At 49.0% G+C, this 249,657-nt stretch overlaps 5 protein-coding genes across 6 annotated transcripts in view; 3 read left to right on the top strand and 2 right to left on the bottom strand.

The window, feature by feature from the left end:
• LOC131562298 (maestro heat-like repeat-containing protein family member 1) overlaps positions 1–83,648 on the top strand; it is a gene marked incomplete at its 5' end in the record, with an annotated part of 95,633 nt that extends 11,985 nt beyond the window's left edge. The window contains 24 exon segments of the mRNA XM_058811953.1: positions 1,831–1,977; positions 4,228–4,254; positions 12,050–12,232; positions 13,205–13,284; positions 20,989–21,082; positions 24,768–24,863; positions 32,895–32,924; positions 32,926–33,000; positions 35,270–35,333; positions 35,336–35,404; positions 39,560–39,672; positions 42,378–42,530; positions 46,196–46,368; positions 53,417–53,570; positions 57,649–57,818; positions 65,581–65,718; positions 67,892–68,006; positions 68,890–69,036; positions 69,999–70,187; positions 72,624–72,776; positions 72,864–72,998; positions 75,686–75,788; positions 77,303–77,368; positions 83,336–83,648. Of these exon segments, the coding sequence (XP_058667936.1) occupies positions 1,831–1,977; positions 4,228–4,254; positions 12,050–12,232; positions 13,205–13,284; positions 20,989–21,082; positions 24,768–24,863; positions 32,895–32,924; positions 32,926–33,000; positions 35,270–35,333; positions 35,336–35,404; positions 39,560–39,672; positions 42,378–42,530; positions 46,196–46,368; positions 53,417–53,570; positions 57,649–57,818; positions 65,581–65,718; positions 67,892–68,006; positions 68,890–69,036; positions 69,999–70,187; positions 72,624–72,776; positions 72,864–72,998; positions 75,686–75,788; positions 77,303–77,368; positions 83,336–83,421 (2,760 nt within the window).
• A 3,140-nt stretch (positions 83,649–86,788) lies between these two features.
• BOP1 (BOP1 ribosomal biogenesis factor) lies at positions 86,789–174,107 on the bottom strand. The gene is made up of 16 exons (XM_058812039.1): positions 173,911–174,107; positions 170,429–170,611; positions 163,132–163,242; positions 107,705–107,859; positions 105,026–105,143; positions 104,337–104,438; positions 101,845–102,057; positions 99,097–99,258; positions 98,903–98,983; positions 97,618–97,687; positions 96,397–96,529; positions 95,142–95,322; positions 91,907–92,195; positions 91,717–91,801; positions 90,706–90,813; positions 86,789–87,871 (listed from the first exon to the last, which is right to left on the bottom strand). The coding sequence occupies exons 1-16, from the start codon at positions 173,917–173,919 to the stop codon at positions 87,718–87,720; spliced, it is 2,154 nt and encodes a 717-aa protein (XP_058668022.1). The 5' UTR covers positions 173,920–174,107; the 3' UTR covers positions 86,789–87,717.
• On the top strand, positions 111,752–125,494 carry SCX (scleraxis bHLH transcription factor). Of its 2 annotated transcripts, none has more exons than XM_058812059.1 (2): positions 111,752–112,333; positions 125,219–125,494. In XM_058812059.1, exons 1-2 carry the CDS (start codon positions 111,752–111,754, stop codon positions 125,258–125,260), a joined length of 624 nt encoding a protein of 207 aa, XP_058668042.1. In that variant the 3' UTR covers positions 125,261–125,494. The 2 variants fall into 2 exon arrangements, with proteins under 2 accessions (XP_058668042.1, XP_058668033.1); XM_058812050.1 differs by lacking the exon at positions 125,219–125,494 and adding an exon at positions 112,805–112,915.
• Positions 174,108–175,338: 1,231 nt separating the features above from the next.
• HSF1 (heat shock transcription factor 1) lies at positions 175,339–243,407 on the top strand. The gene is made up of 13 exons (XM_058812083.1): positions 175,339–175,603; positions 184,782–184,890; positions 191,152–191,288; positions 196,713–196,837; positions 208,410–208,485; positions 215,405–215,466; positions 218,530–218,623; positions 222,983–223,119; positions 228,380–228,661; positions 233,130–233,232; positions 235,206–235,271; positions 238,356–238,425; positions 243,157–243,407. Exons 1-13 carry the CDS (start codon positions 175,475–175,477, stop codon positions 243,405–243,407), a joined length of 1,641 nt encoding a protein of 546 aa, XP_058668066.1. The 5' UTR covers positions 175,339–175,474.
• A 4,285-nt stretch (positions 243,408–247,692) lies between these two features.
• LOC131562439 (maestro heat-like repeat-containing protein family member 1) overlaps positions 247,693–249,657 on the bottom strand; it is an 82,608-nt gene continuing 80,643 nt past the window's right edge. The window contains exon 16 of the mRNA XM_058812209.1: positions 247,693–247,700. Within this exon, the coding sequence (XP_058668192.1) occupies positions 247,693–247,700 (8 nt within the window). The remainder of the gene's footprint in view (positions 247,701–249,657) is intronic.

A 249,657-nucleotide genomic window follows, 5' to 3' on the forward strand; every position in this document is an offset into this window, starting at 1 on the left:
GCAGGAGAAGCAGCGGCCGCCCTTGTGCCCCCCCCATTTTCCCATGTTGTTTTTCCCATGGTTTATTCCATGTTTTTCCCGTGGTTTATTCCATGTTTTTCCCATGGTTTATTCCATGTTTTCCCCATGGTTTATTCCATGTTTTCCCCATGTTTATTCCATGTTTTCCCCATGGTTTATCCCATGTTTTTGCCATGTTTTTCTCCCCCAGGAGCGCAGCGATGCGGAGCAGGAGAGGCAGCGCGCCGCCCTCATGCTCCCCCCATTTTCCCATGTTTTTCCCATGGTTTATTCCATGTTTTTCCCATGGTTTATTCCATGTTTTCCCCATGGTTTATTCCATGTTTTCCCCATGTTTATTCCATGTTTCCCCCGTGTTTATCCCATGTTTTTGCCATGTTTTTCCCCCCCAGGAGCGCAGCGATGCGGAGCAGGAGAGGCAGCGCGCGGCCCTCATGCTCCCCCCATTTTCCCATGTTTTTCCCATGGTTTATTCCGTGTTTTTCCCATGTTTTTCCCATGGTTTATTCCATGTTTTCCCCATGTTTATCCCATGTTTTTCCCGTGTTTTTCTCCCCCAGCAGCGCAGCGATGCGGAGCAGGAGAGGCAGCGCGCGGCCCTCATGCTCCCCCCATTTTCCCATGTTTTTCCCATGGTTTATTCCATGTTTTCCCCATGTTTATTCCATGTTTTTGCCATGTTTTTCCCATGTTTCCCCCATGTTTATCCCATGTTTTTGCCATGTTTTTCTCCCCCAGGAGCGCAGCGATGCGGAGCAGGAGAGGCAGCGCGCGGCCCTCATGCTCCCCCCATTTTCCCATGTTTTTCCCATGGTTTATTCCATGTTTTTCCCATGGTTTATTCCATGTTTTCCCCATGTTTTATTCCATGTTTTCCCCATGTTTATTCCATGTTTCCTCCATGTTTATCCCATGTTTTTCCCATGTTTTTCTCCCCAGGAGCGCAGCGATGCGGAGCAGGAGAGGCAGCGCGCGGCCCTCATGCTCCCCCCATTTTCCCATGTTTTTCCCATGGTTTATTCCGTGTTTTTCCCATGGTTTATTCCATGTTTTCCCCATGTTTTATTCCATGTTTTCCCCATGTTTATTCCATGTTTCCTCCATGTTTATCCCATGTTTTTCCCATGTTTTTCTCCCCCAGGAGCGCAGTGATGCGGAGCAGGAGAGGCAGCGCGCGGCCCTCATGCTGCCCCCATTTTCCCATGTTTTTCCCATGGTTTATTCCGTGTTTTTCCCATGTTTTTCCCATGGTTTATTCCATGTTTTCCCCATGTTTATCCGATGTTTTTCCCGTGTTTTTCTCCCCCAGGAGTGCAGCGATGCAGAGCAGGAGAGGCAGCGCGCGGCCCTCATGCTGCCCCCATTTTCCCATGTTTTTCCCATGGTTTATTCCATGTTTTTCCCATGGTTTATTCCATGTTTTCCCCATGTTTATTCCATGTTTTTGCCATGTTTTTCCCATGTTTCCCCCATGTTTATCCGATGTTTTTCCCGTGTTTTTCTCCCCCAGGAGCGCAGCGATGCAGAGCAGGAGAGGCAGCGCGCGGCCCTCATGCTCCCCCCATTTTCCCATGTTTTTCCCATGGTTTATTCCATGTTTTCCCCATGTTTATTCCATGTTTTTGCCATGTTTTTCCCATGTTTCCCCCATGTTTATCCCATGTTTTTGCCATGTTTTTCTCCCCCAGGAGCGCAGCGATGCGGAGCAGGAGAGGCAGCGCGCGGCCCTCATGCTGCCCCCATTTTCCCATGTTTTTCCCATGGTTTATTCCGTGTTTATCCCATGTTTTTGCCATGTTTTGCCCCCAGGAGCGCAGCGATGCGGAGCAGGAGAGGCAGCGCGCGGCCCTGCTGCTCTGTTACGGCCGCGTGGCGGCGGCGGCGCCCCCGGAGCTGCTGCGCTCGCGCCTGGCGCCGCAGCTGCTGCCCCGGCTCCTGCAGCACGCCAGAACCAAGGTCAGAATTCCGGGGATTTTATCGGAAATTCATGGGGATTCATCGGGAATTTATTGTGAATGTAATGGGAATTTATTGAGAATTTACTGAGAATTTATTGAGAATTTACTGAGAATTTATTGAGAATTTTCGGGAATTTTTTGGAATTTTTTTGGAATTTTTTTGGAATTTTTTTGGAATTTTTTTGGAATTTTTTTCTTACTTTTCTGAGAATTGTTGGTGGAATTTTTGGAGATTTTTTGGGGATTTTTTCAAATTTTTGGGGGAATTTTCTGGGAATTTGTAAATCAATTTTTATTGAGTTTTTAATGACCGGCGGCGCCCCCGGAGCTGCTGCCCCGGCTCCTGCAGCACGCCAAAACCAAGGTCAGAATTCCGGGGATTTTATCGGAAATTCATGCGGATTCATCGGGAATTTATTGTGAATTTAATGGGAATTTATTGGGAATTTACTGAGGATTTATTGAGAATTTTCGGGGATTTTTGGGGATTTTTTTTGAATTTTTTTGGAATTTTTTTCTTACTTTTCTGAGAATTGTTGGTGGAATTTTTGGAGATTTTTTTTGGCATTTTTTCAAATTTTTGGGGGAATTTGGAGGGAATTTTTAAATCAATTTTTATTGAATTTTTAATGACCGGCGGGGATTCATCAGGAATTTATCACAAATTTATTAAAAATGTATTGTGAATTTACTGGGAATTTCTTGAGAATTTTCGGGGATTTTTGGGGATTTTTTTGGAATTTTTTTTTTTTTTTTCTGATTTTCTGGTAATTTTGGAGGGAGTGTTTGGGGATTTACTGGGAATTTCAAGGAATTTTTGGAGATTTTTAAAAAATTTTCTGGGAATTTTACAAGAATTTTCTGGGAATTTTCGGGGAAGTTTCTGATCATTTTCTGGAAATTTTTGGGGAATTTTAGGAGAATTTTCAGGGAGTTTTACAGGCAGTTTCCAAACATTTTCTGGGAGTTTTTTGGGAATTTTGGGGGGATCTTTTAGGGATTTTTTTCAAATTTTTTGGGACATTTTTAATCAATTTTTATTGAATTTTCAATGAGCAGTCCCAGAGCTGCTGCAGCAACTCCTGCAGCACCGGCACGCCGAGGTCAGAAATGAGAATTTATTGGGGATTTATTGGAGATTTTTGGGGGATTTTTTTTTTTAATTTATTTTGGGGATTTTTTTGACATTTTTTTGGAATTTTTTTCTTACTTTTCTGAGAATTGTTGGTGGAATTTTTGGGGATTTTTTGGGATTTTTTTTTTTTTTAATTTTGGGGGATTTGGGGGGAAATTTTTGAGGGGGTTTTCCTGAATTTTTTGGATTTTTAAAAATTTTTTTTTAATTTTCTGAGATTTTTTGGAGGATTTTTTGGGGAACTTCTGGGAATATGAAAGGAATTTTTGGGGGAATTTTGGGAGCATCTTCCAAGAATTTTCTGAGAATTTTCAGGAATTTTCTCAAAATTTTACAAGTATTTTCTGGAAATTTTACAGGAAGTCTCCAAACTTTTTCTGACAGTTTTTCGGGAATTTTTTTTTTGGAATTTACAGAGAATTTAATGGGATTTTTTTTCTGAAAATTTGAGGGAATTTTGGAAAAAAGTGTAATTGAATTTTCAATGAGCGGCGGCGGCACCTGGAGGAACTGGTCAGCACTGGGAAATTTATTGGGAATTTATTAGGAATTTTATGGGAACTTAGAGGGAATTTTTTTTTAATTTTTGGAGAATTTTTTTAAAGTTTCTGTGAATTCCCTGTGAATTTTCAGAGAATTTTCCAGGAATTCTGCGTTGGAATTTCCCGGGAATTTTTTTTGCACTTTCCAGGAATTTTCTGGGAATTTTTCATGAAATTTTTTTTTTAATTTTCCAACAATTTCCTGGGAATTTCATGGGAAATTCTTGAGAATTTTCCAGGATTTCCTGGGATTTTTTTTTTTTTTTAAAAGGTCATTCCAGGGGTTTTGAAAGTTTTGGGATTGGGTTTTTCCCCTTGGAATTTCATTTTTTCCCAATGGAATTTCATATTTTCCAATGGAATTCCATTTTTTCCTGCTGGAATTGGTTTTTTCCGGGGGAATTCTGTTTTTTTTCCAAGGGAGTTTTGCTTTTCCCACTGGAATTGCAATTTTTCCAATGGGGTTTTGGCTTTTCCCGGTTGGAATTTCATTTTTCATGCCGGAATTTTGTTTTTCCCAGTGGAATTTGGGATTTTCCTGATGGGAATTTTGTTTTTTCCACTCGTTCAGGTTCTGGGAATAAAAGTAGAGACCAAGGTAGGGAATTTTGGGATTGGCCTTGGAATTTTTTCTCTTTCTGCTTTTTCTTCTCATTCCGGGCTGGAAGCGCTTCCTGAGAAAAATCCGGAATTCTGGGAAAATTCCCAGGAAAATTCCTGGGAAAAGGGAGGGGAAAAGGCTTTTCTTGGCCCAGGGGGCTGGAAATTCCAGCCCAGAATTCCATGAGCCCAAAACTCCATTCATTCCCCAACCCTAAAATTCAGTAATTCCATTTTTCTGGAATTCTGCAATTCCATAAATTTAATAAATTCCATGATCCCAGAATTCCACAATTCCAGAAATTCCACAATCCTGTAATTCCATAATTCCACAACTCCATTGTTTTGTAGTTCCGTGGTCTAAGAATTCCGTAAATTCCATGATGCCAGAATTCAGTAACTCCAGAATTCCAAAATTCAACATTTCCCTGAATGTGTAATTCCACAATTCCAGCATTCCATGAATTCCAAAAATTTCACAATTCCGTGATCGCAGAATTCCATGAATTCCGCAATTCCCTGAATTCCATCCTTCCACAAATTCCACATTTCCCAAATTCAGTAAGTCCCTGATTCTGGAATTCCACGATCCCAGAATTCCGTGAATTCCATAAATTCCACTATCCCAAAATCCAGTTATTTCCTGATTCTGGAATTCCGGAATGCCCAGAGTTCCATAAATTCCACAATTCCATTATACCAGAATTCCACCAATCTGGAATTCCGCAATCCCAGAATTCCACGATCTCAGAATTCCATGAATTCCATCAATTCCACGATTCCCAGAATTCCACGAACTCCACAATCACCAAATGGAATAATTCCCTGTTTCTGGAATTCCATGGTGCCATGAATCTGGGATTCCAGAATTCCATACATTCCACGACAGCAGAATTCCGTAATTGTGGATTTCCATGAATTCCACGATTCCACAGTTCTAGAATTCCAAATTCCCGTTGTTCTGGAATTCCAAAATTCCATAAATCCCACGAGCCCACAATTCCATCGTTCCACCCTTCTGAAATTCTGCAATTTCTTAATTCCACGATCCCAGAATTCCATAAATCCCATGATGCCATGATTCAGTAATTAATTCCCTGCTTCTGGAATTCAGTGATTTCAAAATTCCATCAATTCCATCAATTCCATGCTCTCAGAATTCCATGGATTCCATAAATTCCATGATCCCGCCATTCAGTAATTCCCTGATTCTGGAATTCCATGATCCCAGAATTCCATCAGTCTAGAATTTCACAATTCCATAAATTCCATTATCCCAGAATTCCACCAATCTGGAATGCCGCAATCCCAGAATTCCGTTAATTCCATCAATTCCATGATTCCCAGAATTCCACGAATTCCACAATCACCAAATGGAATAATTCCCTGTTTCTGGAATTCCATGGTGCCATGAATCTGGGATTCCAGAATTCCATACATTCCACGACAGCCGAATTCCGTAATTGTGGATTTCCATGAATTCCACAATTCCACAGTTCTAGAATTCCAAATTCCCGTTGTTCTGGAATTCCAAAATTCCATAAATCCCACGAGCCCACAATTCCATCGTTCCACCCTTCTGAAATTCTGCAATTTCTTAATTCCACGATCCCAGAATTCCATAAATCCCATGATGCCATGATTCAGTAATTAATTCCCTGCTTCTGGAATTCAGTGATTTCAAAATTCCATCAATTCCATCAATTCCATGCTCTCAGAATTCCATGGATTCCATAAATTCCATGATCCCGCCATTCAGTAATTCCCTGATTCTGGAATTCCACGATCCCAGAATTCCATCAGTCTAGAATTTCACAATTCCATAAATTCCATTAGCCCAGAATTCCACCAATCTGGAATGCCACAATCCCAGAATTCCGTTAATTCCATCAATTCCATGAATTCCGTCCATTCCATGATCCTGCCATTCAGTAATTCCCTGATTCTGGAATTCCACGATCCCAGAATTCCATCAGTCTAGAATTTCACAATTCCATAAATTCCATTAGCCCAGAATTCCACCAATCTGGAATGCCGCAATCCCAGAATTCCGTGAATTCCATCAATTCCATGAATTCCATCAATTCCATGATCCCGCCATTCAATAATTCCCTGATTCTGGAATTCCACGATCCCAGAATTCCATCAGTCTAGAATTTCACAATTCCATAAATTCCATTATCCCAGAATTCCACCAGTCTGGAATGCCACAATCTCAGAATTCCGTGAATTCCATCAATTCCACGATTCCCAGAATTCCATGAATTCCACAATCACCAAATGTAATAATTCCCTGATTCTGGAATTCCATGATCCCAGAATTCCATCAATCTGGAATGCCACAATCCCAGAATTCTGTGAATTCCATCAATTCCATGATTCCCAGAATTCCATGAATTCCATCAATTCCATGATTCCGCCATTCAATAATTCCCTGGTTCTGGAATTCCACGATCCCAGAATTCCATAATTTCATTGTTCTGGAATTCCATACTCCCATAATACCATAAGTTCCATAAACTCCGTAAATTCCGTGAATTCCGTGAATTCCATGAATTCCACAGTTCCGTGAATTCTGTAAATTCCACAATCCCAAAATTCAATAATTCCCTGATTCTGGAATTCCACGATCCCAGAATTCCACCAATCTGGAATTTCACAATCTCAGAATTCCATGAATTCCATAAATTCCATGATCTCAGAATTCCGTGAATTCCATCAATTCCATGATCCCACGATTCAATAATTCCCTGATTCTGGAATTCCACGATCCCAGTATTCCATCAACTCCAGAAATTCCATAATTCCCTGATTCTGGAATTGCATGAATTCCACAATTCCACCAATTCCACAATCCCAGCATTAAATAATTCTGGAATTCGGGAATTCCGCAATCCCAGACTTCCACAAATTTGACCATTCCGTGATCCCGGAATTCCACAATTCCCGAAATTCCGTGACCTTGCACCTCCATAATTCCGTGATTCCGGCATCCCACCATTCCATAATTCCAGAGATTCCATGATCCCATCATTGAACAATTCCACTATTCCAAAATTGGGTAATTCCGAGATTTGGATTGGGGCATTCCAGAATTTTCCGTGGGATTTTCCCCTCTGGAATTCCCTCCTTGGGCTCCGCTAACGCCTCTCTCTCGCTGCCACTAACGGCTTCCGCAACAATTCCCAGATTTTTTGGGAATTCCTGGATTGTTTTTCGGGAATTCCCGGGTTTTCCTGGAATTCCTGGATTTTTTGGGGGGGGGAATTCCCGGATTTTACTGGAAATTCCTGGATTTTTCTGGAAATTCCTGGATTTTTCTGGAATTTTCAGGTTTTGCTGGGACTCTGGGATTTTTCTTGAATTTTATTTTATTTTATTTTATTTTATTTTATTTTATTTTATTTTATTTTAATTCTCTTCCAGTGTATTTTTAGGGTTGATCCCGGTTTCCGGGATGATTCCAATCCAAATAATCCCAATCCCAGTGATCCCAAACCAAATAATCCCAATAATCCCAGTGCTCCCAGTGATCCCAATGATCCAATAATCCAAATTATTGCAATCCAATAATCCCAATCCAAATAATCAAATCATCCCACCAATGAAATAATCCCAATCCCAGTGATCCCAGTCCCAATAATCCAAATAATTAATCCCAGTCCCAATGATCTCAGTTTAAATAATCCCACTCCAAATTTTCCCAATGATCCCAATCCAAAAAATCCAAATAATCCCAATAATCCCAATAATCCCAATATTCCCAATACCAGTGACCCCAATCCCAATAATCCAAATAATCCCAGTCCCAATAATCTCAGTTTAAATAATCCCACTCCAAATGTTCCCAATGACCCCAATCCAAATAATCCAAATAATCCCAATAATCCAAATAATCCCAATCCAAATAATCCCAATCCCAATAATCCAAATAATCCCAGTCCCAATAATCTCGGTTTAAATAATCCCACTCCAAATGTTCCCAATGATCCCAATCCAAATAATCCCAATAATCCAAATAATCCAAATAATCCCAATCCCAATAATCCAAATCATCCCAGTCCCAACAATCTCGGTTTAAATAATCCCACTCCAAATGTTCCAAATGATCCCAATCCAAATAATCCCAATAATCCAAATAATCCCAATCCCAATAATCCAAATCATCCCAGTCCCAATAATCTCGGTTTAAATAATCCCACTCCAAATGTTCCCAATGATCCCAATCCAAATAATCCAAATAATCCCAACAATCCAAATAATCCAAATAATCCCAATAATCCAAATAATCCCAATAATCCAAATAATCCAAATAATCCCAACAATCCAAATAATCCCAATCCCAGTGATCCCAATCCCAATAATCCAAATAATCCCAGTCCCAATAATCTCAGTTTAAACAATCCCACTCCAAATGTTCCCAATGATCCCAATCCAAATACTCCAAATAATCCAAATAATCCAAATAATCCCAATCCAAATAATCCCAATCCCAATAATCCAAATCATCCCAGTCCCAATAATCTCGGTTTAAATAATCCCACTCCAAATGTTCCCAATGATCCCAATCCAAATAATCCCAATAATCCAAATAATCCAAATAATCCCAATCCCAATAATCCAAATCATCCCAGTCCCAACAATCTCGGTTTAAATAATCCCACTCCAAATGTTCCAAATGATCCCAATCCAAATAATCCAAATAATCCCAACAATCCAAATAATCCCAACAATCCAAATAATCCAAATAATCCAAATAATCCCAACAATCCAAATAATCCCAATCCCAGTGATCCCAATCCCAGTAATCCAAATAGTCCCAGTCCCAATAATCTCAGTTTAAATAATCCCACTCCAAATGTTCCCAATGATCCCAATCCAAATAATCCAAATAATCCCAATAATCCCAATATTCCCAATATTCCCAATCCCAGTGACCCCAATCCCAATAATCCAAATAATCCCAGTCCCAATAATCTCGGTTTAAATAATCCCACTCCAAATGTTCCCAATGATCCCAATCCAAATAATCCCAATAATCCAAATAATCCCAATAATCCAAATAATCCAAATAATCCAAATAATCCAAATAATCCCAATCCCAATAATCCAAATCATCCCAATCCCAATAATCCAAATCATCCCAGTCCCAATAATCTGAATAATCCAAGTCCAAATAATCCAAATCAAAATAATCAAAATAATGCCAGTCCCAATAATCCCAATCCCAATGATTATAAAGTCCCAATAATCTCAATTCAAATAATCCAGATCCCAATGATCCCAATCTCAATAATCCAAATGATCCCAATCTCAATAATCCCAATCCAAATGACCCCAATCCCAGTGATCCCAATAATCCAAAAAAACCCAACAATCTAAATAATCCAAATCCCAGTGATCCCAATCCAAATAATCAAAAAAATCCCAGTCCCAATAATCCCAGTCCAAAAAAATCCCAATACAAATAATCCCAACAATCCAAATAATCCAAATCCCAGTGATCCCAATCCCAATAATCCCAATCCCAATCGCTGTCTTCCCAATCCAAATAATCCAAATAATTCCAGTCCCAATAATCCCAGTCCAAATAATCACAATTCCAATGATCCTAATCAAAATAATCCAAATAATCCCAGTTCCAATAATCTCAGTTTAAATAATCCTAATCCATGTGATCCAAATCCCAGTGATCCTTATCCAAATAATCCAAATAATCCAAGCAATCCAAATAATTCAAATCCCAGTGATCCCAATCCAAATAATCCCAGTGATCCTCATAATCCAAATAATCCCAGTGATCCTAATAATCCTAATAATCCCAGTCCAAATAATCCCAGTCCAGATAATCCCAATGCTAATGATCCCAATCACAATGACACTAATCCAAATAATCCCAGTGTTTGAGCTAATCCTGACCCAAATGATCCCAGTTCCAGTCTGGTCCCAATCCCAGTTCCAGTCTGGTCCCAATCCCAGTTCCAGTTCCAGTCTGGTCCCAATCCCAGTTCCAGTCTGGTCCCAATCCCAGTTCCAGTTCCAGTCTGGTCCCAATCCCAGTTCCAGTCTGACCCCAATCCCAGTTCCAGTCTGGTCCCAATCCCAGTTCTGGGCTGATCCCAGTCCCAGTTCCAGTCTGGTCCCAATCCCAGTTCCAGTTCCGGGCTGATCCCAATCCCAGTTCCAGTCTGGTCCCAATCCCAGTTCCAGGCTGATCCCAATCCCAGTTCCAGTCTGATCCCAATCCCAGTTCCAGGCTGATCCCAATGCCAGTTCCAGTTCCAGTCTGGTCCCAATCCCAGTTCCAGTCTGATCCCAGTTCCAGTTCCAGTCTGATCCCAATCCCAGTTCCAGTCTGATCCCAATCCCAGTTCCAGTCTGGTCCCAATCCCAGTTCCAGTTCCAGTCTGGTCCCAATCCCAGTTCCAGTTCCGGGCTGATCCCAATCCCAGTTCCAGTCTGGTCCCAATCCCAATCCCAGTTCCAGTCTGGTCCCAATCCCAGTTCCAGTTCCGGGCTGATCCCAATCCCAGTTCCAGTCTGGTCCCAATCCCAGTTCCAGGCTGATCCCAATCCCAGTTCCAGGCTGATCCCAATCCCAGTTCCAGTCTGGTCCCAATCCCAGTTCCAGTCTGATCCCAATCCCAGTTCCAGTTCCAGTCTGGTCCCAATCCCAGTTCCAGTCTGATCCCAGTCCCAGTTCCAGTCTGATCCCAATCCCAGTTCTGGGCTGATCCCAGTCCCAGTTCCAGTCTGGTCCCAATCCCAGTTCCGGGCTGATCCCAGTCCTGGTTCCAGTCCGATCCTGGTCCCAGTTCTGGGCTGATCCCAATCCCGATTCTGGGCTGATTCCAATCCTAGTTTTAGGCTGATCCCAATCCCAGTTCAGGGCTGATCCCACTGATCCCGATCCCAGTTTCTGGGCTGATCCCGGTTCTGGACTGATCCCAATCCCTGTTCCCAGCCAATCCCTAGTCCAGTTTCTGGGCTGATCCTGCTGATCCCAGTCCCAGTTCTGGGCCGATCCCGGTTCTGGGCCAATCCCAGTCCCAGTTCCAAGTTGATCTCACTCATCCCAATCCCAGTTCCGGGCTGATCCCGATCCCAGTTCTGGGCTGATCCCTCTCATCCTAATCCAGGTTCCAGGCTGATCCCAGTTCTGGGCTGATCCCAATCCTGATTCCAGGCTGATCCCAATCCCGGTTCCGGGCTCATCCCACTGATCCCAATCCCAGTTCCAGACTGATCCCAGTTCTGGCTGATCCCAATCCTGATTCCAGGCTGATCCCGGTTCTGGGCCAGTCCCAATCCTGGTTCCGGGCTGATCCCACTGATCCTGATCCCAGTTCCAGGCTGATCCCAGTTCTGGCTGATCCCAGTCCCAGTTCCAGGCTGAGCCCGGTTCTGGGCCAATCCCAATCTGAGTTCCAGGCTGATCTCAATCCCAGTTCTGGGCTGATCCCGATCCTGGTTCTGGGCTGATCCCGCTGATTCCGATCCCGGTTCTGGGCTGATCCCGGTTCCAGGCTGATCCCGGTTCCAGGCTGATCCCGGTTCCAGGCTGATCCCGATCCTGGTTCTGGGCTGATCCCACTGATCCCGATCCCGGTTCTGGGCCGATCCCGGTTCTGGGCTGATCCCGGTTCTGGGCCGATCCCGGTTCTGGGCTGATCCCGGTTCCGGGCTGATCCCGGTTCTGGGCTGATCCCGGTTCCGGGCTGATGCCGCTGATCCCGATCCCAGTTCCGGGCCGATCCCGACCCCTGTGATCCCGGTTCCGTTGCCGTCCCCAGGACCCGGTGCTGAAGCTGAGCCTGGCCCGCAGCGTCTCCATGATCAGCCAAGCCCTGGCCTGCGGCACTTCCGGGAACGACTCCGGGAACGATTCCGGGAATTACCCCGGGAATTACCCCGGGAACGGCCCCGGCGGCTGCGGCAGCATCGCCCGCAAGGCCGAGCTGGTGGCGCTCATGGTGGTGAGACTGGGACGGACTGGGACGGACTGGGATGGACTGGGATGGGATAACGGGATACTGGGAATGGACTGGGATGGACTGGGATGGACTGGGATGGGATAACGGGATACTGGGATGGACTGGGATTAACTGGGATGGGATAACGGGATACTGGGAATGGACTGGGATGGACTGGGATTAACTGGGATGGGATAACGGGATACTGGGAATGGACTGGGAGGGACTGGGATTAACTGGGATGGGATAACGGGATACTGGGAATGGACTGGGAGGGACTGGGATTAACTGGGATGGGATAACGGGATACTGGGAATGGACTGGGAGGGACTGGGATTAACTGGGATGGGATAACGGGATACTGGGAGTGGACTGGGATGGACTGGGATTAACTGGGATGGGGCCGTGAGAGACCGGCTCCCTTTGGATCCCCTTGGGATCCTCCAGAAGGAACATTCCAGAACATTCCAGAGGAGACATTTCAGAACATTTGGGAGGGGCCATTCCAGAGGCGCCATTCCAGAACATTCCAGGGGGACCATTCCAGAGGGGCCATTCCAGAACATTCCAGGGGGACCATTCCAGAACATTCCAGGGGGACCATTCCAGAACATTCCAGAGGGGCCATTCCAGAACATTCCAGGGGGACCATTCCAGAACATTCCAGGGGGACCATTCCAGAACATTCCAGGGGGGCCATTCCAGAACATTCCAGGGGGACCATTCCAGAACATTCCAGAGGGGCTGTTCCAGAACATTCCAGAGGGGCCATTCCAGAACATTCCAGGGGGGCCATTCCAGAACATTCCAGAGGGGCCGTTCCAGAACATTCCAGAGGGGCCATTCCAGAACATTCCAGGGGGACCATTCCAGAACATTCCAGAGGGGCCGTTCCAGAACATTCCAGGGGGCCCATTCCGGAACATTCCAGAACATTCCGTCCCCATTCCCGTTGTTTTTTTCCCCTTTTCCCAGGAATTCCTGCGGGCGGAGCCGCCGGAGGCGCCGCGGCCGCGGCTGCGGCAGGAAGCGCTGAGCGCCTGCGCGCACCTGGTGTATCCTTGGGAATATCCCGGAATCCCCAACATTCCGGGAATTCTGGCATTGGGATTTGGGCTCGGATCATTTGGGAATCCCGGAATTCCGGGAATTCCGGCAATTCTGGGACTGGCATTTGGGATTTGGGCTCCTCGTGGATTCCCACCATTCCTGGGATTCCCAAAATTCCAGGGTTGGGATTCGGGGCTGGGATTTGGGGGTGGATCCTTGCTTGGGGTTCCACTCTCGGATTCCCAAAATTCCGGGAATTCCGGGATGGGGATTTGGGAATGGGCCGGGATTTGGTATTTGGGGTTGGATTGTTGGGAATTCCCGAAATTCCTGGAATTCCGAGAACTCCAGAGGCTCCCGGGAATTCCGGGATGGGGATTTGGGATTTGGGGTTGGGATCCTTGGGAATTCCCGAAATTCCTGGAATTCCAAGAACTCCAGAGGCTCCCGGGAATTCCGGGATGGGGATTTGGGATTTGGGGTTGGGATCCTTGGGAATTCCCGAAATTCCTGGAATTCCAGGATGGGGATTTGGGATTTGGGGTTGGGATCCTTGGGAATTCCTGAAATTCCTGGAATTCCGAGAACTCCAGAGCCTCCGGGGAATTCCGGGATGGGGATTTGGGATTTGGGGTTGGGATCCTTGGGAATTCCCGAAATTCCTGGAATTCCGAGAACTCCAGAGCCTCCCGGGAATTCCGGGATGGGGATTTGGGATTTGGGGTTGGGATTGTTGGGAATTCCTGAAATTCCTGGAATTCCGAGAACTCCAGAGCCTCTGGGGAATTCCGGGATGGGGATTTGGGATTTGGGGTTGGGATCGTTGGGAATTCCCGAAATTCCTGGAATTCCAGGATGGGGATTTGGGATTTGGGGTTGGGATCCTTGGGAATTCCTGAAATTCCTGGAATTCCGAGAACTCCAGAGCCTCTGGGGAATTCCGGGATGGGGATTTGGGATTTGGGGTTGGGATCGTTGGGAATTCCCGAAATTCCTGGAATTCCAGGATGGGGATTTGGGATTTGGGGTTGGGATCCTTGGGAATTCCTGAAATTCCTGGAATTCCGAGAACTCCAGAGCCTCCGGGGAATTCCGGGATGGGGATTTGGGATTTGGGGTTGGGATCCTTGGGAATTCCGGGAATTCCAGGAATTCCGGGAATTCTGGGAATTCTGGGATTTGGGATACGGGATTGGGATCCTTGGGAATTCCTGGAATTCCTGGAATTCCGGGATGGGGATTTGGGATCCTTGGGAATTCCCAAAATTCCTGGAATTCCGGGAATTCTGGGATTCGGGATACGGGATTGGGTTCCCGGGACTTTGGGGAGTTCTGGGAATTCCGGTGTCCCTGGAGCCTCCCCCCGGAATTCCAGGAATTTTGGGAATTCCCAAATAATTCCCAATCATTCCCAGTAAATTCCCAATAATTCATAATAATTCACAATTAATTCACAAATAATTCCCATTAATTCCCGATAATCCCCAATAACTCCAATAATTCCCGTTATTCCCCAATTCGTTCCCTATAATCCCCAGTAATTCCAATTAATTACCAATAATCCCCAATAATTCCCCAAAATCCCCAATAATTCCCATTAATTCCCGATAATTCTTGGTAATTTCCCATAATTCTCCAAAATACCCAATAATTCCAGTTAATTCCCAATTAATCCCCAATAATTCCCATTAATGACCAATCAATTCTCATGAATTCCCATTAATTCCCCAGTAGTTCTCAATAATTCCCAATAATTCTCAATTAATTTCCAATAATTCCCATTAATCCCCAAGAATTCCCAACAAATCCCAATTAATCCCCATGAATTCCCAATAATTCCCAATAATCCCGAATAATTCCCAATTAATCCCCAATAATTCTCAAGAATTCCCAATATTTCCTAATAATTCCCATTAAGTCCCAATCAGTTCCCACGAATTCCCAATAATCCCCATTAATTCCCATTAACCTCCAATAATTCCCATTAATTCCCAATAATTCCCGGTAATTTCCCATAATTCCCCATAATCCCAAATAATTCCCATTAATCTCCAATAATTCTTATTAATTCCCAGTAATCCCTAATAATTCCCAATAAATTCCCAATAATCCCTATTAATTCCCAATAAATTCCAATTAATCCCCAGTAAATTCCAATCAATCCCCAATAATTCTCAATTAATCCCCAATATTTCACAATAATTCCCATTAACCCCCAATAATGCCCAATTAATTCCCAAGAATTCTTAATTAATCCCTATTAATTCCCAATAATTCCCATTAACCCCCAATAATTCCCAGTGAATTCCAAATATTTCCCAATTAATCCCCATTAATTCCCAAAAAATTCCAATTAATCCCCAATAATTCTCAATTAATTCCCAATAATTCTCAATTAATCCCTATTCATTCCCAATAATTCCCATTAACCCCCAATAATCCCCAATTAATTCCAAATAATCCCCAATAAATCCCCAGTAAATCCCCAATAAATCCCATTAATCCCTGGTAATTGTCAGTAATTACTAACAATTGCTATTAATCCCAATAAATCCCCAGTAAATCCTATTAATCCCTGGTAATTCTCAATAATTACTAACAATCACTATTAATCCCAATAAATCCCCAATAAATCCCATTAATCCCCGCTAATTCTCAATAATTACTAACAATTGCTATTAATCCTAATAAATCCCCAATAAATCCCATAAATCCCTGGTAATTCTCAATAATTACTAACAATCGCTATTAATCCCAATAAATCCCCAATAAATCCCCAATAAATCCCCAATAAATCCCATTAATTCCCGGTAATTCTCAATAATTACTAACAATCGCTATTAACCCAAATAAATCCCCAATAAATCCCCAATAAATCCCCAATAAATCCCCAATAAATCCCCAATAAATCCCATTAATCCGCAGTATTTCTCAGTAATTACTAATAATCGCTATTAATCCCAATAAATCCCCAATAAATCCCCAATAAATCCCCAGCAAATCCCATCAATCCCAGGTAATTGTCAGTAATTACTAACAATTGCTATTAATCCCAATAAATCCCCAATAAATCCCATCAATCCCTGGTAATTGTCAGTAATTACTAACAATCGCTATTAATCCAAATAAATCCCCAATAAATCCCCTATAAATTCCGTTAGTCCCCGGTAATTCTCAGTAATTACTAACAATTGCTATTAATCCAAATAAATCCCCAATAAATCCCATTAATACTTGGTAATTCTCAATAATTACTAACAATTGCTATTAATCCCAATAAATCCCCAATAAATCCCCAATAAATCCCATTAATCTCCGGTAATTGTCAGTAATTACTAACAATTGCTATTAATCCCAATAAATCCCCAATAAATCCCATTAATCCCTGGTAATTCTCAATAATTACTAACAATTGCTATTAATCCAAATAAATCCCCAATAAATCCCATTAATCCCTGGTAATTCTCAATAATTACTAACAATCGCTATTAATCCCAATAAATCCCCAATAAATCCCATCAATCCCCGGTAATTCTCAGTAGTTACTGGCAATGGCCATTAATCCCAATAAATCCCCAGCCAATCCCATTAACCCCTGGTAATTCTCAATAATTACTGACAATCGCTATTAATCCCCAATAAATCCCCAATAAATCCCCAATAAATCCCCAATAAATCCCATCAATCCCCGGTAATTGCCAGTAATTACTAACAATCGCTATTAATCCCAATAAATCCCCAGTAAATCCCATTAATCCCCGGTAATTCTCAATAATTACTAACAATCGCTATTAATCCCCAATAAATCCCCAATAAATCCCCAATAAATCCCCAATAAATCCCATTAATCCCCGGTAACTGTCAGTAATTACTGGCAATGGCCATTAATCCCAATAAATCCCCAGTAAATCCCATTAATCCCTGGTAATTCTCAATAATTACTAACAATCGCTATTAATCCCCAATAAATCCCCAGTAAATCCCCAATAAATCCCCAATAAATCCCCAATAAATCCCCAATAAATCCCATTAATCCCCAGTAACTGTCAGTAATTACTGGCAATGGCCATTAATCCCAATAAATCCCCAGTAAATCCCATTAATCCCCGGTAATTCTCAATAATTACTAACAATCGCTATTAATCCCCAATAAATCCCCAATAAATCCCCAATAAATCCCCAATAAATCCCATTAATCCCCGGTAACTGTCAGTAATTACTGGCAATGGCCATTAATCCCAATAAATCCCCAGTAAATCCCATTAATCCCTGGTAATTCTCAATAATTACTAACAATCGCTATTAATCCCCAATAAATCCCCAGTAAATCCCCAATAAATCCCCAATAAATCCCCAATAAATCCCCAATAAATCCCATTAATCCCCAGTAACTGTCAGTAATTACTGGCAATGGCCATTAATCCCAATAAATCCCCAGTAAATCCCATTAATCCCCGGTAATTCTCAATAATTACTAACAATCGCTATTAATCCCCAATAAATCCCCAGTAAATCCCCAATAAATCCCATTAATTCCCAGTAACTGTCAGTAATTACTGGCAGTGGCCATTACTCCAAATAAATCCCCAGTAAATCCCATTAATCCCCGGTAATTCTCAATAATTACTAACAATCGCTATTAATCCCCAATAAATCCCCAATAAATCCCCAGTAAATCCCCAATAAATCCCATTAATCCCCAGTAACTGTCAGTAATTACTGGCAATGGCCATTAATCCCAATAAATCCCCAGTAAATCCCATTAATCCCTGGTAATTCTCAATAATTACTAACAATCGCTATTAATCCCCAATAAATCCCCAGTAAATCCCCAATAAATCCCCAATAAATCCCATCAATCCCCGGTAATTGTCAGTAATTACTAACAATCGCTATTAATCCCAATTAATCCCCAGTAAATCCCCAATCAATCCCCAATCAATCCCCAAAAAATCCCCAGTAAATCCCATTAATCCCCGGTAATTCTCAGTAATTACTAACAATTGCTATTAATCCCAATAAATCCCCAGTAAATCCCATTAATCCCCGGTAATTCTCAATAATTACTAACAATCGCCATTAATCCCCAATAAATCCCCAGCCAATCCCATTAACCCCTGGTAATTCTCAATAATTACTAACAATCGCTATTAATCCCCAATAAATCCCCAATAAATCCCCAATAAATCCCATTAATTCCCAGTAACTGTCAGTAATTACTGGCAATGGCCATTAATCCCAATAAATCCCCAGTAAATCCCATTAATCCCCGGTAATTCTCAATAATTACTAACAATCACTATTAATCCCCAATAAATCCCCAATAAATCCCCAGTAAATCCCCAATAAATCCCATTAATTCCCAGTAACTGTCAGTAATTACTGGCAATGGCCATTAATCCCAATAAATCCCCAGTAAATCCCATTAATCCCCGGTAATTCTCAATAATTACTAACAATCGCTATTAATCGCCAATAAATCCCCAATAAATCCCCAGTAAATCCCCAATAAATCCCATTAATTCCCAGTAACTGTCAGTAATTACTGGCAATGGCCATTAATCCCAATAAATCCCCAGTAAATCCCATTAATCCCCGGTAATTCTCAATAATTACTAACAAACGCTATTAATCCCCAATAAATCCCCAATAAATCCCCAGTAAATCCCCAATAAATCCCCAATAAATCCCATTAATCCCCGGTAACTGTCAGTAATTACTGGCAATGGCCATTAATCCCAATAAATCCCCAGTAAATCCCATTAATCCCCGGTAATTCTCAATAATTACTAACAATCGCTATTAATCCCCAATAAATCCCCAATAAATCCTCAGTAAATCCCCAATAAATCCCATTAATCCCCAGTAACTGTCAGTAATTACTGGCAATGGCCATTAATCCCAATAAATCCCCAGTAAATCCCATTAATCCCTGGTAATTCTCAATAATTACTAACAATCGCTATTAATCCCCAATAAATCCCCAGTAAATCCCCAATAAATCCCCAATAAATCCCATCAATCCCCGGTAATTGTCAGTAATTACTAACAATCGCTATTAATCCCAATTAATCCCCAGTAAATCCCCAATCAATCCCCAATCAATCCCCAAAAAATCCCCAGTAAATCCCATTAATCCCCGGTAATTCTCAGTAATTACTAACAATTGCTATTAATCCCAATAAATCCCCAGTAAATCCCATTAATCCCCGGTAATTCTCAATAATTACTAACAATCGGTATTAATCCCCAGTAAATCCCCAGCCAATCCCATTAACCCCCGGTAATTCTCAATAATTACTAACAATCGCTATTAATCCCCAATAAATCCCCAATAAATCCCCAATAAATCCCATTAATCCCCAGTAACTGTCAGTAATTACTGGCAATGGCCATTAATCCCAATAAATCCCCAGTAAATCCCATTAATCCCCGGTAATTCTCAATAATTACTAACAATCGCTATTAATCCCCAATAAATCCCCAATAAATCCCCAATAAATCCCCAATAAATCCCATTAATTCCCAGTAACTGTCAGTAATTACTGGCAATGGCCATTAATCCCAATAAATCCCCAGTAAATCCCATCAATCCCTGGTAATTCTCAATAATTACTAACAATCGCTATTAATCCCCAATAAATCCCCAATAAATCCCCAATAAATCCCATTAATCCCCGGTAACTGTCAGTAATTACTGGCAATGGCCATTAATCCCAATAAATCCCCAGTAAATCCCATTAATCCCCGGTAATTCTCAATAATTACTAACAATCGCTATTAATCGCCAATAAATCCCCAATAAATCCCCAGTAAATCCCCAATAAATCCCATTAATTCCCAGTAACTGTCAGTAATTACTGGCAATGGCCATTAATCCCAATAAATCCCCAGTAAATCCCATCAATCCCTGGTAATTCTCAATAATTACTAACAATCGCTATTAATCCCCAATAAATCCCCAATAAATCCCCAATAAATCCCATTAATCCCCGGTAACTGTCAGTAATTACTGGCAATGGCCATTAATCCCAATAAATCCCCAGTAAATCCCATTAATCCCCGGTAATTCTCAATAATTACTAACAATCGCTATTAATCGCCAATAAATCCCCAATAAATCCCCAGTAAATCCCCAATAAATCCCCAGTAAATCCCCAATAAATCCCATTAATCCCCGGTAACTGTCAGTAATTACTGGCAATGGCCATTAATCCCAATAAATCCCCAGTAAATCCCATTAATCCCCGGTAATTCTCAATAATTACTAACAATCACTATTAATCCCCAATAAATCCCCAATAAATCCCCAATAAATCCCCAATAAATCCCCAATAAATCCCATCAATCCCCGGTAATTGCCAGTAATTACTAACAATCGCTATTAATCCCAATAAATCCCCAGTAAATCCCATTAATCCCCGGTAATTCTCAATAATTACTAACAATCGCTATTAATCCCCAATAAATCCCCAATAAATCCCCAATAAATCCCCAGTAAATCCCCAATAAATCCCCAATAAATCCCATTAATCCCCGGTAACTATCAGTAATTACTGGCAATGGCCATTAATCCCAATAAATCCCCAGTAAATCCCATCAATCCCCGGTAACTGTCAGTAATCACTGGCAATGGCCATTACTCCCAATTAATTAGTTCCCAATTAGCCCCGCGTGTTCGTTGGCGGCTTTTCCTGAGCGGTTCGCAGCGCGCTGGAGCCGCCGCTGAGCGACGGCGAGCGCTCGGAGCTGCTGCCCGCGGCCCTGGCCTCCGTGCTGGCCCTGCCGGAGCCCCCGGCCCAGGTGGGGCTTTGGGGGAAAAAACGGGAATTGGGGCAAAAAAAGCTCCGGAATTCCCGTCCCGATATTCCGGGTTTTTCCTGGGGACGGGGCGGCTCCGGGTTTTCTGGGAGTTTGGCACCGGGTGGGAATTCCGGCCCCGGGTTCTCTTGGGGAAGTGGGAATTTCCTTCCTCATTCCCAGGTTTGTTTTTTTTTTTTCCCCGTTTTTTCCGTTCCTGTTTTTCCCACTCCCGTTTTTCCCCCATTATTCCCATTTTTCTGATTTTTCCCCGTTTCCCCCCCATTTTTCCAATGATTGTTATTTCCCGTTTTTCCCATTTATCCCGTTTTTCCCGTTCCAAATTTCCCAATCCCATTGCCCATTCCCCTTCACAAATTCCCATTCCCGTTCATCCCCCTTTTCCCGTCATTCCTACTTTTCCCATTTCCCATTTCTCATTCCCATTTATCCCATTTATCCCATCATTCCCATTTTCCCTCATTTTTCCCCATTTTTTCCATTATTCCCCTTCCAAATTTCCCACTGCCCATTCCCATTCCCAGATTCCCATTCCCATTCCTCCCACTTTTCCCGTCATTCCTACTTTTCCCATTTCCAATTTCCCATTTCCCCCCATTATTCCCATTTTCCCCTTCCCAAATTCCCATTCCCAATCCTCCCACCCTTCCCACTCTTCCCGTTGTTCCCATTTCCCCCATTTCCCCCATTTTCCAAATTCCCTTTTATTTCCCATTCCCATTATTCCTCCTCTAAATTTCCCAAATTCCCATTCCCCAGACTTTTCCCACTATTCTCATTTTTCCCATTTCCAATTTCCCCTTCCCATTTATCCCATTATTCCCATTGTTCCCGTTTTTCCAACTCCCTCTCATTTCCCATTCTCATTTTCCCCACTATTCCCATTCCAAATTTCCCATTCCCAAATTCCCAAATTCCCATTCCCCCCACTTTTCCCACCATTCCCTCAATTCCCATTTTCCCCATTTCGCCGTTATTCGCACTTTCCCCATTTATTCCCGTTACCCCCATTTTGCCAATTCCTTATTTTTCCCCATTCCCATTATTCCTATTTTCCCCATTTCCCCCATTATTCCCATTATTCCCATTATTCCCATTATTCCCTTTCCCATTCCCATTGTTCCCCTTGTTCCCATTATTCCCATTGTTCCCATTGTTCCCATTTCCCCCAATTTTTTTCAATTCCCTATTTTTTCCCATTCCCATTTTTCCTACTTTCCCCATTTTCCCCCATTATTCCCCATTTTCCCATTCCCATTTCCAGATTCCCATTATTCCCATTATTCCCATTATTCCCATTATTCCCATTATTCCCACTTTTTCCAGTTTTTCCAGTTTTTCCTGTTTTCCTATTCCCTATTTTTCCCATTCCAAATTTCCCATTTCCCCCACTGTTCCCATTTCCATCATTCCCATTTTTCCTATTTTTCCCATTTCCATTGTTCCCACTATTCCCATTCCCAAATTCCCATTCCCATCCTTCCCGTCATTCCCATTCCAAATTCCCCATTCCCACTTTCCCCATTATTCCCGTTACCCCACTTTCCCCGTTTTCCCCCATTTCCCCCATTATTCCAATTCCCCATTTTTTCCTATTCCCATTTCCACCCATTATTCCCATTCCCATTATTCCCATTCCTATTTTTCCCACTCCCGTTTTGCAATTCCCTATTTTTTCCCACTCCCATTTTTCCCACTTTCCCATTTCCAATTCCCCATTCCCATTATTCTCATTTTCCTAATTTGCATCTTTCCCATTTTTTCTGGTTTTTTCCATTTTTCCCCACTATCTCCATTTCCACCGTTCCCATTTCTCCTATTTTCCCCATTCCCATTATTCCCACTATTCCCGTCACTCCCGTTATTCCCATTCCCATCCTTCCCGTCATTCCCATCATTCCCATTCCAAATTCCCCATTCCCACTTTCCCCATTATTCATTCCCATTTCCCCATTTCTCCCATTATTCCACTTCCCTGTTTTTTCCCATTCCCATTTTCCCCCGTTATTCCCATTTCCGTCATTCCGGTTTTTCCCATTTTTCCCCTTTTCTTTTCCATTCCCATTCCCATTTTCCTCATTTTCCCCATTATTCCAATTCCCTATTCCTTCCCATTCCCATTCCCAAATTCCCATTCCCTTTCCTCCCACTTTTCCCATTATTCCCTTAATTCCCATTTTTCTCATTTCCCCACTATTCCCACTTTCCCCATTTATTCCCATTACCCCCATTTTTTCAATTCCCTATTTTTCCAATTCCCCCATTTATTCCCATTTCCAATTTCCCATTATTCCCATTATTTCCGTTTTCCCATTTTTCTCATTTCCATCATTCCCATTTTTCCCTTTTTCCCCATTATTCCCATTTCCATCATTACCATTTTTCCTATTTTTCCCATTCCCATTATTCCCATTATTCCCATTATTCCCATTATTCCCATTATTCCTATTCCCATTCCCAAATTCCCATTATTCCCATCATTCCCATTATTCCCATCATTCCCATTTTCCCCATTTCCAATTTCCCATTATTCCCATTATTCCCATTCCCATTATTCCCATCATTCCCATCATTCCCATTTTTCCCACTCCCTTTTTTCCAGTTCCCTGTTAATTCCCATTTTCCCCATTTTCCCCATTTTCCCTATTTTCCCCATTTCCAATTTCCCATTATTCCCATTATTCCCATTCCCAAATTCCCATTGCCATCATTCCCATCATTCCCATTTTTCCCACTCCCTTTTTTCCAGTTCCCTGTTAATTCCCATTCCCATTTTCCCCATTTTCCCCATTTCCAATTTCCCATTATTGCCATTATTCCTATTCCCATTATCCCCATTCCCATTATTCCCATCTTTCCCATCATTCCCATTTTTCCCACTCCCTTTTTTCCAGTTCCCTGTTAATCCCCATTTTCCCCATTTTCCCCATTTTCCCTATTTTCCCCATTTCCCATTATTCCCATTGTTCCTATTCCCATTTTTCCCATCATTCCCATTTTTCCCCACTCCCTTTTTTCCAGTTCCCTGTCAATTCCCATTTTCCCCATTTTCCCCATTTTCCCCATTTCCAATTTCCCATTATTCCCATTATTCCCATTATTCCCATTATTCCCATTATTCCCATCATTCCTATCATTCCCATCATTCCCACTCCCTTTTTTCCAGTTCCCTGTCAATTCCCATTCCCATTTCCCCATTTTCCCCATTTTCCCCATTTTCCCTATTTTCCCCATTTCCCATTATTCCCATTGTTCCTATTCCCATTTTTCCCATCATTCCCATTTTTCCCACTCCCTTTTTTCCAGTTCCCTGTCAATTCCCATTCCCATTTCCCCATTTCCCCATTTTCCCTATTTTCCCCATTTCCAATTTCCCACTATTCCCATTTCCCCCGTTTTCCCCATTCCCGATTTCCCCGCGATGGATTTGGGCCTTCCAGGGCTTTTCCCAAGCCCCAAAATTCCAGGATTTTCTCCCTTTTCCCAAATTTCCCTGGGATCTTTAACGCTGCCCTTCCCTCATCCACAAAGAATTCACCTCAGAAATCGGGAAAAAACCCCAAAATTCCCGATTTTTTCTGTGACAGCGCTGACTTTGGGTGGATTTGGGGATTCCGGGGCTCTTTCCAAGCTCAGAATTCCAGGTTTTTTTGGGGATTTTGTGCAGGATCTGCTCGGGGACGCTCTGGGGGCTCTCTCGGAGCTGCTCCGGGGGCTCCTCCGGCGCCGCCTCAGCCCCGGCGGCCTCCAGGAGATCTTTGCCGTGAGTGCCACCAGCCAACCCCGCAACGCTTCTTGGGGGATTTGGGGGAATTTGGGGGGGAATTTTGGGGATTGTTTTGGGAATTTCTGGAATCGTTTCGGAAATTATTTTGGGTATGATCTTGGGAATTATTTGGGGAGCTTGGGGGGTTGCTTTGGGAATTTCTGGGGGAATTTCGGGAATTATCTCAAGAATTTTGAGGAGTTCTGGGAATTATTCTGGAGGATTTTGGGTGTTGTTTCGGGGAATTCTGGGAATTATTTTGGGAATTATTTCGGGATTTTGGGAAATTATGTTGGGAATTCTTCAGGGAATTTTGGGGATTGTTTTGGGAATTTCTGGAATCATTTCAGAAATTATTTTGGGCATGACCTTGGGAATTATTTGGGGAATTATTTGGGGAGCTTGGGGGGTTGCTTTGGGAATTTCTGGGGGAATTTCGGGAATTGTCTCAAGAATTTTGAGGAGTTCTGGGAATTATTTTGGAGGATTTTGGGTGTTGTTTCGGGGAATTTTGGGAATTATTTTGGGAATCATTTTGGGAATTATTTGGGGAATTTGGGAAATTATTTTGGGAATTCTTCAGGGAATTTTGGGGATTATTTTGGGAATTTCTGGAATCATTTCGGAAATTATTTTGGGCATGACCTTGGGAATTATTTTGGGAATTATTTTGGGAATTATTTGGGGAGCTTGGGGGGTTGCTTTGGGAATTTCTGGGGGAATTTCGGGAATTGTCTCAAGAATTTTGAGGAGTTCTGGGAGTTATTCTGGAGGATTTTGGGTGTTGTTTCTTCAGGGAATTTTGGGAATTATTTTGGGAATTATTTTGGGAATTATTTTGGGAATTATTTCAGGATTTTGGGAAATTATGTTGGGAATTCTTCAGGGAATTTTGGGGATTGTTTTGGGAATTTCTGGAATCATTTCAGAAATTATTTTGGGCATGACCTTGGGAATTATTTGGGGAATTATTTGGGGAGCTTGGGGGGTTGCTTTGGGAATTTCTGGGGGAATTTCGGGAATTGTCTCAAGAATTTTGAGGAGTTCTGGGAGTTATTCTGGAGGATTTTGGGTGTTGTTTCGGGGAATTCTGGGAATTATTTTGGGAATTATTTTGGGAATTATTTCAGGATTTTGGGAAATTATGTTGGGAATTCTTCAGGGAATTTTGGGGATTGTTTTGGGAATTTCTGGAATCGTTTCGGAAATTATTTTGGGCATGACCTTGGGAATTATTTTGGGAATTATTTTGGGAATTATTTGGGGAGCTTGGGGGGTTGCTTTGGGAATTTCTGGGGGAATTTCGGGAATTGTCTCAAGAATTTTGAGGAGTTCTGGGAGTTATTCTGGAGGATTTTGGGTGTTGTTTCGGGGAATTTTGGGAATTATTTTGGGAATCATTTTGGGAATTATTTGGGGAATTTGGGAAATTATTTTGGGAATTCTTCAGGGAATTTTGGGGATTGTTTTGGGAAGTTCTGGAATCATTTCGGAAATTATTTTGGGTATGATCTTGGGAATTATTTTGGGTATGATCTTGGGAATTATTTGGGGAGCTTGGGGGGTTGCTTTGGGAATTTCTGGGGGAATTTCGGGAATTATCTCAAGAATTTTGAGGAGTTCTGGGAATTATTCTGGAGGATTTTGGGTGTTGTTTCGGGGAATTTTGGGAATTATTTTGGGAATTATTTCGGGATTTTGGGAAATTATTTTGGGAATTCTTCAGGGAATTTTGGGGATTGTTTTGGGAATTTCTGGAATCATTTCGGAAATTATTTTGGGCATGATCTTGGGAATTATTTTGGGAATTATTTGGGGAGCTTGGGGGGTTGCTTTGGGAATTTCTGGGGGAATTTCGGGAATTATCTCAAGAATTTTGAGGAGTTCTGGGAGTTATTCTGGAGGATTTTGGGTGTTGTTTCGGGAAATTCTGGGAATCATTTTGGGAATTATTTTGGGAATTATTTTGGGAATTCTTCAGGGAATTTTGGGGATTATTTTGGGAATTTCTGGAATAATTTCGGAAATTATTTTGGGCATGACCTTGGGAATTATTTTGGGAATTATTTTGGGAATTATTTGGGGAGCTTGGGGGGTTGCTTTGGGAATTTCTGGGGGAATTTCAGGAATTGTCTCAAGAATTTTGAGGAGTTCTGGGAGTTATTCTGGAGGATTTTGGGTGTTGTTTCGGGGAATTTTGGGAATTATTTTGGGAATTATTTGGGGAATTTGGGAAATTATTTTGGGAATTCTTCAGGGAATTTTGGGGATTATTTTGGGAATTTCTGGAATCATTTCGGAAATTATTTTGGGCATGACCTTGGGAATTATTTTGGGAATTATTTTGGGAATTATTTGGGGAGCTTGGGGGGTTGCTTTGGGAATTTCTGGGGGAATTTCGGGAATTGTCTCAAGAATTTTGAGGAGTTCTGGGAGTTATTCTGGAGGATTTTGGGTGTTGTTTCGGGGAATTCTGGGAATTATTTTGGGAATTATTTCGGGATTTTGGGAAATTATGTTGGGAATTCTTCAGGGAATTTTGGGGATTGTTTTGGGAATTTCTGGAATCATTTCAGAAATTATTTTGGGCATGACCTTGGGAATTATTTTGGGAATTATTTGGGGAGCTTGGGGGTGGGAATTATTTTGGGAATTATTTGGGGAGCTTGGGGGGTTGCTTTGGGAATTTCTGGGGGAATTTCGGGAATTGTCTCAAGAATTTTGAGGAGTTCTGGGAGTTATTCTGGAGGATTTTGGGTGTTGTTTCGGGGAATTCTGGGAATCATTTTGGGAATTATTTTGGGAATTATTTTGGGAATTCTTCAGGGAATTTTGGGGATTGTTTTGGGAATTTCTGGAATCGTTTCAGAAATTATTTTGGGCATGACCTTGGGAATTATTTTGGGAATTATTTTGGGAATTATTTGGGGAGCTTGGGGGGTTGCTTTGGGAATTTCTGGGGGAATTTCGGGAATTGTCTCAAGAATTTTGAGGAGTTCTGGGAGTTATTCTGGAGGATTTTGGGTGTTGTTTCAGGGAATTCTGGGAATTATTTTGGGAATTATTTTGGGAATTATTTCGGGATTTTGGGAAATTATTTTGGGAATTCTTCAGGGAATTTTGGGGATTATTTTGGGAATTTCTGGAATCATTTCGGAAATTATTTTGGGCATGATCTTGGGAATTATTTTGGGAATTATTTTGGGAATTATTTGGGGAGCTTGGGGGGTTGCTTTGGGAATTTCTGGGGGAATTTCGGGAATTGTCTCAAGAATTTTGAGGAGTTCTGGGAGTTATTCTGGAGGATTTTGGGTGTTGTTTCGGGGAATTTTGGGAATTATTTTGGGAATTATTTTGGGAATTATTTCGGGATTTTGGGAAATTATGTTGGGAATTCTTCAGGGAATTTTGGGGATTGTTTTGGGAATTTCTGGAATCATTTCAGAAATTATTTTGGGCATGATCTTGGGAATTATTTTGGGAATTATTTGGGGAGCTTGGGGGGTTGCTTTGGGAATTTCTGGGGGAATTTCGGGAATTATCTCAAGAATTTTGAGGAGTTCTGGGAGTTATTCTGGAGGATTTTGGGTGTTGTTTCGGGAAATTCTGGGAATCATTTTGGGAATTATTTTGGGAATTATTTTGGGAATTCTTCAGGGAATTTTGGGGATTGTTTTGGGAATTTCTGGAATAGTTTCAGAAATTATTTTGGGCATGACCTTGGGAATTATTTTGGGAATTATTTTGGGAATTATTTGGGGAGCTTGGGGGGTTGCTTTGGGAATTTCTGGGGGAATTTCGGGAATTGTCTCAAGAATTTTGAGGAGTTCTGGGAATTATTTTGGAGAATTTTGGGTGTTGTTTCGGGGAATTTTGGGAATTATTTTGGGAATCATTTTGGGAATTATTTGGGGATTTTGGGAAATTATTTTGGGAATTCTTCAGGGAATTTTGGGGATTATTTTGGGAATTTCTGGAATCGTTTCGGAAATTATTTTGGGTATGATCTTGGGAATTATTTTGGGAATTATTTTGGGAATTATTTGGGGAGCTTGGGGGGTTGCTTTGGGAATTTCTGGGGGAATTTCGGGAATTATCTCAAGAATTTTGAGGAGTTCTGGGAGTTATTCTGGAGGATTTTGGGTGTTGTTTCGGGGAATTCTGGGAATCATTTTGGGAATTATTTGGGGAATTTGGGAAATTATTTTGGGAATTCTTCAGGGAATTTTGGGGATTATTTTGGGAACTACTTTGGGAATTACTTTGGGAATTTTGGGAATTATTTGGGGAATTTTGAGATTTTCGGTAATTACTTTGGGGGAATTTTGGGGAATTATTTTTTGGAATATGGGAATTAATTTGGAATTTTTGGGGGGAATTAATGGGAGAATTTTGAGGACTTCTGAGAATTATTTTGGGAATTCTGAGAATTATTTTCGGAATTCTGGGAATTTTGGGGGAATTTCAGGAATTATTTCAAGAATTTTAGGGATTATTTGGGCATTTGGGGAATTCTTTGGGGAATTTGGGGAATTTTTGGATTATTTTGGGAATTATTTCAGGAATTTTGAGAATTTGGAAAATTATTTGGGGGTTTATTTAATTTTGGGAATTATTTGGGGAATTTTGGGGATTATTTTGGGAATTTGGGGAATTATTTGGGGATTTGTGAATTTTGGGTGGTTTTTTGGGGGATTTTTGGGAATTATTTGGGGGAATTTTGGTGAATTTCAGGAATTATTCGGGGGATTATTTTGGGAACCTTTTGGGAATTCCAAGAATTATTTTGGGAATTTTGGGAATTAATTTTTTTTTTTATTTTGGGAATTCTGGGAAGTATTTGGGGAGTCTTGGGAATTATTTTGGGAATTTGGGGGAGTTGTTTTGGCAATATTTTTGGGAATTTTGAGACCTGGGGAAGGGGAAAATTCCATGGAATGGAAATTCTGGGATTTGGGAATTCTGGGATTTGGGAATTCTGGGAATTTTGGAATGGGAAAAGTCCATGGAATGGGAATGATGGGAATGGAAAATTGGGAATGGGAATCCTGGGAATGGGGATGGGAATGAGGAAATTCCAACGAATGCGAAATTGGGATTGGGGAGTAGAAAATTGGGATTGGGAATTCTGGAAATTCTGGGACTGAGAGATTTGGAATGGGGATGGAAAATTGGGAATTGAAATCCGGGGATTTCTGGGAATTCCAAAACGTAGAGAAATTGGGAATGGAGGTTCTGGGAATTTTGGGAATTCCTGGGAATTCTATGAATGGGAGTGGAGATGGAAATAATGGGGATGGAATGGCAATTCTGGGATTTATGGGAATTCTGGGATTTATGGGAGTTTTGGAATTGTGGGAATTCTGGGATGGAAAAATGAGGAATGGGAGTTCCAAGAATTCCGGCAATTTGGGAATTCTGGGGTTTTGGAATCGTGAGAATTGTGGGAATGGGAAAACTTGGTGGAATGGGAATTCTGGGAGTTCTGGGAATTCTGGGAATAATGGGAGTGGGAATTTTGGGAATGGGAGTTTTGGGAATGGGAATAGTGGGAATTCTGGGAATTGGGATGGGAATTCCGGGAATGAGAGATTTGGAATGGGGATGGAAAATGGAGAATGGGAATTGCAAGGAACGGGATTGGGAATTGAGGAATTCTGGGAATCTTGGGACGGGAATGGGGATGGGAATTTTGGGAATCCCAGGAACGGGAATTCTGGGAATTCTGGAAGAACGGGAACGGCGGGAATGGGAAAGGGGAGGGAAAGTTGGGGATGGGAATTGGGGATGGGGAAATTGCAAGGAGAAGCTGTGGGGGCTCATTCCTGGGAAAAGCGGGGTCGAGGCCGTGCCAACGGAACCGGTTTTGCCAAGGGATTTTCCCGCCGGACTTGCAGAAATTTTCCCCTGGAACTCCGGGGGGAAGTTTCCCTGGGATTCTGGGATTTTCCGGCCGGAATTCCGAGATTTTCCCTGGGATTCCGGGATTTTCCGGCCAGAATTCTGGGATTTTTCCCTGGGATTCCGGGATTTTCCGGCCGGAATTCCGGGATTTTCCCCTGGGATTCCGGGATTTCCCCCTGGAATTCTGGGATTTTCCCCTGGAATTCCGGGATTTTCCCCTGGAATTCCGAGATTTTCCGGCCGGAATTCCGGGATTTTCCCCTGGGATTCCGGGATTCTGGGATTTTCCGGCCGGAATTCCGGGATATTCCCCTGGAATTCCGAGATTTTTCCCCTGGAATTCTGATATTTTCCCCTGGGATTCCGGGATTTTCCGGCCAGAATTCCGGGATTTTCCCCTGGGATTCCGGGATTCCGGGATTTTCCGGCCGGAATTCCGGGATTTTGCCCTGGGATTCCGGGATTTTCCGCTGGAATTCCGGGATTTTCCCCCTGGAATTCCGGGATTTTTCCGGCCGGAATTCCGGGATTTTCCCCTGGAATTCCGGGATTTTGCCCTGGGATTCCGGGATTTTCCGCTGGAATTCCGGGATTTTCCCCTGAATTCCGGGATTTTTCCGGCCGGAATTCCGGGATTTTCCCCTGGGATTCCGGGATTTTCCCCTGGGATTCCGGGATTTTCCGGCCGGAATTCCAGGATTTTCCCCTGGGATTCCGGGATTTTCCGGCCGGAATTCCGGGATTTTCCCCTGGAATTCCGGGATTTTTCCGGCTGGAATTCCGGGATTTTCCCCTGGGATTCCGGGATTCCGGGATTTTCCAGCCGGAATTCCAGGATTTTCCCCTGGGATTCTGGGATTTTCCGGCTGGAATTCCAGGATTTTCCCCTGGGATTCCGGGATTCCGGGATTTTCCGGCCAGAATTCCGGGATTTTCCCCTGGGATTCTGGGATTCCGGGATTTTCCGGCCAGAATTCCGGGATTTTCCCCTGGAATTCTGAGATTTTCCCCTGGAATTCCGAGATTTTCCCTGGGATTCCGGGATTTTCCGGCCAGAATTCTGGGATTTTTCCCTGGGATTCCGGGATTTTCCGGCCGGAATTCCGGGATTTTCCCCTGGGATTCCGGGATTTCCCCCTGGAATTCTGGGATTTTCCCCTGGAATTCCGGGATTTTCCCCTGGAATTCCGAGATTTTCCGGCCGGAATTCCCGGGATTTTCCCCTGGGATTCCGGATTCTGGGATTTTCCGGCCGGAATTCCGGGATATTCCCCTGGAATTCCGAGATTTTCCCCTGGAATTCTGATATTTTCCCCTGGGATTCCGGGATTTTCCGGCCAGAATTCCGGGATTTTCCCCTGGGATTCCGGGATTCCGGATTTTCCGGCCGGAATTCCGGGATTTTGCCCTGGGATTCCGGGATTTTCCGCTGGAATTCCGGGATTTTCCCCTGGAATTCCGGGATTTTTCCGGCCGGAATTCCGGGATTTTTCCCCTGGAATTCCGGGATTTTGCCCTGGGATTCCGGGATTTTCCGCTGGAATTCGGGATTTTCCCCTGGAATTCCGGGATTTTTCCGGCCGGAATTCCGGGATTTTCCCCTGGGATTCCGGGATTTTTCCCCTGGAATTCCGGGATTTTCCCCTGGGATTCCGGGATTTTCCGGCCGGAATTCCAGGATTTTTCCCCTGGGATTCCGGGATTTTCCGGCCGGAATTCCGGGATTTTCCCCTGGAATTCCGGGATTTTTCCGGCTGGAATTCCGGGATTTTCCCCTGGGATTCCGGGATTCCGGGATTTTCCAGCCGGAATTCCAGGATTTTCCCCTGGGATTCTGGGATTTTCCGGCCGGAATTCCAGGATTTTCCCCTGGGATTCCGGGATTTTCCCCTGGAATTCCGGGATTTTCCCCTGGGATTCCGGGATTCCGGGATTTTCCGGCCAGAATTCCGGGATTTTCCCCTGGAATTCCGAGATTTTCCGGCCGGAATTCCAGGATTTTCCCCTGGGATTCCGGGATTTTCCCCTGGAATTCCGGGATTTTCCGCTGGGATTCCGGGATTTTCCGGCCGGGATCCCGGGATTTTCGTGCCCGGGGTGCCAGCATCGCCCGTCCCTCGGCAGCATTTGGGGCCCTGGATCCGCTCCCCGCGCCCCCCCGGAGCGGCTGCGAGCGCTCGGAGTCAGCAAAGCCCTGCTGGGAACCTTCCTGCGGCACCTGCGCGTCACCGTGAGTCGCTGCTCGTTAAACTAATTAACATAATTCATTAAATTCTTAACACCAAATCAATTATATATGCTATATATATATATTCTCTATATATATATATGTATATGTATATATAACAACAATGTACAAATTCCTGCGGCACCTGCGCGTCACCGTGAGTCGCTGCTCGTTAAACTAATTAACATAATTCATTAAATTCGTAACACCAAATCAATTATATATGCTATATATATATATTCTCACTCTCTTTCTCTATATATATATATATATATAACAATAATGTACAAATTCTGCGGCACCTGCGCCTCTGCGTGAGTCGCTGCTCATTAACTTAATTATGTTAATTACATTAATTAAATTAAATTTAATCAATAAAATAAATTTTATATATACATGTATTATATACATATATGTGTACATCTACATATGTATATATAACAATAAAAGAAAATTCCTGCGGCGCCTGCGCGTCTGCGTGAGTCGCTGCTAATTACATTATATTAAATTAAATTAATTACATTTAATCAATAAAATCAAATCAATTATATATACAATATATGTATATATATATGCCGTCTCTCTCTCTCTCTCTCTATATGTATATATTAACAATAATGTACAAATTCCTGCGGCACCTGCGCGTCACCGTGAGTCGCTGCTAATTAAACTAATTAACATAATTAATCAAATTCGTAACACCAAATCAATTATATATACTATATATATGTAGTCTCTGTCTCTCTATATATATATGTATATATATATATAACAATAATGCACAAATTCCTGCGGCACCTGCTCATCACTGTGAGTCGCTGCTAATTAAACTAATTAACATAATTAATCAAATTCGTAACACCAAATCAATTATATATACTATATATATGTAGTCTCTGTCTCTCTATATATATATGTATATATATATATAACAATAATGCACAAATTCCTGCGGCACCTGCTCATCACCGTGAGTCCCTGCTCGTTAAACTAATTAACATAATTAACTTCATCAAATTCGTAACACCAAATCAATTATATATACTATATATATATAGTCTCTCTCTCTCTATATATATGTATATATAACAAAAATGTACAAATTCCTGCGGCACCTGCGCGTCACCGTGAGTCGCTGCTAATTAAACTAATTAACATAATTAATCAAATTCGTAACGTCAAATCAATTATTTGTGCTATATATATATAATCTCACTCTCTCTCTCTCTATATATATATATAACAATAATGTACAAATTCCTGCGGCACCTGCGCCGCTGCGTGAGTGACTGCTCGTTAACTTAATTATGTTAATTACATTACTTAAATTAAATTAATCAATAAAATAATTTTATATATATACGTATTATATACATATATGTGTACATCTACATATGTATATATAACAATAAAAGAAAAATTCCTGCGGCACCTGCGCGTCTGCGTGAGTCGCTGCTAATTAAACTAATTACGTTAATTACATTAATTAAAATAAATCAATAAAAAAAATTTTATATATATGTGTGTGTTTTACACATATATGTGTATATCTATATATGTATATATGTATATATAAACAATAAAACAAAAATTCCGGATTTTTCCCCATTTCATTCCCGCTTTTCCCTGGGCCCCGCAGTCGGTGACGCCGTTCCCGGTGTTTATTCCCGGATTTTTCCCGATTTCATTCCCCGCTTTTCCCCTGGGCCCCGCAGTCGGTGACGCCGTTCCCGGTGTTTATTCCCGGATTTTTCCCCATTTCATTCCCCGCTTTTCCCTCGGTCCCGCAGTCGGTGACGCCGTTCCCGGTGTTTATTCCCGGATTTTTCCCCATTTCATTCCCGCTTTTCCCCTGGGCCCCGCAGTCGGTGACGCCGTTCCCGGTGTTTATTCCCGGATTTTTCCCCATTTCATTCCCCGCTTTTCCCTCATTCCCGCAGTCGGTGACGCCGTTCCCGGTGTTTATTCCCGGATTTTTCCCCATTTCATTCCCGGCTTTTCCGCAGTCGGTGACGCCGTTCCCGGTGTTTATTCCCGGATTTTTCCCGATTTCATTCCGGCTTTTCCGCAGTCGGTGACGCCGTTCCCGGTGTTTATTCCCGGATTTTTCCTGATTTCATTCCCGGTTTTCCTCATTCCCGCAGTCGGTGACGCCATTCCCGGTGTTTATTCCGGATTTTCCCCATTTCATTCCCGCTTTTCCGCAGTCGGTGACGCCGTTCCCGGTGTTTATTCCCGGATTTTTCCCGATTTCATTCCGGCTTTTCCGCAGTCGGTGACGCCGTTCCCGGCGCTGACCCCGCTGCTGGCGCTGCTGGCCCCGCGCTGCTGTGACGGATTGCCCAAATCCGCCGCGATTCCCTGGAGTGCGTCCGGGCCCTGCTGCGCATCCAGCTCTGCTACCAAGGTGGGCAAATCCCCTGCTCGAAGGGTCCCGCTCTTCCAGCGCTCCTCAGATCCCGTTTCTGGGACGTTCTGTGTGTTTGGGAATCGTTTTCCTGAGGTTTTTGGGATTTGGGAGCGTGCAGTTCCCATCTTGTCAGGAGGGGGCGCTGCTGAGAGTGAATCCCATGGAATTTTTTGGGGGGTTCAATCCCATCAAATTCCAGATTTTTCCACGGAACTCCCAGATTTTTTTCTGGTTTAGCCCCCATCCAGTTGTGAATATTCCATGCCCTGCAGAAAAGCTCCCGGTGTTCCAGCGCTCCTCGGAGCCCTTTTTGGGACGTTTTGTGGGTTGGGGAATCGTTTTCCTGAGGTTTTTGGGATTTGGGAGCGTGCAGTTCCCATCTTGTCCAGGAGGGGGCGCTGCTGAGAGTGATTTCCATGGAATTTTTTGGGGGGTTCAATCCCATCAAATTCCAGATTTTTCCACGGAACTCCCAATTTATTTCTGGTTCAGCCCCATCCGTATTCGGAATATTCCGTGGACTTGTGGGAGTTTTGGGGAGTTTGGGATTTTTTGGGAATGGTTTTGGGAGACTGAGTTCTCGGTTCTCCAGCAGGGGGCGCTGCTGAGAGCGAATCCCATAAAATTCCAGGAAATTTTGGGGTTCGATCCCATCCAATTCCGGTATTTTCCATGGAATTCAAGGAGGTTTTAGGGTTCAATCCCAAATTCCAACATTTCCCTGGAATTCCCAGAGTTTTTAGGGTTCCATCCCATCCAATTCCGGCTTTTTCCAAGGAATTCCCAGAGTTTTGTGGTTCAATCACAAATAGGGAATTCCATGGAATTTTGAGGTTCAATCCCATCCATTCTCCCTTTTCCATGGAATTCCCAAAACGTTGAGATTCAGTCCTAAAGAGAGAATTCCATGGAATTCCATGGTTTCCGTCCAATCCAATTCTGAATTTTCCATGGAATTCCGGGAGTTTTTGGGGTCTAATCCCAGAAAACTCCAACTTGTCCATGGAATTCCGGGAGTTTTTGGGATTTAGGCTTTTTTTGGGAGCGGCTTTCCCGAGGTTTTGGGGATTTGGGAGCGTGGGGTTCTTGGGTTGTCCAGGAGGGGGCGCTGCTGAGAGGAAATCCGTGGAATTTAATGAAATTTTGGGGTTCAATCCATAAAACTCCCACTTTTCCCACTTTTCCGTGGTTAATGAAATTTTGGGGGTTCAATCCCGTAAAACTCCCACTTTTCCGTGGAATTCCAGGGAATTTGGGCGTTTTGGGAGCGGGCAGTTTTCGGGTTGAGCCAGCAGGGGGCGCCGCTTCCCTTTGGAATTTTGGGAAGTGCCTGGAGAGGAAATTCCCTGGAATTTCACGGAATTCCGGGACGTCTCGGGATCAATCCCACCCCAATTTGAGTTTCTCCCAAACCCCCAAGAGGGAATTCCATGGAGCGCCAGATTTTTGGCATTTCTGAAGTTTTTGGGAGCGTGGAATTCTCTGGTTCTCCAGGGTGGGAAAAATTCCCGATTTCCGGGCGACCTCGGAGTTGATTTTTGGACTTGGGGACATTTTGGGATTGAGTCCCATCCAAATCGGATTTTTCCCAAGGAATTGCCGAAGTTTTGGGGTTCGGTCCCAGAGAGGGAATTCCGTGGAATTTTTGGGGTTCGATCCCATCCAATTCTGACTTTTCCATGGAATTCGATCTTTTTTTTTTTGGTTGGGGGGGGGAGGTTTGGGAAGGGTCTTCCCAAGGTTTTTTGGGATTTTTGGGATTTTTGGGATTTTTGGGAATGTTTTTCCCGAGGTTTTGGAGGGTGCAGTTCTTGGCTTGTCCAGGAGAGGGCGCTGCTTCCCTTTGGAATTCTGGGAGGCCGCTCTTGGAGAGGGAATTCCATGAAATTCCAGGAATTTTGGGGTTTAATCCCTCCACATTCCGGCTTTTCCAAGGAATTCCCAGAGTATTTGAAGTCAATCCCACCCAATTCCCACTTTTCCGGTCTCACAAAGAGAGAACTCCGTGGAATTCCGGAATTTTGGGGGTTTGGAATTTTGCAGGGATTTTTCAGAATTGTTTCTGATTTTTTTAGAATTTTTTGGGTTTTTATAAATTTCTGAGAATTTTAAAGAATTTTGGAGGAGTTTGAGGAAATTTTTGGGGAGATTTTCTATGAATTTGGGGGACAATTTTGGGGAGATTTGGAATTTTGCAGGGATTTTCTTTTGAATTATTTCTGATTTTTTTTTTTAGAATTTTTGGGGTTTTTTTTAAATTTCTGAGAATTTTTGGAGAATTTTGGCGGAGTTTTATGAAATTTTTGGGGGGATTTGAAACTTTAAATTTTTAACTTTAAAAAACCCCCAAAATTCTAAAAAGAAATCAGAAAAAATTCCCAAAAATCCCTGCAAAATTCCAAATCTGCCCCAAATTGTCCCCAAAATTCACAGAAAATCCCCCCAGAGGAAAGAATTCCACGGAATTTCTTTTTTCCCAAACTCTCCTGGGATTTTCAGGTCCTCACCCACGAGAATTCAAATTCACCCCCAAAATCGGGAAAAGGCCAAAATTCCCAGATTTTTTTTTCTGGGATAACGACGGGCTTGGATGGATTTGAGAAGTCCGAGGATTTTCGAAGCCCAAAATTCCAGAATTTTCTCTTTTCCCAAATTTTTCTGGAATTTTTCAGGGATTCCTTCCCAGTTTTGGGGCTGGAGTTTGCTCAAAAATTGGGGAAAAATCCCAAATTCCCTCTGGAATTCCATGGCCTGGATGATTCCCAAGCCCAAAATTCCAGAATTTTCTCTTTTCCCAAATTTTCCTGGAATTTTCCATGGGTTTTGTCCCCTTTTGGGGGCTGGATTTCGCCCAAAAATCAGGAAAAAATCCCAAAAAATCAGAAAAAAAACCAAATTCCCTCTGGAATTCCAAGGTCCTGATGACCCCCAAAGGCTTTTCCAAGCCCAAAAATTCTGGAATTTTCTATTTTCCCCAAATTTTCATGGAAACTTTCAGGTGTTTTGTCCCATTTTGGGGGCTGGATTTTGCCAAAAAATCCCCAAAAAATCAGAAAAAAACCCCAAATTCCCTCTGGAATTCCGAGGTCCCAATGATCCCCAAAGGCTTTTCCAAGCCCAAAAATTCTGGAATTTTCTATTTTTCCCAAATTTTCATGGAATCTTTCAGGTGTTCTGTCCCATTTTGGGGAGCTGGATTTTGCCCAAAATCAGGAAAAATCCCCAAAAAATCAGAAAAAAACCCCAAATTCCCTCTGGAATTCCAAGGTGCCAATGACCCCCAAAGGCTTTTCCAAGCCCAAAAATTCCAGAATTTTCTATTTTTCCAAACTTTCATGGAATCTTTCCGGTGTTTTGTCCCATTTTGGGGACTGGATTTTGCCAAAAAATCCCAAAAAAATCAGAAAAAAACCCCAAATTCCCTCTGGAATTCCGAGGTCCCAATGACCCCCAAAGGCTTTTCCAAGCCCCAAAATTCCGGAATTTTCTATTTTCCCCAAATTTTCATGGAATCTTTCCGGTGTTTTGTCCCATTTTGGGGAGCTGGATTTTGCCCGAAATCAGGAAAAATTCCAAAAATAAAAAAAAAAGTCAAAATCCCTCTGGAATTCCAAGGTTTTTCCAAGCCCAAAATTCCAGAATTTTTTCTTTTCCCAAATTTTCCTGGAATTTTAAGGGTTTTTTATCCCAGTTTTGGGGCTGGAATTGGCCCAAAAATCGGGAAAATCCAGGAAAAAAATCCCAAATTCCCTCTGGAATTCCAAGGTGCCGATGACCCCCAAAGGCTTTTCCAAGCCCAAAATTCCCAAATTTTCCTGAAATTTCCCAGAGGTTCCTTCCCAATTTTGGGCTTTTCCAAGGTCGAAATTCCAGAATTTTCTCTTTTCCCATTTTTTCCTGGAATTTTCCTGGGGTGCCTTCTCAGCTTTGGGCTTCTCCAAGACCAAATTCCTGAATTTTCTCTTTTCGTGGAATTTTTCAGGAATTCCTTACCAGTTTGGGGGGCGGGAGTTTGCCCAAAAATTGGGGAAAATCAGGAAAAAAATCAGGGAAAAATCAGGAAAAATTCCCAAATTGCCTCTGGGACTCCAAGGTTTTTCCAGAGTTTTCTCTTTTTCCGTATTTTCTTTGGGAATTTTGCTTTTCCCGCAGGATTTTCCGGGGATCACCGGGACGAGCGGCTGGAGGGGCTGGGGGCGCTCCGGGAGGGGCTGGAAAATTCGGATTTTTCCCAACTCTTCCACACCTGCAGCACCATCGGCGCGGTCAGCGAGGGAAATTTGGGATTTGGGGAATTTGGGGAAATTTTTGGGAATTTTTTTGCCTTTTTTTTTTATTTCGGGGGAGGATTTTATGAAATTTTTGGGGATTTTGTGGGAATTTTCTGGGAATTTTGGGGACAATTTGGGGGAGATATGGGATTTTGCAGGGATTTATGGGAATTATTTCCCATTATTTCCTCATTTTTATATGAGAAATTTTTGGGTTTTTTTAAATTTCTAAGAATTTTTGGGGGGAATTTTGGGGAATTTTATGGGATTTTTATGGAAATTTTCTGTGAATTTTGGGGACAATTTGCGGGAGATTTGGAATTTTGCAGGGATTTTTGGGAATTATTTCTGATTTTTTTTTTAGAATTTTTGGGTTTTTTTTTAAATTTCTGAGAATTTTTGGGAATTTTTGGGGGATTTTATGGGAATTTTCTTGAGATTTTATGGGAATTTTCTGTGAATTTTGGGGATATTTGGTTTTTAGTAGGGATTTTTGGGAATTATTTCTGATTTTTTTTTTAGAATTTTTGGGGTTTTTTAAAATTTCTGAGAATTTTGGGGGAGATTTTCGGGAATTTTTGGAGAATTTTTTGGGGATTTTATGGGAATTTTCTGTGAATTTTGGGGACAATTTGGGGAAGATTTGGAATTTTATAGGGATTTATGGGAATTATTTCCAAATGGTTTTTGAGAAATTTTTGGGGAGAATTTTGGGAATTTTGGGGAATTTTATGGAAATTTTCTGTGAATTTTGGGGAGAATTTTGAGGAGATTTGGAATTTTGCAGGGATTTTTCAGAATTGTTTCTGATTTTTTTTAGAATTTTCTGGGTTTTTATAAATTTCTGACAATTTTGGGAGAATTTTGGAGGAGTTTTAGGAAATTTTTGGGGGATTTTCTGGGAATTTTGGGGACAATTTGGGGGAGATTTGGAATTTTGCAGGGATTTATGGGAATTATTTCCAAATATTTTTTGAGAAATTTTTGGGTTTTTTTAAATTTCTGAGAATTTTTGGGGAGAATTTTTGGGGGAATTTATGGAAATTTTCTGTGAATTTTGGGGACAATTTGCAGGAGATTCGGAATTTTGCAGGGATTTTTGGGAAATATTTCTGATTTTTTTTTTAGAATTTTTGGGGTTTTTTAAAATTTCTGAGAATTTTTGGGAATTTTTGGGGGATTTTATGGGAATTTTCTGTGAATTTTGCGGACTTTTTTGGGGGAGATTTGGAATTTTGCAGGGATTTTTGGGAATTATTTCTGATTTTTTTTTAGAATTTTTTGGGTTTTTTTTTAAAGTTTTTGAGTATTTTTGAAGAGATTTTTGAGATTTTTTGGAGAATTTTGGGGGAATTTTGGGGAATATTCTGAGAATTTTTTGAGAAATTTGGGAGAATTGGGGGGCTTTATTCGAATTTTGGGGGAATTTTAAAATAATTTTTTGAGATTTTTGGGGATTTTTAGGGTGGGGATTTTATGGGGCTGCAATGAGAATTTTTGGGGAATTTTTGAGATCATTGTTGGGAATTTTGGGAGAATTTTTAGGGGGATGTCATGGAATTTTGGGGAATTTTGAGGGAATTTTATGGGGATTTTATTAGGATTTATGCAATTTTTTTGTGAATTTTATGGGATTTTTTATGGGGAGGGTTCATTTGGGGCTTTCTGGGGCTTTTCATTGGGACTTTTGGGGGATTTATGGGATTTTTGGTGGATTCTTGGAGGTTTGCTGGGAGATATTTTGGGGTTTTTTTTGGGAATTATAGAATTTTGGGGGGGATTTTTTGGGGCGTTTTTACGATTTTTGGGTGGGTTCTTTGGGGATTTTGGAAGGATTTTATTTTTTTTTTATTTCTCGGATTTTTCGGGGTTATTTTGGTGGGGGAGCGTTGGGTTTTGTTTGGGATTTTTGGGTTTTCCGTTGGGATTTTTTTGTGGTTTTTTTGCCGTTTTCTTGGCGGTTTTTTGTGGGGATTTTTTTAGGAATTCCCGATTTTCCCCTTTTTCCCCTGGCCGCAGGTTCTGGGCAGGAGAATCCCCCTGGAATTTTGGGGGGAATTTTTTTGGGACTGATGGGATTTTGGGGGCGGGGGGTTCTTTGGGCTTTTTTGGGAAGGGTTTGGGGGGATTTGGAAAATTTTTTTTTTTACTTTCTAGGACATTTTTTTTGAGTTTTCTTTGGGGTTTTTATGGGGATTTTTGGGGGCTTTTTTTGGGGATTTCTGGGAGGATTTCTAGGATTTTCAGTGGGTATTCAGGGCTTTTTTTCAATTTTTTTTTTTTTTTTTTAATAGGATTTTTTGGGCGGGGTTAATTTGCGGTTTTTGGGTTTTCTTTGGGGCCTTTTGGGGCTTTTCATTGGGACTTTTGGGGGATTTATGGGATTTTTGGTGGATTCTTGGAGGTTTGCTGGGAGATATTTTGGGGTTGTTTTTGGGAATTATAGAATTTTGGGGGGGATTTTTTGGGGCGTTTTTACGATTTTTGGGTGGGTTCTTTGGGGATTTTGGAAGGATTTTATTTTTTTTTTATTTCTGGGATTTTTCAGGGTTATTTTGGTGGGGGAGCGTTGGGTTTTGTTTGGGATTTTTGGGTTTTCCGTCGGGATTTTTTTGTGGTTTTTTTGCCGTTTTCTTGGCGGTTTTTTGTGGGGATTTTTTTAGGAATTCCCGATTTTCCCCTTTTTCCCCTGGCCGCAGGTTCTGGGCAGGAGAATCCCCCCGGAGCAGCTGCTGGGGCTGCTCCTGGCGCTGCTGGAATCCTGGGACGACCCCGAGCGCAATTGCGCCCGCGCCGCCGCCGCCATCGGCAGCGCCCTCATCCGACAGCGCGGAGCGCTCCTGCGCGAAAAGGTCACAAATCCCAAAATTCCTGAAATTCCCCAAATTCCTCATCCGCCAGCGGGGAGCGCTCCTGCAGGAAAAGGTCCCAAATTCCTGAAATTCGCTCCCAAAATTCCTGAAATTCACTCCCAAAATTCCTCAAGTTCCTCATCCACCAGCGGGGAGCCCTGCTGCGGGAAAAGGTCCAAAAACGGCCCAAAATTCCTGAAATTCCTGAAATTCCTCACCCGCCAGCGGGGAGCGCTCCTGCGGGAAAAGGTCACAAATCCCAAAATTCCTGAAATTCCCCAAATTCCTCATCCGCCAGCGGGGAGCCCTCCTGCAGGAAAAGGTCCCAAATTCCTGAAATTCGCTCCCAAAATTCCTGAAATTCACTCCCAAAATTCCTCAAGTTCCTCATCCACCAGCGGGGAGCCCTGCTGCGGGAAAAGGTCCAAAAATGGCCCAAAATTCCTGAAATTCCTGAAATTCCTCACCCGCCAGCGGGGAGTGCTCCTGCGGGAAAAGGTCACAAATCCCAAAATTCCTGAAATTCCCCAAATTCCTCACCCGCCAGCGGGGAGCGCTCCTGCAGGAAAAGGTCACAAATCCCAAAATTCCTGAAATTCCTGAAATTCCTCACCCGCCAGCGGGGAGCCCTCCTGCAGGAAAAGGTCCCCAAATTGCCCAAAATTCCCCCAAATTCCCCAAATTCGCTCCCAAAATTCCCCAAATTCCTCACCTGCGAGCGGGGAGCCCTCCTGCAGGAAAAGATCCCAAAATTGCCCAAAATTGCCCAAAATTGCCCAAATTCCTCATCCGCGAGCCGGGAGCCCTCCTGCAGGAAAAGGTCCCAAATCCCAAAATTGCCCAAAATTCCCCAAATTTGCTCCCAAAATTCCCCAAATTCGCTCCCAAAATTCCCCAAATTCCTCATCCGCGAGCGGGGAGCCCTGCTGCGGGGAAAGGTCCAAAAATTGCCCAAAATTGCCCAAAATTGCCCAAATTCGCTCCCAAAATTCCCCAGATTCCTCACCCGCGAGTGGGGAGCCCTCCTGCAGGAAAAGGTCCCAAAATGGCCCAAAATTGGGGTGGTGGGCGAGGTTGGGTGGGATTTTGGGGATTTTTCCTGCGGAAAGGGAGGGATGCGGGGAAGGAGCTGCAATTCCGGGGCTGGGGGGAGTAAATCCACGGGGATGGGAAATTGGGAATGGGAAAAATGGGAAAAATGGGAAAAATGGGAAAATTGGAATAGGACTGGAATGGGAATGGGGGAAATTGGGAATGGGAAAAATGGGAAAAATGGGAAAAATGGGAAAAATGGGAAAATTGGAATAGGACTGGAATGGGAATGGGGGAAAATGGGAATGGGAAAAAGGGGACTGGGAAAAATGGGAAAAATGGGAAAATTGGGAAAAATGGGAAAATTGGAATAGGACTGGAATGGGAATAGGGGAAATTTGGAATGGGAAAAATGGGAAAAATGGGAAAAATGGAATTGGATTGGAATGGGAATGGAGGAAAATGGGAATGGGAAAAAGGGGACTGGGAAAAATGGGAAAAATGGGAACATTGGAATAGGACTGGAATGGGAGAAAGGAGACTGGGAAAAAACGGAAAAATGGGAAAATTGGAATAGGACTGGAATGGGAATGGGGGAAAATGGGAATGGGAAAAAGGGGACTGGGAAAAATGGGAAAAATGGGAAAATTGGAATAGGACTGGAATGGGAATGGGGGAAATTTGGAATGGGAAATATGGGAAAAATGGGAAAATTGGAATTGGATTGGAATGGGAAAGGGGGAAAATTGGAATGGGAAAAAGGGGACTGGGAAAAATGGGAAAAATGAGAAAATTGGAATAGGACTGGAATGGGAATGGGGAAATTGGGAATGGGAAAAATGGGACTGGGAAAAATGGGAAAAATGGGAAAAATGGGAACATTGGAATAGGACTGGAATGGGAATGGGGGAAATTGGGATTGGGAAAAATGGGACTGGGAAAAATGGGAAAAATGGGAAAATTGGAATAGGACTGGAATGGGAAAAATGGGAAAAATGGGAACATTGGAATAGGACTGGAATGGGGATGGGGGAAATTGGGAATGGGAAAAATGGGACTGGGAAAAATGGGAAAAATGGGAACATTGGAATAGGACTGGAATGGGGATGGGGGAAATTGGGAATGGGAAACTGGAAATGGGAAATTGGGGATGGGAGTGGGAAAAATGGGAATGGGAAATCCTGCGAATGGGATCCAGTGGGACGCAAGGGATTTCCCAATCTAAACCTTTCCAAAATTCCAGGATCCCTTTTTCCTGGGAATCTCCCCCAGATTCCACCCTCTCCAGGGGGATCAGGGCCACAAAACCCTGGAATTCCTTCCCTTGGGAAAACCCTTGGAAACCCCAACATTTCCCACTATCCCCACGCCATCTGGGACGATTCCATCCCTCTTCTCCAGCCTTTCTCGGGCTCTTTACTCCCATTTCCCAAACACAACCCTCCACAATTCCAGGATCCCTTTTCCCTGGGAATTTGCCTCCGATCCCTCCCCCTTCCCGGAATTCCTCCTTTTGGAGAAACCCTAAAAAACCCCAAGCGCCCCAGACCCAGCCGCGATGATCCCAAGGATCCCATCCAGGAGCGTCAGGAGCCCAAAATCCTGGAATTTCTCTCTTTGGAAAAACCCTTGGAAACCCCAACAATTCCCAAACCCATCCGGGATGGTCCCAAGGATCCCATCCAGGGGCGTCAGGAGCCCAAAACCCTGGAATTCCTCCCTTTGGAAAAACCCTTGGAAACCCCAAACATTCCCAAACCCACCCGTGATGATCCCAAGGATCCCAATCAGGATCATCTCAGAGATCCCATCCGGGATGATCCCAAGGATCCCATCCCAAACCCAACTGTGATGATCCCAAGGATCCCATCTGGGATGGTCCCAAGGATCCCATCCGGGGCATCATGACCCCAAAACCCTGGAATTCCTGCCTTTGGAAAAACCCTTGGAAACCCCAAACATTCCCAAACCCAACTGTGATTATCCCAAGGATCCCACCCGGGATGATCCCAGGGATCCCATCCAGGGGCATCAGAACCACAAAACCCTGGAATTCCTCCCTTTGGAAAAACCCTTGGAAACCCCAAACATTCCCAAACCCATCCGGGATGGTCCCAAGGATCCCATCCAGGGGCGTCAGGAGCCCAAAACCCTGGAATTCCTCCCTTTGGAAAAACCCTTGGAAACCCCAAACATTCCCAAACCCATCCAGGATGATCCCAAGGATCCCAATCAGGATCATCTCAGAGATCCCATCCGGGATGATCCCAAAGATCCCATCCCAAACCCAACTGGAATGGTCCCAAGGATCCCATCTGGGATGGTCCCAAGGATCCCATCCCAAACCCAACTGGAATGGTCCCAAGGATCCCACCTGGGATGATCCCAAGGATCCCATCCAGGAGCATCATGACCACAAAACCCTGGAATTCCTCCCTTTGGAAAAACCCTTGGGAACCCCAAACATTCCCAAACCCAACTGTGATTATCCCAAGGATCCCATCCCAAACGCACTCGTGATGATCCCAAGGATCCCATCCGGGATGGTCCCAAGGCTCCCACCCCAAACCCATCCAGGATGATCCCATCCCATTTTCCCTCCTTGCCCAGCTCCTCGTTGCCATTCCCCGCAGGTCCCGGAGCTGCTGGCGGCGCTGCACGCGCGGCTGCAATTCCTGCAGCAGGAGGATCAGGACGAGGAGCAGGAGCTGCAGCGGGCGGCGCAGAGCTGGGTGCTGCTCCTGGCGCTGCAGCACCCCCAGAGCGTGGTGGGCTGCCTGCTGGGGAGCCCCCTGCCCTTCGACGGGTACGGGACGGGCCCCGAGGGGAAATCCCGCTCCCAAATGGCAGCTGGGCCTGGATACGGCCCCAAATCCTGCCCCAAATCCTGCCCCAATCCCAAATCCAGCCCCAAATCCTGCCCCAATCCCAAATCCGGCCCCAATCCCAAATCCAGCCCCAATCCCAAATCCGGCCCCAAATCCTGCCCCCGTTGTGAATCCCGCCCTAAATCCAGCCTAAAACCCCAAATCCAGCCCCCGTCGTGAATCCTGCCCTAAAACCCCAAATCCAGCCCCAAATCCAGCCCCCATCGTGAATCCTGCCCTAAGTCCAGCCTAAAACCCCAAATCCAGCCCCAAATCCTGCCCCCGTCGTGAATCCTGCCCTAAAACCCCAAATCCAGCCCCAAATCCTGCCCCAATCCCAAACGGGAGCCCTAAATCACAAATAGAGACCCAATCCTAAATGCAGCCCCAAATCCCAAATCCCAAATCGCAAATCCAGCCCTGATCCCAAATGGGGAGCTGGGCATGGAGACGGCCCTAAATCCTGTCCCAATGAATGAATCGTGCCCTAAACCCAGCCCAAATCCCAAATCCAGCCCTAAACCCAGCCTTAAATCCGGTACCAATCCAACATCCAGGCCAAATCCCAAATCCAGTCCCAAATCCAATATCCAATCCCCAATACAAACCTGATCCCAGATGCAGCCCTAAATCCCAACACAGCCCCAAGTCCAGCCCCAAATCCCAAATCCAGCCCCAAATCCCAAATCCAGCCCCAAATCCAGCCCCAATCCCAAATCCAATGTCCAATCCAATACCCAAACACAGCCCCGATCCCAAATCCATCCCCAATCCCAAACACAGACCCAAATCCAGCCCCAAATCCCAAATCCAGCTCCAAATCCCAAATCCAATATCCAATCCAATATCCAAACACAGACCCGATCCCAAACCCAGGCCTAAATCCCAAATCCAACCCCAATTCCCAAATCCAGCCCCGAGTCCCAAATCCAGCCCCAAATCCCAAACACAAACCCAAATCCAGCCCCGATCCCAAACTGAGCCACAACCCCAAATCCTGCCCCAATTTCGAATCCCCAAATCCAGTGTCCAATCCCAAATCCCGACCCAATCCCAAATCCAACTCTGAACCCAAATCCAGATCCAAACCCATCTGCAATCCCAAATCCAGCCCCAAATCCCGAATCCAGCCCCAAATCCCAAATCCAGCCCCAAATCCCAAATCCAGCCCCAAATCCCGAATCCAGCCCCAAATCCCAACATTCCAGCCCCAAATCCCAAATCCAGCCCCAAATCCCAACATTCCAGCCCCAAATCCAGCCCCAAATCCCAAATCCTGCCCCAAATCCCAACATTCCAGCCCCAAATCCCAAATCCAGCCCCAAATCCCGAATCCTGCCCCAAATCCCAACATTCCAGCCCCAAATCCCAAATCCTGCCCCAAATCCCAACATTCCAGCCCCAAATCCCAACATTCCAGCCCCAAATCCCAAACCCAGCCCCAAATCCCGAATCCTGCCCCAAATCCCAACATTCCAGCCCCAAATCCCAAATCCAGCCCCAAATCCCGAATCCAGCCCCAAATCCCAACATTCCAGCTCCAAATCCCAAATCCTGCCCCAAATCCCAAATCCAGCCCCAAATCCCCAGTCCAGCCCCTAATCCCAAATCCAGCCCCAAATCCCGAATCCAGCCCCAAATCCCAAATCCTGCCCCAAATCCCAAATCCAGCCCGAAATCCCAAATCCAGCCCCAAATCCCCAATCCAGCCCCAAATCCCCAATCCAGCCCCAAATCCCGAATCCAGCCCCAAATCCCAAATCCTGCCCCAAATCCCAAATCCAGCCCCAAATCCCGAATCCAGCCCCAAATCCCAAATCCAGCCCCAAATCCCAAACCCAGCCCCAAATCCCGAATCCTGCCCCAAATCCCAAATCCAGCCCCAAATCCCAACATTCCAGCCCCAAATCCAGCCCCAAATCCCAAACCCAGCCCCAAATCCCAACATTCCAGCCCCAAATCCCAAATCCTGCCCCAAATCCCGAATCCAGCCCCAAATCCCAACATTCCAGCCCCAAATCCAGCCCCAAATCCCAAACCCAGCCCCAAATCCCAACATTCCAGCCCCAAATCCCAAATCCTGCCCCAAATCCCGAATCCAGCCCCAAATCCCAACATTCCAGCCCCAAATCCCAACATTCCAGCCCCAAATCCCAAACCCAGCCCCAAATCCCGAATCCAGCCCCAAATCCCAACATTCCAGCCCCAAATCCCGAATCCTGCCCCAAATCCCAAATCCAGCCCCAAATCCCAAATCCTGCCCCAAATCCCGAATCCAGCCCCAAATCCCAAATCCAGCCCCAAATCCCGAATCCAGCCCCAAATCCCAAATCCTGCCCCAAATCCCAAATCCAGCCCCAAATCCCAAATCCTGCCCCAAATCCCAAATCCAGCCCCAAATCCCAAATCCAGCCCCAAATCCCGAATCCAGCCCCAAATCCCGAATCCTGCCCCAAATCCCAAATCCTGCCCCAAATCCCAAATCCAGCGCCAAATCCCGAATCCTGCCCCAAATCCCCAATCCAGCCCCAAATCCCAAACCCAGCCCCAAATCCCAACATTCCAGCCCCAAATCCCGAATCCAGCCCCAAATCCCGAATCCAGCCCCAAATCCCAACATTCCAGCCCCAAATCCAGCCCCAAATCCCAAATCCTGCCCCAAATCCCAGCATTCCAGCCCCAAATCCCAAATCCAGCCCCAAACCCAAATCCAGCCCCAAATCCCAAACCCAGCCCCAAATCCCAACATTCCAGCCCCAAATCCCAAACCCAGCCCCAAATCCCAACATTCCAGCCCCAAATCCCAACATTCCAGCCCCAAATCCCAAATCCTGCCCCAAATCCCGAATCCAGCCCCAAATCCCAACATTCCAGCCCCAAATCCCAAATCCTGCCCCAAATCCCAAATCCTGCCCCAAATCCCAAATCCTGCCCCAAATCCCGAATCCAGCCCCAAATCCCAAACCCAGCCCCAAATCCCAACATTCCAGCCCCAAATCCCAAATCCTGCCCCAAATCCCCAATCCAGCCCCAAATCCAGCCCCGATCCCAAATCCATCCCCAGTCCCAAATCCAGCCCCGATCCCACCATTGCCACCCCAATCCCAAATGCCGCCCTGATCCCAAATGGGAGCCGATCCTGGATCTGGCCCTAAACCCTGCCCTGGATCACAAACACGGACCTGATCCCCGTTCCTGCCCCAAATCCCAAATCCAGCCCCAAATTGAGTCACAAATCCCAAATACAGACCCCAATCCCAAATCCAGCCCCAATCCCAACATTCCAACCCCAATCCCAAACCCAGCCCCGATCCCAAATCCAATCCCAAATCCAGCACTTAGTCCAGCCCCAACCCTGAATCCAGCCCCAATCCCAAATCCAGCCCCAATCCCAACATTTCAGCCCCAAATCCCAGCCCCGATCCCAAATCCTGCCCCAATCTCAAATCCTGCCCCGATCCCAAATCCGGCCCCAATTCCAACATTTCAGGCCCAAATCCCAGCCCCGATCCCAAATCCCAGCCCCAATCCCAAATCCTGCCCCAATCCCAAATCCAGCCCCAATCCCAAATACAGACCCAATTCTAAATCCTGCCCCAAATCCATCCCTGATCCCAAATCCAGCCCCAAATCCAATATCCAACCCTAAATACAAACCCAGTCCCAAATCCAGCCCCAATCCCAAATCTCGCCCCAAATCCAAAATTCAATGCCCCAAATCCCAAATCCAGACCTGATCCCAAATCCGTCCCCGATCCTGAACCCAGCCCCAATCCCAAATCCTGCTCCAAATCCCAAATCCGGCCCCAAATCCAGCCCCAAATCCCAAATCCGGCCCCAAATCCCAAATCTGGGCCCAAATCCAACAGCCAATCCCAAATCCAGCCCAAATCCCAGCCCCAATCCCAAATCCTGCCCCCAATCCCAAATCCCAAATCCGGCCCCAATCCCAAATCCCAAATCCGGCCCAAATCCAGCCCCAATCCCAAATGCAGAGCCAGTCCTAAATCCAGCCCAAACCCCAAATCCAGCCCCAACCCCAAATTCCACTTTTATCCCAGAAATTCCCCATTTTTACCCATTTTTACCCCAGAAATTCCCCATTTTTACCCATTTCTACCCCAGAAATTCCCCATTTTTACCCATTTTTGTCCCAGAAATTCCCCATTTTTCCCCATTTTTACCCCAGAAATTCCCCATTTTTACCCATTTTTACCTCAGAAATTCCCCATTTTTACCCATTCTTACCCCAGAAATTCCCCATTTTCCCCCATTTTTACCCCAGAAATTCCCCATTTTTACCCATTTTTACCTCAGAAATTCCCCATTTTTACCCATTTTTACCCATTTCTACCCCAGAAATTCCCCATTTTTATCCATTTTTACCTCAGAAATTCCCCATTTTTACCCATTTTTACCCCAGAAATTCCCCATTTTTACCCATTCTTATCCCAGAAATTCCCCATTTTTACCCATTTTTACCTCAGAAATTCCCCATTTTTACCCATTTTTACCCCAGAAATTCCCCATTTTCCCCCATTTTTACCCCAGAAATTCCCCATTTTTACCCATTTTCATCCCAGAAATTCCCCATTTTTACCCATTTTTACCTCAGAAATTCCCCATTTTTACCCATTTTTACCCCAGAAATTCCCCATTTTTACCCATTCTTACCCCAGAAATTCCCCATTTTTACCCATTTTTGTCCCAGAAATTCCCCATTTTTACCTATTTTTACCCATTTCTACCCCAGAAATTCCCCATTTTTACCAATTTTTACCCATTTTTACCTCAGAAATTCCCCATTTTTACCCATTTTTACCCCAGAAATTCCCCATTTTCCCCCATTTTTACCCCAGAAATTCCCCATTTTTCCCCATTTTTGTCCCAGAAATTCCCCATTTTTACCCATTTTTACCTCAGAAATTCCCCATTTTTACCCCAGAAATTCCCCATTTTTACCCCAGAAATTCCCCATTTTCCCCCATTTTTACCTCAGAAATTCCCCATTTTTACCCATTCTTACCCCAGAAATTCCCCATTTTTACCCATTTTTACCCCAGAAATTCCCCATTTTTCCCCATTTTTACCTCAGAAATTCCCCATTTTTACCCATTTTTACCCCAGAAATTCCCCATTTTTACCCATTTTTACCCCAGAAATTCCCCATTTTTCCCCATTTTTACCTCAGAAATTCCCCATTTTTACCCATTTTTACCCATTTCTACCCCAGAAATTCCCCATTTTTACCCATTTTTGTCCCAGAAATTCCCCATTTTTATCCATTTTTACCTCTGAAATTCCCCATTTTTACCCATTTTTACCCCAGAAATTCCCCATTTTTACCTATTTTCATCCCAGAAATTCCCCATTTTTACCCATTCTTATCCCAGAAATTCCCCATTTTCCCCCATTTTTACCCCAGAAATTCCCCATTTTTACCCATTTTCATCCCAGAAATTCCCCATTTTTACCCATTTTTATCCCAGAAATTCCCCAAAATTCCCATTTTTACCCATTTTTATCCCAGAATTCCCCATTTGAATCCCACTTTTATCCCACTTTTACCTCAGAAATTCCCATTTTATCCCATTTTCATCCCAGAAATTCCCTATTTTATCCCAGAAATTCCTTATTTTAGCCCATTTTCATCCCAGAAATTCCCCAAAATTCCCATTTTTACCCATTTTTATCCCAGAAATTCCCCAATTTTACTGATCTTTACCCATTTTCATCCCAGAAATTCCCAATTTTTCCCCATTTTTACCCATTTTTATCCCAGAATTCCCCATTTGAATCCCACTTTTATCCCACTTTTACCTCAGAAATTCCCATTTTATCCCATTTTTATCCCAGAAATTCCCATTTTTACCCCGGAAGTTCCTGATTTGAGCCCATTTTCCTCCCCCAACTCCCATTTCCCCATTATTTCCCCATTATTTCCCCATTATTTCCCCATTATTTTCCCCATTATTTCCCCATTATTTCCCCATTATTTCCCCATTATTTCCCATTATTTCCCCATTATTTCCCCATTATTTCCCCGTTATTTCCCCATTATTTCCCATTATTTCCCATTATTTCCCCGTTATTTCCCCATTATTTCCCCATTATTTCCCCATTATTTTCCCCATTATTTCCCCATTATTTCCCATTATTTCCCCATTATTTCCCCATTATTTCCCCATTATTTCCCCATTATTTCCCATTATTTCCCCATTATTTCCCCATTATTTCCCCATTATTTCCCCATTATTTCCCCATTATTTCCCCGTTATTTCCCCGTTATTTCCCATTATTTCCCCGTTATTTCCCCGTTATTTCCCCGTTATTTCCCCGTTATTTCCCCATTATTTCCCCATTATTTCCCCATTATTTTCCCCATTATTTCCCCATTATTTCCCATTATTTCCCCATTATTTCCCCATTATTTCCCCATTATTTCCCCCATTATTTCCCCCTTATTTCCCCGTTATTTCCCCATTATTTCCCCGTTATTTCCCCATTATTTCCCATTACTTCCCCATTATTTCCCCGTTATTTCCCCATTATTTCCCCGTTATTTCCCCGTTATTTCCCCATTATTTCCCCATTATTTCCCCATTATTTCCCCATTATTTCCCATTATTTCCCCATTATTTCCCATTATTTCCCCGTTATTTCCCCATTATTTCCCATTATTTCCCCATTATTTCCCCATTATTTCCCCATTATTTCCCCCATTATTTCCCCATTATTTCCCCGTTATTTCCCCGTTATTTCCCCGTTATTTCCCCGTTATTTCCCCGTTATTTCCCCGTTATTTCCCCGTTATTTCCCCATTATTTTCCCCATTATTTCCCCATTATTTCCCATTATTTCCCCGTTATTTCCCCATTATTTCCCCATTATTTCCCCATTATTTCCCCATTATTTCCCCATTATTTCCCCATTATTTCCCCGTTATTTCCCCATTATTTCCCATTATTTCCCATTATTTCCCGGCAGCCCCGCGCGCAGCCTGTGGCGGGCCGTGGGCGCGGAGGCGTCTCTGGCCCCGCGGGTGCTGCAGCGGCTGCAGGAGCGCCTGGGCCGGGCCGGGCCCTGCCCCGACAGCGCCGCCGGCACCAAGGGCAGCGCGGCCACCGGGCTGGCCCTGGCCGTGAGTACAAAAACCCCAAATCACTCCCCAGAACATCCCCAAAACATTCCACAAAACACCCCAAAAAATCCCCCAAAAACTCCCCAAAAAATCCCCCAAAAAATACCCCAAAAACTCCCCAAAAAACTCCCCAAAAATTCCACAAAAAAATCCCCAAAACACTCCCCCAAAATTCCCCAAAAAACTCCTCAAAAACTCCCCAAAAAATCCCCCCAAAAAATCCCCCAAAAACTCCCCAAAAATCCGCCAAAAAGCTCCCCAAAACCCCCCCAAAACACTCCCCAAAAATCCCCAAAAACTCCCCAGAAAAATCCCCAAAAATCCCCAAAACACTCCCCCAAAATTCCCCAAAAAACTCCTCAAAAACTCCCCAAAAAATCCCCCCAAAAAATCCCCCAAAAACTCCCCAAAAAATCCCCCAAAAAATACCCCAAAAACTCCCCAAAAAACTCCCCAAAAATTCCACAAAAAAAATCCCCAAAATACTCCCCCAAAATTCCCCAAAAAACTCCTCAAAAACTCCCCAAAAAATCCCCCCAAAAAATCCCCCAAAAACTCCCCAAAAATCCGCCAAAAAGCTCCCCAAAAACCCCCCAAAACACTCCCCAAAAATTCCCCAAAAACTCCCCCCAAAAACTCCCCCCAAAATCCCCCAAAAATGCCCCAAAAACTCCCAAAAAATTCCCCAAAATCTCCCCAAAAACTCCCCAAGAAGTCCCCAAAAAATCCCTAAAACACTCCCCAAAAATTCCCCCGAAAAATCCCCAAAAATTCCCCAAAAACTCCACCAAAATCCCCAAAAAATGCCCCAAAAACTCCCCAAAAAAATTCCCAAAAATTCCCCAAAAACTCCCCTAAAATCCCCCAAAACTCCCCAAAAACTCCCCAACCCCCCCCGCAAAACTCCCCCAAAAATCTCCCCAAAAATTCCCCAAAAACTCCCCCAAAAATCCCCAAAACACTCCCCAAAAATTCCCCCAAAAAAAATCCCCAAAAAACTCCCCAAAAATTCCCCCAAAAAAATCCCCAAAAAACTCCCCAAAAACTCCCCAAAAACTCCCAAAAAATTCCCCAAAAACTCTGAAAATTTCCCCCAAAACTCCCCACAACCTCCCCAAAAACTCCCGAAAAATCCCCTCCAAAAAAATCCCCAAAACACTCCCCAAAAATTCCCCAAACACTCCCCAAAAACTCTCCCAAAAACTCCCCAGAAAAATCCCCCCAAAAATGCCCCAAAAACTCCCTCAAAAAATTCCCAAAAATTCCCCAAAAACTCCCCAAAAAATCCCCGAAAAAACTCCCCAAAAATTCCCCAAAAACTCCAAAAACCCCCCCCCCCAAAAACTCCCCCAAAAATCCCCCAAAAAATTCCCCAAACTCCCAAAAAACTCCCCCAAAAATCTCCCCAAAAATTCCCCAAAATATCCCCAAAAAATTCCCCAAAAATTCCCAAAATATTCCCCAAAAACTCCCAAAAAAATTCCCTAAAAACTCCCCAAAAAGTTCCCCAAAAATCCCCCAAAACACTCCCCAAAAACTCCCCAAAAAAATCCCCCCAAAACCTCCCCAAAAATCCTCCGAAAAATCTCCTCAAAAATCCCCAAAACACTCCCCAAAAACTCCCCCAAAAATCCCCAAAAAAATTTTCTCAAAAATTCCCCAAAAACTTCCCAAAAATTCCCCCAAAAACTCCCCAAAAAAATCCCCAAAACACTCCCCAAAAACTCCCCCAAAAATCCCCAAAAAAATTTTCTCAAAAATTCCCCAAAAACTTCCCAAAAATTCCCCCAAAAACTCCCCAAAAAAATCCCCAAAACACTCCCCAAAAATCCCCCAAAAACTCACCAAAAAATCCCCAAAAAATCCCCCAAAAAACTCCCAAAAAATTCCCCAAAAACTCCCAAAAAATTCCCCAAAAACTCCCAAAAAATTCCCCCAAAATCCCCAAAAACTCTCCCAAAAATCTCCCCAAAACTTCCCCAAAAACTCCCCCAAAATTCCCCAAAAAGTCCCCAAAAAAACTCCCCAAAAATTCCCCAAAATATCCCCAGGGAATTCCCAAAAATCCTCCCCAAAAATTGTGAGGGGAACGCCCCACAAAAGAAAAGAATCCCCTAAAAAATTCCCCCCAAAATCACAAAAAATCCACAAAAAATCCCCCCAAAAATAATTAAAAAATCCCAAAAAACTCCCAAAACCAAAACAAAAATCCTCCAAAAAATCCCAAAAAGAGGAAAAAAAATCCCAAAAAATCACCAGAAATATAAAAAAAAATCCCCTGAAAATCTCCAAAAAAAATCCCCCCAAAAATAAAAGAATCCCCCAAAAAATCTCCATAAAAATAAAAAAGGCCGAAAAAAATCCTCCTAAAAATTCCCTCCAAAAAACTCCCTAAAAAACTCCCCCCAAAAATATTCTCAAGGAATTCCCACGGAAAATCCAAAAAAAATCCTCAAAAAATACCAAGGAATTCCCCAAAAAATTCCAAAAAAAAATCTCCAAGGAATTTCCCAAAAAGCTCCCTAAAAAAAATTCCAAAGGAATGCTCCAAAAAATTCCCCCAAAATTCCCAAAAACCCCAAATCCACGGGAATTCCAGCAGGAAAAACCCCAAATCCTTGGAAGGAAACCCCAAATCTGTGGGAATTGCAACAGGAAAATCCCAAATCCATGGGGGAAAACCCCAAATCTGTGGGAATTCCAACAGCTAAAACCCCAAATCCATGGGGGAAAACCCCAAATCTGTGGGAATTCCAACAGCTAAAACCCCAAATCCATGGGGGAAAACCCCAAATCTGTGGGAATTCCAACAGTTCAAATCCCAAATCCATGGGGGAAAACCCCAAATCTGTGGGAATTCCAACAGTTCAAATCCCAAATCCATGGGGGAAAACCCCAAATCTGAGGGAATTCTAACAGGAAAAACCCCAAATCTGGAAATTCCAGCAGGAAAAATCCCAAATCTGTGGGACAAAACTCCAAATCCATGGAAGAAAATCCCAAATCTATGAGAAAAAACCCCAAATCCATGGGAGAAAAACCTCAATCCATGGGAATTACACCAGGAAAAACCCAAAATCCATGGGAATTCTGCAAGAAAAACCCCAAACCCATTGGAGAAAACCCCAAATCCATGGGAATTCCCTCAGGAAAAACCCCAAATCCATTGGAGAAAACCCCAAATCCATGGGAATTCCAATAGAAACCAAATCCATGGGAGAAAACCCCAAATCCATGGGAATTCCTATAGAAACCAAATCCATGGGGGAAAACCCCAAATCCATGGGAATTCCCTCAGGAAAAGCCCCAAATCCATGGGAATTCTAGCATGAAAACCCCAAATCCATGGGGGAAAAACCCCAAATCCACGGGAATTCCCTCAGGAAAAGCCCCAAATCTATGGGAATTCTAGCATGAAAACCCCAAATCCATGGGGAAAAAAAACCAAATCCACGGGAATTCCCTCAGGAAAAGCCCCAAATCCATGGGAGAAAACACCAAATCCACGGGAATTCCCTCAGGAAAAACCCCAAATCCATGGGGGAAAACCCCAAATCCACGGGAATTCCCTCAGGAAAAGCCCCAAATCCACGGGAAATCCCTCAGGAAAAACCCCAAATCCATGGGGGAAAACCCCAAATCCACGGGAATTCCCTCAGGAAAAGCCCCAAATCCACGGGAAATCCCTCAGGAAAAACCCCAAATCCATGGGGGAAAACCCCAAATCCACGGGAATTCCCTCAGGAAAAGCCCCAAATCCATGGGGGGAAAACCCCTCCATGAGGGGTTCACCCGGGGAGGGGAAGGGGCATCAATCCCGTTTTCCCGGAGTTTTTCCGCAGCTCATGTCCCGGGGGTTCCCGGTTTTATTTCAAGGAGCAATCCTGAGTGAACCCTTTGGATCTGCTGCGAAAGCCCCAAATCCGTGGCAGAAAAATCCCCAAATCCGTGGCAGGAAACCCCCACTGCTCGGTGTCTCCATGAGGGTTTTACCCGGCGGGGTGACGGGACACCGGTCCCGTTTTTCCCGGAGTTTTTCCGCCGCTCACGTCCCGCGGGTTCCCGCTTTCCCCGGCAGGCCACGCTGGCCCTGGATGAGCTCATGTCTGTGCCGGAGGCGGCGGCCGCGGTGCTGGAGCGGTTCCCGGAGCTCTTCCCGGCGCTGCTGCTGCGCCTCGGCTGCGCCCTGGGCGTGCGGCTGCCGCGGGCCCTGCAGGGCCGGGACAGGGCCGGCCTGCAGCCCTGCAGGTGCGAAATGGGGAAAAAATGGGGAAAAATGGGAATTCTGTGGGGAAAAGTGGCGATTCTGTGGGGAAAAGTGGCGATTCTGTGGGGAAGAGTGGGGATTCTGTGAGGGTGCGGCTGCCGCGGGCCCTGCAGGGCCGGGACAGGGCCGGCCTGCAGCCCTGCAGGTGCGGAATGGGGGGAAAATGGGAATTAATGAGGGAAAAGTGGGGAAGAAAATGGCGATTCTGTGGGGAAAAGTGGGGATTCCATAGAAATGCGGCTGCCGCGGGCCCTGCAGGGCCGGGACAGGGCCGGCCTGCAGCCCGGCAGGTGCGGAATGGGGGGGAAATGGGGAAAAAAAGGGAATTCTGTGGGGAAAAGTGGCGATTCCGTGAGGGTGCGGCTGCCGCGGGCCCTGCAGGGCTGGGACAGGGCCGGCCTGCAGCCCTGCAGGTGCGGAATGGGGGGAAAATGGGAATTAATGAGGGAAAAGTGGGGAAGAAAATGGGAATTCTGTGGGGAAAAGTGGGGATTCCCTAGGAATGCGGCTGCCGTGGGCCCTGCAGGGCCGGCCTGCAGCCCGGCAGGTGCGGAATGGGGAAATACTGGGGATAAAATGGGGAAAAATGGGAATTCTGTCGGGAAAAGTGAGGATTTTGTGGGATTTCTATTGGAAAAAGTGGGAGTTTTGTGGAGGAAAATACGGGAAAAGGTGGAATTCCCTGAGGAAATGTAGGGGGTTTTGAGGGGAAAAGGGAGAAAAAATGGGAATTCCCTGGAGAAAAGGGGGGGGAAAGTGGGGATTCTGTGGGGAAAAGAGGGGAAAAGTGGGAATTCTGTGGGAGTGCGGCTGCCGCGGGCCCTGCAGGGACAGGACAGGGCCGGCCTGCAGCCCTGCAGGTGCGGAATGGGGAAAAAATGGGGAAAAAATGGGAATTCTGTGGGGAAAAGTGAGGATTCCCTGAGGGTGTAGCAGCCCCGGGCCCTGCAGGGACAGGACAGGGCCGGCCTGCAGCCCGGCAGGTGCGGAATGGGGGGAAAATGGGAAAAAATGGGAATTCTGTGGGGAAAAGTGGCGATTCTGTGGGGAAAAGTGGCGATTCTGTGAGGGTGCGGCTGCCGCGGGCCCTGCAGGGCCGGGACAGGGCCGGCCTGCAGCCCTGCAGGTACGGAATGGGGGGAAAATGGGAATTAATGAGGGAAAAGTGGGGAAGAAAATGGGAATTCTGTGAGGAAAAGTGGGGATTCCATAGAAATGAGGCTGCCGCGGTCCCTGCAGGGCCGGGACAGGGCCGGCCTGCAGCCCGGCAGGTGCGGAATGGGGGGCAAATGGGGAAAAAAAGGGAATTCTGTGGGGAAAAGTGGCGATTCTGTGGGGAAAAGTGGGGATTCCCTAGGAATGCGGCTGCCGTGGGCCCTGCAGGGCCGGCCTGCAGCCCTGCAGGTGCGGAATGGGGGGAAAATGGGGAAAAAATGGGGAAAAATGGGAATTCTGTCGGGAAAAGTGAGGATTTTGTGGGATTTCTATGGGAAAAAGTGGGAGTTTTGTGGAGGAAAGTACGGGAAAAGGTGGAATTCCCTGAGGAAAAGTGGGGGGTTTTGAAGGAAAAAGGGAGAAAAAATGGGAATTCCCTGGAGAAAAGGGGGGGGAAAGTGGGGATTCTGTGGGGAAAAGAGGGGAAAAGTGGGAATTCTGTGGGAGTGCGGCTGCCGCGGGCCCTGCAGGGACAGGACAGGGCCGGCCTGCAGCCCTGCAGGTGCGGAATGGGGAAAAAATGGGGAAAAAATGGGGAAAAAATGGGAATTCTGTGGGGAAGACTGAGGATTCCGTGAGGGTGCGGCTGCCGCGGGCCCTGCAGGGCCGGGACAGGGCCGGCCTGCAGCCCTGCAGGTGCGGAATGGGGGTAAAATGGGGAAAAAATGGGGAAAAATGGGAATTCTGTCGGGAAAAGTGAGGATTTTGTGGGATTTCTATGGGAAAAAGTGGGAGTTTTGTGGAGGAAAGTACGGGAAAAGGTGGAATTCCCTGAGGAAAAGTGGGGGGTTTTGAAGGGAAAAGGGAGAAAAAATGGGAATTCCCTGGAGAAAAGGGGGGGGAAAGTGGGGATTCTGTGGGGAAAAGAGGGGAAAAGTGGGAATTCTGTGGGAGTGCGGCTGCCGCGGGCCCTGCAGGGACAGGACAGGGCCGGCCTGCAGCCCTGCAGGTGCGGAATGGGGAAAAAATGGGGAAAAAATGGGAATTCTGTGGGGAAAAGTGAGGATTCCCTGAGGGTGTAGCAGCCCCGGGCCCTGCAGGGACAGGACAGGGCCGGCCTGCAGCCCGGCAGGTGCGGAATGGGGGGAAAATGGGAAAAAATGGGAATTCTGTGGGGAAAAGTGGCGATTCTGTGGGGAAAAGTGGCGATTCTGTGAGGGTGCGGCTGCCGCGGGCCCTGCAGGGCCGGGACAGGGCCGGCCTGCAGCCCTGCAGGTACGGAATGGGGGGAAAATGGGAATTAATGAGGGAAAAGTGGGGAAGAAAATGGGAATTCTGTGGGGAAAAGTGGGGATTCCCTAGGAATGCGGCTGCCGTGGGCCCTGCAGGGCCGGCCTGCAGCCCTGCAGGTGCGGAATGGGGGGAAAATGGGGAAAAAATGGGGAAAAATGGGAATTCTGTCGGGAAAAGTGAGGATTTTGTGGGATTTCTATGGGAAAAAGTGGGAGTTTTGTGGAGGAAAGTACGGGAAAAGGTGGAATTCCCTGAGGAAAAGTGGGGGGTTTTGAAGGAAAAAGGGAGAAAAAATGGGAATTCCCTGGAGAAAAGGGGGGGGAAAGTGGGGATTCTGTGGGGAAAAGAGGGGAAAAGTGGGAATTCTGTGGGAGTGCGGCTGCCGCGGGCCCTGCAGGGACAGGACAGGGCCGGCCTGCAGCCCTGCAGGTGCGGAATGGGGAAAAAATGGGGAAAAAATGGGAATTCTGTGGGGAAAAGTGAGGATTCCCTGAGGGTGTAGCAGCCCCGGGCCCTGCAGGGACAGGACAGGGCCGGCCTGCAGCCCGGCAGGTGCGGAATGGGGGGAAAATGGGAAAAAATGGGAATTCTGTGGGGAAAAGTGGCGATTCTGTGGGGAAAAGTGGCGATTCTGTGAGGGTGCGGCTGCCGCGGGCCCTGCAGGGCCGGGACAGGGCCGGCCTGCAGCCCTGCAGGTGCGGAATGGGGGGAAAATGGGAATTAATGAGGGAAAAGTGGGGAAGAAAATGGGAATTCTGTGGGGAAAAGTGGGGATTCCCTAGGAATGCGGCTGCCGTGGGCCCTGCAGGGCCGGCCTGCAGCCCTGCAGGTGCGGAATGGGGGGAAAATGGGGAAAAAATGGGGAAAAATGGGAATTCTGTCGGGAAAAGTGAGGATTTTGTGGGATTTCTATGGGAAAAAGTGGGAGTTTTGTGGAGGAAAGTACGGGAAAAGGTGGAATTCCCTGAGGAAAAGTGGGGGGTTTTGAAGGAAAAAGGGAGAAAAAATGGGAATTCCCTGGAGAAAAGGGGGGGGAAAGTGGGGATTCTGTGGGGAAAAGAGGGGAAAAGTGGGAATTCTGTGGGAGTGCGGCTGCCGCGGGCCCTGCAGGGACAGGACAGGGCCGGCCTGCAGCCCTGCAGGTGCGGAATGGGGAAAAAATGGGGAAAAAATGGGGAAAAAATGGGAATTCTGTGGGGAAGACTGAGGATTCCGTGAGGGTGCGGCTGCCGCGGGCCCTGCAGGGACAGAACAGGGCCGGCCTGCAGCCCTGCAGGTGCGGAATGGGGAAAAAATGGGGAAAAAATGGGGAAAAAATGGGAATTCTGTGGGGAAAAGTGAGGATTCCCTGAGGGTGTAGCAGCCCCGGGCCCTGCAGGGACAGAACAGGGCCGGCCTGCAGCCCTGCAGGTGCAAAATGGGGAAAAGTGGGGACAAAGTGGGGACAAAGTGGGAATTCTGTGGGGAAAAGTGGGGATTCTATCGGGAAAAGCAGGGAAAAAGGGGGAATTTCATGAGGAAAAGTGGGGAAAGGGCGGGAATTCTATGGAGGATTCTGTGGGGGAAGGGGGGAATTCCTTGAGGGAAAGTGGGGAAAAGTGGGAATTTCTATAGGAAAAAGTGTGGATTTTGTGGGGAAAAGTGGGGATTCCTGGGGCTGCCCCCGGCCCTGCAGGTGGGGAAATGGGGAAGAGCGGGGGAAAAGTGGGAATTCCCTGGGGAAAAGGGGGAATTCTATGGGGAAAAGGGGGGGAAATGGGGGAAAGGGGGAATTTTATGGGGAAGAGGGGGGGAAAGTGGCAATTCCCTGGGGAAAAGTGGGGATTCCCTGGGGAAAAGTGGGGAAAAAGGAGGATTCTATGGGGGAAATGGGGGAAAATTGGGAATTCCATTGCTAAAAGGGGGGAAAAGTGGGAATTCCGTGGGAAAAATGGGGATTTTGTAGGAAAAATTGGGGATTTTGTAGGGAAAAGTAGGAATTCCCTAGGGAAAAGTGGGGAAAAGGGCGGATCTTGTGGAGAAAAGGGGAAATTTTGTGAGGAAAAGGGGAAATTCCTTGGGGAAAAGTGGGAATTCTGTGGGGAAAAGGGGGAATTCCCTGGGAAAAAGTTCAGGAATTCTGTGGGGAAAAGTGGGAATCTTGTGGGAATTCCATAGGGAAAAGTGGGAATTCCCTGGGAAAAAGTTCGGGAATTCTGTGGGGAAAAGTGGGAATCTTGTGGGAATTCCATAGGGAAAAGTGGGAATTCCCTGGGGAAAGGGTGGGAGTTTTGTGGGAAAATTGGGGATTCTCTGGGGATTCCCTGGGGAAAGGGTGGGAATTCTATGGGGAAAGGTGGAGAAACGTGGGAATTCCATGGGGAAACGTGGGAATTCTGTGGGAAAAGGTGGGAATTCCATGGAAAATTCCAGGAGAAATTCCATGGGAAAAAGGGGTTTGGGGGAAAAACGGGACTGGGTGATGGGGTTTGTGGGATTGATGGGATAATGGGATTTATGGAATGGGGTTTATGTGAATTATATGAATTATGAGATGGGACGGGTGGGATAATGGAATTTATATTTTTATGGGATGGTATAATGGGATAACGGGATGGGATCTATAGGATTTATGGGATAGTGAAATGGGGTGGAATGGGATCCATGGCATGGGATTTGTGGGATTTATGGATTCATGGGATGGGATAATGGAATAATGGGATGGGGTGGGATGGGATGGGATGGGGTGGGATGGGATGGGATGGGATGGGATGGGATGGGATGGGATGGGATGGGATGGGATGGGACGGGATGGGATGTTGGAGCAGATTCCCCAAAAGAAGGAGGAGTTGGGGAGTGAATTCCAGGGAAACTGGGGCTGCCCCATCCCTGGAATTGTCCCATGGAAAAACTGGGAATGGACTGATCCCAAAAGTCCCTCCATCCCAAACCAGCCCGGAATTCCATGGACACCCCTGGAACTGCCCCATGGGAATGGGATCATCCTTAAATCCCCTCCCTTCGCACCCCATTCCCGCATTCCAGGATTTCCCAAGCCCACCAGATCCCTATCTTTCCTTAATTAGTCCTTAATTAATTCCAGGAAAAGCTCTGGAGGTTTCTGGGATGCTCCAAGGCACTCCAGGGTTTTTTTTTCCGGGAATTTTCCCCTTCCCATTCCTTGTCCCGCTTTTCCCTGGGCCATCCAAAACAGGGAAAGTTCCACCAGGACCTTTCCAGCTCCTCTGGAGGATTTTTTTGGGATAACTCTGGGATTTTCCATCAGGAATCCATCCTTGGGCCTCTTCCTTGGGTTTTCCCCATGGGATCCTGGATCCTTTGGAATCACGGAATGGCCGAGGTTGGGAAACCTCTGGGATGGTCCCATGGGATCCTGGATCCTCTGGGAATGGCCGAGGTTGGAAAACCTCTGGGATGGTCCCATCCCCTCCAGCCACGAATCCAAGGATGCTCCAGATGCCAGGGAATGTTTTCCAGGGCGATTGCCGTGTTTGGGATCCATTTTTCATCGTTATTCCCAAATTTTCAGCATTCCAGAGGCTGCCCTGGAATCCCTGGGCTTCTCCCACTCCCCCCACAAATCCCAGGGGAACGGGACAAATCCCGGTGGGGAAACCCGGGACGGCGGCTCCGAGGGGCCGTCCCGAATCCCGGATTCCCTTCGTGTGTGGGATCCCCGTTCCGACAGCCGGGATTTATCCCTGGCTCCCCTTGCCGGTGTTCTGACGGGATAACGGATCTGTTCCAGATGTTGCTCGGCGGCGGAACAGTCCCAGCCCTATAAATCCTTCGTTCCGTGAAAAAATATTTCCCTCAAGTAGCTCCGGAGTTTTTTCCTTCCCGTTTTTTTTTTGTCTTGGATCCCGGTGCGCTGGGATGGCTCCAACTGCGGAATTCCCGGTGTCCCCGGGCATGGGATTCCCTGGGGATGTCCTGGATGCAGCCAGAGCCAAACCCAACCCAATCACAAATCCAGTCCGAATCCAATCACAAACCAAATCCCAAATCCAATCCAAAACCCAGTCCCAAATCAAACCATGAATCCAATCCCAGATCCAGTCCCGAATCCAACCCCAACTTCAATGCCAAATCCAGTCCCAAACCCAGTCCCGAATCCATTTCTGAACCCAATCCCAAACCCAGCTCTGAATCTAATCTTGAATCCAACCCTGAATCCAATCCCAACTCCAATCCCAAATGCAATTCCAAACCCAATCCCGAATCCATTTCTGAACCCAATCCCAAACCCAGCTCTGAATCTAATCTTGAATCCAACCCTGAGCCCAATCCCAACTCCAATCCCAAATGCAATTCCAAACCCAATCCCGAATCCATTTCTGAACCCAATCCCAAACCCAGCTCTGAATCTAATCTTGAATCCAACCCTGAACCCAATCCCAACTCCAATCCCAAATGCAATTCCAAACCCAGTCACAAATCCATTTCTGAACCCAATCGCAAACCCAGCTCTGAATCTAGTCTTGAACCCAATCCCAACTCCAATCCCAAATCCAATCCCAAACCCAGTCCTGAATCCATTCCCGAACCCAATCCTGAATTCAATCCCAAATCCAACCCCAGATCCAATCCCAAATCCAGTCCCAGATCCAATCCTGAATCCAATCCCAAATCGAATGCAAATCTGATCCTAAATCCAATCCCAGCTCCAATCCCAAACCCAGCCCTGAATCTATTTCTGAACCCAATCTCAAACCCAGTCCTGAATCTAATTTTGAACCAAATCCTTAAATCAATCCCAAATCCAGTCCCAGATTCAATCCTGAATCCAATCCCAAATCTAATCCCAAATCCAACCCCAGATCCAATCCCGAATCCAACCCCAGTTCCAATCCCAAATCCAGTCCCAGATTCAATCCTGAATCCAATCCCAAATCTAATCCCAAATCCAACCCCAGATCCAATCCCGAATCCAACCCCAGTTCCAATCCCAAATCCAGTCCCAGATTCAATCCTGAATCTAATCCCAAATCCAACGCCAGATCCAATTCCAAATCCAATTCTGAACTGAAACCCAATTCCGAACCCAATTCTGAACCCGAACCCAAGTCCAAATGCAATCCCAAACCCAATCCCAAATCCAGTCCCAGATCCAGCCCCAGATCCAATCCCAAACTGAATCTGAATCCAGCACCAGATCCAATCCCAAATCCAACCCCAGAACCAATCCCAAACTAAATCTGAATCCAATCCCAACTCCAGTCCCAAATCCAGCCCCAGATCCCGCCCAATGCCAAACTCTCACACTCAATCCCGATCCCAATCCCGATTTTCCAGGTGTGCGGTGCAGACGCTGAGGACGATGCTGGCGCGCGCCGGGAACGACGACGTCGTGCAGGACGTGGGGAGCGCCGGGGGCTGGGAACTGATGGAAATTCCCGAGCGGCACCACGACGGAATCGCCCTCCTGGCCAGGTGGGGAATCCTGGGGGAGATTCATTCCCAGGGAATTCCAGGGGTTTGGGGTGGGGTGGGATCACTTTGCACCCGGGAATGCGGAGGTGTGGGGGCGGCTGGAGATGGGAGTTGGTCCTGCTGTGGAATTCCTGATGTCTCCGATCCCAGTAGGGAATTCCCGGTGTCACCCATCCCAAAATGGGATTACCGGAGCCTCCAGTCCCAGTATGGAATTCCCAGAGTCATTGATTCCTGTATGGGATTCCCAGTGTCTCCGATCCCAAAATGGGATTCCCAGTGTCTCTGATCCCAGTGTGGAATTCCTAGTGTGTCTGATCCCAGTATGGAATTCCCAGTGTCATTGATTCCTGTATGGAATTCTCAGTGTCTCCAGTCCCAGTATGGAATTCCCAGTGTCACTGATCCCAGTATGGAACTCCCAGTGTCTCAAATCCCACTATGGAATTCCCAGTGTCATTGATTCCTGTATGGGATTCCCAGTGTCTCTGATCCCAGTATGGAATTCCCAGACTCTCCAATCCCAGTATGGAATTCCCAGATTATCCAATCCCAGTATGGAATTCCCGGTGTCTCTAACCCCAGTATGGGATTCCCAGTGTCTCCTATCCCAGTATAGAATTCCCAGACTCTCCAATCCCAGTATGGAATTCCCAGTGTCATTGACTCCTGTATGGAATTCCCAGTGTCTCCAATCCCAGTATGGAATTCCCAGTGTCTCCCATCCCAGTATAGAATTCCCAGACTCTCCAATCCCAGTATGGAATTCCCAGTGTCACTGATCCCAGTATGGAACTCCCAGTGTCTCAAATCCCACTATGGAATTCCCAGTGTCATTGATTCCTGTATGGGATTCCCAGTGTCTCTGATCCCAGTATGGAATTCCCAGACTCTCCAATCCCAGTATGGAATTCCCAGATTCTCCAGTCCCAGTATGGAATTCCCGGTGTCTCCAATCCCAGTATGGGATTCCCAGTGTCTCCCATCCCAGTATAGAATTCCCAGACTCTCCAATCCCAGTATGGAATTCCCAGACTCTCCAATCCCAGTATGGAACTCCCAGTGTCACCCATCCCAAAATGGCATTCCCAGATTCTCCAATCCCAGTATGGAATTCCCAGTGTCACCCATCCCAAAATGGCATTCCCAGATTCTCCAATCCCAGTATGGAATTCCCAGTGTCATTGATCCCAAAATGGAATTCCCAGTGTCTCTGATCCCAGTATGGAACTCCCAGACTCTCCAATCCCAGTATGGGATTCCCAGTGTCTCCCATCCCAGTATAGAATTCCCAGACTCTCCAATCCCAGTATGGAATTCCCAGTGTCTCTAACCCCAGTATGGAACTCCCAGTGTCACCCATCCCAAAATGGCATTCCCCATGTCATTGATCCCACTATGGAATTCCCAGTGTCTCTAACCCCAGTATGGAACTCCCAGTGTCATTGATCCCAGTATGGAATTCCCGGTGTCTCTAACCCCGGTATGGAACTCCCAGTGTCACCCATCCCAAAATGGGATTCCCGGTGTCACCCATCCCAGTATGGGATTCCCAGTTGTTCCCAGTCCCCTGTGGAATTCCCAGTGTCATTGATCCCACGGCAGAATTCCCTCTGTGTGGATCCATCCATCCACACCCACTGCGGAATTCCAGTGCCATAGATCCCACCGTGGAATTCCCAGAGTCTCCCATCCCAGTGTGGAATTCCGCAGTCCCAAATCCCACTGCGGAATTCCCGGTGTCCCCAGTCCCACAATTTCCCACCCTTCCCGCGTTTCCCGTCATTCCCGTGGCCGGGCTCATTCCCTTCCCCGCTCCCTCCCCACCTCCATGGGATTCCAAAGGTCCCCATGGAAACCTCCTCCCTTGTCCTGCTGCATCCCTGGGATTCCTGGAGCATCCTGGTGCATCCCGTCCCATCATTCGGGAATAATGGGGAAAAAAGTCCCAAAACATCTGAGAATGACCCCTGGGTCGGGATTGGGATTATCCAACTTTTGGGGAGCTCATCCCGAAGAAAACCCGGATGCGGTGTCCGGGATGTTCCAGATCTTTCCCTGTGGGTCAGTCCCGGTTTTCCGTGCTGGGTGTGGTCCTGCCTGGGGACCGGGATTCCCGGGATTCCCAGGATTCCCAGAATTCCGAGGATTCCTGGGATTGGTGTTCCCCCAGGGCGATGGCTCGGCTCTGCGGGCCCCGGCTGCCGCCCATCGTGCGGAGCCTCATCCCGGTGCTGGGAAGCGCCTTGGAATGCCAGAGGGTGACCAGCAGCGCCTTCCTGGCCGAGGTGAGCGGGAAACGCCGGAATGTCCGGATGGGCTGCGCTCCGTGCATCCCATGGATCCGTCCATCCATCCATCCATGGATCATCCATCCATGGATCATCCATCCATGGATCTGTTCGTGGATCCATCCATCCATGGATCATCCATCCATGGATCTGTTTGTGGATCCATCCATCCATAGATCATCTATCCATGGATCGGTTCATGGATCCATCTACCCATAAATCATCCATCCATGGATCCATCCATCCATCCATCCATTCATGGATCCATCCGTAGATCCATCCATCCATGGATCCATGGACCCATCCATCCATCCATGGATTCATCCATAGATCCATCCATCCATCCATAGATCCATCCATCCACCCATCCATCCATCCATCCATGGATCCATCCGTAGATCCATCCATCCATGGATCCATGGACCCATCCATCCATCCATAGATCCATCCATCCATCCATCCATCCATCCATCCACCCATCCATCCATGCATCCATGGATCCGTCCATAGATCCATCCATCCATGGATCCATCTATGCGTGGATCCATCATCCACCCCATGGATCGATCCATCATCCAAGCCATCTGTCCATGGATCCATCCATCCATCCATCCATCCATCCATCCATCCATCCATCCATCCGTCCATCCGTCCATCCCATGGATCCATGGATACATCCATTGATCCATGAATCTATCCATCCATGAATCCATCTATGAATCCATCCATGGATCCATCATCCTGCCCACGGATCCATCTGTCCATCCATCCATCCATCCATCCATCCATCCATCCATCCATCCGTCCCTCCATGAGCTCTCCCCTCACTGATCCGGGGGGATTTTCCCGCCGTATCCCGAGGTTTTTTTCCCTTCTCCAGCTGCTCAACCACAACGTGGTGAACGACCTGGTGCTGCTGGAGCCCATCCTGGACGCGCTGACGGCCCTGGAGAAGGATTCCTGCCTCCTGGTGCGCGTCCTGGCGCTCCGCGGGCTCGGCAACGTCGCCTCGGGGTCCCCGGAACAGGTGGGATGGGAGCAGCTCCGGGAATTTGGGATTTGGGATTTGGAGGAAGGTTGGGAATGGATTCCCGCTTCCACAGGGGAAGGAATTCCCTCCAGAACATTGGGGTGAGGTTTTGTGGGAGCTCCAGGGATTGGGATGCATCGGAAGGCTCCAAATCCTAAAAATCCCGATTTTCTGGAGCCATTCCCGGGAATCCTGGGAAGTGCCAGAGCCTTTCCCCGGCCCCGTTTTCCAGGGACACCCAGGAACATTTCCAGGAGCTGCAGGAATTCCAGCTGGGATCGGCCCCTTTTCCCAGCTTTTCATGGGAATCCTTGGTCTCAGTTCATTCCCTGCTTCCCAAAGCCCCAGATCCCAGAATTCCACCAAATTCGTGGGGAATTTTCCCAAAAATCCCAACCTGAGGTCATTCCTTGGATCCTGTCCCATTGCCTGGGAGCAGATCCCACCGTGGATCCCCCTGGATCCCTTCCATCCCACTTTTCTCCAGGATCAGCCCCCCAGCTCCCTCAGCCCCTACTGGGAACTCCCCCATTCCCATCCCAACCACGAACCCACCAAATCCCTGTTTGCCCAAATTCCAGGGGAATATTCCCAAAAATCCCAACTTGAGCCCATTCCCTCTTTCCCCAGCCCTTTTTCCCTCAGGGCAGATCCCAAACTCCCCCTGGATCCCCTCCGTCCCACTTTTCTCTGGGATGTGCCCCAACAGCTCCCTCAGCCCCTCCTGGGAATTCCCCGATTTCCATCCCACCAAATCCCTGTTTGCCCCAAAATCCCAGGGGAATATTCCCAAAAATCCCAACTTGAGCCCATTCCTTTTTGTCCCTGGGAGCAGACCCTGCCCTGGATCCCCCTGAATCCCCTCAATCCCAATTTTCTCCGGGACAATCCCCTCCCAGCTCCCTCCCAGGGCTCCGTATCCGGTGTTTTCCCGGCTGCGATCCCGGTTTTCCCGGCAGATCCGGCGGCACGGCTCGCAGCTGCTGGCCTCCATGGTCAACGGCCTGGACGACAAGGACGACCCCAACAACCTGCTGGCGCTGGAGGCCATGTCCAGCCTCTCCAGGATCCTGGACCACCTGGAGGAGCGGGACGTGCAGTCCATGGTGCTGCACGTCGCCATCCGCATCCGGCCCTTCTTCGACAGCGTGAGGAGCCGTCCCGCCCGCCGTTCCCGGGGCTGGGAATGACCTTGGGTCCATCCCGTGGGGATTCCCCATCCCAGATTTCTCCCTCGGGCTGGCATTTCTCCTGGATGTTCATCCGTGCTCCTGTGCTGGGCTGAGGGTCCAACTGGGATTGGTCCATTGGGATTTGTCCCATTGGGGTTTCCCGTCAGGTTTTCCCCATTGGATTTGTCCCATTGGGATTTTCCCGTCAGGATTTTCCCACTGGATTTGTCCCATTGGGATTTTCCCGTCAGGATTTTCCCACTGGATTTGTCCCACTGGGATTTTCCCATCGGGATTTTCCCACTGGATTTGTCCCACTGGGATTTTCCCATTGGGATTTTCCCATTGCAATTGGCCCACTGGGATTTTCCCATTGGGTTTTCCCCATTGGATTTGTCCCATTGGGATTTTCCGGTCAGGATTTTCCCACTGGATTTGTCCCACTGGGATTTTCCCATCGGGATTTTCCCCATTGGATTTGTCCCACTGGGATTTTCCCATCAGGATTTTCCCCATTGGATTTGTCCCACTGGGATTTTCCCATTGGAATTTTCCCGTGGGGTTTTTCCCATTGGATTTGTCCCATTGGGATTTTCCCATTGGAATTTTCCCGTGGGGTTTTCCCCATTGGATTTGTCCCATTGGGATTTTCCCGTCAGGATTTTCCCACTGGATTTGTCCCATTGGGATTTTCCCGTCAGGATTTTCCCACTGGATTTGTCCCACTGGGATTTTCCCATTGGGATTTTCCCATTGGATTTGTCCCACTGGGATTTTCCCATTGGGATTTTCCCATTGGATTTGTCCCACTGGGATTTTCCCATTGGGATTTTCCCATTGCAATTGGCCCACTGGGATTTTCCCATTGGGTTTTCCCCATTGGATTTGTCCCATTGGGATTTTCCCGTCAGGATTTTCCCACTGGATTTGTCCCACTGGGATTTTCCCATCGGGATTTTCCCCATTGGATTTGTCCCACTGGGATTTTCCCATCAGGATTTTCCCCATTGGATTTGTCCCACTGGGATTTTCCCATTGGAATTTTCCCGTGGGGTTTTTCCCATTGGATTTGTCCCATTGGGATTTTCCCATTGGAATTTTCCCGTGGGGTTTTCCCCATTGGATTTGTCCCATTGGGATTTTCCCGTCAGGATTTTCCCACTGGATTTGTCCCACTGGGATTTTCCCATCGGGATTTTCCCCATTGGATTTGTCCCACTGGGATTTTCCCATTGGGATTTTCCCACTGGGATTTTCCCATTGGGTTTTCCCCATTGGAATTGTCCCATTGGGATTTTCCCGCTAGGATTGTTCCATTGGGATTGTCCGACTGGGATTTTCCCATTGGAATTTTTCCATCAAGATTTTCCCTTTGGAATTTTCCCATGGGGTTTTTCCCATTGGAATTGTCCCGTTGGGATTTTTCCATCTGGAATTGTCCCATCGTGATTTTCCCACTAGGATTTTCCCATTGGGATTTTCCCACTGGGATTGTTCCATTGGGGATGTCCCACTGGCATTGTCCCCCTGGGATTTTCCCATTGGAATTTTCCAATTGGAATTGCCCGGTTGGGATTTTCCCATCAAGATTTTCCCCTTTGGAATTGTCCCATTGGGATTTTCCCATTGGAATTTTCCTGTGTGGTTTTTCCCATTGGAATTGTCCCGTTGGGATTTTTCCATTGGGTTTTCCCCATTGGATTTGTCCCACTGGGATTTTCCCACTAGGATTGTTCCATTGGGATTGTCCGACTGGGATTTTCCCATTGGAATTTTTCCGTCAAGATTTTCCCTTTGGAATTGTCCCATTGGGATTTTCCCATTGGAATTTTCCCGTGGGGTTTTTCCCATTGGAATTGTCCCGTTGGGATTTTTCCATCAAGATTTTCCCATTGGGATTGGCCCACTGGGGTTTTTCCATTGAGATTTTCCCGCTGGGATTGGCCCATTGGGATTTTCCCAGTGAGTTTTTCCCATTGGAATTTTCCCTTTGGGATTTTCCCATTGGGATCGGCCCATTGGGATTTACCCACCGGAATTGTCCCGTTGGGATTTGTCCCTTTGGAATTGTCCCACTGGGATTGGTCCACTGGGATTTTCCCGTTGGGATTCGTCCCTTTGGATCGTCCCATTGGGATTTTCCCGCTGGGATTGGCCCCAGGCTTGGGGGACAACAGGATTGGGATGGTGGGAAAAACGGGATGGGGATTTTGGGATCCCAGGGTGGGAATGGTGGGATTACCGGGATTGGGAATGGTGGCATCCCAGGGTGGGAATGGTGGGATTACCGGGATTGGGAATGGTGGCATCCCAGGGTGGGATTTTGGGATCAGAGGACGGGGATTTGGGGTTCCCAGGATGGCATCTCTGGGATTTTCCCCCCGCCATTCCCGTTTTTCCCCGCTTTCCCAGGAGCACGCGGAGCTGCGGCACTCCTCCATCCTCCTCTTCGGGAACCTGTCCCGCTTCGGCCGCGCCGACTCCGAGGTTTTCTCGGAGCAGATCCTCAACGGGCTCGTGACGCTCCTGCTGCACCTACAGGACCCCCAGCCCGACGTGGTCAAGGTGGGGCTGCCCGGGAGTTCCCGGGGCTTCGGGCTGGGAGATCTGGGGATGCCCCGTGCCCAGCTCCCGGCATTCCCGGTTTTCCAGGCGTGCAAGTTCGCGCTGAGGATGTGCGGGCCCAGCCTGGGCTGCGAGGGGCTCCGGGAAATGTTCGCGAATCACCTGCGGGAGGAGCGGGGGCTGCACTACGGGGAGTTCGTCAACGACGCCGCCAAGTTCCTGGTGCGACAGCGCATCGCGGGGGTTTTGGGGTGTCGGGGCGTTGGGACGTCGGGAAATAAGGATATGTGGGAATGGGATTGGGATATTGGGATTTTGGAATTTCTGGGGGCTGCGCTACGGGGAGTTCATCAACAACACTGCCAAGTTTCTGGCGCGACATCGCGGGGATTTTGGGATATTGGGATAGTGGGATTTTGGGATAGTGGGATATTGGGATTTTGGGATAGTGGGATAGTGGGATTTTGGGATATTGGGATAGTGGGATATTGGGATATTGGGATTTTGGGATTTTGGGATATTGGGATTTTGGGATTTTGGGATATTGGGGATATCGGGGTATTGGCATTTGGGATGTTGGGATATGGGGGATATTAGGATATTGGAATTTGGGGATGTGCGGGGGCTGCATTATGGGGAGTTCATCAACAACGACCAAGTTCCTGGTGCGACATCGCGGGGATTTGGGACATTGGGACATTGGGACATTGGGACATTGGGATATTGGGACACTGGGACGTTGGGACATTGGGACATTGCGACGTTGGGACGTTGGGACATTGGGACATTGGGACATTGGGACATTGGGACATTGGGACATTGGGATATTGGGACATTGGGATATTGGGACATTGGGACATTGGTACTTTGGGACGTTGGGACATTGGGACGTTGGGACATTGGGACATTGGGACGTTGGGACGTTGGGACGTTGGGACATTGGGATATTGGGATATTGGGACTTTGGGACATTGGGACATTGGGATTGGGACGTTGGGACGTTGGGACATTGGGATATTGGGACACTGGGACGTTGGGACATTGGGACATTGGGACATTGGGACATTGGGACGTTGGGACGTTGGGATATTGGGACATTGGGACATTGGGATATTGGGATATTGGGACATTGGGACATTGGGACGTTGGGACTTTGGGACGTTGGGATATTGGGACATTGGGACATTGGGATATTGGGATATTGGGACTTTGGGATGTTGGGACACTGGGAATGTGGGCATGGGATTAGATTGGGATGGGCACACCGTGGGGCCTCTGGGTTTTCCCATTTCCCTGCATGGCCGGAGTGTCCCCCATGTCCCATATTCCTACATCCCCCCAATCCCCTCAGTGTCCCCAGTGTCCCCAACATCCCCAATGTCCCCTATCCTGCAATGTCCCCAGTTATCTCAATGTCCCCGATGTCCCAAATCCCTCAGAATGTCCCCAATGTCCCCTCTGTCCCTACTGTCCCCAATGTCCCCGATGTCTCCTCAGTTCCAATGTCCCCTCTGTCCCCATTGCTCCCAATGTCCCCAGTGTCTCCTCAGTGTCCCCTCTGCCTCCTCTGTCCCCAATGTCCCCAATGTCTGTTATGTCCCCAATGTCCCCAGTGTCCCCTGTGCCCCTCATGTCCCCAGTGTTCCCAACGTCCCCAATATCTCCTCAGTCCCCAATGTCCCCAATGTCCCCTCTGTCCCCAATGTCCCAATGTCCCCAATGTCCCCATTGCCCCCAGTGTCTCCTCAGTGTCCCCTCTGCCTCCTCTGGTTCCAGTGTCCCCATTGTCCGTTCTCTCCCCAATGTCCCCAGTGTCCCCAGTGTCCCTCATGCCCCCAGTGTCCCCAATGTCCCCAATGTCCCCAGTGTCCCCATTGTCTCCACGTCCCCAATGTCCCCCCAGTGTCCCCAATGTCCCCAGTGTCCCCAGTGTCCATTCTGTCCCCAATGTCCCCAGTGTCCCCAGTGTCCCCATTGTCCCCACGTCCCCAATGTCCCTCCAGTGTCCCCAATGTCCCCAGTGTCCCCAGTGTCCCTCATGTCCCCAATGTCCATTCTGTCCCCAATGTCCCCAATGTCCCCGATGTCCCCAGTGTCCCCATTGTCCCTCATGTCCCCAATGTTCCCAATGTCCCCCCAGTGTCTTCTCAGTCCCCAATGCCCCCAATGCCCCCAATGTCCCCAATGTCCCCCCAGTGTCCCCAATGTCCCCCCAGTGTCCCCAATGTCCCCAGTGTCCCCGCTGTCCCCAGTGTCCCCAGTGTCCCTCATGTCCCCAGTGTCCGTTCTGTCCCCAATGTCCCCAGTGTCCCCATTGTCTCCACGTCCCCAATGTCCCCCCAGTGTCCCCAATGTCCCCAATGTCCCCAGTGTCCCCCCAGTGTCCCCAATGTCCCCAGTGTCCCCGCTGTCCCCTCAGTGTCCCCAGTGTCCCCAGTGTCCCTCATGTCCCCAATGTCCATTCTGTCCCCAAAGTCCCCGATGTCCCCAGTGTCCCCATTGTCCCTCATGTCCCCAATGTTCCCAATGTCCCCCCAGTGTCTTCTCAGTCCCCAATGCCTCCAATGTCCCCAATGTCCCCCCAGTGTCCCCGCTGTCCCCAGTGTCCCCAGTGTCCCCAGTGTCCCTCATGTCCCCAATGTCCATTCTGTCCCCAATGTCCCCCCAGTGTCTCCAGTGTCCCCGATGTCCCCAATGTCCCCAATGTCCCCAGTGTCCCCAGTGTCCCCAATGTCCCCAATGTCCCCAATGTCCCCAGTGTCCCCAGTGTCCCCAATGTCCCCAATGTCCCCAGTGTCCCCATTGCCCCCACGTCCCCAATGTTCCCCCAGTGTCCCCAATGTCCCCCCAGTGTCCCCAATGTCCCCAGTGTCCCCCCAGTGTCCCCAACGTCCCGTGTGTCCCCGCAGATGCGCAGCCACCCCGCGCTGCTGAGCCGCCTCATCTCCACCAACCTCTTCTACTTCAAGAGCCCCTGGCGGGAGCTGCGGGCGGCGGCGGCCATGTTCATCGGTGAGGGACGGGGACGCGCGGTGGCCTTTGTCACCGGGGGTGGCGTCGCCCCTGGGCGTCCCCGAGGGCTTTTGGGCTGGTTCTGGGCGGTTTTGGGTCATTTCTGCGGTAAATCTGAAAGTTTTGGGCTCCCTGGTGACCCCGATCTTGTCCCCAGGTGGACTGCTCTCCCCGGGGTCACCACAGTGGTGGCCTTTGTCACCAGGGGTACCGTTGGTCCTGCAGGTCCCCAAGGGGTTTTTGGGCTGGTTTTAGTTGTTTTGGGGTGATTTTTGGGGATTTGGTGCTCCCTGGTTGACCTCAGTCCTGTCCCCAGCCAGTCCTTGGTGTTGTCCCCCATTTTGGTCACAGTGGTGGCCTTTGTCACCAGGAGGTGACATCAACCCTGGAGGTCCCCAAGGGGGTTTGGGCTCATTCTGGGTGGTTTTGGATCAGTTTTGGGGTAATTCTGAGGGACCCCAGTCTTGTCCCCTGCTTCTGTCACCTCTTGGAATCACAATGGTGGCCTTTGTCACCAGGAGGTGACAGCAACCCTGGAGGTCCCCCAGAGGGTTTGGGCTGGTTTTTGGTGGTTTCAGGGCATTCTGGGGACATTTTGGGGTCCCCGGTGACCCAAACTTGTCCCCTGGTAGACTCAGGTCTCTCCTCCTTGGAGTCACCACAGTGGTGGCCTTTGTCACCAGCCCTGAAGGTCCCCGAGGGTTTTTTGGGCTGGTTTAGGTTGTTTTGGGGTGATCCTGGATGGTTTTGGGGGCAGTTGTGAAGATTTTGGAGTCCCTGATGAGCCCAAACTTGTTCCCAGCTGGTCTCGGGTTCTGCCAACTCTTGTGGTCCCAGGGGTGGCCTTTGTCACCAGGGGGTGACATCGCTCCTGGAGGATCCCATGGGGATTTTAGGTGGGGTTTTGTTCTTTGGGCGATTCTGGGGGTAATTCAGAAGCTTCTGGGGCCTCTGGTGACCACAGTCTTGTCCCCAGCTGGACTCAGGTCCCCGTGCCCCTTGATGTCACCACGGTGGTGGCTTCTGTCACCAGGGGTGACATTAGCTCTGGAGGTCACCAAGAGTTTTTTGGTTTGGTTTTGGTTGCTTTGGGGTGATCCTGGATGGTTTTTGAGGTAATTTTAACAATTTTGGGGTCCCTGGTGACCCAAACTTTTCCCCTGGTAGACTCAGGGCTCTCCTCCTTGGTGTCACCACAGTGGTGGCCTTTGTCACCAGGAGGTGGCATCAGCCCTGAAGGTCCCCGGGGGTTTTTTGGGCTGGTTTAGGTTGTTTTGGGGTGATCCTGGATGGTTTTGGGGGCAGTTTTGAAGATTTTGGAGTCCCAAACTTGTTCCCAGCCGGTCTCGGGTTCTGGGGTCCCAGGGGTGGCCTTTGTCACCAGGGGGTGACGTCGCTCCTGGGGGCTTTGAGCTGGTTTCCCTCAGTTTTGGGATATTTTGATGGGGCTTTTTTGGGGTAATTTTGGGGTTTTTAGGGACTGTTCCAACCCCTGCTCCCGAAATTCCCTCCAGGGTTCCTGGTGCTCCACATGGACGAGGAGCAGGGCCAGCAGGTGGACCTGGACCAGCTCATCTCTGGTGAGTGGGAATTCCCAGATTCCCAAATTCCCGGATTTCCAAATCACCAAAATCACAAATTCCTGAATCCCTGAATTCCCCAATTCCCAAATTCCCGAATTCTCCAATTTCCAAATTTCCAAATCCCCAAATTCCTGAATGCCCGAATTTCCAAATTCCTGAATTCCTGAATTTCCAAATCCCCAAATTCCTGAATGCCCGAATTTCCAAATTCCTGAATTCCTGAATTTACAAATCCCCAAATTCCTGAATGCCCGAATTTCCAAATTCCTGAATTCCTGAATTTCCAAATTCCCAAATTCCTGAATTTCCAAATTCCGAAATCCTTGAATTCCCAAATTTCCCAAATCCCAAATCTCTGAATTCATGAATTCCCAAATCCCCTAATTTCCACATTTCCAAACTCCCGGATTCCTGAACCCCTGAATTCCCAAATTTCCAAATTTCCACATTTCCAAGTTCCCGAATCCCTGAATTCCCAAATTCCCAAATCCCTGAATTCCCAAATTCTCAAATCCCTGAATTCTTGAATTCCCGAATTCCCAACTTCTAAGGAAAAAAAAATCTACATTTTGTAGGACCTGAACTTCAATTTTTGGGGAACATCCTGTGTTTTTAGGGCCAAATTCCTCATTCTTAGGGAAGAAAATCCCATTTTTCAGGCCAAAATCCCTCATTTTTAGGGAGAAAAATCCCATTATTGGTGGGAAAAATAATTCCATTTTTCAGGCCAAAATTCCTCATTCTTAGCGAGAAAAAAATTCCCAGTTTTAGGGGAAAGAATGCCATTTTTCAGTCAAAAATTTCTTCATTTTTAGGGAAAAAATTCCCATTTTTCAGGCCAAAATTCCTCATTTTTAGGGGGAAAAAATTCCCATTTTTAATGGAAAAACATCTCATTTTTCAGGCCAAAATTCCTCATTTGTAGGCCAAACAAATCCTGGTTTTAGCGGGGGGGGGAATGCCATTTTTCACATGAAATTTCCTCATTTTTAGGGAGAAAATCCCATTTTTAGGGAAAAAAATTCCCATTTTTAGGGAAAAACTCCCATTTTCAGGCAAAAAATCTACTTTTTTTAGGGGAAAAACATCCCATTTTCCAGGTCAAAATTCCTCATTTTTAGGGAGTAAAACCCCATGTTTAGGGGGGAAAAGTCCCATGTTCAGGCCAAAATTCCTCATTCCTAACGAGAAAAAATTCCCACTTTTTGGGGAAAAAATGCCCATTTTTCAGGCCAAAATTCTTCCTTTTTAGGGGGAAAACCCCCATTTTTAGGGGAAAAAAATCCCTGAATTTTAGGAAAAAAAAAAAATTCCCATTTTCAGGGGAAAAAAATCCCTGAATTTTAGGAAAAAAAAAATTCCCATTTTTAGGGGAGAAAAAAAATCCCAATTTTAGGGAAAAATCCTCCCAGTTTTTAGGAAAATAAATCCCATTTTTGGGGCCAAAAATCCCCGTTTCCCAGCCCTCCTGGCTCCCTGGCACGGGGATGACCTCACTTTTCTGGATTTTCGGGATTTTTTCCCCTCTCAGCTCTGAGCTCACCCCGTGGAGCCGAGCCCGGAAAATTCCCGACCTTTCCAAGGCGGCCGCAGAAAACTCTAAAAAAGGGAAAAATCCGATTTTCCGGCGGCTCCGAGGGCCCTCGCGGGAGAAAAGGGGGCAGGAGGAATTCGCCCGCAATTCCCGGGAGTTTGGCCATCCCGGGGGGGTTCTCTGATCCCGACAGAAACGGGGGAAAATCCCAAAAAACGTGGGATGGAACCAGGGAAAAAACTGGGAAATAAAAAACCCCGGGATGAGATCCCGGCTCGGGGATTTGGGAAGGAATCCTGGCCGGGAATTTCCAACCCGGCCCCGAATTCCCTGGCTCACGGGGGCCCGAGGCTTCACTTCTCGTTTTGATTTTTTGGGATCGTCCCAAGATTTGAATTGTTTGGGATCATCTGGAGCATTTTGATTTTAGAGCTTTTGGGATCATCCGAAACCTCTACTGGGAGTTTTTTGGGATCATCCCAAAACTTTCATCTTAGTTTTGAGTTCAGTTTTCATTTCTTGGGATCATCCTCTGCCTTTAAGTTTGGGTTTTTTTGGGATGATACTGAGTCTTTAATTTTAATTTTTTTTTTGGGATCATCGTGAGCGTTTAATTTTAATTATAGATTTTTAGGATTATCCTGAGCCTCTCCTTTAATTTTGTGGGATCGTCCCAAGATTTGAATTGTTTGGGACCATCTTGAGCATTCTGATTTTAGAGGTTTTGGGATCATCCGAAACCTCTACTGGGAGTTTTTTGGGATCATCCCAAAACTTTCATTTCAGTTTTGAGTTCAGTTTTAATCCCTACCATTTAATTTTAATTTTTTGGGATCATCCCCTGCCTTTAAGTTTGGGTTTTTTTGGGATAATCCTGAGCCTTTAATTTTAATTTTTTTTTTGGGGGATCATCATGAGCATTTAATTTTAATTTATAGATTTTTAGGATTATCCTGAGCCTCTCCTTTAATTTTTTGGGATCGTCCCAAGATTTGAATTGTTTGGGATCATCTGGAGCATTTTGATTTTAGAGCTTTTGGGATCATCCGAAACCTCCACTGAGTTTTTTGGGATCATCCCAAAACTTTCATTTCAGTTTTGAGTTCAGTTTTAATCCCTACCATTTAATTTTAATTTTTTGGGATCATCCCCTGCCTTTAAGTTTGGGTTTTTTTGGGATAATCCTGAGCCTTTAATTTTAATTTTTTTTTTGGGATCATGGTGAGCGTTTAATTTTAATTATAGATTTTTAGGATTATCCTGAGCCTCTCCTTTAATTTTGTGGGATCGTCCCAAGATTTGAATTGTTTGGGATCATCTGGAGCATTTCATTCTGATTTTAGAGCTTTTGGGATCATCCGAAACCTCCACTGGGAGTTTTTTGGGATCATCCCAAAACTTTCATTTCAGTTTTGAGTTCAGTTTTAATTTTTTGGGATCATCCCTACCATTTAATTTTAATTTTTTGGGATCATCCCCTGCCTTTAAGTTTGGGTTTTTTTGGGATAATCCTGAGCCTTTAATTTTAATTTTTTTTTTTGGGATCATCGTGAGCATTTAATTTTAATTATAGATTTTTAGGATTATCCTGAGCCTCTCCTTTAATTTTTTGGGATCGTCCCAAGATTTGAATTGTTTGGGACCATCTGGAGCATTCTGATTTTAGAGGTTTTGGGATCATCCGAAACCTCTACTGGGAGTTTTTTGGGATCATCCCAAAACTTTCATTTCAGTTTTGAGTTCAGTTTTAATCCCTACCATTTAATTTTAATTTTTTGGGATCATCCCCTGCCTTTAAGTTTGGGTTTTTTTGGGATAATCCTGAGCCTTTAATTTTAATTTTTTTTTTGGGGGATCATCATGAGCATTTAATTTTAATTTATAGATTTTTAGGATTATCCTGAGCCTCTCCTTTAATTTTGTGGGATCGTCCCAAGATTTGAATTGTTTGGGACCATCTGGAGCATTTTGATTTTAGAGCTTTTGGGATCATCCGAAACCTCCACTGGGAGTTTTTTGGGATCATCCCAAAACTTTCATTTTGATTTTGAGTTCAGTTTTAATTTTTTGGGATCATCCCTACCATTTAATTTTAATTTTTTGGGATCATCCCCTGCCTTTAAGTTTGGGTTTTTTTGGGATAATCCTGAGCCTTTAATTTTAATTTTTTTTTTGGGGGATCATCATGAGCATTTAATTTTAATTTATAGATTTTTAGGATTATCCTGAGCCTCTCCTTTAATTTTTTGGGATCGTCCCAAGATTTGAATTGTTTGGGATCATCTGGAGCATTTTGATTTTAGAGCTTTTGGGATCATCCGAAACCTCCACTGGGAGTTTTTTGGGATCATCCCAAAACTTTCATTTCAGTTTTGAGTTCAGTTTTAATCCCTACCATTTAATTTTAATTTTTTGGGATCATCCCCTGCCTTTAAGTTTGGGTTTTTTGGGATAATCCTGAGCCTTTAATTTTAATTTTTTTTTTGGGGATCATCATGAGCATTTAATTTTAATTATAGATTTTTAGGATTATCCTGAGCCTCTCCTTTAATTTTGTGGGATCGTCCCAAGATTTGAATTGTTTGGGACCATCTGGAGCATTTTGATTTTAGAGGTTTTGGGATCATCCGAAACCTCCACTGGGAGTTTTTTGGGATCATCCCAAAACTTTCATTTTGATTTTGAGTTCAGTTTTCATTTTTTGGGATCATCCCTACCATTTAATTTTAATTTTTTGGGATCATCCTCTGCCTTTAAGTTTGGGTTTTTTTGGGATAATCCTGAGCCTTTAATTTTAATTTTTTTTGGGGGATCATCGTGAGCATTTAATTTTAATTATAGATTTTTAGGATTATCCTGAGCCTCTCCTTTAATTTTTTGGGATCATCTCAAGCCTTTCATTTTAGTTTTAGGGGGTTTTTTTTGGGATCATCCAGAGTTTTTCCTTTCAATTTTACGGTTTTGTGGGATCATCCCCAAACATTTAATTTTGATTTTTTGGGATTATCCTCTACCTTTGATTTTAGGTTTTTTGGGATCATCCTGAGCTTTTCATATTTGTTTTTTAGGCTCATCCCAAGCCTTTAATTTAAATTTAATTTCATTCCAATTTTTTGCTCTTCCCACCAAAAAAAAAAAAAAAATCTCAGGAAAAACAGGGAAAAAGAAGGAGCCGAGCTGGGAAAATCCCAGCTTGGAATTTTTCCCTGCCTGGAATCAAACCCTGGAAAATGATGGGAATAAAATCCTCATTTTTTGGGCGAAAAAAAAATCCATAAAAGTTCCCGGATGCAGCAAATTTTCCGGGATTGGGGATTCTGGGATGGGAGCGCCGGAATTTCCTGGGAGCGTCGGGGATTTGGGGCTGGGCTGGGAGGGGCTCCCGTGGGATTTTCCTGATCAGATCTCTCCCAGCCCCCGTTCCCCAATCCCGGAATGGACCCGGGGGGAACGCAGAGAAATCCCGGCGGGAATTCAGCGGGAACGTGGAGGGGAAAAGAAAAGCGGGAATGTGATGGGAATGAAGCCGGAATCCGGGGGGGAACGCCGTGGGAATTCACGGGAATTCCTGGGAATTCACGGAGTTTTCAATGTCCAGGGCTGGGGGATCCCAAGCCTGATCCTGATCCCAATCCTGAAATTGAGCCTGACCTTGATATCGATCCCGGTCCCAATCCCGACCCCGATCCCAATCCCGACCCCGATCCCAATCCTGACCCTGATCCTGATCCTGACCCCGATCCCGATCCCGACCCCGATCCCAATCCTGACCCCAATCCCGATCCTGACCCCGATCCCGATCCTGATCCCGATCCCGATCCTGATCCCGATCCCGATCCCAGTCAATCCCAATCCCAACTCCAATCCTGATCCTGGTCTCAATCCTGATCCTGACTGCAATCCTGATCCTTGATCCTGATCCCAATCCCAATTCCGATCCTGTTCCCAATCCCGTTCCCAATCCCAGTCCTGATTCTGATCCCAATCCCGACCCCGATCCCGACCCCGATCCCGATCCCAATCAATCCCCATCCCAACTCCAATCCTGATCCTTGATCCTGATCCCAATTCCGATCCTGTTCCCAATCCCGTGCCCAATCCCAGTCCTGATTCTGATCCCAATCCTGACCCCAATCCTGACCCCAATCCCGATCCCGATCCCAATCCTGATTCCTGTCCTGATCTCAGTCCTGATTCTGATTCAGATTCCGATCCTGATTCTTCATGATCCTGACTGATCCCGATCCCCATCCCCATCCTGGCCCCAATTTTGATCCCAGTGACAATCCTGATCCCAATCCTGATTTTTTCTGACCCTGACTCCAATCCTCACCCTGATCTTGATCCTGACTCCGATCCTGATCCTGATCCCAATCCCAACTCCGATCCCGATCCCGATGCCGATGCCGATCCCGTCTCTGCCGTTCCAGCCCTGCAGCTGCTGCTCCAGGATCCGGCTCCAGCCGTGAGGGTCAAGGTGGCCGAAACCCTGGGACGCCTCGCCCGCCTCCTCTGAATCCCCAAATTCCCCCAAATTCCCAGGAATTCCTGGAATTCCCCAAAATTCCCAGGAATTCCCAGCTCCGAGACCCTGGGACGCCTCATCTGCCTCCTCGGGATCCCAGAATTCCCGGGAATTCCCGGCTGCGCTCAGCAATACCCCGGGGGATCCCAGTCCCTGGGAAAAGTCTTCCATCGCCTCCGTCCTCGGGGACCAAAAGAGTGGGAAAACGACCGGAATTTGGGATGGGATCCATTGCCAGCCTTCCAGCCCCATCCCCCTCTGCTGCTTCCCGGTGGATAACGGGACCCAATTCCCAAAATCCCCGCCTGGAATTCCCACCTGGAATTCCCCCCTGTACAGAGACCTATTTTTCAGTAAAGCTTTTGGCTCCCGAATTTTGGCTCTCTGGAATTCTGGGATTGCCCAGGATTTGGGGGATGGGGAGGGGGGGGATCCCCCCGGTGTCTCCATGGGGATGATCCAGGGATTCCTCCCGGCCTCTCATCCACAGGGAAGGAAAACCCCGGAATTCCCCGGCTGGTCCTGCCCTGATGCTGTCCCACCTCCGGCTTGGCCTTTGGGATCCCATTCCAGATCCCATTCCAGAGTCCCATTCCCGGATCTGGATTGGGGATCTGGAATGGGGATCTGGGATGGGATCTGGAATGGGATCTGGAATGGGATCTGGGATGGGATCTGGGATGGGACCTGGAATGGGATCTGGGATGGGATCTGGAATGGGAATCTGGAATGGGATCTGGGATGGGGACCTGGGATGGGATCTGGGATGGGATCTGGAATGGGATCTGGGATGGGATCTGGATTGGGATCTGGAATGGGGATCTGGGATGGGATCTGGAATGGGATCTGGGATGGGACCTGGGATGGGATCTGGGATGGGATCAGGAATGGGAATCTGGACTGGGATCTGGAATGGGACCTGGAATGGGATCAGGAATGGGAATTTGGGATAGGATCAGGAATGGGAATCTGGAATGGGACCTGGAATGAGATCTGGGATGGGAATCTGGAATGGGATCTGGGATGGGATCTGGAATGGGACCTGGAATGGGGCCTGGAATGGGACTTGGAATGGGAATCTGGAATGGGAATCTGGAACGGGATTCTGGAACGGGAATCTGGAATGGGACCTGGGATGGGATCTGGGATGGGGACCTGGGATGGGACCTGGAATGGGACCTGGGATGGGATCTGGGATGGGATCTGGGATGGGATCTGGGATGGGATCTGGGATGGGACCTGGGATGGGACCTGGGATGGGATCTGGAATGGGATCAGGAATGGGAATCTGGGATAGGATCAGGAATGGGAATCTGGAATGGGACCTGGGATGGGATCTGGGATGGGATCTGGGATGGGATCTGGAATGGGACCTGGGATGGGATCTGGAATGGGATCTGGAATGGGGATCTGGGATGGGATCTGGAATGGCATCTGGAATGGGATCTGGGATGGGATCTGGGATGGGATCTGGGATGGGACCTGGGATGGGACCTGGGATGGGATCTGGGATGGGATCAGGAATGGGAATCTGGAATGGGATCTGGAATGGGACCTGGAATGGGATCAGGAATGGGAATCTGGAATGGGATCTGGAATGGGACCTGGAATGGGATCAGGAATGGGAATCTGGGATAGGATCAGGAATGGGAATCTGGAATGGGACCTGGAATGAGATCTGGGATGGGAATCTGGAATGGGATCTGGGATGGGATCTGGAATGGGACCTGGAATGGGGCCTGGAATGGGACTTGGAATGGGAATCTGGAATGGGAATCTGGAACGGGATTCTGGAACGGGAATCTGGAATGGGACCTGGGATGGGATCTGGGATGGGGACCTGGGATGGGATCTGGAATGGGATCTGGGATGGGATCTGGAATGGGACCTGGAATGGGGATCTGGAATGGGACCTGGGATGGGATCTGGAATGCGACCTGGGATGGGATCTGGAATGGGAATCTGGAATGGGACCTGGAATGGGACCTGGAATGGGGATCTGGAATGGGATCTGGAATGGGGATCTGGAATGGGTCCCATTCCAGATTCCCATTCCAGATCCCATCCCAGGTCCTTTTACAGGTCCCGTTCCAGGTCCTGCTCCATTCCCTGACTTCTTTTCCTGGGATAAATCAGATCCAGGGAATCTGATCCTCTGTTCTGGTCACTTCCAGCTTTTCCATTGGGATCCTGCTCCAGATCCTGCCCAAAATCCCATTCCAGATCCTACTCCAGGCCCTATCCCAGATCCCATTCCATGCAAAAAAAGCCTTTCATGATTCCAGTGGGCCCTGGGAATTCTGCGTGTTGGGAATGTGGGGGTGGGATTGGGATATTTGGGAATGTGGGGATGGGGATGGGGACACTGAGGGATGTGGGAATGGGAATATTGGGGAATTCAGGACAAAAAGAGCCCAGGATTGTATCCAAAAAATCCTCCCATGAGCCCTGGGAATGGGAATTGCAATGGTGGCGAATCCTGGTGGATCCCGTTGGGAATGTCTGTCAGGTGTGGGGAAGGTTCGGATGGGAATATTGAGGGATGTGGGAATGGGAATATTGGGGAATTCAGGACACAAAGAGTCTGGAATTGTATCCCAAAAAATCCTCCCATGAGCCCTGGGGATTCTGATCCTGGTGGATCCCTACGTGTAGGGAATGTGGGGTGGGATTGGCGTGGGGATACTCGGGAGTGTGGGAATTGGGATGGGAATATTGAGGGATGTGGGAATGGGAACATTGGGGAATTCAGGACACGAAGATCCTGGAATTGTATCCCAAAAAAATCCTTTATTGAGTGCTAGGAATTCCAACTGTGGTAGATCCAGGTGGATCCCAGTGGATTTCTGTGGTGTGGGGAATGTGGGGGTGGGACTGGGGCACACCCAGGGGATGAGGGAATGGGAACATTGGGGAATTCAGGGCATGAAGATCCTGCAATTGTATCCCAAAAAATCCTCCCAGGAGCCCTGGGAATTCTGATCCTGGTGGATCCCTACGTGTAGGGAATGTGAGGATGGGATTGGGATCCTCAGGACAGTGGGAACTGGAATGTGAATGGGGACACTGGGGGATGTGGGAATGGGAATATTGGGGAACTCAGGACAAACAGAGCCTGGAATTGTATCCCAAAAAAGCCTTTACCGAGCCCTGGGAACGGGAATTCCAATGGTGGCGGATCCCGGTGGATCCCGTTGGGAGCGTCAGGAGTGGGGAAGGTGGGGATGGCACTGGGGACACTGAGGGATGTGGGGACGGGGATGTTGCGGACACTGAGAAACTGAGGACACCAAGAGCCTGGAACTGTATCCAAAAAAGCCTTTATTGAGCACGGGGAGTTCCAAAGGCAGCGGATCCCTGCGGATCCCTGCGGCAAGGTCAGCTGGAGAGGCACACGGTGCCACTGGAGAAGCGCCGGGGATCCCTCTGGATCCAGCTGGATCCCACTGGGTCCCCGTGGATCGGGGAGAGGCGCAGGGGGCCGTCGGCACCCAAGGGGAGGAGCCGGGGCTGGATCCAGGTGGAACCCTGAGGATCTCACTGGAACCCTGGTGGATCCCAGTGGATCCCAGTGGATCCAACATGCGTGGAGTCGCACGGTGCCGTCGGCGCCCAAGGGGAGGAGCCGGGGCTGCTGGGGCTGGATCCAGGTGGAACCCTGAGGATCTCACCGGAACCCTGGTGGATCCCGGTGGGTCCCAGTGGATCCATCATGTGTGGAGTCGCACGGTGCCGTCGGCGCCCAAGGGGAAGAGCCGGGGCTGCTGGGGCTGGATCCAGGTGGAACCCAGGAGGATCCCAGGTAGATCCTGAGGAGCCCCGTGGTTCCCCCCGGATCCCACTGGATCAGGTGCAGAGGCAAAGGCTTCCGTCAGCTCCCGAGGAGAAGAGCCGGGGCTGCCGGGGGTGGATCCAGGTGGAACCCTGAGGATCTCACCGGAACCCTGGTGGATCCCGGTGGATCCCAGTGGATCCATCATGTGTAGAGGCAAAGGCTTCCGTCAGCTCCCGAGGAGAAGAGCCGGGGCTGCTGGGCTGGATCCAGGTGGAACCGCAGTGGACCCCACTGGAACCCCATGGATCTGGGTGGGTCCCAGTGGGTCCCAGTGGATCCCAGTGGGTGGATGGATCAGGTGTGGAGTCTGACGGTTCCGTCGGCCCCCGAGGAGAAGAGCCAGGGCTGCCGGGGGTGGATTCAGGTGGATCCCTGAGGACCTCACTGGACCCCTGGAGGATCCTGGTGGATCCCGATGGGGATCCAGGTGGATCCCATTGGATCCTGTTGGATCAGGTGTAGAGTCTGACGGTTCCGTCGGCCCCCGAGGAGAAGATCCAGGGCTGCTGGGGGTGGAAGGCGACGTCGAGCACGCCGAGGTCCAGGGTGGGCGCGTGGCCCTTGAGCACCTTGAGCGGCACCAGCAGCGCGTTCTGCAGCAGGTCACTGCGACAGCGAGAGGGAACGAGGGGGAAAAACGGGAACGCTGGCACCGGAATGGGAATTCTGACACCGGGAATGGGAATTGTCTCAATGGAAACGGGAATTCTGACACTGGGAATGGGAATTGTCTCAATGGGAACGGGAATTCTGACACCGGAATGGGAATTCTGACACTGGGGATGGGAATTGTCTCAATGGAAACGGGAATTCTGACACTGGGAATGGGAATTGTCTCAATGGAAACGGGAATTCTGACACCGGAATGGGAATTCTGACACTGGGAATGGGAGTTCTGACACTGGGGATGGGAATTGTCTCAATGGAAACGGGAATTCTGACACTGGGGATGGGAATTGTCTCAATGGAAACGGGAATTCTGACACTGGGAATGGGAATTGTCTCAATGGGAACGGGAGTTCTGACACCGGAATGGGAATTCTGACACTGGGGATGGGAATTGTCTCAATGGAAACGGGAATTCTCACACTGGGAATGGGAATTGTGACACCGGGAGGGAGTGGGGATGGGAATTCCAGGAGTGGGATTCTTACAGCAGGAATAGGAAAACTCATGGCGGGAATGGGAATTTCTGACACTGGAAATGGGAATTCTCACAGCAGGAACGGGAACTCCGGGGGTGGGAATGGGAATTATGGGAGTGGGAATGGGAATTCTGGGAGCAGGAATGAGAATTCTCACACTGGGAATAGGAATTCTGGAAGGGGGAATGGGAATTCCAGGAGAAGGAATGGAAATTCTGGGAATGGGAGTGGGAATTCTCACACTGGGAAGGGAAATTCTCAGAGTGTGAATGGGAACTCTAGCACGGAGAATGGGAATTCTGGGAGCGGGAATTGGGAATTCTGACCGTGGGGATGGGAATTCTGGGAGTGGGAACAGGAATTCTCACAGCAGGAATGGGAATTCTCACACTGGGAATGGGAATTCTGGGAGTGGGAACAGGAATTCTCACACTGGGAATGGGAATTCTGGGAGTGGGAACGGGAATTCTCACACTGGGAATTCTCACACTGGGAACGGGAATTCTCACACTGGGGATGGAAATTCTGGAAGGGGGAATGGGAATTCTCACACTGGGAAGAGGAATTCTCACACTGGCAATGGGAATTCCGGAAGGGGAATCTCGTCCTGGGTATCTTTGGGATCTAATCCCAGATATCTCCAGGATTCCCAACAGCTGCCCCGAAAATGCTGCTGCCACCCCAAGAACCCGAAAGGGAAGGATCTGATCCCATGAACACCATAAATAAATCCCATAATCCCACGAATCCCGTAAATCCCGTAAATCCCACAAATCCTTTTGAATAAATCTCATAATTCCCACGAATCCCATAATTCCCATGAATCCCATTAAATCCTGCCAATCCAATAGATTCCACAAATCCCATAAATAAATCCTATAAACTCCATCAAAAAATCCCACAAATCCCATAAATAAATCCCATCAATAAATCCTGTAAATAAATCCATAAATCTCATAAATAAATTCCATCAATCCTATAAATCCCATAAATAAATCCCATAAATAAATCCCATAAATCCCATAAATAAATCCCATAAATCCCCTAAGAAAATTCCACAAATTCCCATAAATAAATCCATAAATCCCATAAACAAATCCCACTTAAAAAATTCATAAATCCCACAAGTAAATCCCATAAATGAATCCATAAATCCCGTGACAATTCCTGATGAATCCCATAAGTAAATCCCATAAATCCCATGACAATTCCCGTGAATCCCACAAACAAATCCCACAAACAATTCCTGTGAATCCCACAAGTGAATCCCATAAATCCCACAGACAATTCCCAGTGAATCCCACAAGTGAATCCCATAAATCCCACAGACAATTCCCGTGAATCCCCTAAATAAATCCCACAAATCCCATGAGAATTCCTGTGAATCCCATAAGTAAATCCCATAAATCCCACGACAATTCCCATGAATCCTGCAAACAAATCCCGTAAATCCCCTAATTAAATCCCACAAATCCCCCAGACAATTCCGGTGAATCCCACAAATCCCACAAATCCCCCAAACAAATCCTGTAAATCCCGTGAAAATTCCCGGTGAATTCCACAAACAAATCCCACAAATCCCCTAAATAATTCCCACAAATATGTGACAATTCCCGTGAATCCCGCAAACAAATCCCATAAATCCCACAGACAAATCCCACAAATTCCCCAGACAATTCCCGGTGAATCCCACAAACAATTCCTATAAATCCCCTAATTAAATCCCGTGACAATTCCCGGTGAATCCCACAAAGAAATCCCATAAATCCCCTAATTAAATTCCATAAATCCCGTGGCAATTCCCGGTGAATCCCACAAACAAATCCCACAAATCCCCCAAACAAATCCCGTGAATCCCGTGACAATTCCCGGTGAATCCCACAAACAATTCCTATAAATCCCCTAATTAAATCCTGTGACAATTCCTGGTGAATCCCACAAACAATTCCTATAAATCCCCTAATTAAATCCCGTGACAATTCCTGGTGAATCCCACAAACAAATCCTGTAAATCCCATGACAATTCCCGGTGAATCCCACAAACAAATCCCATAAATCCCCTAATTAAATCCCGTGAATCCCGTGACAATTCCCGGTGAATCCCACAAACAAATCCCATAAATCCCCTAATTAAATCCCGTGAATCCCGTGACAATTCCCAGTGAATCCCACAAACAAATCCCACAAATCCCCTAATTAAATCCCGTGAATCCCGTGACAATTCCCGGTGAATGCCACAGACAAATCCCATAAATGCCCCCAACAAGTCCCGAGAGTGCCGCGACAATTCCGCACTTGTAGACCATGCCGTGGCAGACGATGACGGAGCCGTCGTCGGAGCCGGAGGCGAACAGGGGGTAGCGGCGGTGGAACGCCACCGAGCGCACGGCGCGGCCGTGGTGCCTGCCGGGGCGAGGCAAAAACGGGAATCAGAACGGGGAAAACAACGGGAAAAATACTGGGAATTAGCAGCGGGAAAAATGGGAATTCCCGCTGGGAAAAAAAACAACGGGAAAACGGGAATCAGAACTGTGAGAAACGGGAATCAGAACAGGGGAACGCAGGAATCAGCGGCAGGAAAACAACGGGAAAATGGGAAGTAGCAATGGGGAAAATGGGAATCAGAGCTGGGAAAGCAACAGGGAAAACGGGAATGAGAACAGGGAAAGATGGGAATCAGAGCCGGGAAAGCAACAGGGAAAACGGGAATCAGAACAGGGAAAATAACGGGAAAAACAATGGGAAAAATGGGACTCACCACCGGGATAAACACAGGGATAAACACCAGGAAAAAAACAGGAATCAGAGCTGGGAAAAATGGGAATCAGCAAAGGGATAGGACACCGGGAAAATTGGGAATTAGTGCCAGGATAAACACCAGAAAAAATGGGAATCAGCACCGTGAAAAACACCGGGATAGACACTGGGTAAAACGGGAATTAGAGCCAGGAAAAACACTGGGAAAAACACCGGGATAGACACCGGGTAAAACGGGAATTAGAGCCAGGAAAAACACTGGGAAAAGCACCGGGATAGACATTGGGAAAACGGGAATCAGCAATGGGAAAAACAATGGGGAAAACGGGAATTAGCACCGGGAAAAATGGGAATGAGAGCCGGGAAAACACAGGAATCAGCAACAGGATAAAACAGTGGGAAAAACGGGAATTAGAGCCCAGGACAGACACCGGAAAGGACACCAGGAATCAGCAACGGGAAGAACACTGGGGAAAATGGGAATTAGGGCCCGGGGAATGGGAATCCACACTGGGCGAACGGGATGGAGGCCGGGACGCCAGGACTGACCTCAGCAGGCGGTAGGGCCGCGTGGACAGGTCCAGGTCAAACCAGGCCAGCTTGCTGTCGTAGCTGCCGCAGATGACGTTGTCCCCTGCGGAACAAGGCCGGGGTCAGCGGGGGATGCCCTCGTTCCCACCAGGAATCGATCCCCTCGTTCCCGGGGGGATCCCGGGGGGATCCCGGGGGGATCCCGCACCTCCGGGGTGCACGGCCATGCTGGAGATCCACTGGCAGTTGCTCTGCAGCTTCTTGGCGAGCTCCTGGCGCAGCAGGTTGTAGACGCGCACGGAGCGCTGCGAGGCCACCAGGAAGTAGGGCCGGAGCGGGTGGAAGCGCACGCACTGGATCATGCCGGGGCTCCTCCGGAACGGATCCTGGCTCCAGCGCCGGCTGCTCTGGTGGATCAGCACCTGCCGCCCGCCGGGGTTCCGCACCACCGACGCCCAGTAGTCGCCCTTGCCGTGCCACGTCACCTGCGTCACCGGCTGGGGATGGGAAAGAGAAAGGAATGGCATGCAGGCGAGATCCTGATCTCCTGAATCATCCCGGAGCTCCTCAGGATGGGAATGCGAATGGGACTGCGACTGGGATCCAGGTGAGATCCCGAAATCCCGACCCTCTGGATCAACACCGACGCCCAGCAGTCGCCCTTGCCGTGCCACGTCACCTGCGTCACCGGCTGGGAATGGAAATGGGATCAGGAACGGGATCGGGAACGGGATCAGGAACGGGATCAGGGTCAGATCCGAAATCCCGACCCCCGGGATCACCGTGGAGACCCTGGCTGTGCCATGTCACCTGCCTCACCAGCTGGGAATGGAATGGGATCGGGAATGGGATTCGGGTGAGATCCCAGAATCCCGACCCTCTGGATCACCACGAGGGCACAGGAATTGCCCTGGCCGTGGCGTATCATCTGTGTCACCGGCTGGGAATGGGAATTGGGTCAGATCCCGAAATCCCGACCCTCTGGATCACCACGAGGGCACAGGAATTGCCCTGGCCGTGGCGTATCATCTGTGTCACCGGCTGGGAATGGGAATTGGGTCAGATCCCGAAATCCCGACCCTCTGGATCACCACGAGGGCACAGGAATTGCCCTGGCCGTGGCGTATCATCTGTGTCACCGGCTGGGAATGGAATGGGAATGGGAATTGGGTCAGATCCCCAAATCCCGACCCTCTGGATCAACATCAGGGCCCAGGAGTCACCCGTGCCGTGCCACATCAGCCGTGTCACCGGCTGGGAATGGAATGGGAACGGGATATTGGTCAGATCCCAAAATCCCAACCCTGGCTGTGCCATGTCACCTGCGTCACGGGGTGGCAATGGAATGGGACTGGGATATGGGTGACATCCCAAAATCCCGACCCTCTGGATCATCCCGGAGCTCCCCAGGTTGGCAGTGGAAACAGGAACAGCAACGCGATCGGGATCCGGGTCAGATCCCGAAATCCCGACCCTCTGGATCACCACCGGGGCACAGGAATTGCCCTGGCCACGGCGTACCAACTGTGTCACTGGCTGGGAACAGGAATGGGAATGGGAGTGGGATCCGGATCCGGGTCAGATCCCGAAATCCCGACACCTGGATCACCACTGGGGCACAGGAATTGCCCTGGCCGTGGCGTACCAACTGTGTCACTGGCTGGGAACAGGAATGGGAATGGGATCCGGATCCGGGTCAGATCCCGAAATCCCGACACCTGGATCACCACTGGGGCACAGGAATTGCCCTGGCCGTGGCGTACCAACTGTGTCACTGGCTGGGAACAGGAATGGGAATGGGATCCGGATCCGGGTCAGATCCCAAGATCCCGACCCCCTGGATCAGCACCAAGGCTCAGTAACCACCCTGGCTGTGCCAGGTCACCTGTGTCACCGGCTGGGAATGCAATGGGAATGGGACTGGGAGCTGGGTGAGATCCTGAGATCCCGACCCTCTGGATCATCCCAGAGCTCCTCAAGGTGGGAACAGCTTCGGAATCCAGGTGAGATCCCGAAATCCCGACCCTCTGGATCAACACCAGGGCACAGGAATTGCCCTGGCTGTGCCACATCACCTGTGTCACCGGCTGGGAATGGGAACGAGAAAGGAAGGGGAGATCCCGACCCTCTGGATCATCCCAGAGCTCCTCAAGGTGGAAATGGGATTGGGATTGGGATCCAGGTGAGATCCCCAGATCCCAATCTTCTGGATCACCACCGAGGCTTAGGAATTGCCCTGGCTGTGCCACGCCACCTGCGTCACCGGGCTGGAATGGGAATGGGATCTGGGTGAGATCCAAGGTCCTGATCTTCTGCATCATCCCAGAGCTCCTCAGGATGGGGGTGGCATTGGGAATAGGAATGGGGTGCAGGTCAGATCCCGAAATCCCAACCCTCTGGATCACCAGCAAGGCCCAGGAATCGCCCTTGCCGTGCCGTGTCACCCGCGCCACGTCTGGATCAGGGCTGGGCACGGGATCCAGGTGAGATCCCCAGATCCTGACTCTCTGGACCATCCCAGATGTCCTCGGGGTGGGAATGGAATGGGATTGGGATCTGGGTGAGATCCCGAAATCCCGACCCTCTGGATCATCGTGGAGGCCCAGGAACAGCCGTGGCCACGCCACGTCACCCGCGTCACCGGCTGGGAATGGCAGGAGAATGCCGATCCCACCCAAATCCTGGGAGTGCCAATCACACCCAGATCCTGGGAATGCCGATCCCACCCAGATCCCGGGAATGCTGATCCCACCCGAATCCTGGGAATGCCGATCACACCCAAATCCCGGGAATGCCGATCCCACCCAGATCCCGGGAATGCCGATCACACCCAAATCCTGGGAATGCCGATCCCACCCAGATCCCGGGAGTGCCGATCCCACCCAAATCCTGGGAATGCTGATCCCACCCAAATCCTGGGAATGCCGATCACACCCACATCCTGGGAGTGCCGATCACACCCAGATCCCGGGAATGCCGATCCCACCCAAATCCTGGGAGTGCCAATCACACCCAGATCCTGGGAATGCCGATCCCACCCAGATCCCAGGAATGCTGATCCCACCCGAATCCTGGGAATGCTGATCCCAAAAATGCCAATCCCACCCGGATCGTGGGAATGCTGATCCCACCCAGATCCTGGCAATGCCGATCGCAGCGGGATCCCGGGAATGCCAATCCCGTCCAGATCCCAAGAACACGGATCCCACCTGTATCCCGGGAATGCCAATCCCATCCAGATCCCAAGAACACCGATGCCACCCGTATCCCGGGAATGCCAATCCCATCCAGATCCCAAGAACACCGATGCCACCCGTATCCCGGGAATGCCGATCCCATCCAGATCCCAAGAACACCGATGCCACCCGTATCCCGGGAATGCCGATCCCATCCAGATCCCAAGAACGCGGATGCCAGCCGTATCCCGGGAACGCGGAGCGCACCTTGCCGTGCTGCACCATCAGGCGGATGCCCCTGGCGCGCTCCTCGGCGCCGGCCGGCTCCCAGCGCACCGGCTGCGGCCGCTCCTCCTCCGGAGCCTGCCACGAGTCCAGCAGCTGATCCGTGCCCGACACCAGCAGCCGGTCACCCAGGCCCGGGTTCACCAGGAGCACCTGCTCGTCCCTGGAACGGGAAACGCGGGATCAGGGGGAAACCTGGGATCAGGGAATCCTATGGGATCAGGGAATTCCCTGCCAGGAGCACCTGCTCGTCCCTGGAATGGGAAATGCGGGATCAGGGAATCCTATGCCATCAGGGGGAATCCTCTGGGATCAGGGAACCCTCTGGGATCAGGGAACACTCCCCAGGAGCACCTGCTCGTCCCTGGAATGGGAAACTCGGGAACAGGGAATTCTATGGGATCAGGGAACCCTCTGGGATCAGGGGGAACCCTCTGGGATCAGGGAATTCCCTGCCAGGAGCACCTGCTCGTCCCTGGGGAATGGGAAACTCGGGATTAGGGAACCCTCTGGGATCAGGGAATCCTCCCCAGGAGCACCTGCTCGTCCCTGGCGAATGGGAAACCTGGGATCAGGGGGAAATCTGGGATCAGGGGGAAATCTGGGATCAGGGAATTCTGCCCAGGAGCAGCTGCGCATCCCTGGGAATGGGAAACAGGGGATCAGGGGAGTTTGGGCTCAGGGAATCCCCTGGGACCAGGGGAAATCTGGGAATGTGGGAATGTCCCGGGACACTCACACGGCCACGGCCACGAGGCAGATGGAGGGGTTGGGAATGTTCCAGGGAATGATCCCAGGGAAATCTGGGAATGTGGGAATGTTCCAGGACACTCACACGGCCACGGCCACGAGGCAGATGGAGGGGTTGGGAATGATCCAGGGAAATCTGGGAATGTGGGAATGTTCCAGGACACTCACACGGCCACGGCCACCAGGCAGATGGAGGGGTTGGGGTTCCAGGGAATGATCCCAGGGTAAATCTGGGAATGTGGGAATGTCCCAGGACACTCACATGGCCACGGCCACCAGGCAGATGGAGGGGCTGGGAATGATCCCAGGGAAATCTGGGAATGTGGGAATGTGGGAATGCTCCTGGGACACTCACACGGCCACGGCCACCAGGCAGATGGAGGGGTTGGGGTTCCAGGGAATGATCCCAGGGAAATCTGGGAATGTGGGAATGATTCCAGGGAAATCTGGGAATGTGGGAATGTGGGAATGCTCCCGGGACACTCACACAGCCACGGCCACGAGGCAGATGGAGGGGTTGGGGTTCCAGGCCACGCTCTTGACCACGGCTCCGACGGGCAGCGTGCGCAGGCAGCGCGCAGAGCTCACCTCCCAGAAACGCACCGTGCCGTCATCCGAGCCTGTGCGCGGAAACAACGGGGTAACAACGGGGCAACAGCGGGGTAACAGCGGGGTAACAGCGGGGTAACAGCGGGGTAACAACGGGGGTAACAACGAGGTAACAGCAGGGCAACAACGGGGCAACAGCGGGGTAACAGCGGGGTAACAACGGGGTAACAGCGGGGGTAACAATGGGGGTAACAACGGGGGTAACAATGGGGTAACAGCGGGGCAACAGCGGGGTAACAACGGGGGTAACAACGGGGGTAACAACGGGGCAACAGCGGGGTAACAGCGGGGTAACAGCGGGGTAACAGCGGGGGTAACAATGGGGGTAACAATGGGGTAACAGCAGGGCAACAGCGGGGTAACAGCGGGGCAACAGCGGGGTAACAACGGGGGTAACAACGGGGCAACAGCGGGGTAACAGCGGGGTAACAGCGGGGGTAACAACAGGGGTAACAACGGGGTAGCAACGGGATAATGTGATAATGGGAATGGGATAATGGGGATGAAATGGGATGATGGGATAACGGGATAGGATAATGGGAATGGGACAATGGGATAATGGGGGTAGGATATCGGGATAAGGGGAATGAGATTAGGAATGAGATATTAGGATAATGGGGATGGGATAATGGGAATGGGGATGGAATTCCCGGGAATGGGATAATGGGAATGGGATAATGGGAATGGGATAATGGGAATGAAGTAGGGATGAGATGGGAATGGAATAATGGCAATGAGATGGGAATGGGATAACGGGAATGGGATAACGGGAATGGGATTAGGATTGAGAATAGGAATGGGATATTGGGATAATGGGAATGGGATAATGGGAACGGGATAATGGCAATGAGATAATGGGATTTGGAATGGGATAACGAATGGGATTGGGACTCCAGAGCATCTGGAAAAGCTCCAGAGTTTTCCGGAGGCACCGCAGGGCGGGGCCAACCCTGGGATCCTCCCCTGCAGCCGAGGTTGGGATTTTCCAGTGGGAAAAGCCCCGATCCCAACCCTGGCCCCGGAGCAGCTCCGGGTGGATCTGGGCTGTGGATCCATGGGATTTATCCTGGGAATTCCCAATCCAGGGATGAACCCATACCTGACACCAACCACTGCCCGCTGGGGGAGACGCTGATGGTCCGCACCAGGCTGGAATGGCCGCGGTAAATCTGGGAAAAAAAAACGGGAATAAGGGAGAATCCCAAATCCCAGGAGCTCCCTGGGAACCTCCGGAAGCTGCTCCGGAATCCTCAGGAAGGGAGGAGGAACTTGGGATTTTGGGAAGGGAGGAGGAATTTGGGATCTGGAGGGAGCACGGCCAAGGCCACCCCATCCCACAGCCACAGGGACGGGAATTGCAGGGAATGGGGATTCCAACCCTTTCCTGGGGAGTATTCCCAAAAATCCCAACCTGAGGCCATTCCCTGGGTCCTGTCCCATTCCCTTGGAGCAGATCCTGCCCTGGATGCCCCTGGATCCCCTCAATCCCATTTTTTTCTGGGATGATCCCCAACAAATCCCTCAGCCCCTCCTGGGAATTCCCCCATTCCCATCCCAACCACGAACCCACCAATTCCCTGTTTGCCCCAAATCCCAGGGGAATATTCCCAAAAATCCCAACCTGAGGCCATTCCCCGGGTCCTGTCCATGTTCCCTGGGAGCAGATCCCACCCTGGATCCTCCTGGATCCCTTCAATCCCACTTTTCTCTGGGATGGGCCCCCCAGCTCCCTCAGCCTCTCCCGGGAAGTTCTCCAGAGCCATTCTCAAAAATCCCAGGAAAGGGGCAAAAATCCCAGCCCCCTTTTCCAGTGATCCCCAGGAACATTTCCAGGACGTGCAGGAATTCCAGCTGGGATTGGCCCCTCTTCCCAGCTTCTCCCAGGAATCCATGTCTCCATCCCTGCCCTGCTTCCTGGACCCCAAATCCCAAAATTCCACCAAATTCCAGGGGAATATTCCCAAAAATCCCAACATGAGGTTGTTCCCTGGGTCCTGTCCCATTCCCTGGGAGCAGATCCCGCCCTGGGTCCCCCTGGATCCCTTCCATCCCACTTTTCTCCAGGATCAGCCCCCCAGCTCCCTCAGCCCCTACTGGGAACTCCCCCATTCCCATCCCAACCACGAACCCACCAAATCCCTGTTTGCCCAAATTCCAGGGGAATTTTCCCAAAAATCCCAACTTGAGCCCATTCCCTCTTTCCCCAGCCCTTTTCCCCTCAGGGCAGATCCCAAACTCCCCCTGGATCCCCTCCGTCCCACTTTTCTCTGGGACAATCCCCCCACTGTTCCCTCAGCCTCTCCCGGCAACTCCCCCATTCCCATTCCCACCAAATCCCTGTGTGCCCCAAATTCCAGCTGGAATATCCCAAAAAAATCCCTCACCAGAGCCTGGGTGGTGGGGAATGGCTGCAGATCCCTCGGCCGGGGCAGTTTGGGGATGAGATCCTCGGGATCCACGTTGACCTGCGGGACGGACACCACGCCAACAATCCCAGCTGCTCCCCACCCTCCGGCCGGGAACTCCGGCATTCCCGACCCGACATTCCCGGGATTTCTGCGGGATCAGGGGTGCGCACCCTCATTTTGCGCTGGCGGGGGCAGAGGTAGAGGTCGAGGCAGCGCTCGAAGCGCTCGTGGATGAAGCGCGGGTAGGCGGGCACGGCGCGCAGGCTCGGGAAGCGCCGCGGGAGGAACGCCAGGCGCCGCTCCGACGGCTCCTGCTGCTGCCAGGCCAGCTCCTGATGGGATAAAAACAACAACGGGAATGTGGGAATGATGGTGGGATACTGGGGATTGGGATAATGGGGATGGGGATGGGAAACAATGGGGAATGGGGAATGGGATAATGGGATTGGGAAAAATGGGAATGGGGAATGGGACAATGGGATAATGGGAATGGGGATGGGAATGGGAATGGGAAACAATGGGGAATGGGGAATGGGAAGCGCTGCGGGAGGAACGCCAGGCGCCGCTCCGACGGCTCCTGCTGCTGCCAGGCCAGCTCCTGATGGGATAAAAACAACAACGGGAATGTGGGAATGATGGTGGGATAGTGGGGATTGGGATAATGATAATGGGAATGGGAAACAATGGGGAATGGGGAATGGGATAATAGGATTGGGAAAAATGGGAATGGGGAATGGGACAATGGGATAATGGGAATGGGGATGGGATTGGGAATGGGAAACGGGGAATGGGAATGGGGAAAGGGAAGCGCCGCGGGACGAAGCTCAGGCGCCGCTCCGACGGCTCCTGCTGCTGCCAGGCCAGCTCCTGCCGGGATAACAACAACAACGGGAATGTGGGAATGATGGTGGGATAGTGGGGATTGGGATAATGATAATGGGGATGGGAATGGGAATGGGAAACAATGGGGAATGGGGAATGGGAAGCGCTGTGGGACGAAGCTCAGGCGCCGCTCCGACGGCTCCTGCTGCTGCCAGGCCAGCTCCTGCCAGGAAAACAACAACAATGGGAATGTGGGAATGATGGTGGGATAGTGGGGATTGGGATAATGGAGATGGGGATGGGAAACAATGGGGAATGGGGAATGGGATAATAGGATTGGGAAAAATGGGAATGGGGATTGGGACAATGGGATAATGGGAATGGGGATGGGATTGGGAATGGGAAACGGGGAATGGGAATGAGGAAAGGGAAGCGCCGCGGGACGAAGCTCAGGCGCCGCTCCGACGGCTCCTGCTGCTGCCAGGCCAGCTCCTGCCGGGAAAACAGCAACAACGGGAATGTGGGATCAATGGGATAGTGGGGATTGGGATAATGATAATGGGGATGGGAAACAATGGGGAATGGGGAATGGGAAGCGCCGCGGGACGAAGCTCAGGCGCCGCTCCGACGGCTCCTGCTGCTGCCAGGCCAGCTCCTGGCGGGAAAACAGCAACAACGGGATAACGGGATAGTGGGAACGGGAAAAACGGGATAACGGGATCGTGGGGATGGGAAAAACAGGATAATGGGGAATGGGGATGGAATGGAAGGGGTCACGAGAAGCCATTGCCAAGGATGGGGATCACAGGATGGGGATCCCAGGCCAGCTCCTGCAGGAATGCCGGGAGAGAAAGGGAACCACGGTAGGGAGCGCGGGGGTGTGGGGAATGGGAAAAATGGGACAATGGGGGAATGGGGAATGGGAAATGGGAATGGGATAATGGGAATGGGGAATGGGAAATGGGAATGGGATAATGGGGATGGGGAATGGGAAATGGGGAGGGGATAATGGCATAATGGGAATGGGATAATGGGATAATGGGATAATGGGGATGGGAATGGGGAATGGGACAGTGGGATAATGGGGATGGGAAAAATGGGAATGGGAATGGATATGGGAATGGGATAAAGGGAATGGGACAATGGAATAATGGGAATGGGAATGGGAATGGGAAATGGGGATGAGATAATGGGAATGGGATGATGGGAAGAGGAATGGGAATGGGATGGGATGCCCTGGGCTGGGGAAGAGTCATTCCCAAGGGTCAGGGTCGCTCCCAATGGCCGCTCCTTGGCCAGGATTTTCCAGCCTCCTGATCCCACTGGGATCTCTCCCTCCTCATCCCACTGGAGCTTTTCCCATTGGGATATCCCTGCCCGTTTTGCCCCCATCCATCCCCTCTGGATCCAAACCCCACTCCAGAGCCTCTCCCAGTTATCCGGGGACAATCCCAATCCCTGGGGAGCGACCCCAAATCTCCCTCCATTCCACGGCATGTGGGAATGCTCCAGGTGAGAATTCCGAGCTGATTCCACTCCATGGGCAGCGACAATTCCCAGAACTCATCCCTGAGCAACCCCAGGGATGAACCAACCCCCCCAAATGCCATGGAAAAGCTCCCTCCATTCCACAGGATCCGGGAATGCTCCGGGTGGGAATTCCGAGCTGATCCCATTCCATGGGCAGTGACAATTCCCAGAACTCATCCCTGAGCAACCCCAGGGATGAACCAACCCCCCCAAATGCCATGGAAAAGCTCCCTCCATTCCACAGGATCCGGGAATGCTCCGGGTGGGAATTCCGAGCTGATCCCACTCCAAGGACAGCGACGATTCCCAGAACTCATCCTTGAGCAACCCCAGGGATGAAACATCATGCAAAACACTCCCTCCGTTCCACAGGATCCGGGAATTCTCCAGGTGGGAATTCCGAGCTGACCCCACCCCATGGGCGGCGACGATTCCCAAAACTGAGCAGTTTTTCCACGAATTCCCAAGAAGAACCCTTCCAAGCCCAACGCGACGCCGCCAGATCCCCACGGTGGAGCGGCCCCGCGGGATCCCCCGGCATTCCCGGCATTCCCCGGCGCTCCCACCTCCTCGGGGCTGAGCAGGAACTCCGGGGGCGGGTTGTAGGACTCGGCGTGTCCCGGCAGCGGCATTTTGGGCGCGGGCACGTGCATCTTGTGCCGGCCCAGCACCGAGTCGGGCTCCTCGCGCGCCCACAGGTCGTAGAAGGTGGGAGCGCTCTCCCGGGGCTTCCGCGGCTGGATCCAGCCCATCTTGATGGCGTGCACCAGCTTGGAGACCTGCGCAGCATTCCCGGGATTTGGCATGGGGCGGGAGGAGTTTTCCGTCCTCCTCATCCCAATGGAGCTGTTCCAGCCTCCTCAGCTTTCCACGGATCCTCCTGATCCCACCTGGATCTTTCCAATCTCCTGATCCCATCTGGATCCTCCTCAGCTTTCCATGGATCCTCCTGATCCCACCTGGATCCTTCCAATCTCCTCATCCCACCTGGATCCTCCTCAGCTTTCCATGGATCCTCCTGATCCCACCTGGATCTTCCCAATCTCCTGATCCCATCTGGATCCTCCTCAGCTTTCCACGGATCCTCCTGATCCCACCTGGATCCTCCTCAGCTTTCCATGGATCCTCCTGATCCCATCTGGATCTTTCCAACCTTCTCATCCCATCTGGACCTTTCTATCCTCCTCATCCCAATGGAGCTGTTCCAGCCTCCTCAGCTTTCCATGGATCCTCCTGATCCCACCTGGATCTTCCCAATCTCCTCATCCCACCTGGATCCTCCTCAGCTTTCCATGGATCCTCCTGATCCCATCTGGATCTTCCCAATCTCCTGATCCCATCTGGATCCTCCTCAGCTTTCCATGGATCCTCCTGATCCCACCTGGATCTTCCCAATCTCCTGATCCCATCTGGATCCTCCTCAGCTTTCCACGGATCCTCCTGATCCCACCTGGATCCTCCTCAGCTTTCCATGGATCCTCCTGATCCCATCTGGATCTTTCCAACCTTCTCATCCCATCTGGACCTTTCTGTCCTCCTCATCCCAATGGAGCTTTTCCAGCCTCCTCAGCTTTCCATGAATCCTCCTGATCCCACCTGGATCTTCCCAATCTCCTCATCCCACCTGGATCCTCCTCAGCTTTCCATGGATCCTCCTGATCCCACCTGGACCTTTCCATCCTCCCCATCCCATCTGGACCTTTCTGTCCTCCTCATCCCACTGGAGCTGTTCCAGCCTTCTCAGCTTTCCATGGATCCTCCTGATCCCATCTGGATCTTCCCAATCTCCTGATCCCATCTGGATCTTCCCAATCTCCTCGTCCCATCTGGATCCTCCTCAGCTTTCCATGGATCCTCCTGATCCCATCTGGACCTTCCCTCCTGATCCCACCAGGATCTTTCCCTTCTCCTTAACTTTGCCACTGTCCCCATCGCACCAGGATCTTTCCATCCTCCCCATGCCATCTGGATCTTTCCAACCTCCTGATCCCACGTGGAGCTTTCCACCTTCTCCATCCCACCAGGATCCTTCCAGTCTCCTGATCCCACTGGAGCTTTGCCATCCTCCTCATCCCACTGGGATCCTTCCAATCTCCTCATCCCCTTGGGATTTTTCCATCCTCTTCATCCTTTCCCCCCCTTCTCATCTCACCACGATCTTTCCATCCTCCCCATCCCACCGTGATCTTCCCAATCTCCTGATCCCACCAGGATCTTTCCAACTTTCTCATCCCACCTGGATATTCCCACACTCCAGCTTTTCCAATCTCCTTATCCCAACAGGACCTTTCCAATCTTCTCATCCCACTGGGATCTTTCCATCCTCTTCAGCTTTTCCACCTTCCTGATCCCACCAGAATCTTCCCAATCTCCTCATCCCACCTGGATCTTTCCATCCTCCCCATCCCATTGGGATCTTTCCATCCTCTTCATCCTTTTCCATCCTTCTCATCCCACCTGGATCTTTCCGTCCTCCCCATCCTGTCCGGATCTTTCCATCCTCCTGATCCCACCAGGATCTTTCCCTTCTCCTTAACTTTTCCACTGTCCCCATCCCACCTGGATCTTTCCATCCTCCCCATCCCGTCCGGATCTTTCCATCCTCCTGATCCCACCAGGATCTTCCCAATCCCCTCATCCCACCTGGATCTTTCCCTTCTCCTTGTCTTTTCCACCCTCCCCGTCCCACCAGGATCTTCCCAATCTCCTGATCCCACCAGGACCTTTCCAACCTCCCTATGCCATGAGGATCTTCCCACACTGCAGCTTTTCCAATCTCCTTATCCCACTGGGATCTTTCCAATCTTCTCATCCCATTGGGATCTTTCCGTCCTCTTCAGCTTTTCCACCCTCCTGATCCCACCAGGATCTTCCCAATCCCCTCGTCCCACCTGGATCTTTCCCTTCTCCTTATCTTTTCCACCCTCCTCATCCCACCAGGATCCTTCCGGTCTCCTGATCCCACTGGAGCTTTTCCACCTTCCCAATCCCACCGGGATCTTCCCACCCTCCTGATCCCCGCCGGGATCTCCGCCCGGAATTCCGGCCTCTCTCCCACCTTCTCCTTCTCCACCAGGGAGGGGATGAAGCTCCGTTTGTCCGCGGGCCGGTTGGTCACCGGGTGGATCCGCACCTCGTGGGTGAAGAAATCCACGGATGGCTGGAAGAACGGGAACGCTCAATGCCCAGCCCGCACTCCCAGTGGGAATTCCAGCAATGGGGCCTCCCCCTCAGGCATTCCTGGTGGGAATTCCAGCCCTGGGGCCTCCCCTTGGGCATTCCCAATGGGAATTCCATCAATGGGGCCTCCCCTCCCACATTCCCAATGGGAATTCCAGCCCTGGGGCCTCCCCTTTCAGCATTCCTGGTGGGAATTCCATCAATGGGGCCTCCCCTTGGGCATTCCCAATGGGAATTCCAGCCCTGGGGCCTCCCCTTTCAGCATTCCTGGTGGGAATTCCATCAATGGGGCCTCACCTCCCACATTCCCAGTGGGAATTCCGCCCTTGGGACCTCCCCTTTCGGCATTCCTGGTGGGAATTCCATCCCTGGGGCCTCCCCTTGGGCATTCCCAATGGGAATTCCATCCCTGGGGCCTCCCCACCCACATTCCCTTTGGGAATTCCATCCCTGGGGCCTCCCCTTGGGCATTCTGGGCAGGAATCCCGCCCCATTCCCTGTGGGAATCCTGCCCCTGGTCCCTCCCACTCCGATCCCACATTCCCGGGGCTGGGAAGGCTGCCCCACCTCGTAGGGGTCGAAGTTGACGTCCCCAAAGTGCCCCCGCTGCAGGCGCCGCACCAGCTCCAGCTGCTCCTCCGACAGACACAGCTCCGCGCCCGTCTGACGGTCCTGCACCGTGCGCCTGCGACAGACGGACAGATGGACACATGGACACACGGACGGACACACACGGACACACATGGACACAGACACAGCTCCGCGCCCGTCTGACGGTCCTGCACCCTGCGCCTGCGACAGACGGACAGATGGACACATGGACACACGGACGGACACACACGGACACACACGGACACAGACACAGCTCCGCGCCCGTCTGACGGTCCTGCACCGTGCGCCTGCGACAGACAGACGGACACACGGGTGGACACACGGACACATGGATGGACACACGGATGGACACACGGATGCAGAGACACCTCCGCCCCCGTCTGACGGTCCTGCACCGTGCGCCTGCACACGGACGGACACACGGACACACGGACAGATGGACACACGGACAGATGGACATGCGGGGGACACCGGGATGTGGGGGACATCGGGATAGGGACACTGGGATGGGGGACAGGGGTGTGGCACATGGGGATGGACACTGGGATACGGACACCAGGACGGACACCGAGGTATGGACACTGCGATGTGGGACAAGGATGGACACCGGGATGGACACCAGGATACGGACATCAGAATTCTGGGATGGACACTGGGGTGGACACCCCCATGGGGGACACCAGGATGGACACTAGGACATGGACATCAGGATGTGGGACACAGGGATGGACACTGAGATATGGACACCAGAATCCCAAGATGGACACTGGGATGGACACCAGGATGGACACCGGGATGGACACCGGGATATGGACATCAGAATCCCAGGATGGACACTGGTATGTGGGACATGGGGATGGACACCAGGATGGACACAGGGATGGACACTGAGATATGGACACCAGGATGGACATGGGAATGGACACTGAGATATGGACACCAGGATGGACACCAGGATGGACACTGGGATGGACACCAGGATGGACAGAGGGATATGGACACCAGGATGGACATGGGAATGGACAGCAGGATGGACACTGGGATATGGACACTGGCATGGAGGACACCAGCATGGACACGGCCATGGAGGATAGCGGGATGTGCACACCAGGATATGGACACCGGGATGTGGGACAGGGATGGACACCAGGATGGACACCAGGATGGGGGACACCGGGATATGGAAACTGGGATGGACACTGGGATGTGGGACAGGGATGGACACCAGGATGGACACCAGGATATGGACATCAGAATTCTGGGATGGACACTGGGATGGACACTGGGATGGACACTGGGATATGGGCATCGAAATTCCAGGATGGACGCAGGGATGTGGGACACTGGGATGGACACAGAGATGGACACTGGGATGGACACAGGGATGGACACTGAGATATGGACACCAGGATGGACACTGGGATGGACACTGGGATATGGACACCGGGATGTGGGACAGGGATGGACACCAGGATGGACACTGGGATATGGACATCAGAATTCTGGGATGGACACTGAGATATGGACACCAGGATGGACACCGGGATGGACACTGAGATATGGACACCAGGATGGACACCGGGATATGGACACCGGGATGTGGGATAGGGATGGACACCAGGATGGACATTGGGATATGGACACCAGGATGGACACTGGGATATGGGCATCGGAATTCCGGGATGGACTCCGGGATGTGGGACACTGGGACGGACACTGGGATGGACACAGAGATGGACACCGGGATGGACACAGGGATGGACACTGAGATATGGACACCAGGATGGACACCGGGATGTGGGACAGGGATGGACACCAGGATGGACATTGGGATATGGACACTGGGATGGACACTGGGATATGGGCATCGGAATTCCGGGATGAACTCCGGGATGTGGGACATGGGGATGGACACTGGGATCCTGAGATACGGGACTGGGACGCAGAGAGATTTTGGGACGAGGACGGGGATGTAGAAGGATGCCCAGGAAGCAGAGGGATTCCCGGGATGCAGAGGGATTCCTGGGAAGCAGAAGGATCCCCAGGATGCAGAGGGATTCCCGGGATGCAGAGCGATTCCCGGGATGCAGAGGGATTCCTGGGAAGCAGAGGGATTCCTGGGAAGCAGAAGGATCCCCAGGATGCAGAGGGATTCCCGGGATGCAGAGGGATCCCCAGGAAGCAGAGGGATTCCCGGGAAGCAGAGGGATTCCTGGGATGCAGAGGGATTCCTGGGATGCAGAGGGATCCCCGGGATGCAGAGGGATTCCTGGGATGCAGAGGGATTCCCGGGAAGCAGAGGGATTCCTGGGAAGCAGAGGGATCCCCAGGAAGCAGAGGGATTCCCGGGATGCAGAGGGATTCCCGGGATGCAGCTGAGGATGGATGGGAGGGAGCGAGGCTCCGTGCCCAATCCCAAATCCACATATCCAGAATCACCCTGGAAAACCTCAGCAAGGCTCCAGAGCCCCGAATTCCGGGAAATTTGGGAACTCCAAGCCCACACAAACCCCACGTGTGGAGCAGATCCACAGAATCCCGAAATTCTTTGGGATTTCAAGGCTCACCCCCATCCCGTGGGACACCTCCCGTTAACCCAACGTTTTTCCAGGCCCTTTCCCGGGAATTCCTCACCAGTATTCCGGGTTTTCCATCTTCTCCAGGAACAGGTCCAGCTCGTCCTTGCTCCTCAGGGGTTTGTAGATCTTCTTCCCGTCCAGGTCGTAGCCGATGTGCGGGAAATCCTGGTACCATTCCATGGGAATGTTCCCCACCGTGTTCCGGATGTCCTGCAGGGAAAAAACGCCGGGAAAACGGTGAGGGGAGGGCAGGGAATTCCAGGGAATCCTCGGGGAAAAGGGTGAGGGAATTCCGGGGAATCCTTGGGGGAAAGGGTGAGGGAATTCCGGGGAATCCTTGGAAAAAAAGGTGAGGGAATTCCGGGGAATCCTTGAGGAAAAGGGTGAGGGAATTCCGGGGAATCCTTGGGGAAAGGGTGAGGGAATTCCAGGGAATCCTTGGAAAAAGAGTGAGGGAATCCTTGGGGAAAAGGGTGAGGGAATTCCAGGGAATCCTTGGGGAATCCTTGGGGAAAAGGGTGAGGGAATTCCAGGGAATCCTTGGAAAAAAAGGTGAGGGAATTCCAGGGAATCCTTGGAAAAAAATGTGAGGGAATGCCAGGGAATCCTTGAGAAAAGGGTGAGGGAATTCCAGGGAATCCTTGGGGAAAAGGGTGAGGGAATTCCGGGGAATCCTTGGAAAAAAAGGGTGAGGGAATTCCAGGGAATCCTCGGGGGAAAGGGTGAGGGAATTCCGGGAAATACTTGGAGGAAGGGAGTGAGGGAATTCAATGGAATTCTTGGAGAAAGGGGTGAGGGAATTCCAGGGAATACTTGGAGAGCAGCATGAGAGGATTCCAGGGAATCCTTGGAGATGCTTCCCAAAGAAGTTTTTCTTGGAATGGCCCCGGGCATTCCTGCCACACGTTCCTGGCAGCAGGAAAAGGGATCTTTCCCTGAAAATACCCCTGGGAAAAGGGATCATTCCCTGAAATTACCCACAGGAAAAGTGATACATCCCTGAAAATATCAGCGGGAAAAGGGAAAAATCCCAGAAAATATCCATGGTCAAAGGGATCAGAGTCAGGCAAAGGGGCAAAGATTCCAAGGGATCCAAAGGTGGGAAGGGGCAGAATTCCCTGTGCCCCGCTGCTGGCTGTGGTCCCATGGATTTTGGCTGCGATTCCATGGATTTTGGGACTCCCCATGACCCCAACCTCGGCCCACAACCATCTCCACATCCCTGGCTGCAATTCCACCGATTTTGGCTGCAATTCCACGGATTTTGGGACTCCCTGTGCCCCCAGCCTCTGCCCAGCACCATCTCCAGATCTCTGGCTGCATTTCCACTGATTTTGGCTGCAATTCCACGGATTTTGGCCGTGATCTCACGGATTTTGGGACTCCCTGTGCCCCCAGCCTCTGCCCACGACCATCTCCAGATCTCTGGCTGCATTTCCACTGATTTTGGCTGCAATTCCATGGATTTTGGGACTCCCTGTGCCCCTATTCATCTCTGTGTCCCTGGCTGCAATTCCACTGATTTTGGCTGCAATTCCACGGATTTTGGCTGTGATCTCACAGATTTTGGGACTCCCTGTGCCCCCAGCGTCTGCCCACGACCATCTCCACATCCCTGGCTGCACTTCCACCGATTTTGGCTGCAATTCCACGGATTTTGGGACTCCCTGTGCCCCCATCCTCTGCCCAGGACCGTCTCCACATCCCTGGCTGCAATTCCACAGATTTTGGCTGCGATTCCACGGATTTTGGCAGCGATCCCACAGACTCTGGCCGCAGTCCCGCAGATTCTGGCCGCAGTCCCGCAGGTTCTGGCCGCAGTCCCGCACATTTTGGGCGCAATCCCGCGGATTTCGGGACTCCCTTCGCCCCCATCCCATCCCTTCGCCCCGCTCTGCCCCGTGCGGGGATCACTCCGCCCCCGGAGCCGGGCCGGGCTCGGCGGGCTCCGTCCCTTTCCCGGGAATGCTGCCGGGGCCGGGACCGGGATCGGGCTCGGCATAAACGAAAGCAGATGGCCGCGGGAGCTTCCAGAGGGCCGGCAGGGGGATGATGACAGAGCTTGGGTTTCGGAAGCTGCCGAGACAGGGATTAAGTGCGGCAGCGCACGGAAGGTGCCGCGCTCCGGCCGGCAGCGGGAACGAACCTCCCGCGCGGAGCTCCCGGGAGGCGCCGCTGCAAAAGCGGGGGGAGCTCGGAGGAGGAAAAACGCCGGGAAAACGCGGCCGTTCCTGCGGTTTTTTTCCAGCTGGAAATGCTGGATTTCCTCGGGGACTCATGGGGTTTTGAGGGGGGGGGGGGGGGGGGTGGGATAACGCAGCTCGGAGCTGCGGGGATTCCCAGGTGGATCGCGGGAATTCTGCAGGGAAATCCCGGGGGGATCCCGGAGACTTTTCCAGGTTTTGTTCTTTTTTTTTTTTTTTTTTTTTTTCTGGGAGAGCCGCAGAGGGGTTTGGGATGCAGCACCCAGGGAACGGCTCCCCGTGGAAAACTGGGATTGTGGGATGGAATTCCCAGAGAACCCGGGGCTGGCTGCTCCATCCCTGGGATATGGGGAACGGGACAGGGAATGGCACCTGACACCCCTGGAATTTCCGCGCTCCAATTCCCTCCCGGCTCGCCCCGGGCAGGGAATTCCAGCGGATCCCAGCGGCGGCTCCTCAAGGGTTAATTCCCAATTCCCGGGAGCAGCGGGAACGGGAAGGGACCGGGGCAAATCCCAATTCCCAGCGGGAATGGGAAGGAGGGGGTTACAGGGATGGGGGTACAGCGCCGGCAGGGAAAACCCCCCGGGAATCCTCAGGGGTCTCGGGATGAGATCACCGGGACACCGGGAATGTCGTGGGCAGCGAATTCCCTCGGCTCCGGGCGATCCCGGAATTCCAGAGGGATCCCCAGAGTCCTCCCCGGGAACTCCGGTGAACTCCGGGACTGGGACAAGGGAATTTATGGGGAAAACCGGGAAAGGAGCGGCGAATTCCTCGGGAATGTGGCGAATCCCGGGTGGGGGGAAATTCCAGAGGGATCCCAGAGCTGCCCCCGGGAACTCCGGGACTGGGACAAGGGAATTTATGGGGAAAACCGGGAAAGGGGCAGCGAATCCCGGGTGGGGTGCGGAATTCCAGAGGGATCCCAGAGCCCCTCCCCGGGAACTCCGGTGAATTTCGGGACTGGGACAAGGGAATTTATGGGGAAAACCGGGAAAGGGGCAGCGAATCCCGGGTCGAGACGGAATTCCAGAGGGATCCCAGAGCCCCCGGGAACTCCGGTCAACTTTGGGATTGGGAATTTATGGGGAAAACCGGGAAAGGGGCAGCGAATCCCGGGTGGGGTGCAGAATTCCAGAGGGATCCCAGAGCCCCTCCTGGCGAACTCCGGTGAACTTTAGGATTGGGAATTTATGGGGAAAATCGGGAAAGGGGCAGCGAATCCCGGGTGGGGTGCGGAATTCCAGAGGGATCCCAGAGCAGCCCCTCCTGGGGAACTCCGGTGAACTTTGGGATGAGGGAATTAACGGGGAGAACGGCTTGGGGGCGAAAGGAGAAGCGGGAGAGGAGCGGCGAAGGGGTTAAGCGCGAAGGGGTTAAAGGCGGCGCGCAGGGTGAGCTCAGGTAGGCCGGGCCTGGGGCTCCCCTTTCCGAGGGCTCCTTTTCCAAGGAAGCCGGGCCCGGAGGAGGGGCCGGGCCGCCCATTCCCGCCGCTATAAAAACCCCGCGGTTCCAGCCCGCGGCTCCCGGAGGATGCGCACGTGCGCCGGGAGCGGCGGCGGCGGCGAGCCCCAAAACCGGGGATAAACCGGGGATAAACCGGGGATAAACCGGGATAAACCCGCCCCCCCCCCCACCTCCCCAAAAAACAAACCGGGATAAAAACCCGCAAACCCGGGATAAACCCGCCATCAAACCCCGCGGCCACCGGGGTAAAACCCGGAGTAGCGGCGCGATAAAACCCCTAAAAAGCAGGATAAAAGCGGGGTAAAAGCGGGAGAAAAGCCCCAAAACCCGGGAGAGGAGCGGGATCAAAGCCCTCAGAGCGGATCGGCGAGAGCCATGAGCGGCCGGAGCTGAGCGTCGCTGCCGGTTCCCCAGCGGCTTTTCCAGCCATGTCCTTCGCCATGCTGCGCTCGGCGCCGGGGCGCTTCCTGTACCCCGAGATCAGCGCGCTGTCCGAGGACGAGGAGAACAGCGAGAGCTCGGGCTCGGAGGAGAAGCCCTTCCACGTGGAGGGCGACGCGTTCGGCGCGCGGGGCGGCAAGCGGCGGCCCGGCAAGAGCCGCGGGCGGCTGGCGCGGGAGCCGCGGCAGCGGCACACGGCGAACGCCCGCGAGCGGGACCGCACCAACTCGGTGAACACGGCGTTCACGGCGCTGCGCACGCTGATCCCCACCGAGCCGGCCGACAGGAAGCTCTCCAAGATCGAGACGCTGCGCCTCGCCTCCAGCTACATCTCGCACCTGGGCAACGTGCTGCTGCTCGGCGACGCGGGCGGCGGAGGGCAGCCGTGCCACGGGGCGGCGGCGGCGGCGGCGGCGGCGGCGGCGGGGCCGGGAGCGGCGGCGGCAGCGGCGGCGGCGGCGGCAGCGGCGTTCTGCAGCGGAGGGAGCGCGTCCCCGCCCGGGCGGGAGAGCGAGAGCGGGCAGCCGCGGCAGATCTGCACCTTCTGCCTCAGCAACCAGCGCAAAATGGTGAGCGGCGATGATGGGAATACCGGGAATAACGGGAATAACGCGAATAACGGGGATACCGGGGTCCGGGATAGCGGGAATGGGGATCCCGGGATAGCGGGAATGGGGATCCCAGGGTGCTCAGCCCCGGCAGATCGGCACCTTCTGCCTCAGCAACCAGCGCAAAATGGTGAGCGGCGATGATGGGGATACCGGGAATAACGGGAATAATGGGGATACCGGGGTCCGGGATAGCGGGAATGGGGTCCGGGATGGCGGGAATGAGGATCCCGGGATAGCGGGAATGGGGATCCCGGGGTGCTCAGCCCCGGCAGATCGGCACCTTCTGCCTCAGCAACCAGCGCAAAATAGTGAGCGGTGATGCCGGGAATACCGAGAATAATGCGAATAACGGGGATACTGGGGTCCGGGATAGCGGGAATGGGGCTCCCGGGGTGCCCAGCCCCGGCAGATCGGCACCTTCTGCCTCAGCAACCGGCGCGAAATGGTGAGCGGCGATGCCGGGAATACCGAGAATAACGCGAATAACGGGGATACCGGGATCCGGGATAGCGGGAATGGGGTCCGGGATAGCGGGAATGGGGTCCGGGATAGCGGGAATGGTGATCCCGGGATTCCCAGCCCCGGCAGATCGGCACCTTCTGCCTCAGCAACCGGCGCGAAATGGTGAGCGGTGGTGATGGGGATAATGGGGACACTGGGGTCCGGGACAGCGGGAATGCCACCGGGATTTGGGAATGGGGAATTTGGGAATCGCGGAGTGCCCAGGCCCGGCAGATCGGCAACTTCTGCCCCAGCAACCGGCGCGAAATGGTGAGCGGTGGTGATGGGGATAACGGGAATAACGGGGCTCGGGATAGTGGGAATACTGGGGAGAAAGAAGAGTACCAGGATTTGGGATTTGGGGCTCCCGGGGTGCCCAGCCCCGGCAGGTCTGCACCTTCTGCCTCAGCAACCGGCGCAAAATGGTGAGCGGTGGTGATGATGGGGATACCGGGGATACCGGGAATATTGGGGGATTTGGGGCTCCCGGGGTGCCCAGCCCCGGCAGGTCTGCACCTTCTGCCTCAGCAACCAGCTGAAAATGGTGAGCGGTGGTGATGGGGATACCGGGAATACCGGGAATATTGGGGGATTTGGGGCTCCCGGGGTGCCCAGGCCCGGCAGATCGGCACCTTCTGCCTCAGCAACCGGCGCAAAATGGTTGAGTTTGGGACAGACAGAGGGAACGGGGACCGGCACAGCGGGAACACTGGGAATGCGGAGCAGGATACCGGGAATGCCACGGAGATAGAGGGAAAGGGGAGCAGGATTTGGGATTGGGGAGCAGGATTTGGGAATCCTGGGATGTTCAGCCCTGGCAGATCTGCGCCCTCTGCCTCAGCAACCAGAGGAAGCTCGCCAGTCCCGGAGGGTTTGGGATGCAGGGACTGGGATACTGGGAATGGGGGCCGGGATACTGGGAATGGGGACCGGGATACTGGGAATGGGGACTGGGATACTGGGAATGGGGACAGGGATACTGGGAATGGGGGCCGGGATACTGGGAATGGGGACTGGGATACTGGGAATGGGGACAGGGATACTGGGAATGGGGGCCGGGATATTGGGAATGGGGACAGGGATACTGGGAATGGGGGCCGGGATACTGGGAATGGGGACTGGGATACTGGGAATGGGGGCCAGGATACTGGGAATGGGGACTGGGATACTGGGAATAGGGGCCGGGATACTGGAAATGGGGACCGGGATACTGGGAATGGGGACAGGGATACTGGGAATGGGGACTGGGATACTGGGAATGGGGACTGGGATACTGGGAATGGGGACAGGGATACTGGGAATGGGGGCCGGGATACTGGGAATGGGGTCTGGGGATTGAGGGAAAGGTGGCCTGGGATTCAGGAATGAATCCCACAGGGATGTGGGGAATTGTGTCCCAGGATTCGGGAACGTTGTGGGGGTGACGGGGATGGGGATGGGGATTCGGGAATGAATCCCGCAGGGATAAAAGGGAACGGGGGCTCCCAGCTTCCCGAAAAACCGGAGATTCCCGGGTTTATCCCGGTGTTTTTTCACTCCGAGGGGCAGCAGGAGGCAGGGAATGGTATCCCGGGAATTCCGGGATGAATCCCTCGGGGAACTGAGTCCCGGGATGCGGGAATGCCGAGGGGATGAAGGGGATGGGGACCAGGATTTGGGATTTGGGATGGGAATGCCGAGCTCCCGCGCGGGGTTTCATGGAAAAAGTGGCGATTCCCGGGTTTGTCCGGGTGAAAATTCTGTTTGTTCCACTCTGAGGAGCAGCGGGATTCGGGGAATTGTGTCCCGGGAATTCGGGAGTGAATCCCGTGGGGATGTGGGGAATGGGGATTGGGAATTCGGGAGTGAATCCCGTGGGGATTCAGGGAATTCTGTCCTGGGAATTTGGGAATAATGAATCCCATGGGGATTCAGGGAATGGGGACTGGGAATTTGGGATCTACACTGGGAACAACGAGATCCCATGTGGGGCTTCCCAAAAAAATGGCGATTCCCAGTTTATCCCAGCGATTCCCAGTTTATCCCAGTGATTCCCAGGTAATCCCAGGGATTTGCAGTCTATCCCAGTGATTCCCAGTTTATCCCAGCGATTCCCAGTTTATCCCAGTGATTCCCAGTTTATCCCAGCGATTCCCAGCTTTATCCCAGTGATTCCCAGTTTTTCCCAGCGATTCCCAGGTTTATCCCAGCGATTCCCAGTTTTTCCCAGCGATTCCCAGGTTTATCCCAGCGATTCCCAGCTTTATCCCAGCGATTCCCAGTTTTTCCCAGCGATTCCCAGTTTATCCCAGCGATTCCTGGGTTTATCCCAGTGTTTTCCCACTCCTGGGAAAAGCGGGAATGCCGAGGAGCTCCTGCTTGGAGCTGCAGGCACAGCAGAGGCTGCCGGAGGCAGCTCTAAAATCAATGGGAAAATCCACGGAAAATCCATGGAAAATCCATAAAAAATCCACGGAAAATCCATGGAAAATACAGGAAAAATTAATGGGAAATCCATGGAAAATCCACAAAAAAATCCATGGAAAATCCACGAAAAAGCCTCTCTGGAGCCACAGGAAAAGGAACTGGGATTTGGGATTTGGGATTGGCTCCCAGTGCTCCCAGTAACTCCATACTGGGGTTCCCAGTACTCCCAGTAACTCCATATTGGGGCTCCCAGTGTTCCCAGTAACTCCATGAAAGGGATCCCAGTGTTCCCAGTAACACCATATTGGGGTTCCCAGTGTTCCCAGTAACTCCATGAAAGGGATCCCAGTGCTCCCAGTAACTCCATACTGGGGATCCCAGTGTTCCCAGTAACACTATACTGGGGTTCCCAGTATTCCCAGTAACTCTGTAACGGGGATCCCAGTACTCCCAGTAACTCCATACTGGGATTCCCAGTGTTCCCAGTAACTCCGTAATGGGATTCCCAGTGTTCCCAGTAACTCCATACTGGGGCTCCCAGTGTTCCCAGTAACTCCATGAAAGGGATCCCAGTACTCCCAGTAACTCCGTAACGGGGCTCCCAGTATTCCCAGTAACTCCGTAATGGGATTCCCAGTGCTCCCAGTAACTCCGTAACGGGGATCCCAGTATTCCCAGTAACTCTGTAACGGGGATCCCAGTCCCTGAGTGCCGGCACTCCCAGTTCCCAATCCCAGTGCCCCCAGATTTTGGGATTTCCCAGATTTTGGGATTCCCTCTCCTCTCCCAATTCCCAGATTTTGGGATTCCCTCTCCTCTCCCGATTCCCTGGATTTTGGGATTCCCTGGATTTTGGGATTCCCTCTCCTCTCCCAATTCCCTGGATTTGGGGATCACCAAACTCTGGAGTTTTCCACCCAAACCATTCCCGAAGCCTGGCAGCTCTTTTGGGAAAAGGGGAATTTAGGGAAAAGGGGAATTTGGGTAAAAGGGAATTTAGGGAAAAGGGGAATTTGGGTAAAAGGGAATTTGGGAAAACAGGAATTTGGGAAAAGAGGAATTTGGGTAAAAGGGAATTTGGGAAAAGTGGAATTTGGGGAAAGGGGAATTTAGGGAAAAGGAGAATTTAGGGAAAAGGGGATTTGGGGAAAAGGGAAATTGGGAAAAGAGAATTTGGGAAAAGGGGATTTGGGAAAATGGAATCTGGGAAAAAGGGAATGTGGGAAAAAATGGAATTTGGAAAAAATGGAATTTTGGAAAAAGGTGATTTAGGAAAAGGGAATTTGGGAAAAAGAGAATGTGGGAAAAGGAGAATTTGGGGAAAATGGGAATTTAGGAAGAGAGGAAATTGGGTAAAAGGGAAATTGGGAAAAGAGGAATGTGGGGAAAAGGAAATGTGGGAAAAAGGGAATATGGGAAAAAGGAAATTTGGGAAAAGGGAAATTTAGGAAAAGAGGAATTTGGGGAAAGGGGAATTTGGGAAAAGATGAATTTGGGGGAAAAGGGAATGTAAGGAAAAGGGTATTTGGGAAAAATGGAAATGGAGAAAAAGTGAAATTGGGAAAAGGGGAATGTGGGGAAAAGGAAATGTGGGAAAAGGGGAATTTGGGAAAAAGGGAATTTGTGAAAAGGGGACTTTGGGAAAATGGGAATTTGGGAAAAAGAGAATTTGGGAAAAAGAGAATTTGGGAAAAAGGGAAAATGGGGAATTTGGGGAAAGCTCAGATCTTGGGGATGACCCTGCCCAGGCTGCTGGGAACCCCTGGGAATGGGATCCACACTCACTCCAGCCAGGAATGGGCTCCCAGCTCACTCTGGCTCCTTGCCAAGGCTCAGGAATCTGGGAATGCTCCAGCCAGGAAGGGACCCTGAACCCGACCCCATTCCAGCATTCCCAGGGGTTTCTCCAGGCCTGGAGCCCTCCATGGGCAGGGGCTCCTTCCCCTACCCTGGGATGCTCCCAGGACACGCCCAGGGATCCATTCCTACCAATCCCCATCCTCAATTCCGGACACATTCCTATGAAATCCCATCACCAGTTTGGATCGATGCCTACCAATCCCCATCCTCAATTCCGGACACATTCCTATGAAATCCCATCACCAGTTTGGATCGATTCCTACAAATCCCCATCCTCAATTCCGGACTAATTCCTATGAAATCCCATCACCAGTTTGGATCAATTCCTACAAATCCCCATCCTCAATTCTGGATTAATTCCTATGAAATCCCATCACCAGTTTGGATCGATGCCTACCAATCCCCATCCTCAATTCCGGACTAATTCCTATAAAATCCCATCACCAGTTTGGATCGATGCCTACCAATCCCCATCCTCAATTCTGGACACATTCCTATAAAATCCCATCACCAGTTTGGATCGATGCCTACCAATCCCCATCCTCAATTCTGGACACATTCCTATAAAATCCCATCACCAGTTTGGATCGATGCCTACCAATCCCCATCCTCAATTCTGGATTAATTCCTATAAAATCCCATCACCAGTTTGGATCAATTCCTACCAATCCCCATCCTCAATTCCGGACACATTCCTATAAAATCCCATCACCAGTTTGGATCGATTCCTACAAATCCCCATCCTCAATTTTCCATCAATCCCGATAATTCCCACCCCGAGTTCTGGATCAATTCCTATAAATTCCCATCCCTAATTTCGGATCAATTCCTATAAAATCCCATCGTCGGTCTGGATCAATTCCATACGAATTCCCACCCTTAATTTTCCATCAATCCCAGTAATTCCCCTCACCAATTTTTCATCGATCCCTATAACCTGCATCGTTGATTTTGGATCAATCCCAATAAATCCTCACCCTTAATTTAAAAATTCCTACAAATTCACAGTGTCAGTTTGCCACCCACCCAAATAATTCCCATCCCTCCTTTTCCATAAATTCCTATAAAATCCCATCGCGCCTGCAATTGGGGCTGGAATCAGAACTGGAACTGGGGCTGGAATCAGAATTGGAATTAGAACTGGAATCAGAATTGGAATTGGGGCTGGAATCAGAACTGGAATTGGGGCTGGAATCAGAACTGGAATCAGAACTGGAATTATAACTGGAATTAGGGCAGGAATTAGAACTGGAATTGAGGCTGGAATTGGGGCTGGAATTAGAACTGGGATTAAAACAGGAATCGGCTGGAATTAGGGCTGGAATTGGGGCTGGAATCAGGGCTGGGATTGGGGCTGGAACTAGAATTGGAATCAGAACTGGAATCAGAACTGGAATTGGGGCTGGAATTGGGGCTGGCTGGAATTAGAACTGGAATTAGAACTGGATTTGGAACTGGAATTGGGGCTGGAATCAGGGCTGGATTTGGGGCTGGAATTGGGGCTGGCTGGAATTAGAACTGGAATCAGAACTGGAATTTGGGCTGGAATCAGGGTTGGAACCAGTACTGGAATTAGAACTGGATTTGGAACTGGAATTGGGGCTGGAATCAGAGCTGGATTTGGGGCTGGAATCGGGGCTGGAATCAGAATCAGAATTGGGGCTGGGATCAGAACTGGATTTGGGGCTGGAATCGGAGCCGGAGCCGCCGCTCCCGATCCGTGCCGGGTTTTTTTGGGATGCATTCCCGTGGATTTGGGGTTTATGGGGTGTGAGGGGAATCCCATCCCACCCTTGGATCCCCGGGGTGTCGGACAAGGCCGAGGAAATGAGATCCAGACCCTCGGGAATGCCGGGAATGCCGGGATGGGAACGGCTCCGGGGCTTGGGAGCATCCCAGGGCTCCCATTCCCACCCCAAATCCCTTTGGGATCATCCCAGAATTTCCATTCCCACCCCAAATCCCTCTGGGATCATCCCAGAGCTCCCATTCCCACCCCAAATCCCTCTGGGATCATCCCAGAGCTCCCATTCCCACCCCAAATCCCTCTGGGATCATCCCAGGGCTCCCATTCCCGCCCCAAATCCCTCTGGGATCATCCCAGAATTTCCATTCCCACCCCAAATCCCTCTGGGATCATCCCAGGGCTCCCATTCCCACCCCAAATCCCTCTGGGATCATCCCAGGGCTCCCATTCCCACTGTAAATCCCTTCGGGATCATCCCAGAATTTCCATTCCCGCTCCAAATCCCTTTGGGATCATCCCAGGGCTCCCATTCCTACCCCAAATCCCTCTGGGATCATCCCAGAATTTCCATTCCCACCCAAATCCCTTCGGGATCATCCCAGGGCTCCCATTCCCGCCCCAAACTCGGCTTTTCCCTGGATGGGAGCACCTGATCCCACGGGAATGGGGTGGGATTTGGGGCCATTCCCAATCCCGGGCATTCCAGGACTGCAGGTGGGAGCAGGAGACTTCCCAAAGTGTGGGATCGGCTCCCTAAAATCCATCCTGCCCGGAAAATTCACCCTAAAATCCTCTTCCCGTCCCAAAAATCCCTAAAATCCTCCTTCTGTCCCCAAAATAAAACATCTCCCTAAAATCCTGTTCCCATTCCAAGAGTCCCGAAATTCTTCTCCCTAAAATCCTTCCCCTGTCCCTCAAAAAACCCTCCCTCAAATCCTTTCCCCATCCCAAAGATTCCTAAAATCCTCTTCCCGTCCCAAAAATCCTCTCCTGCCTGCCTGCCCCACACAGATCCTAAAAGAAAAACACCCTAAAAATCCTGTCCCCGTCCCAAAAATCCCTAAAATTCCCAAAAAAACCCTCCCTAAAAATCCTTTTCTTGTCCCCAGAATCCCAAAAAAACCCCCACCCTGAAATCCTCCTCCTGCCCAAGAAATCCCAAAACTGTGGCTCCAAGGGATCCGATCGCCATTCCCAGGAAAAGCGGGAGGGAAAGGGAGCGGGGAAATCAGGATGGGAACTTGGGACCCGGGAACATCCCAGGGATTTTTGGGTGGGCCGGGCCCAAATCCTGGGAAAACTCGGCAGAAATCCAGGGCGGTTTCCCAGCCGGAACCCGAGGGTTAGGAAGGAAAATCTGGGATAATCAATCCGGGATAATCCGGGATAATCCGGGATAATCCTGGCGGGGGTTGTGGCAGGAATTCCTTGGAATTTTCCCGCAGGTGGGGACAGAGGCCCCGGTGTTCCCAAGCTCCGGCCCCGCATCCCCGCGGGAAGGCCGAGCTTTCCCGGGATTTTCCACACTGGGATCTGCTCAGATCCCCAAAAAAATTCCCAATCCGAGCCAGGAATTCTCAGGCTGGGAGAGCTCCAGGACTGGAAAAATGGGATTTGGTAAAATAAAAAAAAAAAAAAACCAAAAAACCCAAAAACAAAAGGGATTCCCGGATTCCAACGGTGCCAAGGGAATTCCAGGCTGGAATTCCGGGAGCCAGCAGAGACCTGGGATCCAGAGAGGCTTTTCTGGGAGCAGGGGGTGACTGAGGTGGGAAAATGGGAAAGATGCTCCGGATCCTTGGGATCTTTGGGATCCTCGGGATCCCGGCCCCTTCCGTGGGGAAGCACAGGGGATGGGAGAGGGGATTTGGGATCCGGAGAGGATTTGGGATCCAGCAACTTCCCTCTGGAATCTCCTCAGGATCCTGAGGGGAGTTGGGACCCGGAGGGGATTTGGGGTAAAGGAATTCCACTCTGGAATCTCCTCGGGATCCAGGGGGGGATTTGGGATCCGGGATATTGGGATCCAAGATATTGGGATCCAGGATATTGGGATCCGGGATATTGGGATCCAAGATATTGGGATCTGGGATATTGGGATCTGGGATATTGGGATCCGGGATATTGGGATCCGGGATATTGGGATCCGGGATATTGGGATCTGGGATATTGGGATCCGGGATATTGGGATCCAAGATATTGGGATTTAAGATATTGGGATCCGGGATATTGGGATCTAAGATATTGGGATCTGGGATATTGGGATCCGGGATATTGGGATCCGGGATATTGGGATCCAGAGGGGATTGGCATCCAGACGGAATTCAGGATCCAGAGGGGATTTGGGATCAAGGAATTCCCCTCTGGAATCTCAGGATCCAGCGGGCAATAGGGATGCAGGGGAAAACTGGGATCCAGGGAGGATTTGGGAAATGCCGGGAGAGGGGAAATGCCAGGAATCCCAGGGAAAACCCCAGCACAGCTTCCCAAGGAAAGGATTTCCAAGGAAAACTCCTGGCTTTAGGTACAAGGAGCAGGAATTTCATGAGATTCCCGAACCATCCTGGACCCAGGAGTTTCCCTGAGCCATTCCCACTTTTCCCTAGGGCAGGATCACCCAAATCCAGGTTTTCATTGGAAAAGTCCCAAATTTAGGCACAGGGAGCAGAAATTCCACGGGATTCCCAAACTATCCCAGAGCCGGGAGCTTCCCCGAGCCATTCCCGCTTTCCCCAGGATGAGATCACCTAAATCCAGGTTTTCCATGGAAAAATCCCAGATTCAGGCACCAGGAGCAGGAATTCCACGGGATTCCCAAACCACCTTGGGGCCGTTCCCGCTTTTCCCCCCTTCAGGGCGGGATCACCCCCGTCCAGGTTCAGGTTTTCCATGGAAAAGCCCCAGAATCGGGCACAGGGAGCAGGAATTCCGCGGGATTCCCGAACCACCCCGGGGCCGTTCCCACTTTTCCCCCTTCAGGGCTGCACCCAAGTCCAGGTTTTCCACGGGAAAAACCCCCAGATTCAGGCACAAGGAGCAGGAATTCCGCGGGATTCCCGACCCACCGCGGGGCCGTTCCCGCTTTTCCCCCTTTCCCGAATCCCGAATTGCTGCCGCAGGCAGGGAGGGAGGCAGGGAGGGAGGGAGGGAGGGAGGGAGGGAGGCAAAAGCGCTGCGGCTGCGGCACTTTGGGATTTTCCCGATCCCCGTTTCCGCTCCAGACGGCCCCGAGCTCCCGGGGATTGAACATCTGGGAAATCGGAGCGCAATCAATCCCCCCTCTGCCGTCTGCCCTCCCCTCCCCAGCCGCCGCGGCAGCAAAGGCACGCACGGACGGACGGACGGACGGACAGACGGACGGACGGGGCCGCACGTGCGGGGCGGGCAGGGACAACGGCGGGGAGCGGGTGGGGTGGGCATGGGCAGGGAAAACGGGAATGGCATCCCCAAAAACGGGGATGGGAAACGGGAATGGCATCCCGAAAAACAGGGATGGAAAACGGGAATGGGATCCCGGAAAACGGGGATGGGAAACGGGAATGGGATCCCAAAAAACGGGGATGGGAAACAGGAATGGGATCCACAAAAACGGGGATGGAAAACGGGAATGGGATCCACAAAAACGGGGATGGAAAACGGGAATGGGATCCACAAAAACGGGGATGGAAAACGGGAATGGGATCCCAAAAAACGGGGATGGGAAACAGGAATGGGATCCCGAAAAATGGGGATGGGAAACAGGAATGGGATCCTGAAAAACAGGAATGGAAAACGGGAATGGGATCCCGAAAAACAGGGATGGGAAACAGGAATGGGATCCCGAAAAATGGGATAAGGAAAAGGGGAAAAGATTGGGATGTGGATGGGAAATGGGAATGGGATCCCGAAAAATGGGGATGGGAAACGGCGGGGAGGATGGGATGGGGATGGAGAACAGGAATTGGAGCCCAAAAATTGGGGATGGAAAATGGGAATTGGATCCCTAAAACAGGGATGGAAAATGGGAATTGGATCCTGAAAACTGGGATAGGGAAAAGGGAGAGGATGGGATGGGGATGGAAAACGGGAATTGGATCCCAAAAAATGGGATAGAAAATGGGAATTGGATCCCAAAAAGTGGGACAGAGAAAAAGGACAGGATGGGATGGGGCAGGGAGTGGGAACTGGATCCCAAAAAACTGGGATGGAAAATGGGGAAAGTTTGGGAGGAGGCAGGCAATAGGATCCCAAAAAATGGGAATGGGGAAAAGGGGAAAGGTTTGGAATAGGGCAGGGAATGGGAATTGGATCCCAAAAACTGGGAATGGAAAATGGGGGAGTCTGAGATGGGGATGGGAAACGGGAATGGGATCCCAAAAAACAGGGATGGGAAATGGGAACTGGATCCTGGAAAACGGGGAAAAGTTGGGGATGGGGCAGGGAACTGGATCCCAAAAACTGGGGATGGGGAAAAGGGAAAGGTCTGGGACGGGGCAGGGAGTGGGAATTGGATCCCAAAAACCAGGGATGGAAAAAGGGAATTGGATCCTGGAAAATGGGAATGGGGAAAAGGAAGAGGATGAGATGGGGATGGAAAATGGGAATTGGATCCCAAAAAATGGGGATGGGGAAAAGGCAGAAGCTGGGATGGGGATGGGAAATGGGAACTGGATCCCAAAAACTGGGAATGGGGAAAAGGGAAAGGTCTGGGATGGGGCAGGGAGTGGGAACTGGATCCCAAAAACCAGGGATGGGAAAAGGGAATTGGATCCTGGAAAATGGGAAAGGTTTGGGATGGGGCAGGGAACGGGAACCGGATCCCAAAAACCTGGGAATGCCCAGGAGGACTGGGGGATACTGGTTATACTGGGAGCGGTACTGGAGTGATACTGGAGTTACACTGGGAGCGGCAGCGCGGCACTGCTGGTGACAGGTGGCTGAGATGGTGGCACTGGGGTTGTACTGGTTATACTGGGGTTGTACTGGTTACACTGGGGTTGTACTGGTTATACTGGGGGCTATACTGGTTATACTGGATTATACTGGTTATACTGGATTATACTGGTTATACTGGGGGCTGTACTGGTTATACTGGGGTTGTACTGGTTATACTGGGGTTGTACTGGTTACACTGGGGTTGTACTGGTTATACTGGGGTTGTACTGGTTATACTGGATTATACTGGTTATACTGGGGGCTATACTGGTTATACTGGGGGCTGTACTGGTTATACTGGGGGCTGTACTGGTTACACTGGGGGCTGTACTGGTTACACTGGGGCTGTACTGGTTATACTGGATTATACTGGTTACACTGGGGTTGTACTGGTTACACTGGGGGCTATACTGGTTATACTGGGGGCTATACTGGTTATACTGGGGTTGTACTGGTTATACTGGTTACACTGGGGGTTGTACTGGTTACACTGGGGCTGTACTGGTTATACTGGAATTATACTGGTTACACTGGGGGCTATACTGGTTATACTGGAATTATACTGGTTACACTGGGGGCTATACTGGTTATACTGGGGTTGTACTGGTTACACTGGGGGCTGTACTGGTTATACTGGGGTTGTACTGGTTATACTGGTTACACTGGGGGTTGTACTGGTTACACTGGGGTTGTACTGGTTATACTGGAATTATACTGGTTACACTGGGGGCTATACTGGTTATACTGGAATTATACTGGTTACACTGGGGGCTATACTGGTTATACTGGGGTTGTACTGGTTACACTGGGGGCTGTACTGGTTATACTGGATTATACTGGTTATACTGGGAGTTGTACTGGTTATACTGGAATTATACTGGTTATACTGGGGTTATACTGGTTATACTGGGGGTTGTACTGGTTACGCTGGGGCTGTACTGGTTATACTGGGGTTGTACTGGTTATACTGGTTACACTGGATTATACTGGTTATACTGGGGGTTGTACTGGTTATACTGGGGTTGTACTGGTTATACTGGATTATACTGGTTATACTGGGGGTTGTACTGGTTACACTGGGGCTGTACTGGTTATACTGGGGGCTGTACTGGGGGCTACATTGGGAACAGAGCAGGGATCAGGGACAGCTCTGGGGAATCCTGGGAAGATTCCCTGGGATCGCAGGAGGATTCCCAGGAAGGGATTCCAGGAGGATTCCCCGGAACAGGATCCCAGAAGGGTTCTCTGGGAAGGAATCCCGGGAGGATTCCCTGGAAAAGGATCCCAGAGGATTCCTGCGAGGGGAATTCCGCTGGGAAGGGGATCCCGGGTGGATTCCGCGGGAAGGGATCCCGGGAGGATCCCAGCAGAATTCCCAATTCCAGGTTTGATCCCGTCTCCTTTCCCTCCCGCAGAGCAAAGACCGGGACAGGAAGACGGGACAGCTCCGGAGCTAGGCCGGGAATCCCAGCCGGGAATCGCAGCCGGAGCAGGGGAAGCCACGCTGGAGGATTCCCGGATCCAGGGACGTTTTCCTGCCGGATCCCGCGGGAAGAGCGGCACCGACATTCCAGAGGATCCCACGGGACACAGAGGAGGTGCCGGAATTCCGGGAGATCCCGGGAATGCGGAGCCGCTCCGGGAATCCTCGGGAATTCCTGCCCCGGGATTCCGGGTCATGGAACACTTGGATCCGCTCTGGGAATTCCTGGGAATTCCTGCCCCGGGATTCCGGGTCATGGAACACTTGGAAATCCTTGGGAATTCCTGCCCCAAGATTCAGGATCATGGAACACTTGGGAATTCCTGCCCCGGGATTCCCGATTACAGAACACTCGGAACTCTGGGAATCCTCGGGAATTCCTGCCCCGGGATTCAGGATCATGGAACACTTGGATCTCTTGAATCCAGTCTGGGAATCCTTGGGAATTCTTGCCCCGGGATTCTGGGTCATGGAACACTGGGATCCACTCTGGGAATCCTCAGGGAATTCCTGCCCTGGGATTCCGGATCACGGAACACTCGCATCTCCTCTGAAAATCCTTGGGAATTCCTGCCCTGGGATTGTGGATCACGGAACACTTGGATCTCTGGGATCCACTCTGGGAATCCTCAGGAATTCCTGTCCTGGGATTTCAGATCACAAAACATTTGGATCACTCGGATCCACTTGGGAATCCTTGGGAATTCCTGGGAACCCCTGCCCCGGGATTCCTGCCTGCGGAACACTCGGATCTCCCGGATCTGCTCTGGAAATCCCTGGGAATTCCTGGGAATCCCTGCCCCGGGATTCCTGCCTGCGGAACATTTGGATCTCCTGGAGCTGCTCTGGGAATTCCTGGGAATCCTGCCCTGGGATTCTTGCTCCTGGAACACTTGGATCTCCCAGATCCGCTCTGGAAATCCTTGGGAATCCCTGTCCCAGGATCCCCGCTCACAGAACACTTGGACCTCCCGGATCTGCTCGGGAATCCCCGGGAATCCCTGCCCTGGGATCCACGGAGGCTCACGGAGCACTTGGCTCTCCTGGATCTGCTTCCCACTCGATCCTGGAACTGATCCAGGAACGGATCCAGGAACGGATCCCTGAGCGCGGGGTGCAGGGGCTGCATTGTTTGGGAATTATCAATCACATGCTGGAATTTCATGTTGTTGATGTGGGAATTAATTAAATCTGGATTTCGTTTCATTAATCAGGAATCTGGGTCATGATCCTTGAGGGAATTCCTTCCTTTCTCTTTTCCCTTTTTTTCCTTTTCATTTTCCCTTCTCCTTTTCCTCTTCCCTTCCCTTTTCTCCTTTTTCCTTCTCCCTTTTTCCCCTTTTCCCACAGGTTATTCCCAGCCACCACCGACATTCCCAGCGCCAGAAGGAGCAGGTAAAAACCAGGAATCAGGGAAATCCTGAGGAAATGAACCCCAGCACTTCCCAAAGCTCCCCCCGAGGGATCCCAGGACAACGGGGTGTTCCCAAATCCGGGGTGTTCCCAAATCCAGGGTGTGCCAAGGGCAAGGAAAGGGCAGGATGAGGGAGAGGCCTGGAATGTGGGGCACCAGGAGGGGGAGGAAAACTGGGATGGGATCTGGGACCGGGATCAGAACTGGGATGGGACCGGGATCAGAACTGGGATGGGAATGGGAAGAGAACTGGGATGGGATCGGGATCAGAACTGGGATGGGATCGGGATCAGAACTGGGGTGGGATCGGGATCAGAACTGGGGTGGGATCGGGATCAGAACTGGGATGGGATCGGGAACAGAACTGGGGTGGGATTGGGAACAGAAACAGAACTGGGATGGGATTGGGAACAGAATTGGGATGGGATCAGGATCAGAACTGGGATGGGATCTGGGATAGGAATTAGAACTGGCCCAAGACTCAAATCCAGCAGAGATCCAGGATAAGCCCCAGGACCAGGATTCCCATGGGATTCCCTGATCCCGAGTGATTCCCATGAATTATCCAAAGGCACCGGCACCGAGGGGGGCTGGGAATGTGGGGAGGGCTGGAGAGCGAAGAGGATTCCCAGGAAAAGGTTGTCGGGTCCATGGGAAGGAAATCAGGGAATTGCAGAGCCTGGAAAAGCCCCTGGAGCCTCCCAAATCCACTGCCAGCCGTGTCCCCATCCTGCATCCACAGGGATGGGAATTCCAGCTGGGAATGGGGATCCCAGCCCGGAATTCCAGCTGGGAATGGGGATCCCAGCCCGGAATTCCAGCTGGGAATGGGGATCCCAGCCCGGAATTCCAGCTGGGAATGGGGATCCCAGCCCAGAATTCCAGCCCTTTCCAGGGCAATATTCCCAAAAATCCCACCTCAATGCTGTTCCAGCCTTTCCCAGCCCCAGGCTCAGCTGGAGTGGGGAAAAGGCTCCGGATCCAGGTGGGAATTCCACGGGAATTGCAGCATTCCCTGATCCCACAGATCCCGAGGGGCTCCTGGTTCCCTTTTCCCAGCTCCTGGTTCCCTTCCCATCCCATTCCCGGCTCATTCCCATCCCATTCCCGGCTCATTCCCGGCTCCGTCCCTGCCCCCGCCGGCCGGGGCCTGGCCCGGGATTTTCCGGGACATTTTTGCTCCATGAAATCAGCGCAGGCTCCCGGATCCGCACGTCGCGGCCTTGGCTCCCGCGGGATTGGCCCCGGGCCGGAGCCGCTGTTCCCGCTGCCAGCCGCGGCTCCCGGAGCTCAGGAATGCAGGAATCCGGGCCCCGGGCCCGCCGCGGCTCCGCAGCAGCAGCAGCAGCAGCAGCAGCAGCAGCAGCAGCAGCAGCAGCAGCAGCAGCAGCAGCAGCAGCAGCAGCAGCAGCAGCAGCAGCAGCCGCGCAGGGATTTTGGGATCCGCGGCCATCCCCGCGCCCGGAGCTGCTCCCGATTTCCCTGCGGGCCCGGGAGACCCAGACTGGGAAAGGAAGATCCGGACTGGGAATTCTGGCCAGCCTGGAGGCTCCTGGGAGAGGATTCTGCCTCATTGCCAGCTCCCGGGGCAGATCCAGCGGGAATGAGCCTCGGGAATGTCACCGGCCCCCCCAAATCCAGGAATTCCTGGGGCTGGAAAATCCCTGCGGATGGGGATTTCATCCTGGACGTGTCCCCATCCCGCATCCACAGGGATGGGAATTCCAGCTGGGAATGGCGATTCCAGCCCGGAATTCCAGCTGGGAATGGGGATCCCAGCCCGGAATTCCAGCTGGGAATGGGGATCCCAGCCCGGAATTCCAGCTGGGAATTGAGATCTCAGCCGGGAATTCCAGCTGGGAATGGGGATCCCAGCCCGGAATTCCAGCTGGGAATGGGGATCCCAGCCCGGAATTCCAGCTGGGAATGGCGATTCCAGCCCGGAATTCCAGCTGGGAATGGGGATCCCAGCCCGGAATTCCAGCTGGGAATGGGGATCCCAGCCCGGAATTCCAGCTGGGAATGGGGATCCCAGCCCGGAATTCCAGCTGGGAATTGAGATCTCAGCCGGGAATTCCAGCTGGGAATGGGGATCCCAGCCCGGAATTCCAGCTGGGAATGGGGATCCCAGCCCGGAATTCCAGCTGGGAATGGGGATCTCAGCCGGGAATTCCAGCTGGGAATGGGGATCCCAGCCCGGAATTCCAGCTGGGAATTCCCAAAAATCCCTTCCATATTCCAGGAAAGCTGCAGAGGGGTTTGGGATGCAGGCTGGAGGGATGGGAAACGGAATACCGGATTCCAATGGAATATTGGGATTTTGGGATGGAATTCCCAGAGAATCTGGGGCTGCTCCAGCCCTGGAGCATTCCGGGATAGTGGGAGCTGTCCCTGCCCATGGAATGGGACAATCCCTAAAATCCCTTCCAACCAAAACCATTCCAGGATTCCCTGGACACCCCTGGAATTGTCCCCAGGCCAGGCTGGAGCATCCCAGGACAGCAGAGGCATCCCTGCCCATCCCTAAATCCCGTCCATCCCAAACCATTCCAGGATTCCACGGACACCCCCAGAATTACCCCAGGCCAGGCTGGAGCATCCCAGGACAATGGAGCCCTCACTGCCCATGGAATGGGACAATCCCCAAATCCCGTCCATCCCAAAGCTTGCAGGAGTCCCTGGCGCACCCGGAGCACTTCCAGGCCCCATTCCCAACAAATCCCAGCCCCCACTCCTAATTCCTGACCGTTCCCAGTGACTCCCAGTCCCCGTTTCCAGTAAATCCCAGTCCCTATTCCCAGTGAACCCCAGTCCCCATTCCCAATCTCCGGCCATTCCCAGTGACTCCCAGCCCCCCTTCCCAGTTCCTGGCCATTCCCAGTGAACCCCAGCTCTCATTCCCAATTCCTGGCCATTCCCAGTAACTCTCAGCCCCCATTCCCATTAAATCCCATCCCTATTCCCAGTGAATCCCAGCTCCCACTCCCATTAAATCCCATCCCTATCCCCAGTGAAACCCAGCTCTGATTCCCAATTCCTCACCATTCCCAGTGACTCCCAGCTCCCATTCCCAGTTCCTGGCCATTCCCAGTGAACCCCAGCTCTCATTCCCAATTCCTGGCCATTCCCAGTAACTCTCAGCCCCCATTCCCATTAAACCCCGGTCCCTATTCCCAGTGAATCCCAGCCCCATTCCCAATTCCTGACCATTCCCAGTGAACCCCAGCTCCCATTCCCAATCTCCGGCCATTCCCAGTGACTCCCAGCCCCCCTTCCCGATTCCTGGCCATTCCCAGTGAACCCCAGCCCCCAGTCCCAGTGAACCCCAGCTCTCATTCTAATTCCTCACCATTCCCAGTAACTCCCAGCCCCCAGTCCCAGTAACTCCCAGCCCCCATTCCCAGTGACTCCCAGCTCCCATTCCCAGTGACTCCCAGCTCCCATTCCCAGTTCCTGGCCATTCCCAGTGACTCCCAGCCCCCATTCCCAATCCCTGGCCATTCCCAGTAACTCTCAGCCCCCATTCCCATTAAACCCCGGTCCCTATTCCCAGTGACTCCCAGCTCTCATTCCCAATCCCTGACCATTCCCAGTGACTCCCAGCTCTCATTCCCAATCCCTGGCCATTCCCAGTGACTCCCAGCTCTCATTCCCAATCCCTGACCATTCCCAGTAACTCTCAGCCCCCATTCCCAATCCCTGGCCATTCCCAGTGAATCCCAGCCCTATTCCCAATCCCTGACCATTCCCAGTGAACTCCCAGCCCCCATCACTCGCGGTGGCTCCCAGCCCCCACAGTTCCCAATCGCGGGCCATTCCCGGCCCCTGGAATGAGCTGCCAGGCTCCCACCTGATCCATCAGCAGCTGCTCCCGGCCATTCCCGGCCCGCACCTGCAATTCCTGCCGGGAACCACATGTGACCCCTCCTGTGATCCCTGATTTATTCCCTGCCAGCCAGCGCTCTCCCCCCTCCTCGCCCCGTGCCTGCCAGCTGGGAATCACATCCCAAAAAAAACCCCATCCCGAAAAAAACCCCATCCCAAAAAACCCCCCCGGGGTGGGGGTGAGGGGGGGTCACAGCGAGCACTCCGCGCTATTTTCCGTCCCGCTTTCTTTCCCCGCTGGCTCTTTGGCGGTGTTTTTTGCTTCCCCCGGCGGCTGGCCCCCCTGCCCGCTCCGCGGCGCTTCCCGAGCCGCTCCAGGTGCGCTGGGAAGCGCCGGCCCCGCGCCGCCTCCCCCGTGTCCGTCTGCGGCGGGAGCAGGAAGCCAAATCCGCCTCTGGAATTCTTCACTCGCTCCTCGTTGCCGGCTCCCGCGGGATGCCGGGGTCAGGCTCCCTCTGCCGCTTTCCCGGCTCTCCCTGGATGAGCTCGGGTTACAATGCCGGCTCTGTTCCCGCCCGGGCCCCCGGCGAGCCCTAATCCCGCTCCGCTGGCTCCCGGATTGATTTTCGGGGAATTGGGATCGTTCCCGGCTTTTTCCTGCGCCTCCCCCGGATTCTCCGGGCCTCCGCTGAGAGGATTTGGCCGGGAGAAATTGGGGGGGGGGAAACGGGAATGGAGAGGCCGGGGAAGGATGGGGAATGGGAAATGGGATATGGGGAATGGGATATGAGGATGTGGGGAAATGGGATATGGGGAAACGGGATATGGGGATGGAGGGGGTGAAATGGGATGTGGGGGACATGGGGGAATGGGATATGGGGAAAGGGATATGGAGGATATAGGATATGGAGAATGGGATATGGAGATACAGGATACGGGGATACGGGATATGGGGATATGGGATATGGGGATATGGGGAAATTGGATAGGGGGAATTGGGGAAATGGGATATGGGGAAACGGGATATGGGGGAATGGGATATGGGGGATATAGGATATGGAGAATGGGATATGGAGATACAGGATACGGGGATACGGGGATATGGGAAATGGGATATGGGAAATGGGATATGGGGAAACGGGATATGGGGAAACGGGGAAATGAGATATGGGGGAATGGGATATGGGGGAATGGGATATGGGGGATATAGGATATGGAGAATGGGATATGGAGATACAGGATATGGGGATATGGGAAATGGGATATGGGGAAATGGGATATGGGGAAACGGGATAGGGGAAAATGGGATATGGGGGAATGGGATATGGGAAATGGGATATGGGGAAACGGAATATGGGGAAATGGGATATGGGGGAATGGGATATGGGGAAAGGGATATGGGGGATACAGGATATGGAGAATGGGATATGGAGATACAGGATACGGGGATACGGGGATATGGGAAATGGGGAACTGGGAAATGGGATATGGGGAAACGGGAAAAGGGGATGGGGAAATGGGATATGGGAAATGGGATATGGGGAAACGGGATATGGGATATGGGGAAATGGGATATGGGAAATGGGATATGGGGAAATGGGATACCAGGAATGGGATTATGGGGAAAGGGATGCGGGGATGGGGGGAAATGGGACATGGGGGAAGGGATGTGGGGAAAGGGAAATGCGATACGGGGATATAGGATGTGGGGAATGGGATGTGGAGATGTAGGATATGGGGATGTGGAGATACAGGATGTGGGAAATGGGGAACTGGGAAATGGGATGGGGGGAACTGGGAAAAGGGGATGGGGAAATGGGATATGGGATGTGGGGAACTGGGATATGGGATACAGGGAACTGGGAAATGGGATATGGGGAAAGGGATGTGGGGAAATGGGATAAGGGGAACGGGGAACTGGGAAATGGGATGTGGGAAATGGGACATGGGAAAGGGATATGGGGAGGAAAGAGAAATGGTATATGGAGATATGGCATACGGGGAATAGGATATGGGGATATGGGATATGGGGATATGGGGAAATGGGATGTGGAAATGGGATGTGGGGGAATGGGATGTGGGGAAATGGGATATGGGAAAATGGGATATGGGATACAGGGAACTGGGACTGGGGAACTGGGAAATGGGATTGGGAAAATGGGATGGGGAGAACTGAGAAATGGGAAACTGGGAAATGGGATGTGGGGATGTGGGGATGTGGGGAAAGGGATACAGGAAATGGAATATAGAGATATGGGAAATGGGAAATGGGGAATGGGGAACTGGGATGTGGGATGGGGGAACTGGGAAAAAGGGATGGGGAAATGGGATATGGGGATATGAGAAAGGGGAAAAGGGATATCGGAAATGGAATATGGGATATGGGAAATGGGATATGGGATATGGGGAGATGAGAAAGGGGGAAAGGGATATCGGAAATGGGAAATGGGATATGGGAAATGGGATATGGAATATGGGATATGGAATATGGGGAATGGAATATGAGAAAAGAGATGTGGGGAAAGGGACGTGGGGAAATGGGATATGGGAAACAGGATATGGGGAAAGGGATGTGGGGAAATGCGATATGGGGATATGGGGAACTGGGAAATGAGATATGGGGAAACGAGATATGGAGATATAGGGTAAGGGGATGTGGGGAATGGGGAACTGGGAAATGGGATATGGGGAAAGGGATGTGGGGAAAGGGAAATGGGAAATGGAGATACAGGATATGGGGATAAAGGATACAGGGAAATGGGATGTGGGGAACTGGGCAATGGGACGTGGGGAAAAGGGATGTGGGGAAATGCGATATGGGGATATGGGGAAATGGGAAATGAGATATGGGGAAATGAGATACGGAGATATAGGGTAAGGGGATGTGGGGAATGGGGAACTGGGAAATGGGATATGGGGAAAGGGAAATGGGAAATGGAGATACAGGATATGGGGATAAAGGATACAGGGAAATGGGATGTGGGGAACTGGGAAATGGGACGTGGGGAAAAGGGATGTGGGGAACTGGGATATGGGGATATGGGGAAATGGGGAACGGGATGTGGAGAAAGGGATATGAGGAACTGGGAAATGGGATTATGAGGAACTGGGAACTGGGAAAATGGGGAACTGGGAAACGGGATGTGGAAAACTGGGAAACGGGATGTGGGGAAAGGGACCTGGGATATGGGCAAAGGGCTGGGGATGTGTGTCCAGGAGGCTGAGATCCCTATGGGATGAGCCAGGGACGCAGGGTTTGGAATGCCGGAGCCACGTGCTCCCCGTGCCTCAGTTTCCCTCTGGAACTGAGCTACCCAGGGGTTTGGGGGGGGGTCTTTTCCCAGGGAAGGACCCCAGGGCAGAGCACGGACACGGAGACTCCCGGAATTCCAGGATGGACAGAAGGACAGAGGGAACGCTGGGCCGGGACCCTCCCAGCTCCAAGCACGGGATTTGCACGGACAGGGACAATTCCCGGGATCCCACAGCGCTCCAGCCTGGCCTGGGACCCTCCCAGGGATTCCATGGAATCCCAAACTGGTTCAGGACGTTTGCGATGATCCCATTCCCACGGGGCAGCTCCCGCTACTCCATCATTCCCCAGCCCTGAATTCTCTGGGAATTCCATCACAAAATCCCAATATTCCACGGGAAGCCATTCCCTGTTTCCCATCCCTCCAGCTGCACCCCAAACCCCTCTGCCGCTCTCCCAGGAAAACCCTGGAAAAGGCTCTGGAAGCGGCTCTGGGATCTCCTGGAATTCCCGGTTCCCCCTGCACATTCCCAACTTTCCCCTCCATCCCAGATGGAATTCCCGGCTCCCCCTGCACATTCCCAACTTTCCCCTCCATCCCAGGTGGAATTCCCAGATCCCCCTGCACATTCCCAACTTTCCCCTCCATCCCAGATGGAATTCCCGGTTCCCCCTGCACATTCCCAACTTTCCCCTCCATCCCAGGCGCAATTCCCGGCTCCTCCTGCACATTCCCAACTTTCCCCTCCATCCCAGGCGCAATTCCCAGATCCCCCTGCACATTCCCAACTTTCCCCTCCATCCCAGATGGAATTCCCGGTTCCCCCTGCACATTCCCAACTTTCCCCTCCATCCCAGGCGGAACTCCCGGTTCCCCCTGCACATTCCCAACTTTCCCCTCCATCCCAGATGGAATTCCCAGATCCCCCTGCACATTCCCAACTTTCCCCTCCATCCCAGACAGAATTCCCGGTTCCCCCTGCACATTCCAAATTTTCCCCTCCATCCCAGACGGAATTCCCGGCTCCTCCTTCACATTCCCAACTTTCCCCTCCATCCCAGGCGGAATTCCCGGTTCCCCCTGCACATTCCCAACTTTCCCCTCCATCCCAGATGGAATTCCCGGCTCCTCCTGCACATTCCCAACTTTCCCCTCCATCCCTGATGGAATTCCCGGTTCCCCCTGCACATTCCAAATTTTCCCCTCCATCCCAGGCGCAATTCCCAGTTCCCCCCGCAGCACATTCCCAGTTTTCCCTCCCATCCCATCCTGGGCGTTTTCCAGGTGCAATTCCCGGCTCTTCCCAGCCGCGGAACTCCCGGGCTTGATGGGGAGGAGCCGCTCCGGCTCCAGCCGGGAATTCCAGCCGGGAATTGCGGCCCGAGCTGGGATTTACCAGGGGCTCCTGGAAAAACGCTCCCAAATCCCACAGTGCCGCGCCTGGAAAAGCGCCACAGAGCCGGGACAGACCGGGACAGAGCCGGGACAGAGCCGGGACAGAGCCGGGACAGAGCCGGGACAGAACCGGGACAGAACCGGGACAGAACCGGGACAGAGCCGGGACAGAGCCGGGACAGAGCCGGGACAGAGCCGGGACAGAGCCGGGACAGAACCGGGACAGAGCCGGGACAGAGCCGGGACAGAGCCGGGACAGAGCCGGGACAGAGCCGGGACAGAGCCGGGACAGAGCCGGGACACACCGGGACAGAGCCGGGACAGAGCCGGGACAGAACCGGGACAGAGCCGGGACAGAGCCGGGACAGAACCGGGACAGAGCCGGGACAGAGCCGGGACAGAGCCGGGACACACCGGGACAGAGCCGGGACAGAGCCGGGACAGAACCGGGACAGAGCCGGGACAGAGCCGGGACAGGCCCGGGACAGAGCCGGGACAGAGCCGGGACAGAGCCGGGACAGAGCCGGGACAGAGCCGGGACAGAGCCGGGACAGAACCGGGACAGAGCCGGGACAGAGCCGGGACAGAGCCGGGACAGAGCCGGGACAGAACCGGGACAGAGCCGGGACAGAACCGGGACAGAACCGGGACAGAGCCGGGACAGAGCCGGGACAGGCCCGGGACAGAACCGGGACAGAGCCGGGACAGAGCCGGGACAGAGCCGGGACAGGCCCGGGACAGAACCGGGACAGAGCCGGGACAGAACCGGGACAGAGCCGGGACAGAACCGGGACAGAGCCGGGACAGAGCCGGGACAGAACCGGGACAGAGCCGGGACAGAGCCGGGACAGAACCGGGACAGAACCGGGACAGAGCCGGGACAGAACCGGGACAGAACCGGGACAGAGCCGGGACAGAGCCGGGACAGAGCCGGGACAGGCCCGGGACAGAGCCGGGACAGAACCGGGACAGAGCCGGGACAGAACCGGGACAGAACCGGGACAGAGCCGGGACAGAACCGGGACAGAACCGGGACAGAGCCGGGACAGAACCGGGACAGAACCGGGACAGAGCCGGGACAGAACCGGGACAGAACCGGGACAGAACCGGGACAGAGCCGGGACAGAGCCGGGGGCTCCCAGATCCCGGTGGGAAAAGCGGGAATGGGACCGAGCCCGGAGGAAATCGGGAATTCCCTTGGAATTCCACCCGAGCCCAGGAATTCTCGGTTTTCCCTGGAATGCTCGCTTTTCCCTGGGAATTCTCAATTTCCATGGGAAATCTTCTTTTCCTAGGAATCCCTTGTTTTTCCTGGGAATGCCTGGTTTCCCTTGGGAACACCCCGGTTTCAAACCCTGGAATTCTCACTTCTCCAGGAAATTCTCGTTTTTTGGTGGGAATTCTCATTTTTCTCTAGAATACTCGGTTTTCCCTGGAATTCTCATTTTTTCCCCCTGGAATTCTTGGTTCTACTGGGAATTCCTGGTTTTCCTGGGAATTCTATTTTTTCCTGGGAATGTCAAATTTTCCTGGAAATGCCCCATTTTTCCTAGGAATTCTTCTTTTCCCTGAAAATAACCCATTTTTCCTGGGAATATCACACTATTCCTAGAAATCTCCAATTTTTCCTAGGAATCCTCATTTTTCCTGGTAAGCCCCCGTTTTTCCTGGGAATTCCCTGGTTTTCCTTGGAATTCTTGTTTTTCCTGGGAATACCCCATTTTTCCAGGGAATACCCTGTTTTTCCTCGGAATTCTCATTTTTCCTGGAAATCCTAAAAAATACCTCAAAATTCCCTAAAATAACAAATCAAAACTCCTGAAAAAAAGACCTCAAAATTCCCTAAAATAACAATTCAAAACTCCTGAAAGAAATCCCTCAAAACTCCCTTAAAAACCACCTCAGAGTTCTGTAAAAAACACACAAACATCCCGAAAAGAACAATTCAAAGCTCCCGAAAAATGACCCCAAAATTCCCTAAAAAACCACCTAAAAATTCCTTAAAATAACAACTCAAAATTACTTTCAAAAGCACCTCAAAATTCCCCAAAAGAACAACTCAAAACTCCTGAAGAAAGACCTCAAAATTCACTAAAAAACGCCTCAAAATTCCTTACAAAAACAACTCAAAATTACTTTAGAAAGCACCTCAAAATTCCCTAAAAAAACACCTCAAAATTACTTTAAAAAGCAGCTCAACATTCCCTAAACAATCCAAAAGTCCTGAAAAAACCCCTCAAAATTCCCTAAAAAACACTGCAAAATTCCCTGAAAGCACAACTCAAAACTCCTGAAAAAAACCCTCAAAATTCCCTAAAAAACACCTCAAAATTCCCTACAACCCACCTCAAAATTCCCTAAAAAACCACTTTAAAACTCTTGAAAGAAGACATCAAAAATCCCTAAAAAAAAACCCCAAAATTCCCTAAAAAACCCCGCCAAAATTCCCTAAAACAACCACTCCAAATTCCTGAAAAAAGACCTCAGAATTCCCTAAAACCCCCCTCAAAATTCCCTAAAAAACCACTTTAAAACTCTTGAAAGAAGACATCAAAATTCCCTCAAAAACCCCTCAAACCCCCTCAAAATCCCCCAAAAAATCGAGGCTATCCCCCCAGCTTTGGCTCCATCTCCCCCCCGCCCTCTTTGGGAATATCCCGGGATAAATTCGGATATTTTTATTTCCAACCTCCCCCCTTGAATCTTTCCGCGCTGCTTTTCCTGCCCGCGGCACAGAAACTTTCCCGGTGCCGATCCAGGATTCCTGGCGTGCTCCTGCCTCGCGTTTTGCCAAATCCCATTTTCCATTCCCTTTTTTTTCCCTTGGAATTCTGCCCTCCTTCCCTGGCTCGGGAGGAACCTGCCGCTGCCTTGGGAGCGTTCCCGGTATCGTGGGGGGCTCCAAACTGGGAATTCCTGGGCTCGGGGGGCGTCTGGGAATTACAGCCTGGGTAGGGCATTGCAGCCAAAAATCCCAGTTTTCCCTGGGAAGCCATTCCGGTCATTCCCTGAATCCTGACCCCGCTTTTCCAACCATTCCCTGAATCCTGAACCCAATCCTGCATTTCCAATCATTCCCTGAATCCTGACCCCGCTTTTCCAACCATTCCCTGAATCCTGACCCCGCTTTTCCAACCATTCCCTGAATTCTGAACCCAATCCTGCTTTTCCAACCATTCCCTGAATCCTGATCCAAATCCCGCTTTTCCAACCATTCCCTGAATCGTGATCTCACTTTTCCAACCATTCCCTGAATCCTGATCTCACTTTTCCAGTCATTCCCAGAATCCAAACCCCCCTTTGGCAGCCCCCGGATTCCCTGGGAATTCCATCCCAAAATCCCAATTTTCCATGGGCAGCCATTCCGGTCATTCCCTGAATCCCGACCCCACTTTTCCAACCATTCCCTGAATCCCGATCTCGCTTTTCCAACCATTCCCTGAATCCTGACCCCAATCCCGCTTTTCCAGTCATTCCCTGAATCCCAATCCCCCTTAGGCAGCCCCGGATTCCCTGGGAATTCCATCCCCAAACCCCAATTTTCCATGGGCAGCCATTCCCTGTTTCCCACCCCAATCCCCTCTGCAGCTCTCCCAGCAAATCCCCTGGAAAAGGCTCTGGAATTCTCCTCTGGAAATTCCCTTTTCTTCCCAGAAATTGGGGCAGAACGAGGGGATTTGGGGCTCCCAGGAATGGGGAGCATTCTCCTCCATCCCAAACCTTGGGAATCCTGGGATGAGAGGGGAAAATCCGGGATAAGAGGGGTGGGAATGTGGCTGCGGTGGGATTCCCTGGAATTCCCTCCTGGAAGGGCCAGGGATCCTGAGACAGCCCCGGATTCTCTGGGAATTCCATCCCAAAAATCCCAGTATTCCATGGGAAGCCATTCCAGTCATTCCCTGAATCCTGACCCCAAATCCCACTTTTCCAGTCATTCCCTGAATCCTGACCCCAAATCCCACTTTTCCAACCATTCCCTGAATCCTGACCCCAAATCCCACTTTTCCAGTCATTCCCTGAATCCTGACCCCAAATCCCACTTTTCCAGTCATTCCCTGAATCCTGACCCCAAATCCCACTTTTCCAACCATTCCCTGAACCCCAATTCCCCTATGGCAGCCCCGGATTCCCTGGGATTTCCATCCCCAAACCCCAATTTTCCACGGGCAGCCATTCCCTGTTTCCCACCCCTCCACCTGCAGCCCGAACCCCTCCCCACCTCTCCCAGAAAAACCCCTGGAAACCAGTCCGGGATTCTCCTGGCACTCCCCGCTGCCCCAGCTGCATTCCCGCGGGATTTTCCAGGCCAGGTCCCAGCTGGAAGCTCCGAGGCTCCGAGGGCTCCGTGGCCGCCCGGGTTCGGGAGCGGGGCCCCCGCAGCCGCCGCCGCCGCTTCCGGAGCAGCCGCCGCAGTTCCAGAGCCCCCTTGCCGAGGCCCTCGGGAAGAGCCGCCCTCCCTCCCTCCCTCCCTCCCGCTAAAGCAGCAGCAGCAGCGGCGGCGGCAGCGCTCCCGTTCGGAGCAGGCTCCGCTCGTTAAAGTTATGGATGGAAAAGGGAAAAAAAAATAACAAAAAAAAAAAAAAAAAAAAAAAAAAAAAAAAAAAAGGGGGGGGGAAGCTCCGGAGGGAGCGGGGGAGGAGAAGAACAATGGGATAAGAGGGATAAAACCTGGGATAACACCCGGGATAACACCCGGGATAACACCGGGGATGGGGTAACGGGACCGGCAGTGGAAGTGCCCCAGGCTGCCCCAGTTCGCCCATCCCGGTGTTTCCCAGCTGGTTCCCATCCCGGGATCAGCGGCCAGCTGGGATCGGCATCAAAGGAGCCGCTCCCGGCGGGATCGGGGCTGGAGCGGCCCCCGCGCCCCTCCCGGGGGGCTGCACCTGCAGCCTCAGCCCTCGGCGCCGGGGAGTTTATCCCCCGTCCCTCAGCCCACAGGGCCGGGGAATTTATCCCCCATCCCTCAGCCCACAGGGCCGGGGATTTTATCCCCCATCCCTCAGCCCACAGGGCCGGGGAATTTATCCCCCATCCCTCAGCCCACAGGGCCGGGGATTTTATCCCCCATCCCTCAGCCCACAGGGCCGGGGAATTTATCCCCCATCCCTCACCCCACAGGGCCGGGGATCCATGGAGCCATCCCTCACCCCACAGGGCCGGGGAATTTATCCCCCATCCCTCACCCCACAGGGCCGGGGATCCATGGAGCCATCCCTCAGCCCACAGGGCCGGGGATTTTATCCCCCATCCCTCACCCCACAGGGCCAGGGATCCATGGAGCCATCCCTCACCCCACAGAGCCGGGGATCCTTGGAGCCATCCCTCAGCCCACAGGGCCATGGATCCATGGAGCCATCCCTCACCCCACAGGGCCACGGATCCATGGAGCCATCCCTCACCCCACAGAGCCGGGGATCCTTGGAGCCATCCCTCAGCCCACGGGGCCGGGGATCCATGGAGCCATCCCTCACCCCACAGGGCCGGGGAATTTATCCCCCATCCCTCACCCCACAGGGCCGGGGATCCTTGGAGCCATCCCTCACCCCACAGATCTATCCTTCATCCTCACCCCACAGATCCACGGATCCATCCCTCATCCCACAGCCATGGGTCCATCCCACAGCCATGGGTCCAGCCCTCATCCCACAGATCCATGGATCGATCCCTAATCCATGGATCCATCCCTCATCCCACAGCCACGGGTCCATCCCTCAGCCCACGGATCTGGGGATCCATCCCTCACTCCTCACCCCACAGATCCATGGATCCATCCCTCATCCCTCACCCCACAGATCCATGGATCCATCCCTCACCCCACAGCCACGGGTCCATCCCACAGCCACGGGTCCATGGATCCATCCAGCATTCATCACCCCACAGCCATGGAGCCATCCCACAGCCACGGGTCCATGGATCCATCCCTCACCCCACAGCCACGGGTCCACGGATCCATCCCTCACCCCACAGCCACGGGTCCACGGATCCATCCCTCACCCCACAGCCACGGGTCCATGGATCCATGCCTCCTCCATGGATCAACCTCTCATCCCACAGCCACGGGTCCGTGGATCCATCCCACAACCATGAATCACCCATCCATGAACTAGTTCCTCATCCCTCATGCATGAGTGCATCCCCCATCTCTAATCCATAGATCCACTCCTAATCTATACATCCATCCCCAATCCATCGATCCATCCCCAATCCACAGATCCATCCCCCATCCACGGATCCATCCCCAATCCAGGGATCCATCCCCAATCCATGGATCCACCCCCAATCCACAGATCCATCCCCACTCCACGGATCCATCCCCAATCCATCGATCCACGGATCCATCCCCAATCCACGGATCCATCCCCAATCCAGGGATCCATCCCCAATCCAGGGATCCATCCCCAATCCACAGATCCATCCCCAATCCACGGATCCATCCCCAATCCACAGATCCATCCCTCATCCATCCCCCATCCACGGATCCATCACCAATCCACGGATCCACCCCCAATCCAGGGATCCATCCCCAATCCAGGGATCCATCCCCAATCCATGGATCCATCTCCAATCCACAGATCCATCCCTCATCCATCCCCAATCCATGGATCCATCACCAATCCACGGATCCATCCCCAATCCACGGATCCATCCCCAATCCACGGATCCATCCCCCATCCACGGATCCACCTCTCATCCCTACTCCATCCCTCCTTCTCCCACTCCCTTTCCCAGCCCCAGGAAGGATTTTCCAGAGCCACTGGAGTTTCCCCGCCAGCATTCCAAGGGTTTAGGAAAGCAGGGCCCTGCTGCCCCGCAGGAGCCAATCCAAGGGGGATTTTTGGGATCTGGCGGATCCCGGGATCATGGAGTGCCCTGGCCGGGAAGGGCAGGGCCATGGGAGCAGCTTTTCCAAGGAAAAGAGCCGAGGGAAGCTGAGCTCCAGCCAGGGGGGAGCCGGGAGCAGTTGGGATGGGATTGGGATAATGGGATAGGGGTTGGGATCCATGGGATGGAATAATGGCATGGCATGGGATGGGACCCATAGATGGCACGGGATCCATGGGATGAGATGGGATCCAAGGGATGGGATCCATGGGATGGGATGAGATGGGATCCATAGATGGCACGGGATCCATGGGATGGGATGGGATCCATGGGATGGGATGGGATGGGATCCATGGGATGGGATGGGATCCATGGGATGGGATGGGATGCGATCCATAGGATGGGATGGGATCCATAGGATGGGATGGGTTTGATGGGATGGGATCTATAGGATGGGATGAGATGTGATGGGATCCATAGGATGGGATGGGATGAGATGGGATCCATGGGATGAGATGGGATGGGATCCATAGGATGGGATGGGATGGGATGAGATGGGATGGGATCCATAGGATGGGATGGGATGGGATGGGATGGTATCCATGGGATGGGATCCATGGGATGGGATGGGATGGGATGGGATCCATGGGATGGGATGGGATGAGATGGGATCCATAGGATGGGATGAGATGGGATCCATGGGATGGGATCCATGGGATGGGATGGGATGAGATGGGATCCATGGGATGGGATGGGATCCATGGGATGGGATCCATGGGATGGGATGGGATCCATAGGATGGGATGGGATCCATAGGATGGGATGAGATGGGATCCAAGGGATGGGATAGGATAATGGGATGGGACTGGGACTGAGGTAATGGCATGGCATGGGATCCCTAGGATGAGATGGGATGAGATGGGATGAGATGGGATGGGATGGGATCCATAGGATGGGATGGGATGAGATGGGATGGGATGAGATGGGATCCATAGGATGGGATGGGATCCATGGGATGGGATCCATGGGATGGGATGGGATGGGATCCATAGGATGGGATGAGATGGGATCCATGGGATGGGATGGGATCCATGGGATGGGATGAGATGGGATCCATGGGATGAGATGGGATGGGATCCATAGGATGGGATGGGATCCATGGGATGGGATCCATGGGATGGGATGGGATCCATGGGATGGGATCCATGGGATGAGAAGAGATCCATGGGATTGGGAAGAGATCTGTGGGATGGGAAGAGACCCACGGGATCGGGACTGGGAAAACATCCGTGCAACTGGGATGGATCCATGGGATAACGGGAGGGAGCGAGGGAAGCGGGGCCGGGAGCGGGGCCGGGAGCGGGGCCGGGAGCGGGGCCATGGCCTCTGGCAGCCGCCGGAGCAGCAGCAGCAGGAGCCGGGAGAAGCCATTCCAGGGATTTGGCTGCGGAGCAAAGCCACGGCCGCGCTCCGGGAGCTGGACACGCTCCAGGGATCTGGAGGAGTTCCAGGGATCTGGAGACGTTCCAGGGATCCGACCCTTGGCTCCGGACACTCTCCAAAGGTCCGGCCCTTCACTCCCAAACTCTCCAGGGATCTGGACACGTTCCAGAGGTCCGGCCCTTTGCTCCCAACACGCTCCAAAGATCCAAACTTTGGCTCCCAACGTGTCCCAGGGATCAGCCCTTTGCTCCCAAACACATTCCAGGGATTTGGATCGCCCCAGGGATCCAACCCTTGGCTCCAGAATCCCACTCCTGCATTCCCAAACACATTCCAGAATCCCAGCCCTGCATTCCCAAACACATTCCAGAATTCCACTCCTGCATTCCCAAACACATTCCAGAATTCCACTCCTGTATTCCCAAACACATTCCAGAATTCCACTCCTGCATTCCCAAACACATTCCAGAATTCCACTCCTGCATTCCCAAACACATTCCAGAATCCCAGCCCTGCATTCCCAAACACACTCCAGGATCAGCCTTGTATTCCCAAACGTGGCCCTGGAATTCTGTCCATGGGATCCTGGACTTTGAATCCTGTCCATGGGACCATGGCCCTGGAATCCTGTCCAAGGAATCATATCCACGGAGTGCTGTCCATGGGATCCTGGCCATGGAATCCTGGCATTTTTTGACCAGGAAGGAATTTTTTGAACCATCCCATTCCAATCATTCCACGGGCAGGGAATTTAACAATATCCCGGGCTTGATCCAAGCTGCCCCAGGCCACGGCCAGGGTTGGATCCCAGCCCAGGGAATGCTGGAAATTGTTTGGGAATTGCCGGGAATTGTTTGGGAACTGCCAGGAATTAATTGTCTGGGAATTGCCGGGTGCTAATTGTTTGGGAATTGCTGGGAATTGTTTGGGAATTGCCGGGAATTGTTTGGGAATTGCCAGGAATTAATTGTCTGGGAATTGCCGGGTGTTAATTGTTTGGGAATTGCTGGGAATTGTTTGGGAACTGCCAGGAATTAATTGTCTGGGAATTGCCGGGTGCTAATTGTTTGGGAATTGCTGGGAATTGTTTGGGAACTGCCAGGAATTGTTCGGGAATTGCAGGGAAGTGCCGGGGCAGCCGCGTTGCGTTGCGCCGGCAGCTCGGAGCCCTCGCTATCTCCCGGCCCTTGGCCCTTGCCAGGGATTGTTTTGTTCCAGAGTTTTTCCAGGAATCCCAGCTCAGGCCGGAGCTGTTTTTTTGGGACGAGCTGTGCTCCTGGATGAGGAGAGAGGAATCCAAATTGTCCTGAAATCCGGGAGGCCTGGGAGGGATCAGGGATTGCACTCCGAGATTCCCAAAGATTCCCCGGGAAGAGGCAGAGCCCTGGATGTGGAATTCCCACAGCGAATTCCCACAGGGAAGCCTTTCCTGGGGGAAAATCCATGATTTTCCAGCTCTGGTTCCTTCCCAGGATGATCCTTGCCCTGCGTCTGCCTTTTCCCAGGAATTGCCAAAACTTCCTGGCTGGATTTGAACCCCTGGGAATTCCTGCTGGGGCTGGAATCCCAGGGATTATCTAACTGGGAATGGGATAAATCCCACAGTTTCCCTTCTCCAAATCCCACCAAATCCCACTCCCAGCTCTGGTTTTCCCAGATAAATGCATCCCAAGGGAATGGGATCAGCCAGGATCTGGATTTGGGATTATCTGTTGGGTTTTTATTTTGTTTTTTTCCTGAGGATTTGATCCCATTTCGCCAAAGTTGAAAACCTTTTGGGAGCACAACCCCATGGATGAATTCCTGGAATTCCAGAGGCTGGAAAAGCCCCGGGAGCCACCCAATCCCAACCTTTCTCTGGCCACATTCCCAAGTGCCACATCCACAGCGAACCCAATCCCCAGGGACGAGGGAATTTGTGCCAGGCAGGGAATCATTCCCAAAAATCCGACCTCGGGATAACCAATTCCACGCCCCGCTCACCCTGCCACCTCCACGTCCCAGAAAAGTCGGGAAGGCCGGGGAAGCGAGGGTGGCGGGGCAGTTTTCCAGTGGAATTTGGGGCTGTTTTTCCACTGGAATTTCCGGGCAGCTCCCGCTGGTGTCGGATCCACCCCCATGACGAGAGCTCCGAGGAATCCGAGCGGGCACCGGCGCCTCCGGAGCTCCCGCGGGATCCGGGCCTGGCACCGGAATATCCCTGGCCAGGAGCTCTCCACATGGATTCCAGTCAAGGCAGCGCTAAAAAATTCCATCAAAATCCATTAAAAAAAATAAAAAAATCCATAAAAATCCACCCAAACAGAGGAACCCCCCCCCCCTTCTCCTTCCCAAAGTCTAAATCCGGCCTCGGCCGTCGCCACAGCAAAACCAGGAATCTTCCCAAAATATCTGCGGGATCATCCGAGCCAAAGCCATCCCAAAGTTTCCCCTCTGGATGCTCCCTGCCGGGCAGCAGGAGGAAATTCGGGATCCAGGAGTGGAAAAGAGATTTCCCCAAAGTTTTCTGGCTGGGAATATTCCCGGGAATCGGGGCAGCAAATCCCGGAGTTTGTGGGGAACGATCCCGAGGAGCGGAACAGGCTCCGGCTGCCTCCGCACATTCCCAGAATCCGGAGCCTGATGAGGTGGGAGCTTGGAAAAGCAGCCAGGGATTCCGGCCGGGAGCGGCTCCAGGGCCCCCCGGATTGGGGTGGGAATGGGGTGAAAATCCTGGAAATGTGGAGCTTGGGATGGGGTGGGAATGGGATGAAAATCCCAAGAATTTTCCCCTTAAATTGGGGTGAAAATCCTGGGAATGTGGAGTTTGGGATGGGGATGGGAATGGGGGATGGGAATGGGGAATGGGGATGGGGAATGGGGAATGGGATAATGGGGAATGGGATAATGGGGAATGGGAATGGGAATGGGAATGGGATAATGGGAATGGGGATGGGGGATGGGAATGGGAAATGGGAATGGGAATGGGAATGGGGAATGGGAATGGGGAATGGGAATGGGGATGGGAATGGGAATGGGGATGGGAATGGGGATAATGGGAATGGGGAATGGGGAATGGGAATGGGGATGGGGAATGGGAATGGGAATGGGAATGGGAATGGGGAATGGGGAATGGGAATGGGGATGGGGAATGGGGAATGGGAATGGGAATGGGGAATGGGAATGGGAATGGGAATGGGGAATGGGGAATGGGAATGGGGATGGGGAATGGGAATGGGAATGGGGAATGGGAATGGGAATGGGAATGGGGAATGGGGAATGGGAATGGGGATGGGGAATGGGAATGGGAATGGGAATGGGAATGGGAATGGGGAATGGGAATGGGGAATGGGAATGGGAATGGGAATGGGGAATGGGAATGGGGAATGGGGAATGGGGATAATGGGAATGGGGAATGGGGAATGGGAATGGGGATGGGAATGGGGAATGGGGAATGGGAATGGGGAATGGGAATGGGAATGGGAATGGGGAATGGGAATGGGGAATGGGAATGGGGAATGGGAATGGGAATGGGAATGGGAATGGGGATAGGAATGGGAATGGGGAATGGGAATGGGAATGGGGAATGGGGAATGGGAATGGGGAATGGGAATGGGGAATGGGGAATGGGAATGGGAATGGGGAATGGGAATGGGGAATGGGAATGGGGAATGGGAATGGGAATGGGGAATGGGGAATGGGGAATGGGAATGGGAATGGGGAGGGGATGGGGAATGGGGATGGGGAATGGGATAATGGGGGATGGGAATGGGAATGGGATAATGGGAATGGGGATGGGAATGGGGATGGGAATGGGGAATGGGGATGGGAATGGGGAAGGGGATGGGGAATGGGAATGGGATAATGGGAATGGGAATGGGAATGGGAATGGGAATGGGGAATGGGAATGGGGATGGGGAATGGGGAATGGGAATGGGGAATGGGAATGGGGATGGGAATGGGAATGGGGAATGGGAATGGGGAATGGGGATGGGGATAATGGGAATGGGAATGGGGATGGGAATGGGCAATGGGGAATGGGGAATGGGGATGGGAATGGGGATGGGGAATGGGAATGGGGATGGGAATGGGGAAGGGGATGGGGAATGGGAATGGGATAATGGGAATGGGAATGGGAATGGGAATGGGAATGGGGAATGGGAATGGGGATGGGAATGGGGAAGGGGATGGGGAATGGGAATGGGATAATGGGAATGGGAATGGGAATGGGAATGGGAATGGGAATGGGGAATGGGGAATGGGGATGGGGAATGGGGATGGGATTGGGAATGGGGAATGGGAATGGGGAATGGGGATGGGGAATGGGAATGGGAATGGGGATGGGGATGGGAATGGGGATGGGGATAATGGGAATGGGAATGGGAATGGGGATGGGAATGGGCAATGGGGATGGGGATGGGAATGGGGAAATTTGGGAATATGGGGAAGAAGAACGGCAACCCCAACCCTCCGGAGCTCCCCATTCCCGCATTTCAGACGCAGAATTTGTGATAAATCTCCCCCCTCGATCTCTGGAATTTTTGGGAAGACATTCCAAACCCGGCCGGCAGCACAGAGCGGAAAATTTCCAGGTGGGAGCGAAAAAAGCAGGAATATAAAAAAAGCAGGAATAGAACAAAAAGTAAGACTGTAAAAAAATTCATGAATAAAAAAAAGCAGGTATATAGAAAACTGCAGAAATAGGAAAAAGCAAGAATATACAAAAAAAACAGGGAAAAAAAAATAGGAAAATGAAATAAAAGCAGGAATATAAAAAAAGCACCAATATAAAAAAAAGCAGGAACAGTAGAATAACCAGAAATATTTAAAAAGCAGGAATAGTAAAAACACCAGAAATATTTAAAAAGCAGGAATTAAAGAAATGCAAAAAAAGCAGGAATATTTTAAAAACCCAGGAGTATGAAAAAGAGCAGAAACATGAAAAAGGAAATAATATGAAAAAAGCAGGAGTATTAAAAAACAGGTATAAAAAAGACCCGAGGAATAGGAAAGAAGCAGAAATATAACAAAAAGCAGGAATTAAATAAAGGTGGAAAATAAAAAAAAAAGGCAGAATATATAAAAGAAGCAGGAATACAGAAAAACTGGAATAGAACAAAAAAAGCACGAATATAACAAAATGCAGAAATATAATAAAAAAGCAGGTTATAACTAAAAAGAATACAGAAAAGCAGAAATAAAAATGGTGGAATAAAAAGAAGTAGGAATATTTAAAAAAGGAATATTTTAAAAAACAGTAAATATTATTAAAATAAGCAGGTATGTAACAAAAATCAGGAATTAAAAAAGGCGGAATAAAAAAAAAAACAGGAATAAAAAAGAAAAAGTTGGAATATTAAAAAAGCAAAAATATAACACAGCAGGAACACAAAGAAAGCAGAAATATTAAAAAAGCAGGAATATTAAAAACGCAGGACTAGAACAAAAAGGAATACAAAAAAGCAGGAATATAAAGAACGGTGAAATATAAAAAAAAAAGCAGGAATATTTCAAAAAACCAAGAACGCAACGAAAAGCAGGAATTCCAAAAAAGTGGAATATAACAAAAAGCAGGAACACAAAAAAAGCCGGAGTACAAAAAAAGCAGGAATATTAACAAAAGGTGGAATATATTAAAAAAAAAAAAAGTAAGAATATAAAAAAAAATCAGGGAAAGTTTCCGCTCGCTCCGGGTCATTCCAATGTTTTGGGTGATGTCATTCCTTCCACACAGAAAAAGCTTTTCCTGCCCAAATTGGGGAATTTAACCCTTTCCTGCCGAAAAATTTCACCCTTTCCTGCCCAAATTGGGGAATTTAACCCCTTTCCTGCCCAAATTGGGGAATTTAACCCTTTTCCTGCCCAAATTGGGAATTTAACCCTTTCCTGCCCAAATTGGGGAATTTAACCCTTTCCTGCCAAAATTCGGGAATTTAACCCTTTCCTGCCCTAATTGGGGAATTTCACCCTTTCCTGCCCAAATTGGGAATTTAACCCTTTTCCTGCCAAAATTGGGGAATTTCACCCTTTCCTGCCGAAATTGGGGAATTTAACCCCTTTCCTGCCCAAATTGCAGAATTTAACCCTTTCCTGCCCAAATTGCAGAATTTCACCCTTTCCTGCCGAAATTGGGGAATTTAACCCTTTCCTGCCCAAATTGGGGGATTTAACCCTTGCGGGGCTGGAACGGCCCAAGCCCGGTCCCTTTAACCCTTTGTGGGGCGGATCCCGACCGTCCCGGTCCCTTTAACCCTTTGTGGGGTGGCTGATCCCAGGATTATCCAAATTTTCCATCTCCCAGCCTCCGTTTTCCCAAATTCCAGCCCAAGTTTACCCAAATTCCAGCCTCAGTTTTCCCATCTTTTCCCCCAAATTCCAGCCCTTCTATCCCACTTTTCAGCCTTGGTTTTCCCAAATTTTCAGCCCCGCTTTTCCCTATTTCCAGCTGCAGTTTTCCCAAATTCCAGCCCTTTTATCCCACTTTTCTGCCTTGGTTTTCCAGAATTCCAGCCTTTTTTATCCCCATTTCCAGCTCCTTTCCCCCCAAATTTCCAGCCTTGGTTTGCCCAAATTTCCAGACCCAGTTACCCCAAATTTCAGCCCCAATTTTCCCAAACTCCAGCCCTTTTATCCCACTTTTCAGCCTTGGTTTTCCCTAATTTTCAACCCCCCTTCAGCCAAATTCCAGCCCCATTCTCCCAAATTCCAGCCTCAGTTCTCCAAATTCCAGCCTTGGTTTTCCCAAATTCCAGCCTCAGCTTTCCCAAATTTCAGCCCCATTCCCCCAGATTCCAGCCTCGGTTTTCCCAAATTCCAGCCTTGGTTTTCCCAAATTCCAGCCTCAGTTTTCCCAAATTTCAGCCCCATTCCCCCAGATTCCAGCCTCGGTTTTCCCAAATTCCAGCCCTTTTATCCCACTTTTCTGCCTTGGTTTTCCCTAATTTTCAACCCCACTTCAGCCAAATTCCAGCCTCAGTTCTCCAAATTCCAGCCTCGGTTTTCCCAAATTTCAGCCCCATTCCCCCAGATTCCAGCCTTGGTTTTCCCAAAATTCCAGCCCTTTTATCCCACTTTTCAGCCTTGGTTTTCCCAATTTCTGCCCCATCCTTCCCAAATTTCAGCCCCACTTCTCCCAGTCTCAAGCCCCTGCTTTCCCAAATTCCAGCCTCGGTTTTCCCAAATTCCGGCCTCAGTTTTCCCAATTTTCCAGCCCCATCCTCCCAAATGTCAGCCTCAGTCTTCCCAAATCCCAGCACTGGTTTTCCCAAAATTCCAGCCCTTTTATTCCACTTTTCAGCCTTGATTTTCCCCATTTTCAGCTCAAATTTTCCCAAATTCCAGCCTCAGCTTTCTCAATTTTCCAGCCCCATTCTCCCAAATCCCAGACTTGGGTTTTCCCAAATTCCAGCCCCATTCTCCCAACTTTCAGCTCGACTTTTTCCAAATTCCAGCCTCATTTTCCCAATTCCCAGCCTTGGTTCTTCCAACTTCCAGCCCCATTTTTCCTAAATTCCATCCCTACTTTTCCCAAATTCCAGCCCCACTTTTCCTAAATTCCATCCCCACTTTTCCCAAATTCCAGCCCCATTTATTCCATCCCCACTTTTCCCAAATTCCAGCCCCACTTTTTCTAAATTCCATCCCCACTTTTCCCAACTTCCAGCCCCATTTTTCCTAAATTCCATCCCTACTTTTCCCAAATTCCAGCCCCATTTTTCCCAAATTCCATCCCCTTTTCCCAAATTCCAGCCCCATTTTTCCTAAATCCCATCCCCACTTTTCCCAACTTCCAGCCCCAATTTCCCACTGTCCATCCTTCCCTGTGCTTCTCCTCCTGCACATTCCCCAGATTTCCCTTTTATCCCAACCCCTCCCTTCCCGTTATTTAGGAATTGCCCTTTCCCATTTTCATATCCATGGAATTATCCAGATTTATAAACATCCACGGATTTACCCCACAGGTGGGAAATGCGTTTTTCCTAGTGGGAAAAGTCTGGAAAACTCCCATGGAATTCCGGATAAAAGCCCGAAATTCCCCACTCTGGGAATTCTGGAGGTTCATCCATGGAAAAGGGAAGGTTTCCACATTCCCAGGGCGTTTTCCTGCTTTTCCAAAGGGTGGAAATTCCAGGAAAAGCCTCAGTGGATGTGCCCTGGACTGGGGAATTCTCCCTGCTGGGAAGGGAATAAAAATCATGGGAAAAAGGGAAAAGGGACCTGGAGGGAATTGGTGGATGGAGAGAGGTGGAAAACCGGGATTTGTGTGGAAAAGCAGGATCAGAAATGACGGAAAATCGGGATTTAGGTGCAAAAAGGGGATCTGAAAAGATGGAAAACAGGGAAAAGCAGGATCTGAAAAGATGGAAAACGGGGATTAGTGTGGAAAAGCAGGATCAGAAACGATGGAAAATCGGGATTCGTGCGGAAAAGCAGGATCTGAAATGATGGAAAATGGGGAAAAGGAGGATCTGAAATGATGGAAAATCAGGATTTGTGTGGAAAAGCGGGATCTGAAACGATGGAAAACAGGGAAAAGGAGAATCTGAAATGATGGAAAATCGGGATTTGTGTGGAAAAGGGGGATCTGAAATGATGGAAAATCAGGATTTGTGTGGAAAAGCAGGATCTGAAATGATGGAAAACAGGGATTTGAGTGGAAAAGCAGGATCCGAAATGATGGAAAATGGGGAAAAGGAGGATCTGAAATGATGGAAAATGGGGAAAAGGAGAATCTGAAATGATGGAAAATCAGGATTTGTGTGGGAAAGGGGGATCTGAAACGATGGAAAATCAGGATTTGTGTGGAAAAGCAGGATCTGAAATGATGGAACACAGGGAAAAGGAGGATCTGAAACGATGGAAAATCAGGATTTGTGTGGAAAAGCAGGATCTGAAATGATGGAAAACAGGGAAAAGAGGGATCTGAAATGATGGAAAATCGGGATTTGTGTGGGAAAGGGGGATCTGAAACGATGGAAAATCGAGATTCGTGTGGAAAAGTGGGATCTGAAATGATGGAAAACCGGGATTTGTGTGGGAAAGCGGGATCCAAAATGATGGAAAATGGGGAAAAGGAGAATCTGAAATGATGGAAAATCAGGATTTGTGTGGGAAAGGGGGATCTGAAACGATGGAAAATCGAGATTCGTGTGGAAAAGCAGGATCTGAAATGATGGAACACAGGGAAAAGGAGGATCTGAAACGATGGAAAATCAGGATTTGTGTGGAAAAGCAGGATCTGAAACGATGGAAAACAGGGAAAAGAGGGATCTGAAATGATGGAAAATCGGGATTTGTGTGGGAAAGGGGGATCTGAAACGATGGAAAATCGAGATTCGTGTGGAAAAGTGGGATCTGAAATGATGGAAAACAGGGAAAGGGGGATCTGAAATGATGGAAAACCGGGATTTGTGTGGGAAAGCGGGATCCAAAATGATGGAAAATGGGGAAAAGGAGAATCTGAAATTATGGAAAATCAGGATTTGTGTGGGAAAGGGGGATCTGAAACGATGGAAAATCGAGATTCGTGTGGAAAAGCAGGATCTGAAATGATGGAACACAGGGAAAAGGAGGATCTGAAACGATGGAAAATCAGGATTTGTGTGGAAAAGCAGGATCTGAAACGATGGAAAACAGGGAAAAGAGGGATCTGAAATGATGGAAAATCGGGATTTTTGTGGGAAAGGGGGATCTGAAACGATGGAAAATCGAGATTCGTGTGGAAAAGTGGGATCTGAAATGATGGAAAACCGGGATTTGTGTGGGAAGGCGGGATCCGAAATGATGGAAAATGGGGAAAAGGAGAATCTGAAATGATGGAAAATCGGGATTTGTGTGGAAAAGCAGGATCTGAAACGATGGCAAATGGGGAAAAGGAACGGGCTGGAGGGAATTTATGGACGCAGGCAGGAGGAAAACCGGGATTAGTGTGGAAATTCGGGCGGGGAAGCCACAAGAGCCGCAGGATGCGCAGGGAGAGGCTGGAAAAGCTGGAAAAGCTGGGAAAGCTGGGAAAGGCCGGGATGGGATCCCGACAGGGCCCAGAGGGAGGGATCGGGATCGGGATCGGGGACCGGGATTGTCTTACACGGAAACACCGGGACAATAACGGGAATAACAACAGCGAGCTGCTGGAAACCCCGGAGCAGAGCCGGCCCCAACCCGAGCGGGAGCGCCCCGAGCCCTCGGGAATGCGGGATCGGGGACGGCACGGCCAAGGAATTCCGGGGGATTTCGGAATTCCAGGGGGTTTTCGGAATTCCGGGGGGTTTTCGGAATTCCAGGAGGTTTTTGGAATTCCGGGGGGGTTTCGGAATTCCGGGGGGTTTTCGGAATTTCGGGGGGTTTTCAGAATTCCGGGGGGTTTTTGGAATTCCAGGGGGTTTTTCCAGGGGGGTTTTCGGAATTCCAGGGGGTTCTTCCAGGGGGGTTTTCGGAATTCCGGGGGGTTTTCAGAATTCCAGGGGGGAATTCCAGGGGGTTTTTGGAATTCCAGGGGGTTTTTCCAGGGGGGTTTTCGGAATTCCAGGGGGTTTTCCAAGGAAAGGCAGAGCAGGGGGGTGGGACATCCATCCCTGAGGCAAAAATCTGGGATGGGATTGGGGGATCCTTGGGATGGAGGGGAAATTGGGATTGCGCCGGGTGGGAGTGGATGGGAAAGGGGGGAAAATGGGGAGGGAAAGTGGGGAAATGGAGCTGGAAATGCGGAAAAACGGGGCTAGAATTTGGGGAAAATGGGGATGAATACTGGTGGAAATGGGGCTGGAATGTGCGAAAAACGGGGCTGGAAACTGGGGGAACTGGGGCTGGAATTTGGAAGAACTGGGGCTGAAAATTGGGAAAACTGGGGCTGGAAAGTGGGAAAACTGGGGGTGAAATGTAGGGAAAATGGGGCTGGAAGTTGGGGGAATCAGAGGTGGAAGTTGGGAAAGTGGGACTGGAACTTGGGAAAATGGAGCTGGAATTTGGGAGAATCATTGCTGAAAGTTGGGAAAACTGGAGCTGGAAAGTGGCAAAACTGGGACTGGAAGTTGGGAGAACTGGGGCTGAAATATGGGAAAATGGGGAAAATGGGAAGATGGCAAAAAAGGGGTTGAAACCTGGGAAAGTGGGGCTGAAATGTGGGGGAAATGGAGCTGGAATTTGGGAAAAACGGAGCTGGAATTTGAGAAGAATCAGTGTTGAAAGCTGGGAAACTGAGGCTGGAAGCTGGGAAAACGGGATGTGGAATTTGGGAGAACTGAGGCTGGAATTTGGGCACCCCGGGCTGTTCCCTCACAAACCGTTCCCTGTTTTTGGAGCTAAGCCCATGGATTCCCACCCCCATCCCTGTCATTAACCCATTCCTGGCCCCAGCCCCATCCCCAAATCCCGAGCAGCTGCTCCCAGTCACGCTCCCAACCCCCAGCTCCTCTCCCAGTGCCTCATTCCCAATCCTCCACCCCCATCCAGCTGGTCCCATTCCCATTCCCATTCCCATTCCCGTCCAGCTGACCCACCCCATTCTCATTCCCAGTCCTCCATTCCCATCCAGCTGCTCTCAATCCCAATCCCAATCCCAATCCCAATCCCAATCCCCCATTCCCAATCCCCATCCCCAATCCCCCACTCCCAATCCCATTATCCCATTCCCCCATTTCCAATCCCCATTATCTCATTCCCATTCCTCAATCCCAGTCCCCACTGCCATCATCCCATTCCCAATCCCATTATCCCATTCCTCCATTCCTATTCCCAATCCCCCATTCCCATTCCCCAATTCCCAATCCCAATCCCCCATTTCCAATCCCATCATCCCATTACCATTCTCATTATCGCATTCCCATTCCCTCATTCCCATTCCCCCATTCCTATTCCCAGTGCCCCGTTCCCACTATCCCATTCCCAATCCCAGTCCCCATTCCCATTATCTCAATCCCACTATCCCACTCCCATTATCCCATTCCCATTATCCTATTCCCCATTCCCATTATCCCATTCCCACTATGCCATTCCCACTATCCCACTCCCATGATCCCAATCCCATTATCTCAATCCCATTATCTCAATCCCATTATCTCAATCCCACTATCCCATTCCCATTGTCCCATTCCCCCACCTCCACTATCCCAATCCCATTATCCCATTCCCACTATCCCATTCCCATTATCCCACTCCCATGATCCCAATCCCATTACCTCAATCCCATTATCTCAATCCCATTATCTCAATCCCACTATCCCATTCCCACTATCCCATTCCCCCACCTCCGTTATCCCAATCCCATTATCCCATTCCCATGATCCCACTCCCATGATCCCAATCCCACTATCCCATTCCCACTATCCCATTCCCATTGTCCCATTCCCACCATCCCATTCCCCCACCTCCATTATCCCATTCCCACCATCCCATCCCCACTGCCCCATTCCCCCAGCTCCACTGTCCCATGCCCACTGCCCCATGCCCACTCCCCCGTTCCCACTATCGCCGTGATCCCGGCGCTCCCGTTCCCAGCGCGGGCCAGCCCGGCAGCTCCGCAGCACGCGCGGGGCCCCTCGGGCCGCGCTCCGGCGGCTCGGGAGGCGCTGCCAGCGGCGCATTCCCGCCGCTCGCCGCCCCGCAATTCTCCCCCTGCCGCTCCTCCGCCGGCTCCGCCGCTCGGAGCTCCCGATCCCGCCGGGAGCCTCCCCGGCCCCGCGCCCCCCCCCCCCCCCCCGGCCCCCGGCGCGGCTGCGGAGGAGGGAACGGCCTTGGAAGCGCCGCCGCCGCCGCCGAGCCCTCATCCATCCCTCCATCCATCCATCCATTATCCCGACATCTGGAATTGTCATTCCGGGAGGAAACGGAGCCCCCGGCCGCTTCCTCCCGCCGGCAGCCCCGGCACATCCATCTCCGCTCCGGCCGGCAATGGCAATGGGAGTGGGAATGGGAGTGGGAATGGGAGTGGGAATGGGAGTGGGAATGCCGCCGCAGCGCCGGGATGGGACCGGAGCGCGGCTCGGCAGCACCGGCAGCGGGGTCAGAGCAGGGAGCGGGATCGGGATCTGGGCCAGCCCCGGGGCACCGGCAGCGGGGTCAGAGCAGGGAGCGGGACCGGGATCTGTGCCAGCCCCGGGGCACCGGCAGCGGGGTCAGAGCAGGGAGCGGGACCGGGATTTGTGCCAGCCCCGGGGCACCGGGAGCAGGAGCGGGGTCAGAGCAGGGAGCGGGACCGGGATCTGTGCCAGCCCCGGGGCACCGGCAGCGGGGTCAAAGCAGGGAGCGGGATCGGGATCTGGGCCAGCCCCGGGGCACCGGCAGCGGGGTCAGAGCAGGGAGCGGGATCGGGATCTGTGCCAGCCCCGGGGCACCGGCAGCGGGGTCAAAGCAGGGAGCGGGATCGGGATCTGTGCCAGCCCCGGGGCACCGGGAGCAGGAGCGGGGTCAGAGCAGGGAGCGGGACCGGGATCTGTGCCAGCCCCGGGGCACCGGGAGCAGGAGCGGGGTCAGAGCAGGGAGCGGCACCGGGATCCTTGGGGCACCGGTATTGGCATCTGTGCCAGCCTCGGGGCACCGGCAGCGGGGTCAGAGCAGGGAACGGGATCGGGATCTGTGCCAGCCCCGGGGGAGCCGGGATTGGGATCTGTGCCAGCCCCAGGGCACTGAGAGCGAGGTCAGAGCAGGGCACCGGGATTGGGATCGGTGCCAGCCCCGGGCACTGGGAGCGGGAGCGGGGTCAGAGCGGGAGCAAGATCGGGATCTGGGCCATCCCAGGGAAGTGGGATTGGGATCCGTGCCAGCCCCGGGAGCCGGGATCAGCTCTGTGCCATCGCTGTGAGCCGGGACTGGCCCGGTGCCATCTCTGGCAGCCCGGCTCGCTCCGTGTCCCCCACTGGGCCAGCAGGAGCCGGGATCAGCTCTGTCCCATCCCTGTGACCCAGGTGTGGCCCGGTGCCATCGCCGGGAGCCGGGATCAGCTCTGTCCCATCTTAAACACCCGCGACTGGCCCGGCGCCACGGCCGGGAGCCGGGATCGTGTCCCTGCCACGGCCAAGACCCGGGACCGGCCCGGTGCCACGGCCGGGAGCCGGGATCAGCTCTGTGCCATCCCAAAGACCCGGGACTGGCCCGGTGCCATCCCCGGGAGCCGGGCTTGCTCTGTGTCCCCCGCCGGGCCGGCAGCCGGGATCCGCACCACCGCAAAGACCCGGGACTGGCCCGGTGCCATTGCCGGGAGCCGCGATCGGCTCTGTGCCCTCCCAAAGACCCGGGACTGGCCCGGTGCCATCCCCGAGAGCCGGGATCGGCTCTGTGCCCTCCCAAAGACTCGGGACTGGCTCCGTCCCATCGCTGTGACCCGGGACTGGCCCGGTGCCACGGCCGGGAGCCGGGCTCGCTCCGTGTCCCCCGGCAAGGGCTGGGCTGGGATCTGTCCCATCGCTGTGACCCGGGACTGGCCCGGTGCCATCCCCGGGAGCCGGGCTCGCTCCGTGTCCCCCGCGGGGCCCGGGCCGGGAGCGCCGCCGCCGCCGCCGTTGCTGCATTTCCCGGGAACGCGGCCAGGCGGCCGCGGCGGGAGCGGCGGGAGCGGGGCCAGGACGGATCCGTGCGGAGCGCGGGGGCAATTCCCGGGGAAAGCGCTCCCGGGGGCCGCTCCGGAGCCGCTCCAGCTTCTCCAGACCGGCTGCGGCTGCCGGCCGCGACCGCAGGTGCCGGGGAAGCGCACACCGCCTCGGGACGCAGGGAATTCCGGGAGCGGATCCGGGATCCCAGCCCGCTCCGGATGGGGATCACCCGGGAATTCCATCCCAGCACACCCAGAGCCCAAAATCCAGCCCAAAATCCCGATGTTCCATAAGGAACCATTCCCTGTTTCCCATCCCTCCAATCCCGTGGGGCAGCTCCTGCTACCCCGGGATGCTCCAGGCATGGAGCAGCCCCAGACTGCTCCACCCCAAAAATCCCAATATTCCATAGGAAGCCATTCCCTGTTTTTCATCCCTTCAGCTTTTACACCAAATCCCTCCTCAGCTCTCCCAGAAAAACCCCTGGAAAAGGCTCTGGGATCGCCTGGAATTCCCATTTTCCAGCAATCCCAGCTCTTGCTGCTGATCCCTGCGTGCCCCAAGGGCTCCGGGACTGATCCCAAATCCAGCCCTGGGAAATCCGGCTGGGCAAACAGGGATGGGTTGGGATTGGGACTTCACTGGAATCCTATAAACCATGGAATTCCAAACCATGGAATCCTATAAACCATGGAATCCCAAAACCATGGAATCCTATAAACCACGGAATCCTATGAACCATGGAATCTCAAACAATGGAATCCCAAACCATGGAATCCCAAAATCATGGAATCCCAAAACCATGGAATCCCAAAACCATGGAATCCTATAAACCATGGAATCCCAAACCATTGAATCCTATAAACCTTGGAATCCCAAACCATGGAATCCCAAAACCATGGAATCCTATAAACCATGGAATCCTATGAACCATGGAATCCCAAAACCATGGAATCCCAAAACCATGGAATCCTATAAACCATGGAATCCCAAACCATTGAATCCTATAAACCTTGGAATCCCAAACCATGGAATCCCAAAACCATGGAATCCTATAAACCATGGAATCCTATGAACCATGGAATCCCAAAACCATGGAATCCCGAAACCAAGGAATCGCAAAACCATGGAATCCTATAAACCATGGAATCCTATAAACCATGGAATCCTGAAACCATGGAATCCCAAACCATGGAATCCTATGAACCAAGGAATCCCAAACCATGGAATCCCAAAACCATGGAATCCTATAAACCATGGAATCCCAAACCATGGAATCCTATAAACCATGGAATCCCAAATCATGGAATACTAGAAACCATGGAATCCTATAAACCATGGAATCCCAAACCATGGAACCCTATAAACCATGGAATCCCAAACCATGGAACCCTATTAACCATGGAATCCCAAACCATGGAACCCTATTAACCATGGAATCCCAAACCATAGAATCCTATAAACCATAGAATCATATAAACCATGGAATCCTGAAACCATGGAATCCCAAACCATGGAATCATATATACCATGGAATCCTGAAACCATGGACTCCTGAAACCATGGAATCCCAAAACCATGGAATCCTATAAGCCATGGAATCCTGAAACCATGGAATCCTATAAACCATGGAATCCTATAAACCTTGGAATCCCAAACCATGGAATCCCAAAACCATGGAATCCTATAAACCATGTAACCCTATAAACCATGGAATAACAAAATCATGGAATCGTATAAACCATGGAATCCCAAACCATGGAATCCTATAAACCTTGGAATTCCAAACCATGGAATCCCAAAACCATGGAATCCCAAACCATGGAATCCTATAAACCATGGAATCCTATAAACCATGGAATCCCAAACCATGGAATCCCAAAACCATGGAATCCCAAACCATGGAATCCCAAAACCATGGAATCCCAAACCATGGAATCCTATAATCCACGGAATCCTATAAACCATGGAATCCTGAAACCATGGAATCCTGAAACCAAGGAATCGTATAAACCATGGAATCCTGAAACCATGGAATCCTATAAACCATGGAATCCTATAAACCATGGACTCCTGAAACCATTGAATGCCAAACCATGGAATCCTATAAACAATGGAATCCTGAAACCATGGAATCCTATAAATCATTGAATGCTATAAACCATGGAATCCTATAAACCATGGAATCCTGAAACCATTGAATCCCAAACCATGGAATCCCAAACCATGGAATCCTATGAACCATGGAATCCTAGAAACCTTGGAATCCTGAAACCATGGAATCCTATAAACCTTGGAATCCCAAATCATGGAATCCTATAAACCATGGAATCCTAGAAACCATGGAACCCTATAAACCTTGGAATCCCACACCATGGAATCCTATAAACCATGGAATCCTATAAACCTTGGAATCCCAAACCATGGAATCCTATAAACCATGGAATCCTATAAACCATGGAATCCCAAAACCTTAGGCAGACCTTTCCAGGGGGAATATTCCCAAAAATCCCACCTAACCCCCCCTCCAAGGCACTGCCTGAGGCCCTCCCCTCAGTTCCAAAGGATTGTGAGGATCCTGATATCCCATAATTTCCACAATTTTACTGAAATCCAGAAAAAACCGCTCACATTTTCCTGCCTAATTTCTCTGATGTTCCTGAATAAAAAACTTTATCTGAGCACAATTCCCAAAATTCCCTGCCTTGGTTAATCCCTGTGTTCACAGGGTGAAATCCAGGGAAAACTTTCCTTAGGGCAGGGTCAGGAATTAATTGGGATCCGGATACGACGGAGTCATTCCCGAAATTCCAGGATAAGGAGAACCAAACGCAAATCCTGGAGTTTTCCCGAGTTTTTCCAGGGTTTTTTTGGGAACAAAGGCTCTGGAACGGCTCAGGGCCGGGATCAGCGCTCCCCCCTCTGGCAGCTCCGGGGATGCGTTCCCGAGCTCTTCCTCACATTCCCAGAATTGTAATTCCAGAGAAATCCCATTGAACCCCGCTCCGGAGGCAGCCTTGGCTCAGGAGGAGCCTCTGGAAAAATCTCCAGGATTTCCCTGGGGGGTTTTGGGATCTCCCTGGAATTCGGTGGCGCCGTCGTGATCCCATTATCCCATCCCCGATCCCATTATCCCATCCCCGACCCCATTATCCCGTCCCCGACCCCATTATCCCATCCCCGACCCCATTATCCCGTTCCCGACCCCATTATCCCATCCCCGACCCCATTATCCCGTCCCCGACCCCATTATTCTGTTCCCGACCCCATTATCCCATCCCCGACCCCATTATCCCGTTCCTGACCCCATTATCCCATCCCCGACCCCATTATCCCGTCCCCGACCCCATTATCCTGTTCCTGACCCCATTATCCCGTCCCCGACCCCATTATCCCATCCCCGACCCCATTATCCCGTCCCCGACCCCATTATCCCGTTCCCGACCCCATTATCCCGTCCCCGACCCCATTATCCCATCCCCGACCCCATTATCCCGTCCCCGACCCCATTATTCTGTTCCCGACCCCATTATCCCATCCCCGACCCCATTATCCCGTTCCCGACCCCATTATCCCGTTCCCGACCCCATTATCCCATCCCCGACCCCATTATCCCGTCCCCGACCCCATTATTCTGTTCCCGACCCCATTATTCTGTTCCCGACCCCATTATCCCGTTCCTGACCCCATTATCCCGTTCCCGACCCCATTATCCCGTTCCCGACCCCATTATCCCGTCCCCGACCCCATTATCCTGTTCCTGACCCCATTATCCCGTTCCTGACCCCATTATCCTGTTCCTGACCCCATTATCCCATTCCCGGTGTATCCCAGCCCTTCCCAGGCCATTTTTCCGGCCGCAATTCCGGATTTCTCCCCCTCTCCGAGGTTCTGTCCCGCTCGGGGCTGCGGCTCCCGGGGCCTTTTCCAGGAGAATTCCGGGCTCCGGCCGCCCCCGGAGCGCCGGGAACTGCCAGGGCCGGTAATGGATTGAGCAGGGATCGGGGAAGGGCCCAGCCCTGCGGACATTCCAGAGCCTTCCCGAGGTTTCTCCGAGGCTGGGAACCCTGGGAAAGCTCAGGGAGCTCTGGAATTCCGGAGCAGGAGCGTCGGGAGTGATCCCACATGGAATTCGCAGCGTTCCCGAAATTCCCTCCCTTCCCAGAGCCGACACGGAGATGGAAATCAGGGAATTGAGAGATTGGAAAAGGCCAACCTCAGTCTTGTCTCCATCCCACATCCACAGGGATGGGAATTCCAGCTGGGAATGGGGATCCCAGCCCAGAATTCCAGCTGGGAATGGGGATCCCAACCCGGAATTCCAGCTGGGAATGGGGATCCCAGCCTGGAATTCCAGCTGGGAATGGGGATCCCAACCCGGAATTCCAGCTGGGAATGGGGATCCCAGCCCGGAATTCCAGCTGGGAATGGGGATCCCAACCCAGAATTCCAGCTGGGAATGGGGATCCCAGCCCGGAATTCCAGCTGGGAATGGGGATCCCAACCCAGAATTCCAGCTGGGAATGGGGATCCCAGCCCAGAATTCCAGCTGGGAATGGGGATCCCAACCCGGAATTCCAGCTGGGAATGGGGATCCCAGCCCAGAATTCCAGCTGGGAATGGGGATCCCAGCCCAGAATTCCAGCTGGGAATGGGGATCCCAACCCGGAATTCCAGCTGGGAATGGGGATCCCAACCCGGAATTCCAGCTGGGAATGGGGATCCCAACATGGAATTCCAGCTGGGAATGGGGATCCCAGCCTGGAATTCCAGCTGGGAATGGGGATCCCAACCCAGAATTCCAGCTGGGAATGGGGATCCCAGCCCAGAATTCCAGCTGGGAATGGCAATTCCAGCCTGGCCACGTCCCACACCCACAGGGACGGGAGTTCCAGATGGGAATGGGGATCCCAGGAAGGCTGGAATATTTTTTGGAATATTCCCAAAAATCCCAACCTGAGGCCGTTCCCTGGGTCCTGTCCCATTCCCTGGGAGCAGATCCCACCCTGGATCCCCTCAATCCCAATTTTCTCTGGGATGAGCTCCAACAGCTGCTCCAGACTTTCCCCAAACCCATCATTTCTCCCAGACGCCGAATCCATCACTTCCATCACACCAAATCCATCAGTTCCATCTCAGATCCAAGATAAAATTCCACAAATTCCATGAATTTTTGGGATCCTACCTCCTCATCCGAGCTGTCCTCCTCGTACTCGTCGTGGACAACCAAATCCTGCTTCCCTTCCAAGGGGGAGTCGTCTTCCAAGGCTTTCCTCTTGCCAGGAGCCCCTTTGGCCTGCAAAACCGGGAAAAGGCAGCTCTGTAAAACCCCAGCACGAAACTCCTGTGATGTTTTGTGCCAGGGAAGGAAAGGAGATCGTTAATCCCAGCCTGGAAGGGATTGGGATGGGAACGGGAAATTCCTCGGGATGAGGAGCCAGGAAGCAGAGCAGGCACGGATCCATGGAAAAGGGGCTGTGGAAAAAGTGGGAGCTCTGCCCCACTCGGATCCCAGCTGGAATTTGGATCTGACGCCAGAGAGCTTTGGGAATGAGCTGGGAATGGGTAAGGGGAGCAGGGAATTCCTGGAAAATTCCAGAGCCTTTTCCAGGGTTTTTTTCTGGGAGAGCTGCAGAGGGGATTGGGATGGGAAACAGGGAATGGCTGCCCATGGAACATTGGGGTTTGGGGATGGAATTCCCAGAGAATCCGGGCTTGCTCCAGCCCTGGAATAGCAGGGAATGGGATCATGCCTGAAATCCCCTCCATTCCCACCCCATTCCCAGCATTCCTGCCCTTTCCAGGAGGGAATTCCCAGGGAATCCCACTCCATTCCCACCCCCCTTATCCCGGATTTTCCCCTCTCATCCCGGCATTCCCAAGGTTTGGCATTGAGCAGAATCCTCCCCATTCCTGGGAGCCCAAACTTGCCCAAATCCCCTCGTTCTGCCCCAATTTCTGGGAAGAAAAGGGAAATTCCAGAGGAGAATTCCAGAGCCTTTTCCAGGGGATTTGCTGGGAGAGCTGCAGAGGGGATTGGGGTGGGAAACAGGGAATGGCTGCCCATGGAAAATTGGGATTTTGGGGATGGAATTCCCAGGGAATCCAGGGCTGCCAAAGGGGGATTGGGATTCAGGGAATGACTGGAAAAGTGGGATTTATGTCAGGATAACTTTCAGGGATGACTGGAAAAGCAGGGTCAGGATTCAGGGAATGGTTGGAAAAGCAGGGTCAGCATCAGGATTCAGGGAATTACTTGGAGAGTGGGGTCAGGATTCAGGGAATGATTGGAAAAGCAGGATTGGTGTCAGGATTCAGGGAATGATTGGAAAAGCAGGATTGGTGTCAGGATTCAGGGAATGACTGGAAAAGCAGGATTGGTGTCAGGATTCAGGGAATGATTGGAAAAGCAGGATTGGTGTCAGGATTCAGGGAATGACTGGAAAAGCAGGATTGGTGTCAGGATTCAGGGAATGATTGGAAAAGCAGGATTTGTGTCAGGATTCAGGGAATGGTTGGAAAAGCAGGATTGGTGTCAGGATTCAGGCATTCAGGGAATGATTGGAAAAGCAGGATTAGTGTTGGGATTCAGGGAATGACTGGAAAAGTGGGATTGGGATTCAGGAAATTACTTGAAGACTGAGGTCAGGATTAAGACAATGATTGGAAAAGCAGGATCAGGATTCAGGGAGTGGTTGGAAAAGCAGGAATTGTGTTGGGATCCAGGGAATAATTGGAAAATCGGGGTCAGGATTCAGTGATGATTGGAAAAGCAGGGCCAGGATTCAGAGAATGACTGGAAAAGCAGGATCGGGACTCAGGGAATGGTTGGAAAAGCAAGGTCAGGATCCAGGGAATGATTGGAAAATTGGGGTCGGGATCCAGGGAGTGATTGGAAAAGCAGGTTTTGTGTCGGGATCCAGGGAATGGTTGGAAAATCGGGGTCGGGATCCAGGGAACAACTGGAAAAGCAAGGTCAGGATCCAGGGAACGGTTGGAAAATCAGGATCACGATCCAGGGAACGGCTGGCAAACCCGGCTGAGGACGGGGCTCTGATGGCTAAAGCAGCCCCGGCGCTCCCGGCGGGAGCTGTAAAACCCGCGCTGTCCCGGGCGGATCCGGGGGCACGGCCCGGAGCAGGGATGGGATTACCGGCAAAACAAAGGCGGCTTTAAGGGCCGCGGGAGCCCCGCGGGGAGCCGGGATACGCCGGCATAACGCTTTTCCCAGGTTTTTGGCGCTCGGATGGGGCTGGAGTTGGGTTTCACCTTCCCCGGCTGCCCCCGCCCGCCTGCGGCCGGAGACGGAAAATCCCGGAAAACCCCGGCGTGACCGGCCTGGCCCGGGCCGGCCCGGGCTGTCCCAGTTCATCCCAGTCTGTCCCAGTCCCTCCTCGTCTGTCCCAGTTCATCCCAGTCTGTCCCGGTCTGTCCCAGTCACTCCTCGTCTGTCCCAGTCCATCCCAGTCCGTCCCGGTCTGTCCTGGTCTGTCCCAGTTCATCCCAGTCCGTCCCTGTCTGTCCCTGTCTGTCCTGGTCTGTCCCTGTTTGTCCCAGTCCCTCCTCGTCTGTCCCCGTTCATCCCAGTCCGTCCCTGTCTGTCCTGGTCTGTCCCAGTCCCTCCTCGTCTGTTCCAGTCCATCCCAGTTCATCCCAGTCTGTCCTGGTCTGTCCCAGTTCATCCCAGTCTGTCCCGGTCCATCCCAGTCCATCCCAGTCCATCCCAGTCCGTCCCTGTCTGTCCCCGTTCATCCCAGTTTGTCCCAGTCCCTCCTCGTCTGTCCCAGTCCATCCCAGTCCATCCCAGTCTGTCCTGGTCTGTCCCTGTTTGTCCCAGTGCATCCCAGTCCGTCCCGGTCTGTCCTGCTCTGTCCCAGTCCATCCCAGTTCATCCCAGTCTGTCCTGGTCTGTCCCTGTTTGTCCCAGTGCATCCCAGTCTGGTCCCAGTCCATCCCAGTCTGGTCCCAGTGCATCCCAGTCTGTCCCGGTCTGTCCCGGTCTGTCCCAGTCCATCCCAGTCTGCCCCAATGCCTCCCAGTCCGTCCCAGTCTGTTCCAGTCAGTCCCAATCTCAATCCCAGTCTGTCCTGCTCTGTCCCAGTGCCTCCCAGTCTGTCCCAGTTCATCCCAGTGTTTCCCAAATTCCATAAAAACCCCACTTCTCCACAAAGTCCCCCTGCTTTTCCATTAAAAACCCCAATAGTGCTGGAGCACTGTGGGAGCAGCCCTGGAAAAGCTTGGGAGCTCTGGGAACAGCCCTGGAGTGGTTTGGGAAGAGCCCGGAGAAGTTTGGGAGCTGTGGAATGAGAGCTGAAGCAATTTGGAATCTTTAGGAAAAATCCTGGAGCAGTGTGGGAGCTCTGGGAACAGCCCTGGAGAAAAGTGGGAGCTCTGGGAACAGCCCTGGAGGGGTTTGGGAACATCCCTGGAAAGGTCTGGGAGCTCTGGGAACAGCCCTGGAGGGGTTTGGGAGCTGTGGAATGAGAGCTGAAGCAATTTGGCATCTTTAGGAAAAATCCTGGAGCAGTGTGGGAGCTCTGGGAACAGCCCTGGAGAAAAGTGGGAGCTCTGGGAGCAGCCCTGGAGGGGTTTGGGAACATCCCTGGAAAGGTTTGGGAGCTCTGGGAACAGCCCTGGAGGGGTTTGGGAACATCCCTGGCAAGGCTTAGGAGCTCTGGAGCAGTTTGGGATTAAGGAAAAACCTTGGAGTGGAGTAGGAAGAGCCCTGGAAAGGTTTGGGAGCTCTGGGAAGAGCCCTGGAGAAAAGTGGGAGATCTGGGAAGAGCCCCGGAGCAGTTTGGGAGCTTCGGAATAACTCTGGAGTGGTTTGGGAACATCCCTGGAAAGGTTTGGGAGCTCTGGGAAGAGCCCTGGAGGGGTTTGGGATTAAGGGAAAACCTTGGAGTGGAGTAGGAAGAGCCCTGGAAAATATTGGGAGCTCTGGGAGCAATCGTGGAAAGGTTTGGGAGCTCTGGGAACAGCCCTGGAGAAAAGTGGGAGCTGTGGGAACAGCCCTGGAGTGGTTTGGGAACATCCCTGGAAAGGTCTGGGAGCTCTGGGAACAGCCCTGGAGGGGTTTGGGAAGAGCCTGGAAAGGTTTGGGAGCTGTGGAAAGAGAGCTGGAGCAATTCAGGAGTTCTGGGAAAAGTCCCGGAGCAGTGTGGATGTTCTGGGAACAGCCCTGGAGGAAAGTGGGAACCCTGGGAAGAGCCCTGGAGCAATTGGGAAGGTTTGGGAACAGCCCTGGAGGGGTTTGGGTGGTCTGGGAAGAGCCCTGGAGAAAAGTGGGAGATCTGGGAAGAGCCCCGGAGCAGTTTGGGAGCTTCGGAATAACTCTGGAGTGGTTTGGGAACATCCCTGGAAAGGTTTGGGAGCTCTGGGAAGAGCCCTGGAGCAGTTTGGGATTAAGGGAACACCTTGGAGTGGAGTAGGAAGAGCCCTGGAAAATATTGGGAGCTCTGGGAGCAACCCTGGAAAGGTTTGGGAGCTCTGGGAACAGCCCTGGAGGGGTTTGGGAGCTGTGGAAAGGAGCTGAAGCAATTTGGAATCTTTAGGAAAAATCCTGGAGCAGTGTGGGAGCTCTGGGAACAGCCCTGGAGAAAAGTGGGAGCTCTGGGAACAGCCCTGGAGGGGTTTGGGAACATCCCTGGAAAGGTTTGGGAGCTCTGGGAAGAGCCCTGGAGCAGTTTGGGATTAAGGAAAAACCTTGGAGTGGAGTAGGAAGAGCCCTGGAAAGGTTTGGGAGCTCTGAGAGCAACCCTGGAAAGGTTTGGGAGCTCTGGGAAGAGCCCTGGAGAAAAGTGGGAGCTGTGGGAACAGCCCTGGAGTGGTTTGGGAACATCCCTGGGAATAACCCTGGAGAAAAGTCCTGGGAACAGCCCTGGAAAAGTCTGGGAGGTCTGGGAAGAGCCCTGGAGTGGTTTGGGAACAGGCCTGGAGCAATTTGGGAATTCTGGAAACAACCCAGGAGTGGTTTGGGAACATCCCTGGAAAGAGGGATAAGCCCTGGAGCAATTTAGGAGCTCTGGGAAGAGTCTTGGAGTGGTTTGGGAACATGCCTCAAAAGTTTAGCAACTCTGGGAAGAGCCCTGGAGTGGTTTGGGGACAGCCTGGAATACGAGCAGGGGCTCTGGGAAAAGTCCTGGAGTGGTTTGGGAGCTTTGGGAAAAACCCTGGAGTGAGTAGGAACAGCCCTGCAGCAGTTTGGGAAGAACTCTGGAAAGAGAGCTGGAGCAATTTGGGAGTTTTGGGAAAAATCCTGGAGCAGTTTGAGAGTTCTGGGAATGACCCTGGAGAAAAGTGGGAACTGTGGGAGCAACCCTGGAGAAGCTTGGGAGCTCTGGGAATAACCCTGGGGAACTCTGGGAGCTCTGGGAATAACCCTGGAGAAGTTTGGGAGTGCTGGGAATAACCCTGGAGAAGTTTGGGAGCTCTGGGAATAACCCTGGGGAAGTTTGGGAGCTCTGGGAATAACCCTGGAGAAGTTTGGGAGCTCTGGAAATAACCCTGGAGAAGTTTGGGAGTGCTGGGAATAACCCTGGGGAAGTTTGGGAAACAACCCTGGAGAAGTTTGGGAGCTCTGGGAATAATCCTGGGGAAGTTTGGGAGCTCTGGGAATAACCCTGGGGAACTTTGGGAAATAACCCTGGGGAAGTTTGGGAGTTCTGGGAATAACCCTGGAGAACTTTGGGAGCTCTGGGAATAACCCTGGAGAAGTTTGGGAGTTCTGGGAATAACCCTGGAGAAGTTTGGGAGCTCTGGGAATAACCCTGGGGAATTTTGGGAGCTCTGGGAATAACCCTGGAGAAGTTTGGGAGCTGTGGGAATAACCCCGGGGAACTTTGGGAAATAACCCTGGGGAAGTTTGGGAGTTCTGGGAATAACCCTGGAGAAGTTTGGGAGCTCTGGAAATAACCCTGGAGAAGTTTGGGAGTGCTGGGAATAACCCTGGAGAAGTTTGGGAGCTCTGGAAATAACCCTGGAGAAGTTTGGGAGTGCTGGGAATAACCCTGGGGAAGTTTGGGAAACAACCCTGGAGAAGTTTGGGAGCTCTGGGAATAACCCTGGAGAAGTTTGGGAGCTCTGGGAATAATCCTGAAGAACTTTGGGAGCTCTGGGAATAACCCTGGAGAAGTTTGGGAGCTCTGGGAATAACCCTGGAGAAGTTTGGGAGCTGTGGGAATAACCCTGGGGAACTTTGGGAAATAACCCTGGGGAAGTTTGGGAGTTCTGGGAATAACCCTGGAGAAGTTTGGGAAATAACCCTGGGGAAGTTTGGGAGTTCTGGGAATAACCCTGGAGAAGTTTGGGAAATAACCCTGGAGAAGTTTTTTGGGAGCTCTGGGAATAACCCTGGAGAACTTTGGGAGCTCTGGGAACAACCCTGGAGAAGTTTGGGAGTTCTGGGAATAACCCTGGGGAAGTTTGGGAAATAACCCTGGGGAAGTTTGGGAGCTCTGGGAATAACCCTGGGGAACTTTGGGAGCTCTGGGAATAACCCTGGAGAAGTTTGGGAAATAACCCTGGAGAAGTTTGGGAGCTCTGGGGAGATCCCTGGAAAACCCAGCTGGGCTCAGAGGGATGGGCTGGGAGAAGCTGCAGGAAAGGTGAAAACTGGGATTGAGCTGGAGACAGGACATGGAATGGGAAAATCCTGAAATTCTGGAATGGTTTGGGATGGAAGGGACAGCTCCACTATCCTGGGATGTCTCAGGGATCCTGGGGCAGCCCTGGATTCTCTGGGAATTCCATCCCCAAACCCCAATTTTCCATGGGCAGCCATTCCCTGTTTCCCACCCCAATCCCCTCTGCAGCTCTCCCAGCAAACCCCCTGGAAAAGGCTCTGGAATTCTCCTCTGGAATTTCCCTTTTCTTCCCAGAAATTGGGGCAGAACGAGGGGATTTGGGCAAGTTTGGGCTCCCAGGAATGGGGAGGATTCTGCTCAATGCCAAACCTTGGGAATTTTGGAATGAGTTGGAAAAATCCGGGATAAAGGGGTGGGAATGTGGTTGGGGTGGGATTCCCTGGGAATTCCCTCCTGGAGGAGCCAGTGTGGGAATGGGGTGGGAATGGAGGGGATTTCAGGCATGATCCCATTCCCAAGGAACACGTTCCTCCTGCTATCCTGGGATGTCTCAGGGATCCTGGGGCAGCCCCGGATTCTCTGGGAATTCCACCCCAAAACCCCACTGTTCCATGGGCAGCCATTCCCTGTTTCCCACCCCAATCCCCTCTGCAGCTCTCCCAGAAAAACCCCTGGAAAACACGGTGGCAGATTTAATTTCCCTTTTCCCCACAGTTTTTCCCAGGCCAATCTCATCCCTAGCCATGAATCCTCCATCACACTGATTCCAACTTCTCCTGGAAAAATGGATCAGGGTCAATCGATTCCCAGATTTTGGGAAGCAGAGCACCCCAGGAATGCTCAGGAACGGGATTGGAGCCCCCCAAATCCAGGGCAGGATCACAGCCAGGCCCTTACCTGCGTCCGAGGAGCTGAGGGGCTTCCAGGGGCTTCTTCCTCATCCTCCTCCTCTTCCTCCTCCTGCTCCTCCTCCTCCTCATCGTTCCCGGAGGATTCGCTGTCGCTTCCCGAATCCTCGAGGCCGGAATAAACGCTCTCCTCACTCTCTGACAGCTCCTCGCTGCCTCCAGAGGGGCTGGGCTGCAAGGACGGCAGGGCAGGGTCACAGGGGGGACGCAGGGGGACACCCCCACACTGCTGCACAACCCCCTCCCCAGTTTTTGGGGTCCCCCTCAGCACCAGCCTGGACTCCACCAGTTGTGGGGTCAACCCTCAGGACAAAATCAGAGCCTCCCAAATTCCTGTGTCACCCTCAGGAATGGGTCAGAGCCCCCCCCAGTTTCTGGGTTCCCCTCAGGACAAAATCAGAGCCCCCCAAATTCCTGTGTCACGCTCAGGAATGGGTCAGAGCCCCCCCAGTTACTGGGTTCCCCTCAGGACAAAATCAGAGCCCCCCCCCAAATTCCTCTATCACCCTCAGGACTGGGTCAGAGCCCCCCCCAGTTTCTGGGTTCCCCCTCAGGACAAAATCAGAGCCCCCCAAATTCCTGTGTCACCCTCAGGAATGGGTCAGACAGCCCCCCCCCCCCCCCCCCCCCAGTTACTGGGTTCCCCCTCAGGACAAAATCAGAGCCCCCCAAATTCCTGTGTCCCACTCAGGACTGGGTCAGACAGAGCCCCCCCACTTACTGGGTTCCCCCTAAAAACCACAATGGACCCCCCCAAATGCTGGGTTCCCCACTCAGGACAAGGCCAGACCCCCCCAATTATCGGGGTGTCTCCTCAGAACCAGGACAGGGCTGGGTCCTTCCCTCAGGAGGCCAAACCCCCCTCATGGAGACCGGCCCAGACCCCTCCCCAAATTGTTGGGTTGCTCTTCAGGACAAGGCCAGGCCCCCCCATGGAGACCAGGCTGGAGCCCCCCAAGTTATGGGGTGCCCCTCACCAGAACGGGATCGGGTTCCTCCCCTCAGGAGACCAAATTCCCCTCACTGCTGGATTCCCCTCATGGAGACCAGGTCGGAACCCCCCAGTTATGGGGTCCCCCTCACCAGGATGGGACCAGGTCACCCCCTCAGAGGCCAAATCCCCCCTCAGTGTTGGGTTTCCCCCTCACAGACACCAGGCTGGATTCCCCCCATTCCCGGTCCCCCTTTGTCAGGACAGGGCCGGGTCACCCCCTCAGAGGCCAAATCCCCCCTCAGTGCTGGGTTTCCCCTCACAGACACCAGGCTGGATTCCCCCCATTCCCGGTCCCCCTTTGTCAGGACAGGGGCGGGTCACCCCCTCAAGAGGCCAAATCCCCCTCAGTGTTGGGTTTCCCCTCACAGAGACCAGGCTGGGCCCCACCATTCCCGGTCCCCCTTTGTCAGGACAGGGCCGGGTTGCCCCCTCAAGAGGCCAAATCCCCCTCAGTGTTGGGTTTCCCCCTCACAGAGACCAGGCTGGGCCCCACCATTCCCAGATCCCTCCATTCCCGGGTTCCCCCTCACAGAGGATAGACTGGATTCCCTCCATTTCCCGATTCTCCCTCCATGGGACAGGTCTGGGTTCCTCCTCAAGAGGCCAAATCCCCTCTCAGTGTTGGGTTTCCCCCTCACGGGGACCAGGCTGGACCCCACCATTCCCAGACCCTGCCATTCCCAAGCCAGACCCTCCCCAAATTGCCGGGTCCCCCCTCAGGACAAGGCAAAACCCCTCTTGCTCTCGGGTTCCCCCTCACAGATGCCAGGCCAGATCCCCTCCATTTCCCGGTACCCCCCTCACCAGGACAGGGCCGGGTCGCCCCCTCAAGAGGCCAAATCCCCCTCAGTGTTGGGTTTTCCCCTCACGGAGGCCAGTGGACCTCACCATTCCTGGACCCCGCCATTCCCACGTTCCCCCTCATGGAGACCAAGCCAGACCCTCCCCAAATTGCTGGGTCCTCCCTCAGCACAAGGCCAGACCCCCACTCAGTGCTGGGTTTCCCCTCATGGAGACCAGGCCGGACCCTCCCCATTTCCCGGTCCCCCTTTGTCAGGACGGGGCCGGGTTGCCCCCTCAAGAGGCCAAATCCCCCCTCAGTGTTGGGTTTCCCCCTCATAGAGACTAGAAAGGACCCCGCCATTCCCAGACCCCTCCGTTCCCTGGTCACCCCTCACAGAGACCAGACCGGACTCCCCCAGTTTCCAGGTTGCCCCTCACTGGGACAGGTCTGGGTTCCCCCTCAAGAGGTCAAATACCTCCATCAGTGAACAGGCCGGCTCTCCCCATCATGAAGCCAAACCCCCTAAAATTGCCAGGTGCCCCTTCAGGACAAGGCCAGACCCCTTCATGGAGACCCGGCGGAGCCCTTCAATTATGGGGTCCCCCCTTCTAGACCAGGCTCAATCCCCCTCACTGCTGGATTCCCCTAACAGAGACCAGACTGGACTCCCCCCATTTCCTGGTTCCCCCTCACTGGGACAGGTCGGGGTCACCCCCTCAAGAGCCCAAATCCTCCTCAGCGTTGGGTTTCCCCCTCACAGAGACCAGACTGGACTCTCCCCATTTCCCGGTTCTCCCTCAATGGGACAGGTTCGGGTTCCCCCTCAAGAGGCCAAATAGCCCCGTCAGTGAATATGCCAGCTCTCCCCATCACGAAGCAAAACTCCCCCCAAATTGCCGGGTCCCCCTTCAGGACAAGGCCAGACCCCCTTATGGAGACCAGGCCAGAGCCTCCCAGTTATGGGGGGTCTCCCTCACCAGGATGGGACCGGGTTCCCCATCAAGACCAGGCTAAATCCCCCTCACTGCTGGGCTCCCCTCACAGATACCAGACTGGACTCCCCACATTTCCCGGTACCTCCTCGCCAGGAGAGAGCTGGATCGTCCCCTCCAAAGGCCAAATCCCCCCTCACTGCTGGGTTCCCCTCACAGAGACCAGGCTGGACCCCTCCATTCCCGGGTTCCCCCGCATGGAGACCAAGCCAGACCCTCCCCAAATTGCTGACTGGCCCCTCAGGACAAGGCAAAACCCCTCTCACTGCCAGGTTCCCCCTCACAGAGACCAGATTGGACTCCCCCCGTTTCCCGGTTCCCCCGTACCGGGACAGAGCCGGCTCTCCCCACAATGAAGCCAAACCCCCTTCAATTGCCGGGTCCTCCTTCAAGACAAGGCCAGGCCCCCTCATGGAGACGCGACCAGAGCCCTCAAATTATGGGGTCCCCCTCACCAGCACAGGACCGAGTCCCCTCCTCAAGATCAGGCCAAAACCCCCCCCTCACTGCCGGGTTTCCCCTTCACGGACACCAGGCCGGACCCCCCCGCCATTTCCCCATTTCCCGTTCCCCCTTCACGGACACCAGGCCAGCCCGCTCCATCCCCGTTGCCATGCCAATGCCGAGTGCGTCCCCTCCTTCCCCGCTGCCATGACAACCCCGCGTGTGCCCCCGTTCCCCCTCCCCGGTCACCCCCGGACCTGCTCCATGGTGGCGGCTCCGCGTGCGCCGCCGAACACGTGGGCGCGGGTCACAGTGCAGGCCACGCCCCCGCCCGCCGCGCTTCCGCCTTGCCGCGGCCCCGCGCAGCTCCCGAGGGAAGGGGCTTTGCTCCTGGGCAGGGCGGGATAACGGGAACGAGAGATAATAACGGAGAAAGATAACGGGAAAAATAACGGGAAACGAGCGGCAGCGCGGGAAAATGCGAAAGCAAAGTGCGCATGCGCAGAGCCCGCCGCGCCGCCGGCATCGCGCATGCGCGCTGGGGCAAAGGTGCCAAAGGCGGTGCGATGGCCAGAAAGGGGCGTGGTTTGTACGAGGGGGCGTGGTCACAGAAACTCGGGGGCGTTCCCTGCGCGCAATGCCGCCAAAGGGAAGGGCGTGGTCAGACGGCCAAAGGGGCGTGTCCACACGAAGAGGGCGGAGCCAGATCTCACTGGGTGTGTCTGCTTCCTTGGGGGTGTCACCCAGCGAGAGCCCCGCCCACATATTGTCAAAAATGGCCAGAGGGCAGGGCCAGTCGTGTGGGGGCGTGTCCATGTGAGCAGGAGGCGTGGCCAGGTGAGACGGGGTGTCCCTTCTCAAGGACTGAGAGCAATGGAATGGGCGGGGCTTGGCGTGAGGGGTGTGGTCTGAGCCATCGGGGCGTTCCCACGCAATAGCCTCGCCCAAGCCATGCCAGGTATGGCCAGAGGGCGTGCCCTGTCGTGAGTGGGCGTGTCCCGACCACCAGGGGGCATTCCTGCGGTAAAACCCTGCCTGCCAGCAAGGGAAAAGGGCGCGTCTTGCGCAGCAGTGGGCGTGGCCTGAATAATAAATGAACTTTTCCCGTGTGATAGCCACGCCCATGTCTGGCCGGCGGTGGGCATGGTCTAATGATACTGGGCGTGTCCCTACACCCCGGGGTCCCATCCTTCTCTTCCCCTGTAGCCAGTGGGAGTGGCCGGTAGAGCCAAAGCCACGCCCATCCCCTATCTGGAACACGTGGTGGGCGTGGTCACCGCGTGAGGGGGCGTCTCCATGAATGCAAGCTGCATCACTCAGTGGGCGTGTCCAGCAGCAATGCTCCTCCCATTTCTGTAACATGCAGTGGGCGTGGCTATCACACAAGGGGCGTGCCGTCTCGGCAAAGCCGCTATTTGCAACACGCAGTGGGCGTGGCTACCTCACAAGGGGGCGTGTCCTCGCTGCGAAGTGCAACACGCAGTGGGCGCGGCTACAAACACAAGTGGGCGTGGTTTACACCAGAACCCCGCCCCAGCACAACCATGCAATGGGCGTGGCTACGGCATTTGCCTTTGCATCTAAGCCCCGCCCCGGGAGCGGTGGGCGTGTCCCGCCGCCGGTGGGCGTGGCCACGCATGCGCCCTCCCGCGTCCCCTCACAGCCCGCCTCCCAAGATGGCGGCGGCCATGCCACCTCCCGCCGCCGCCGCCTCTCCCTCCTCTCCCGGCCCTTCCCGCCCTTCTTAACGGCCTCGTTCCCCCCGGGGCTTCCCCCGGGGTTTCCCCGAGCCCTTCCCGGCCCCGCCGCGAGGGCGCGGCCATGGACGGGCCGGGCGCGGCGGCGGCGGCGGGCGCGGGGCCCGGTCCCAACAACGTTCCCGCCTTCCTCACCAAACTGTGGACGCTCGTGGAGGATCCCGACACCGACTCCCTGATCTGCTGGAGCCCCGTGAGTACCGGCAATACCGGGCAGGGATCCTTGGGCGGCCGGGGAGGGGTTCTCGACAAGGCCCGGCCCCGTTGAGGCCTGGCCCGGGCCCCGCGGCCCGCGCGGTTCCTGAGGGGAATTCCCGCGAAAAGAAAGAAAAAAAAATCTCATTTTCCCCGCGAAAAATCTCCTTTTTTTCCCGCTTTTCCGCCGCGGGAATGTGGGAGATAAGGAGGGAAATAAAAACGTCAACACGGCGGGAAGGGCTGGAGCGACCTTTGGCGCGGGGTAACGTCGGGAGTCGCTAATTAGGGAATAATGAGTTTGGGATAATTTAAGGCAGGCCGGGAGGAATTTTTGGGATATGGAAGTGCTGGAAAAAAGCTGGGAAATTTGGGGATGTGCTGCTGGAAAAGGAGAATTCCAGGAGATCCCAAAACAATTTTTTTTGTTTTTTTTTATCGGAGAGTTGGAGGGATGGGAAACAGGGAATGGGTTCCCATGGAAAATTGGGATTTTGGGATGGAATTCCCAGAGGATCCTCATCCCTGGTGGTGTCCCAGCTCAGGCTGCCGTATCCTGAGATATCAGAGAGTTCCCTGCCCATGGAATGGGATGATCCCAAAAATCCCTTCCTGGCAAAGAATTCCAGGATCCCACGGACAGCATTCCATGACCAGGATCCCAAGGCCAGGATTCCTCTCCAGGATCCCATGACCAGGATCCCATGACCAGGATCCCATGACCAGGATCCCAGGGCCACAATTCCATGGGCAGAATCCCCGAGTCGGGATTGCACGGCCACAATTCCAATGGCAGGATCCCGTGGACAGGAATCCATGGCTGGGATCCCTCTCCAGCATCCCGTGGACAGGAATCCATGGCCAGGATCCATCTCCAGGATCCCATGGACAGGAATCCATAGCCAGGATCCCTCTCCAGGATCCCATGGACAGCAATCCATGGCCGGGATCCCTCTCCAGGATCCCATGGACAGGAATCCATAGCCAGGATCCCTCTCCAGGATCCCATGGACAGGAATCCATAGCCAGGATCCCTCTCCAGGATCCCGTGGACAGGAATCCATGGCCGGGATCCATCTCCAGGATCCCGTGGACAGGAATCCATGGCTGGGATCCCTCTCCAGGATCCCGTGGACAGGAATCCATGGCCAGGATCCCTCTCCAGGATCCCATGGACAGGAATCCATGGCCAGGATCCATCTCCAGGATCCCGTGGACAACGTTCCATGGCCAGGATCCCTCTCCAGGATCCCATGGACAGGAATCCATAGCCAGGATCCCTCTCCAGGATCCCGTGGACAGGAATCCATGGCTGGGATCCCTCTCCAGGATCCCATGGACAGGAATCCATAGCCAGGATCCCTCTCCAGGATCCCGTGGACAACATTCCGTGGCCAGGATCCCTCTCCAGGATCCCATGGACAGGAATCCATGGCCAGGATCCATCTCCAGGATCCCATGGACAACGTTCCATGGCCAGGATCCCTCTCCAGGATCCCATGGACAGGAATCCATAGCCAGGATCCCTCTCCAGGATCCTGTGGACAACGTTCCATGGCCAGGATCCCGTGGACAACGTTCCATGGCCAGGATCCCTCTCCAGGATCCCATGGACAGGAATCCATGGCCGGGATCCCTCTCCAGGATCCCGTGGACAACGTTCCATGGCCGGGATACCTCTCCAGGATCCCATGGACAGGAATCCATAGCTGGGATTCATCTCCAGGATCCCGTGGACAGGAATCCATAGCTGGGATCCATCTCCAGGATCCCGTGGACAGGAATCCATGGCCAGGATCCATCTCCAGGATCCCATGGACAGGAATCCATCCGTGGCCAGGATCCATCTCCAGGATCCCATGGACAACGTTCCATGGCCAGGATCCCTCTCCAGGATCCCATGGACAGGAATCCATGGCCAGGATCCATCTCCAGGATCCCATGGACAACGTTCCGTGGCCGGGATCCATCTCCAGGATCTGAAGCCCAGGATTCCCTGTCCAGGATGTCTCTTCACGATCCCAAGGTCAGGATCCCATGGGACGCATTCCATGGGCAGGATTTCAGGGCCAGGATCCCGTGGGCTGGATCCCAAGGCCAGGATCCCGTTAGGATCCGTGATCCCTTGCACGGGATCTCGCTCCAGGTTCCCATGGCCAGGATTCTACAGCCATGATTCCATGGCCAGGATCTCTCAGTAAGGATTCCACGGCCAGGGTCCCATGGACAGCATTCCATGGTCAGGATCCATCTCCAGGATCCATCTCCAGGGTCCCATGGACAGCATTCCATGGCCGGGATCCATCTCCAGGATCCATCTCCAGGGTCCCATGGACAGCATTCCATGGCCGGGATCCATCTCCAGGATCCCTCTCCAGGGTCCCATGGACAGCATTCCATGGTCAGGATCCATCTCCAGGATCCCTCTCCAGGGTCCCATGGACAGCATTCCATGGCCGGGATCCATCTCCAGGATCCATCTCCAGGGTCCCATGGACAGCATTCCATGGTCAGGATCCATCTCCAGGATCCATCTCCAGGGTCCCATGGACAGCATTCCATGGCCGGGATCCATCTCCAGGGTCCCATGGACAGCATTGCACAGCCAGGATCCATCTCCAGGATCCATCTCCAGGGTCCCATGGACAGCATTGCATGGTCAGGATCCATCTCCAAGATCCCAAGGCCAGGATCCCCTCTCCAGGGTCCCATGGCCACCATGGCATGGCCAGGATCCCTCCCCAGGATCCCACGGACAGGATCCCTCTCCAGGATCCCACAGACAGGATCCCTCTCCAGGATCCCACGGACAGGGTTCTGAGTCCAGGATCCCATGGACAGGGTCCCTCTCTGGGATCCCTCTCCAGGATGTCAAGCCCAGGATCCCATGGACAGGATTCCCTGTCCAGGATCCCTCTGCAGGATCCCAAGGCCAGGATCCCTCTCCAAGATCTCAATCCCAGGATCCCATGGCTGATATCCCTGGACAGCATTGCACAGACAGGATCCCAAGGCCAGGATCCCTCTCCAGGATCCCATGGACGGCATTCCATGGACAGGTCCCCTCTCCAGGATCCCAAGGCCAGGATCCCTCTCCAGGATCCGTCTCCAAGATCCCATGGACGGCATTCCAAGGCCAGGATTCCCTGCCCAGAGTCCCCTGGACAGGATCCCTTTGCAGGATCCCAAGGCCAGGAATCCTTTCCAGCATCCCAAGGCCAGAATTCCATGGCCGGGATCCCAAAGCCAGGATCTCCAGCCCAGGATTCCCTGTCCAGGATCCCATGGCCAGGATCCCTGTCCAGCGTTCCATGGACAGGATCCAACTCCGAGATCCCATGGCCAGGATCCCAGGACTTCTCTCCAGGATCCCTCTCCAGGATCTCAAGCCCAGGATCCTATGGACAAGATCCCATGGACAGGATCCCATGGACAAGATCTCAAGCCCAGCATCCCTCTCCAGGATCCCTCTCCGGGATCCCATGGCCAGGATCCCTCTCTGGGATTCCTCTCCAGGGTCCCATGGACAGAATTCCATGGGTGGGATTCCATGGACACGATTCTACAGCCAGGATCCAAAGGCCAGGATTCCTCTCCAGGATCCCTCTGCAGGGTCCCATGGCCAGGATTCCGTGTCCGTGATCCGTCTCCAAGGTCCCATAAACGGGATCCCAGGGCGAGGATCCCTCAGTCAGGATCCCATGGACAGGATCCCGTGGACAGAATTCCATGGACAGAATTCCATGGACAGGATCCCTCAGTCAGGATTCCAAGGCCAGGATCCCATGGACAGGATCTCTCACCAGGATCCCTTTCCAGGGTCCCATGGCCCAGGATCCCATGGACAGAATTCCATGGCCAGGATCCCTTTCCAGGATCCCATGGACAGGATCCCAAGCCCAGGATCCCTTTCCAGGGTCCCATGGACAGGATCTGTCACCAGGATCCCTCTCCAGGGTCCCATGCACAGGATCCCAAGCCCAGGATCCCATGGACAGAATTCCATGGACAGGATCCCTCTCCAGGATCCCATGGGCAGGATGCCAAGCCCAGGATCCCTTTCCAGGGTCCCATGGACAGGATCCCAAGCCCAGGATCCCTCTCCAGGATCCCTCAGTCAGGATCCCAAGCCCAGGATCCCTTTCCAGGGTCCCTTTCCAGGGTCCCATGGACAGGATCTGTCACCAGGATCCCTCTCCAGGGTCCCATGCATAGGATCTCAAGCCCAGGATCCCATGGACAGGATTCCATGGCCAGGATCCCTCTCCCGGATCCCTCAGTCAGGATCCCATGGCCAGGATCCCTCTCTGGCATCCCTCTCCAGGATCCCATGGCCAGGATCTCACGGCCAGGAACTTTTCCAGAGGGATCCAGGAGATCCCAGGAACTTTTCCAGGGGAATGCAGGAGATCCCAGGAATTTTCCAGGAGATCCCAGGAACTTTTCCAGGGGGATCCTGAAGATCCCAGAGCTTCTCCCAGGGGATCCCAGAGCTCCTCCAGGGCCTTTTCCGAGGGGATCCAGGAGATCCCAGAGCTCCTCCCAGGGGAATCCAGGAGATCCCAGGAACTTTTCCAGGGGATCCAGGAGATCCCAGGAACTTTTCCAGGGGATCCAGGAGATCCCAGGAACTTTTCCAGCGGGGTCCAGGAGATCCCAGGAACTTTTCCAGAGGGATCCAGGAGATCCCAGGAACTTTTCCAGCGGGGTCCAGGTGATCCCAGGAACTTTTCCTGGGGAATCCAGGAGATCCCAGGAACTTTTCCAATGGGGAACCCCAGAGATCCCAGAGCCTTTCCAGGGGGATCCAGGAGATCCCAGGGGGATCCCGGAGCCCCTCCAGGCCCTTTTCCAGGGGGATCCCAGAAATCCTCCAGGATGCCAGGAATCCAGGAGATCCCAGAGCCTTTTCCAGAGGGGAATCCAGGAGATCCCGGAAACCCTCCAGGATCTTTTCCGGGGGATCCCAGAAACCCTCCAGGATCTTTTCCAGGAGATCCCGGAAACCCTCCAGGATCTTTTCCAGGGGGATCCCAGAAACCCTCCAGGATCTTTTCCAGGAGATCCCAGAAACCCTCCAGGAGATCCCGGAAACCCTCCAGGAGGAATCCAGGAGATCCCAGAAACCCTCCAGGATCTTTTCCTGGAGATCCCAGAAACTCTCCAGGAGATCCCAGAAACCCACCTGGATATTTTCCAAGAGATCCCAGAAACCCTCCAGGATCTTTTCCTGGAGATCCCAGAAACCCTCCAGGATCTTTTCCTGGAGATCCCAGAAACCCTCCAGGAGATCCCAGAAACCCACCTGGATATTTTCCAAGAGATCCCAGAAACCCACCTGGATCTTTTCCAGGGGATCCCAGAAACCCTCCAGGATCTTTTCCAGGAGATCCCAGAAACCCTCCAGGATCTTTTCCAGGGGATCCCAGAAACCCTCCAGGAGATCCCGGAGCCCCTCCAGGATCTTTTCCAGGGGATCCCAGAAACCCTCCAGGAGGAATCCAGGAGATCCCGGAAACCCTCCAGGATCTTTTCCAGGAGATCCCGGAGCCCCTCCAGGATCTTTTCCAGGGGATCCCAGAAACCCTCCAGGATCTTTTCCAGGAGATCCCAGAAACCCTCCAGGATCTTTTCCAGGGGATCCCAGAAACCCTCCAGGAGGAATCCAGGAGATCCCGGAAACCCTCCAGGATCTTTTCCAGGAGATCCCAGAAACCCTCCAGGATCTTTTCCAGGAGATCCCAGAAACCCTCCAGGAGATCCCAGGGAATCCCCATCCCTGCGAGCCTTCCAAAAAAATCCCCCCCAAAAACCCCAAATTCAAAAATTAAAAAAAAAAACAAAAAAGCTGAAATTAAACAAAAATTCCCCCCAAAAATCCCGCTAATTCCCCTCAAAAAAAAAAAAAAAAAAATTAAATCCCCCAAATTCCCTCAAAACCTTCCCAAAAATTTTTTAAAACCCTGAAAATTAAAAAAAAAAAATTTCCCGACTGGTTTTTAAATCCTGAGAATTCCCTAAAAATCTCCCCAAAATTTTCAAAAAAATTACAAAAAAAGCTTAAGGAAATTCTCAAAATATTTAAAAAGTCCCTAAAAATTTCTTTTAAATCCTCAAAATTCACGCAAAAATCCCAAAACGGTCCAACAATATCCCCAAAAATTCCCGATTTTTCCCATTTTTTCCCCTGCCAGGTAAGTGCAGCTTCCACGTGTCCAATCAGGGCCAGTTCTATCCAAAACCATCCCAGAAAATTCCTCAAAAATCCCAAAAATTCTCCAAAAAATCCCCAAAAACTCCAAAAACTCTCAGAAAATCCTCCAGAAATTAAAAAAAAAAATCCCAAAGAATCCACAGAAACCCCCAAGAACTTTAAAATCCCCCCCAAAAAAGAAAATTTCCAGAAATCCAGAAAATTTTTTAAAAATCCCCCCAAAATAAAATAAATCCCTCAAAAATTTCCAAATATCCCCAAAATTTCTCAAAAAGCTGAAAAAAACCCCCCAAAAATCAAAATTTCCTGTAAAATTTCCCAAAAATCACAAAAAAATTAAGGAGAAATCCCCCTAAAAATTCCAGAAAATTTCTCCAAAAAACCCCTGAAAGTTCAAAAAAAATTTCCCAAAAATCCCTAAAACTTCCCCCAAACCCCCCAAAATTCCCAATTTTCCTGATTTTTTCCTGATTTTTTCCGATTTTTACCTGGCAGAGCGGGAGCAGCTTCCACTTGTTTGACCAGGGCCACTTCTCCAAAATCCCAAAAATTGCCCCAAAAAGTAAAAATTCCATAAAAATTAAAAAAAAAATTCCTCCAAATAATTCAAAAACTTCTCAAAAATGCTGAAAAATCTCAAATAATAAAAAAAATCCTGAAAAATCCCCCAAATTTCCCTACATTTAAAAGAGAATCCCGCAAAAAATTCCTGAAAAACACCAAAAAATTCCTGAAAAAAAAAATCACAGAAAATTCCCAAAGAAATTGTCAAAATTCCCAGAATGTCCCAAATAAATCTTGGCAAGAATCCTAGAAAATAAAATAAAAAAAAAAAAAAAAAACAAAAGCCCCAAAAATCAGAAAAGAAACCTAAAAAAATCCAAAAATTTCAAGAAAATTTTCAAAGAATTCCAGAAAATTCCAAAACGCAACAAAAATTCCAGAAAGTTCTCCAAAAATTCCAGAAAGATCCCCCAAAAGTCTAAAAATAATTTTCAAAATTGCCCAAAAATCCCTAAAAATTCCCCCAAATCCCCCAAAATGTGGAATTTTTGCTAATTTTTCCCAAATTTCTGATTTTTCCCCCAAGGGCCAGTTCTCCAAACTCCCTAAAAAGTCCCAAGAATTCCAGAAAATTTCCCCAAAAATCCCAAATATTCCCCAAACATCTGAAATCATCTCAGAAAATTCCATCGAAAACCCTGAAAGTTTTGCAGAAAATCCCCCAAAAATTCCAACAAATTCCCCCCAAAATTGCTGAAAATTAAAAAAGAAAAAATCCCCAGAAACTTGAAAAATTCCAAAAAAAAATTTCTCTCCGAACCCCCAACAATTTTAAACCCTCCAAAAAATAAAAAATTCCCCAAAATCCAGAAAATTCAAACAATCCCAAAGAAATTTAAAAAGAAAAAACAATCCTCCAAATTTCTAAACGTTTGGAAAATGGCAACAAAATGAATTTTAAAAAAATTTAAATAGCCCTAAAAAATCTGGAAAATTCTTTAAAAATTCCCAAAAAATCCCTGAAAAGTCCCAAAAATCCCTAAAAATTCCACAAAAATCTCCAAAAATTTCGATTTTTTCTCAATTTTTCCCAATTTTTCTCATTTTCCCCCAGAGCGGGAGCAGCTTCCAGGTGCTGGACCGGGGCCAGTTCTCCAAAATCCCCAAAAAGTCCCCAAAATTTCTGAAAAAAAATCCTCAAAATATTCTAAACAATTTCCCCAAGTTGTTAAAATTTTGTAGCAAAAAATTCTCAAAATTCCAGGTAATCTTTCAAAGAAAAATCCATAAAATTTCCCAAAAATCTCTCAGAAATTCCCCAAAATTCACCAAAAATCCCTAAAAATTCATGTTTTTTTCCTAATTCTTTCCAAAAAATCTGGTTTTTTTCCTAATTTTTCCCAAAAATTCTGATTTTTTCCTGATTTTCCACAAATTTCTGATTCCCCCAGAGCGGGAGCAGCTTCCAGGTGCTGGACCGGGGCCAGTTCTCCAAAATCCCAAAAAAGTCCCCAAAATTTCTGGAAAAAATCCTCAAAATATCTTTCAAAATTTCCCCAAGTTGTTAAAATTTTGTAGCAAAAAATTCTCAAAATTCCTCAAAATTCCTGGTAATTTTTCAAAACAAATCCATAAAATTTCCCAAAAATCTCTCAGAAGTTCCCCAAAATTCACCAAAAATCCCGAAAAATTCAGTTTTTTTTCCTAATTCTTTCCAAAAAATCTGATTTTTTTCCTAATTTTCCCCAATTTCTGATTTATCCAGAGCGGGAACAGCTTCCAGGTGCTGGACCGGGGCCAGTTCTCCAAAATCCCACAAAGGTCCCAAAAATTTCTGAAAAAAATTCAAAGAAAAATCCATAAAATTTCCCAAAAATCTCTCAGAAATTCCCCAAAATTCACCAAAAATCCCTAAAAATTCTGATTTTTTTCCTAATTTTTTCCAGAAATTCCAATTTTTTCCCAATTTTTTCCAAAAATTCTGATTTTTTTTCCTAATTTTTCCCAAAAATTTTGTTTTCTTTCCTAATTTTCTCCAAAAATTCTGATTTTTTTCCTGATTTTCCCCAAATTTGTGATTTTCCGCAGAGCGGGAGCAGCTTCCACGTGCTGGACCGGGGCCAGTTCTCCAAAATCCCAAAAAAGTCCCCAAAACTTTCAGAAAAAAAAAATCCTCAAAGTATCTTTAAAAGTTCCCCAAAATTTTTAAAATTTTGTAGCAAAAAACTCTCAAAATTGCAGGTAATTTTTCAAAAAGAATCCATAAAATTTCCAAAAAATCTCTCAAAAATTCCCCAAAATTCACCCAAAATCCCTAAAAATTCAGGTTTTTTTCCTAATTTTCTCCAAAAATTCCAATTTTTTCCTAATTTTTTCCAAAAATTCTGATTTTTTCCTAATTTTCCCCAAAAATTCTGATTTTTTTCCTGATTTTCCCCAAATTTGTGATTTTCCGCAGAGCGGGAGCAGCTTCCACGTGCTGGACCAGGGCCAGTTCTCCAAGGAGGTGCTGCCCAAGTACTTCAAGCACAACAACATGGCCAGCTTTGTGCGGCAGCTCAACATGTGTGAGTCACGGGAAGTACATGGGAATACATGGGAATACATGGGATTGTGGGAATCAGCTTCGTGCGGCAGCTCAACATGTGTGAGTCACGGGGAGTACATGGGAATACATGGGAGTACATGGGATTGTGGGAATCAGCTTTGTGCGGCAGCTCAACATGTGTGAGTCACGGGGAGTACATGGGAGTACATGGGAGTACATGGGATTGTGGGAATCAGCTTCGTGCGGCAGCTCAACATGTGTGAGTCACGGGGAGTACATGGGAGTACATGGGAGTACATGGGATTGTGGGAATCAGCTTTGTGCGGCAGCTCAACATGTGTGAGTCGCGGGGAGTACATGGGAATACATGGGAGTACATGGGAATACATGGGAATGAATGGGATTGTGGGAATCAGCTTCGTGCGGCAGCTCAACATGTGTGAGTCACGGGAAGTACATGGGAATACATGGGAGTACATGGGATTGTGGGAATCAGCTTCGTACGGCAGCTCAACATGTGTGAGTCACGGGAAGTACATGGGAATACATGGGAATGAATGGGATTGTGGGAATCAGCTTTGTCAGGCAGCTCAACATGTGTGAGTCACGGGGAGTACATGGGAATACATGGGAATGAATGGGAATGAATGGGAATACATGGGAATACATGGGATTGTGGGAATCAGCTTCGTGCGGCAGCTCAACATGTGTGAGTCACGGGGAGTACATGGGAATACATGGGAATACATAGGAATGAATGGGAATGAATGGGAATACATGGGAATACATGGGATTGTGGGAATCAGCTTCGTACGGCAGCTCAACATGTGTGAGTCACGGGAAATACATGGGACTACATGGGAATACATGGGAATACATGGGAATGAATGGGATTGTGGGAATCAGCTTTGTCAGGCAGCTCAACATGTGTGAGTCACGGGGAGTACATGGGAATACATGGGAGTACATGGGAATACATGGGAATGAATGGGATTGTGGGAATCAGCTTCGTGCGGCAGCTCAACATGTGTGAGTCACGGGAAGTACATGGGAATACATGGGAGTACATGGGATTGTGGGAATCAGCTTTGTCAGGCAGCTCAACATGTGTGAGTCACGGGGAGTACATGGGAATACATGGGAATACGTGGGAATACATGGGAATGAATGGGAATACATGGGAATGAATGGGATTGTGGGAATCAGCTTCGTACGGCAGCTCAACATGTGTGAGTCACGGGGAGTACATGGGAATACATGGGAATACATGGGAATGAATAGGAATACATGGGAATAAATGGGAATAAATGGGAATAAATGGGAATGAATGGGATTGTGGGAATCAGCTTCGTCAGGCAGCTCAGCATGTGTGAGTCACGGGGAATAATGGGAATGAATGGGAAAAATGGGAATAAATGGGAATGAATGGGAATAAATGGAATTGTGGGAATAAATGGGAATAAATGGAATTGTGGGAATCAGCTTCGTCAGGCAACTGAACATGTGTGAGTGACACCAGCAATGGTCGGGGGAAATGGGAATGAATGGGAATAAATGGGAATGAATGGGAATGAATGGGAATACATGGGAATACATGGGAATGAATGGGATTGTGGGAATCAGCTTCGTACGGCAGCTCAACATGTGTGAGTCACGGGGAAAAATGGGAATACATGGGAATACATGGGAAAAAATGGTAATGAATGGGAATGAATGGGAATAAATGGGAATAAATGGGAAAAAATGGAATTCTGGGAATCAGCTTCGTCCACCAGCTCAACATGTGTGAGTGACGGGAAAATGGGAATAAATGGGAATAAATGGGAGTAAATGGGAATAAATGGGAAAAAACGGAATTGTGGGAATCAGCTTCGTCAGGCAGCTCAATGTGTGTGAGTGACGGGGAATGGGGAAAATGGGAATGGATGGGAATGAATGGGAATAAATGGGAATAAATGGGAATGAATGGGAAAAAATGGAATTGTGGGAATCAGCTTCGTACGGCAGCTCAACGTGTGTGAGTGACGGGGAATAAATGGGAATAAATGGGAATGGATGGGAATGAATGGAATTGTGGGAATCAGCTTCGTACGGCAGCTCAACGTGTGTGAGTGACACCAGCGACACTTGGGGGAAATCTGGGAAAAATGGGAATGAATGGGAATGAATGGAATTGTGGGAATCAGCTTCGTACGGCAGCTCAACGTGTGTGAGTCACGGGAAAATGGGAATGAATGGGAATAAATGGGAATACATGGGAATGAATGGGATTGTGGGAATCAGCGTCGTACGGCAGCTCAACATGTGTGAGTCACGGGAGAATGGGGAAAATCGGAATAAATGGGAATAAATGGGAATAAATGGGAAATTAATGGGAATAAATGGGAATGAATGGGAATAAATGGGAATAAATGGGAAATTAATGGGAATAAATGGGAATGAATGGGAATAAATGGGAATAAATGGGAAATTAATGGGAATAAATGGGAATGAATGGGAATAAATGGGAATGAATGAGATTCTGGGAATCAGCTTCATTCGGCAGCTCAACGTGTGTGAGTGACATCAGCAACGCTCAGGGAAAATGGGGGAAAATGGGAATGAATGGGAATGAATGGGGAAAATGGGGAAAATGGGAATAAATGGGAATGAATGGGATTGTGGGAATCAGCTTCGTCCAGCAGCTCAACGTGTGTGAGTGACATCAGCGACGCTCGGGGGAAATGGGAATGAATGGGAATGAATGGGAATGAATGGGAATGAATGGGAATGAATGGAGTTGTGGGAATCAGCTTGGTCCAACAGCTCAACGTGTGGGAGTCAAAATTCCCACATTTGGGAAATTTGGGAAATTTGGGAAGTTGGGAATGAATTGTGGCAGGTGGGGAAAAATTTGGGAGGGAAAAATTGGGAAAAAATCAGTGAAAAATGGGAATAAATGGGGGAAAATTTGGGAAAAAAAGGGGGAAAATCTGGGATTAAATGGGAAAAATACAGGGAAAAAAAATTCCCTTTTTTTGCCATTTATTCCCAGAAAAACTTGGGAAAAATGAAAAAAAAAAAGGGAAAAAATCTGGGAATAAATGGGAAAAACTGGGAATAAATGGAATTGTGGGAATTTGGGAATCAGCTGGGTCAGGCAGCTCCGCACGAGGCAGTGAAAATTCCGAATTTTGGGAATTTTGGGAATTTGGGAATGAATTTTGGCAGGTGGGTAAAAATTTGGGAGGGACAAATGGGAAAAAATTAGTGAAAAATGGGAATAAATGGGGGAAAATGCAGGAAAATATACCAGGAATAAAGGGGGAAAAAGCAGAAAAAAATTCCCATTTATTCCCAGAAAAAAAATCTGGGAATGAATGGGAAAAAATGGAAAAAATCTGTGAATAAATGGGAAAAAATGGAAAAAAATCTGGGAATTAATGGGAAAAAATCCGGGAATAAATGGGAAAAAATGGAAAAAGTCTGGGAAAAAATGGGAAAAAAACAGTGAAAAATGGGAATAAATGGGGGGAAATCCGGGAATAAATGGGAAAAATACAGGGGAAAAAATTCCCTTTTTTTGCCATTTATTCCCGAAAAACTCGGGAAGAAATCTGGGAAAAAATGGAAAAAATCTGGGAAAAGATCAGTGAAAAATGGGAATAAATGGGGGAAAATTTGGGAAAAAATGGGGAAAATCTGGGAATAAATCTGGGAATAAATCTGGGGAAAAATCTGGGATTAAATGGGAAAAATAGAGGGAAAAAATTCCCTTTTTTTGCCCTTTATTCCCAAAATAACTCAGGAATAAATGGGAAAAACATGGGGAAAAAAACTGGAAATAAATGAGAGAAATGTGGGGGAAAGTGAAAAAAATAATCAGGGAAAAAATCTGAAAATAAATGAAAAATGGAAAAGAAATGGAAAAAAATCAGGGAACGAATGGGAAAAATGCAGAGAAAAAAATTGGGGAAAAAATGGGAAAAAATCCGGGAATAGAATGGGAAAGAATGGGGAAAAAAGCTGGAAATAAATGAGAAAAAAAGCTGGGAAAAATGGGAATAAAATAGGAAAAAATGGGAATGAAGGGGAAAAAATCTGGGAATAAATGAGAGGAATGTGGGGAAAAAATGAAAAAAATCAGGGAAAAATCTGGGAATAAATGGGGAAAAATCTGGGATTAAATGGGAAAAATAGAGGGGAAAAAAATCCCCTTTTTCTTGCCTTTTATTCCCAGAAAAACTCGGGAATAAATGGGAAAAACTGGGAAAAAATCTGGGAATAAATGAGAGAAATGTGGGGGAAAATGAAAAAAATAATCAGGAAAAAAAAGGGAAAAAATCTGAAAATAAATGAAAAATGGAAAAAAAAACAGGGAATAAATGGGAAAAATGCAGAGAAAGAAATTGGGGAAAAAATGGGAAAAAATCCGGGAATAGAATGGGAAAAAAGCTGGAAATAAATGAGAAAAAAAGCTGGGAAAAAATGGGAATAAAATAGGAAAAAATGGGAATAAATGAGAGAAATGTGGGGGAAAATGAAAAAAAATCAGGAAAAATCTGGGAATAAATGGGGAAAAATCCTGAGGGAGTAAAAATTCCCAAAAGGGAAAAACCCAGGAAAAATGGGAATAAACTGGGGAATAAATGGGAGGAAATCTGGGAATAAATGGCCAAAAAATTTGGGAATCAAAGGGGGAAAATCCAGGAAAAATTCAGGAATAAACCCGGAATAAAGAGGGAAAATCTGCAAATAAATGGGAAAAAATAGCAGCAAAAAATTTCTCATTTTTCCTGGATTTTCCCCATTTTTTTCCTGCATTTTCCCCCATTTTTTCCCATTTTTTTCCGGATTTCCCCCTGGTTTTTTTTTTTTTTTTTTTTTTTTTTTTTTTTTTTTTTTTTTTTTTTTTTCCCTGGATTTTCCCCTTTCTTTTTTCTGGATTTTTTCCCATTTTTTCTGGTTTTTTCCCTTTTTTTCCTGGGTTCCCCCCCCCCTTTTTCTCCCCCATTTTTATTCCCATTTATTCCCATTTTTTCCCCAAATTTCTCCCATATTTTCCCCATATTTTTTCCCATTTTTCCCCAATTTACTCCCATACTTTCCCATATTTCCCCCGTATTTTCCCCCTTTTTTCCCCATTTTTATTCCTGTTTCTATTCCCATTTATTCCCATTTTTTCCCAAATTTCCCCCAATTTCTCCCAAATTTCCCCCAATTTCTCCCATATTTTCCCCATATTTTTTCCCATTTTCCCTATTTTTCCCCCTTTTTTCCCATTTCTATTCCCGTTTATTCCCATTTTTATTCCCATTTATTCCCATTTTTATTCCCATTTTTATTCCTGTTTATTCCCATTTTTATTCCCATTTTTTCCTCCAATTTCTCCCATATTTTCCCCATTTTTCCCCATTTTTTCCCCAAATTTCCCCATATTTTTCCCCATTTTTTCCCCAAATTTCCCCCAATTTCTCCCATATTTTCCCCATATTTTCCCCACTTTTTCCCCAATATTTCCCCATTTTTCCCCAAATTTCCCCCAATTTCTCCCATTTTTTCCCCATTTTTCCCCATATTTTCCCCATAATTTCCCCATTTTTTCACAATATTTTCCCCATATTTTCCCCACTTTTTCCCCAATATTTCCCCATTTTTTCCCCAAATTTCCCCATATTTTTCCCCATTTTTTCCCCATATTTCCCCCATATTTTCCCCCTTTTTTTCCCATTTTTATTCCCATTTTTTCCCCAAATTTCCCCCAAATTCTCCCATATTTTCCCCATATTTTCCCCCTTTTTTCCCATTTTTATTCCCATTTTTTCCCCCAATTTCTCCCATATTTTCCCCATATTTTCCCCATTTTCTCCCCAAATTTCCCCCAATTTCTCCCATATTTTCCCCATATTTCCCCCATATTTTCCCCATTTTTTCCCGATATTTTTCCCAATATTTCCCCACTTTTTCCCCCATTTTTCCCCACTTTTTCCCCAATATTTCCACATTTTTCCCCATTTTCCCCCCAAATTTCCCCATATTTTTCCCCATTTTTTCCCCAAATTTCCCCCAATTTCTCCCACATTTCCCCCTTTTTTCCCATTTTTATTACTGTTTTTTCCCATTTTTATTCCCATTTTTTCCCCATTTTTCCCCCAAATTTCCCCATATTTTTCCCCATATTTTCCCCATTTTTCCCCCAATTTCTCCCATATTTCTCCCCATTTTTACTCAATATTTTCCCCATATTTCCCCCACATTTTCCCCATTTTTTCCACGATTTCCCCCGTTTCCCCTGGATCAGACGGTTTCCGCAAGGTGGTGCACCTGGAGCAGGGCGGGCTGGTGAAGCCGGACAGGGACGACACCGAGTTCCAGCACCCGTTCTTCCTGCGCGGCCAGGAGCGCCTCCTCGAGAACATCAAGAGGAAAGTCACCAGTGTGAGTCACATTCCAGAAACTTCCATTAAAATTCACAATTTTCCATGAAAAAAATCAGAATTTTCCATGAAAAATCCAAAATTTTCCATTCAAAATTCAGAATTTTCCATGAAAAAATCCAGAATTTCCCATAAACCCCAGGGCAGGAGCGGCTGCTGGAGAGCATCAAGAGGAGTCAGCAGTGTGAGTCACATTCCAGAAATTTCCATTCTAAATCAGAATTTGCCATGAAAAAATCACAATTTTCCGTGAAAAATCCAAAATTTTCCATTCAAAATTCAGAATTTCCCATTAACCCCAGGGCAGGAGCGGCTGCTCGAGAACATCAAGAGGAAAGTCAGCAGCGTGAGTCTGCCTTCTAGAAATTTCCATTCAAAGTTAGAATTTCCCTAAAAAAATCTAGAATTTTCCATGAAAAATCCAGAATTTTTCATTCAAAATTCAGAATTTTCCATCCAAAATTCACAATTTTCCATGAAAAATTCACAATTTTCCATTAAATAATCACAACTTTCCATGAAAAATCCAGAATTTTCCATTCAAAATTCAGAATTTCCCATTAACCCCAGGGCAGGAGCGGCTGCTCGAGAACATCAAGAGCTGTCACCAGCGTGAGTCCAATTCCAGAAATTTCCATTCAAAATTCACAATTTCCCATGAAAAAACCCACAATTTTCCATTCAAAATTCAGAATTTTCCATGAAAAAATCCAGAATTTTCCATAAACCCCAGGGCAGGAGCAGCTGCTCGAGAACATCAAGAGGAAAGTCAGCAGCGTGAGTCTGCCTTCTAGAAATTTCCATTCAAAAATCACAATTTGCCGTGAAAAAATTCACAATTTTCCATCCAAAATCCAGAATTTTCCATGAAAAAATTCAGAATTTCCCATAAACCCCAGGGCAGGAGCGCCTGCTCGAGAACATCAAGAGGAAAGTCACCAGTGTGAGTCGCATTCCAGAAACTTCCATTAAAATTCACAATTTTCCATGAAAAAAATCAGAATTTTCCATGAAAAATCCAAAATTTTCCATTCAAAATTCAGAATTTTCCATGAAAAAATCCAGAATTTCCCATAAACCCCAGGGCAGGAGCGGCTGCTGGAGAGCATCAAGAGGAGTCACCAGTGTGAGTCACATTCCAGAAATTTCCATTCTAAATCAGAATTTGCCATGAAAAAATCACAATTTTCCGTGAAAAATCCAAAATTTTCCATTCAAAATTCAGAATTTCCCATTAACCCCAGGGCAGGAGCGGCTGCTGGAGAACATCAAGAGGAAAGTCAGCAGCGTGAGTCTGCCTTCTAGAAATTTCCATTCAAAGTTAGAATTTCCCTAAAAAAATCTAGAATTTTCCATGAAAAATCCAGAATTTTCCATTCAAAATTCAGAATTTTCCATCCAAAATTCACAATTTTCCATGAAAAATTCACAATTTTCCATTAAATAATCACAACTTTCCATGAAAAATCCAGAATTTTCCATTCAAAATTCAGAATTTCCCATAAACCTCAGGGCAGGAGCGGCTGCTCGAGAACATCAAGAGCTGTCACCAGCGTGAGTCCAATTCCAGAAATTTCCATTCAAATTCAGAATTTTCCATTAAAAAATCCACAATTTTCCATTCAAAATCCAGAATTTTCTGTCCAAAATTCACAATTTACCATTCAAAATTCACAATTTTCCATGAACAAATCAGAATTTTCCATTCAAAATCCAGAATTTTCCATGAAAAAATCAGAATTTCCCATAAACCCAGGGCAGGAGCAGCTGCTGGAGAACATCAAGAGGAGTCACCAGTGTGAGTCACATTCCAGAAATTTCCATTCAAAATTAGAATTTCCCTTAAAACATCAGAATTTTCCATGAAAAATCCAGAATTTTCCATTCAAAATTCACAATTTTCCATGAAAAAATCCAGAATTTCCCATAAACCCCAGGGCAGGAGCAGCTGCTGGAGAACATCGAGAGCTGTCACCAGCGTGAGTCACATTCCAGAAATTTCCATTCAAAATTCACAATTTGCCATGAAAAATTTACAATTTTCCATGAAAAATCCAGAATTTTCCGTCCAAAATTCACAATTTTCCATGAAATAATCACAACTTTCCAGGAAAAATTCACAATTTTCCATGGAAAATTCAGAATTTCCCGTAAACCCAGGGCAGGAGCAGCTGCTGGAGAACATCCAGAGGAAAGTCACCAGCGTGAGTCTGCCTTCTGGAAATTTCCATTCAAAATTCAGAATTTTCCATCCAAAATTCACAATTTTCCATGAAAAATCCAGAATTTCCATCCAAAATTCAGAATTTGCCATGAAAAATTCACAATTTTCCATGAAAAATCCAGAATTTTCCATCCAAAATTCAGAATTTTCCATGAAAAATTCACAATTTTCCATGAAATAATCACAACTTTCCATGAAAAGTTCAGAATTTTCCATCCAAAATCCAAAATTTCCCATAAAACCCAGGGCAGGAGCAGCTGCTGGAGAGCATCACCAGTGTGAGTCACGTTCCAGAAATTTCCATGAAAAATTCACAAATTTCCATGAAAAATTCACAAATTTCCATGAAAAATTCAGAATTTTCCATGAAAAAATTCAGGCAGAAATCAGTTACAAATTAAAGATGAAAAATTCAGAATTTGCCTCAAAACTCAGCCAGGATCCATTAAAAATCCCAGAATTTTCGTTAATAAACAATCAGGGTCTGGGAAAAAAATAATTAATAAAATTCCAGAATTTTCCATTAAAACCAGTCAGGGTCTGTTAAAAATTAAAGAATAAAATTCCAGAATTTTCATTAATGAACAAATAGGGTCTGGTAAAAAAATAATAATGAAATTCCAGAATTTTCCATTAAAACCAGTCAGGGATTGTTAAAAAAATAAAGAATAAAATTCCAGAATTTTCATTAAAAACCAGTCAGGGTCTGGTAAAAAAAAATAGAGAATAAAATTCCAGAATTAAAGAATAAAATCCCAGAATTTTCATAAAAACCAGTCAGGGATTGGTAAAAAATTAAAGAATAAAATCCCAGAATTTTCGTTAATAAACAGTCAGGGTCTGGTAAAAAATTAAAGAATAAAATTCCAGAATTTTCATTGAAAACCAGTCAGGGTTGGGTAAAAAATTAATTAATAAAATTCCAGGATTAAAGAATAAAATCCCAGAATTTTCCTTAAAACCAGTCAGGGTCTGGTAAAAAATTAAAGAATAAAATCCCAGAATTAAAGAATAAAATCCCAGAATTAAAGAATAAAATTCCAGAATTTTCCTTAAAACCAGTCAGGGTTTGGTAAAAAATTAAAGAATAAAATCCCAGAATTAAAGAATAAAATCCCAGAATTAAAGAATAAAATTCCAGAATTTTCATTAATAAAGAGTCAGGGTCTGGTAAAAAATTAATTAATGAAATCCCAGAATTAAAGAATAAAATTCCAGAATTTTCCATTAAAACCAGTCAAGGTCTGGTAAAAAATTAACGAATAAAATTCCAGAATTAAAGAATGAAATTCCGGAATTAAAGAATAAAATCCCAGAATTAAAGAATAAAATCCCAGAATTAAAGAATAAAATTCCAGAATTTTCCATTTGAAAAATTCAGGAGCTGTTAAAGATGAGAGACTGAAAATCCCGAATTTAAAAATAAAAATAGAAAATCATCTCAAATCCCAAAAAACTTTGAAAAAATCTGAAAAAATCGTCCCGAAAAATTGGAAACAAAAATGCACCAAAATCTGCCAGAATTTAAACCAAAAATGCCCAAAATGCCCAAAAACGTGGGAACACAGGGACGCAAAATTCCACAAAAAACACAAAAATTCCCTGAAAACCAGAAAAATCCTGAAAAACCTTTAAAATACCCAAAAATTCTGAAATACCCTGTGAAATTTGGGAAAAATAGAGAAAAAAAAGCCAAAAAAAGCCTTTAGAAAATGAGAAAAAAATGGGGAAAAAATTGGAAAAAAATCAGAAAAAAATCAGAACAAATTCAGGAAAAAATTGGAAAAAAATTTAAAAAACCCCAAAAATTCCCTGAAAACCAGAAAAATTCCCGAAAAACCTTTAAAATACCCAAAAATTCCAAAATACCCTGTGAAATTTAGAAAAAATAGAGAAAAAAAAGCCAAAAAAAGCCTTTAGAAAATGAGAAAAAAACGGGAAAAAATTCACAAAAAATCAGAAAAAATTCAGGAAAAAATTGGAAAAAAATTCTGAAAAATTTCTAAAAATTCCTGAACATTTCCCACACCCTAAATTTCCATTTTTTTCTGGATATTTTTCCCATTTTTGGTGTTTTTTCCCCCAGGTGTCGTCTCTGCAGGGGGAGGAGCTGCGGGTGCCCAGCACAGACACAGGGACACCAAAATCCCCAAAAATCCCAAAAATTCCCAATAAACCCCAAAAATTCTGAAAAATTGGTAAAAGTCTTTTTAAATTCCTTAATACCCTGTGAAATTTAGGAAAAATAGAGAAAAAAAAGCCCAAAAAGCCTTTAGAAAATGAGAAAATAACAGGAAAAATTCCCGAAAAATCAGAAAAAAATCAGAAAAAATTCAGGAAAAAATTGGAAAAAAATTCAGAAAAATTCCCAAAAATTCCCTGAAAACCATAAAAATTCCCGAAAAACCTTTAAAATACCCCAAAATTCTGAAATACCCTGTGAGATTTAGGGAAAATAGAAAAAAAAAAAAAAAAGCCAAAAAAGCCTTTAGAAAATGAGCAAAAAGCAGGAAAAAATTCATGAAATATCAGAAAAAATTCAGGAAAAAATTGGAAAAAAATTTAAAAAACCCCAAAAATTCCCTGAAATCCATAAAAATTCCCGAAAAACCTTTAAAATACCCAAAAATTCCAAAATACCCTGTGAAATTTAGAAAAAATAGAGAAAAAAAAGCCAAAAAAAGCCTTTAGAAAATGAGAAAAAACGGGAAAAAATTTGAAAAAATCAGAAAAAATTCAGGAAGAAATTGGAAAAAAATTCTGAAAAATTTCTAAAAATTCCTGAACATTTCTCACACCCTAAATTTCCATTTTTTTCTGGATATTTTTCCCATTTTTGGTGTTTTTTCCCCCAGGTGTCGTCTCTGCAGGGGGAGGAGCTGCGGGTGCCCAGCACAGACACAGGGACACCAAAATCCCCAAAAATCCCAAAAATTCCCAATAAACCCCAAAAATTCTGAAAAATTGGTAAAAGTCCTTTTAAATTCCTTAATACCCTGTGAGATTTAGGAAAAATAGAGAAAAAAAAAAAGCCAAAAAAAGCCTTTAGAAAATGAGAAAAAAACAGGAAAAATTCCCGAAAAATCAGAAAAAAATCAGAAAAAATTCAGGAAAAAATTGGGAAAAAATTCAGAAAAATTCCCAAAAATCCCTGAGCATTTCCCACACCCCAAATTTTATTTTTTGTGTTTTTCCCCGCAGGTGTCGGCGCTGAAGGGGGAGGAGGTGCGGGTGCGGCAGGACAGCGTGGCGCGGCTGCTCGCAGACATGCAGGCCATGCGCGGGAAGCAGGACAGCCTCGACTCCAGGCTGCTGGCCATGAAACAGTGAGCGGAAAATGGGAATTAAATCTGGGAATTAAATCTGGGAATAACCTCAAAAATCTGGGAATGAACCCAGAAATTAACGTGGGAATGCACACGGGAATGCGGCAATGGAACGTGGGGATGGCAGCGGCACAGCCTCGACTCCAGGCTGCTGGCCGTGAAACTGTGAGCGGAAAATGGGAATTAAATCTGGGAATGAACCCAGAAATTTGGGAATTAAATCTGGGAATGAACCCGGAAATTAATCTGGGAATAAACCCAGAAATTAATGTGGGGACAGACACGGGAATGTGGCAATGGAACGTGGGGGTGGCAGCAGCACAGCCTCGACTCCAGGCTGCTGGCCATGAACCAGTGAGCAGAAAATGGGAATAAAAACTGGGATCTGGGAATTAAATATGGGAATTAAATATGGGAATGAACCCAGAAATCTGGGAATAAACCCAGAAATTAATGTGGGAATAAACCCAGAAATTAATGTGGGGACAGACACGGGGATGAGGCAATGGAATGTGGGGATGGAACGTGGCAATGGCAGCAGCACAGCCTCGACTCCAGGCTGCTGGCCATGAAACAGTGAGGGGAAAAGGGGGATAAAAACTGGGAATTGGGAATTAAATATGGGAATTAAATATGGGAATGAACCCAGAAATTAATGTGGGAATGCACACGGGAATGCGGCAATGGAATGTGGGGATGGCAGCGGCACAGCCTCGACTCCAGGCTGCTGGCCGTGAAACTGTGAGCGGAAAATGGGAATTAAATCTGGGAATGAACCCAGAAATCTGGGAATTAAATATGGGAGTAACCTCAAAAATCTGGGAATTAAATCTGGGAATGAACCCGGAAATTAATGTGGGGACAGACACGGGAATGTGGCAATGGAACGTGGGGATGGAACGTGGCAATGGCAGCAGCACAGGCTGGACTCGAGGCTGCTGGCCATGAAACTGTGAGCAGAAAATGGGAATAAAAACTGGGAATAAATCCAGAAATCTGGGAATTAAATCTGGGAATAAACCCAGAAATTAATGTGGGGACAGACACGGGAATGCAGCAATGGAATGTGGGGATGGCAGCGGCACAGCCTCGACTCCAGGCTGCTGGCCATGAAACAGTGAGCGGAAAATGGGAATTAAATCTGGGAATTAAATCTGGGAATAACCTCAAAAATCTGGCAATTAACCCAGAAATTAATGTGGGAATGCACACGGGAATGCGGCAATGGAATGTGGGGATGGCAGCGGCACAGCCTCGACTCCAGGCTGCTGGCCGTGAAACTGTGAGCGGAAAATGGGAATTAAATCTGGGAATGAACCCAGAAATTTGGGAATTAAATCTGGGAATGAACCCGGAAATTAATCTGGGAATAAACCCAGAAATTAATGTGGGGACAGACACGGGAATGTGGCAATGGAACGTGGGGTGGCAGCAGCACAGCCTCGACTCCAGGCTGCTGGCCATGAAACAGTGAGCAGAAAATGGGAATAAAAACTGGGATCTGGGAATTAAATATGGGAATTAAATATGGGAATGAACCCAGAAATCTGGGAATAAACCCAGAAATTAATGTGGGAATAAACCCAGAAATTAATGTGGGGACAGACACGGGAATGTGGCAATGGAACGTGGGGATGGCAGCAGCACAGCCTCGACTCCAGGCTGCTGGCCATGAAACAGTGAGCGGAAAAGGGGGATAAAAACTGGGAATTGGGAATTAAATCTGGGAATTAAATATGGGAATTAACCCAGAAATTAATCTGGGGACAGACACGGGAATGCGGCAATGGAATGTGGGGATGGCAGCAGGACAGCCTCGACTCACGGCTGCTGGCCGTGAAACTGTGAGGTGTAAAAACTGGGAATAAAGACTGGGAATTGGGAATAAATCTGGGAATTACACCTGGGAATGAACCCAGAAATAAATCCGGGAATGACCCCCGGAATCTGGGAGGGAACAGTGGGAGGGTGGGCACGGGGTCGGGCAGGACGGGCTGCACTCACGGCTGCTGCCGTGGAACTGTGAGGAAAAGTGGGAATAATTCTGGGATTTGGGAATTAAATCTGGGAATTAAATCTGGGAATAAAGGCAGAAATCTGAGAATTAAATCTGGGAATAAACCCAGAAATTAATCTGGGGACAGACATGAGGATGTGGCAATGCAACGTGGGGATGGCAGCAGCACAGGCTGGACTCGCAGCTGCTGGCCGTGAAACTGTGAGGAACAAATGGGAATAATTATAGAAATAAAATCTGGGAATAACCTCAAAAATCTGGGAAAAGTCCAGAGATAAATCAGGGAATAATTATGGGAATAAATGCGGGAGTGTGGCAATGGAACGTGGGGATGGCAGCAGCACAGGCTGGACTCGAGGCTGCTGGCCGTGAAACAGAGAGGAGGAAAAATGGGAAAAATCTGGGAATAAATTTGGGAATAACTGGGAATAAACCCAGAAATCTGCGCATTAAATCTGGGAATAAATCTGGGAATAATCGTGGGAGTAAATCTGGGAATGCGCCAATGGCGGCGGCAGCACAGGCTGGACTCGCGGCTGATGGACGTGAAACTGTGAGGAACAAAAACTGGGAATAGTGATGGGGATAGCTAGGAATGAATCTGGGAATAAATCCAGAAATAAGTCCAGGAATAAACCTAGGAATTGGGGAAAAAATCTGGGAACAAATCTAGAAATAAATCCAGGAATAAACCTAGGAATTGGGAAAAAAAACTGGGAACAAATCCAGAAATAAATCCAGGAATAAACCTAGGAATTGGGGAAAAAATCTGGGAATAAATCCAGAAATAAACCTAGGAAATGGGAAAAAATTCTGGGAACAAATCCAGAAATAAATCCAGGAATAAACCTAGGAGTTGGGAAAAAAATCTGGGAACAAATCTAGAAATAAATCCAGGAATAAACCTAGGAATTAGGAAAAAAAACTGGGAACAAATCTAGAAATAAATCCAGGAATAAACCTAGGAATTGGGGAAAAAATCTGGGAACAAATCTAGAAATAAACCTAGGAGTTGGGAAAAAAATCTGGGAACAAATCCAGAAATAAATCCAGGAATAAACCTAGGAGTTGGGAAAAAAATCTGGGAACAAATCCAGAAATAAATCCAGAAATAAACCTAGGAATTGGGAAAAAAATCTGGGAACAAATCCAGAAATAAATCCAGAAATAAACCTAGGAATTGGGAAAAAAATCTGGGAACAAATCCAGAAATAAATCCAGGAATAAACCTAGGAATTGGGGAAAAAATCTGGGAACAAATCCCGGTGTAAATCTGGCAGTAAATCTGGGTATGGCGATGGAACGTGGGGATGGCAGCAGCACAGGCTGGACTCGAGGCTGCTGGCCGTGAAACTGTGAGGAAAGGGGGGAATAATTCTGGGAATAAATCCAGAAATTTGGGAATTAAATCTGGGAATAAACCCAGAAATCTGGGAATTCAATATGGGAATAAACCCAGAAATTAATCTGGGGACAGACACGGGGATGTGGCAATGGAACGTGGGGTGGCAGCAGCACAGGCTGGACTCGAGGCTGCTGGCCATGAAACTGTGAGGAGGAAAAACTGGGAATAAAAACTGGGAATTGGGAATAAATCTGGGAATTACACCTGGGAATGAACCCAGAAATAAATCCGGGAATGACCCCCGGAATCTGGGAGGGAACAGTGGGAGGGTGGGCACGGGGTCGGGCAGGACGGGCTGCACTCACGGCTGCTGCCGTGGAACTGTGAGGAGAAGTGGGAATAAAAACTGGGAATAACATCTGGGAATGAAACCTGGGAATAACATCTGGGAATAAATCCAGGAATAAGTCTGGGAAGTGGGAATAACTCAGGGAATTAAATTGGGAATAAATAGAGGAATAAGTCTGGGAATGCGGGAGTCAACACCCAGGAATGTGGGAGGGGAATCCAGAAATCTGGGGATGGAATCTGGGAATGTGGGGATGGAATCTGGGAATGTGGGGATGGAATCTGGGAATAAACACCTGGGAAAAGTCACAGGAATGTGGGGATGGAATCTGGGAATGTGGGAATGGAATGTGGGGATGGAATCTGGGAATAAACACCGGGGAAAAGTCACAGGAATGTGGGAATGGAATCTGGGAATGTGGGGGTGGAATCTGGGGATGGAATCTGGGAATGTTGGGATGGAATCTGAGAACGACTCCAGGAATCTGGGAATGAACACCTGGGAAAAATCACAGGAATTTGGGAATGGAATTTGGGAATGTGGGGATGGAATCTGGGAATGTGGGGATGGAATCTGGGAATAAACACCTGGGAAAAGTCACAGGAATGTGGGGATGGAATCTGGGAATGTGGGAATGGAATGTGGGGATGTGGGGGTGGAATCTGGGAATGGAATCCAGGAATAAACCCTGGGAATTTGGGAATGGAATGTGAGAATGGAATCTGGGAATAAACCCTGGGAGTCTGGGAATGGAATCTGGGAATTGGGAGTGGAATCCAGGAATAAACCCTGGGAATGTGATAATGGAATCCTGGAATAAATCCTGGGGATCTGGGAATGGAATCTGAGAATAAAATATGGGAATAAACCCCAGGAATGTGGGAATGGAATCTGGGAATAAAATCTGGGAATCTGGGAATGAAATCCAGGAATAAATCCTGGGAATCTGGGAATGGAATCTGGGAATTGGGAATGGAATCTGGGAATAAACCCTGGGAATATGGGAATGGAATTCAGGAAAGGAATCTGGGAATGGGATCCAGGGAAAAACCCTGGGAATCTGGGAATGGAATCTGAGAATAAACCTTGGGAATATGGGAATGGGAGCCAGGAATAAAAGCAGGGATTTGGGGATGGGACCTGGGAATAAATCATGGGAATGTGGGACTGAAATTGAGCAATAAAAGCGGGGAGTCTGGGAATGGAATCTGGGAATAAACCCTGGGAATCAGGGAATGGAATGTGGGAATGGAACCCAGGAACAAACATTGGGAAGCTGGGAAAAAACCCTGGGAATGTGGGAATGGAATCCGGGAATAAATCCCGGGAATCTGGGCATAAACCCTGGGAATAAACCGGGAATCTGGGAATGGTATCTGGGAATAAACTTTGGGAATGTGGGAATGAAATCCGGGAATAAACCCCAGGAATCTGGGAATAGGATCCAGGAATAACTCCCTGGGAATTGGGAGTGAAGCCTGGAAAGGAAATCTGGGAATAAGAACTGGGAATAAAAATGGGAGATTGGGAATGAAATGTGTGAAGAACTGCCAGAAAGTCTGGGAGTAAAGGCCAGAAATCTGGGAATGAAATCTGGGAATAAACACAGCAATCTGGGGATAAAAATTGGGAATAAACAGAGGGATAAAGGCGATAAAACTTGGGAATAAACTGAGGGAATTACGGCCGAGAACCCAGGAACGAAACATGGAAAAAACGACCCCAAAATCCTGGGATTTCCCTGACCCCAAATCCTGCTGTTCCCCCCCCCATATCCCAAATCCCATTTTTTTGGGATCAGCTGCCGAGCGGGGCCATCCCAGAGCCCCTGGGGATCGGTGGCTCCTTCGTTCCCGTAACGACCCCGCGGGGAAAATCCCATAAAATCCCAATAAAACCCCTTAAATAAATCCTTTAATTGCCTCCCTGTCCCGGCTGCCAGCCCAAAAATCCCTGCGGGGTTTTTTCCCAGCTGCTCCCGCCCCGCTCCTTTATTTCCCATCCCTCACCCGTGTCCGGCTCAGCTGCGATCCCAATCCCAAAAATTCCCTCGGGATTTGGGGTGGGCTCAGGGCTCAGCTGCGATCCCAATCCCAAAAATTCCCTCAGGATTTGGGGTGGGCTCAGGGCTCAGCTGCGATCCCAATCCCAAAAATTCCCTCAGGATTTGGGGTGGGCTCAGGGCTCAGCTGCGATCCCAATCCCAAAAATTCCCTCGGGATTTGGGGTGGGCTCTGGGCTCAGCTGCGATCCCAATCCCAAAAATTCCCTCGGGATTTGGGGTGGGCTCAGGGCTCAGCTGCGATCCCAAACCCAAAATTCCCTCGGGATTTGGGGTTTTGCCGTTCCCGTTATCCCGAGGTTTTTTCCGGGGTTTTTTGGGGGTTTTTGCCGTGTCTCGGGGCCGGGGGCAGGTGTGGGGTTGGCTTTGGGATTAATTGGGAATTCTGACCCCAAATCCCTGCGGGGCGATGGGAATGGGGAGGGGGAATGTGGGGAAAATGGGATGTGTGGGAAATAGGGGATGAGTGGGGATTGTTGGATGTAGGGATAAATGGGATAGAAGGGCTAAATGGGAATAGGGCATGTGGAGGATATATGGGAATATGGGATAAATGGGATATATGGGGAAAATGGAATATAGGGGGTAAATGGGATATATGGGATAATTGGGATGTATGGGATAGATGGGATAAATGGGGTATATGGGATAAATGGGATGTATGGAAATATGGAATAAATGGGATGTATGGGAATATGGAATAAATGGGATAGATGGGATAAATGGGGTATATGGGATAAATGGGATAAAAGCAATAGAAGGGATAAATGGGATGTATGGGATATATGGGATAAATGGGATATATGGGAATATGGGATAAATGGGATATATGGGATAAATGGGATAGATGGGATATATGGCATAAATGGGATATATGGGATATATGGCATATAAGGGATAAATGGGATATATGGGAAAATGGGATAAATGGGATAAATAGGATATATGGGATAAATGGGATGAATGGGATATATGGGAATATGGGATATATGGGATATATGGGATAAATAGTAATAAGGGATAAATGGGATATAGGGGAATATGGGAAAATGGGATAATGGGAAAATGGGATAAATGGGAAAATGGGAAAATGGGATAAATGGAATATAGGATATATGGGGTATATGGGATAAATGGGATATATGGGATAAATGGGATGTATGGGATAAATGGGATGTATGGGAATATGGGATAAATGGGATAGATGGGATAAATGGGGTATATGGGAATATGGAATATATGGGATAAATGGGATGTATGGGAATATGAGATAAATGGGATATATGGGATAAAAGCAATATAAAGGGTAAATGAGATATATGGCGTATAAGGGATAAATGGGATATATGGGAATATGGGATAAATGGGATAAATGGGATATATGGCATAAATGGGATATATGGGATATATGGGATAAATGCAATATAAAGGGTAAATGGGATATATGGGAATATGGGATAAATGGGATAAATGGGAATGTGGGATAAATGGGATATAAGAGATATATGGGATGAATGTAATTAAGGAATAAATGGGAAAAATGGGAATATGGGATGTATGGGATAAATAGGAATAAGGGATAAATGGGATATAGGGGATAAATGGGAATATGGGAAAATGGGAATATGGGATGTATGGGATAAATAGTAATAAGGGATAAATGGGATATAGGGGATAAATGGGATATAGGGGAATATGGGAAAATGGGATAAATGGGAATAACAGGAAAATGGAATAAATGGAATATAGGATATTTGGGAAAAAGGGAATATGGGATATATGGAATCTATGGGGATAGGGGTTAAATGGCAGTATGGAAATATGGGACAAATGGGATAGATGGAATATGTGGGAATATGGGATATATGGGAATATGAGATAAATGGGATAGATGGGATAAATGGGATAGATGGGATATATGGGAATATGAGATAAATGGGATATATGGGATAAATGGGATATATGGGATAAATGGGATATATGGAATAAATGGGATAAATGGGATAAATGCGATATATGGGAATATGGGATAAATTGGATATATGGGATAAATGGGATATATGGAATAAATGGGATATATGGGATATAAGGAATAAATGGGATATATGGGATATATGGGTTAAATGGCATGTATGGAAATATGGGATAAGTGGGCCATATGGAATATATGGGAATATGGGAAAAATGGGATCAATAGGATATATGGTAATATGGGATAAATTGGATATATGGGATAAATGGAATATATGGGATATATGGAATAAATGGGATATATGGGATATATGGGTTAAATGGCATGTATGGAAATATGGGATAAATGGGCCATATGGAATATATGGGAATATGGGAAAAATGGGATAAATTGGGTACATGGGAATAGTGGGGAAAATGGGATAAGTGGGATGTATGGAAATCGTGGGATAAATGGGATATATGGGAACAGTGGGAATAGGAGAAATGGGATAAATGGGAAAATCGGATAAATGGGATAGATGGGATAGATGGGAACATGGGATATATGGGAATATGGGATATAAAGGGTAAGTGGGTTAAACAGGATAAATGGGATACATGGGATAAATGGGATAAATGGGATAAATGGGATAAATGGGATATATGGGATAGATGGGATAAATGGGATATATGGGATAGATGGGATAAATGGGATATATGGGATAAATGGGAATATGGGATAGATGGGATATATGGAATAAATGGGATATGTGGGATAGATGGGATATATGGAATAAATGGGATATATGGGATAGATGGGATAGATGGGAATATGGGATATATGGGATAAATGGGAATATGGGACAAATGGGATATATGGGATATATGGAATAAATGGGATATATGGGATATATGGGATAAATGGGATATATGGGATAAATGGGATATATGGGATATATGGAATAAATGGGATATATGGAATAAATGGGATATATGGGATAAATGGGATAGATGGGATATGTGGGATATATGGGATAGATGGGATAGATGGGATAAATGGGATATATGGGATAAATGGGAATATGGGACAAATGGGATATATGGGATATATGGGAACATGGGATTTATGGGAATATGGGATATAAAGGGTAAGTGGGTTAAACAGGATAAATGGGATATATGGGATAAATGGGATAAATGAGAATGGCAACAGGAATAGGAATAGGATCAATGGGAATAATGGGATATATGGCAATGACAAAAATGGTTTATGTGAGATATATGGGATAAATGGGAATATAGGGTATATGGGATAAAGGGAATAAATGTAAATATGGAATAAATAGGAAAAATGGGAATATGGCACAAATGGGACATTTGGGATATATGGAATATATTGGATACATGGGAGGTATGGGAAAAATTGAATGAATGGAATGTATGGCAAAAATGAGATATATAAGAAAAATGAGACATATAGAATTCATTTGGAAAGTGGGAATGTGAGATTAATCGGATAAATGGGAATATGGGAAAAATAGGAATAGCAGGGAATAATGGGATAAATGGGAATAGTGGGGGAAATGGCATATATGGGATAAATGAGATAAATGGGAAAAATGGGAATATAGGTGAGATATATGGGATAAATGGGAATATGGGATAAATGGGAATATTGGAAAAATGGGAGTAGCAGGGAATAATGGGATAAATGGGAATAGTGGGGGAAATGGCATATATGGGATAAATGAGATAAATGGGAAAAATGGGAATATCAGTGGGATACATGGGAATATGGGATAAATGGGAACATGGGATAAATGGAAGTACGGGATTTATGGGAAATACGGGATATAACACATGTATGGCAGTATGTGATATATCGGATAAACGAGATAAATTGGATAAATGGCATTAATGGGATATATCAGAATATGAGACAAATAGGAATCGTAGCAATATGGGATAAATGGGAAACATTTTTCCCCCATTTCCATGGAATTTCCCCCCCATTTCCCATGGAATTTTTTCCCATTTTCCCCCGGATTTCCCCCCCATTTTCCCCAGATTTTTTCCCCCATTCCCCCCAGAATTTTTCTTTTATTTCCCTCAAATTTTCCCCCATTCCCCACAGAATTTCCCCTCCATTCCCCATGGAATTTTGCCCCCCATTTCCCTGGAATTTTCCATGTGGTATTTTTCCCTGTTTCCCATTATTTCCCCCAATTTCCATGGAATTTTTTCCCATTTTCCCCAGAATTTTCCCCCCATTTCCCTGGATTTTTCTCCCCATTTCCCCATGGAATTTTCCCACTATTCCCCAGAGAATTTTTCCCCAATTTCCATGGAATTTTTTCCCATTTGCCCCCGGATTTTTCCCCCATTTTCCCTGGGATTTTTTCCCCATTTTCCCCACAGAATTTCCCCCCCATTTCCCATGGAATTTTTTCCCATTTTCCCCAGAACTTTTCCCCCATTTCCCCTGTAATTTTTACCCCATTTCCCTGGAATTTTTCCCCCCATTTCCCACGGAATTTTTTCCCATTTTCCCCAGAATTTTTCCTCCTATTCTCCATGGAATTTTCCCACCATTCCCCAGAGAATTTTTCCCCAATTTCCATGGAATTTTTTCCCATTTGCCCCCGGATTTTTTCCCCAATTTCCCCAGAATTTTTGCCCCATTTTCCCCATAGAATTTCCCCCCCATTTCCCATGGAATTTTTTCCCATTTCCCTGGAATTTTCCCCCCCATTCCCCATGGAATTTTTTCCCATTTTCCCCAGAATTTTTCCCCCATTTCCCCTGGAATTTTTCCTCCTATTCCCCATGGAATTTTCCCACCATTCCCCAGAGAATTTTTCCCCAATTTCCATGGAATTTTTTCCCATTTGCCCCCGGATTTTTCCCCCATTTTCCCTGGGATTTTTTCCCCATTTTCCCCACAGAATTTCCCCCCCATTTCCCACGGAATTTTTTCCCATTTTCCCCCGAATTTCCCCCATTTCCCCTGGAATTTTTCCCCCATTTCCCTGGAATTTTCCCCCCCGTTCCCCATGGAATTTTTACCCATTTTCCCCAGAATTTTTCCCCCATTTCCCCCGAATTTCCCCCCCATTTCCAATGGAATTTTTTCCCATTTTCCCCCGGATTTTGCCCCCATTTCCCATGGAATTTTTACCCCATTTCCCATGGAATTTTCCGACCATTCCCCATGGAATTTTCCCACCATTCCCCAGTGAATTTTTCCCCAATTTCCATGGAATTTTTTCGTGTTTTCCCCCGAATTTCCCCCCATTCCCCATGGAATTTTTTCCCATTTTCCCCAGAATTTTTCCCCCATTTCCCCTGGAATTTCCCCCCCATTTCCCTGGAATTTTCCCCCCATTTCCCCTGTAATTTTTCCCCCATTTCCCATGGAATTTTTTCCCATTTTTCCCCGGATTTCCCCCCATTTCCCATGGAATTTTTTCCCATTTTCCCCAGAACTTTTCCCCCATTTCCCCTGTAATTTTTACCCCATTTCCCTGGAATTTTTCCCCCCATTTCCCCTGGAATTTTTTCCCATTTTCACAGAATTCCTCCCCCATTTCCCACGGAACTTTTTCCCATTTTCCCCAGAATTTTTCCCCCATTTCCCCTGGAATTTTTCCCCCATTTCCCCACAATTTCCCCCCCATTTCCCATGGAATTTTTTCCCATTTCCCCAGAATTTTTCCCCCATTTCCCCTGCAATTTCCCCCCCATTTCCGTGGAATTTGGCCCCCATTTCCCACGGAATTTTTTCCCCGTTTTCCCCCGCATTCCCCGTCTGCGTTGCTGCCTGCATTGATTTGTGTTTGCCCGCAGCGAGAACGAGGCGCTGTGGCGGGAGGTGGCCGGGCTGCGCCAGAAGCACGCGCAGCAGCAGAAGGTCGTCAACAAGGTCAGTGCGGGAAATTCCCAATTCCAGCGCGTAATTCCTGCTTTTCCTGGGAAATCCCAAATTTCAGCGCCTAAATCCCAAATTTCAGCACGTAAATCCCGAATTTCAGCGCGTAAATCCCAAATTTCAGCGCGTAAATCCCAAATTTCAGCGTGTAAATCCCAAATTTCCGGGTGTAATTCCCGCTTGTCCAGGGCAAATCCCAAATTTCAGCGTGTAAATCCCAAATTTCAGCGCCTTTAAATCTCAAATTTCCAGGCGTAATTCCCAAATTTCAGCGTGTAATTCCCAAATTTCAGCGTGTAAATCCCAAATTTCAGCGCGTAATTCCCGCTTTTCCTGGAAATCCCAAATCTCAGCGTGTAAATCCCAGATTTCCGGGCGTAAAACCCAAATTTCAGCGCGTAAATCTCAAATTTCAGCACGTAAATCCCAAATTTCAGCGTGTAAATCGCAAATTTCCAGGCGTAATTCCCGCTTTTCCAGGGGAAATCCCAAATTTCTGGGCGTAAATCCCAAATTTCCAGGCGTAATTCCCAAATTTCCAGGGAAATCCCAAATTTCAGCGTGTAAATCCCAAATTTCAGCGTGTAAATCCCAAATTTCCGGGCGTAATTCCGGCTTTTCCAGGGAAATCCCAAATTTCAGCGCGTAAATCCCAAATTTCAGAGGGTAAATCCCAAATTTCAGCGTGTAAATCCCAAATTTCAGCGTGTAAATCCCAAATTTCCGGGCGTAATTCTGGCTTTTCCAGGGAAATCCCAAATTTCAGCGTGTAAATCCCAAATTTCAGCGTGTAAATCCCAAATTTCAGCACGTAAATCCCAAATTTCAGTGTGTAAATCCCAAATTTCAGCGTGTAAATCCCAAATTTCAGCATGTAAATCCCAAATTTCCAGGCGTAATTCCCAAATTTCCAGGGAAATCCCAAATTTCAGCGTGTAAATCCCAAATTTCCGGGCGTAATTCCCAAATTTCAGCGCGTAAATCCCAAATTTCAGCGTGTAAATCCCAAATTTCAGCGTGTAAATCCCAAATTTCCAGGCATAATTCCCGCTTTTCCTGGGGAAATCCCAAATTCCTGGGTGTAAATCCCAAATTTCAGCGCGTAATTCCCAAATTTCCAGGGAAATCCCAAATTTCAGCGTGTAAATCCCAAATTTCAGCGTGTAAATCCCAAATTTCCGGGTGTAATTCCCGCTTGTCCAGGGCAAATCCCAAATTTCAGCGTGTAAATCCCAAATTTCAGCGCCTTTAAATCCCAAATTTCCAGGCGTAATTCCCAAATTTCAGCGTGTAAATCCCAAATTTCAGCGTGTAAATCCCAAATTTCCGGGTGTAATTCCCGCTTGTCCAGGGCAAATCCCAAATTTCAGCGCGTAAATCCCAAATTTCAGCGCCTTTAAATCCCAAATTTCCAGGCGTAATTCCCAAATTTCAGCGTGTAAATCCCAAATTTCAGCGTGTAAATCCCAAATTTCAGCGCGTAATTCCCGCTTTTCCTGGAAATCCCAAATCTCAGCGTGTAAATCCCAGATTTCCGGGCGTAAAACCCAAATTTCAGCGCGTAAATCTCAAATTTCAGCACGTAAATCCCAAATTTCAGCGTGTAAATCCCAAATTTCCGGGCGTAATTCCCGCTTTTCCAGTGGAAATCCCAAATTTCTGGGCGTAAATCCCAAATTTCCAGGCGTAATTCCCAAATTTCCAGGGAAATCCCAAATTTCAGCGTGTAAATCCCAAATTTCAGCGTGTAAATCCCAAATTTCCAGGCGTAATTCCCAAATTTCCAGGGAAATCCCAAATTTCAGCGTGTAAATCCCAAATTTCAGCGTGTAAATCCCAAATTTCCGGGCGTAATTCCCGCTTTTCCAGGGAAATCCCAAATTTCAGCGCGTAAATCCCAAATTTCAGCGCGTAATTCCCAAATTTCCAGGGAAATCCCAAATTTCAGCGTGTAAATCCCAAATTTCAGCACGTAAATCCCAAATTTCAGCGCATAATTCCCAAATTTCAGCGCGTAAATCCCAAATTTCAGCACGTAAATCCTAAATTTCAGCACGTAAACCCCAAATTTCCAGGCGTAATTCCCGCTTTTCCAGGGGAAATCCCAAATTTCTGGGCGTAATTCCCAAATTTCCAGGGAAATCCCAAATTTCAGCGTGTAAATCCCAAATTTCAGCGTGTAAATCCCAAATTTCCGGGCGTAATTCCCAAATTTCCAGGGAAATCCCAAATTTCAGCGTGTAAATCCCAAATCTCAGCGTGTAAATCCCAAATTTCAGCACGTAAATCCCAAATTTCAGTGTGTAAATCCCAAATTTCAGAGTGTAAATCCCAAATTTCAGCATGTAAATCCCAAATTTCCAGGCGTAATTCCCAAATTTCCAGGGAAATCCCAAATTTCAGCGTGTAAATCCCAAATTTCAGCGTGTAAATCCCAAATTTCCAGGCGTAATTCCCGCTTTTCCTGGGAAATCCCAAATTTCAGCGCGTAAATCCCAAATTTCAGAGGGGAAATCCCAAATTTCAGCGTGTAAATCCCAAATTTCAGCGCATAATTCCCAAATTTCAGCGCGTAAATCCCAAATTTCAGCACGTAAATCCCAAATTTCAGCGTGTAAATCCCAAATTTCCAGGCGTAATTCCCGCTTTTCCAGGGGAAATCCCAAATTTCAGCGTGTAAATCCCAAATTTCCAGGCGTAATTCCCAAATTTCCAGGGAAATCCCAAATTTCAGCGTGTAAATCCCAAATTTCAGCGTGTAAATCCCAAATTTCCGGGCGTAATTCCGGCTTTTCCAGGGAAATCCCAAATTTCTGGGCGTAAATCCCAAATTTCCAGGCGTAATTCCCAAATTTCCAGGGAAATCCCAAATTTCAGCGTGTAAATCCCAAATTTCAGCGTGTAAATCCCAAATTTCCGGGCGTAATTCCGGCTTTTCCAGGGAAATCCCAAATTTCAGCGCGTAAATCCCAAATTTCCAGGGGAAATCCCAAATTTCAGCGCATAAATCCCAAATTTCTGGGTGTAATTCCGGCTTTTCCAGGGAAATCCCAAATTTCAGCGTGTAAATCCCAAATTTCCAGGGGAAATCCCAAATTTCAGCGCGTAAATCCCAAATTTCCAGGCGTAATTCTGGCTTTTCCAGGGAAATCCCAAATTTCAGCGTGTAAATCCCAAATTTCTGGGCGTAATTCCCGCTTTTCCAGGGGTAATTCTTGCGTTTCCAGGGGTAATTCCCAATTTTCTGGGGAAATCCTGAATTCCCAGGTGTGAGTCCCAGTTTGCTGGGGGTAAAGCCCAAATTTCTAACAGTAATTCCTGATTTTCCTGGGGTAATTCCCAGATATATTTCCCAAATGTAATATATAATATATAATATGTAATATATAATATATAATATATAACATATTATATATTATATATTATATATTTTATATTATATATTATATATTATATATTATATATTATATATTATATATTATATATTATATATTATATATTATATATTATATACTATATATTATATATAATATATATCATATATCATGTATCATTATATATGGTATGTAATTTATGATATATGATATATCAAGTATAATATGTAGTGTATAATATATAACATACAATATATAATATATAATATATAACATATAATGTATAATATATAATATATATCGCATATTATATATGATATATAATATATAATGTATGGTGTATAATGTATAATATATCATATATAATATGTAATATGTGATTATTTCCCAAATATAATATAAAATATATAATGTATAATATGTAATATATAATATATAATGTATCACATATCATATATATATGTAACTTATTATATGTGATATATCAAATATAATATATCATATATCATATATCATATATCATGTATCATATATAATGTATAGTGTATAATGTATAATATATCATATATAATATGTAATATGTGATTATTTCCCAAATATAATATATAATATATAATGTATAATATGTATATATAATATATAATATATCACATTTCAGATATAATATATGATATGTAACTTATGATATATGATATATCAAATATATATAGTATATTATGTATAATATATAATATATCATATATCATATATATCATATATAACATATAATGTATAGTGTATAATGTATAATATATCATATATAATATGTAATATGTGATTATTTCCCAAATATAATATATAATGTATAATATGTAATATATAATATACAATTTATCACATATCATATATATGATATGTAACTTATGATATATGATATATCAAGTATAATATATAATATATAATATATCACATATAATATATAATATATAATATATGATGTATAGTGTATAAGGTATAATATATCATATATAATATGTAATATGTGATTATTTCCCAAATATAATATATAATGTATAATATGTAATATATAATATACAATTTATCACATATCATATATATGATATGTAACTTATGATATATGATATATCAAGTATAATATATAATATATAATATATCACATATAATATATAATATATAATGTATAGTGTATAAGGTATAATATATCATATATAATATGTAATATGTGATTATTTCCCGAATATAATATATAATGTATAATATGTAATATATAATATGTAATATATAACATATCACATGTCATATATATGATATGTAACTTATGATATATGATATATCAAATCTAATATATATAATATATAATATTTAATATATAATATATAATATGTGATGTATAATGTATAATATAATGTATAATATATAATATGTAATACATGGTATATGATATGATACAATATATATTGTGTATAATATATAATACGTAATGTATAATATATAATATATAATATATAATACATTACATATAATATATAATATGTAATATATAGTTTATAATATATAATATACAATATATAATATATAATATATAATATATAACATGTAATATATATTTCCCAAATTTTTTTATACATTACATGGTTCCCAAATTTCCAGGGGCAATTCCTGTTTTCTCTGGAAAATTCTCAGGAAAATTCCCACTTTTCCGGGGAAATTCCCAATTTTCCAGAGTAAATCCCAAATTTCCAGGGAAAATTCCCGATTTTCCAGAGTAAATCCCAAATTTCCCGGCATAATTCCTGATTTTCCAGGGATAATTCCCAAATTTCCAGGCATAATTCCCAAATTTCCGGGGGAAATTCCTGTTTTTCCTGGAAAATTCTCAGGAAAATTCCTGATTTTCCAGGGGTAATTCCCTGATTTTCCATGGAAATTCCCAAGTATCGAGGAAAATTCCCAATTTTCCGGGGCTAATTCCCATATTTGCGGAGCTAATTCCCAAATTTCCAGCTGTGATTCCCAATTTTTGGGCTGATTCCCCAATTTTCCAGGATTATCCCAAATTTTCCAGAGCAATTTTCCAGGGCAATTCCTGATTTTCCAGCACCAATTCCCAGCAAAATTCCCAATTTCCAGGGGCAAGCCCAGATTTTTTTCTCTTCCCCGACCTTTCCTTCACTCTGCTTTTCCCAATTTTCCCCATTTTTTCCCAATTTTCCCCATTTTTTTCCTCCACTTTTTCCCAGTTTTTCTCCATAGCTCCCTATTTTTCCTGGTTTTCCCCAATTTTTCCCATTTTCCCCCCAATTTGTCCCCATTTTCCCCCCAATTTTTCCCCATTTTCCCCAATTTTTTCCTTTTTTCCTCCAATTTTTCCCATTTTTCTCCAATTTTTCCCAATTTTTTCCCCCCAATTTCCCCCCATTTTGCCCCAATTTTCCCAGTTTTTCCCCCCTCAATTTTTCCCAATTCTTCCCAATTTTCCCCATTTTTTCCCAGTTTTTCTCTCTCTATTTTCCCCAATTTTCCCCCAGTTTTTCCCATTTCTTCCCATTTTTTTTCCAGTTTTTCTCTTTCAATTTTCCCCCAGTTTTTCCCATTTTTCCCCCTCAATTTTCCCCATTTTTCCCCAAATTTTCCCCATTTTCGCCCATTTTTTTCCTTTTTTCCCCCCAATTTTCCCAGTTTTCCCCCTCAATTTTCCCCAATTTTCCCCATTTTTTCCCAGTTTTTTTTCCAGTTTTTCTCTTTCAATTTTCCCCAATTTTCCCCGTTTTTCCCCAATTTTCCCCATTTTTTCCCAGTTTTTCTCCCTCATTTTCCCCAATTTTCCCCCAGTTTTTCCCCAATTTTCCCATTTTTTCTCCCCCAATTTTTCCCAATTCTTCCCAATTTTCCCACTTTTCTCCCCAATTTTCCCCCATTTTTTCCCAGTTTTTCCCCCTCATTTTTTCCCACTTTTCCCCGTTTTCCCCCAATTTTTTTCCCATTTTTTTCTCCCCCAATTTTTCCAATTCTTCCCAGCTTTTCCCCAATTTTTTCCCATTTTCCCCCCAATTTTTCCCAGCTTTTCCCTCTCCATTTTTCCCAGTTCTTCCCAATTTTCCCAATTTTTCCCCCAATTTTTCCCAGCTTTTCCCCCTCCATTTTTCCCAAATCTTCCCAATTTTTCCCCAATTTTTTCCCAATTTTTCTCCCAGTTTTTCCCCATTTTTTCCACTTTTCTTGCCAATTTTTCCCCCTAGATTTTCTCAGTTTTTCCCCAATTTTCCCCACAATTTTTCCCATTTTCCCCCCTATTTTTCCCCAATTTATCCCATTTTCCCCCCTATTTTTTTCCCAATTTTTCCCATTTTCCCCCCTATTTTTCCCCAATTTTTCCCATTTTCCCCCCTATTTTTCCCCAATTTTTCCCATTTTCCCCCCTATTTTTTTCCCAATTTTTCCCATTTTCCCCCCTATTTTTCCCCAATTTTTCCCATTTTCCCCCCTATTTTTTTCCCAATTTTTCCCATTTTCCTGACATTTTCCCGTTTTCTCTGCAGCTGATCCAGTTCCTGATCTCCCTTGTGCAATCCAACCGGATCCTGGGCGTCAAGAGGAAAATGTGAGAGAAATTCCAAAAATCCCCCACAAATCCCCCAAAAAATCCCCCAAAATCCCCCAAAAATCCCTCAAAAATGCCCCAAAAATCCCTCAAAAAATCCCTCAAAAATCCCCCAAAAAGCCCCCAAAAATCCCTTTAAAATTCTCCAAAAATCCCCCAAAAATCCCTCAAAAAATCCCCCAAAATTCCCCAAAAATCCCTTTAAAATCCCCCAAAAAAATCCCCCAAAACTCCCTCAAAAATCCCCCAAAAAATCCTCCAAAAATCCCTCAAAAAAATCCCCCAAAATCCCTCAAAAATCCCCCAAAAATCCCTTTAAAATCCCCCCAAAATCCCCAAAAAATTCCCCAAAAATCCCTTTAAAATCCCCCAAAAAATCCCCCAAAACTCCCTCAAAAATCCCAAAAAAACCCCCCCAAAATCCCTCAGAAAATCCCCCAAAAATCCCCAAAAAATCCCTCAAAAAATCCCAAAAAAATCCCTTTAAAATCCTCCAAATATCCCCCAAAATCCCCCAAAAAATCCCCCAAAAATCCCTTTAAAATCCCTCAAAAAATCCCCCAAAAATCCCTTTAAAATCCCCAAAAATCCCTTAAAAATCCCTTTAAAATCACCCAAAACTCCCTCAAAAGTCCCCCAAAAATCCCCCAAAAATCCCCCAAAACTCCCTCAAAAATCCCCCAAAATCCCAAAAAAATCCCCAAAAAATCCCCCAAAAATCCCCAAAAAATCCCTTTAAAATCCCCCAAAAATCCATAAAAAATCACAAAAATATCCCCTAAAAATCCCAAAAAATTTGGAATTTTGCCCCCAAACCCCCCCATCCCAGATTTGGGTGGAAATTCCCCCCCTGCTCCTTTGTCCGGAATTTTTCCAGGATTTTTTGGGAATTTTCCGATTTTTATTTGGAATTTCATTCCCTGATGCTTCTCCTCGGATTTCCCCCATTTTGGGGGGAATTTTCCTTTTGTTTTTGGGATTTTCCCGGGGTTTTTCTGGGAATTTTCCCTTTTTTTTTTTGGGATTTTCCCGGGGTTTTTCTGGGATTTTTCCCTTTTTTTTTGGATTTTTCCTGAGGTTTTTAGGGGATTTTTCCCTTTTTTTTTTTTTTTAATTTCCCAGGGTTTTTTTGGGATTTTTCCCTCTTTTGGTTTTTTTTGGGGGGGGATTTTCCTGGGGTTTTCTTGGGATTTTTCCGGGTTTTTTTTGGAATTTTTCTGAGTTTTTTGGGGGGATTTTTCCTTTTTTTTTTTTTTTTTTTTTTTTTTTTAATTTTCCTGAGGTTTTTATATGATTTTTCCCTTTTTTTTTTTTTTTTTAATTTTCCTGAGGTTTTTATAGGATTTTTCCTGGGGTTTTTTGGGAATTTTCCCAATTTTTATTTGGGATTTCATCCCTGATCCTTTCCCAGAATTTCCCCATTTTTGGGGAATTTTCCCAATTTTTATTTGGAATTTCATCCCTGATCCTTTCCCACAATTTCCCCATTTTTGGGGATTTTTCCCAATTTTTATTTGGAAATTCATCCCTGATCCTTTCCCAGAATTTCCCCAATTTTTTGGGGATTTTTCCCAGGGTTTTTTGGGAACTCTCCTGGTTTTTTTTGGGGGATTTTTTTCCAATTTTTGTGGGGATTTTTCCCAATTTTTATTTGGAATTTCATCCCTGATCCTTTCCCAGAATTTCCCCATTTTTGGGGAATTTTCCCAATTTTTATTTGGAATTTCATCCCTGATCCTTTCCCAGAATTTCCCATTTTTGGGGATTTTTCCCAATTTTTATTTGGAATATCATCCCTGATCCTTTCCCAGAATTTCCCCAATTTTTTGGGGATTTTTCCCAGGGTTTTTTGGGAACTCTCCTGGTTTTTTTGGGGGGATTTTTTTCCAATTTTTGTGGGGAATTTTCCCAATTTTTATTTGGAATTTCATCCCTGATCCTTTCCCACAATTTCCCATTTTTGGGGATTTTTCCCAGGGTTTTTTGGGAACTCTCCTGGTTTTTTTGGGATTTTTTTCCAACTTTTGTGGGGATTTTTCCTAATATTTATTTGGAATTTCATCCCTGATCCTTTCCCAGAATTTCCCCATTTTTGGGGATTTTTCCCAATTTTTATTTGGAATTTCATCCCTGATCCTTTCCCAGAATTTCCCCAATTTTTTGGGGATTTTTCCCAGGGTTTTTTGGGAACTCTCCTGGTTTTTTTGGGGGGATTTTTTTCCAATTTTTGTGGGGAATTTTCCCAATTTTTATTTGGAATTTCATCCCTGATCCTTTCCCAGAATTTCCCCATTTTTGGGGATTTTTCCCAGGGTTTTTTGGGAACTCTCCTGGTTTTTTGGGATTTTTTTCCAACTTTTGTGGGGATTTTTCCCAATTTTTATTTGGAATTTCATCCCTGATCCTTTCCCAGAATTTCCCCAATTTTGGGAATTTTCCCAATTTTTATTTGGAATTTCATCCCTGATCCTTTCCCAGAATTTCCCATTTTTGGGGAATTTCCCCAATTTTTATTTGGAATTTCATCCCCGATCCTTTCCCAGAATTTCCCCAATTTTTGGGGGATTTTTCCCAGGGTTTTTTGGGAACTCTCCTGGTTTTTTTGGGGGGATTTTTTTCCAATTTTTGTGGGGAATTTTCCCAATTTTTATTTGGAATTTCATCCCTGATCCTTTCCCACAATTTCCCATTTTTGGGGATTTTTCCCAGGGTTTTTTGGGAACTCTCCTGGTTTTTTGGGATTTTTTTCCAACTTTTGTGGGGATTTTTCCCAATTTTTATTTGGAATTTCATCCCTGATCCTTTCCCAGAATTTCCCCATTTTTGGGGAATTTCCCCAATTTTTATTTGGAATTTCATCCCCGATCCTTTCCCACAATTTCCCATTTTTGGGCGATTTTTCCCAGGGTTTTTTGGGAACTCTCCTGTATTTTTTGGGATTTTTTCCCATTTTTGTGGGGATTTTTCCCAGATTTTTTGGGAATTCCCTCCCCCTGGTCCCTCCCCAGGATTTCTGGGATTTTCCCGATATTTTGGGATTTATCCGATTTCCTTGGATTGCAGCCCGCTGATGCTGAACGACGGCGGCCCCGCCCACGCCGGGCCCAAGTACGGCCGCCAGTTCTCGCTGGAGCACCACGGGAACGCCGCGTATCCCGTGAGGATCCCAAATTTCATGGCATTTATTGGCATTTATTGGCATTTATTGGCATTTAGTGAGATTGGGATTCATTGAGAATGGGATTTATTGGCATTTATTGAGACTTACTGGGATTGGTATTCATTGGAATTGGGATTTATTGGGATTTATTGGGATTTATTGGGATTTATTGGGATTTATTGGGATTTATTGGCAACTCGCTGGAGCACCACAGGAACGCCGCGTATCCCGTGAGGATCCCAAATTTCATGGCATTTATTGGCATTTATTGGCATTTATTGGCATTTATTGGCATTTATTGGCATTTAGTGAGATTGGGATTCATTGAGAATGGGATTTATTGGCATTTATTGAGACTTACTGGGATTGGTATTCATTGGAATTGGGATTTATTGGGATTTATTGGGATTTATTGGGATTTATTGGCAACTCGCTGGAGCACCACGGGAACGCCGCGTATCCCGTGAGGATCCCAAATTTCATGGGATTTATTGGCATTTGCTGGGATTTATTGGCATTTATTGGCATTTATTGGGATTTATTGGCATTTATTGGCATTCATTGGCATTTATTGGCATTTATTGGCATTCATTGGCATTTAGTGAGATTGGGATTCATTGGGATTGGGATTTATTGGGATTTAATGGGATTTATTGGGATTTATTGGGATTTATTGGGATTTAGTGAGATTGGCATTCATTGGGATTTATTGGGATTTATTGTGATTTAGTGAGATTGGGATTTATTGGGATTTATTGGGATTGGGATCTACTGGGATTGGGATTTATTGGGATTTATTGGGATTTATTGGGATTTATTGGGAACTCGCTGGAGCACCACGGGAACTCCGCTTATCCCATGAGAATCCAAACTTTCATGGGATCGGGGGCATTTATTGGGATTTAGTGAGATTGGGATTCATTGGGAATGGGATTTATTGGGATTTATTGGGATTTATTGGGATTGGGATTCATTGGGATTGAGATTTATTGGGATTTATTGGGAATGGCATTGGTGGGAATGGGATTGATTTGGATTCATTGGGATTGAGATTTATTGGGATTTATTGGCATTTATTGGGATTTATTGGGAACTCGCTGGAGCACCACGGGAATTCCAGTTATCCCGTGAGAACCTCAAATTCACGGGATCTGGGGGATTTATTGGGATTGATTGGCATTTATTGCCATTTATTGGCATTTATTGGCGTTTATTGGCATTTAGTGAGATTGGGATTCATTGGGATTGAGATTTATTGGGATTTAATGGGATTTATTGGGAATGGGATTGGTGGAAATGGGATTGATTTGGATTCATTAGGATTGGGATTTATTGACATTTATTGGGATTTATTGACATTTATTGGGATTTATTGGCATTTATTGGGATTTATTGGGATTTATTTGGGTTGGCATTTATTGGGAACTCGCTGGAGCACCACGTGAACTCCAATTATCCCATGAGAATCACAAATTCATGGATCTGGGGGATTTATTGGGATTTATTGGCATTTATTGGGATTTATTGGCATTTAGTGAGATTGGCATTCATTGGGATTGGGATTTATTGGGATTTATTGGGATTTATTGGAGTTTATTGGGATTTATTGGCATTTATTGGCATTTATTGGGATTGGGACTCATTGGGATTGGGATTTATTGGAATTGATTGGGATTTATTGGGATTTATTGGGATTTAGTGAGATTGGGATTCATTGAGAATGGGATTTATTGGGATTTATTGAGATTTATTGGGATTGGGATTTATTAGGATTTATTGGGAATGGCATTGGTGGAAATGGGATTGATTTGGATTCATTGGGATTGGGATTTATTGGGATTTATTGGGATTTAGTGAGATTGGGATTTATTGGGATTTATTGGGATTGGGATCTACTGGGATTGGGATTTATTGGGATTTATTGGGATTTAATGGGATTTATTGGGATTTATTGGGATTTAGTGAGATTGGGATTTATTGGGATTTATTGGGAATGGGATTGGTGGGAATGGGATTGATTTGGATTCACTGGGTTTGGGATTTATTGGGATTTATTGGGATTTATTGGGAACTCGCTGGAGCACCACGGGAACTCCGCTTATCCCGTGAGAATCCAAACTTTCATGGATCAGGGGGATTTTAATGGGATTTATTGGGGTTTATTGGGATTTATTGGGGTTTATTGGGATTTATTGGGATTTATTGGGATTTATTGGGAACTCGCTGGAGCACCACGGGAACTCCGCTTATCCCGTGAGAATCCAAACTTTCATGGGATCTGGGGAATTTATTGGCATTTATTGGCATTTATTGGGGTTGGGGTTCATTGGGATTGGGATTTATTGGGATTTATTGGGATTTATTGAGATTTATTTGGAATGGCATTGGTGGAAATGGGATTGATTTGGATTCATTGGCATTTATTGGCATTTATTGGCATTTATTGGCATTTATTGGGAATGGCATTGGTGGGAATGGGATTGATTTGGATCCATTGGGATTGGGATTTATTGAGATTTATTGAGATTGGGATTTATTGGGATTTATTGGGATTCATTGGGATTCATTGGGATTTATTGGGATTTAGTGAGATTGGGATTAATTGGGATTGGAGTTTATTGGGATTTATTCGGATTTATTGGGATTGAGATTTATTGGGATTTATTTGGATTGGGATTTATTGGGATTGGGATTTATCGGGATTTATTGGGAACTCGATGGAGCATCACGGAAATTCCAATTATTCCGTGAGAATTCCTGGAATTTATGGGATTTGGGGAGGTTTAGGGCATTGTAATGGGATTTATTGGGATATTTTGTGATTTGTTGGGATTTATTGGGAGTGGGATTGGTGGGAATGGGATTTATTTGGATTTATTGGAATTTATTGGGAATGGGATTGGTGGGAATGGGATTTATTGGGATTTATTGGGATTTATTGGGATTTATTGGGAATGGGATTTATTGGGATTGTGATTTATTGGGATTGGTGGAATTGGGATTTATTGGCATTGGGGTTTATTGGGATTTTTTGGGATTTATTTGGATTGGGATTTATTGGGATTTTCTGGGAATGGGATTTATTGGGATTTATTTCGATCGGGATTTTTTGGTAATGGGATTTATTGGGATTTATTTGGATCAGGATTTTTTGGGATTTTTTGGCAATGGGATTTATTGGGAATGGGATTTATGGGACTGGGATTTATTGGGGTTTATTTGGCTCGGGATTTTTTGGAAACGGGATTTATTGGGATTTATTGGGGTTTATGGGACTGGGATTTATTGGGGTTTATTTGGCTGGGGATTTTTTGGGAATGGGATTATTGGGGTTTATTGGGATTTATGGGATTGGGATTTATCGGGGTTTATTTGGCTCGGGATTTTTTGGGAACGGGATTTATTGGGATTTATTGGGATTTATTTCCATCGGGATTTATCGGGGTTTATTTGGCTCAGGATTTTTTGGGAATGGGATTTATTGGGATTTATTGGGATTTTCTGGGAATGGGATCATTGGGATTTATTTCCATCGGGATTTTTTGGGAACAGGATTATTGGGAGTTATTGGGATTTTCTGGGAATGGGATTATTGGGATTTATTTCCATCGGGATTTTTTGGGAAGGGGATTTATTGGGATTTATTGGGATATTCTGGGAATGGGATTATTGGGATTTATTTGGCTCGGGATTTTTTGGGAACGGAATTTATTGGGATTTATTGGGATTTATTGGGATTTATGGGACTGGGATTTATTGGGGTTTATTGGGATTTATGGGAATGAGATAATTGGGATTTATTTCCATCGGGATTTTTTGGGAACGGGATTTATTGGGATTTTTTGGGATTTATGGGACTGGGATTTATCAGGGTTTATTTGCCTGGGGATTTTTTGGAAACGGGATTTATTGGGATTTATTGGGGTTTATGGGACTGGGATTTATTGGGGTTTATTTGGCTGGGGATATTTTGGGAATGGGATTATTGGGGTTTATTGGGATTTATGGGAATGGGATTTATTGCGGTTTACTTGGCTGGGGATTTTTTCGGAATGGGATTTATTGGGACTTGTTGGGATTTTCTGGGAATGGGATCATTGAGATTTGTTCGGCTCGGGATTTTTTGGGAATGGGATTTATTGGGATTTTCTGGGAATGGGATCATTGGGGTTTATTTGGCTGGGGGTTTTTTGGGAACAGGATTATTGGGATTTATTGGGATTTTCTGTGCATGGGATTTATCGGGGTTTACTTGGCTGGGGATTTTTTGGGAAGGGGATTTATGGGGGTTTATTGGGGCTGGGCTTTGTGGGATTCCCATTCCCATTCCCATTCCCATTCCCATCGTTTCCCCAGGCCCCGGGCGCGGCTCTGTCGGGCCCCGCTCTGCTGGCGGCGGACGCGGGCGCCCCCTGCGGCCCCATCATCGCCGACGTCACCGAGCTGCCCCCGTGCAGCCCCGAGGCCTCCCCGCGAGGGAGCCTGCACGGCAGGTGGGGATGGATTCCCGAAATTCCCTGGGAGAGAATTCCCGAAATTCCCTGGGAACGGGGGAGGGAGCCTGCACGGCAGGTGGGGATGGATTCCCCAAATTCCCTGGGAGAGAATTCCCGAAATTCCCTGGGAACGGGGCAGGGAGCCTGCACGGCAGGTGGGGATGGATTCCCCAAATTCCCTGGGAGAGAATTCCCGAAATTCCCTGGGAACGGGGGAGGGAACCTACACGGCAGGTGGGGATGGATTCCCGAAATTCCCTGGGAGAGAATTCCAGAAATTCCCTGGGAATGGGGGAGGGAGCCTGCACGGGAGGTGGGGACAATTCCCAAAATTCCCTGGGAGAGAATTCCCAAAATTCCCTGGGAATGGGGTCCCAAAATTCCCTGGGAGAGAATTCCCAAAATTCCCTGGGAATGGGGGAGGGAGCCTGCACGGCAGGTGGGGACACTTCCCGAAATTCCCTGGGAATGGGAGCCCAAAATTCCCTGGGAATGGGGGAGGGAGCCTGCACGGGAAGTGGGGACAGTTCCCAAAATTCCCTGGGAGAGAATTCCCAAAATTCCCTTGGAATGGGATCCCAAAAATCCTTGGGAATGGGGGAGGGAGCCTGCACGGCAGGTGGGGACAGGTCCCGAAATTCCCTGGGAGAGAATTCCCAAAATTCCCTGGGAACGGGGGAGGGAGCCTGGACGGCAGGTGGGGATGGATTCCCGAAATTCCCTGGGAGAGAATTCCCAAAATTCCCTGGGAATGGGGGAGGGAGCCTGCACGGGAGGTGGGGACAATTCCCAAAATTCCCTGGGAGAGAATTCCCAAAATTCCCTGGGAATGGGGTCCCAAAATTCCCTGGGAGAGAATTCCCAAAATTCCCTGGGAATGGGGGAGGGAGCCTGGATGGGAGGTGGGGACAATTCCCGAAATTCCCTGGAAGAGAATTCCCAAAATTCCCTGGGAATGGGGTCCTGAAATTCCCTGGGAATGGGGTCCCGGAATTCCCTGGGAATGGGGGAGGGAGCCTGGACGGGAGGTGGGGACAATTCCCAAAAATTCCCTGGGAGAGAATTCCTGGAATTCCCTGGGAATGGGATCCCAAAAATGCTTGGGAATGGGGGAGGGAGCCTGGATGGAAGGTGCGGATGGATTCCCGAAATTCCCTGGGAATGGGGGAGGTGGGGATGGATTCCCAAAAATTCCCTGGGAGAGAATTCCTGGAATTCCCTGGGAATGGTATCCCAAAAATTCCTGGGAATGGGGGAGGGAGCCTGGATGGAAGGTGGGGACAATTCCCAAAATTCCCTGGGAACGGGGTCCTGAAATTCCCTGGGAATGGGGGAGGTGGGGCTGGATTCCCAAAAATTCCATGGGAGAGAATTCCTGGAATTCCCTGGGAATGGGATCCTGAAAATCCCTGGGAATGGGATCCCAAAAATCCTTGGGAATGGGAAGGGGGGCCTGGATGGAAGGTGGGGACAATTCCCAAAATTCCCTGGGAATGGGGAGGGGGGTTGGGCTTTCCCCCTTTCCCATTGCTCGTTCCCGTTTTCCCCATTCCCATTTTCCCCACTTCCCTCATTCCCATTTCCCCCGTTCCCACTTTCCCCCTTTCCCATTTTTCCCATTATTTTCCCCATTCCCATTTCCCCCATTCCCATTTTTCCTATTCCCTATTCCCATTTTCCCATTATTCCCATTTCCCCCATTCCCATTTTTCCTATTCCCTGTTCCCATTTTCGCCATTTCTCCCATTCCCATTATTCCCATTTCCCCATTATTCCCATTTTCCCATTATTCCATTATTCCCATTTTCCCCATTCCCATTCCCCATTCTCAATTTCCCTATTCCCATTTTCCCCATTATTTTCCCCATTTTCCCCATTCCCATTCTCCATTCCCATTTCCCCCATTCCCATTTTTCCTATTCTCTATTCCCATTATTCCCATTTTCCCATTATTCCCATTTTCCCATTATTCCCATTATTCCCGTTTTCCCCATTCTCATTTTCCCACTTTCCCCCTTTCCCATTTTTCCCCATTCTCAATTTCCCTATTCCCATTTTCTCCATTATTTTCCCCATTCCCATTTCCCCCATTCCCATTTTTCCTATTCCCTATTCCCATTTTCGCCATTTCTCCCATTATTCCCATTATTCCCATTTTCCCATTATTCCCATTTTCCCATTATTCCCATTTTCCCCATTCCCATTTTCCCATTATTCCCATTTTCCCATTTTCCCATTTTCCCATTATCCCCATTTTCCCCATTGTTTTCCCCATTTCCCCATTCCCATTTCCCCATTCCCATTTTTCACATTCCCATTTTTCCTATTCCCTATTCCCATTTTAACCATTTCTCCCATTCCCATTTTCCCATTATTCCCATTTTCCCATTTTCCCCATTCCCATTTTCCCATTTTTCCCAATTTCCCATTATTCCCATTTTCCCCATTCCCGTTTTCCCCATTCCCATTATTCCCATTATTCCCATTTTCCCATTATTCCCATTATTCCCATTTTCCCATTATTCCCATTTCCCCATTCCCATTTTCCCATTATTCCCATTTTCCCCATTCCCATTTTTCCCATTTTTCCCATTATTTTCCCCATTATTTTTCCCATTTCCTTTCCTATTCCCCCATTATTTTCCCACTTTTCACATTCCTGTTTTTCCCAGTTTTCCCCATTCCCACTTTCCCCATTTTCCCATATTTCCCATTATTTTCCCCATTTTTGCCCATTATTTTTCCCATTATTTTTCCCATTATTTTTCCACTTTTCCCATTCCCACTTTCCCCATTATTCCCGTTATTTTTCCCATTCCCTTTTCCCATTATTTTTCCTGTTTTTCCAATTATTTTTCCCACTTTTCCCATTTCCCCCATTATTTCTCCCAATATTTTCCTATTAATTTTCCCATTATTTTCCCATAAATTTTTCCATTATTTTTCCCATTATTTTCCTCCTTATTTTTCCTCTTATTCTTCCATTATTTTCCCAATGTTTTTTCCCATTTTTCCCATTATTTTCCCCATTTTCCCATTATTTTCCCTTTCCCATTATTTTCCCATTATTTTTCCCATTTCCTTTCTTATTTTCCCATTGTTTTTCCCATTAATTTTCCCATTATTTTTCCCATCATTTTTCCCATTATTCTTCCCATAATTTTTCCCATTAATTTTCCCATTTTCGTTCCTGTTTTTCTCATTATTTCCCCCATTTTTCCCATTATTTTTCCCTTTTTTCCCGTTGCTTTCCCCTGACTTTTCCCCATTTTTCCCAGTATTTTTCCAAAAATTTTTCCCATTATTTTTCCCACTCCCACTTTTCCTACAATTTTCCCCATTATTTTCCCATTATTTCTCCCAATGTTTTTCCCATTATTTTTCCCATTATTTTTTCCAATTTTCCCATTATTTTCCTCATCATTTTCCCCATTTTCCCCATTTTCATTTTTCCAATTTTTCCCATTAATTTTCCCATTATTTTTTCAACTATTTTTCCCATTGTTTTTCCCATTTTTCCCATTAATTTGCCCATTAATTTTCTAATTTTCCCCCTTATTTTCCCCATTATTTTCCCCATTTTCTCCATTTGCATTTTTCAAATTTTTCCCATCATTTTCCCCACTATTTTCCCATTAACTTTCCCATTATTTTCCCCTTATTTTTCCCTTTTTTTCCCATTATTTTCCCCATCACTTTTTCCCATTTTTTCCCATTATTTTCCCCATTATTTTCCCCACTTTTCCCATTCCCATTTTTCCCCATTTTCCCATTATTTTTCCCATTGTTTTTCCCATTGTTTTTCCCTTTTTTCCCATTATTTTCCCCATTATTATTCCCATTATTTTTCCCATTAATTTTCCCATTTCCCTGTTAATTTTCCCATTATTTTCCCATCATTTTTCCAATTATTTTTCCCATTATTTTCCCATTTCCTTTCCCATTATTATTCCTGCTTTTCCCATTTCCCATTTCCCATTTCTCCCATTCCACTTTTCCTGTTTTTCCCATTATTCTTCCATTATTTTCCCCATTATTTTTCCCATTAATTTTCCAAATATTTTCCCTTTATTTTCCCATTAATTTTCCCATTATTTTCCCCATTAATTTTCCCATTAGTTTCCCATTTTTGCCCTTATTTTCCCCTTATTTTCCCCATCATTTTTCCCATTTTCTCCATTTCCATTTTTCCAATTTTTCCCATTATTTTCCCATTATTTTTCCCGTTATTTTTCCCGTTATTTTTCCCATCATTTTCCCTGGTTTTCCCCATATTTTTCCAAATATTTTTCCCATTTCTTTTTCCCATTATTCTTCCCATTTTCCCCATTCCCATTTCTCGCATTTTCCCCATTATTTTCCTCAATATTTTTCCCATTTCCCCATTTTTCCCATTATTTTTCCCATTATTTTCCGATTATTTTTCCCATTTTCTCCATTTCCATTTTCCCGTTGTTTTCCCATTATTTTCCCAATATTTTTCCCATTACTTTCCCCCTTGTTTTCCCATCATTTCCCCTATTTTTCCCAATATTTTTCCATTATTTTTCCCAATATTTTCCCATTACTTTTCCCATCATTTCCCCTATTTTACCCAATATTTTTCCCATTATTTTCCCCCTTGTTTTCCCATAATTTTCCCTATTTTTCCCAATACTGTTCCCAATATTTTCCCATTATTTTTCCCAATATTTTTCCATTACTTTTCCCATCATTTCCCCTATTTTTCCCAATATTTTTCCCAATGTTTTTCCCATCATTTCCCCTATTTTTGCCAATATTTTTCCCATTATTTTCCCCCTCATTTTCCCGTCATTTTCCCTATTTTTCCTAATACCGTTCCAAATATTTTTCCATTATTTTTCCCAATGTTTTCCCATTACTTTTCACATTACTTTTCCCATAATTTCCCCTATTTTTCCCAATATTTTTCCCATTATTTTTCCCAATGTTTTTCCCATTACTTTTCCCATTGTTTCCCCTATTTTTCCCAATATTTTTCCATTATTTTTCCCAGTGTTTTTCCCAATGTTTTTCCCATTACTTTTCCCATCATTTCCCCTATTTTTTCCATTATTTTTCCCAATGTTTTTCCCATTACTTTTCCCATCATTTCCCCTATTTTTCCCAATATTTTTCCCATTATTTTTCCCCGTTGTTTTCCCATCGTTTCCCGTATTTCTCCCGATATTTCTCCCCACGTTTCCCCAAACATTTTCCCGTTATTTTGTGCCGTGATTTTCCCGCTGTTCGGCAGGAGCAGCCCCGGGATCCGGATCAAGGAGGAGCCGCCGAGCCCCGCGCGGAGCCCGCAGGGGGACGAGCCCAGGAGCGCCGGCAAGAATTCCGGGAATAATCCCGGGAATAACCCCGGGAATAATCCCGGGAATAACCCCGGGAATAATCCCGGGAATAACTCCGAGACCCCCCTGTCCCCCTCCACCTTCATCGACTCCATCCTGCGGGAGAGCGAGCCCGGAGCCGCCGGCGGCCACCCCCAGCCCCAGGAAAAGTGCCTGAGCGTCGCCTGCCTCGACAAGTGAGCCCCACAATTCCCAAAATTCCCAAAATTCCCAAAATTCACGCCTTGGGGAAAGCGGGAACGGGGAGGAATTCCCAAAATTCCCAAAATTCACGGCTTGGGGAAAGTGGGAACAGGGAGGAATTCCCAAAATTCCCAAAATTCCCAAAATTGACGGCTTGGGGAAAGCGGGAACGTGGAGCAATTCCCAAAATTCCCAAAATTCACGCCTTGGGGAAAGCAGGAACGGGGAGGAATTCCCAAAATTCCCAAAATTCCCAAAATTCACGGCTTGGGGAAAGCGGGAACGGGGAGGAATTCCCAAAATTCCCAAAATTAATGGCTCGGGGAAAGCAGGAATGGGGAGGAATTCCCAAAATTCACGGCTTGGGGAAAGTGGGAACAGGGAGGAATTCCCAAAATTCCCAAAATTCCCAAAATTGACGGCTTGGGGAAAGCGGGAACGGGGAGGAATTCCCAAAATCCTCAAAATTCACGGCTTGGGGAAAGTGGGAACGGGGAGGAATTCCCAAAATTCCCAAAATTCCCAAAATTCACGGTTCAGGGAAAGCGGGAACGGGGAGGAATTCCCAAAATTCCCAAAATTCCCACAATTCACGGCTTGGGGAAAGCGGGAACGGGGAGGAATTCCCAAAATTCCCAAATTCCCAAAATTCACAGCTTGGGGAAAGCGGGAACGGGGAGGAATTCCCAAAATTCCCAAAATTCCCAGCTTGGGAAAAGCTGGGCCGGAATTCTTTGAGTTCCCGGCTCAGGAAAAGTGAGAGTGGGGCAGAATTCCTGACATTCCCGAAATTCCTGGAATTCCCGAAGTTCACAGAATTCCCGGCTTGGGAAAAGCGGGAATGGGGAACAATTCCTGGAATTTCAGGAGTTTCCAGCTCAGGAAAAGCAGAGGGGGAGAAGAATTCCTGGAATTCCCAAAATTCCTGGATTTCCCAGCTCAGGAAAATTAGGATTGGGATGGAATTCCCAGAATTCCCAGAATTCTCAGCTTGGGAAAAGCAGGAGCAGGGCAGAATTCCTGGAATCCTCAGTTCAGGAAAAGTGGGAATGGGGTGGAATTCCTGGAATTTCAGGAATTTCCAGCTTGGGAAAAGCAGGGCTGGGATGGAATTCCCAAAATTCCTGGAATTCCCAGCTTGGGGAAAGTGGGAATGGGGAGAAATTCCTGGAATTTCAGGAATTTTCAGCTTGGGAAAATCAGGAATGGGATGGAATTCCCAAGGGAAAAGTGGGAATGGGGCAGAATTCCCAGTTTGAGGAAAGTGGGAACAGAGAGGAATTCCCAAAATTTCCGGAATTCCCAGCTTGGGAAAAGCAGGAGTGGGATGGAATTCCCAAAATTTCCGGAATTCCTAGCTTGGGAAAAGCAGGAGTTGGGCAGAATTCCCAGAATTTTGGGCATTTCCAGATTGGGGAAAGCAGAATTGGGATGGAATTCCCAAAATTCCTGAAATTCCCAAAATTCGTGGAATTCCCAGTTCAAGAAAAGTGGGAACGGGGAGGAATTCCTGGAATTTCAGGAATTTCCAGCTCGGGAGGAGCAGGATTGGGCCAGAATTCCTGGAATTCCCAGTTCAGGAAAAGTGAGAGTGGGGCAGAATTCCCAGAATTCCCAAAATTCGTGGAATTCCCAGCTTGGGAAAAGCAGGAGCAAGGGAGAATTCCCAAAATTCCCAGCTTGGGAAGGAAAGGCTGGAATTGGGATGGAATTCCTGGAATTCCCAAAATTCATTGAATTCCCAAAATTCCTGGAATTCCCAGCTCAGGAAAAGTGGGAACAGGGAAGAATTCCCAGAATTTCAGGAATTTTCAGCCTGGGAAAAGCAGAATTGGGACGGAATTCCCAAAATTCCTGACATTCCCAAAATTCATGGAATTCCCAGCTCAAGAAAAGTGGGAACGGGGAGGAATTCCTGGAATTTCAGGAATTTCCAGCTCGGGAAAAATAGGAGCAGGGCAGAATTCCAGGAATTCCCAAAAATAATGTAATTCCTAAATTCCCTGGAATTCCCAGCTTGGGGAAAGCAGGAGCAGGGCAGAATTCTTGGAATTCCCAGAACTCCCAAAATTCCTGGAATTCCCACAATTCCCAAAATTCCTGGAATTCCCAGCTCAGGAAAAGTGGGAGCGTGGAGGAATTCCCAGAATTCCAGGAATTTCCAGTTTGAGAAAAGCAGGAGTGGGATGGAATTCCCAAAATTTACGGAATTCCAAGCTCAGGAATAACGGGAGCAGGGCAGAATTCTTGGAATTCCTGGAGTTCCCAGTTCAGGAAAAGTGGGAATGGGGAGGAATTCCTGGAACTTCAGGAATTTCCAGCTTGGGAAAAGCAGGTGTGAGGTGGAATTCCAGCAATTCCCAGCTGAGGGAAAGCAGGAGCGGGATGGAATTTTGGGAATTCCCATTTTGGGAAAAGGGGGAGCGGGGCAGAATTGCCATTCCCGGTTTCCTGACCCCAGTTCCCAGCGATCCCGGGGCTGATCCCATTCCCAGTTCCCCACAATTCCCATTCCCAGTTTCCCAGAATTCCCATTCCCAGTTTCCCAGAATTCCCAATCCCAATCCCAGTTTCCCAGAATTCCATTCCCAGTTTCCCACAATTCTCATTCCCAGTTTCCCAGAATTCCCAATCCCATTCCCAGTTTCCCACAATTCCCAATCCCAGTTTCCCAATCCCAGTTTCCTGCTGCCATTCCCGGTTTCCCGACACCATTCCTGATCCAAATCCCAGTTTCCCAGAATTCCCATTCCCAGCTTCCCAGAATTCCCAATCCCATTCCCAGTTTCCCACAATTCCCATTCCCAGTTTCCCAGAATTCCCATTCCCAGTTTCCCACAATTCCCATTCCCAGTTTCCCAATCCCAGTTTCCCGCTGCCATTCCCGGTTTCCCAATCCCGATTTCCCAGAATTCCCATTCCCAGAATTCCCATTCCCAGTTTCCCATTCCCAGTTTCCGGCTCCCATTCCCGTTATTCCCGGGGTTTTCCTGACCCCTTTCCCGTTATTCCGGGTGTGTTCTCCAACCCCGTTTGTTCCCGGTGTATTTCCTGATCCCATTCCCAGCATTCCCGTTATTCCCGTTATTCCCCGGGTGTTCCCTTAGCCCCGTTCATTCCCGGTCCGGTCCCAGTGCGTTCCTGGTGTTCGTTTCTGGTGTTCATTCCTGCTGTTGTTTGTTCGTTCCCGCTGTTGTTTGTTCATTCAATTGTTGTTCATTCCCGCTGTTCATCCCCGCTGTTGTTTGTTCATTCCCACTGTTCGCTCCCATTGTTGTTATTCCCATTGTTATTCCCGTTGTTGTTCATTCCTGCTGTTCATTCCCATTCCCACTGTTCATTCCCGCTGTTGTTTGTTCATTCAATTGTTGTTCATTCCCGCTGTTCATTCCCATCACTGCTCTTGTTTGTCATTCCCGCTGTGGTTGTTTGTCGTTCTGAGTGTAGTTGTTGTTCATTCCTGCTGTTGTTGTTCATTCCCGCTGTTCATTCCTGCTGTTGTTGTTCATTCTGGGTGTTGTTGTTTATCGTTCCCGCTGTTGTTGTTCATTCCCGCTGTTCATTCCTGCTGTTGTTGGTCATTATGGGTGTTGTTGTTTATCATTCCCGCTGTTGTTTGCTCATTCCCGTTGTTGTCCATTCCCGCTGTTGCTGTTCATTCCCATTGTTGTTGTTGTTCATTCCCATTGTTGTTGTTGTTCATTCCCATTGTTGTTCGTTCCCACTGTTGCTGTTCATTCCTGCTGTTGTTTATCATTCCTGCTGTTGTTGTTTATCATCCCTGCTGTTATCATTCCCACTGTTGTTATCATTCCCGCTGTTGCTGTTTATTATTCCCGTTGCTGTTGTTTATCATTCCCACTGTTGCTGTTGTTTATCATTCCCGCTGTTGTTTATCATTCCCACTGTTGCTGTAGTTTATCATTCCTGCTGTTGTTGTTTATCATTCCTGCTGTTGTTTATCATTCCCACTGTTGTTGTTTATCATTCCTGCTGTTGCTGTTGTTTATCATCCCCGCGGTTGTTTATCATTCCCGCTGTTGTTGTTTATCATTCCCGCTGTTGCTGTTGTTTATCATCCCCGCTGTTGTTTATCATTCCCACTGTTGCTGTTGTTTATCATTGCCGTTGCTGTTGTTTATCATTCCCGCTGTTGCTGTTGTTTATCGTCCCCGCTGTTGCTGTTGTTTATCATTCCCACTGTTGCTGTTGTTTATCGTTCCCGTTGCTGTTGTTTATCGTTGCCGTTGCTGTTGTTTATCATTCCCGCTGTTGCTGTTGTTTATCACTCCCGTTGCTGTTGTTTATCGTTCCCGTTGCTGTTGTTTATCGTCCCCGCTGTTGCTGTTGTTTATCATTCCTGTTGCTGTTGTTTATCGTTGCCGTTGCTGTTGTTTATCATTCTCGCTGTTGCTGTTGTTTATCGTCCCCGCTGTTGCTGTTGTTTATCCGGTGCCGCAGGTCGGAGCTGAACGAGCACCTGGACACGATCGACTCCAGCCTGGACAATCTGCAGGCGCTGCTCAGCACCCACGGCTTCAGCATGGACAGCGCCCTGCTCGACGTGAGTGTGCCCGCAAAAAATTCCCAAAAAATTCCCGGAAAAAAAAATTCCCAAAAAATTCCCGAAAAAAAATTTCCCAAAAATTCCAGCTGGAAAGTCCCAAAATCCCAAACAAAATGCCCAAAAATCATCAACGCCCACTGGGAATTCCCGGCCCATTCCCAGTGGGAGTTCCCAGGATAAATCCGTCCCTGCTCCTCATGAGCCTGCCCAGAATTCCCAAAATTCACGGGAAAAAATCCTGGAATTCCCAAAAATTCCAATTGGGAATTCCCAGAATCCCCAAAATCCCAAAAATTCCCAAAAAACCCCAGTGCCCATTGGGAATTCCCAGAATCCCAGCTCATTCCCAGTTGGAATTCCCAGGATAAATCCGTCCCTGCTCGATGTCAGAATTGCCAGAAATCCCAAAATTCCCAGAAAAAATCCCGGAATTCCGACTGGGAACTCCCAAAATCCCCAATTCCCAGAATCCCAAATTGCCAGTGGGAATTCCTGGGATCCCAGCTCATTCCCAGGTCAGGGAATTCCCAGGATAAATCCGTCCCTGCTCAACGTGGCAATTCCCAAAAATACCAAAATTCCCAGAAAAAAAACCTAAAAAATTCCCCAAATTCCCAGAAAAAATCCCAAAAATTCTAACTGGGAAATCCCAAAATCCCGAATGCCCAAAATCCCAAAAATCTCCGGTGCCCGCTGGGAATTCCCAGCCCATTCCCAGTGGGAATTCCCAGGATAAATCCGTCCCTGCTCAACCTGAGAATTCCAAAAAATCCTGGAAAAATGTCAGAATTCCCAAAAAATTCCAACTGGGGATTCCCAAAATCCCGAATGCCCAAAGTCCCCATTCCCAGTGGGAATTCCCAGGGTAAATCAGTCCCTGCTTAACCTGAGAATTCCCAAAAAACACAAAAAAAATTCCCAGGAAAAAAAATCCAAAAAAATCCCAAAAATTCCAACTGGGAAGTCCCAAAATCCCAAAAAAACCAAAAATCACCAACACCCACTGGGAATTCCTGGCCCGTTCCCAATGGGAATTCCCAGGATAAATCCGTCCCTGCCCGACGTGAGAACTACCAAAAAACCCGGAAAAAATTCCTGGAAAAATTCCCAGAAATTCCAGCTGGGAACTCCCAAAATCCCAAAAAATCCCCAAAAACTCCCCAGTGCCCACTGGGAATTTCCGGCCCATTCCCGGTGGGAATTCCCGGGATAAATCCGTCCCTGCTCGACGTGAGAATTCCCAGAAATTCACAAAAATTCCAGGGGAAAAATTCCAAATGGGAAATCACAAGATCCCAAAAAAAAATCCCCCAAATCCCCGGTGCCCAACTGGGAATTCCCAACCCATTCCCAGTGGGAATTCCCAGGACAAACCCATCCCTGCTCCATGGGATGCCCCCAGAATTCCCAAAAATGCCTGGAAAAAATCCCAGGAATTCCCAATTTGGGGTCGAGATTTCCCAATAATTCCCCTTTTGGTGTGGGATTTCCCCAGAATTCCCATTCTGGGTGTGGGATTTCCCAGGAATTCCCATTCTGCGTGTGGGATTTCCCCGGAATTCCCACTTTGGGGGCCGAGTTTTCCCAGGAATTCCCATTTTGGGTGTGGGATTTCCCAGGAATTCCCATTTTAGGTGCGGGATTTCCCCGGAATTCCCATTTTGGGGCCGGGATTTCCCAATAATTCCCCTTTTGGTATGGGATTACCCCAGAATTCCCATTCTGGGTGTGGGATTTCCCAGGAATTCCCATTCTGCATGTGGGATTTCCCAGGAATTCCCATTCTGCGTGTGGGATTTCCCCGGAATTCCCACTTTGGGGGCCGAGTTTTCCCAGGAATTCCCATTTTGGGTGTGGGATTTCCCAGGAATTCCCATTTTAGGTGCGGGATTTCCCCGGAATTCCCATTTTGGGGCCGGGATTTCCCGGGAATTCCGGCGTTCCCGGTCTCATTCCCGTTTTCCCGGCAGCTCTTCAGCCCCTCGGTGGCGGTGCCCGACGTGACCCTGCCGGACCTGGACAGCAGCCTGGCCAGCGTGAGCGCAAAATCCCGGAATTCTCGGCGATTGTTGGGAATTCTGGGGAATTTGGGGAATTCTGGGGCATTCCCAGCCGCCACAATGACCCCAAAAAGGGCAAATCCCAAATTTTCCAGCCCCCTGGGATTCCCATTTCAGCCCCCACGGGCTGGGATTCCCCGGGGAAATACCAGGATTGGGATCGGGATCGGGATTGGGATCGGGATTGGGATTAGTGCTGGGATTGGGATTGGGATTAGTGCTGGGATTGGGATTGGGATCGGGATTGGGATTGGGATTAGTGCTGGGATTGGGATTAGTGCTGGGATTGGGATTGGGATCGGGATTGGGATCGGGATTGGGATTAGTGCTGGGATTAGTGCTGGGATTGGGATTAGTGCTGGGATTGGGATTGGGATTGGGATTAGGGTTGGGTTGGGGCTGAGATTAGGGCTGGGGTTGGGATTGAGATGAGGGTTGGTATCAGGGCTGGCATTGGGATTGGGATCGGGATTAGGGCTGGGATTGGGATCGGGATTATGGTTGGGATTGCAATTGGGATTATGGTTGGGATTGGGATTATGGTTGGGATTGGGATCGGGATTAGGGCTGGGATCGGGATTGGGATTATGGCTGGGATTGGGATTGGGATTGTGGCTGGGATTGGGATCGGGATTAGGGCTGGGATTGGGATTGGGATTATGGCTGGGATTGGGAGCGGGATTAGGGCTGGGATCAGGGTTGGGATTGGGACTATGGCTGGGATTGGGATTACGGCTGGGATTGGGATCAGGGCTGGGGCTGAGATCAGGATGAGGTTTGGGATTGGGATTGGGATTAGGGCTGGGATTGGGATTACGGCTGGGGCTGAGATCAGGATGAGGTTTGGGGTTGGGATTGGGATCGGGATTGGGAACGTGACTGGGGCCACAATCGGGATCAGAATTGGGATCGGAGCAGGGATCGGGATCGGGATTGGGGCTGGGATTGGGATGAGGGATTTGGATCGGGATTAGGGCTGGCATTGAGATCAGGGGTGGGATTGGGATCGGGATCGGGATCGAGGCTGGGATTGGGATCAGGGTTGGGATTGGGACTGGGATTAAGGCTGGGATCAGGATTGGGGCAGGGATTGGGATTGGGGTCAGGGTTAGGGCAGGGATAGGGATTGGGGCAGGGATTGGGATTGGGATTGGGATCAGGATTGGCGCTGAGATAAGTACGAGGCCTGGGATTGGGATTGGGATTGGGATTGGGGCCACAATCGGGATCTGGATTGGGATCAGAATTGGGATCGGAGCAGGGATCAGGATCGGGATTGGGGCTGGGTTTAGGATCAGGGCTGGGATTGGGATTAGGGCCGTGTTTGGTGCCAGGATCAGGGCTGGGACCGGGATTGAGATTGGGATTGGGATCAGGACTGGGATTGGGGCTGGAATTGGGATGAGGGATTTGGATCGGGATTAGGGTTGGGATCGGGATCAGGGTGGGACGGGGATTGGGGCTGGGACTGGGATTGGGATCGGGGCTGGGACTGGGATCAAGATTAGGCCTGGGATTGGGATTGGGGTTGGGATCTTGATGGGATTGGGATTGGGGCTGGGATTGGGATTGGGATCAAGATCAGGGCTGAGATTGGGGCTGGGTTTGGGATTGGGATCAAGATCAGGGCCAGGATTTGAGCTGGATGGGAATTAGGACTGGGATTGGGATTAAAGCTGGAACGGGGACCGGGCCTCGGATTGGGATTGGGATTGGGATTGGCATCTGAATTGGGGCTGGGATTAGGATCAGGCTGGGATTGGGATCAGGATTGGGGCTGGGATTGGGATTGGAGTCGGGGCTGGGGTTGGGATTGGGGGTCCAATTAGGATTGGGGATGGGATTGGGATTGGGATTGCAGTTAGGGTTGGGGATTAGGATTGGGGCCCCAACTGGGACTGGCATCGGGGCTGGGATTTGGATCGGGATCGGGACTGGGATCGGGATTAGGGCTGGGATTGGGATGGCTCAGGATTAGGATTGGGGCTGAGATTGGGATTAGGGCTGGAACTGGAGTTGGGGTTGGAGCTGGGATAGGAATTGGAGTTGGGGCTGCGGTTTGGATCCGGGCTGGGGTTGGGATGGGGCTCAGCGCAAAGAGTGGGGCTGGGGTCAGCATCGGCACTGGGATTGGGATCAGGACTGGGATTGGGATTAGGGCTGGGATTGGGATTGGGATCAGGACTGGGATTGGGATTAGGGCTGGGATTGGGATTGGGACTGGGATTGGGATTGAGATTAGGGCTGGGATTGGGATTGGGATCAGGACTGGGATTGGGATTGAGATTAGGGCTGGGATCGGGATTGGGATCAGGACTGGGATTGGGATTGAGATTGGGGCTGGGATCAGGATCGGGATTGGGGCTGAGATCAGGATGAGGCCTGAGATTGGGATTGGGGCCGCAATTGGGATCAGGATTGGGATTGGGATCAGGGATTTGGATCGCAATTAGGGCTGGGGCTCGGGTTGGGGTTGGAACTGGAATCGAGATTGGGATCAGGGCTGAGACCGGGATTGGGATTGGGATTGGGATTGGGATTGGGATTGGGATTGGGATTAAGGCTGGGTTCAGTGCCACAATCAGGGCTGGGACCGGGATTGGGATTGGGATTGGGATTAAGGCTGGGTTCAGTGCCACGATGAGGGTTGGGACTGGGATTGAGATTGGGATTGGGATTGGGATCAGGGCTGGGATTGGGATTAGGCTGGAATTAGGATCAGATTGGGATCGGGATCAGGGCTGGGATTGGGATTGGAATTTGGGTTTGGGATCAGGATCAGGTTTGGGATTGTGATTGAGGATGGGATTGGGATTGGGACTGGGATTGGGATCGGGGTCAAGTCTGGGATAAAGGATTGGGATGGGGATCAGGGATCAGGACCGAGATCCCCTCCAGGATCGTTCCCAGCTGTGCCAGCCTGGCAGCACCATCCCCGCCCCGTTCCCGGGATTTCCCTCTCCGGGATCATTTCTGGGATGAGCAGGGGCTGAGCTTGGGATCCCTTTAAAACCCCAAAACCCTCGGGATGAGCGGAAATAATTCCCAGAATTCCGGCAGATCCAGGATCTCCTCTCCAACCAGGAGCAGCAGAAACCGACGGAGACCGAGCCGGGCGCGGGGGACTCCGGTACCCCAGGGCAAATTCGGGAAATCTGGGAATTTTGGGGAATGGGGGGACTCGGGTATCCCAGGGCAAATTCGGGAAATTTGGGAATTTTGGGGAATGGGGGGACTCCGGTACCCCAGGGCAAATTCGGGAATTTTGGGGAATGGGGGGACTCGGGTATTCCAGGGGAAATTCGGGAAATTTGGGTATTTTGGGGAATGGGGGACTCGGGTATCCCAGGGGAAATTTGGGAATTTCAGGGAATGGGGGGACTCGGGTATTCCAGGGGAAATTTGGGAATTTTGGGAATTTTGGGGAATGGGGGGACTCGGGTATCCCAGGGGAAATTCGGGAAATTTGGGAATTTTGGGGAATGGGGGGACTCCGGTACCCCAGGGCAAATTCAGGAAATTTGGGAATTTTGGGGAATGGGGGGACTCGGGTATTCCAGGGGAAATTCGGGAAATTTGGGTATTTTGGGGAATGGGGGGACTCGGGTATTCCAGGGGAAATTCGGGAAATTTGGGAATTTTGGGGAATGGGGGACTCGGGTATCCCAGGGGAAATTTGGGAATTTCAGGGAATGGGGGGACTCGGGTATTCCAGGGGAAATTTGGGAATTTTGGGGAATGGGGGGACTCGGGTATTCCATGGGAAATTTGGGAATTTTGGGGTTTTTGGGATATTTGGGAATGGGGGACTCGGGTATTCCAGGGGAAATTTGGGAATTTTGGGGTTTTTGGGATATTTGGGAATGGGGGACTCGGGTATTCCAGGGGAAATTTGGGATTTGGGGATGGGGGACTGCGGTATCCCGTGGGGATTTTGGGGTTTTTGGGATTTGGGAGTGGGGAGATCTGGTATCTCAATGGGAACTTTGGGATTTTGGAAATTTGGGAATGGGGGACTCCGGTATCGCAGCGGGAATTTTGGGGATTTTTGGGAATGGGGAACTCCAGTACGCCATGGGAATTTTGGTATTTTTGGGAATGGGGGACTCGGGTATCCCAATGGGAATTTTGGAGTTTTTGGGATATTTGGGAATGCAGGACTCCGGCATCCCAATGAGAATTTTGGAAATTTCAGGTATTTTGTGATTTGGGAATGGGGGACTCCAGTATCCAAGGGGAATTTGGGGATTTTTGGGATATTTGGGGATGGGAGACTCTGGTATCCCAACGGGAATTTTGGGATATTTGGGAACGGGGGACTCTGGTATCCCACAGGAATTTTGGGATATTTGGGGATGAGAGACTCTGGTATCCCAACGGGAATTTTGGGATATTTGGGGATGGGGGACTCTGGTATCCCGCAGGAATTTTGGGATATTTGGGGATGGGGGACTCTGGTATCCCGCAGGAATTTTGGGAGATTTGGGATATTTGGGAATGGGGGACTCTGGTATCCCAACGGGAATTTTGGGGTTTTTGGGAATGGGGGACTCTGGTATCCCGCAGGAATTTTGGGATATTTGGGGATGGGGGGGCTCTGGTATCCCACAGGAATTTTGGGATATTTGGGATATTTGGGAATGGGGGACTCTGGTATCCCAACGGGAATTTTGGGGTTTTTGGGAATGGGGGACTCTGGTATCCCAACGGGAATTTTGGGATATTTGGGAATGGGGGACTCTGGTATCCCGCAGGAATTTTGGGATATTTGGGGATGGGGGGCTCTGGTATCCCACAGGAATTTTGGGAGATTTGGGATATTTGGGAATGGGGGACTCTGGTATCCCAACGGGAATTTTGGGGTTTTTGGGATCCCATGGGATATTTGGGGATGGGGGACTCCGGTATCCCAATGGGAATTTGGGATTTGGGGTGGGGTTGCAATTAGGATTGCGTGTGGGTTTTGGGATTAGGATTGGGATTAGGATTAGGACTAGGATGGGATTGGGATGCTCACCCACACTGTCCTGGAATTCCAACCTGGAGCTGGCATCATCCCAAACGTTCCCTGCTCTCCATCCCAAACATTCCCTGCAGCTGCTGTTGCTGGTGGATTTTCCCAATCCCAAAATCCCCGTCCCAAATTCCCAATCCCAGTCCCACATTTCCAGTCCCAAATTCCCGTTGTTCCAGGGAAGCGGCTCCTTCGCTGCACAGCGCACGATCCCAGCCCCACATTCCCCACCCTATAACCCCACATTTCCAGTCCCAAATTCCCGTTGTTCCAGGGAAGCGGCTCCTTCGCTGCACAGCGCACGATCCCAGCCCCACAGTCCCCATCCTATAACCCCACGTTCCCAATCCCAAATTCCCGTTGTTCCAGGGAAGCAGCTCGTTCCCTGCACGGTCCAGCCGCTGTTCCTGGTGGATTATCCCAAATTCCCAATCCTAGAATCCCAAATTCCCAATCCCCAATTCCCAAATTCTCGTTGTTCCAGGGAAGCAGCTCATTCCCTGCACGGTGCAGCCGCTGTTCCTGGTGGATTATCCCAATCCCATAATCCAAATCCCCAATTCCCAATCCCCAATTCCCAATCAATTCCCATTTCCCAGGGAAGCAGCTGGTTCCCTGCATAGTAGATTATCCCAAACCCCAAGTCCCATAATCCCGATCCCACATTCCCGTTGTTCCAGGGAAGCAGCTCGTTCCCTGCACGGTGCAGCCGCTGTTCCTGGTGGATTATCCCAATCCCACAATCCCAATCCCAAATAATTCCCAAATTCCCATTTCCAGGGAAGCAGCTCGTTCCTTGCACGCTGCAGCCGCTGTTCCTGGTGGATTATCCCAAATTCCCATTTTCCCAAATTTCCAATGGGAAAAATTCCCATTTTTCCACGGAAGCAGCTGGTTCCCTGCCCAGTGCATGATCCCAACCCCAAATTCCCAGTCTCAATCCCTCACGCCCAATCCCGTTTATTCCGATCCCAAATTCCCATTTCCAGGGAAGCAGCTGCTGCCCTGCACAGGGCGTGATCCCAAATCCCGCATTCCGATTCCCACATTCCCATTTCCCATTCCCACATTCCCGTTTTTCCAGAGAGGCAGCTGGTGCCCTGCACAGTGCAGCCGCTGTTCCTTGTGGATTATCCCAATCCCATAATCCAAATCCCATAATCCCAATCCCATTTATTCCAATCTCAATCCCAGATTCCCGTTGTTCCAGGGAAGCAGCTGGTGCCCTGCACAGGGCATGATCCCAGTCCCCCATTCCCAATTTCAATCCCGTTTATCCCAATCCCAAATTCGTTCCCTGCACAGTCCAAGCTGCTGTTCCTGGTGGGTTACCCCCAGTTCCCAATCCCACATTCCCAAATTCCCAATCCCAAAGGTGCAATCCCAAATTCCCAATCCCAAATTCCCATTTCCCAGGGAAGCAGCTGGTTCCCTGCACCGTGGATTATCCCTCCCAATCCCATTTATCCCAATCCAATTTCCACAATCCCAATCCCACATTACTAATCTCAATCCCACAATCCCATTTCCAATCCCACAATCCCAAATTCCCATTTATCCCGAATTCCCAATCAATTCCCGTTGTTCCATGGAAGCAGCTCGTTCCCTGCACAGTCCAGCCGCTGTTCCTGGTGGATTATCCCAATCCCATAATCCCAATCCCAAATAATTCTCAAATTCCCATTTCCAGGGAAGCAGCTGGTTCCCTGCACAGTCCAGCTGCTGTTCCTGGTGGATTATCCCAATCCCAAATTCCCAATCCCATAATCCCAATCCCACATTCCCAATCCCACATTCCCAATCCCAAATTCCCAAATTCCCGTTGTTCCAGGGAAGCAGCTGGTTCCCTGCACAGTCCAGCCGCTGTTCCTGGTGGATTATCCCAACCCCACATTCCCAATCCCCAATCCCAGATTCCCAATCAATTCCCATTTCCCAGGGAAGCAGCTGGTTCCCTGCATAGTAGATTATCCCAAACCCCAAGTCCCATAATCCCAACCCCACATTCCCGTTGTTCCATGGAAGCAGCTCATTCCCTGCACGGTGCAGCCGCTGTTCCTGGTGGATTATCCCAATCCCAAATCCCAATTCCGTAATCCCAATCCCACATTCCCAATCCCCAATTCCACATTCCCGTTGATCCAGGGAAGCAGCTGGTGCCCTGCACGGTGCAGCCGCTGTTCCTGGTGGATTATCCCAATCCCAAATCCCAATTCCATAATCCCAATCCCACATTCCCAATCCCGTAATCCCCAATTCCCACATTCCCGTTGTTCCATGGAAGCAGCTCGTTCCCTGCACGGTGCAGCCGCTGTTCCTGGTGGATTATCCCAATCCCAAATTCTCAATCCCATAATCCCAATCCCACATTCCCAATCCCCAATCCCACATTCCCGTTGATCCAGGGAAGCAGCTCGTTCCCTGCACGGTGCAGCCGCTGTTCCTGGTGGATTATCCCAATCCCAAATCCCAATTCCGTCATCCCAATCCCACATTCCCAATCCCACATTCCAAATCCCACATTCCCAATCCCGTAATCCCCAATTCCCACATTCCCGTTGTTCCAGGGAAGCAGCTGGTTCCCTGCACAGTGCAGCCGCTGTTCCTGGTGGATTATCCCAATCCCAAATTCTCAATCCCATAATCCCAATCCCACATTCCCAATCCCCAATCCCACATTCCCGTTGTTCCAGGGAAGCAGCTGGTGCCCTGCACGGTGCAGCCGCTGTTCCTGGTGGATTATCCCAATCCCAAATCCCAATTCCGTCATCCCAATCCCACATTCCCAGTCCCACATTCCAAATCCCACATTCCCAATCCCAAATTCCCACATTCCCGTTGTTCCAGGGAAGCAGCTGGTGCCCTGCACGGTGCAGCCGCTGTTCCTGGTGGATTCCAGCGCCGTCGACGTCGGCTCCGGGGATCTCCCCATTTTCTTCGAGCTGGGCGAGGGCCCCCCGAGCTTCCCGGACGGGGACGAGTATCCCGAGGAGTACCCCGAGGAGTATCCCGAGGAGTACCCGGAGGAGTACCCCGAGGAGTACCCCGAGGACCCCGCGCTCATCCCGCCCGCGCCCAAGGACCCGGCCGTGTCCTAAAGGGGACGGGGACGCGATCCCCCCCCCCCCAAAAAAAAAACAAAACAAAAACGGGATCCAAAAAAACAAAAAAAAACCAAAAAAACCCCACAAAAACGGGATCCCAAAAAACAACGGGATCCCAAAGAAAACACCAGGATCCTAAAAACAAACGGGATCCCAAAAAACAACGGGATCCCAAAGAAAACACCAGGATCCTAAAAACAAACGGGGTCCCAAAAAAACTGGGATCCCAAAAGAAAAATGGGATCCCAAAAAAAAACAAAAATGGGATCCCAAAAACACAAAAAAAGGGAGGGAAGCCCCAAGTGACTCGTCCTGCTTGGCACAGAAACCCGGAGGAGCCAACGCCGCCCTCGGGGAATCCCGGGGGATTCCGGGAGTTCTGGAGAATTCCGGAGGATCCTGGAGGATCCTAAATCGTCCCGGGAAACCCTGGAGCATCCAGGGATTCCGGAAGGATCTCCAACATCCCGAGGAATCCTGGAGGAACCCAGAGGGTCCCAAGGGATCCTGGAGCATCCCGGGGGACTCCTGGAGGATCCTGAATCATCCTGGGACATCCTGGAGAACTCCGGGGGAGTCCTGGAGCATCCTGGAACATCCCAGAGAATTCCGGGGGAGTCCTGGAGGATCCTAAATAGTCCTGGGACATCCTGGAGAACTCCGGGGGAGTCCTGGATGATCCTAGGACATCCCAGAGAATTCCAGGGGAATCCTGGAGGATCCTAAATCATCCTGGGACATCCCAGAGAACTCCAGGGGAGTCCTGGAGGATCCTGGAGCATCGAAGGAAATCCTGGGGCGTCCTGGAGAATTCCAGGGGAATCCTGGAGGATCCTAAATCGTCCTGGGGAATCCTGGAGGGTCCTGGAGCATCCCGGACAATTCCGGGCAATCCCAGAGGATCCTGGACCATCCCAGAGGATCCTGGAGAATTCCAGGGAATCCTGGAGGAACCCAGAGGGTCCCAAGGGATCCTGGAGAATTCCAGGGGAATCTTGGAGGATCCTAAATCATCCCAGGAAATCCAGGAGGACCCTGGAGAATTCCAGGGAATCCTGGAGGAACCCAGAGGGTCCCAAGGGATCCTGGAGCATCCCAGAGGGTCCCGGGGAATCCTGGAGGATCCTGAAGAATTCCAGGAAACCCCAAAGGATCCTGGAGCATCCTGGGAATTTGCAGAAGATCCCAGAAAATCTTGGAGCACCCCAGAGGATCCCAAAAAATCCTGGAGGATCCCAAATCATCCCAGAAAATCCTGGAGCATCCCGAAGCACCCCAGGGATCCAGAGAGTGACAGAACCCCGGGATCTGGGGGAGCTGAAATCCAGGGATCCCCAAAATTCCGGAATGTCCCAGAAAAAAAAAAATTTGGTGCCTAAAATGCACAGGGTCCTGAAATAGTTCAAAATCCAGTGGATCCCAAAATTCCATGGGATTCCCAAAATCCTGGGCAAACCTGGAATGCTCCAGGACCCCCAAATCCAGTGGATCCCAAAATCCTGGAATATCCCAGAAAAAAAATGGTGCCCAAAATGCACAGGATCCCGAAATAGTCCCAAAATCCAGAGGATCCCAAAATTCCGTGGGATCCCAAAATCCTGGGCGAACCTGGAATGCCTCAGGAGCCCCAGATCCAGCAGATCCCAAAATTCCGTGGGAAACCTGGAATGTTTCAGGACCCCAAAATCCAGTGGACCCCAAAATCCTGGAATATCCCAGAAAAAAATGGTGCCCAAAATGCACAGGATCCTGAAATAGTCCAAAATCCAGAGGATCCCAAAATTCCGTGGGATCCCAAAATCCTGGGCGAACCTGGAATGCCTCAGGAGCCCCAGATCCAGCAGATCCCAAAATCCGGGGGAAACCTGGAATGTTTCAGGACCCCAAAATCCAACAGGGCCCCCAAATCCAGTGGATCCCAGAATATCCCAGGGAAACCTGGAATGCCCCATGATCCCCAAATCCAGCAGATCCCAAAATACCCCAGAAAAAAAGCGGTGGCCAAAATCCATGGGCTCCTGAAATAGCCCAAAATCCAGTGGATCCCAAAATTCCATGGGATTCCCAAAATCCTGGGCAAACCTGGAATGCCCCAGGACCCCAAAATCCAGTGGATCCCAAAATCCTGGAATATCCCAGAAAAAAAATGGTGCCCAAAATGCACAGGATCCCGAAATAGTCCCAAAATCCAGAGGATCCCAAAATTCCGTGGGATCCCAAAATCCTGGGCGAACCTGGAATGCCTCAGGAGCCCCAGATCCAGCAGATCCCAAAATTCCGTGGGAAACCTGGAATGTTTCAGGACCCCAAAATCCAGTGGACCCCAAAATCCTGGAATATCCCAGAAAAAAATGGTGCCCAAAATGCACAGGATCCTGAAATAGTCCAAAATCCAGAGGATCCCAAAATTCCGTGGGATCCCAAAATCCTGGGCGAACCTGGAATGCCTCAGGAGCCCCAGATCCAGCAGATCCCAAAATCCGGGGGAAACCTGGAATGTTTCAGGACCCCAAAATCCAGTGGACCCCAAAATCCTGGAATATCCCAGAAAAAAATGGTGCCCAAAATGCACAGGATCCTGAAATAGTCCAAAATCCAGAGGATCCCAAAATTCTGTGGGATCCCAAAATCCTGGGGAAACCTGGAATGCCTCAGGAGCCCCAGATCCAGCAGATCCCAAAATTCCGGGGGAAACCTGGAATGTTTCAGGACCCCAAAATCCAACAGGACCCCCAAATCCAGTGGATCCCAGAATATCCCAGGGAAACCTGGAATGCCCCATGATCCCCAAATCCAGCAGATCCCAAAATACCCCAGAAAAAAAGCGGTGGCCAAAATCCATGGGCTCCTGAAATAGCCCAAAATCCAGTGGATCCCAAAATTCCATGGGATTCCCAAAATCCTGGGCAAACCTGGAATGCCCCAGGACCCCAAAAATCCAGTGGATCCCAAAATCCAAGAGGATCCCAAAATCCTGCAGGTTCCCAAAATCCCACAGGACCCCAAAATCCAGTGGATCCCACAATATCCCAGGGAAACCTGGGATGCCCCAGGACCCCAAAATCCTTGGGGGAACCTGGAATGCCCCAGGACCCCAAAATCCGGGAAATTTCCCCCAACGCCTGGCAGTGCCCAAACCCCACAGGACCCCAAAGTCCACCCAGATCCCAAAATCTCACAGGATCCCAAAATTTGGCAGTGCTGGGGGGGGGACCCCAAAATCCAATGGCAGTGCCACAAGGTCCCCAAAGCCAGGGGGACCCCAGAATCCAGCGACACCCCAAAACCTGGCAGTGCCCAAACGCCCCAGCACCCTAAAATCCAAGGGGACCCCAAATTCCCCCAGGACCCCAAAATCAGTGGGACCCCAAAACCTGGCAGTGCCCAAACACCCCAGCACCCTAAAATCCAAGGGGACCCCAAATTCCCCCAGGACCCCAAAATCAGTGGGACCCCAAAACCTGGCAGTGCCCAAACACCCCAGCACCCTAAAATCCAAGGGGACCCCAAAATCCTCTTTAATCCCAATGGGACCCCCAAAATCCCATGGAACCCCAAAACCTGGCAGTGCCCAAACGCCCCAGCACCCTAAAATCCAAGGGGACCCCAAAATCCCACAGGACCCCAAAATCCGGTGGGACCCCAAAATCGGAAGGCATCCCAAAACCCGGCAGTGCCATGAGACCCCCAAAGTCAAGGGGACCCCAAAATCCATTGGGACCCCAAAACCTGGCAGTGCTCAAATCCCACAGGACCCCGAGATCCACTGGGACCCCAAAATTCCACAGAACCCCAAAATCCTGCGGGACTCCAGAATTCTCTTTAATCCAGTTGGACCCCAAATTCCAGTGGGACCCCAAAATCCCAAGGTTCCCCAAAACCTTTCAGTGTCCAAATCCCACAGGACCCCAAAACCCCGACACTGGGGGGGACCCCAAAATCCCCCACGGGCCCAGTTCCAACATCTCCAATTCCTGCTGGAAAATTCCCGGATTTTATTCCTTGTTCCTCTCTGGGGGATCCTGCTGGAATTTTGGGGGATCCCACTGGAATTTTGGGGGGATCCTCCTGGAATTTTGGGGGGATCCCACTAGAATTCTGGGGGATCCTGCTGGAATTCCAGGGGATCCCACTGGAATTCCAGGAAATTGCTGGAATTTTGGGGGGATCCCATTGGAATTTTGGGGGGATCCTGCTGGAATTCCAGGGGATCCCGCTGGAATTCCGGGAAATTTGCTGGAATTCTGAGAAATCCACTGGAATTTTGGGGGGAATCGTGCTAGCATTCTGGGGGAATCCGCTGGAATTTTGAGGGATCCTGCTGGAATTCTGGGGGATCCCACTGGAATTTTCGGGGGATCCTTCTGGAATTTTGGCAAATCCACTAGAATTTTAGGAAATCCCTCTGGAATTCTGGGGGATGCCACTGGAATTCCGTGTGCTCCCAGTTTGGTGTTCCTGGATTTTCTGGCACCGCTCTGGGATCTGTCCCTGGACCTCTCGGGATTGGGAGCAGCGGCCCCGGAACTGAACGTGGGAATTTCACACGAGAGAAGGACCCGGATCCCACACGGGATCGAGTCGGGATTCCATACGGGAATGCCGGGGTTCCATGTGGGATCGAGTCGGGATCCCATGTGGGAATGTTGGGATTTCATACGGGAATGTTGGGATTCCATGTGGGATCGAGTTGGGATCCCATGTGGGAATGTCAGGATTCCATACGGGAATGTCGGGATTCCGTGTGTGATCGAGACGGGATCCCATGTGGGAATGTCGGGGTTCCATGTGGGATCGAGTTGGGATTCCATACGGGAATGCCGGGATTCCATGTGGGATCAAGGCAGAATTCCATGTGGGAGTGTTGGGATCGTGTACGGGAACATGTCTGGATCCCGTGTGGGAATGTTGAGATCCCGTGTGGGAATGCCAAGATCCCACATGGAATCCTGTGTGGGAATGCCCAAATTCCCATGTGGGAATGCCGGGATCCCATGTGGGATCCCAGGTGGGAATGTTGGGACCCTGTGTGGGAATGCCCAGATTCGTGGTGGGAACGCTGGGATCCCACAGATCCCATGTGGGAATGCCAGGATCCCATATGGGAATGTCGGGATCCCATTCGGGGATGTCAGGATCCCTCATGGGAATGCCAGGATCCCATATGGGAATGTTGGGATCCCACATGGGAATTCCCACAAATTCCATGTGGGAATGCGGGGATCCCATGTGGGAATGTTGGGATCTCCTGTGGTAATGTCCAAATTCCATATGGGAATGCCCAAGTTCCATGTGGGGGTGTCGGGATACCATTCGGGGATGTCAGGATCCCACATTGGGAATGCCCAAATTCCATGTGGGAATGTCGGGATCCCATGTGGGAATGTTGGGGTCCCCTGTGGAAATATCAGGATCCCACATGGGAATGTTGGGATCCCGTATGGGGATGCCTGGATCCCATATGGGAATGTCAAGATCCCATTTGGGCATGTTGGGATCACATGTGGGAATGCCAAGATCCCACATGGAATCCTGTGCAGGAATGCCCAAATTCCATGTGGGAATGTCGGGACCCCGTGTGGGAATGCCAAAATCCCATAGGGGACCCCATGTGGGAATGCCCAAGTTCCACGTGGGAATGTTGGGATCCCATTTGGGGATGTCAGGATCCCATGTGGGAATGCCCAAGTTCCATGTGGGATCTCCTGTGGGAATGTCAGGATTCCATATGGGATCCCACGTGGGAATGTCGGGATCCCATGTGGGAACGCCCAAATGCCATATGGGATCCCATTGGGAATGTTGGGATCCCAGGTGGGAATGCCCAAATTCCACATGGGAACGCTGGGATCCCACGTGGGAATGTCGGGATCCCATTTGGGAACGCCTGAATTCCACGTGGGATCCCACGTGGGAATGTCAGGATCCCATGTGGGAATGCCCAAGTCCCATATGGGAATGTCCAGATCCCATTTGGGAATGTTGGGATCCCGGGTGGGAATGCCAAGATCCCACATGGAATCCTGTGTGGGAATGCCCAGATTCCACGTGGGAATGTCGGGACCCCATGTGGGAATGCCAAAATCCCATATGGGATCCCACGTGGGAATGCCCAAATTCCATATGGGATCCCACGTGGGAATGCCCAAATTCCATATGGGATCCCACGTGGGAATGCCCAAATTCCATGTGGGAACGTTGGGACCCTGTGTGGAAACGTCTGGATCCCCTGTGGGAATGCTGG

Source organism: Ammospiza caudacuta, chromosome 1, assembly GCF_027887145.1.
Source record: "Ammospiza caudacuta isolate bAmmCau1 chromosome 1, bAmmCau1.pri, whole genome shotgun sequence".
Classification (NCBI taxonomy): Eukaryota; Metazoa; Chordata; class Aves; order Passeriformes; family Passerellidae; genus Ammospiza; species Ammospiza caudacuta.

Excerpts from the sequence above, each read along its gene's own strand:
- SCX (XM_058812050.1), top strand. The coding sequence starts at position 111,752 with ATGTCCTTCGCCATGCTGCGCTCGGCGCCGGGGCGCTTCCTGTACCCC. Across the intron at positions 112,334-112,804 it reads TCAGCAACCAGCGCAAAATG|CAACCGGCGCGAAATGGTGA; the intron begins GTGAGCGGCGAT and ends CTTCTGCCTCAG.
- BOP1 (XM_058812039.1), bottom strand. Across the intron at positions 91,802-91,906 it reads CATGGCCGTGCACCCCGGAG|GGGACAACGTCATCTGCGGC; the intron begins GTGCGGGATCCC and ends CTTGTTCCGCAG. Across the intron at positions 90,814-91,716 it reads CGGCCCTACCGCCTGCTGAG|GCACCACGGCCGCGCCGTGC; the intron begins GTCAGTCCTGGC and ends TCGCCCCGGCAG.
- HSF1 (XM_058812083.1), top strand. The coding sequence starts at position 175,475 with ATGGACGGGCCGGGCGCGGCGGCGGCGGCGGGCGCGGGGCCCGGTCCC. Across the intron at positions 184,891-191,151 it reads TGTGCGGCAGCTCAACATGT|ACGGTTTCCGCAAGGTGGTG; the intron begins GTGAGTCACGGG and ends CCCCTGGATCAG. Across the intron at positions 196,838-208,409 it reads AGGCTGCTGGCCATGAAACA|CGAGAACGAGGCGCTGTGGC; the intron begins GTGAGCGGAAAA and ends GTTTGCCCGCAG.